Here is a 223,584-nt window from a genome sequence, read left to right on the forward strand (position 1 = left end):
ATGTAAAATAAATAGGTCAGATACGGATCATGAACTGGGTCGGCTCAAATTCGGATAGAATCAAAAGGTTGGATCAGACTTTGCCGCTCCAACATGACTATGACTGTAAGGCTATAAAGGCGGCATGATTTGATGTTTTGATTCTCCTTAGAGATTCGTTTCTCTTAAAACATGCTCCGTGCGAAGGGAGACATTAGGCAGATCGGAGAAATCAGCGCGAGGTTAGAGATGAATAGGGTGACCCTGATACTTGATAGAAACATAAATGAGAAGAGAGGGATCGTCGGACCTGTGAGTCTGAAACTGTCATACAGAAACGGAAGCTAACCCACTCCGTCCCGACAAATTTCTTCCATCATTCTTCACCCTTCACGTACTTTCTATTTCTCTCTTTTTTCTCTTTCTCTTCTATTCAAATGACTACTCATCCTTGCTTCGGAACAACGAAAATTAAGAAACAATCAAACATTTATAATATTCCCTGGCCTACCACCATATTGTCGCTTCTCTTTGACGATTGACAAGAATTCTCACGGCGTTAGCTTGATCTTCCTAGTCGTTGGCTAACTGTTGCATCATAAGAATGTAAAACTACTCTGAATCAGAACAAATAAAAAGAGAGAGAAGAAGGAAGATGAATCAAGGCATAGGAACTGCACAAGCAGGACATCAAGAACAAGAGAATTTGAGGAAGATATAGGGAAAAGTAGATTTCATTTTTTACTGATGTAGGTCGAAAGTAAGAAATCTCAGCCCATTTAGGTTTTTATTATAAATAAAGGTTATTTCATTTTATAGCCGACTTTTAATAAAGAAATGGGTCATTTATACTTTTCCATTTATTCCTAGAACAAATATTTTTTTATTATTTAAAATTTATTCGATTTGAATAAAGTTTAAATAAAGCTATCTTAATTTTTTCATAGTAATTATGTATTTAATATTTTATTTAACTGGAAAATTATTGGATGGTAATGTATGAGATTGATTATTAATTATTATTTATTTCCATAGAAAATGTATTAACATGTCCATTTAATTTTCTTTTTCTTTTTTAACTCAAGTTTAACTCATTTTGGCTGCTGAGCTTGACGCAGGACTCAGAGTTGGTAAGTAGCGAACCAAGCTGGGTCAAAATCGAGCCAAAACCAGACCTAGTCATCCACCACCCTTTACAACCTTTGGCAGGAGTACGAGCCAGAAGGCTTTTTGCATGAGCCCGTATCACGAGGGAACTCCCAATAAATGAGCCCTCGTGTGAAAAATTTGCATTGATATTTGCAGTCCAAAATTTGGAATGTCCAGTTGACCGATTAATCTGGAAACCTCGGGCCGCCTATCACATACTTGGAAACATCTTCTACACTTTTGCTTTTCGTATGAGGCGCCGACGTGGCATCCTCTAGGAGCAATGGCCAATCAATTCTCGACGCGATGCAGACGAAAATGCGAGCTGCCCCTTCATGAAAACGAAACACAGCTCGAAAACGAAAGCCACCGTAAGCAGTAGTCCAACTTATTCACCACCCGACGCGCCGTAGTGTATCTCAAGAAATCTCATCCGCCCGTCTAACTCTATTACGCGATAGAGTTGACGGTAGAGCTCGACGCGGCTGCCCGACAAGGAGTGGCGACAGGTGAGAGAGGAGCAGAAGTTAAGGTGCTCCGGCGGGCAGAAAATCTGGTCCGCTAGGGGAAACAAGGTAATAAAGGCCAAAGGAGTCGGAGTCTTCGGCTGGTTTCTCTCTCATTAGTCTTTATTAGTGTTTTCATTTTTCTCTCTCTAAGCTCCTCTCCCTCTAGCGTTCGCCTGCCCTCGGTGGTTGATCAAGAACGGAGCTCGAAGCTCAGAATAAGAAAGCTCGAGGAGGAGACGAATGGCATCGTCCGTGGCCGTCTTTGACGAGAAGCTTCGGAATCTAGGGAGTGAGTCTATCACGTACAAGGCCCGCGGCCGCTCGACTGCTCAAATGCGACTACAGAGGATCATACAGGTAATCTCGTCCGGTTTGAAGGAGGCCCCTGGGGAATTACGACCGCCCGTGTCGAATCGGGAGTATCGAAACGGAGAATCGGGGGCGGAAGGCTCGAGAGCGCCGTCGAGAGATTTTCTCTCAGGTTTTGGGATCGATTTGAATCTGAGGTTGGGTTCCTCGGGGGAGGTTTTGTCGTGGGAAGACCAGGTGGCGACGACGGTTGAGGAGGCGGAGGGAGTTTCCAGCGTGTGTAGCGGCGTCGGCGGAAACGGTCCGAAGGCTTCGGGCGTCGGCCTCAGCTCATCGGTGGAATCTGGCGACGTGTCGACGATCGAGAAAAGCCCCTACGAGGAATGTGACCCGAAGCAAGCGGTGAAAATCTCGGAGAATCTGGCGGCGAAGGACGATAACAGAGCGGGAGATGAAAACGAGGTGGAAGTGAGAGAAGTGTCTGGAATCACAAATGTTGAGGGTAAGGCGAGAAGAGACGGGTCGAACAAGGAGCGAGATCGTGACGAAGAAGCTGAAAGCAGCCATGAGAGAGATTCGCCCACCGGAATATCACACAAAGACGAAGAAGCAGTACCACTCGAAGCTGGGGAGCTGGACGGAAAAGAGAAACGAAAGGAAGAACACGGCGGCGGTGAAGGCGATTACCTACACCTCCTACTCGACGCTGTCCGTCACATATCTGGGGACTTCGACGACGAGCCTCCGCCTCCGCTCCCCTCGCCACGGGAGGAAGAGCCGGAGAAAACGACCACTATTGTAACGGAAAGGTCGGAACCAGAAGGTGAACCGGAACCGAGTCGGAGCAGCCGACCCGTCCGAAAACGCGAGTGGTGGCAAGATTTCTACGGCGCCTTCGAGGAAGAGACGGCGCCGATCGTCCGATCGAAGCGCGGGCGGAACCAGATTCTCCCGTCCCGTTACAGAGACTCCGTTCTCGATCCATGGAAGCCTCTCTCGAGACAGAGACGGTGAATGGAAAGCAAGAGCACGGGTCGTGGCCTCTGTTCGGACCTCTTCTTCCCCCTCCGATGATAACGGAGGAACAGAAGCAGCTGCCGGCGACAGTACGTAAACTGGCCATTCCGTCCTCCACGGGCAAATGCGGTGTCGGAATTTTCTGCCGGAATTTACCGCGCTTTTAACAGAAGAAGAGAGAGAAGCCGATTTGAAGGTTCTCAAATCGGGAAAAGAGAAGATGATTTTGTCCTTTCATGGCAGACGCGAAAAAAAAAAAGGGGGGGGGGGGGGGGGGGGGTGGAGCTCCGAGTACATGAGAGCGGTATTTCTCGGTTATCAACTGTAGAAGGTAGACACTCTCTCTTCTTCTCCCAGAGTCCATTCAGGATGATTATCTTTTCAAAGTTCACTTTTTAATTTTTCTGAAGCTTTCCAGTCTTCCATTTCTGCTATTTTCTCGGACCTCCATGTCTGGGCACAGTGGAGGGGAGAATTTCTTGCTATTAGACAGATAGATTTCCAGTCTCTGCTGCTAGGAGACTATTTACAATTTTATAAACTCTTCTGGTTATTTTCATGAGCCTGTTTGTTTTTAGAATAGCTTTAACGGATTACGAAGAATAGCCTGTTCGGGGTCCCACAGCCACATTCTCTCTGGTGTCACGTACAAGATGAAATAGTGTGATTGGTAGATGATTAATCAATGGAGGCCTGAAGATAAAAAAAAAAAAAAAAAAAAAGCGAATAAGTTTGGTTGGAGGTCGGGAGTCAAGTACGTGGGGTCACAGTTCCACACAAGCAAAGGACCTTTTTGTAACATTCACTTACATGGGATCATTCTCATTTATACTAGTAACAGCCCTTCAGAGAGTCGTACAATTAAAATCCTATTCCGTATAAACTCTGACATTTTACCCAAGTAAAATGGACACGGTTAATCGAGTTCGTGGTCAAAATTACAGCGTTCATATTTCGACCAGGATTTTGGAGTCTTTGAGTGAATAAAATACAATAAAATAAATAATAAACTAAAATTAGATACAACCAAAGTTGTCTACTTGGGGTATTAGAAAAGTGGATCAAGTCACAAAATCTGTCTGAGATGGAGAAGACTGTCTAATAAAAGAGGGGGACTCCTCCCCCCTCCACATTAGACCCACCTTATCCTGAATTGGAAATCGCAACATGAAAATTAGTCATAGAAAAATGTGTGTGATTAAAGAAAAATTATGCATTGCAGGAGAAAAGGTGTCATGCACAGCTACAAAAATGTACGATGGAGGGAGGCAGCAGAAATCTAGGTTGCATTCCAGGTAAGGTGGTCACTTTTTTTCTGTAAACTGAAACATTTGCATAAAGTGTCAGAAGTAGCTGTCGTGAAACCTTGTGCTACGTTAGCCGGAGAAACGGCGTCACAAAGCTTCATGATTTAGAAGACGAGAAGAGGCCCCCACCCCATTGAATCAGATAGAACGAATGGAGAGTAATTCGTCCTATCAAATTAATGCTAAGTTGTTACAGTCACTGGCCCACCCCCATTGAATTTGTAGATTGTTGACCAGACCAGATAGAGTTTCCTGACCTTTGTCTAATGCCATTCGTGCATAAAGTACCAAGCTTTAGGTCCGGTCACACCAATATGCCCCTTGCGGGTTTACCTCACACCGACGAAGATGAACACAATCACCTACTTTAATCGTCACTCTTTTTTACCTTATGACACTTGTAACAAAGAAATCCTATGAATTTATAACATTTGTTGGGATGGACCCAAAAACAACGTTTTAATGCTCTTTATAATCCTGCTGGAATTCTGTTGCACTACAGGGAATTCATTCAGTCTGTGGTAGGAATTAACCACGATTCGATGAGTAATAAGTAGATGAAACGTAAGAGAATTAAGCGGATTGTTTGCCTTCTACCAAGAGGAAGAGGGTTGAAGATGACCGGATCAAATTTGAATATTTAAAAAAAGACTTCGTGTCTTGTTTTCCTTTCCATGTTCTTCACCATATTAACCTTTTGTTATACCTTTTCTCCATCTTGTAACCGAACCTACCACTTTATGTTAAGACTTTCTTTCACTTTACCTTGTTTCTCTCGGACATCCCACATGAGAGAGGAGGGTCCTCTGTTTCTAGAACCCCACTATCCAGCGCCTCGCATGTTGACGTTCAGATATCATCGCACAACTAGTACATAATTTCTGCTTAACCATGCATGGTCTATCAGCTACCTGGGCTCCACTAGGTCTCATGGCATGCGTATAAAATTTCCCAGAGCAAGGCAATCCACAATGAATCGATTGATGCCATCAAACCTGCATATATATTTATACCTAACTCAAGCTCCTTAAGCCTAAAATTAGAATCAAACTCAAACCCAAAAATTTTATCCAAGTTTGAACTAGAACCAGGTTCAAACTCCAAGCTACATTTAAAACCATAAAAAAAATAAAATATTGAGATGAACTTAATTCCATTGAATTGCAAGTTATCACAAAGGAGCCTTAAGACATTGTAATAGAATATACTGATGTATAATAATCAGTTTAATAGGCCTAAATAAAAGAATAAACACCTCCATTAATAGTACATATTCTATTAACAAACAATAATATTAAATATTAAAGAACCAAAAACCCTAAACAGTAAATAAGAACAACTATCAATCAACTAAAGAAAGAATTGACAAAAACAATTAAGAGTAAAAAATATTTTCGTTAAAATAATTATGCTAACGAGTCAACTCACGACTTCACAAACTGAGTTTGGCTTGTTATACTTGACGGGCTTTATTTCAAATTTGAACTCTTAGGCCAAACTCTGAATTGAGCTGAACTTTTTTCGAGCGAACTCCGTTCGCAAGATGGTTTTGCTTGGTGCCACCCCTAACGCCAGACATCTAATGTTACCCAATCAACATGAGTACAATGCAAAACTTGAAACATATAAACTGATCTTCACTATAGCCATTAATGTCGAAACAGACAAATAACACGTTTCAATACAAACCATAGATAATGAAAGATGACAACAATGTTTTCAAAGGAAAATGTCTATGGATTGCTCCGGTCTCCAACCCATTCCTGTTCAACGACATACCCTGAGGCCTATATTGAACACATAATTCACAAGAAAGCTCACCTGCAGCGCCTAATAACTGTCCTAGCACTTTGTCACAGCTCTTCTACTCGCTCCCAATAAACCTGTACATAAATTTCACATAAGCTGCATAAAAAACTAGGCCTAGTCCAGAGAAGCAGGGATACCTGCACCTGCAAAACTCAAAAATAAGTAAGCTCAAAATTTTATGAAAGAAGATGACCGAGACTAGTCTAAACAGGCAAACAGCATGATATGGGATTGTGCAGGCTCGTTGTGCAGTTAACATATGACTAATATAAAAAAAATCAGGTGCCTGTAGCAAATATTGTAGCTTCACATAAAATCCATCAAAGTGCTCTCATCCAAAATTTCAAAAACAGCAAAGACATGGCAGATCTGGAAACTTTACAATTTTTAAGGAAAAAAATCTTTTGTCAGGAAAAAAAAGGTGATTACACAAGAAAATGAATGCAAGAGAAAGTTTCTGATTTTTGGAACATAAAGATCACTTATTTTTATGGGCATTTTCAGCCGAGATATCCCTGTGAAAAATAAGCAGGTAAAATTTTGGGAGATAAAAGTGAAATATTAGACAAAATAAACGGTACAAGTTCAAAAACCTCCCACCACTTAAAATCTCAGGTTTTTTTTTTTCAAGGCAAATGGTGTTGAAATTCATTTGATCACACCATGCAATGTGCATACAAACAATCCTGTAAACAAAAAAAAAAAAAAATGAAAACAAAACATAAAAGGTTTTGTATTCCATAGCACAGAACGGTGGGACCTGCAAACCACCTGCACAGTCGAAAATGGGCTGTAAGCTTTATTTGATGAAAAAGTGGTGTTTATGGGGACTCCTATCCGGATGGTCATCTTTGTTAGCCACCGCTGCCAACTATTCTCTCTACTTTCTTTTTTTTGGTGAATGTGGCTCAAGAGAAGCACATGCACCATATGAATAAGCTTCCGTTGGTTTCCTTAATATGTAGCTAACAAACATAGCCATGCTGATATTGGTTCCCTTTTTATGTATAGCCACAGTACTTCCTCTTACACAGAAGAATGGAATTACATGCAAAGAGTGTTGAGGAACAAACCACAGATCAAGGTATCAATAGCCATAGTCTCTTTGCTGCTGCTGTTGATGATTATAGTCCTGTGGTTCATTCTGCAAGTCACCATCTTCAGACTCATCATTATCATAATTGTTATTGCTGTTCCTATTAACCTGTTCACGCTGCTCCCTTTCCCTATTCCACTGCTCAATTTTGGCCCTTCTTTCAGCACTGCCTTCCCTAACAGGACTCCTATTCCTTCTTCCACCAGGGCTTCGGCTTCGTCCCCTTCTACCACGTCCGGGGCTTCGACTTCTACCCTTCTTGATTCTATGGTCGTCACGCTGATCTCTTTCATCATATCTTCTACTGTTACGGTGTGAACGATCATCATAACTGCGGTGCTTAGAGGGGCTGTGACTTCTGCTGCGGCTGTGCCTCCTCCGATATCGTCCAAAGAGTTGGCGCCTCAGCTCCCTGTCAAACAATTCCATGTGCAAAAAAGGGACATTCAAAAGTTTAAATAATGATTTTTTTTATTGAAATAAGGAGAAATGTACAAGACGATGAAAGGAAATAGATTCAAAGAATCACCTGCTGATCTTCTTCAGATGCATAAAATTACAGTAACCACCACGGTTGCAGGTATTCTCTTCATATTGCCTACACGTTGCTTCACGGAAATCAGTAACAGGCGAGAAATCAACAATAATGGGCCGTCCTGCATAATACATGTGTCATTTTCAATCAGTAATGCACTAAACTTTTTGTCATATCCAAAAAAGTCATACGTAGAAACGTGGCAGCAGTTAACTATATATACAGTATGATGTAAACGAATTCCTAATGCCCTGAAATCATCTTGCTAGTCCATTTTATCTAGAAAATGAGAGGACTTGTAGTACAAGTTTTTGCCCATAAACCATAAACATAACATTTGCAAGGCAATAACTGAGAACAGTGCAGTTAAATGCAGTGAAGATTTTGCATGAAATTAACCTTTAAGCCATAGTTTATCCAGAAGTTCCCTATTCGTTAGGGTAAAACAGGACATGTTAAAATTGAAAACACAAGGCACTCACCTGCATAAAATCTTCCAGTAAGATTCCGAAGTGCATTTGCAGCATGTTCTTCCTCTCTAAATTGAACATACACGTTTCCAACCTGCAGGAAACATTTCCTAGCATCAGAAGACTTAAACAAACTAAGATAACAAAATATTTAAAAAATAAAGACATCAGCTGTAGGAGAAATTACCATGTGATCAGCCAAGTTATCACAAATATTAAGGCTTTCAATTTCCCCATACTTGCTCAATTCCTCAAACAAGTCTTCATAAAAATCCTGCAGCTCCAAAGTAAAACAAGGTCATACAGGCCAAATAAAAACCATACAGACGCAACCACAAAAGGCAAAAGAAAGGATCACATCGTATAATACTTTTGTTAAAAAAGAATTCAAATTAGGCATAACTTACGACAGAATTAATCATTCTTCTAAACATTACGAAACGTGTAAGTTTAAAAGCCTAATCTACATTCCATTCGAATTCCCTGCTCTTAAAGTACCCGAGTCATACTATTCTGGACATACCACTGCTTACGATTTCAGGCTCACCTACACCCCATTAATTGCCGTTTTTCAAAGTACTTAACTATGCGTTTGAAAGGGATTTTTTTTTTCTATTAAAAGGAAATTCATCAATAGACGTTGTCTCCTCTAAGAATGAAGCAGAAGTTAGAACAGACTGGAAATCATTCATCCTAAACTGTTTTTTTTTTAATGGTCGTTAGCCTAATCTTAACCAACGAAGAAATAGCCAAAAAAGTAATAATATACAATATGAGACAACGCCACAAGAGAAAAAAGAAAAAGCCAAGGTGGTTCACCTCGAAATGCTCCTGGATCTTGCGGGGATCCATAGCCTGACCTTGAGGATCCGCACCCGGGGTAATCATATCAGGTCTCTGATACATGTTGGACAACAAAAGCGTGGGGCTTATGCTTGGCCGAGTATGTAGCCTCGAGCAACGGTCCCCGTGTCTGCAAGCTCCAATCTTGAAATAAAACGGGCAGTTAACCCGATCCTTCTCTGTACCAAATATCGAAGCCAAATGCTCCGCCATCGATTTCTCTCAGATATACAACAACTCAGCTGGTTCTTTTCCGATGATTGACAAAAAAAAAAAAAAAAAAAAAAAGCGCCCGGCTGACAGACCTAACCAAACAAGGAAACCGTAAGGCGCTCCAGACAAGCAGATCAGAACTCGAAACGATGTGAAACGAAGAAGAATCGAATAAAACAGTGAGGAACGACAGGGCGACTAGGGCAGAGGAACGAGGGATCGATCTTGCCTCTAATCTTAACTCTCCACAAGTTCCAAAGGTTAGGTTTCAGTCTTTCAGACATCTAGTAAAAAGGAAATTTCCAGAAATAGATAGCAGCCGTCTGATGCTAAGGGAGAGTCGATGTTCGATCCGTTTTTATACGCCGTCCAGTATACGCTATCAGGTTTGCCCAGTAAAAAATGTCGGCATAAATGGACCGGCAATCGACCCAGATATGGAGATAACAATCAGGAAGATTAATATTCTTTTTAATATAATAATTTAGCCCTGATCCGAACCCCGACTCTGGTGTGAAAAATTCAACCATGGTTATGCCCCAGTTAAATCCAAATTAGCTCAAGAGGCCAAACTTGCAAAAACGAACCCAGAATAGGTGGTTTATGACATGGGTTCTTCAAATCTTGGGTCGAGTTGGTTGAGTCAGGTGGGCTCACCGGAGTCCAAAGCTAGACTCACTTACAAGTCAATATATAATAAGTAAAAATTTCTAAAATTGGAGAAAGTTGGAACGGGAAATTACGAACAACTAAAAAATCTATCACGTGCTTAGTCACGAGAGGGTCGTCCTCCTCCAGATGGCAACGGCTAACCCGATCTCGTTCCCTCCGTCCACAAATTACCTCCAACCAAAACTCAACATCGTCTCCGAGGATAATAAACCAGCTCCAGAATCGACTCCCCAGTCTTCGCATAGCTTCCCTCTCTCTGCGGAAACCCTAGGAAAGAAAGAGAAAAGCAACCGTAAATCCAAAAATGGCGCTCTCCTTCTCTTCCTTGGTCCCTAGCTCCGTCTCCTTCTCTTCCATTGTTAGATTCTCCCCTTCCAGGTCCTCTCTCCGCCTGGCGCTCCGCTCTAGTACTGCCAGGTTCTCCATCTCCGCCACCATTGCCGTTGGAGACAAGCTTCCGGAATCCACATTCTCCTACTTCGACTCCGACGGTGAACTCCAAACTGTCACTGTCTCTGACCTCACCAAGTCCAAGAAGGCCATTCTCTTCGCCGTCCCAGGCGCGTTCACCCCGACCTGCTCCCAGAAACATCTGCCTGGATTCGTCGAGAAGTCCGCTGAACTCAAGGCCAAAGGCGCGGACACCATAGCTTGCATTTCCGTCAACGACGCCTTTGTGATGAAGGCTTGGAAGGAGGATCTCAAGATCGGGGACGAGGTGCTGCTGCTCTCTGATGGGAATGGGGATTTTACGAAGGCGATTGGAGCTGAGCTGGATTTGAGCGATAAGCCGGTCGGGCTCGGAGTGAGGTCCAGGAGGTACGCCATGCTGACAGAGGATGGGGTCGTTAAGGTTTTGAATTTGGAGGAAGGTGGGGCGTTTACCTTTAGCAGTGCAGATGATATGCTCAATGCTCTTTGAGAAATTTTTTTGCAGATAGATCGTTATCCGGGTCTGGTTTATCTATTCAATTCCTGTTTCGTGTTGATATCACGGTTTTTGTTTTGGTTCAATGTCATCGATCTGTAGCTTGAATCTGCTGAAGCCTTTACGGGTGAGCTTTGTTCTGTTTTTCTTGATAGAATAGAGTGCGTCTTGCATCCCACAGATGGTACGGGAGACTTCGTGTTAGCTTTGAGATATACCGTAAATGTTAGAATCAAATTTAGGACGTTGTGTGAAGGAGATGCTGTAGCTACTGGCTACCAAGGTTGATGGATTTGTAAACTATACCTGCCCACACATCTAGGATGGCAGGATTCTATCTTAAATTGGAGGTGTGAGTTTTCAAAATGAACTCTTTAGAGCATCATCTGAAGTGATCTACTTTCACCCTTTCTACATTTAAATGACTTGTCGAAATTTTGTTCTGGTAAGAGCAAAATTCCTTTCTCCTTCGTTATCAAGAAAAAAAATGGGAGAAGAACCTTCTTCACCTTAGGGTTTAATATCGAGTTGGGACTTGGGAGTATTTCCCAGGGGTTCGAATTTACCTGCTAAGACCATTCATGGTTCATGGGAATAAGCTGTTCTCTGTCAAGTGTCAACTAAAATTTGGGTATCTACTAGCTGTAATTTAATTTCTGTGTGTACTCCGCAGAGAGAAAGCAAAAAGCATCCGGTTAGCAGCTTTATTATCAGTGTCTGTGTAAGGTAGATCTTTGAGAGTGACTGAGACAGTCTGATCGAGGCAACAAAGGAACCTTATGATTTGGTGAGTAGATATGTCATTGATATCCAGATTCCCCTATATCCCAATCCTTGAACATTATCATTCCTTGGATGTATCTGAATGTTCTTGCTTGTATCACTGGCTCAAATATCTAATCATATAGGTATTTTTATCACATAAGTCTATGTAGGCTTCAAGTATTACAATTAGTTCATGCTAATCTGTTCAGAGTTTGTGTACTTTAGCAATTGGTGGCACATGACAACTAACATGCTAATCCATTTTAAAGAATGTCTTGAACAATGTGATTTAGACTGATTCAGATTTGCTTACTTGACTCACTTTCCACCATTTCTTGGTTCATTTCAAACCTCTGTATCTTGAAATTCAACTCTAGTTTGCATGCACTCTGGTTTGACAATGTTTTTAGCCAGTAACAATAAGTTGTTCTTCTCTGTGAATAAGTTTGACTCATTCTGATCAAGCTAGATGATTCAGATGAGCTCCTAAGGGATTGGTAATATTGGAGAAAATCAAAATTGTTTTGAACATCCTAATCATCAAGGGTAAAACAAATGACAGGTGACTCAGAGAAGAAAATCCTTGTTTGTTTGGATGGGATTGTTGTGTATCAGTTTAAAAAGTAAACCAACAATTCTATTTTCCTCATAGTTTTTCATGGTGACTGGAGAATCTCTTTGAAGAACTTTGCTACAGTGAAAACATTTGATAGTTAAGATTTTAGGTTCAAAATATAACAGGCCTGCTTGGGAGGAAGGTTGAGTTTGGGGATATGCTCGACAGCCTTGTCCAGCACATCATGGAGGACTAGGTTAAATTGAAACATTGAAGATTCATTTTAGGCCTTCAGAAATATCCATCTTGGATCTCAGTGGCACTACCAACAAGTCATAGGCAGTGCTATAGCCTCTGTTAAGGAAGAATTTACAACTATGATATTATAATAGTCTTTGTTAGTTTAGGATTTTTAACACCTTACTCAAGTCAAATATCATCCAAAAGGGGTAAGTTAGAAATATATCATCCCAAGGGACTTGTAATTTTTGTCACTGCATTTCACTAAATCTCCTTAAATGCATTTGAATTCGAGCAATCCAAGATTGAAAAAACAAAAAAAATACACCTAGGTTGCTTAGGGTTTAGTTGTTTTGGCTTGCACTGAGTGGTCCTGGTCTTAACACAACCATCATACCGCCTCTCCATGTATATTTGGGAATGTTTAAGGTGATAAAATCATTTGAGAAGTGGTTTGTGTCGGGTGTAGTTTAGGGAATACAGGATGCAAGTGTTTTGAACTGAATAATTTTGTGGTCCAGTGGTTGGCCCAATGACTTATGGTAGATGATAAACCTGTTTATTCAGAAGACTCGGGGCTCCTCGCATAATGTTGAGCTAAAGGCATGATTTGGAATAGTTTTATATTGAAAATCAGGATTTTTCCACGCTATAAGTCGACCCTTTGGGCTAAATTTCGGACCCATTATTGCAAAAGTCCACCAGTCACTCAAAAGAGTTTCCTTCTAAGCCTGTAAGCCAAGGAATTTGTGCTGTCTTTGTCTTTTTCAGGAAATACTGGAAAGGCGTTATGTTTCATTTTCTGAAAATTTTTACTAGAAAAATTATATAATTTTTATGGTAATGTTTTCGTGCCAATATGGGAAGAAAAATCATATAGAAAAATTTTGAATAAATATTTGATAATTGATGTTGTAATACTTTTAACACGTGATATTTTTTTTTTTGTATTTTTGTATTTTATAATGTATGATATTGGTTATTAATTTTTATTTATTTCTTTGGAAGGCTTTAATAAGTCCATTAAATTTTCCTTGAAAATTTCTAAAATTTTCCATGTAATTTCTTAGTAAGTCACATTATAGAATTTTATCCAAAGGTTTATTGGAAACATTATAAATTATTTTCAAATTTTTTGGGATATAAATTTCCAACCAAGACAATTTAGTATGTTTTAACATTCAAACGGCTGAGGAAGTGTGAAGCTAGGAATGAAACTGTCTTAGTGTTAGAGTTAAGTGGTTTCGTCCACCACTGATAGGTTAAGTACTTGGTTTTTCGTACTTAATACCTAATTTATCTAGTAAAAAATCATCTTAAAACATCAAATTTAGAGATAGGAGGTTTCGTCCACCACTGATGGGTTAAGTACTTGATTTTTTGCGTTTAAAACATCCAACAGGTTGTATAGTGTTGAGTTCATTCTTAGGAGACATTAGCCAAAAAGAAATAATATACTCGTTGTCGGTACAAGAATCAATTTATTTATTTTTACTAAAATATTAAAATGCCTATTTTATAAAATTAATCTTGTATTACAGAAATAGCTCGCACAATCCAGTTTCTTCCTCTCTCTAGCTTTCAAAGTTAGAAGAATTGGCATAGGTCTTGTAGACTCCAAGGTGAAAGGACAACAATAACATCTCAGTTCATCGTGTAGAGCCCAGGAAGTTTCTCAACTCTTGGTTTCCGTGTGGTCCATCTTTACGATTAGACAACGTCCGTTTAGAGCAATTAAAGTCCGTTGATCTTTTGGGTCAGGGTCCCGGAGCAATAACCATTTTCATCTCCATATGGTCAAGCGGTCCACACAACATTGTACATAAATGCATTATGTAACAGAAAATTAAAAACTACTAGGCCACAAGTAATGCCGAGGTGATGCCACTTGGCATCCCCCCTCCCTTTTTTTTGTCACTATCAGTCCTGTTTTTTGAGAATTAACTAAAGAAAAGCAAGTAGATTACAGAGATCTTCTCCCCGATCTGAAAGACCAAGGAACCAATGATGAATTAATTTACTTGAAAAAGAGGGTGAGTCACTGACCCAAAGAAGACAAAAGGCCCAGGAAATCTTGATCTTAATAGAGTTAAAAGAGGTAATAAGTAAGAACTGTCCCACCTTCAGCTTTGTTTAGGAATGATAACAACAATGATTTAACTCGGTCAAATGGACATGGACGTACTACCTTTTAAAAGAGAGAAGAGAGGGAGAGATTTCAGTTTGGTCTTGATAATTGCTCTGTAAGGCTTGAGGTTGGCCGTGTTTGATGCACAAGTACGATGGGGACAAATGAGACGAATGGAGCAGAGTGTCACGGTCATGAGCTGCCAATTGCTCTCAATCGTTTGGCTGCTCTGTGTCCCAATCTGCATTTCTTGGTTGGACAAGCTACAGCCCACCTAACCAAAATAGAAATGCAGGGAGAGGGGAGAGAGGAAATCAGAGAGATGCCATATTTGATGCGCCTAAGCCCCAATTCGTCGAACATCTGGCCTGCAACTCTATCTCTTGCTGATAAAAGCTCAAAGGATGAGAAATCTGTTACCCAGAAACAAGAGTCATGTGACAGTATCTGTAAATAACAAAATGAGTCCTCGAGTTCCATCAATGGCCACACTAATTTTGGTGTTTTTGAACGATCGAAGATCCATTATTAGTTGGCTCCTCACATGATGCAACTGAATAACAGAAGTAAGCTCCTTGGTGTGGCAACCCAGCACCCAACTCAGTACAAACTGTTGAAGCTGACTTCGATTCTACCAATGAATTTTTTATAATCATCCTCCACAAACCAAAGGCATTCCATATTTTTAAGAATAAAACACTTGGAGCAGTTCAATCTGCCCATCTTGGACTAAAGAGAGATTTGACATTGTTTATAACAGCGGGTGGGGGGTGAAGCTGAGCCTTTCTCCTAGTAACAGCCAAGGAATTGAGTTCCTTTAAGAAATCCAAAGGGAGTTAAAGGAAGAACCTAGACTCTCTTTTCCATTAGTATAAAAAAGCAAAAGAGGTTTATTCCCTTTTGGAAGGCAAAACTGGTTTAGATTACTTGCAAAGATTAGGACCAACCAAACACGACATGAGATCTAAGTAAGCCAATTCCAAACTCCCCCCACCCCCCCGTTAAAGCAGGCCATTTTCAGCTTCTGAAACTGCAAAAAAATAAAATCCAGGAGGTTGGTGAAGGGCAACTGTTGCATAATCTTGTAGATAGAAACAATAATTAAGCATCTCTTCCTTCTTAAACTGGTCGAAAAGCAACGAATGCTGTTGATCAAAGGCTACTGTCCACTGCATTAAATTAATGAAAAATGGTGACGAGAATTAAGGGACAACCTTGGGCATTAAGTATAAAAAATGGGGTTAGATGGAGGTGAGGTGCAGGGTCTGGATCAAAACGATGTCCACATTAGAAGGCTTCACGAGTTTCTCATTGAAACGAGATGCTGAGAGTAGATGGACCATCATTTCTCTGTGCTCATTCTTCCCCTCTGTACCCCCACCAAACCCGCTTCTGTTCTGGTCCCTTTTAAAGACAAAAATGGTCGCCTTGTGCGTTTTTTCTCTTTTTTGAGAAAAATAACAAGGTGGGGGTTTTTTACTTTTTTAAATATTTCATATTTTTTTAGTCACAACTGTGACAGATTTAATTTTATCAAATATGTAATAAATAAATGCACCTTGTATTAACTCATTATTTTAAGAGTAACCAATAATTAAAGAATTCCGTCACCATAAAGTGAATAAAATCCGGAAGTTCGGACGTCAGTTGATGGTGAAGTTGGTATGTTTCAGTATTTATGCTACCATAACAATATTATTTAAGTAATAAGTATTAATTATTATTAATTTGAGTAACTGTTAGTCAGTACAGAAATATGCCACCGGGGCACAAATCCGACGGTCACGAAGCATTCCACTTGTCAGACAGAACGACTAAGTACGACCATGTGAATCACATGGGCGGGCCCGGAAAAGGCTTCCTGTTTACAGGCAGATCCTGGGAATGAATCGTATAGGGCCCAGATCCGTCGTGTTCAAAAACTGAAACGAGATCATAAATTACCGTGGTACTCTCCATTTTTCTCAGCCGTGCACTAAAAACAATGGCACAACCTGTTATTTGTTGTATACCGAGGGTGTTTTTTGAGGGATGACTGCCGACGCTGGCGCAGTAAGATTAATAAAATATTAATAATCCACCTATCCAAGTGCCTACAGGATTTCTTTAAATTTTAATTAAAAGAAAAAGCTGAACAGATTAAACGCCTCAATGGTAAGGGCAGCGGCTCGGAGCTGCCTTAGAGCGGTAGGCAGTCCATCTGTCAGACCCCTCTTGCTGCCAAGTGTTAACAGTGCTACGACCATTCGCTCTATTCTCCTTTAAGCTTTTGACTGTAAGAATCGTTTTGCGAAACGGAAAAGTGGGTGAGTTGACTCGGCGAATATTTGGAACTAATCAGATTAATTGAAATTCAACATATTTATAAGATTAATAAAGATAGCTGCTTTAGAAAAATTTACCAATTTCTTATTTAAAAATTATTTTTTGGAATTTTCTATTAATTTTTTCTAAAATAGTTTTGGGACAAAAAGTGTGTTAGAATGTGACTTTATTTTTCTTATTTTTTATTCGAGAAATCATTTCATATTCCATTTCTCTGTCCTAAGAATGATTTAGGTAACCAGCACATATTTGATAAATGGCCACAATGAGTCATGACTCGCCTAGAATCTGACTCGGTGTAGATCTCTCGTAGCTCGCTGGAGTTTGTGAGAAAGACCAACAAGTCCCTGCTGTCTTTCAAGGCCTCCGTCTCCCGTTCAGTTCTCCATTACTCCCGTTCAGTTCTCCATTACGCCAACGATTTACAGTCTCAGCGCAACTAATCACTTCAATTCCAGTTTGTTCATACACCATTTCTCAGTGTAAATCGTCGTTTTGCACTCTTCGTCCTACACAATGACAACGAGTGAATCAAAGCCTGACAAGTCCAGGGACATTTTCCTCCAAAAGTCTAATGTTTATTCTTGTGTAATTTTTATTTTCAGTTTTACGTGTAACCAATATCATTTTGCGTCATTTTCTTAATAAAATACAATTCTGAATACATGTTTAATAATACGATCCTACGTGTCAAAATGGTCCAATAGAAGGGGGAAAAAAGCTTGGGGTAAACGACGCCGTGGTCGTCGCCGGAATCTGACTTTAGTTAGCCGGTTTTCGTATATAAATGGTTGTTGCTTGTTCGAACAATTGGCGAGTGTCGGCTGTCTTTTTTTCTTCTGAGGTAGAAAAGAAAGAGAAAAGAGATTGAAAGAGGGGCGAGCCGCGAGAGATATAAAAAGCAGTGGAAAATAGGGGTGGGCAGAAGAATGAGACAGAGATAAAAAGATCCCCTCACGCACTCTCTCTCTCTCTCTCTCTCTCTCTCTCTCCGTCTATCTATCTATCTCCTTTTCTTCATCTGCCTCTGCTTCTGCTTCCCTTCTCCGTCTGAGCCACTCTAGAGGGAAGAGCAAGTTACTGGGTGGAACAGCAGGGGATTCGGAGTAGGAGAAGACCAGCAGAAGAATGTCTGTTTCTTTCCTTTGGTTTAGTTTTGGTGGTGCTGTAGGGGTATTCTGTTTTGAACATATTTAACTGGGTGGTGGTGAGGTTTGAGAGAGTGAGATCGGAACTGGGTCTGGATTTCTTTGTTGGGGGGAAAGGGGAGAGCAAGAACAGGGGAGTTTTTGCTCGGTTACTTCTCTTTTTCAATCGCATTGCTTTTTGAGACAAGATCTGAACTGGGTTTCCTTCTCCTCTCTCTCTCTCTCTCTCTCTCTCTCTGTAATAGAGAGTGGGGAAGTTACTGACAGTCCAGCTCTGCCGCATTGTCTTGCGTAATTTGACAGCAAAAATAACTGTGGCGTAGGAGAAAAGAGCTGTAAAAAGATTCGTGCTTTCGTCGTCTTTAAAACCATGCAGATCTAGCCAGGCTCTTTGGCTCTCTTCCATCCATTTCAATTCCTCTATTCTGCTGCTGCTTCTTATTTGAGTTAAAAAAATGGACCGGCTTTCGTCAGCAACGCTTCTCCCGGGCACATTTCAGGGAACGAGAGACGACGTTACGGAGCAAGTTGGTCTGATTTGGCAGCAGATCAAAGCGCCACTTATAGTCCCATTGCTGAGGATTGCCCTCTTCTTCTGTTTAACAATGTCTGCGATGCTCTTCGTGGAGAGAGTCTATATGGGTTTCGTCATCGTTCTCGTGAAGCTTTTTGGCCGCAAACCCGAAAAGCGTTACAAATGGGAGTCGATACGGGACGATGTGGAGTTGGGCAATTCTGCTTACCCAATGGTTCTGGTTCAAATCCCTATGTACAACGAAAAGGAGGTATTTTCTGTTTTTACCACTCGAGTCTTTCTAAGCTTCTTCCGCATCTGCATTGCAGGGTTTTCCCCTTATTTAGTTTTGTATTCTGGTCGAAAAATTGGGTTACGGACATTTTCGTATTTCGTCATTGCTTTTTTCGTGTCGGCTGCAGGTTTATCAGCTCTCAATCGGAGCTGCATGTGGGCTTTCATGGCCGGCGGACAGAATCATAATCCAAGTGCTGGATGACTCGACGGACAGGACTGTCAAGGTAGTAGGCTCAACGCAAAAACTTATTATGAGGGACAATTTCGATTTATTTTTCGCTCGGTTTACTGCACAACCCATTTTCACGGATTTCTGATGTAGGTTCTAGTAGTCGGGAAAAAAAGCGGAAAAACGGAAAAAAATCGAAATGCCTCTTTCGTTTTCCAGAAATTTTTTAACATCAAGTTCCATCGCTGATCTGGGTTTTTGTCTTTTTCTCGAAGCTATTCTCATTTGTCACTACCAAAAATATCAAAAGAAACACCACAGATACCTCAACAGCAAGCTTACTAACAGTCTTTCTTTTTTTCTTTTAATTCTTTTCTTATTTTAAGATCGAATGACCAAGGTATGGATGATTCCAGTGGCACTTCTTTCACTGAATATTGCTAATTAAAACCGATTTCAGTCTCTCGGTGATTCCCTTCATCTCTTTCTGAACATTTCTCAATTTCTTATTAACTTTCTACTCTGTTCGTCGAATTTCGCACGCATATATCCCTCAAAATTTTCAACACCTCCACAGTTCTCTGATACACTTCCCAATGTCCCCTCCCCACACCTAAATTCATTAATGACAGCCCATTTTTCCTCCAAAAACCTCCATTTCCGATTGAAATTCTCATAACTGGTAATCGAAACCTGTCGCAGGACTTGGTGGAGCTGGAATGCCAGCGATGGGCGAGCAAGGGTATCAACATCAAATACGAGATCAGAGACAACCGTAACGGATACAAAGCCGGGGCGCTCAAGGAAGGCATGAAGCACAGCTATGTGAAGCAATGCGACTACGTCGTCATCTTCGACGCTGATTTCCAGCCCGAGCCGGATTTTCTCTGGCGGTCCATCCCGTTCCTCGTCCATAACCCGGAAATCGCCCTCGTCCAGGCTCGCTGGAAGTTTGGTAATTCACTAATTTCTCCTCTATTAATACCTTAATTAATCTTCGCCGACGCTGGATTTTACTAGAAGCCTGAGAGTGTCGGTGGTTCCGGTTCGCCTTTTTGTTGTGAAAATACAGTTGTCTCACGGACCGTGGTTCAGGTTCCACCACGTGTCCACGAGGAGTGGGATGTATTTGTTTTATCTTTTAGAGTTGGTTCATTTAAAGTTTATACGTTGGCAAGTGGGCCCAGATTTGTTGGACAAAAAAGCCGTTTATTTTCTGCCCCGGTTCGCACCGGTTTTTGTATTTTTGCCCCGACGAATAATGGCCCAGCAACCTACTGACCTCTTTTTATAACAAAAACGTTTCTAATATGTAATTTTTATTTTTTATTTAAAATTCGAATTGACTTATTCAAAATATGATAAATAAATCCGCCTTTTTTCTTTTTTAATTGGCGGAGGGGATTTTGGGGTTAGTATTGTCATTTTCGAAGCACTTTGGTTTTGTCGGGAAAATGTTTCTCTTGTCGCTACCCACCCAGACTCTTAACTTAGTCTGGTTCTGACATGTAAGCGGCTGTAACGGAGACTTAAATTGACTTCAATGTCTTCGTAATGTGTCTATTGCGGCTCTTGGACCGTGGCTCCACCGACACTCGACCGGAATGTCCTCTATGGTGAGCCATCGAGCGAGAATGTACCACCAAGTTGTGTGCCCCTCGTTTTTGTGCAATTATTAATTCATAAAACTGCAGTCTCTCTATTTAGACAATCAATTTACACTCAAGGGACTGCTGACTTGGCTTTACCCAATGGCAGTGAACGCGAACGAATGTTTGATGACGAGGATGCAGGAGATGTCTCTGGACTACCATTTCTCTGTGGAGCAGGAAGTTGGCTCCTCTACTTACGCTTTCTTTGGCTTCAACGGTAAAAGAGAAAAGAAGAAACTCCAAAACCGCAGTAGCTTTGAATTTGATTTATTTATGTATATAAATATATTTATTATTTATTCTTTGGTGCAGGAACTGCCGGTGTCTGGCGGATTTCTGCTCTCAATGAGGCCGGAGGTTGGAAGGATCGGACAACGGTGGAAGACATGGACTTGGCCGTGCGAGCAAGTCTCAAAGGGTGGAAGTTTGTTTATCTTGGTGACCTCAAGGTAGATGAAATAAGAAGTTTGGATTCATGATACCAATCCGAGTGCTCTGTTTTAGAGGAACTCACCTTTCTCTGTTTCTCCCATCACTGAAGATGTTTCTTTGAACAGGTTAAGAATGAGCTACCCAGTACTTTTAAAGCCTACCGCTACCAACAACATCGTTGGTCCTGTGGCCCTGCTAACCTTTTCAGAAAAATGGTGATGGAGATCTTAAGAAATAAGGTAAGTTGGTAATACAACACTTAAGCCTATCCATAAAGGCGTTATATTTCCTCATTTATCACTGTATATGAACTTGTTAATAGGTTCAGAAATAAGTTCTGAAGGCATTCTCAACTTAAAAAAAGGTTTTGGTACCAATAGGAAAATGCAAAATGTTGCACATGTTATTGAGTTTATCTTTTTCTTGATTCCTGTATTTGGTGTTTTTCATTTCCCTGCAATTGCAGAAAGTGTCTCTGTTGAAGAAGGTATATGTGCTCTACAGCTTCTTCTTTGTCCGCAAGGTCATAGCGCATATTGTGACCTTTGTTTTCTACTGTATTGTTATGCCTTCATCTGTGCTGGTACCTGAAGTAGAGATCCCAAAGTGGGGTGCTGTGTATATCCCATCCATCATTACCATTCTCAATGCAGTTGGAACACCAAGGTTTGAACTTTCTTGCACTTGTGCTGTTTAGAGTACATTGAAACTAGTATAGAAGATTCACATATTTGTTTTCTCGTAACAGATCCATTCATCTACTAGTGTTTTGGATTCTTTTTGAAAATGTCATGTCTATGCACCGTACAAAGGCAACCATGATCGGTTTGCTAGAAGCCGGAAGAGTTAATGAGTGGGTTGTGACTGAGAAATTAGGTGATGCACTCAAAACAAAGCCTGTGATGAAAGCAACAAAGAAACTGCGGATCATGATTAGTGACAGGTAATTACCATTTCCTTGTGATTCATGCTAGTCAGTCTATATGTATAAAAACTGGTGTTCTGCTTCTTGATCTTGGTGAGAAATTGATTTGTGGCTCCTTGTCAGACTTCACCTCTTGGAGCTTGGTGTTGGTGCCTGGCTCTTCTTCTGTGGATGCTATGACCTTGCTTTCGGGAAGAACCATTACTTCATATACCTGTATCTGCAGGCTATTGCATTCTTCGTCATGGGTTTTGGCTATGTGGGCACATTCGTTCCCCATTCTTGAAGAACCAATAGTGGACATGGAAGATCACAGCATCTGTCTTCCACCAGCGTGTCTGTAATTTTTGCTTCCCCATGATAGAGGTACATGGCTTTTAGAAAGCCTTTTAGAATTTGTTATGTTAGAGCTCTTGATATGACCTGCCATTCTTTTTTCTCATGCTGGAGAGGAGCTGTTCTCAATCTCATGCCAGTAAGAATTCTAGTGTGAATATCAAAAGCAGTATATATAATTTTTTACATATATCGGTTATATACAGAGGAGAGAGAAGAAGAAGAATGTGAAGAAAAAGGAAGAGAATCAGAAGCAGCAAGAAGAAATCACATTGGGTCCTTAGTCACTGATGTAAACATCTGTGGAGGATTGTTATTGTGGGATTTTTGTAGTTTTTTTTTTTTCTGAGCATTTGTTTGAAAGAAAATAAGCTGATGGGCACCCCAGTGGTTCAATTTGGATCATTCTCTTTCCCTTGGGACTCCTTCCTGCTTTTTCTCTTTTCCTTGAGCAAAATCCTTTTAGGGAAGTCATGAGAATCAAGGCGAGACCTTCATTAAAGAACGGAATTCAGATATGCCGTTTAAAGTTTCGGCCTAATACTTTGATGCTTGTAGAGGTAAAACTACTCGACTGCCCAAAATTTTTGTCTTCTGTATCAGAAACAATCTATATCTGAATGATGCTGCAGACAACTCTTGCATGAACGAATTCCATATTTTTATTCTTTCGCCACCTTTGCACATTTAGGTAGAGTAGTTTTCTAGGCATGGAATCTCTTTTAAAATGGTTCAGGATAATGCTCTCCGCAGACAACTCTAGCGTGAACGAGTTCCACACCATTTTTTCTTTCGCCACCTTTGCACATTGAGGTAGAGTAGTTTTCAAGGCATGGAATCTCTTTTAAAATGGTTCAGAATAATGCTCTCTGCTGCCTTACAAGAGGCCACCGAAGGGAGAAGAGGAGGGCCACTGTCTTTTTTAAATATTTGAGGCCCTCATGATTCTGCCTTTTGGGCATCACGTAATTCTGCTTAGCTGTACGTGAGCAAGGTTTGGCTGAGCCTAAAATTCTAATGGATTTTGAGTTCAATAATTTTAACCGAGTTTGAGGTCGAGTTCAAATCTATATTTAAAATTTTACATAAAATATATATCAAATAAATTGTATATAAAATTGTGCACAAAATTTATATAAAATTGGGTATTATCTCAACCTAAAATTAGGCATGACCTTTACCTAAAATTGAGCATAACTTTTATACATTAACCTTGCATAAAATTGTCTATGCACTTTACCTAAAATTGGGCATAACCTTTATACATTAACCCTACATAAAATTATCTATGCACCTCAATGAAAAGAGAATTTCCTCCTTCTAATCAGTATAATTGTCTCAATTCAGAAGAATAATATTAGAGGAACCAAATTTTTTAACAAATAAAGTTTGAATAATTACAAAATAAATACAAAACTTACTAAAACATGCAATGCAGCCAAATATTGAATATTTTTCCATGTAAATAAATTCAAACAAATAAATCAATATATCATTATAATCTTTCATGTGGGCTTAGATTATAACACATCAACAATTTATATCACTTTATAATGGGATCAAAATTTGTTTGTCAAGAAATTTTCTAGGCCTATGGGTAACAAGAAGTTTTTTTTAGTATTTCTATCTCATCCTTATTAATCACTTAAATATTTACACTGTGGGGTTAAATAATTATATCTACAACTAATCACAATTTTTTATATCATTAACTTTTTGTGACTAATTTTAATGTCACTAGACATGTTCATAATTAAGAATGTTGTGTCTAATACTCAATTATTCAAATGTAAACAAAAATATGACATCAAGATAATTGACTAAAATTGATGCCAATTATTAATTCTTTATATTTAAGTCAACCAAAAATAAACATATAAAATTAAGTATGCATAAAAGTCTAAATAGTTTTTTTTCATAAATATGCATTTATAAATTCATATTTGCATATAAAATTATTTAATTCATATGAAGTAAAAGAGAAATGACATAAAAACAAATATAATGATTTTCTAGTTATTCAAATATCTATTAAATGTATCCAAAAATATCACTCAAGGTTAGATGGATTAGAGGTCATTTTCTTAAATTTTAAGTTGAAGTCGTGGATTCATATCCCACACTCAACAATAAAAATTTTGTTTTTTTTTCTTAGGATTTCTGAGACGATCGGGCGAGCCCGAATCAACTCAATTCGAACCCTAGAGGTCGTCATCAACCTCTAGCCATGCGTAGGGCGTCGTCGTAATCGATGCTAACACACCCAACCAACAGAAATTTCCTCTAAAAATTTTAAACCCGTTGAACCAAGAACGCACGAGCAGAGCTCCCTCAATATGACCACTGGTCATCATCAGCTATGAAGACCTGGACCGAGGATGGTATCTCCACTGCCCTCGTGTCTCAAACGAACTGATGTGCTTCCAAAATCTCAACAAATTCTTTACCTTCACCAACCCAACCCTTTGCAAATCTCTCCTTCTCCCACCAATTCACCATCCATCGCATAACCTAGTTTCTGCTACATCTCCTCCACCAAGGAATACAAATACGCCAAAGAATGAAGATGCTAACAAGGGAAAACACCGAATAATGGATATGACGAAGAGGGAAGACAAATCCCTAATTCTCTACTCCCCAAAATTGAAGCCCAAAGACAGAACAAAGTCAAAGAGAGGAAAAGAAGACAAAAAGCTGAAAATATTAGGGCTCAGCCCGAAATTGTTCATTAAGTAACGAGCCGGCCGCGAGCCGCCGAACCGAACCGTAGTTTGCTCGAGCTCGGATTGTTTACTTAAACAAGCTCAAACCTCATCTTGAACTCAGTTTGAGGTCAGGATTTTTTTAGCCGAACAAAGCTTGAGCTGCTGGCAACCCGGCTCAATTCAATGCCAGAGGCCTCTTGTGTGGTTGTGACGAGCTTTCCAACGGCTATACGGATGATCGACGATTAGACTACCCAAGATGGTTGTGGGGATGATGTATGAGAAGTCAAATATAGTCATCAAATGAAGGAAAATCAACAAATACAACAACTTCAAAATCTGTTATGTTGAAAGTTTGTGTTCATCCAGATTGCTACTCTTCTGCCACCGCAAATTAGGGGTAAATAACCATGCATAAGACAATCATTAGTTGAAATTAATAAATACAGGTTAATAAACATAAAAGCAATCAACTCATATGACTACTTCAATCAATCGTTTGCGTTCTATCTGTGTTCATGGGACCTCGCGGAGGATACCAACGATGTACAAGAATATAGAGACAGCATTGTGCGTACTTAAAAATGATGAAATTCCAAGAGAAAAGAAAAGAAATAGAAAAGGGGTAGAGAAAATTTTATGGGGCTTATAAATAAAGGAGTGGGTTAAATAAAATAAAGGAGCAATTGCATACGAGACATGAAAAGCCGTTAGAATTCAAACTGAGGTAAATCTACCTTTTTTTCTAGAATCATTTGTTATCGCCAGAACTAAAACGTGGTCATGATTCGTCCAGAGTTTATGAATATTTGGTTTTCGAAACCATGTTGAGAGTATGCGCAAGTGCATGGATAAAAAGAGTTTTGTTGAAAGATAGGCCCCAGCCCATACGATCAAGGAATGCCCACAAGATAAGCCCAAACACAGAAGAAATTGGACCCACCATGATTAGTACAAACCTGCATCCTCATCACATAAGTTGGAAGATCAAAAAGGACTCACAAAGGCATCTTTATCTTATGGTCACGTCCTAGAAGAGTTCTAATTTGAGTTATGTTTGTCTTTTATCTATATTAAGTTATTTAATTATGGTAGGACTTATCTTTAAGTGTTAGAGTTTGGTTTTATTTTTCAATCATTGCTAAAATTCCATCTAGGGAAATTTTTAAAAAATAAAAAATAAAGCTTTCCCGAACAAATAAAGGAGCAACTGCAGACGAAACAAGAAAATAAAGAACAAATATCTGAACCATCATCGGCCTCTACAAGTTGGATGGACAGTGATTATTTCAGATAACATGCCTACTTCACCAAATCCCTTCCCCCAAACCAATGAATATCTCTAGGCCACGCAGTCTATGCCGTCACAAAATGTGCTTCCTTCCTATTATCCGTTTGGGTGAATCATAGCTATGGCACAGTACTAGCATCCCTTTCCATTGTTATTTTTCGAGGAAAACTCAACCCTTCTACCTAACACCAAACCAACATAGTGGTACATTAAATATTATTTTAATCTTTCGTGTGTAGCCATGAATGGATGGATCAATCCAAAAAAACAGGCACATATGTGAATGTTCCCTGCTTTCCTTATTTGAGCATAGGGCTCCATTGTAGGTTTTTGTACAAATCAAAATGGAGATAGTGAGCAAAGATGTCGACAAAGATGCATGCTTCTTCTTCATATGTGTATTACGAGGAAATTACAATAGATAAATGTTAAATTTAGGCTACACAATATCCATAACTAGGATGGATCGAAAAGTAAAAAATGATTAAAATTCAAATAACAGACAATCCCTAGACAAACCGATCAATCCATTTGGGTGGAAAGAAATAAGTTACATATAATCAAATAATTATCTATCTTGAGTTTTATCAAATACTTTTCCATTTCGTATAATTTTGGAACTATTCTTACCTGTAAAGCATTATCATCAGACCTAAACTGGATCTGGTAATCAGGTTGCCAATTCCTCCACGTAAAGTGCTTAGGTGTCTCATTCCTACTTCTTAAACAAAATTAACTCAAATCCCAGATATTTTCTAGTATACTACTCTATTTAATCCGAGCCCTCGATCATCATCTCGCCACTCGCCAAAGAATTTATCGAGCGGCTGAATTCTAACGTTACGTAATTGCTTGTGAATCTCGTTGCCGTCCACTTACGTGTTGGACCCACGCCTTTTCCATTTATTGTACGCAATTGAAACGTGAAAAAGACTGCCGGTGATAGATTCATTCCAATCACTCCTCTCTTTTGGTTCTTTTAGCTTTAGAAAATTACGCTACGACTACTGCGCCAATTATTGCTATTACGGTAAAAACAGGGAGAAAAGCGACAGATTTTAGTGGCAAAAGCTCGCATTTTGGCGGACGTGGTATTTAAAGACGATGAGAAGAGACAAGCAGAGCACGAGGAATTCTATCTTCTTTTCTCCCTCACCAATCGTCTCCACCTTCTTTGGCCTTCTAAAAAATCCACACAAGGCATCTCTCTTTCACCGCATCATCATTTTGTTATTTGTTTTTTTCTTTGTTTACACTAGAAATGGGAACCCTGTCTCCAGTCGCAGACGATCTCAAGCTCGAAGAAGCTGGGCTCGAACCGTCTCCTTTCGTGGCTCAGACGAAGCTTGACGCCGGAGCTCTCTTTGTTCTCAAGTCTAAGGGTACGTCTCGACTGATCTTCCATTCTCTGCCCTTTATCTGCATCCTGGCATTCTATTCTAATTCCTACTTCAGTCATGACAATTTCCTTTTGCGTAATCTGTTACTGTTCCTGTCAAAATGTTCTTTCTCATGTTTGGATACGCTGTTGGTATTGTTCGATTCCGTGTTTTGTGCCCTTTCCTCTGGTTTTCTGGTTCTCTAAGCGACAGCAGCGTCTGGAATTGAGTAAAGATCATACCGATTAGAAGTCTTTGTTTTCGATGGTGAGGAATCTCTTCCGAATGAAAAACAAAGAAACGATGCTAAAATGCCACCAAACCAGTGATAGTATCGTGATTCCTCAACTAAATACAAAAATACACATTCGCTTTGGACAAAATCCAATTTCCAAGAATTCAATAGAGTTATATGCAGTAAATGATTGATTCACCAAATCCTGTGCTGTGATCGAACAGGCTCATGGGTTCACTGTGGATACCATTTGACGACATCCATCGTCGCTCCCGCACTTCTGAGCCTTCCGTTTGCGTTTGCGTCGCTGGGGTGGGCACTCGGGTTGGCATGCCTGAGCATAGGAGCCATCATCAGCTTCTACTCCTACAACCTCCTCTCAGCGGTCATCGAACACCATGCGAAGCTCGGCCGTCGCCACCTTCGTTTCAGAGACATGGCCCGTGATATTTTAGGTAATACTCTCTCGTTATGGAATTAGGAAACGTCCATACGGATTCTAGAGGTGCTTATAGCCTTAGATTCCCTTTCGATAACCAGATTCTTCCCAAGAAATGGGTATTTGATTATTTGAATTCACGGAATCTAAAGTAACCATATAGTGATCCTTCTTCATTTATTAGGAAATTCCAAAATTGGTGGAATCCGATTCATTACGAAAAGAGGTTTCCAATACTTCCGGAACTGAAAATTTACATTAGCTTTGTATTTTGAGAGCCATTGAGCCGTATCTCGGCGTAGAATTCAATTAGGTGAAGTAATCCAGACCCCGGTGATCGGATTGACAGGGCCTAACTGGGGGCGGTTTTATGTGGGACCCATTCAGTTCGCTGTTTGTTTCGGTGCAGTCGTGGGCAATGCTTTACTTGGCGGTCAAAGCATGAAGGTCAGTATTGTCTTCTATTTCCTGAGAAAATCATCATAAATCGTTTTCATCTTTTCCAAAATCAAACTGTGTTTGATCTTGATCTCAGTTCATTTACTTGCTAGCGAGACCAAATGGAGGCATGAAACTTTACGAGTTTGTAGCCATCTTCGGAATTTTGTACCTGGTTCTTGCTCAACTACCGTCTTTCCACTCCCTCAGACATGTCAATCTCATCTCTTTGGTTCTCTCACTTGCATACAGTGCCTGCGCCGCTGCCGGATCCATCTACGTAGGCAAGAGACCTAGACCTCATATTTGTTTCAGGCTAACACATTTCATCTCTTTTCTCTCTCTCTCATCAAATCTTCTTTGCTTACAGGCAATTCGTCAAAGGCACCTCCACGGGACTATTCCGTCAACGGAGACTTGACTGATCGTCTTTTTGGAGTTTTTAACGCGATTTCTATCATTGCCACCACTTATGGGAATGGAATCATTCCTGAAATACAGGTTAGTGGATTCATCTGGACATGGAAACTCTTAACTGAGAATTCTCAGACAGTTTTCAGTTACCATCTGCAGTTTTTTTTTTTCTTTCACTGACCCAGACTCCATTGCAGGCAACATTGGCACCTCCAGTAACAGGCAAGATGTTCAAGGGGCTATGCATCTGCTACGCTGTGGTAGTTGCCACATTCTTCAGTGTCTCTGTCTCTGGGTATTGGGCATTCGGCAACCAGGCGGCCGGCACCCTCACAAGCAACTTCATGGTCGACGGAAAGCCTCTGGTTCCAAAATGGTTCCTTCTCATGACCAATGTCTTCACTCTCCTGCAAGCCTCCACTGTGGGCGTGGTAATTGAAGAAAGAATTAGTACTGAATCTTCTTTTCACTCCTTCCCGATCATCTTCCATGAAAGAATGTCAAACCTTGCTGGCTCTTACTGATCTCAGGTTTACTTACAACCAACAAACGAGGTGCTCGAAGGGAAATTTGCCAACCCAAAGAAAGATCAATTCTCCGCCCGCAATGTCATCCCAAGATTGGCCTTCCGCTCGCTGTCAGTCATCATCGCGACCACGATCGCTGCAATGCTACCGTTCTTTGGAGACATAAACGCCATTATCGGAGCATTCGGGTTCTTACCTCTAGACTTTGTGTTACCAGTGATCTTCTACAATGTGACCTTTCAGCCATCGAAACGGCGCCCTCTCTTCTGGGCCAATACTGCCATTTCCCTAGTTTCTGTCGCGCTTGCAGTGATAGGAGCCGTTGCAGCGGTTAGACAGATAGCCCTTGATGCAAAAACTTATCGCCTCTTTGCTAATGTATGAATAACACTAATTTTAATTAGAGAATTTTACCAAAATACCAGTTTGAAAAAACTTATTTATAAAAACAACGACGATCTCAACTTAATTTGTAAAACTACCGAACTTTGACCAATCCATTGTACATGTGGATAGTCAAAAGCGACACATAAGCTTTCATCGCTTACGTGTCGATACCTCATTAGTGCGGTATGGTAGTTGAACACATGGGTTGCTACGTCATTATTGTTACACTTCATCTGACATGTCATTATCAATTTTCCTCTTTGCCCCGTCATCTCTCGCCACGTCAACTCACTCCGTGTAAGCCCTCCTTGATATGTTTTTTTGTTCTAATGTTTCTTCCTCGATCTTTCTCCTCTCCTCTCCTCTTGCCCTCGCTCCTGCTGCAACTTCTCACTTGCTGCCGCCCGCTCGGCCACGACCGCTCCCCTGTTGCCACCGCTCAGCCTCGCCCTCGACGCTCCCCTCTCAACCGCTCTCTCTTCGTCTTAGCCTCATCTCTCGTTCTTCTTCTCAATTTCCCTCTATTCATCCTCTCGCCGCCCCTTCTCTTAATACCCTATCATTTCACTCTCTCGCCGCCCCTTTTCTCAAAACCGAAACCCTACTCACCCTCCAAACCCGAACTTGAATTTCAGAAGCCGATTTAGGAGGGTGATTTTTTAGGGGTTTTGTTAATAGAATCTAATTATTATATTTAATTATAATATTGATTTGAATTTAGGTGTTTAATTACTGTATTGATTTTTTTGTGATTTACTGTTTAATTTATGATTTTATGTTAATGAAATTTTTGCCAAATAAAAATTATTGTAAAGTTTTGTAAGATTTTTAATTAAATAATATATATTTTATAAATAAGGTGATAAAAAGTATACAAATAAATTATATTTTTAAACACTAAAACAACTTTTTTGTATATTTTTTAAATTTATAAATATTTTAAATGGATAATATATGGGTAAGACTTAAGAGTAAATTTTTTTTATTTATAAATATTATAAATATATAATATATGGGGTAAGACTTAAAAGTAAAATTTTTTCTATTTATAAATATTTTAAATCCATAGTAAATGGGTAAGAGTTAGATTATTTCTATTTATAAATATTTTAAATTTCTAAATATTATTATTTTTAAAATAAGGCGATAAAAATTATACAAATAAATTGTATTTTTAAACTCTAAAATAATTTTTTTGTATATTTTTTAAAATTTTCAAATATTTTAAATCGATAATATATGGGTAAGACTTAAGAGTAAGATTTTTTAAATTTATAAATATTTTAAATCCATAATAAATGGGTAAGAGTTAGATTTTTTCTATTTATAAATATTTAAAATTTGTAAATATTATTATTTTGTAAATAAGGTGATAAAAAGTATACAAATAAATTGAATTTTTACACTCTAAAATAACTTTTTTGTATTTTTTTAATTTATAAATATTTTAAATCTAATTAATTTACTTATTTTATTTTATTTTTTAAAATATGAAGAAATAAAAAGTGTAACGATAAATTTTTTAATTAATAAACATTTTAATTGATATTAAATGGTGTTAAATAAGTAAGAGTTAATTTTTTAATTTTTTATTAATTTTGTAAATAATTTATTATTTTAGATATAAGGTAATAAAAGGTGTATTTGATTTTTTTAAAATTCATTTAAATTTTATCATGTAATGACATGGCAGAATACGTGTCAACTATACTTACATGATGACGTAACAACGCGTAAACAGTCAAAGCTTACATGTCGCCTTTGACTGTTCACATATATAGTGAACAGGTCAAAGTTCGATAGTTTTGTAAATAAATTGAGGTTGTCTTTGTTTTTATAAATAAGTTTTTTCAAACTTCCGTTCTAATTATTCCTTCATTCTTGGATGAAAAGTATGCTTTCAAAAAAGGGAATTTCACTTAAATACCCATTTAAAATAAAATATTTTTAAAAATACCGACATCATCAAAATATTTTTAAAACTACCCAACTTTGACCGGTCAAATGCCTATGTGTGTAGTCAAAAGCGACACATAAGCTTTGACTGCTTATGTGTCGCTACATCATCGGTGCAGTAAACATAGATCGACATGTCGTCTGCCACGTCATTATTTTACCATGTCATCTGCCACGTAAGCTGACACATCATTATTTTACCACGTCATCTACCACGTAAGCTGACACGTTATTAAATAAAAATTAAATAATCCTTACCGTATTCCACCGCATTGTTTTTCAAAATAAGTTATTTTAAATGCCTTATGTGTCCCCTCTCATCTTTCTCATCTCCTCTCCTCTTGCCCTCTCGCCCCCGCCGCCGCTCGGCCTCCTCTCCTCTCCTCTCGCCCCCTCTCCTCTTGCCTTCTCGCTGTCGCTCGGCCTCCTCTCCTCTCCTCTCGCCCTCTCGCCGCCGCTTGGCCTCGGCCTCTTCTCCTCTCCTCTCGCCCCCTCTCCTCTTGCCTTCTCGCTGTCGCTCGGCCTCCTCTTCTCTCCTCTAGCCCTCTCGCTGCCGCTTGGCCTCGGCCTCCTCTGGCCTTGCCCTCTCTCCTCTCGCTGTCGTCGCTTGGCCTCGACCTCCTCTCCTCTCCTATTTCCCCCTCTCCTCTCGCCCTCTCACCGCCGCTCGGCCTCGGCCTCCTCTGGCCTCGCCCTTTCTCCTCTCGCTGCCGTCGCTCAGTCTCGACCTCCTCTCCTCTCCTCTCGCCCTCTCACCGCCGCTCGCCCTCGGCCTCCTCTGGCCTCGCCCTTTCTCCTCTCGCTGCCGTCGCTCAGTCTCGGCCTCCTCTCCTCTCCTCTCCTCTCCCCTCTTGCAGTGCCTGCTACCGCTACTCCCCACCGCTCGGCCTCAGACTTCACCCTTGACGCCCCCCTCTTAATTAAAAAATTAAAAAATTAAAAAATATTTTAAATCGATAATAAAATATGTTAAATTAGTAAGAGTAATTTTTAAAATTAATTATATATTTATTTTATTTTTAATTATTTTAAATATAAGATAATAATAAATTTGAAAAAAACATATTGATAAATTTAATTTTTAAACTAAAAACTAAAATTTTCAAATTTTTTATTAAAATAATTTTATATCGATAATAAAAAGGTGTTAAAATGGTAAGAGTAAGATTTTTATAATTTATTATTTTAAATATAAGGTAATAAAAAGTATATCGGTACATTTATTTTTTAAACTCAAGTAAAATTTTATATTTTTTCAGTTAATAAATATTTTTAATTGATAAGTGTTGTAAGATTTTTAATTAACTAATATATATTTTTAATAATTTATTATTTTTTAAATAATATGATAAAAATTATACAAATAAATTATATTTTTAAACTCTAAAATAATTTTTAAGCTTCGAGATATAATATTTATTACTTTTTCCAAGGATAAATGTCCAATATTGAAGATATTAGGTAATAAAAAATGTATCTGATTTTTGATTTTTTTAAAAAATTTAATTCTTATTTAATAAGATGTCAACTTATGTGGTAGAAGACATGTAAAATAATGACGTGGCAGTGTACAAATAACATAGCAACATATACACAGTCAAAACTTGTGTGTCAAAACTTGTGTATCAATTTTGACCGCAGACATTGACCGGTCAAAGTTTCGATCGTTTTAGAAATATTTTGATGACGATGGTATTTTTAAAAATATTTTATTTTAAATAGGTATTTAAGTAAAATTCCCTTCAAATAATTCAATTTTGTAGCAGCTGGTTCTCACCGCTGCAGAGCCATGAAGTCAGATCACCTCCTGGCTTTGAGAACTGAGATTACGTTCTTATCAGAAGATCGACGACGAGGTCCCACGACATAACCTCGTAACCCAGTTGCCTGCGAGGCAACTTGATTCAGAATGCCACTTCTACAGTGCAAGGATGTTTGACTCTTGACGGTCCTTCTTCCGTGAGTATCCAGATCACGGCGGAGCAGAGGATTGTTCGGACACTCCAGAAAATTCTCGAATCCACATCTAGATAACATCGCAATTATTCGTAGCCACCCTCGTTAAATTGAACGTTTATTAGTACTCCTGAATATCAAATTCTATTGCTTTCTCAGACTTAATTGGGTTCTCTTCAAAGAAGACAACCATATTACCACTTTCTACAGATAAAGTAGACTTCAGGAGGAATTCGTTGAGAAATCAGACGAGTAGTATCTGGTTATATATAAATATTTGTCTTTCTACTGATTACTGAAGTTACATGATAAGAAAAGCCTATTTGAGAGGGCACAAACGCGTTCATTCAGTCAACATGAACCCTAAGTACTATTAGACCTGAAAGGCAGACGAACCTCAACCCTTGACACACCCTCCTTCGCCTCCGCCGCCTTCGGCACCTCTACCTCTCCCACCACCAAGTCATTCACCTCTTCGCCCACGTCCACCTCTCCCTTATCAACATAGTTAGGATCGCCTTCGTCGATTGCGGGCGGGGTATCGGAGAGCTCGTATTTTACAATGTCATCTGGTCCTTCCCAGGTGTACTTGCCGCCGTGGCCAGACTTGGGGTTGTGAATGAGGCTGAGGCCGTCAGCAGGGCGACGTTCCATGCGCTGGATACCCTTGTCTCGCATCTTCTTCTCGATGTAACGGAGGGTATCGGGGTTATGGGTGTCGATCTCCGCTTTCTCCACTCGCTTCCGACCTTCTTCGTCCCTGCTGACAACCCGCAGCATCACAGTCTCCTTGGTCGAGTCCGTCGCGTGGGACATTTTTCGATCTACTTCTCTGTAATCAGAAATAGACAGAAGAAAATATAATGAGAGATTTGTAGAAAAAATCTATCACTTCTGCTAGTTGATATCCCCCGTAGAACTGAGAGAGTAGCGGTGACTTTATGAGGAAGGGGAGGAAGGAGCTGGAAGGGGTAGGGTGGTGCTAGAAGATTCTGCCACTTAGGTCTTCTCTCAACTCGCCAAGTGTCAGTGGTGAGGAGATGTTTGTTCTCGGTTGTTCCTCGTTCTGTGTGACCAAGTTTCCCGATTCGAAAACAAAATATCGACGAAAAGAAAAAAAAATGATTAAACAAAACGAACCTATCTTGTCATCATTCACATGTTCCACTGTTTAGGTTCAGGAAAAGTTGCAGTATTCGGCTGTGATGAGCAAAAGCACTACAGTGAAAAGATCTCATGTTTTTTACGAAGAAGAGTTTGCTAACGCTTAACGGGGATTACTGGATTGAGTAGAGCTCTGCAAGGAGCCAGTAATGGATTTGAAGCTGTGTAACGTCCCTTCCGCCATTGAAGACTCTCGTTGTTCCACAGCTTCTTCAGCTCCTTCAGAAAAACTGGTTCGTCATGGTTTCTAAGAGAGGTGAATTCCGTCTCTGTGCATTCCACCTGGTGCTGTAAGTGCGGCCGTCACGAAATTCATTAAATACCATTAGAAGCGGTTTAGCATTGCGTGTTGCAGAAAAGCTCAAACTCTACGTAAGCATTCTACTACTTACCCAGATAAACAACAATTTACGTATAAGGTTACCAAAGACGTGGGTGACAGCTCGATCGGCGTCTCTTCTGTGAAAGACAAAATCAGAGTAAAGATGTTTAAAAACTGCGAAAACGTACATAGTTATCAGAACTATTGTTCATAAAATACTGACTTTTTGGCGGAAGTCCATATGCTCACATCAAATCGATAAAAGCAAAATTAAATAAAATCATCACTGAAAAGCTTCTTGAATACTGAAAATCACACCAACTGAGCGAGATGAGTATGCTATAAAAATAGATAAAAAAAAGTTCAAGACATCGCTTTATAAGAATGGAAGAGTTTGGCCTCGCCTAGTTTCCCAGCAGGTCGACGACGATTCCGAATCTTCTTGTAGTCTTCAGAAGGGAAGAAGAAGTGGGTAACTAAGCCGTTCAAGTGACAACCTGCTTTTTCTCTTTGCCCAAGCTTAGTTTCCCCAAAGAAATTCCATCTCCTTCTTTGCCACTGCTATAGTAGTCGCTACCATAAATAGCGACGAGAAAGTACAATCGAACAACTTTTCCAGCCATTGTTGACAACTCGAAGACGATAAAATATCTTGGACCGGTACATTTACCATTTTTATAGCCGAAGTACAGCTCGTTTCACCTTCAAACGGCGTTCTCTTACCTCGAATAATGAAGTCGCCATTAAGTATTAAGTATTAACAGCCTGAATTATTTAATGAAGACGCCTCGTTTTCTTCTATTATAGCCACTGGATACACAGTTTTGGCGATTTTAAACAAGCAACGGTCAGTTACAAAGTGGTTGAGAAATAAATGGAGAGTCTAAATAATCCTCAGTTTGATCACTACAACACTTACAGATTCACATTCTAGAGATTGGATCAAGTTCAGTCAGAGTTCTTATTGCACGAACGACCTCTTCGAAACCTTAATTGAATAATCAAGGCTTCGATTGGCGCGGCAAGATGTTGCTAAAGTACATCGGAACTCCACCTGAATTCAAACTTTCTGGCTTCAGATTAGTCAGTGATCATAAACACTTGAGGCCTAAGCACACTAGAAACCCCCGCGTGGATGAAACTATTTTCAGATATTATGTAAGGTCGCTTAAGACGTCTGAAAATTTTGAAACCCTAACCTAGTTCCAATCAAGGGAGTGGACATAGATTGTCTGGATCAGTAAAGGACAACCCAAAATCTAAAATCAGGCGTTCAGTAATGTCCATTACATGTACGTCTCACTCAAAATCTGAGATATATGGGACCGATTGGGATTAACTGATGAGCCCCCATCTGCAGCAGACAAATCGTCAACTCTTCGTAAGGCTTTGTTAACATACAGGTTCAGATGCAGTAGGAGCTTCTCTGAATATTGAAGAAACAGGTTCTGCAAACTGCAAACAATGGTCTGATTTACAGAAGCGAGAACAAAAGCCTAAATGACTAGCTGCCTCTATTGGACCCACTCATTAATAACAGAGAGATCAGGACCTGATGAAACAGAAAAAATATATACCTATGGAACAAGCACTTTTATCAGAATGAGAGTACAGGGGTTTATCAATAACTAAGAGATCAGACCTGCTGAAACAGAAAAGGCATATATCTCTAGCATGCTGCGCTTATTAACGAGGTAAACATAAGTCCAGGATGTCTCTAGGAATTTTAAAGGCAAGACATCTCACCCCTTGTATATGTTGAACAACAAATGTGGAAGAATCTTACATGACTCTCACAATAAAGTCTTAGAGAGTTAAAATTATTATAGAATGAGGTCTTACAATAAAATTTCTATTAAAAGGTATTTTATTTATGTTCAGTTGTTGTTTAATTATGCTAGAACTTTTCTTTAAGTGTTAGTCTTTTAGTGTAATTGGGACAAGGGTAGTTTAATTGTAATTGGACTTTACTACTTTCCTCTATTATAAATAGGGGCTTGTATACTCAGATTACAACAGGTTCGTGAAGTATTTCTTCTTTTCATAAATTCAACATGGAATCAGAGTAGGTTATGTGAGTTAACTTAGTCAACCCACAGAGATAATGTGATACTTTTCTGATCTATCGTCTCTAGTAGTTTAGGTTCATATTCTATCTTTTTTCTCTCTCTCCACTCCCAATACAAGTTGTTTTCTTAGCATTCAAACCTCCATATTGACCTTTTCATATTACAAATTATATATTGACAAAAATATCTTCGAGCCAACTTTCCAAAAAAAAAGGAATTTTGGAAGTTGAAGTTTTCTACAAATAAAATTTGATATTTGAAACATCAAAGGTCAAACTACAAAAGAGGTTTGAGCAATAGTAGAAAACTTCAACTTTTGAGGTACTTTATGCCATCAAGAACAAGACATTATATAGAGAATTATATATAAAAAAATATTTATAAGTCCATTTTCTTACCTATTCAACCAATTCTCAATCTAATTTTTATAGAGGGTGATATCGATCATGGAAGAATCAATGGTCATGCTGGCAAAAGAAGCATGCTGGCAAAAGAAGAAAGAGTACTCAGTTTGGCCAAATTTCAGAGTCCAAAATCTATCAAATTCTCTATCTAAAAATAAATATATTTTATGAAGAGAAGTTATACTTGGATGAAATTTACTGAAGTCTAGTTTCACAAGGAGAAAATTTCATGTTAATCTGATCTATATCTAATGAGATATTTGCATTGGAGTTGACAAGGATTAAACTACAAAATAAAAAGAATCAAGAGGTCATAACAAATTCAAGAATGAATATTTTTGTGTCAAATCTGGAATCAAATTAAAGCTCTTCAAACCTAGTTTCTTTAGAAATAAACCGTTTATAATTTTGAGCTATATTTTGGGAGATATTGATATCAGAAACACTAACTGTTAGCTTTCCCAAAAATCTCATTTTTTCCTATTTTCTCTCCTATTGTCTCTCCAAGTATTGATGTGAATTGAGTTTCCTTTTATCCTAAAATTCGAGTTTTTTAACCAAAATTTTCTTCTAATAAGAGATTTTTGGTTTGACTTCAACATTATCTTTTTTTATGAAGCCTCTTTGATCCCATAAATCTTTTATCTTTAGAATCTCTAATTTAGGAAAGTCTATCGTTGAAAAGTTTTTGTTTTGGTATTCCGAATAGGAATTTGTTCAGTATTTGATTAGAAACTTTCTTCGTATGGACTAATTAATTTGGAAAAATAAACTTGTAAGGTTTAGACAATTATCATAGTTTCTATAGTCATTGTTGTTTTGAAGTTTTATTTTTTTGTTACTTGGTTGTATATCTTCTACATTGTCAACTCCGAAAGATTTTGCTCACCCTCATGAAATTATCTTGAGGTCATACTTAGTCAAATTTGTTATTTTATTTTTTTATCATTATAGTCTCTTTCTTATTATCGAGGTGGTTATTTTTCCTTCATTACATTCCCTATATACTCCTTTTTATTAGTTACCTTTCTCGTACTATCCTTTTATCACTCTCGTATACCCCTTTGGGCTAACCTCTTGTGTGTTGCTTCGGTCGGTTTCTCTTTTTTTATATATATATATATGAGTTTTTTAAATCCATTGAGACTTTTTTATGTGTACCCTTAAATGGGTTTTTATCGTCGTCCTTTGAGTGACATATGTTATCCTTTTTAGTGATTCAGTTTCTCTTTTTTATATACATATGGGTGTTTAAGTCAAATGAGATTTTTTTATGAGTACCCTTAAGTGTGTTTTTTATCATCGTCCTTTGAGTGACAGACATTATCCTTTTTAGTGACTATTATTACTTTTGTTTAAAATCCTATGAGGTTGGTATCGACCTCTTCTATACATACATCACCCATCTTATTTTTTCAGTGTCCAATTGAGTTATTATCTTCGAGACACCTTAATAGAAGAAATAATAAATATAGTTTCATTTTTATTTCAAACTGGTATTACACCGATACCTTCTAGTTTAAGGGGGAGAAAATAGAAGTAATACAAAAAAGAGGTATTTTATCCACTTGTTATTGTAAATTTTTACGTGACCAAAATATTCAAGAAATGGGGAGCACAAAAGATGAATTTTACATCTATGAAACATTTTCTTTCAACAAAAAAAAAATTGAAAACCAAGAATTTTTTTTCTTGCAAGCTAAAGTTATAATAGTTTGAGGGGGAGTGTTGAAGAAAAGATGTGGAAGAGTTTTACATGACTCTCACAATAAGAAATCTTACAGAACCAGAATTATTAAGGAATGAAATCTCACAAAAGAGTTTCAGTTAAAAGTCTCACAATAAGAAGTCTTACAGAACCATAAGGTTTCATAAAAGAGTTTCAGTTAAAAGTTGTTTTAGTTCTGTTAGTGTTATATGTATGTTCAGTTGTTTACTTATACTAGAACTTATCTTTTAAGTGTTAAACTTTAGGTATAATTAGGACAAGAATAATTTAATTGTAATTGAACTCTACTACTTTCCTCTATTATAAATAAGGGTTCATGTACTCGTATTATAACAAGCTAGTAAAGTTTTTCTCTTTTCTAAAAACTCAACAACATAAATAACTCCATATAATGTTTACTCCCAAGATGTGTTCCACCAATGCTTCCAAGTAGGTCTCAAATTTTATCTTGGGCGAGATATCTCGGAAAACCAAAGCACCACCCCAGTGGACACCCATCTCCCACCACATCATTTACTTGGCAAATCACTGCTTACCATTTCAGAGGCACACCATATCTTCTCAACCAAATAACCCCAGTTTGGTTTTCCTCGAATACACATTGCCTGAATAAAGAGAGTCAGCAAAACATAAACACGCCAAAATAGTCTACCAGACTATTAGAAGAACCGCACAATGAACACAAAAAATTGGAACATGCAAGATGCAACCATATAAATCAGGCTGATAATAACTAATCTTGCAAATAAATGAAAATTACAGCCATATCTAGTGAAGGATAACACTTTGAAAAAATCTTCCCTTCTCAATCCCGAAATAACTCTAATTCTGTAACAATAGTACACATACGAGAACCTTCTATGAAAACATTGGAATCAATTCTAACAATCTGTTCACAAAAGACTTCTACCATTAAACAACCAATGGACAGACCCCAAGCCCTAAACACAACTCAAAGGAGAATGAAACTTGAAAGCTTCTAGTCAGGTCTCCCAAAGCACCTCAAAAGAGCTCTGATCCACAATACAACTTCCCAAAGGAACAAAAGGAATCTGAAAGTCATTACAAATTAAAAGTACATCAAATGTTACAATAACTTAATTTGCACCGCCTGCAACCTTGCCAAGCCTTCTCTATAACCTAAAACTAGATGTCAGAAACCCTTTTAGTAGGAGAGCTTGTCTTCAAATAAATAGTTAGTTACCTTTAGCCCTCTACTCCCCTGGCAAGCATACATTAATATCAGGAGAAGGCTTATGCTCAGAAGTTGCGCGTGAACCAGGCCAACCAGCTGTTTGGTATGACGCAGAGTTTGTGTTTTGGTTGCTGCTCCCACTGTTTTCTCCCTCACCATGGCTTTGTTCGGGTAAGGTGGAGCTCGGAGTCTCACACATGTCCTCATCAGGTGTAGCCTGTGAAATGGGTCTTGCTTCTGTCACTACTCCTGTGGTAGTTGGAATCCCAGAAAGGACTGAAGGCTCACGATTGATTCTCCTTCTGTGCTCCTTAGGATTGTTTGGCATGAAACTACCAACAACAACCTGGACAAGAAGAAACCAAAATTAATCTGAAACCTGAAGTGTTTTTTTTTTTTTTTCATTTTTTGGAGCAACACATAATCACAGTGACATTAATATCCATATCAGTAGAATTGCCCACAAGCATCTGCTCCACTGAGGGGAGTAGTTAGCAAAAGAAGCAAAAACATCTCCAGCTAACTTTCCACATAAATTGGCTGCCACACTTATGTCAAGCAGAAACAACACAACAACTAATAAAGTGAATGAGTTTCAAAGCCACAAAACTATTAAAACGGTCAGAAGGACTCTGCTAACAACAAAGTCAGCTCTTGTATTATTGTGACCCTGTCAGGATTTGGCCATTAGCAGCCCACTGGAAGGTGAGAGGTTTCCAGCAGTAAAGAAAAACAAGAAGATTAACCAAAGCTACATGGCAAAGGTACATAGTCAACAAAAAAAACCTCCCAGTTTACAAACTTTTACCACAGTAAGACTTTAGAACAACAGTATTAGATTGTCAAATTTAGACTTTCAGACAGAAAAATCAGTTATAAAACAAGAACAAGCTGCCAGAAGTTCAACTATTACCAAATATGAGTAATGAGAGGTCGATTAATAAGATTTTGTTCAGAATGAATTTTTGTAATAAAGGGAAACTATAAACATGTATCTTGATTAGGCTTGCCACCCAATCAACCTCTACAAGGAGTGGAATTGGTAGGGTTACAAGAAAATAGTACCTAAACACAGACATCAGAAAATTGCCAATAAACAATTATAGGAACCATGGAGTCTACTGCCACTATTTCTCATCACTTTGTATTTTCAAAGTTATCTTTTTGTTACTGAGTGAAAAGTCTTACTTGGATGGGACTGGCTGCAAGTAATAGGCCAGCAACTCCACCACCAACAACACGACCATCTGGTCCAGCCAATGAAACACTTATTCCACCAGTTCTGGTGCGTACCCCACCATTTTCAGTGAGTGTGAAGGACCCAGATAGAGATAGTATCTCAAAGCGGCCCTGCATGAATTAGACAGATGAGATATCACATATCAAAGATATTCACACTGGAAGAAAACCAAAACCTAGATGAGGAAAAAGCAAGAAAAACATAGCAAAAGAATGAGCACTGCAACCAGTCTAATCATCTTAGCAGAATACAATCAGTTCTGTAGACAATTGCAAACATCAATTTTGTCTGCTAAATCCATTGTTCTTTCCATCATCTTTGACATGTAAGGGATCCAAACCAAGAAACAGATCAAGGGACACTGCTTTATTTTTTTTCTTTTTTGAATTGCTCATTGCTTTATTATCTAAGAAATTGAAAGTGCATCTTCTATGTTGACATACGACTACAGATAGAATGCATTTCAAATTCCATTAGTATAACGAAAATCAACTGAAATCAATTATAAGAAATTTTAAACGAAGTCACAGGGAGGGAATATTTATGCATATCAATATTGAAATGAACTAAAAGATTCCACAAACCATAAGTAAGAATTTTACAGAAAGTCTTGCAATAAATGTCCAAAAAGATTAAAATACAGTTTGAAATTTGAAGAGCAAGACCAAAAAAGAAACTTTGCTTAGTCACAAGTCACAAGGCAAGTATATCCACTGGAAAGTAACTACCGAATGATGGAAGCCTCTATCCTCCACTTCAGTTCAGTAACAGAAGATCTTCTCACTGATAAGTCACGAGGCGGTTAATTAACACTAGGAAGAATATCAAGAAAGAAGAACAGAATGCCCTAATGTCATCACCATTAGACAGAAAGAATTCATGCTACAGAAAAAGGGAGCAGTTTTTATTCATTTTGGACATCAAAGACGATGACACGCAAAGTAAAAAAGCTAAAAATTTACATTCTTTTGAACTTGAAGCTAGAATTCTATATAAAAAAAGGAAAATAGAAAAAGACAGTGCTACACGAGTAGTTATTAGACTATTGATATAATTCCATCACACCCTAAAAGAGAACAAGAAGCACAAGGACATGCCTCATATGTCAGTGTTCCGCCAGAAGAACCGGGCTGACGAAGAGTGACATTGGATATTGCTCCATTGGCAGACAGAATGCAGATGGCACGGGGGCCTTTTTGGGAGAAAGAAAGTATCTTCGTTGCCACATCCTAACAAGCAACATGAAAGGTATCTGAGATTCCTTGCGCTCTTGTACAATAAACCGATGAGATTAACAAAAAAGTATGACAGCTCAAACATTTCCGAGAAATAGCCGCTTAGACATACCTCCCCGGCAGCTATAGTGACAACATGCGGCGTAAAGTTTCCTCCTGCTGTACTTGCAACCCATTCTCCTGCACAGATTAAAAAAACCAGTATGTAATTTAGTTAATTAAAACTATAAAAATCAGATGAACAAGTTTGACTCAAACTTCGAACACTTTCTGAAAAAAAGGTTTGCGAGTGAAGCGTAAGCTTATCTCTGAAAGAAGCAACCATTTTTTTAACAAACCACCGGAATATAATTGCGTTCAAGATCTGAACTTGCATGTCGACTTAGTGAAAAACTAATAAATAAAAGCATAAAATAAATTCCGGGGACAAGCTATCAAAAAAACGAAGAAAAAAAATGCATCTTGGGACGGTTATGAATCTAATCGGTTGCTGCCGGACATAAAGCTCTCTACTTTCCCAGTGAAAAAGAAAAAAGAGAAATGAAATTTCATAAAACAATTGCCTGCTGTCTATAATTGATTGACGAAAGTCCTTCTCGTGAAGAAGGAGAGAAGGGACATTCGCTCTATAGTGAAGAACAAAGTGATATCTCTCACAGCAATTTGTTTTGTTAAACTAGCCTTTTTTTCTGAACCAAACAAACTCGCAGAAACACAGCAATAACTGTCCTGCAAATTAGAAACTCATCTTCCAGAGAAAAATTATCATTAATGAAAAATAATGAAAAATAATGAAAAAAAGATAAAACAGTTTCCGTTGTTCTTCACATGACTAAGCAGAAAACTAACCAAAAGAAGCAAGCAATTGTCGTTTGCCGGAGCCCGGCGGCCGGCCTCTACCCCGTTTCGGCGAGAATTCCGAGGGAGAAGCCGACGAGTAGGATGGCGAGAGTGCCAACGCCATGGTCCCGTCGGGACCATACTTTCTCGGCCTGCCTCTTTTCTTCCGAGCAATATCCCCACTTCCAAAACTCTCCAAGCTCATGCTCATCCCCATCCCCATCCCCACCTCCGTCACAGGCGGCGCCACCCCGGTCGTAGTCGCCGGTGCCTGTGGAGGAGGCTCCACCGGCGCCCCCACTTCCGGCTTCGGGGACACCAGACCCTCCCGCACCTCCATGCCGATAATACACCCAGTTCCCTGTGTATGCAACCTAGAGAGAAAAAACAAAAAGAGAAAAAGAAAATGCTACGAGAGAAGGAAGAGAAGTTAGCTCCAGGCGCGGGAGAATTTCTTGATTGGTGCCTGAAAGCAGTTGGAGAAGCAGAAGAAAAAGGGAAGATTAAAGAAGAAGAAATGAATAATTTTTTTGTTTTTTTTTTCTTCAATTTATTTTCTCGTTTTTGAAATGGGAGAGTTGGTGAGAAAGGCGCCAGAGAAGAAAGTATTTTTAATCGCCTTTTTATATTTCTTTTCCATTACAATCTTAGCCTGGATTCGAGAGAAAGGCCGAGATTTCCGAAGGATACTCTAATTTTCCAATGTAATGACTAATGTACCCCCTAAAATTTGAAATTTGGCTGCCTGATCATTAATACGAGTAAAGGACAGTGCAGGAATCATGGAAAGAAACAGGGGGTATTTATGGAAGTTGAGAAAGACGATTTTGGCCCGGGCGGAGGGAGAGTCGCGGGCAAGTAAACAGGGTCAACCCATTATGTGCTGTAAAAGCGAAAACCAGCATAAAAAAACCGATTATTATATTAAGCCGGGTTCAAATCCCGAAACCTCCAAAACTGAAACAAATCCGGTTTTGGCGACAAATGTTTTAGATTTCAAATACGTTTCTGTTTTTTTCCCCTAAAAAAAAAAAAAAAGAGGAAAGGAAAAAGAGGGTTAGTGAAGGAAAAAGAAAAGTCTAGGGAAAAAAATAAACTATAAGAGGCCTCTGCGAAAGCAAACAGGGGTTTTAAAAGCTGTCGGGAAGACCGTTGACGGCCCGGAACGGACTTAACCACACTCCCTGTCCTTTTGCGGTGGCCTTGGTGGGCTCCACATGAATTCCCCTCTCTCTGACGTGGCACATGTCGACAACTAGTAAGCTCCGGAAGCGGATTATACATGTCGTGGGGCCCGTTCTTTCCACGCGCGATTGGCTAATTAATCGCTTGGAGGCTTTCAGAATTCGAGGAACCGCGCAGATGACGGCTCGGGTCTGCTTCATACGAAACTAATCGCCACGCATTCACCTGTCAGCTTAGCTCTCTCGAAATGTTTTGATTGCCACATCATTGTTCGGCGTGTAAAACCGTCCTGTGCCAAGCCAGCCCTAACAGGTGTCACATCATGACCAAATCTTCCAATTACGTACAGAGAAGGGTCAAACGGTCAATTCACGAAAGTTAGGGTTGGCGAACTTCGGATTTGGCACTCTCTGACTGGTCCCAAATATGCAGTGAACCATGAAAACCAAGGTATGTGGCACCCTACAAATTAAGAGGTAGGGGGGGGGGGACCCCCTTTTTCCCAAGGCTTTATTCACGAGTCCCACGTGATTGATGTAGTATCGTTTTGGGTAGGTACCAGGTGTACCCTTAACTCTCGTCTTGTAGGAGGTGCACCAATTATAGGCGGCCAATATATAAAAATAGAATGGCCGTATTTGCTAAATTTTAATTCCTATTTTTTTTATAAAAAATAATAAATCTCCATAATCTGAATTAATTAATTTTTTTTATTTTTAGAATGATTGAAGAGTCCACTTTGTCATATAAATATAAATTTCTTCGTGATATGTCATGTAGATGTGGGGCCAAGTCCAAGATGAAAACATCAGCTAGTTGGATGGGTATAGTTGTTTGTGGGTGATGGAGATGGGCAAGTTTACCAAAAGGAACCATGTAGATGAATGCGCCCTTACCACTCAAAAGATTTGTTTGTTGATCCACTCTTTTGACTAATTGAGTCTCCTATTAGAACAAATTGTCGCCTTAGTTTTTGCCAGCTTTGTTTAGAGAAAAGGAGAATTTGATCATTATCTTATTTTTAATATATATATTTTTTAAAATCATAATAATTAATTTTTTTTCTAGGGTTAGAAACATACCCTTAAAGATTTTGGGTTTCCTAAACCCTAACCAAGAAGAGACTTGACTTTGTTTCATGGCTAATTGGACAAATGGCAGTTTAATATAAGGCGTTACTTGTAGACGTTAATAATAAATAATTACTTAGTGATAAGATAGAGATAAGGAAGAGTTTAAAAATAAAGAGAGAGAGAAAGAAAGGGAGGCAGATTCCCTGAAGACGATCATGTGCGTTTTTAGGGTCTCTGATGAACACCCATTCGATTTAATCAGAGTTCAAGGGAAGCAGATTTATATATGATTGCCTAATTAAAGACGCTTTAAAAATAACTGAGCGTGCCTGGACATCTTTTCACTGCAATAGTTTTTTATTTTCGTTTTTGCCCCGGTTTCCGCTCATTTGTTTTATGCACTCCAGCTTAAAGTGCAAGGAACGAGAAAGGAGAAACAAGAAATAAAGCTGCTAAAGTGACGAAGACTGCATCAGAGGGCTTTCGGGTTTCTGGGTCTCATCCATGGGAGATGAATCTTGCCGAACTTCCGTGCATATTCCTCCACCGATTGAGTGTTGTTCGTTCAGAAATTTCAGTGGTCTTTTAACAAAGGGCCATGTAGGCACCGAAAGAAGAGTTCGTCTTCTTATGAGACAGTTACCGGCCAAAAATTAAGGTTTCCAAGACGATTAGGACCAGTTCACTGAATCAGCCCGGTTCTGGGGATGACATTTACTCCTCGTTACCTAACAATTATCCTGAAAACTCCTACTTCAAGTCGTTGAAGCTTTGAATTTATTGAAAAATCTAAACCATCACGCGGCGATGCTAACCACTAAGTCACTGAAGACCAAAAGAGGCGTCTTTCCGGTTTCAAACTCATTGACTTTGGTATGCAAGAACACACCCACTTTCCACCAAAACAAGTGGAAATAAACGTAACGCCCAAATCAATTATTAAATTTTGAGGTAGAAGACACGATATTTATGTATTAATCTTTATCAACTATTAACACATGTCCGATATAACACCGATACATAAAAAAGCCCAAATCGGATGTTACCGTACCGATAAATCACTCATATGAGGACATAAACCATCATTCATCTGCAATGACACAGCAAAAAACTCTGAACTGGATGAATCAAAACCCAGTTTTTCCTATATTCGGAAACCATAGTCGTATTTTCCGTCGCTTCTCTTCACAGTTGCTCCATTTGGGGATTAATTATCGAAGTATTGACTTTTACAAGCTTCGAGAGATGGAAGGATGGAGAAATTTCTGATGGAAAGAAAAGATTAAAGAGATTATTCGTCGTTGACGTGACCGAAGAGTTCCTCCCAGTGAGCAGAAGCTTCTTCCACGGTTCTGAAAGACCAAATATGACTCTTGCTTTTCTCGCGAGCGTCTAGGATTTCCTGCATCACAAGCAGTAAGATGGGAGAAGAAGAATAAACAAACGTCTACAGGAAGGCGTGGCATTCAACAGGAGCAGAATGACTGAAAATGAAGCATAGGATTTAGTGTCGTAACAACTGGCTTTAATCTAAAAACGAGTTGGGTATCTCCAAATATCAACTTGAAAACAGCATAAAAGCTGTATCAGGATAATCAAATCTTAAATGAGCTGATAAGTCCCTCTTTTTTCTCATAAAGCAAAAGATTGTACTTTCAAACAAAACTAACGCCGCTAACTTGTCGTTGAAAGGGAACTAGCTTTGAAACCCGAGGAATCCCTCTCAAGTAGGCCTACCTTTTTTTCCCTTTTCCTTTTCTTTTTTTAAGTTTTTTGGTAGATAACAACTAGTATACACCTACCTAACAAAAAGTGAAAATATTCATTCATCTTTCTATGAGCTGTTTTCCTTTTTCCCTTTTCTTCTTTTGGTTTCATGGCATCATCGTCTTGATTTTTGGCACATAATTATAAACAACACAAATGTTGACTTTCAACTTCAATATAACTTGGATGAAAATTCAAAAAAGATAGTGAAAATGAAAGGTGTCCACTTATTGAATGTCTACAACTATAGAGGGAGGAAAGCAATCAGTTGACATTAACTTAAAAATTACCATTAACATGGTTTTAAATGTGGTTTATGTGCCCCAATCAGGGTCCCAAAAACTGAACAGTGCTGCTAACTTCAGCAGATAATTTAGCTTGATTCCCCCATGATTTTGAGACATTCAATCTGCTAAATCATACTTAAAACTGGGGTTCTGTGACCCAGGCTTGGGATCCAAATCAGGACCTATTGAAATCCGAGCCAGGTCACCCCAAAACCGGTGAAAATCCAGGTTGGGGGGTTCACAGAAAAATAAGACGAAACATTCCCTAATCCAACAAGTTCGTGGACCCTGTGAATTGGTGAACCATGGTTAAAACCCCTAGATGGACATAGCAACTTAGATCTTCATACCAATTCAATTACAAATAATAGATCCTAAAACATGCAAGGGAACAGCTACTAGTAATGCTTTAACAAATGAATATACTCGTTTTAAAAAGCAGTGATATTAATGAAGCCTGAAAGTTGTAGTTTTCCTCAGCACAAAATAAAAATATCTAAAACACTTGTCTTTTGTTTACTGAAACCAATTTAGGGACAGAAATCATTAGTCACTCCAAGCTTCGAGGTAAAGATCTTCACAACATCTCTAACTAGGATTAATGATGACCCGCACTTTCTGAAGTGATTTTTCTTTCCTGCCTCTGAATTTGGCAGATTACCATCCAAATCCAGTTCAGCCATCACTACTCAGATTGCCCAGTTCATCATCTATCTCCTTCCAGACTTAATTATATCTATTAGTACTTGCTAATACAAGCCTCCTTCCCCCACCACCCCAAACCTTCCAAAAAAGGTTGACAATTTTACCTGAATATATATTCTACCATCCTACCCAGCCGCTTAGAAATGTTTATGAAATAAAAATCCTAACAAACATAAGAATGCAGTCAAGCTTACCTACTTACCCTAATACTACTTATGAAATGAAATGGATAAGGGTAAAGGTCGTTTTGTACCCAGATACAAACAGTGCCAGTTTTCTAATTTTCAACCTTCTCCCTGCAAGTGTAAGAAAAAGCTTTTTCTAATAATGCATGACTTGATGACAAATAACTTACAATTGACACTCGCTTTTCATAATTTTAAAAAATATAAAATAATGTGTAGTGGAAGATAACTTAATAATGCACCTCATTGACATTTTTCACATTTCTTATGACTTCTAATGCCATTTCTTAAGTTTTGTTGAAATATCTTTTAGTTTTATAAATTATATTTTAAACCTTTAACTTATCCATTTTATATATTATATGTAATCAGGTAAATAAACAAAAAAATACCCCTTACCTTTTCCATTTCTGACCCGTTTGCAGCCCTAAGTTCCCCCTCCCCTGCGGAATACCCTGGGTCCCAGACACCTATAACACTTTTATCCAGGACCTCCTACTTGAACACTTCAATCTAACCATTGAGCCATCATATATTTAACAAACAAATTAGCATATTGACTCGTTAGTGCCCAAGAATGTAAATGTCCCTGAAAAGTGGATAGTTCATTCAATGTGATTTACTTCCCTCATGCACGTTAATTTTAATTTAAGGACATGAAGATATAAAATGTGAGACTATAGAAACTTCTAAGCAAACCATGCTTACTGAGGTAGTCATGTCACAATATATCACTTACAAATGAGGGTGAAATACCAATAGTTATAAAGAGTATTCAACTTCCTATCTAAAAAGGAATGTGAGGAGCTACTCGTGCAGACTAAAGCAGGATATTAAACTATCTAGGAAAATGGCATTCTTTTCCCACCTCCATGAGAACCCAGGTAGCTTGTGCCACTTGACAGAAGATATAACAGATCAAGTGAAAATTTAAAGCTATAACTTCCCCAGTAAAAACCTAAAATAATAGCTATCTATTCGTATCTCACTTTCCTGAAAGATCTTCTAAGTGAAGTGATGGCCATTGGATGCTAATAATGCTCTCAGAGGCAGGCACGAAAGAATGTCTTCAGCAAGAGCCAACATTAAAGGTGGATATGCCTGTTATTTCTTCCACAGAATGCTCCAGATTTGGATTATCTTCTGCTGTGCTTGTATCACAACTACCTATTTAAGATCTCATTCCAGAAAATACCTATCTAAAGCCTCAGCTGCATCAGAATCTCCTTTCATGACAATAGTATACCATCCACTCTTTGAAATGTTAAATAAACAGAGAGTTTGCTTACTTTTTCTCTCCTCTATGGTTAGAAAGACATTAAAACATCGTTTTGCCCAATGCCAGCATTTTCTCATTGTGACAAATCATTGAGAAATAGTACAAGACAGGTACAGCACAAATAAGCCAACAAAGTATTGCACAAATATCTCAATGTTGTTATCTGCGAATGCATTATTCAGAACTTAAAACCAAAATCTCGTTCTTCCGTTACAGGGTTTCTGAAAATCTATTATCTTACCAATTGGCTAACCAAGGTCGATCTAGTAAGCAAGTAGGAAAGGCTCGAAGCAGCTATTGTACTTTAAATAACCTTAAGACATTGCAGAAACAACAAAATAATTGCCCAAAAATTTAGACATACTTATCAAGATAAAATTTGTTAAAAATAATACTCAATTACTTAACATGCTAAAGATAAATACAAAAGCAAAGAAACCTTACCTGCAACTCAGATGATCTTTTGGTCTTCAAATTCAAACAGTCAAAAAGAGCGCTCCACTTAGCATTACAGTTGTCAAGTAATCCCTGTCTATAATATTGCTGCATCTGGTGTACAGGAGCTGCAACATGAGCATCATGCGTCAATTTGAAGCCGTAGTGGCTCAAGAAGTTTGACAAGCATATGAGGAATGAGAAGTTAGGCGGGCTATTATGCAATCTCCCTATATGAATGAAATAATATCAATAGATATTGGAATTTAGCAGACTTTATTTTCAAAATTTCTTCCAGGGATGCTTCCAAGTATTTGCATCATATGCCCGAAAGTTCCAAATTCCATCATAATTCCAAATAGCATCATCTGCACTGGTTGATGGAAGCTTTTGTGTTGGTTTGTATCTACCATCACACCAAATATGTAATTGTCATGGGGAAGCCAAATTCCCACACCAATACTGCCAACGATCTACGTTCCGGGGTGGGCTATTTCATCAGAAAGATGCCTAATGTGGCAGAAGTACATAATACGCCAACTAAGCTCCAAAAGCTCCATTCTTTCAAAGAAGGAAGAGTGATTTTTTCTTATAACTCATCAGGAACTTCGAATTCCAGATAACGTGGAAGTTAAACCTTTTGAATTAATAGTGGAGAACTAAATATGCAAAATAAAATAGCCGAAGGCAGATAAATATTAGGACAGGAAAAAAGGCAATGGACAAGTTAGGGTCCTGATATACAATGCCAGACTCACATATGCAACCAACATTTTTTCTTTCCCGAAATAAATTAAGGAAAGCAAGAATCACGTTTTCGCTTAAGCTGCTATAGTGAATAAAGGACAGCTAGAGAGAAGGGAGGAGAGATGCCTACAATAACAAAACCACAGAGCATCGAAACATTTGGTGCAGGACAATGAATGCCGGGGGTTGAAGGAACCAGCAACCTCTTCCTCTGGATTATTACTCATCGACTCCTCTCCCTGAAATTTTTTTTCAGGGGCAGGACCTCCGCTTCCGGTTGAAAGCCCCACAAATGAGAGACGGTATCGCAAACGCGAAATGGGAAACTGGCTCCTGCAATTTGTTTCGCGACAGCCCTTGGAAGTTGGATCCGAGAGTCTGTTAACCAACAAGTAGCGAGTTGAGGTTTCACAGTTCGATCTGTTTATAATTTGAAATCGAGAGACTAGAGCCGCAACCCAACTTACTTTTTCTTCCTTACATGAACGTTGTTTTAAAATTTATTATATTTACAATAATACTATAATCTTAATTTAATATTCAAAATTAATAAAAATAACAAAAACCCATTTTTAAATCCTATGATGACAAAAATATAAATGAGGTGAGCTAAATATATATAGATTAAAGTTCAAATCCTTTTTTGCCAATTTAAAATACACCGACTTTAAATTACTCAATATCCATCTGTATATAAATAGGTAAATCAAAATGAGTATTCCATTACACGTAATAAAATCAAAATTTTTATATAAGTAAGAATTTTTGTTCACGTAAAATCAAGGAGGTAAATTAGTAAAATGGAGAAGGGGTTAAATTTCTGCCCCTACTTCTATACATTATCGTCTAATGTTACATTAAGAAAAACAGACGAATATGTGATACCACCGGACAAACATGATCTTCTTCGATACCCATACGATTGAGGATTTCTCATGCACCTGCAACTCACCAGAGCAAGACAACTTGAATATTCAGGTAACTCAAGGAAATACAGTATATAGCACTCGAAGATTTTCTGTTGGTCAAGTGAAGAGCATTTTCAGTTGCTCTACACGTGCACTACGAATTTCTTGGTCAGTGAGAGCCCCAGAAATCATCCTCTGTTTTCTGGCTTGTACAGCCACCATTCTCTCTTCCACGGTTCCCTGCGATTACATTAGATAATCACAAGGTGAGAAACCCGTCAACCTACCGGACATTAAGCACATCAACTTAGTAACGCAGAGCACAACCTTGTCTCCAAATCCACACTACAGTGAACATTTTGATCAAAGTTAAAATTGGTTGTTTAAGTAGAGCATCTAGCTCGAGTATCCACCTGGTTGATATGTCAATCCTTAAATAACGAATAACTAAACATATTGATAGAGAATCTATAGCTTCTGCTATAGAGAATATTATTATGTTCTTCGTTAATTGAGGATGAGTGAGCACTTTCATGTGCTCTCTATTTTATATGCAGTTTTTTTCAAAAAATTCAACCAAATAACTGACACAATAGTTTCTACTATGTTCTTCGTTATTTGAGGATGAGTAAGCTCCTTCATGTGCTCTCTATTTTATATGCAGTTTTTTTTTTTTCAAAAAGATCAACCAAATAACTAACATAAAAAAGCTCAATATAAGTTCTCTGAGAAAACTAACCTTGACAATGAAGCGTTTGATTGATACATTTTTAGTTTGACCTATTCGATGTATCCGCATTACAGCTTGCTCCTCGACAGCCGGATTCCACCATGGATCCTATCATAAAGAAAAGTTGTGAGTAGTTCGTTTGAACATGTACATAGTTGTGAGTAGTCGCTGCCATAATTAAGTTAAAAACTGACAAACTCGAAGGATAACAGAATTACATTCAATTTTTCTTTTCTTCATGGTCCTCCAACTTAGCCTTTTTCTTTATCTGATATCTTGTAATGAAAGTTCCTTTTTTTTTTTCCAACGCAAAAAATACAATAGAATGTCCTGTCTTCACTGAACTGATTAAATTATGCCAGTCTTCTCTTCCATTCATTGTCATGAAAAATTCAATCTGTTTTTCTGTCTAAAGGATTTGGACCACTATAATTTAGAAACAAACAAAACCAAATATCTGCAGCTAAATACAACTGCTTTTTGGATCAGTTTGTCGCAGAAAATACGGAAGATGAAACATACATGCCTAATTGTAGAGAGTAGGTTATAAAACTGATTGCCCCACCTGAATCGCAATCCAGAGGAATCATAACCATAGAGCAACAAATAAAATTTATGCAGGAGATAATCAATGCTAGAACCCAACTAAAATTACTTCCAGACCCTTTTCTGGTTACAATAAATACATGCAGCACACACCCAATTATGTAAAACTGTTTGATTCCTGAGGCAGTGTTCCATTCACCAAAAGCACATCATATTGCAATCTATGTGCACATACAAAGTTGACTTTTGGCAATTGGATCACTTATTTGTATGAAAGAAACATGATCTAAGAGGCACAAGCAAATTTAACAAGAAATCCTGTGACAGAGGTACAACCAAATAAAGTTAAGATTAAATTTGCATGACATACCATGACAAATGCATTTGACGCAGCGGTAAGGTTTATTCCGACACCACCAGCCTTCAGTGACATCAACAGCACCTGTTGTAAGAAGGTACAACTCAAAATAGTTTAATAAAATTTCAAATAGAAAAAATTCAGAAAGAAATTATGCTCTCAAAAAGATATTATTTTCACAGCTGCAATGCCTCACCAGAATATTAGGTTCTTCTGTAAATTCATTAAGTATTTTTTCTCTTTGTTGTTGATTCAGAGTCCCATCCAGACGAACAAATGGAATATTTTTCCTGCATGAAGATAAGTGAACTAATATGTAAGCATGATCACAAGAAAGCTAGCACACAAAAATATGAGGAATCAGAAGGGGGTAAACCAGTAATAAAATAGTGTAATGCTTAACAGAAACTGAAGTTCATGTAAAACAAACTAGAAGACTGACAGAATCAATCAGAAAATCTTTCATTTATCTTTCTGGGAAAAGAACCTAGTGACTCCAAAAAGAATGGGGACAACTGCAAGATCCAAGACAAATTAAGGGAATAATATGCAGAAAACCCACACCACCAAGCTTAAAAGTCAAGAATATGCTCCTCATGGGGATTAATGACAAATAAACTTCTGAGAGTCGATGAAAATCCAAGGTTTCTTCAAGAGAAAGTAGTGCCACGTTCTCAAGGGCATAACTGGCGGCTTCTACCCCAAAGCATTGCTTCTTCTACCCATAACAATTCAATTATGCAAGGAGCACAATAGAGTCTCAAGAATAAAGAGAAGATGAACAGCTCCAACATTCAAAGAATCTGAAATTGCTCCAGTTGTGTGAGTTGGCCAGGGATAATTAAAGGCTGCTTGCAGCTTCATCAGAACTGCAGAGATTTAAAACTTCAGACATGATGGTTCATGCTCAACTCACAGGAAGACAAGAGGTACTTGTGGTTCCTCTATAGGTGGAGGTATCACCCTGATGGTGATGGGAAAGTCCCATCTTGTGTTTTCTGCCTCATTCACGTTTGCTGATTCCATGGATGCTAAGTTAATATGTAAGCATGATCACAACAAATGGAAACCTACTTCATGGCTTGAGATTCTTTCAGTGTCTACTTCTCCCTTCAGCTGCAAGGAGACTCGTTATTGTCGTCAAATGGGTGAAAAGGCATACTCTTCACCATGGCAGCTTCTTCATTTCTTAAGATCAAAGACATCTGGGCCCTTCTGTCAAATACAATATATGCAAAGCCCGAGAATTGCACATTCTTATTGACGCTTCTTGTTGTACGTTGCTAGCAAAATACATATCCAGCAAGTGGCTCACTCTAGAAACTTTCAGGTTTCGATTCAGAAAGTTTCGGTATTAAAATAACTATAGCCAAGCAAATTTTGGGCCACTTAAGCAGTTCCCACATAACAAGATCAAACTTCCAAGCCCATGCCATTTCTTACACTGCTTGCAGTAAACCCTAGCCTATAGTGCTTTTTATTTATTAAAAAAAAAACTTCATTACTTCTTCCTTGTTGTTTTTGTCTTTTCAACTTCAGAAGAAAAGTACCTTCCTCCAAAATTTCTTCACTATTAAAAGCAAATGTCATCATGTACACATAAAATAGGTGAAAGTTCTTAATTTTTGCATTTAAAATTTCAATGTAACCAAGCATTTTCATATATTAGTTTCATTTAACTGTAGATGCAAGGGTAAGATCCTACAGCATCATCACCTAAACAACACCAAGGCTAAATGAAGCATTTAAATGAAGCATGAATCCAGAACAAAAAAACGTAAAATAATAATAAAAGGAATCTACCTTGAAAGAGGAATCTCCAAAAGATCTAAAAAGGCAGTCCACTGGCTAAATACAATACTTTTGGAGCCAGATGAGCGAAGTCCTTCCAGTTCGCCCAGTAGAGCAGAAATTTTTGAGGATTCCACCCAGTTCTTCTCAATATCAACCTGAAACCTACTTTGAGCTGGAGCTGTAATGAGCTCTTGCCGGTTAATAAGCTTCCTGTAATCATTAAACGGTACAGGTAAAGAAATGCAACATTGTAAAACTATTACCAAAAAAAGCAGACAACAACAATGATGACAGCAATAACAGAAGATTTAATGGGACCATTTAGATGCAAGACATGCTTCCTAAAAAGAGACCTCCATTATCATGGAATGCAGAAGCACACAAAACATAGCCAGAAATGCTCCATGGAAAAGCATAATTTAAACCCACTCCAAACTGCTCTATATGCATCAAACAGTTTTACTATGTCAAACAAAACTCAAAGGGATGAAAATACCGACACACAGGACAGAGACCAGATGCAGCACTTCGCCAGCTCCCCAGAAGACATTCTCGACACAAACGGTGAGCACAAGGTGTTAACACAGCATCTTCAAAAACCTCAAGGCAAATTGGACACTCGCCGTTTTCTCCTTTACGGATCTCTTCTACCACCTGTTGAACGTAGGCCCTTGAAGGTGCATCAGTTGATACCTCTGGGGCAGCAACCTGGCCACCCTTCAGAAAACGTTTTGCAAGTTTGTCCAAATCTGAGAATTCTTGTGTGCCACCGCGACTGTAAAAATGTGGCACTCCATTAGTAATTATTGACTTGGAATGATACTAGATCTGAAGTAGATACCAAATAAATTAGAATAAAAAACTATCAAATGCTGTCAATGCAACAGGTTGGAGCATCTCCCAACAAAGGCCTAAAGTAGACGTCAAGCACTTGGATGTGTTGGCCTTCAGGCCCCACAAATAACTGATGCCTAAATCTGTGCAAATTACAAGTGCCAAGTCAACTAAAGTGTCCGGAAACAGCCAAAAAAGTATTTCTTTTTTTCTTGAAAAGTCTGATTTCTTTTTTAACTAATTTTACTAAGAGTAAAGCTCAGATTTCTAACAACAGCCAAGACTCACAAAACAAGGTTTAGTAAGCCTGAGTAGGAACCCACACTTCTATCCTGAATCCAGCCCAATCTTATCTATATAGCTTGCAGGCATTATTTTCATTTTTTTTACGTTGAAGGGAAAGAGAAGATAAAAAAGAATAAGAGAAGACTAAACCCTATACAAAAAGAAAAACAACGGTGGCCAACAACCATCCCTTACCAAAAATAAATAAGAAAACAACATAAATTTTTTGAACAACGAAAGATCACAAATAAACTCAAGAGGCCTTCAACATATTCAATTTCCCCACAAGATGTTGCAAGGAAACACCATAGCCCTCTAATAAATCTGCCAAGATGTTGCAATGAATCTCTTGCATTCATTATCAAAATAATGAACTACATCCTGTCGGACCCCGAGTTAATAATTTTATCCTATTGGACATACATAGGTTCAGGTTAGAGAGATTGGCATTCCAAGATCCTAACATGTAACTATGCTCATTCCTAGTCAATATGCTAAAGTCAGAAAGGATTCATAAAATACCAGTACATATTAAAATTTGCGAAAAGTTAACCTGACGGATCTGCTTTAGAACAAAAGAAGTACAGAATAACAATGATATTGATCATAGTAATAATAGTGATATAAGAAAAGTAACTAGAGAGTGAGTGAATTCAAGTTGCACCTCATCACAAGAAATGGATGATCACAGCATTGCCGAAGACGCAAAAGCAACTCCAAAATGGAAGCATAATTATGAAGAACCCGCCCTTGCTCAACAAATTGGTCAAACTTGACCTGAAACAGGTGCCAACAAAAAAAAAAAAAAAATAACAAAAATAATAAGTCGATGATAGTAATAACATAGAGTTACAAAAAATAAGAATAATAACAGTACTGGCAAAGTTGGGTCTTCTTCCTCCCTAAATAACATGCTGAAGTTAGAAAACCAACTAATAAGGATAGGAGTTTTTCAAGCTTAAATCAGTCTGACACTATTCTCCCACACAGAAAAACTTCACTCCAAGACAATGTAGCACATGCGCGACTATAGAATAGACTTTTTTTTACCACCTATAAATACTAGGGAAAAATTACAAAAATGTTATTGCTAGGCTTCAAAGAATGGTGCATATCTAAGGTATGTCTTCTGAACTTTCCTAAAAAATTAGTGTTGCAAACGAATGACTCAGAAAATGTTATCTTGATCTGGACTATCGATTGGTAAAAACCACACCCACTTGCTACAATCTGAGCCATCCATTGATGGGCTATGCTGTCCTCTGAGTAACTAGAACACAAACTTGATTGACACGACTCATGTATCATCGTGTATGTGCTCTAGTTGTGAATAACAGATATCACACTTCCAAAAAGTATAAAATACCAGTAATTATACTAATCTGGTAATGATTACAGTAGGTAGCAATCATACTGATAACTGAAAAAGAATAGAGAAAAAAGGCAAGCCTATTAAGCATTACACATGAAAGTTCACCTTCGATCTTTTAAAGAGAGCCTCATAGAAGTCCCTCTCAGCTTCAGTTAGCTCACAGTAAATAACCTTAAGATCCGCAGGAGGAAGAATAAGAATTGGTCTACAAGATTGTAAAAGATAAAAAACATAAAACATCAAATTGAAGTAAATATGAACAAGAAAAAAGAAATGCAGATGTAGGATCCTCACCTGCCCTGTTTATCTGTACTAAATTTAGTTCTCCTTAGCATTATGGGTTTCAGAATGGATTGGACTAATTTTAGGCCACGTTCATCACCCTCTTCGAAAGGTTTTTGTACGAGCTTTTGCCACCTTAGAGAGACAGAGAATAATCAATCAGAAAAGAATCACCCAAACAGCCAACTTGGGGAAAAAAATAGACAAGCAAGTTTATCTCAAACTGTTATTCAGAACAATATAAGACAGCCCAATATTGATAATAGTGATCCACGTGAGGATGACATATTAAACTAATCTCATGAATGAATGCCGCAAGATCCAAGAGAAGAGAAGACCAAAGAAAATCTGAAGAAACATAGCACCTCCAGTGACATTACTTAAACATCCTGGTGATGGAAGAAAAAGGGAAGCCTATGTATCTCTTCACAATCTTTCCAAGGGGTGTAACAGTAGTTTCTTTCAGTGTGGTAGAGCAAGGATGGTGGCAGGTGGTAGTTAAAAGAATTTCAATTTCATAAATTAAAATTGTTTATTTTAGCAAAATTGACATCCTTGGGTTGTGAAAAAATGCTTGTTGGTTTAGTCTAAGATTTCACAAAATTTACATCATAAACAATAATTATAAAGATATAAGAGCATCAGACTTACAAAGCCCAGTTGCCCCAAGGTTCAATCCTCAAGAACCGAAGAAGACTATAAATATCTTCCAGGTTGTTCTGCCAAACAAAATTAACCATTAGTACAGAATGATGACCACGTGGTTAAACAACATCCCATCTCAAGGAATTATCTATATGAGCTCCAGTGAGGTCTCGAAATGCACATAAGGTATAACAAACTGAAACTCTATTTGATTATTCTCAGATGAATGCATAATGGTAGCTCCAATAGATGTAGTTGTGCCACACAAGAAATAGTAACTCAATGTGAGTTTATTTTTTGTTTTTTAAATGTAAAAATGAATGTTTTGACCAGGCTAATTAGTCTGGTGTAGCTAAAAACAGCGAGCTACTGAGACCACAGGACCAAGATTTCTCAATGAAGAAGCTCCCACAAAATCTGACAGCAGAAGATGCAACTCAGCAAGTAGGGATCACCTGGATAGGAGTACCAGTAAGACACCAGCGGCGATCTGCATTTAGGGCAGCTGCAGCCATAGAAATTTGACTTTTAGAAGATTTTATGGTATGTGCTTCATCAAGCACCACCCTGGACCATCGAACAGAATAAAGTGCACCAATCTCTTCTGCATTCTGCAAGCACAACAAATCAACATGAAGAGACAGGAGGGAGAAGGAAGAGAAACAGGGAGTACAAATCGCAATGAGAGAGCATTTGCTAAACCCATCCCCATGCTTAGCATAAAATACTACCTGTCACTGCACTAGGTTTACCTCCTGAAAAGTTCTATCTGCCAGCATGAAATCCTCTGCCACAGCCCCACCCCTCTCAAGGTAGGATGTGCAGGGAGCATTCAGAGATGGGGTAAGGCAGGAAAATATGTTGTGACCCAACGAGTGTACTCACAGAAGTACACATACAACTAGTTCGTCATCATTTATCACATTTCTTGTGCACTTGTTTGTTAAAATATTGTAATTTTGAGGGTTCCGTATACTTTTTTTGAAAGAAGGGTTCCATATACTTGCAAAGAAATAAAATGAATGATGGAAGCCTCATGATCACATGGTTACACCTGAAAGAATACCTTCAAGCATCATGTTTCCATGTTACCTCAGCTGAAAATTCTGATGCTAAAACACCATATGTTGTTAGAACAACATCATTCTGTGCTAAAAGCTTTGCATCCTTTGGCCTGCTTTGCCCATAATGAACATAAACAGAAAGACTTCCTGGTTGGGCATGGGCTTCAATCTCTGCCTGTTGATCAAGAAAGCATTTGCATATGCCCTTCAGTATGTGAAATATAGTTCCTTCGCAAATAGCAAATTCTTTTTTGAACGCAGTGAAAAACAGAAACTAGAACATAATACTGAAATGCTGGGGGAAAAAATTGAACTTCAACCATAAATAAGAGTATTAAATATAGATAAAGATATGAACATGCCCTTAGTTATTGACATTCAAGGCATGCAACAATATCTCAAGCAAATAAATAGCTATTGGATGGTTCTGTTGATTTTAGCTAAAACAAGAGAAATGCCAATGCTTTCGTCAGCAATTTTACCTTCCACTGGCCCAACAAAGTCATTGGGCAAACAATCAAGTTGCCACCACTAATAAGAGAAGCCCTGGGTTTCATTAGCTTTTCAAAACCCATCATGCACCTTGACTTCTTTGACTCACTCTGTAAAGGGTCAGAAACGTCACCGCTTTCACCAGAAGACTGACTAATAGATCCTGAGAGACACTTTGCAGAACGTGCAAGGAGAAGAGAGATTGTCATGATGGTCTTCCCAAGCCCCATAGCATCTGCCAAGATCTTCAATACATGTCATATGAAAAAACTGTACATTATCAGTAAGATCGATCACAGCCACAGGATCAGAGATAGTCCGCGTTTGCCTCTATAACAAAGGGAAAATAAATGAATAAATAAATAAAAAGAATGTTCTAGTTTTAAGTGATTCAATAAACATAAACAAATCCCACTACTGTTCTGAAAGCATTGAATCTTAGACACAATAAAGGTACTTGTTATGGGATTAGTTTTCTGTCCTTACAAAATTTACCAAACAAACCGTGCAGATTGGGCTTAGAAATTAAGTTGACCTAAACATGATCCAATTAACTCTCACTTACCCCTCCTCTTGCCATTTCAAGAGTGCTAGGAAATTCAGTTGTGGCCTCCCCTGAAAATGCATTCAGATACACTACAAGTTCCTTCCTGGATTCAAGAACGGCCACATGAATATCCTCTCCCTCAAATAAATGAAATGTGTTTGTTCATAGAAACCGACAGCCAATGTCACATACTTGTCTGCGAGACGGTACGCACTCCAGCAAGGGTGAAGGGTGGTCGCCGCACCATCCAAACACTGCCCTCTTTCCAACTGGATCATCCAATGAAGGGCTTGTTTTTGGTAGGGTCGTAGTTCACACTGTAATGTACTAGGGGGTTCCATTTCCTACAACATTTAATATATTTGAAAGTTGCAGATCTGAAAAATAACCTCAAGAATTTCACAACAAACTCATGATTTTCAGACATGAATATACCTGAAGGTCAGAGCCATCTACAATGCCCATAATGTTATCAAGGTCAGACTCTGGGATAGTAGTATCCTCGCTCTGTAATTTGCTGCTTTCAATAGATGGTTTCTGATATTTCTCTAAGGATAAGATCGATGTGTGATTTCCAGACCTGTCCTGTTCAAATTCATTTATTGTCCATGATCCAGTGTACACAAGCAAGAGATGCTGGGGGAGAAAGAGAGAAAACGAGACAAGTTAGCTGATCATCATACCACAGACTCTAAGGGCCGTTTTCTTGTGTAAAGATCCTCAGGAGTAAATTCTGCCTATATAAAAACACAACAAGTATATGTGAGCATATAAAAATTTCTCAAAGTCCTTAACTGAAAAGTACAAGAATTAAACATTAAAGTAATTTTTTCTCTAGGACTCCTTTTAAAAAATATAAAGTCTTCACCAACAAAAAAAGGAAAAAATATAACGAGCTCCGTTCATGGCGAGTACCATTTTTCTCTTTTTTCAACACATCCAAGTGTTTGGACTCAATGACACCAGTGTTTAGAAGTAAAAGAGCACTGATAAGGTAATTATAGCTGAATAAAAGAACATGAACTAAACCCACCTTCATAAATGGTTCAACCCCTAACAATCTGAATAAAATTGGAAAGGGATGAACGGCAGACTCGTCAGAATAATTACGAGCCAACTTTACTGGTGTTCGTTGTTGCTTTCGGAACATGGAACTGTTGATATATACACTGTCTTATACCAAAAATGAATGTTAAAGAAGAGAACTAGCAAAACTGAACCAAACAAAGCAGCCCAGATGAAAAGAAGGGAAATGATACATTGAATCAAATTTGTTTAAGTAACTAATAAGATGAACATTCAGTACATGCTTAGCTGGTCGAACAATCACTTGTATCGAAATAGTATGATTTTATGTTAGAAACACATTGTGTGATCTTATATTAGAACCACAATGGCACTCTATGGAATTCAGTCGCTGGACAGTGAAGGCAGTAGGTGACTGAGTTTCATTTGGTGCATATGAAAGAGGATCAGGAGTTAGTCAAAAGCAATTATATTGGCCATTGCCATTACAATGCAATGCTTCAACTTACATCATCGACCACTGTACCTCACAGTCATTCACCTGGTAAATGATTTCCTGAGCATTCAAACAAAATAAACTATATACTACGTGTACCTCACGGACAAAATAATGGTGTCCATAATGCCAAGGACACCCGACGAGTTTTTACAATGCCCCTCAATTCTGATTTTATTTGCTTTAACGAGAGGCAAAAGACAGCGGGCCCACTCATTCGGAATGCGACCAATCTGCAGAAAGGCACGTTAGTAAAAACAACCATCAATTTTGCCCACTACTATTCAAAGGTGAAGTGCAGATACTAACCTCCCCGCATTCTTGGTTGGAGAACCTCACAATCTCTGAACAAGCAACCACTGACCGCCCTCGGCCAGGGTGTTTGGCTCCCGAGGGAGATTTTAAGGTTTTATCTACAGGGAATGAAAAGGTCACTCTATCACCAGATTTAAGTCTCCTGCCTTTGCAAGTGGACAACCCAGCTAGTTCGGAGCTTCCAATGAACCACCAATCACCTCTTCCGGAGCTTGAAGGACTTCTCAGAGCTTCAGAGATTTCAGCTGAACTATTGACCATTCCCCCGTTTCTCGCCTGATCTGTGTCCGAATCTGATGAACGATTCCGAATTTCATTTTCCTCCTGATCAATGTCGAGAAGTGGAGCCCTCTTGTTTGAGTTTGACTGGCGAGCCAACACAGAATCTGATGGATTGTGAGATTTTCTCCCGTTGCTCGTATTTTCAGTGGTGGTATCTCTTGCACTGACCCGCGGAGTGTCTAATATTATGTTAATAGCGGAAGTGATATCATTGTTAGCCATATGAAGGGCCCGAATTATGTCCATGTCCGAGAAATCCTGACCAAGGACAGCGCGAACGACTGAAATCTGTTCCTCTGCTATCTTGTTCCCCATTAAGGCCAGTCACCGCCAATGATAAACCCTAAAACAATGATCTGTGGAGAATGTTCACAAAAAACCATCCATTACAGACACTTAGGGCAACCAAACAATTGCTAGTTCTCGAAAACGCAGAAATGAATGTGCATGCAGTCTCTGGAAGGGTTCAAAACACAGAGAGAGACAAAAATTGGCCAACCCAGAACGAATAAGAAACCTTACATGCGCCAACGAAATTTTAAAATGGACGCAACCGATAAATAAAAATAAAAATAAAGAGAGAGAGAGAGAGAGAGAGAGAGAGAGAGAGAGAGAGAGAGAGAGAGAGAGAGAGAGAGAGAACGAACTATGTGATGCAGATTGACGCCCTTTAGAGCATTTGGGCTTTGAGCGGGAGCGAACGCGGTCGTCCTGCGTCTTGAAATCTGAGGCTTTAAAGGCGGAGACAGATTCCGATGTCTGTTTTCTTTTCGGCAAGAGGGAAGGGGAAACGGAATCTTAAGTGGTAAGCAAGCGGTGGCGCTTGCGCGGGCGCGCCAAAGAATTGGGTGCGTCAAGACCGTAGCCAAGAAAAAAGGCGCCAATCTCTGACCTCAAAACTTTAAAAAAATGCAAAAGATGGCCCTTATACTTTATTAAAATTTAAATACGCCCTCAAGTAACTCCTTATTTAGCGTAATTTTCGAACAATCCGGTCCTTCTTAACATATGCTGCATCCTCTATGTGATAAAAATACTTCCCAAAATTATTGTATTCAAAATATATATAATTATAATTTTATTATTATAATTTATCTTATTTTTCTATGTATTTCTGTGACAAATATAAAACAATAAATACATCAAACATATTTTTAAAGTAAACCATCGTTATTTCTAAAAATTATTTAATGATTCGGGTTTGAATTTCCCAAACAAGTGCAGCGTATTAATAAAGAATATTATATCCATTTATTTTATCATCTCTTATTATATAATATGTTAGGTATTTAAAAAATAAATATAATATTTTATATATACTGATATATGTTAGGTATTTAAAAATAAATATAATATTTATTTTAGTATCAGAGTATTTTTACAAAACTATATTGATCAACTACACGGTTACTGGTGGGTGGATCCACGACTGCGATGAGTGGGTCCAGTACCGTAGTAGCCCGATCTCCGTCGATTAAACTGACCCCCCTGAGTTAGACGTGAAATCGGTCCCACGAACGCTGTCCGGTCCGCTTCCAACATCAAGAGTTTTCCACGAGACGTTTTTCGTGGCAGTCACGCACGCATTCCAGAGGCTAGTAGATGTTCTGGTTCGATTACAACAAAAAGGAAAACTCCAAAAATTTTAATTTACTTTTCCTAATCGAGCTGAAAGAACTAGATTTTGATTGCGTGAACAGTCTATTTCAAGACGATTACTGTTCAGTCCCCCTTTCATGCATATCTCGGCTGCTCGGTCGATTTTCAGCGAAGCTTAGGGTACGGGTCGAGTGAGTTCTGATGAGAACAATCAAGCTCCCGGAACCGCCATTTGGTTCTGTGGGAACCCCTGAAATTTTCGAAGCCGGCGTTTACTGTGTTATACGACGAGCAATTATTATTGGCAATGGTTTCGCGGGGGCAGAGAATCAGTGTATCGGGTTGGTTCGCGCGCTTGGGCTTGCTAAGCAATCTTCGTTTTATGTGAGTATCTTTTTATACCGTTTTAAAGATTTTTTGACTGAGGAACTATCCGTGTTTTTCTTAATTTCGTCGAAGAACTTTAGGCTAATTGAATGTATTTAAACGATTTTTCCCGTTATCCGTTTTTGTGGGTAATCCACGTTGTTTACTCCAGCTATTACTTGATGCAAGTATCCGACTCTGAAACTTTGGAAAGGGAAAGTGCCCAAGTTTTGTGGATCATAGAAATTTGACAATTCATTATCGAACTGAGGGATGCTCGGTGTCGGGTTTTGTTCATTAATTTATGTTATTTGCCGGCTTCGGTGGACTACTAGGCCTTGAAAGTGCCTCCTACGTATCCCTACAAGATCTATTCAGATATCGATAACATATTTTTTTCTTGTTTTTGTTTATGAGCTGCCAAATTGATAAGAGCGCCATGCTATTTTTCAATTATTGTTGTTATTATTATTACTACTGATATTATTATTTTTATTTTGACGTGGATTGACTTCTCATTGAAGAGTCTCATCATTTATGTTCATTAGAACTCCAGAGCACTAGTTCTTTGAAAGTTGCTCATTACATGTAAAATTTAGAAACCTTACTTGTCTATATATGTTTTAATGTGAAACTGAAATCTTCAGTATATTGTGTTAAGACGTCATGTCAATTATGGTTTCCATGTTAGAGGGAGGCACTACTAAAATCATTTCCAGTAAACCATGTCCAAGTCCAAGCTGATCTGGTTTCTTTAATATTTAACATGCTGACATCTGTGGTTACAATGTATAACCGAAACACAGAAGGCTCAATTTTCTAGGCTGAAAGATATGTATTGTAAAGTGACAAAAGAGTAGTCAAATTAAATGAAAGTAGGTGTGGGCATTAAAAGGCTAATACATAATACACAGCGAGAGATTGAAGTGCATCAAAGCCTGTATGATAGCTTGTATTGGTGGGCTTTTCAAAAAAACACTCACTCACGTTTCAGCCCCACAAGCCACCCATTGTACAATAATTCTGTCACAAAGTTTCTTGTTCTCATTTATTGACTTCAAGAACCACCTCCTTCTTTTGCTTTGTGCCATATTTTGGAGCCGTTTGTCGTCTTCTTTTTTTTTTTTTTTTGAGAATGTGCCCACTCTTATTAAATCCATAGAGTTAAGCTGCTACTTGCTCGATAAGCTGTATACTGCCATTGCTTTGGTTCTGTTGTGCTGGGAACTATTCTTGTTTGTAAATTGGGTATGCTACTTTCCATGTACCCATATTTAATCGTATTTGGAAAATTGGTACTTGTTTTGTTAAATTCTGATAGACTATAAGAATTGGTGCTCCACCTTTTTTTTCTTTCTCTTCTTCATTTATTTGTTACATGTTTTCCTCAATTTAAATATGCAGCGTGTCATTAGACCAAGGGGAGGAATAAATGAATGGCTCCTATGGCTTCCAGTGTCGCTCCATAAAAGGGTAGATTACATCATTAAGTGGGTCTTTGGCCATCCTTTGCATCAAAGGACATTTGGGGGTCAGAAACTGGTCCCTCTTCCTGCTGAAAATGGTAGGAGTGTTGGCTTGTCATCAGTCCTGGAGCCTGACTCCAAACACATTGCAACATTGGCCCATGAGACATTCGATAAGTACTATAATGTTTTCATTTTCCATATACCCTATGTTAACTTCTTTCTTTGACATTCATTATGTGTAAACGGGGAATTTTTCTTTCCTTCAGGGAAGGCCCATTACTGGTGGTTGCATCTGGTCGGGACACCATATCTCTTGCAAGTTCGATAAAACGTTTCGCTCCCCAAAACGTCTTTGTTGTTCAGGTTTGTGTTTGATAGCTTTCTTCTAATTATGGTAAACTTCTGTCCTATTAAACTTGATCATGTTGAGCAGCTGGTGCTCTTATATCCGTTTGAACCTTGCCAAAGAGTTGCTTTACGCCATCACCCGTTCCCGTTATTTATCTTTGTATGATTCAGCTGTTAGTACCTTAATGTTTTATTTTATTTCAGATTTAATCTGGGAATTAAGTTGGATGGGTAGTTTAGTCTCTATTTAATTAAATGCTAGAATAAACATGTAAGTTAGAGAAAGGAGCATCCATTAGTGGGGAGCAGGATTATTATAGGTATGTTTTTCATTACCCGCTAGATTTAATTTGTCAAGGGGATGGCCACTGACTTGTGGGATCCACTAAATTGTAAAAACTCATGAGAAGTATAATACTATGCATATCCCAGGGGGAAGGCACTATTGAACGCCCAACCTTTTTTTTCTTCTCTTTCTTGTGTATTTTATGGCAAACCATAAATCCTAGCCTATACCCACACCAAACTCACCATTATTCATGCCAAGACTTGAGCTTGAGCTTGAGCTTGGATATTTTGCACTGAGCTTAGGTTCATAACACTATGTTACTTTTGGAAAATTTCATGTATGTGCATGAACAAATTGTTAACAGTTGTTAACATGTTCTAATCATCAAAAAATAGGATTTCTTTTTTAGATAAATTGAATATTCTTGTTCATTGGTTTAGTAGACTCGTGAAATTTTGATAGGACATGAAAGAGTGTATGCTCTGATACCATGTCAAGAAATTGGCCAATGCAACCTAAAAGACTAGTCGTTAAAGTACGGACAACCAACCTACTCAAGAGAGGTGGACCGAACCACTTCTGACACCCACCCCGCCCCTTACCGCTCCCCGCGGGATTCGAAGGCTGGACGTGCCGGACGTGGCTCTGATACCATGTCAAGAGGCTGGCCAATACAACTTAAAAGACTAGTCGGTTAAGTGCGGAAAGCCACCGCTCACAAGAGTGGACGGAACCACTCTGACATACATAAGATAGGTGGATGGATTCCCTTTATTGGCTATTCAAAGTGTTTTCTTTTATAACTTGTAATAGGATAAATTTTCTTTAAATAGGTCTTGGGTTCATGTCTCAAGGGGACTAGCTTTTTTTTTTTTTTTTTGTATGCGTATCCAATATTCAGAAAAAAGAGGTACTGTTATTTACCCGCAGGCTGTATAAAATTGATTAATGTAGTTGTTTCTCTAAAGATTTGTCTCATCATCAAAATTGAGATTTTTTTTCCCAAATAGAAGAAAGGGAGCTGTCGGTTTGTTCTTCTTGCTGTTTAATTATGACATATGCATTTCTCATCCAGTGTTAAGATTGGTATCATCTTTTGTTATTGTTTTTACAGATACAGCATCCAAGAACACATCTAAACAGGTTTGACTTGGTAGTCACTCCTAAGCATGACTACTACCCATTGACTCCTCAGGGACAGCAAGAGACCTCTCAGTTCTTGCGCCGCTGGATCACTCCAAGAGAACCACCTGAGAGGCATGTGGTATGTTTATATGTTGTTCTGAACATTTTCACCTGGAATTTGATGTAGGATTCATTGTCGGCTGATCAAATTGAAATTAGTGCATATGAAATTGAGACCATAGGAAGTGTGGATGTAGAGTTTCATCTATTAGAATCAAGGCAAAAGTTTGAACATGCCCTAGTACTATTTCACCCATTGAATTGGTTGTCATTTACTAATTTTTATTAGCATTCACACACTGCTGACAGATTTTAAAATTTGGAATGTTCAGGTCCTCACAACTGGAGCATTGCATCAAGCAGATGCGACTGCTCTTCGAGTTGCTGCAACCACTTGGCATGATGAGTTGGCCCCGCTCCCAAAGCCCTTGCTTGTGGTTAACATAGGGGGTCCTACAAGTAAGTCGCTACACTGACTTATTTGTTTATATTTTTTATTTTGTGTAGTAGAAAATATCTCTTTGCAATTCAGTACTCAATTCTTGTTCATCGATTTATTGTTATCAAAGTTGATGGTTTTATTCAATAAAAACTTCACGTGTTGCCAGCAGGTTCTGATCTGTCAGTGAAAATTCATTTGCTTCTTCCCAGCACTACTTCGAGCATGGTCAGCAATTTCTAAGTAACCTGAGCAATAGTTTTCTGGCTATTGCCTTTCGAAACAAAAAGAAGTTTTTTGGCTGTTTAAAGAGAAAAATAAAATGGTAAAAGTTGTTAGTAGAATATAATGATTTTCAAGGAAAATACCACTGAGTAAAGCAGTTTTATTGTAATTGTGCAACAGAATATATGGTGGTTATCGTGGAATCTTCTTTATTACCCCCCACATCTTAAAATGTTTTTAATTTGCATCAAGTGTCCTGGTGAATGGACAAAAATATTTAGTTCCTAAGTGTATAAAATGACTCTCGTATGGTACTTGAAACGTCTTCATAGTTATATTACTAGCTTTTCATATAAAATTCCACTCTCTTACATGAACTTGTGAAATTTGGACATGAATCCTAACTAAGCTTGGTCACACGTTATAGTTGATACATACTGTAGGAGATATTCTATGGTATAAGAAGGGCCACATGAAAGTGTTATAATGAATCTTCCATGCCTACTTAGTGTACGCAGACATCGCTACTAATATTTATGAAAAAGTGTAGTGAAAGTGACAGTGCAGTTTTTTTTTTTTTTTGTTGGACAAAGCGATAGGCATGGGAACTTGCCTCACTTATAACAAATAAAACTACTTTGGGTTATAAAATTAAAATGCTAAATTGTTTGGATGATGGGCACAGCATGTTGATTTTGTATTCTTACTGCCTTTTTTTTGCAATCTCACTGTAGGAAAGAAAGACTAATTTATCCTGGTCTGCCGGCTCTTTTTTTTAATTTGCTTGAAAAAAATGCTAATGAGATTCATTTAATAACAAGGAGCTTAGACAGTTTCAGCTGATTAAGAAATAAAATGTTACAGCTGATGAGATCTACACACAGGCCAAGTGCTTTCACTCAACCATGTTGCCAACCAAGTGGTTAGCTGATCTTGCAATGTGGGACCAGGAGATGTTCAAACTATCTTGAATTTACTTGGAAATACTATCAATTCGCTATGATTGGATAGTGGTGGCTTCAACTTGGGTATGACATCTGGGCAGAAAGTTAATTGGGGGAAAACCTCTCTCATAGGATTTAATGTGGACCAGGAAAATCTCGCAGAGATGGCAAGTTTATTTGGTTGCTCTACTACTACTCTTCCTGCAAAATATCTTGGTCTCCCTCTCTTTCATGGGCGTATTTTATAGAGTTTATGGAACCCGGTGGTTGAAAAAATTGAAGCTCGGTTAGCAACTTGGAAGGGGCGACTCCTCAACAAAGTGGGTAGATTGATCCTCCTCAAGTCATGTATTGTTGGCATCCCAAACTATGTGCTGTCCTTTATGCCTTGCCCGTCTTCGGTTTGCAAAACCATGGATAAATTGAAAAGAAGATTCCTTTGGAGAGGTTCGAGAAATTCCTTTAAATATCACCTGGTTAGATGGGACGAAGTTTGTTTGCATAAGAGATTAGGTGGACTAGGGATTCAGAAATCAAAAGAAATGAACAAAGTTTTGCTCCTTAAGTGGATATGGAAGTTTTTTTTATGAAGGGATATGGAAGTTCAACACAAATTCCTCAAACCTTTGGAAGGATATGGTTCGTACCAAGTTGGGCTGGAATTCTTCACGGTGGATGTCTGGGGGAAATCGGAGAGGGTTATCCTCAATATGGAGATCTCTTTATTTGCTTCTTCAGGATTTCTTCCCAGCTTGTAGATTCTTTGTGGGCAGCGGAAGGTCTCTTAAATTCTGGGACGATTGGTGGACAAGGCAGGAACCTTTGAGAAACTCTTTTAGAAGTCTCTTCCTTCTTTCCACTCAAAGGGAGATAACAGTGGCAAATGCTTTCGAGGGGGGTGGTTTGAGCCTCCACCCCCTAAGGGGTCTTTCTGATACGGAGGCTATGGAAGCAAGTTGTTTACTGGATTCTTTGAATCATGTGAGGATGAGGCCTTCAAATGCAGACAAGCTAATTTGGTGGCCTGACAAAAGCGGTAAATTTTGAGTTTCATCTGCATACCGACACATTAATGGTTGGGACTCAACGTAGAACGAGCATGATATCTACTTTGTTTGGCGTCTCTGTGCCCCTCCAAAGGTAAAGTTCTTCATGTGGAGTGCTTACCAAAATAAGATCCTTACGGCGGATGTGTTTCGAAGAAGGGGTCACCCTTCTATAGACCTACTATGTCCTTTTTGCAACATTGAAGCAGAATCCACCAGCCCTACCCTGTTATTGTGCCAGTTCTCTTGGAAAGTGTGGACCTTTGTCTTGTGCAAGTTGGGTTTACAAATATGTATATCTGCCGATCTGATATGTTTCAGCAAGTTAATCTCTGGCTATCCCCTTCCTGGGCTCGGTAAAATGATGCTCTCAGCATGTGCCAGTTTTGTGCCATAGGGGCTTTGGAACGAACGTAATAAGAGGCGGTTCGAGGCTAAATTTGAATCTAAGGCAAGAGTAGCGGAAAAAGTGACGTATCAAATTTCCACCTGGCTCCTGACGAAGAAGCATTTCTGCTCTTTCAAGGGCACCTCCATTCGTGAAAACTGGAGCAACCTGGCAAGGATGCATTTGGGGAACAAGGTTCAAGTTATGAAGGAGTGGGCGCCCCCGGAGGTTGGGTGCTTAAAATTGAATTTTGATGGCTCTTCTTTTGGCAATCCGGGGATAGCAGATTTCGGAGGTGTGATTTCGGATCCATCTGGCAATCAGTGTATTTCTTATGCGGGTCTATTAGGTATCTCTGATTCGACGTCTGCAGAGCTATATGGTCTTCTCAATGGGCTCCTGGTGTTCAAAGATAAATGTAGTGGCCCAATTCACATTGAAGGGGACTCCAAGGTAGTCATTGGTTGGTGTCGAGGCACTTCTTTTCCACCATGGAGGCATTGGGAAATCTTCCAGGAGATTTTAGAGATTACCTCATTATTTTCTTGTATTTAGTCCCACATTCCGAGATCTGCAAATTCGGCAGCAGATGTGCTTGCCAAGCAGGGAGCTTCCCTTCAACATCTTGTTGTTAGGGATTTGCTCCCTCTTCCTTTGTAAATTTTCGCCTTTTAATGCGATACATCTTTATCAAAAAAAAAAAAAATGACAATAGCAGAATTGTCTACAATCTATGGGCCTGATAGAAAAGTTTGAAAGTTCTTGGAATCCTTGAAGTACTGCTTTAGTCTCAGTGTTTGGTTGAATGTTTGATCTATTAGCCCAGAGTCCATATTCCCAAGACAGCCTAAACAGGAAAGTCATCCTTGCAAGGTCTCAGAATATTCTCCCCTTTCAGAAGATCCTTTTTCTCTTGATCCCACAACTCCCATTGATATTTAACTTGATCCATCCCTTTGGTCCAATGCCTAGTTTGAAGACACAAGGGCAAGGACACTCTTTGGGTAAAGTTGCAGCTGTATAGAGTGGAGTAAGAAGAGGCTGCTGAGTATTGGTTGTCTGAGAGCAACTCACATGTTCTATAAGTTGTTTAGAGAATGTTGCCGTGTGTTCTAGATTAACATGTCTCTTGTAGATACTTGACAGGATGTTTGTTGGCTGAAAAAGAATGGGAGATATCTCAGCAGAAAAAAATGTAATATGTGTCATCAGATTGGCATAGAAGCATTGCATAGTTTTTTTTTATATGGATAAAAAACAATTATGTATAAACTGTGATATTTGACAAGGGTACAACACTGTTGTGCTTCTTTTTGTAATCAACCTTGAGATTAGTATATTTGCTTCAAATCTTGGTCTCTGCTGCCGTTGGTTGAGTTCATGCTACCGTTGGCTTTTGCGCAAGTAATGTGCTTGCTCAGGCCCATCATAATTTGTCTGCTCCACTGCTGGTTGTAACTCGTTACATACTTTTCAAGAAAATCAGAGATTAATATTTATATGCATCAAATAGTAGGGTTTTTTTTTCACATTAATGCTACTATTTGTCTCTGAAGATGCTCCTAGTCAACTGTATAACCATATTTATCTGTTGTGACTCAAAAACAGAAAGTCTCAGAAGTTCCCCTTCTGTTACATCGTCACTAGGAATTACTAGAATGATGACACATTTCCATGAGTCTTCATTTCTTTTCCCATATTACCTGAGGGACCACATCATGGATGCTTGTTTAACTGAAGTTTGGGGTGATTGTTTGCACAGGACATTGTCGATATGGAGCAGACCTTGCAAAGCAGTTAGCATTTTCTCTGCAGTGTGTGCTTGCAAGCTGTGGGAGCCTGAGAATATCTTTTTCACGAAGAACTCCTCGGAAGGTACTTTGTCATAGAACATTAAATAGGTCACTGAGTACTTCAAGGTCTAATCTGGTCCTGTTCGGGTCTACATTTTAGTTTAAGAGGAACCTGAAATCTTGAGCTCCTAAAGTGCTCTTCAAGTGCATTTGTTCTAGTTGAGCCAAGATATCTGTCAACATGCTTTTAACTTTTCCTGGCACTAATCTTAATTATTCTGGCTGAGCAAGAAGTTTTGCCTTCTATAACTGTTTTGATGGAGCTTATTTGTTCTGAATTTATACTCTCACCAGGTTACAAATATAATATTGAAAGAATTTAGTCATCATCCGAAGGTGTATATATGGGATGGTGAAGGTAATCTTGGTTGCTTTTCATTTATTTTGAAAAAGATATAATTCTATAATTTGTAATACATGTTCTTGGATATAATTACTGCAGATCCAAATCCACACATGGGGCATCTAGCCTGGGCTGATGCGTTTGTTATAACAGCAGATTCTGTTAGCATGTTGAGTGAGGCTTGCAGTACCGGGTATGCTTGGTAGAAATTGTTATAATTTTTTTTTGTTTTAATTTATTTTGCAATTCTAACATTGCCAAGATGCGACCCTTTCTCTCTTTCAGGAAGCCTGTTTATGTGATTGGAGCTGAACGGTGTACATGGAAATTTAAAGCCTTCCATAAGGCTTTGCAGGACCGTGGTGTTGTTAGGCCATTTAAAGGCAAAGAGGATGTGAGTAACTGAACATGATATCCAGTTTTAATTTAAATGCATTTGTTCATCCTTTTCGTTTTATTACATCCTGAAGTGTGCATAAGAAAAACAAAAGATGTAATGATCTTCTGAGGCTCATTGTCCCCCATAAATATATCATCCAATCCATTCTTTTCTTTTATACTTTTTCACTTGGCAGCTTATTTTTATGTAGAGACTGAAAAACTGGAATATCTTTGACAGAAGAACCTGTTCATTTTTTTCTAACTTTATGAATGTTAGATAAGATGGTCTCTGTGACCATTCGAAAAAAACAGGCCATGTGCCTTTCTTTCCAGTCTGCTTTATCGTCATTGTATTTTTCTCTCTCAGCAAGGTTATTTTGTGTTAAATTGTTTATTTCTTTGATGTGAAGTCAAGTCTTCTTGGACCAGCTCGACCCAAAAGGCCGCAGTGTTACTCGGCAGACTACTTGGTGGTCCTAATTTCCAGTCCCTATGTGTACTGCCAAATCTTTTTGTTGTTCCGCTTGTAGCTAGCTTTGGTGTTTGCTCCATTTCTGTATTCTTTGGAGAAGTTGTCGCTGACTGGAGTCTGGACCCCTTTCGATATCCATATGCCGGTGATTTCAATGAATGTGATTGCATTCAAAAGCTACAATTTTGGCTGGCTACTCTCTTGGCAGGAGGGTTTTTGGCTATCCTCGTCATGCTTAAAGATTCATACTTTGGTTCTTTACCCAAGTTAAAATTGTTTTTATAACTGTAATCAAATCAACATTGTCTTACAAATTTTCTGTATGTTCAGTATTAGCTTTTGTTACATACTGCAGAGACTTGCTAGCCTCATTTTCTCTTCCCATTGAACTCGTTTAACATTTGTGGATTGAATATCCAGATGTCAGAGAGCTGGAGCTATCCTCCCCTCAATGATACTGCAGAAGCTGCAGCCCGGGTACGTTTAGCACTTGCCGAGCGTGGGTGGACCTTGAGGCCTTCATGAACACACAATCAACTCTTGTTATTGTTTTGTCGTTATCAATTTTTCATCTCTTGTTTATAACTTCGTAATTTAAATTTGCATTAGAATGGGAAGTGTTTACTTTTCTCAATATATTTTTTGAGCGTTAGAATCCTGAAATGACCAAAACCGCATCTCCAAATCGAATTGGAGGAAGCATGTAACGAGAAACATTCTTTATTTGAAATAAATAAATATCACTTGAGGAAAGTGTTACTTGCAGCTCTAGCTTTGGAGTATGAATGGAATTGAATTAAATTTTTATGGAATTTGAAGTAAGGTTTCAAGTTTCTGGAGGATATAAATATCACCAATTTTGAGAAATTCAAGTAATTATTCATGTTTGTTGGTTTTACTGCTAATGTTGCAACCGGGAAAGCTGTTTAAGAGGATACGAAATATAGAAATTTATTCTCTTGCGAAAAGGGGATAAGTACGAGTGATTGATTGTTAATGGAAACTCTGAAGGTCTTTTAAAAAAGAGATGTTGCATTAGGTGTTCTCGGCGCTTTCTCCTTCCGGCGCAGACGTCAAGCGTGATTTTTCACAAAGTGGAGCAAGTTATCAACAACTCTCTTCCTGCTCCGGCTGCACTGCACAACCACCTAATTCCTTCACATATTCAACTAATCCTTAACACTAATTGAAAACTCTCTTCCCTTGATCTCTATTTAAGCACTGTCAATGTTCCCAGATTCTCCATCCTCTTTTCAGTAATCTCTCTTGGTCTCTCCATCTCTTTATCGACTTTCGATCTCTTACTGAAAGCCAAAGATGACAAACGGAGAAGAGTCAGCCACCAAGGCCGACGTAGAGGCGCCACCGAGCACGGAAAGTAGAGGAAAAGCCGCCCTAGCGACGACCGCCGTCGCTGCTCCCGCGGCCGCCGTGGTGGCAGCAAAGAAAATGAGAGGAGGATGGAAGAGAGGCCTTGCCATCTTCGACTTCATTCTGAGGCTCGCCGCCATTGCCTCAACTCTGGCGGCTGCTACTGCCATGGGGACCTCCGGCGAGACCTTGCCCTTCTTCACTCAATTCTTCCAGTTTCAGGCTAGCTACAACGATCTTCCGGCCTTTACGTTAGTGAAATTTACTTCTTCTTTTTTCTCCTCTAACTATGCAACACAATGTTTAGTCCTCTTGACAAAGTGAAAACACATCGATCAAATCTGAGAAAGGACGTGCATGAAATGGGAGAACCGACGAATTGATGTCTTGAATCTGTTTGTTTCATTTCTGCAGGTTTTTCGTTGTCGGAAACGCCATTGCCAGTGGATATCTCGTCCTCTCTCTGCCTTTCTCCATCGTCGGCATTGTTCGACCAACTATCGTAGGAGCCAGGTTCCTTCTACTTATCTTCGATACGGTAATACATATCTCACATTTACTGACTATGCCCCTTTTCTTTTTCATTAAATCATCACCATATATAACCTCTTCTTCTTCCAAACCGCAGGTGATGGTTGCCCTTACTACTGCATCAGCGGCAGCAGCAGCTGCCATTGTCTACTTGGCTCACAACGGGAACTCCAGCGCAAACTGGATCGCAATCTGCCAGCAATTTAACGATTTCTGCCAGCGCATCAGCGGAGCCGTGGTGGCTTCTTTCATTGCGGCCGGCATCTTCATGCTACTGGTGATGATGTCCGCCATGATCCTTCGAAAGCCTTGATCACTCTTGTTGTCTGCCATTTCTGGTTTCTTTTCTTTTGTGTGGATGGTCTTAAATTGTCAGAATTGGAAACAATGGTGGAGAGATGTTGTGTTGCTGCAAGTGTAAATTAATTAGCCTCCTTAAACGTAAGTTAAATATATAAGAGTTTTTCTAAAACCCTAAACCTTAACAATTATTGATTGCTATGAATTATTATTTTTAAATCCATCACTTAATATTTTTTTCTTATTAACCAATCATTAATTATCTATATTATTGAAAACTTAAATATTATTAATCATTAAAATTATTTATTTTTGTTACTATTAAGTTGATGCTTAATACCTTATTAAGTTGAAAACTTTATTTTTCGTTTATATTATTTTCTTTCAATGATTTCTTGCACGTCAATTTAGGGTTATAATTTAAAATAATAAAAAAATTATACCCAATTTTGAATCGTTAAGATGAATTTGTAGAGAATAATTTATCTAATTTTTTCTATTTAAAAAAATAAAAAGGAACGGGTTTCTAGGTTCTAGAAGACTTTTAATTCAAGGATGAGGAGGATAAAAGCAGTGGCATGCTTAATCCGCGTACACGTGCGCTCGTTGGTTTGCAGTTCTACGACCTCCACGTGTCGGTCTGTGACCGGTGACGAGTCGTCGCTAGTCGCTGCCAATATCCTCGTCACGGGCGGTGCAATCCATTTTTGCCCTTTTGCTCTCTCTGTAAAAAAAAACAATAAATCGTAATACCCTCCTTCGCTTCTACGTATTCTTCTCCTCTCCCCTTGTTCACTTCCACGGATTACTGAATTCAGCGGTGTTATTCTTTTCTAAATCTGCCTTAAGCGGTCTCCGAACATGGAGGTGAGTTTCATGTATTCTTTTTCCGCGCTTTGAGGTTTCATATCAGGTTCTTTTCGTCCAATTTTTTGACTGTTAGGTCCTCCAATTTGACTACGAGGTTTCTCTATGTTTTGCTTATTTTAAATATATAGGTCTTTCGAGTTTTGTGAGGTTAAATTACGGTGATTGATGAGTATTTGTTATTGGGACGGAATTTGGTAAGGTTTTTATGGTTTTGGCGGTGGGGGTTGTGTAAAGAGGGGTATTTGGAGTAGTGATTCTGAAGTAGAAGAAGGGTTTAATTTATTGGGTTTTTCCTCTTAGGGTTTGAGCTCATGAGAATTATCAGGGGAATGCAGAGATTGATTTACGAGGGGCAGAAAGCATTTCTGGGCTGGAAGGAATCGTTCAGCCAAGGGGTTGGAATCATCGCACCTAAAGTTAGAACGCGTGATAAAGGGCTGCTTTGGGTTTTGGTTCTCTAATTTGAGAGATTGAAACGCTGGTTTCGTGTTTTTGCCGCTTAAGATGACAAGGATATTGGTTCAGCGAGGTTCCGGAGGCTCGTCCTCTAACCAAAATCGCTCCTCCCTGCCCGGTTCTTCCTCAAGCTCGAACGCGCTACCAGTCCCAACGCAGGTTGCTTCGACTTCAAAGGAAGAAGAACAAGACGAGGAAGTGTACGATGCTAATGCTTTGGATGGTCTTTTGGATATTTCTGGTAGCCGTGAGGATAACATGACATTGAAGAGTGATGAAGCTCCGAAAGGTAACTCTCAGTCTGTATCAAGTGAATGGGTGGATAAGGAGAAAATGGGTAACGATGACACTCTGAACTTAGGGGTGGTCACAAAAGAATCGAGTAGCTTGCATAATTCAGAGAAGTTTGATTTGGACGAGAGTGAAACTTTGGGCGCTGGTTCTTCTCATGTTGTTACTGGGACTTCATACCCCCCGCCTCCTCCAGTTCCTCCACCAAAACCCTCGGCAGCGACTTTGGGTTCAAGGAGAATTGTTTCAGGTAGTTCAAATGCTGTGCGCATTGGACCATCCAGAAGAGGAGTAGGATGGCCAGTTGTTTCAACACGGTCACCATCCAACTCGAGGCCTTCTTCCCCCAGGTCTTTTGGTGAAGCTGAAGGTTACAACAGTGCAGATGAGCAGTGTCCTGGTTTTGTGTCCTCTTATGATGATGCTGTAAGTCATTTTTTTTTCTTTTAATCTCATTCTTTTACTTTATAATTTCCATCAGACATATAAAAATCTTATTCTGAATATGTGGATGATTTAGATTGTGAGAACAAAAGCCACTGGACTGCATGGCTTGTTGACTCAGTTATAATGCTTTAGATATTAGCTATTCTGGGTTGTATTTGGTAATTTGCTGCCAAGTTTGTGTCTTTGGGCCATATAATGCGTGAGGCCTGTACCATCTTGGCCCAGGGAGTTTCTACTTTGATCTCTGGACCAAATTTATTCAAGAGGCTGCAAAGGTGCTTTGAACGTACCTAAAGTAAGACCTCAAGTTTTGCTTCATATGCTGAAGAAGTATTTCTCATTTTGTTGGTTTAAGCCACACTTAAATTTTCTATTTGCTTGCTGAGTAAACTTTAGATCTTTATGAGGGAGGGGTCTTGTTGAAAAATTGACAAAATTATTACTAGGCTATTTTTATGCACACAATAGCAGTCTTTTGAAAACACAGTGTGTGGTTTGCAAGCCAGGTGGAGATTCTCTTCTCATCTTAAAAATAGGATGCAAAAGATACAAGCTAGGAGAATGAAGAAACATGCATGATATGTTCCTGAATTATTTGGAAACCTTCACTGAAAGAATTTAAGATAGAAGATAAACAGATTAATATAGTATTATTTTTTCTCAATAGTTTCATTACTTACAGGTTACTTGTGTTGAATCTGATTCTTCCTACTATTGTTCTGCAACTCAAGAAGCTTCTTCTTGCTCTCATTCCATTCCTTAATGTAAATGGAAAGCTTAATATAAAAATATAGTGTTTAATAAAATACAAAATCATGTCATGCTAAAAAAAAATAAGAATGTATCATGTAATACAAAAAATGTGTCTTGGAGATCCATATTATTTAATGTACTACTTGTTATTTGGGTGGTTTAATGTATCAGTTTTTTGCTTCCATGATTAGTCATGGATCACACTTTGCATTTGTTTTTTATATATTCATTTTTCTGTGGCTTTCACGAAATACATACACTAATTCTTTCAGATTCATTTCTGCTTCAGACTATAAATTGGCATTCATATCTGTGGTTTAAAACAAATATTTTCGGAATTGTCCCTGATGGAATATGAGAACTGAATTTCGTAAGGTCCATGACTACCACAATTTTCCAAACACAAATTATTTTTTGCGGATCACAAAACAGAAAAGAAATGCTTAAGTTGTTTTCTAATAAATACTCAATTTTATGCTTGTTATGTTAGTGGTCATTTGTGTTGTGTAGTATGTAAGTTCTTCGGAGGCCTCAAGATTGAAGCTGATCTGATATCACTGGAATTTTTTCTCAGGAGAAGGAACGGCAATTTGAACTTGACATCAGACGAGCAAAGGGGCTAGAAGTCAAACGAATGGTAGAGGATGGAAACTGCCTATTTCGTGCTGTTGCTGATCAAGTTTATGGAGACACTGAAGCTTATGATTTGACCAGGCAGATGTGTATTGACTACATGGTATGTCTTCGTGCTTGTTCTTAAAAGAATGAAGAGATTACTTAAAATACTGTCATGTTCTTCAAAAAAAGGCTTTCTGTAGATTTGGAGGTTTTGTTTGTCATTGAACTTTTTGCCCCTTAATTTGGCTTGCTTTTCCACTTGTCCTATATATCCATCGAATTAACTTGTCTATCCTAAAATTTCTGTTTGTGAAGATGGTAATCAGTCATGGTGCATGCTTTGGTCTTATCAAATTTGGACTCCTTGATTTCTCTTGGAACTTGATCTAGTATTAAGTGTTTGGTTGAAAATTCAAGTTCAGAACTGGGCTGGGAGCTTCAGTTAATTATGTCTTTCTTAGTCATGCACTTCTATTGGGAGAATGACACAATTAGACTAGAGTCAAACAGAGGCAGAAAGTATGTCTCTCTCAGTCATGCACTTCTATTGCAATTTAACATGGTGTTACTAGATGCTCTGAATTCATGTATTATGTGTTTGAGATTCAAACCAAGAGCTTTCACTCTCTTGATTGCTTAAATTCTGCATTTGGTGTTTTGCTTAGGAGAGGGAGAGGGATCACTTTTCCCAGTTCATAACAGAAGGTTTCACGTCTTACTGTAAGAGGAAGAGACGGGACAAGGTATAAATAGTTATCTGATTTCCTTAATTTTAGTTCAGTCACTGCAAATTCATGTTCATAGGTTAACTAATGGTGGTTATGTTTAGGTTATTGACTTCTTTATCTGCATGAACCTCCCGTTTTCCTTTCATTTTCTTTTCTGCTTCATTTAGTCGGTGGATTTTCATGAGCAGGTCTATGGGAATAATGTAGAGATCCAGGCTTTTTCGGAGATGTATAATCGTCCAATCCATATTTATTCCTACAGCACAGGTACCATTCTCTTTGAACTTATTGCTAGATTTATTGTACAAAAATATTTTTAACTGACATCTACTATACAGAACCTATCAACATTTTTCATGGAAGCTACAATACAGATACTCCTCCTATACGGTTGAGTTATCATCACGGTAATCATTACAACGCTCTTGATGATCCTCGTCGATTAAACATTGGTGCTGGACTTGGTCTCAGCTGTCTCCAAGGGGTGAGTGCTGACTGTAACTTTCATTTTTTATTTTCTTTTCTTTGGGGTGGGGGGTGGTTGATATATTGAGGGCTGCCTTCTCTGTGTCTCTGAAACTGAATATAATAACTTAGTTCCCTTCTGTGTGCTATTCAGACAAACATTGATAAGGATCAAGTAAAGGCTGCAATTAAAGATCAACAAGATCAACAGATTGATAATGTGAGCGATCTTAATTACATTTATCTTGGTGCATTGCTTTCTACTTTTACATTTTTATTGGTGCCATGGCTTTCTACTTCTTACATTTTTCTTGGGGCATGGCCTTCTACTTTTTACATTGTTCCTGGTGCATGGCCTTCTAGTTTTTACATTGTTCTTTGTGCATGGCCTTCTACTTTGTACATTTTTCTTGCTGCATGGCCTTCTATTTGTTACATTATTCTTGGTGCATGGGCTTCTACTTTTAGTTATTCTTGGTACATGGGCTTCTACTTCTTGCATTACTCTTGGTACAGGGCTTCTACTTCTGGCATTATTTTGGTGCATGGGCTTATACTTTTTCATTATTCTTGGTGCGTGGGCTTTTTATTTTATTGTTGAGGTTGGAATATCATGAAAGGCTTTTGCATCTGCATGTAGCTCGTGCTGACTGGTAGAAAGTATGTGAATTATTTTGAACAATTTCTAGAGTGACTATGGGTTTGTTCTTTACACGAAATGTTTCTGGTTATGCTTTTGCTTATGTTTTCTATAGTTCTTCTTTGTTTTTCTAAAAATGTGTAATCTTCTTGTGGAATTTTTGTTCTTGGTTTTTATCGAATTTCCTTATTATTTAATGTGCCAATTGCAGGCGCTTCTTGCTGAGGGTCGCTTCTACTCAGATTTGGAGCTCACTGAGAAGGAAATTGAGCGTATGGTCATGGAGGCATCACGAGCTGAATATCTTGCTGATGACAAGTTCAAGCAGCAGGTTGAATTTAAAGAATCGTCTACTTCTGGAGCTGAACCTTCGTCTTCTGGAGCAAGTAACTACTCTCACTTTGAAGTTGATTCTTATATTGATAATGCTGTTCCATTTGGCCTAAGATCGTGCTATCTGATTCGCATACTGCTTTCGCTTAGTACTGGAATTGCCACAATCATACTATGCGGCTTCTGGCCCCAATTCAGATGTTATATGTATGCATTTTATATAGCTGTGATGTCTTTTTGATTTTCACCATTTTGATGTGCTACTATCCTGTTGTTATGTCTTCAATATTTGAAATGGTGGCTTATTACTGATAACCTTCTGGAACGTCAACAGGACCATCATGGAGCGAGGCAGGAGTGGAACGGGCTGTTCCAGACACTGTTCTTAGTTGCAGCATGCAAATGGTGCTGTCAATGGGGTTCAGCTACTTGCAGGTGATTGAAGCCTATAGCATTTTCGGGGACGACGTTGATTCCATGGTCTGCTACCTGTTAGAGATGGGTGGTGAGACAGCTAGCCGTGGTTATTTTAACAGTAGGAAAGGCAAGGCAACTGAGTAGTTGTTTCAGAGGGCATTTTAATGGTGTGTAAACCTGAAATAGAGACGACCATCCTCTGATTTATGGATGTAGGATCTAGTCCAGTAAATATGTCTTAGTTTCGGCTTAATAAATGGTTCAAAGTATCTCTAAATTATGAGGAGGCAATAGAAACGGAGAAACATTTGCGGCACGTTTCAAACAACATTCCCAAGATGGACGAGCATTATTTTTTATGAGAAAGAATACCTAATTAAGTCTAGTTAATTCAACCATTTGATAACCTGATTAAGTAAGCAAGTTTGGTACGTCCTCCTAGTTAAGGCCTCTCTTCTATTGGCGGGGAAGGGCCCTTCGTGTGGAAGTTCCTGAGCCGCCCCTCGTACGCAGATAACGGTCTCCTCATTGATAAATTGTTATTTTTATTATTAAATATCATAATGGTATCGTATCGTTTAGGCAATCCATCATCAGACTCGATTGTCTGCGACCCAACCCGGTTGCCCCCGGATCGGTTTTCTCTAGAGACGTCAGAGACCAACTCCACTTCCTGCGCCACCACTTCCATCCCGGACGAGCGCTTCGTTACCGCTCCCCTTTCCTCGTTCTTCACATCGTAATAGAAGTCCCGTACTCTTTTCATTTTCTGCTGCGGAATGCTGTAGGTTCATGCCTAATCTCCTCAAGTCTGCATTCCACCCCCCCCCTTGTGAGACAATTGGGTCGATACTGTCCGAGAGAACTCTCGACAGACTGTGGGCCTCCTTTTGGAGAAGTCTGATTTGTTCTCGGCCACCATTAGTGTGAACCATGGGCAGTTCGTGCAATCCTTTCGTAAGGTGTATGCTTCGACGTTTAATCCCTTTATTCTAGTTCACAGATGGTCAAGGTTTTTCGATTTGAGATGTCATGATGGTGCAAAATCTACCATGAGAATTTCCTTTGCCTCCTCGTTTCTGTTTCCATGGCTGGTTTGCTCCCTTTGCAAGTCCAAAATCCCCTGCCTACCTTCTGCATTTCACCTTTATACCATGCGCCGTTCCATGAGCATCGCGCAAAATTCAATCTTTCCATATAAACAGTCTTTAGAGACGAATTTTCCTGCTGCATCTACTTCACATAATAGATGTTTGGATGACTTATTAACAGAAACTGAATGTTCGGTGCAACCTATGTTGGAAACCGAGTTACAAGAGAATACCATCTCGCAAGTTGAACTTTTGGATGTGCGCACGCCAGGGATTGGACCCGCAGCCACTTCGGATTCAGTGGAATCCAGGTTTGCTTCAGTTATTGAGACGGAACCTTTTTCCTGCGATGTAAGTACAGTTCAACTAACTCCAGATGAGGTTGCCGAAGTTATTTTAAATAACCAAAATGATCCACTCTTGGCTCTCAAATATTATCTGTGGGCAAAGGAAAAGCTGGGATGCGGCCAAGTCATGAAAGCCTTATGTATCCTGCTTCACGTCTTCATGCAGTCTGGAAAACTGTCACCTGCTAAGCAACTTCTGAGGCAAACAATCTCAAGCAGTCATGGTCCTCAAGGGAGCGCTTTTATTAGCTGTTTGATAGAGAGCTCCAAGAAGTTCCAGTCTGAATTTAATTTATTCAATTTTGTGTTAGAGAGATATGTGTCTGCTGGACGCATCAGTGAGGCAGTGGACTGCTTCAATATAATGGTTGAAAATGGTATTTTTCCTGGACAGAGTTATAGAAATTTTCTTTTAGCTGCTTTGGTGAGGTCGAATGATATAGCAGAGGCCGAGAAGTTGTACAGTGAAATGCATGTGAGAGGCATGGAGCATGACTGCGATACACTTGGTGTGATGATAAAAGCTTGTTTGAAGAAGGGTGAGCCCGCTGAAGCTGAGAAGTATTTTGAAGAAATGAATGGTTGGGGCGTGAAACTTGATATTGTCAAGTATACTGCTGTTATTCAGGCCGTTTGTATGGTACCTGATTCAAGAAGGGCGTGTGAGTTGTTAAATGAAATGAAAAATTTGGGTTGGGTTCCAACTGGAAGGACATATACAAGTGTTATTGAAGCTTGCTTGAAACAGAGAAATATGTTAGAGGCTTTAAAATTGAGAGATGAAATGTTAAAAAATGGCCAACCACTCAATATCATAGTTGAGAAAAGTCTCATGAAGGCTTACTGCATCCAGGGCAAGCTAGATAGTGCTTTCGAATTGATCCCTAATATGATTAAATATTGTATTGAGCTGAATTATTTTGCATACTCAGTCCTGATTGAAGGTTGCTGTAGGAAGGAAAATGTTGAGAAGGCCTATGAACTTTATAACCTAATGAAGCAGAAAAGTATATCACCCAATGTATCTGACATTAATTTATTAATAAGGGGATTTTTGAGAAATAAAAATTGGACTCAGGTCTACAAGTTGTGTGTGGAAGCTGTGGACTCTGGTGTTGCCGATGTTGTTACATACAACAACTTCATATATGTGCTCTGCATAGATGGTAAGGTGAGAGAAGCTTCTGATTTATGGGACAAGATGGTGACGAAAGGTATGAGGCCAAACCTTATTTCCTACAATAACTTGATACTTGGACAGTGTAGATTAGGGAGCATGGAAAAAGCGAAAGACATATTGTCAGAAATGTTTCAGAAGAACATTAAACCTAACGTTGTCACGTACACCAACATGATAGATGGGTATTTTGGGAAAAATGAGATTGAGCAAGCTTTGGACATGTACTACCAAATGGTTCATTTGAAGATTTCTCCAAATGCTTTCACTGTCAACACACTCATCAATGGGCTATGCAAAGCCAGTCAAACTTCCAGGGCATCTGTTATGTTGAAGAAGTTCATTGATGAAGGCTTTATACCCATATGTATGAATTATAATTGTATTATTCATGGCTATTTAAAAGAGGGTGAAGCGAATTTGGCATTGACTACTTATCGGCAAATATGGAAGAGTGGCTTATCTCCCAATATTGTTACTTACACTATTTTGATGGATGGTTTTTTCAGAAGTAATAGAATCGATCTGGCCTTGATAATGCGTGAAGAGATGGAAAGCAAAGGCATTGCATTAGATATAACTGCATACAGTGTTCTAATTGATGGATTTTCTAGGAATGGAAATATGGAAGGTGCACTTAAGGTTTTCAATGAACTGCATGAAGTTGGTTTATATCCAACTACAGCCATCTACAACAGCCTGATTTGGGGATACCGGAACCAAAATAATATGGAGGAGGTACTTGGTTTGCATAAGCAAATGAAAAAGGATGGGATTCCTTGTGATTTAGCAGCTTACACGACTTTAATTGACGCTTCACTAAGAGTGGATGATTTAGTTTTTGCTTCAGATATGTACACAGAGATGCTAGGCAAGGGAATTGTGCCTGATATTGTTACCTATACTGTTCTGATAAATGGCCTTTGCAATAAAAGACAACTGGAAAATGCAAGGCGGATCTTTGATGAAATGTGTGAAAGGAACATTTGCCCTGATGTTCTAATCTACAACATTTTGATTGCTGGATACTTCAGGGAAGGAAATCTGGAAGAAGCTTCTAGATTGCATGATGAGATGCTTGATAAAGGACTTAAGCCTAATGATATAACATATGATAGTCTTGTGAATGCAAGGATCGAGGGAAAAGTCTCTGTAACTGCTTTTTAAGCTGGTGAGTAGATATCTGTCTATATGCTTGGTCGCATGCTCTCTATATGGAAGATATGCAATAATGACCACTTATTGGCGTTAATTTCTCATTAGAGTTAAAATATTAGTGAAACATGAACTTTTGGACTAATTTCTAGACCTCATTCTGTAATTTATAACTCATGCCCCATGCTGGTTGATGGACTTATTACTTGTCTCTCACCTGCTATCAAAGTATAAAATTATTCAGAAATAAAAAAAGAACAAAGGAACAAAAATAAATAAGACACTCTCAATAAGCAGAATTGTAACTATTTAAAAAAGAAGTAGAATTAAACTTCGGTTACTTTCTAACCACATTGGCAGTATAAGGTTGAGTGCACCTTGTATTTGATTTTCTTTATTTCATGGGGTTATAATAGTTTTGCCTTTTTTTCAATGGTAATGTCTTGGCACTTTTGCATTCCATGTTTGTTTATTCGATTATAGTTGCTTTTGATTAGGTTGAGGAGATACATTGTGCAAAATAATACGTGCAGAATGGAAAACTTTGTATAATCATGAATTGATCAAGTGGAACCATATGTATCCTTCATGTCATTGAGAGAGGAGAGAGGAAGGAGTCAGGTTGTCATTGTGTGAGTTATTTTTCAAAAAAAAAAATTGTGTGAGAGTAGCAAGTTTCTTCCATATGATGTGAATAATGAGCACTGAATGGTTTAAACTCAGATACTTCAGTAACTTAGTTTTTTAACTGACTCCTTTTACCATATACTACTAAGAGATTAGTTGGACTAAAACAACTTTAAATGTAGCAATGCTATGGTTTGTGTAGATTTATTCATTTTCACATGGTTATTATTGTATTAATTCTTATCAAAGTTAGAAAATTATATTTCATTGACCAAAACTGAATACCTTGGCTGATATTTACTTGGATTTCTATTGGTTCCCTTATGTGATATATTCTCCCATGACGAGGATTTCTTAAATCTTATTCTCAGATTAACTTTAAATGTTTTATCATTCGTGCATTTGAACTATGATGTCTTGTATATTTTTTAAGTTCAAAATTTATTTTAAATGGTTTTTATTAAAAAAGTAAATTTGAAATTCTAAAAAGGTGTTTTTTGCAAAAGTATAAAACCAAGATTAGAAGGGTATGTATGGCTGATGGTTTGGTGGGGTTTCTCAGTCGTTGTTAGTACTCCTCATTCAGTTCCCTTTGTTTCTCGCTTTAGCTTTTTGGCCTTCTTAATGAGATCTCACTTTCTCAAAAAGATAAGAAGTGTATTGCATGTAGCTCTAAGGATTATTTCCATCACTTTTTAGAATAAAAAGATCATATTACTATTCAAAAAAATCATATATATATTGAAAGAAAAATGCTTTAATAATTCATACGACTAAAACGAGATCTATAGGGCCGGGAGGGGCATCCCGAACAATGAGAGATTGGAGGGACACCTCTTCTCTGGCTGATCTCAAAACATGAAACCAAGAGAATATAAAGGACTTGAGGTCCATGATCTCAAAGAAAAGTTTGGCAAAGGAGCCAAGGGGGGAGGGCTTTCTTCTTGCACCAATTAATTGATGGTGAGTGAATCCCCTTCTACAATAAAGCTGCCATGGAAACACGAATTGAAGATCTTGAGCCCCTGAACCGGCATAGGCAGCTCGGCGAAGATAGCATCAACAACACCCAACAAACCTGAATAGGAAAGGATGAAATCTCCCGAGAAAGATATGAACACCCCCCAAGCCAGAAGTGCCAGGGTTGACGAAGGAGCTCCCAAAGTTGAGCTTAATGAGGCCCGCAGGAGGAGGGAGCCATTGCTGAATCCGATTTTGCACGGGCTTTGAAAGGGAAGCAATCTGCACCCACTTGTCTCTAGTTAGGCCAGTTTCAAGGTGACGACATTGCTTGAGGGTGGACAGCCAAGCAATAATGTTATTCAGAGCACGGTGAGAGACCACACTATGAAGGGAGAATTTGCCAGAGAACTGCCTTTGATTTCTTTCCAGCCAAATTGACCAATGAGGAAACATGACACAGACTTTGAGCATGAGCTTTCTTTTTTGGGGAGGGATGGCCAGGAGCTGAGAAAGAAAATCCTTCCATGAACCTGGGATGCAGAGGTTGACTCTGAACACGTTGAGGAAAAATGTCCATATCTTCTAGGCAAACAGGCAATGAACCAACACATGGTTGATGGATTCCTCAGCAGTCCCATAAAATCAGTAAGAAAGGCTAAGGGAGGTACCTCTTCTTCTTAGGTCAGTCCCCAGGCGGTCAACATAAAAAAGAGTGCGTTAGACTAAGGGGTGATCAATGATGGAATCCGTGTTACAGAAGGTCAGTCCAAGGTGAGAATTTTACCATGTAGAGAACTCCAGATGAAAATTTTGACCTTGTGAGTGGCTGAGAGGGACCATGCAAAGGGGCAGGGCCTGGGCTGGGGGAAGCGACTCCCTCGAGTAGTGATGAACAACTAGCCCACGAGAATTCTCCATTAGCTTCAGCAGCCCAAATGGGTGTGTTCTCAAGGTGTCTTGGAAGATACATAGTGTTGAGCAGGTTGACAAGCCACAAAGCCTCCTCAGTTTCAAGCTTAGTGAGTCCTTACCTAAGATCTAAATCCCAAGAGGAGTGAGTTCTGTTGCACTTAGCAATAGTGTCTGCCACAGTTTGGTCCAGGAGCTGAGCCAGCCGATAGGAGATGGGAAAGAGATCCTTGAGGGGCTTATATCTAGCCCAAGTATTGTGCCAGAAGTGGACCATGTCACCTTTACCCACTTGGATATGTCAGGATGATTGAATCAAAGAGAAGAGGCGGGCTATACGCTTTCAGATGGGTGAAAGTTGCATTCCCCAAACCACCAACTAGATTGAGAGATTCTGGCCTTGTGATGGATAGTGGGGTCCCAAGTATTTTCCTTACAGTAGTTGATTTTCCAGCATTATTTAGCTTGATGCACCTGACTAAGCATTTTGATAGGTCTGATACTGAGGCTACCCTTCCTCTTGCTCTTGATCACGTCCTCCAACTTAATTAAGTGATGCTTGAAGCCCGTTTCAGTGTCTCTCCATAAGAAATGCATCATCATTTTCTCCAGTTTTTGGGCTATGCTAGCTGGGCAATGAAGAAAGGAGAGGAAGTAGGAAGGGATACCACTGAGAGCTGATTTGATGATGGTCAGTTTGATTCTTTGGATAAAAGCCTTCCTTTCTAGGAAGAGAGCTTCCTTTCCATTTTATCAATAATTGGGTTCCACAACATCTATCAGGCTTTGAAGCAACGAGGGGGAGCCTAAGGTGGCTGGCTGGAAGGTATTCGGTTTGACAGGCCAAAGTGGCAGCCAAGTCGTTGAGGTTGAGGGTGTCAATGTTGAAGTTGAAAAGGGTGGATTTTTGCCAATTAACCTTCTGCTCAGAAACAACCTCGAAAATAGCCAGGGTCACCTTGAGGTTGAGCACCTGGTTGAGATATTCATTTATGAATGATTGTGTCATCTGCATACTGTGTAATGGCAATGTCCATAGTGGTAGAGGATGAAGCGCTTTGCGTCCAGTGCTCTAGTCATGCAAAGGAGACCAGCCAGCCTCTCTCCCTCCAAATTGAAAAGGAGAAGGGAAATAAGATCCCCTTGCCTTATACCTCTCAATCCCTTCAAGTACTCACCACGTGCTCCCATTGATGAGAATTGAGTCGGTGGTTGAAGAGATACAGCTCTGAACCCAACCACACCATTTGGTGCCAAAGTCCATGTCCTCCATCACATAATCCAGAAACTGCCAATTTACCTGGTCAAAAGCCTTCTGAAAGTCAATCTTGACTATCGGCTTGGGATCATTGCATCTTTTGAAGGCATCCATAATTTCATGAACGGTCATGACAGAATCCAATATGCTCTAGCCTTTAATGAAGGCATTCTAGCTTAGGTTGATGAAGTGCTGGAGGACTCCTTAGAGCTAGTGGCAAGAATTCTTGATATAATCTTGTAAGGACTGGAGATGAGGCTTATTGGCCTGAAGTGCTTTAGTCTTTCAACATTTGGATATTTGAATTAGAGCAATAAAGGAGGCTCCCATATTTCTGAATGTGAGGCCATTACCGTGAAAGTCATTCATCATATTAACAATGTCTGCCTTGAGGAAGTCCCAGCCCATTTTGTAAAACTCCCCATTGAAACCATCAAGCCAGGGGCCTTGTCAGTCGGAAATGAGGTGACAACAGCTTCAATCTCCTGCTCGTTGAACGGTCTTTCAATATATTCAGCAGGAAGAGGGATCTTCTAACAAGGTTTCCAAGTGAGCTGAGGCCTGGAGGGCAGATCTTAAGAATAAAGATTTGTAAAATATCTTAAGATGCTATCAGTAATGGCCGCCCTATCAGAGGTCAATTCCCCATTAACCATGAGGGAATTTATCTGATTTGATCTGCGCCTAGCAAAGGTGATAACATGGGATAATTTTATATTGCCATCATCCTTGTTGAGCCACTTGTGCTTCCAATAAATGCGGTCATGTAGGATGGGTTTTTAAAGTAAATTAGAGGAGCAGACTCTTAAGTGAAAGTTTTAAATTGTTCAAGTGTCTATCTTCTTCCACAATATCCAAATCAGGGATCTGAGTTCAGAGCAATTCTTTTTGATGAGTGAAGGTAGATTTTGATTCAGCGGTCTGAGTTTGGATTTCAGCAATTTTAGTTTGAGTGAAAGGGATCCCCCCCTCAGCCCTTGTTCAACTTACTCCAGCCACTAGGATCAACATCCACGTGTTTTCAAAATGGAATAGCCCATTTCCCCAGTGGGTGGGTGGGTGTGTTCAACATAATGGGCCAGTGGTCCGAAACTATCCATCCCAGTGTGACACCAGTGGTGTGAGGATATGCCTGAAGCCAAGATTCGTTAGCTAGAAGTCGGTCAAGCTTGGAGAGTGTGGGAGGATTTTGAGCTTTTGTCAAAGTAAACTTTTTTTCCCAGAGGTGTCAATCGTGTCCAATTAATGGGCATTGATAGAGTCACTGAAATGTCTCATTGTAGAGGATATTGGCTTGACCGTGTGGTGCTTCTCACTGTAGTATCTAATTGAATTTAGATCTCGAGCCAGCATCAAGGGGAGACTCCAAAGGTTGAGGAGGGTGGTAAGCTCCTCCCAAAATGAAACCCTCTGCCTGTATCTTGTTGGCCCATAGAAACCTACTACACACCAAGAATGTTCTGAGTCTTATCCAGAAGCTTGAGACAAATAGAGAACTACCCGATGCTTACATCAAGCAGCTCAAAATTGGCCTCGTCCCAAATAATCAGAATACCACCCATTGGGGTCTCTGCTTGTACCAAAGATCCCGAGCATGTGAATCAGTCCCATTTCATTTGGTTTCTTGGAAAATTGTCAGGGTAACCTTGCAGTCTTTCAAAGTCTTCCTGATTGCAGCTTTCTTCTGCATGCCTCTGACTGAAGTTTAGATCATGTAAAAAATACCGTGACAAGAATCTGCAAGACAAGCACAAAACTCTTCCAGCTGTGGACTATTTTACATTTAAATTTTTTATATATTATTTCATTTGAGGTTTTTTGGTTCTATGATCTTTATTATTTGGGTTTGTTTTCAATTCAACATTGGATGGTTTTACATATCGTCAGTGCTATAAAATTACTTGTGGAGAACAAGTCTTTCTAAAGTTCCAATATTTTTGCTATTTTCTCATTGGTGGATTTTTGTGATGATATTTATCTCAAACGGAATATCTGGGTGCACAGCCTCTCTTCTCGAATCTCTTTATAGTTATTAAGATGATGTTTAAATAAATGGTTATCTTTTCTTAAATTTTTAAACTTTGTAAAGATCTTTTGGTTTTCTCATAGTTATTAAAAAATATTTCAAAAAATTTTATGTATTTTAATACTTGAGAAAAAGAAAAAATAAGTTGTTTCCATTTCTACAAACTTACATAATATCCGCAAGTTGATTTTGAATTTTACATGATGGCTACTCATCTCTTTATAGGCTCTTTCTTATGAGTCCAATGATTAATCAACCTCAAAATGCTGATCGAAGAGTGCATACATAATATGGAGGCAGATTGCTTATATAAAATAACTTCGTCAGCTTGTCCACTTTAATCTGCATAAGTTTTTGACCACACGATTTCACACACTCTTTTAGCAGTTGAATTTGGCTGTTAGAGGTTTTCTTTTTCTTTTTTGCATTATTTCACATGACTTAGTAGCTGCCAGTGGATGCATTCTTCTATGGTACTTGGTTATCTAAGACTAAACTACTCTTGTCAAACTAAGTTGCCTTGGAATGAAAAGGACCATTAACTTGGAGCTTATGTCATTTAAAAGAGATGGATAATGTGCACTTTGGACCAATAACCCTTAAAGGAATTATCCAGAAAGCTTCACTATGACTATGAGGAATAGTGTGCATAAATGACGAGTTCTGCTCACAATAGAGGTGCTACTGAGCAATAAAGTCAGGTTGATCAGTTTCACCAATTTCCTATGTTTAATGAGGTTTTAATGAGGTTTGGAACAATTGATCACTGGAGGTTGACTCCATGGGTGAATTATCTGGTCAGCAAAGTAACGAATTCTTGTTAAACATGTTTGTATAATTCTTTCTTTAAGATAAAATAGTGCCTGCTGTGGACCTAGTTAGTCATTACCTGTTATATAATCTATTTGAACTTTTGAAAGATGTGCCTGCTGTGGACCTAGTTATTCATTACCAGCCATATTACCTATTTGAACCATTAAATGATCTATGTGGCTCAGCTACAAACCACAATCAGTTGGTAGTGCGTGAACTTCTTAGATCCTTGCCTTGGAAACTGCTTTAATCATTAAGTTTGTCTCCTTAACTTTTAGATTTGGTACTTGACTGTTTTGAGGCAACAAATCCTATTGGTTATTTTATATGGACCTCATGCAGTGCCACATGTATTTTTTACATCAAATGACTACATATTTTGGCAACTTGTAGTTCAAACATTTGTCGTAGATGGTTATATTGGTTGACATAAATCCACCTACAATCAACAGCATGGTTTCCATCTGACAAGTGCGGTTAGAACACTGCCATGGTGCCAGCAAAAGGAACAAAAAGGTTTATATTGGCTTGTGGATCTAATATCCACATCTCCTTTTTCTTATACCTATTTCATGTGGGTTTTTCTTTATTGATTATCTGAATTTTTCTCAAAGATATTTCATCACTCAAAAGCTGACTTTTTCAATATAGTGTAATTTATTGCCCATATAGAGCCATTTTGTTAGCGAAGAGGACTGTACCCAAAAAAATAAAATAGCATACCGGTCTAGTTGATACAAATTTAGTTTCTAGACTTATCTGAGCTCATTTGGTGGTTTCTGTTTCTGATGTGCTGAAATAGGTAACTTTCACCTGAAATTGGTTTTCTTTCTGAAGTACACATCTTGTGCCCATCTTTGCTATAAAGTATTTCTTTGACACAAAAACTTTTGTATGATAAACTATTCTTTTCTTGGACAGAACTGCTTCCATCGAGTTCCTTTGAGTTGGCTTTGAGTTGGAAGTGAACTGCAATGTTCTTCCTGAGTTGATATATGAATTTAACTGGAACATAGAAAGCCATGACTAAAGGAGTCAAGGCACTATGCGAGAAATGGAGAAGATGGGTGCGGATCTTAGAGAGTGCATCCAACAATTACCATCTCTCTTGACTCTTGCAGAGCATCTCGCTGCTTAGAAACAACAACTTACCATTCTCATTACATGTTGGCCTCAGTGGAGCAAGAGTTGAAGCAGCATGAAGTCAAGGACCTTGTAATTGCTCTTTCCACAATGGAAAAAATAGTTGAGTTGACCAAGAAGGCACTGTGCTTTGAAAGAACATCCTATTATAGAGTAAATGGTGGGGAAATAGCCATGGAGAAGCTCAAATACAGTCAAATGAAAGAGTTTTTTTTTTTTTTTTTTAAATAGTGATAAGTCATGCAAAGAGATTGATTTGGACACAAGTTGGGGCAAAGCGTCCAAGTGGCACATGGGTTGGGCACTCAAACCAAACTTGGCTGTTCGAGGGCAAAGCTTGATTTGTTCATGTTATTCATACATTTGACTCCTTGACTGCAAGCAGCTCTCAGGAGAAGGATGTTGAGTTCACATTGCTAAAAAAGGGTGCAACATAGGATATCCACATAAATTTGTAATAGAAAATTGTATATTTTGTAATGTAGTCCCACCGAATGGATTGAATAGTGTTTTGACTTTTGGAAACTATGATGCATAAAGAGGGAAAGGAGGCTCATACCAACCTTAGCTGCACCCAAGTTTTTCATTTTTTTTCAGAAGTTACATTTATAAGTAAGGGTGGCATCGAGTTGAGGAAACATCCAAAGAACCCAATCAGGAGACAAATTCGTATCCAAGTTCTATTACAGAACGAAGCCTCTTCCCAGTTTGGCAGAGACTAGACAAGGTGCAAACCAGTAGCCAGAGGATCTTCATTCTTTCCATTCTCTGAAATCTCTAGTAGAAAACAATAGACGGGTTGAATTTGTAGCCTGTTTGGGGTTCCAATTTTTTTTAGGAGTTACGTAGTTGTGACAAATATTTATGTCCAACTGTCCGACTCTTTTCTGCTTTGTAATCATGTGGATCTTTGTTTGGTTGTCCAGATGTTTGGGGCTCTCTATTAAAATCACAGGTTGAATTAATTTCACAGGGTTGATTCTTGCAGGAGTAGGTTTTTATCAAATTAAGAGTTGTCTATAGTTCCATTGGTCATGTTTCATCTTGTTGGGTGAGTAAATTCTTGCTTGTAGGTCGGCTTGATTTTGAAACCTGTAAGTTGTACTTTAGAACCGTGGACGAGTTAATATTTGAAACTTGACCCTAACTTAGCCCAATAGTTCCGAAACTATTGGATATTAAGGGAAATAAGTTCCGAAACTTAATCGGGTTTCCGATAAAGAATCCGTAACAGTTCTGGGACAAACCGAAATCCTGAGATCCGGATCCGGTAAATATCCGACACCAAAACCTCAACCGTTGGATTCGTCGATCTTTATAACCTAACGCTTCCTTCGAAGCTTCTTTCCTTCTTTCTTCCAGAAGCGTCTCTGCTTCGACGGCTTTCTCCCCCCTATCTTCGCCTTTCCGTTTGGCTTCGGACGGCTTCTCTTCAGGTAAGTTTCTGTCTCTACAACCTATCTCAGCTCCTTCCTGAGCTTCTTTGTCTCTCTGGATCCCCCTCTCACATTTTCTCTCTCGGCCTTCTCTCGCAAGCTCTTTCTCGTCTTTGAACCCCTTTCTCTCTCAGTCCGTTTCCCTCTCAGCCCCTCTCTCACATTGGCTGGCTTACCAGTGTATAGATACCCTGGCCCTTTCTCTTTCGACCTCTCCATCAAGCCCTCTCTTTAGTCGTTCTGTCTCTCGCCTCTCTTTAGCTTTTGTTCTCCCTCTTTTCCATAGCTTAATGTATTCATTCTCGTCTTTTTCAGCTTCAGCAAGCTAAGCTAACAATTCAAAGTGGCTCACGGGTGTCTGAATTCGTCTATTGTGGAGTATGGTTTCTACTCTTTTGTATATTTTGTCATCCTTCTTTGTTTTGAGCTTTACAGCATTGCTGAACCGGGTATTTTTATTGACCTTCTCTGTTTGAGATTTTGCTTTCGGATCCGGACGTTATCGGAATTCGGATAATAACCGACGGATCGAATTGGGTAGTCTAACCTCGGATAGGTCTTCGGATATTTTAATTTCGGATATCTGAATAGATGCAAACGGTTCAGATCCGGAACGTTCATATCCGGACCGAATCCGGTCCCATTTCCCTTCTTTTATTGATAGTACAAATTATGAAATTCGATTGTCGATACTTGTCATTTATCAACCTGCATCGACAATCGACACCTCTGTCTCTCTGCTTCGCTGCCTCGTGACCATCTGGCTTTATTGTTTTGGCTGAGTAGAAACCTCAAAACTCCATGCCCGTTGCATGAGGAGCTGCTGATTTCCCACATTCAAGGCAGGGCTGGGGCTTCTGCGCTGAAGTCAGAAAATGTCACAGAATGGGAAATTGATGCCGAATCTGGACCACCAAAGTACAAAGGTGCTTAACCTCACCGTTCTTCAGAGAATTGACCCTTTCGTCGAGGAAATTCTCATCACTGCTGCTCACGTCACGTTCTATGAATTCAACATTGAGCAGAACCAATGGGTGCGGTTTTAATGCCAGATCTCATGCCTCATTTCAGCTTGTTGGGCTTTTAAGCTGTCTGATTAGGGTTTCTTTTGCTGCAGAGTCGCAAGGATGTCGAAGGATCGCTCTTCGTGGTAAAAAGGTAATAGCTTCTGATTCTTCGATCTGATTGGATCTAAATGGGTGAACTTATAAGTATGGGTAGGCTTTATATCAGGGTCCTGATCTTCGACTTTGCCCAACTCTTCCTAAGTTCTATTTTTTGTTTGACTCCTGTGCTTGCCTTGTAGTGCCGTGGGTCTTTACTAGTCTGATGTGGTTGATTGCTTGATTCAACTTCTCAATATTTCAACAATGAATAATCGAAGTGTGGAGATTGCTTAAACTAAGGGCTGATTTTCTCAATAAAATAACAATTGCAATCCGATACTATTCGTTCCATGTCAATAGCAGGATTCTTAGGACCAGAATTAATATAGCAGTTGTGATATTGTATGTCATCTGTTAAATTTATGCTTGTAATATTCTGATCCTTTCAGGAATACTCAACCACGGTTTCAATTCATTGTCATGAACCGTCGAAACACGGGTAAGTGATGTGGTTATCTTTGATAATATTTTATTCCTTCTGGACTTCTATAGTAGTTCTTTATTTGGAAGTCTTATGAATCTTTGAGTAACTTGCTTCTATTTGCTTGTATTACATCGAGTAAGCTGTCTTTTTAGATGTCTTATAATACTTCAATAAATAACAGATAATCTGGTGGAAAATCTCTTGGGAGATTTTGAATATGAAATTCAAGTTCCATATTTATTGTACCGCAATGCTGCCCAAGAAGTTAATGGTATTTGGTTCTACAACCAACAAGAGTGTGAGGAGGTTGCAAGTCTTTTCGGAAGGTATAGACTTTTCAAGTAATATCATTCATTCCATGTTATTTTTCTTCTAACAAGTGCTTTCTTGTGTGTGACTCTGATGGAGAGAACACTCTTTGTTTTTACTTGCACCCACAAGGTTACTAGCACAAGATTTAACTTGCTCCCTTTTCTTGGTTTTAAGATTTTGATCAAAAGGCCTTTTCTCCCTTGGTTTGCTTATGCTTTTGTTCAAAAAATTGAGAATTATCTTCAGTAGTGCCTGTTCTTGCTTTGTTATGTGGTAACCCATTTGTGACCTACTGACTAGAGAATTAATATTTTCTTTTAAGCTGATTGTATATTCTATATGTGCAGGATACTTAATGCATATTCAAAAGTTCCTGCAAAGTCCAAAGTATCTTCTGCTAAAAGGTATTTCATTAACACTTCAACTTCGGAAACTTCATATTTACCTGTGTATGATCATTTTTTCACTGCAGTTGTATACTACTTTTTCTTTTTGGGATAAAGGATATCTGTTAATTGTTGCATTCCGTTGATGCTTTCAGCAGACATCGTATTTCAGAGAAACCAATCGGTATGAAAATAGTTAAATCTTGATGAACTTTTTGAAGCATGCATAAGAGAAATTGTGCCATCAGTCAAGAAACCATTTCTGATTTTGTAAAAATGTGTTCTGTTGCATTGGAACTACTCATTTATTTGTGCATTTGTACATGTTTAGTGTAGGCCCATTTAGAAAATTGTATGAGTTAATTGTTTTTCTATGTTTTGAGATTTTCTGCATAATTTATGTGATGGAATCCATCAATCTATGATGGATGAGGCAAATGGTCACTGTTGACATGGTATTTTGCTATCTTATTCATCAAATTAATGGCATATAGAAAAAATCACAACACCCATGATCGGAGGGCTCAGTTATGCCGAACTATTTGTGACATTATTTTTCTATGAATAATCTAAGACCGACTTGATATGGCCCTTGTTTGAATCTCTAATTCCATTTGAATTTATAATTCTGGATCCAGAGTTCAAATTACAGGAATCGATTTATAGTTTTTCATGAGGATTAGGGTAGAGTTGTTGTGGGCTTCTACATCTGTGTAGGCAATACCATTTGTATGATTTCAATGAGAATGATCATAAGTTAGAGATATTTTATTGTTGTCTGAACTGGATAATTTAGGTTTTACAGTTGTATATTTTAGTAATTTCATTTTTGGAATGTTGATTGTGCATGCATATGACACCCTTTTCCCACAGAGAGACTTCAACTCAAGTCCTCACTCTGGAAAACCCTATGAGGCCATTGAGCCAAAGATTCAATCCACAAATAGTTTTGATGTTGTCCTTGACTCTTGCAGTAGTTTCCTTAATCATTCATTCAGTCAGTAGGTAAACAAAGCCGCAAACTTGCCATAGAGAAGTTATTTGTGAGTAAATAGATTTTTATTTTTCTGCATCTAATTTGTGCTGTGGAAGATGACAGATAATCTGAATTATTAATGTTGATATATGGCCTCTTATAATTCATCTTGTAACTATATATACAAAGAATCAAAACACTCATTTTTGCCAAACCTTTTGTGGTGTGTCTATGAAGTCCAATGCTAACTTGATGTGCATGTCATTTGAACCTCTGGTTCTGGATGAATAATTCAAGTCCTCTATGTTTTTTTATGCGGCTTAGGGTGGAGTTGTTGAGGGTCTCTACATCTGTACATGCCATATCCTTTATATGACTTCAGTGAGATTGGTTCTGGGTGAGATCAATTTCTCTTTGCCTCTCTCCTTATTGTGTCCAGTATTCAACTATTGGATAACTATGCATTGATTAGGCATCCTTAGCTTTGAAACTGTGTTGTCTGTATGTATGTGATGTGAATTAGGGCATTCCCAAGCATAACACTTTGCTTGAGAGGCTTCTCTGACCATAGCTACAATATATGCCTAATTGTTAAATTTTCCTGCTTTTCAGCCCTCCGGCATATCTTCTCTTCAAAAATAAGTCTACCTCTTCCTTTTTCTTCTTCAATTCGTTTCCAATTGAAGAGCAGATGAGGGCATTAATTTTAAATAGCTTGAAGCTAAATTTGTGGGTGGAGGCTTCTCTGACCATAGCTACAATATATGCCTAATTGTTAAATTTTCCTGCTTTTCAGCCCTCCATCATATCTTCTCTTCAAAAATAAGTCTGGCTCTTCCTTTTTCTTCTTCAATTCATTTTCAATTGAAGAGCAGATGAGGGCATTAGTTTTAAATAGCTTCAAACTAAATTTGTGCCTTTATGGTTATCCTTTGTAATTTTTTTCTTTTGTTAATATAAATACATCTTTTTCAAAAAAAAAAAAAAGCTCCTTTATGGTTATTTTGCGGGAATCAAATTTTAAGTTTAAAAAAAAATAGTCAAAGATTTAAAGAATTTCATGTGTTTAGAATGTAAATTCAGCATTCTCAGCTGTCATTGGATTGTAGTATATCACTTCTCAAAAAACTTTAAACTTGTCCTGTGTGTTGTCAACTCTAGGCGTCTGAGGTCACTGCTACTTGATATGTTGGATTTGTGTGGATAAAACCAACAATAAGAAAAAGGACTTTATACGTTGAGGCCATGATGAATGAGATGGTCCATCTCATATATGAGAAATGTAGAGATATTTACTAGACTTAACTGATGTGCTGCAATTTTTGTGCTCCTGATGGTATTTTGGTAACTAGTTTGAAGTTTTGTGAGTGTACTTCAACCTGATCTACGAAGGCATACTGTGTCGTGTGACTCGGAAGTAACTTTTAGTTTCTTAAGAATATGCAATGTTAGGAATTTTACTTAATGGATATTTGTTTTGTGGCAGTGAGTTTGAAGAATTGGAAGCAGTTCCAACATCAGAAGTAATTGAAGGCCCACTGGAACCATCTTCTTCATCAACCCCAACTGTAACAGATGTTCCTGATGAGTCATTTGTCAACTTCTTCAGTGTATGTCCTCCTCTTAGTTTTTTATGAGTTTAACTCTTGGTATCAACTTGTTAAATTCATTAAATGTTTTGCTCTGGATTTGAAGCCTATGCCTTTCACTGTTAATGAGGTTCAAGTGACTAGTGCTATTTGGCTTGATTCTTATTTTAGCTGATCATCCACTTGATTTTTGGTCTCTGCATTTACTTTTCTGTTTTATGGAAGCTGTATATGGTGTAGCTAGAACTTCCAAAACTATGGTGAATGCACTTTGGACCTTTTAATAATGAACAGCAAGGAGATAGATTTTGTGTAGATACACAACAGAGTGAAGAAACCACACAAAACCTCCTTTAAATATTTGTAGTTTATGCTTTTCAGCCTCATGACCTAAATATTCTCGAATAAATCATGTGGCTGAGAAGATCGAGATGAATGTATTTATGTTTGGCTCTATGTTAGCATGTCCATTTATCAAAAGGATGGTTTAAATATCTAAATGCATAATCTTTATCTGCTAAGATTTAACCGTTGGCGAACTCTTTTTATATGCTATTTGCAGGCTGCAATGAGTATGGGGCCCGGTACTTCAAATATACCAATTACAGCTCAACAGCATCAGTCTCCATCACCCTTGTCCTTATCTTCATCCCATATGCCTAATCCCATTCCTTCTGCTACCCCGCCACTGCAAATTCCCTCACCTCTGCCAAATTCTTCATCAATTCCTCTGGTTCCCTTCCTTGATAATTCTGACGCAAGTGCCACCAGCCGCACCACTAATCTTGTGAAACCATCATTTTTCTCACCTCAATCTGCATCTTCTATGTTGATGATGCCACCACCGGTAACATCATCAATACCACCAACTGCCCCTCCTCTTCACCCCCCTGTGACTCTTCAACGTCCGTATGGGACTCCCTTGCTTCAACCCTTTCCACCACCTACCCCATCCCCATCTCTCACACCCACTCCAAACTATGGACCGGTAATCACCAGAGAGAAAGTTCGTGATGCATTGGTGAGGCTGGTTCAGGTATCCCCTTGTGCACTTATGTTTTCCTTGACTGCTATGGTTATTTTGCAAGCACTTGTAGATTGATGTGTTTTCTGAATTGCCTCTTTCTAATTGTCTAGATTCTTGATTTCTCTTAGTTAGAATTAAATTGATACTGAACATTTTGTGGCCGATCTTGTTGGATCTAATTCTCTTTCTCTGATATGGGTTAGTCTCTACCTATGAGACGATCAACTAATTTTACTGTCCGCGTTTTTTGTCAAAGTGAGACTATATAAGTTACATTCCCTCAAGTGGTTTTTTTTTTTAAACCATTTCAAAGTGGACCGAAGATGTCAGCTGCTCTTTATTTATTTTAGTGGCCGATCTTCTGGTTCTTTTCTTTCAAGAACTTTAGATTTATTTTTCTATAAAAAATTTAGACTTATCAAATGAGTAAGTGAAATAAGTATATTTTTGCCATGCACCTAAAATTTAAAATACATCTCTTTCCAAGATTATAGAGTTCCTGCATACCCTTCACTGTTCCCATAGGCACTGATCAGTCTTCGCTCCCTGTCTACTAGGAACATATGGCTTTCTCTGAGTGACACTCCTATTATTAGTATGCTTCTAGCCAAGGCAACTAGTTCATTCTGGATTTTTTGTTGACAGTGCAATTTTACCTCTTTTTAGTAAAACCTGTAGTGTTTTTACTTGTTACTGTGGAACATATTTGGGGGAAAAGTACTCGGTTACCAAATACCTGATGACCACTCATTTCGCCTTTCTTCTTTGTTTTGACGGACAGAACAACCAATTCATCGACATGGTGTACAGAGAGATAGTGAACTCACATTATTCATAACCAAACGGGTGCTGGAGATGGGAGTGGTCTGCTGTCATTTTCAATTTATCTGTAATTTGTGGGTTTTAGATCAAGTGTATTGCCCTACAGTTCCTGTATAGCTTGTCTTGAGTCGGTAGTGTTGGATCTATACAATAACTCGGGAATGTATAATAAGCCTCACATATGTATTCTCATTTGAGTAGGACTTTCCTGTACTCTTAGAAAGTTCCTTGTGACTATAAAAAAAAAAAAAAAAATCATTTTGGTTGTGGACGGAATGCTATCTTACAGAAAGAACTAAGATACATTAAGAAAATAAATTGTTAAAGATGGTATGATCGGTCAGAACATGCTTTTAATTAACAAATTCGCCTGCGAAATTGTCAAACAGCAACTGGGTAGTATAAACATTATCCGTTGATAATAGAATCATGCCAAGGATGGATTACTGGTTTGTCAGTGAACAAATTCAGACTTGTTCGTTGTTTCTCCTCTCTATCGATATCCACCATTAAGGTGAGTCTTACATTAACATATCGAACACTGACCAGCTGGGTTACAGATATTCAAATTAGACATCTCGGTCTGCCGTCAGCCACGCCCATATCTGACCTGGGTTGATAGTTCGTGTTCGGGCCCAAACATTCTGCCATCCACAGTGGCTTTCGGCTTCGCCCAAAGTACCTATGAACGAACTGAAAAATGGACAGACTTGCGACGAAATAGAATCGAGGCAAGGGAAGACCAGTTTCTCTTCTCCTGATGCCTGACCTTGTTACAATGCGAGGGTTGGCGGCTCTGAGATCCATCTCCCTGTCTCAACTTCTTAAGCCACAAACTACTCACGTCATCCGTCCTGCGCTGCTAATATCTTCCAGAGGAGTTGCTTCGAAGCTATTCGTTGGAGGTAAATATGGCTTCTGCTTTTACGTAAATAAATAATAAAAACATTGCCTCTCTACGAATTGCCCGATAGGTGATCTCTCGGCTTTATGAAAGTTTCAGTTCTCTAATGTAGTGATAGAAGAACGGTAGTTTACTTGTTAGGGCATGAGGAAGATTTCATAAGTCGTTTTAAATATAGAATTGTGCTTTTATAACAAAAAAATGATCAGATGAATTCGAGCTTGATTAAGAAATATGTTGAGTTATATGATACAGTAGAATTGTGGTTGCTGTATACATAACCTGCTCTCCATTCCAGAGTCAGTAACAACTTCAATATCAGGAGGCTTCTGCTCAAGGAAGTACTCATCAGTGCTGCCAATTCTAAATAAAGGCCATGAAGAGGTGAGCTTAATAAGATCAAATCCTAAACAGTAAGTTCTCGAATTTGTGGAAGTGTACTAGATAACTTTAAAAGGTATCTTCGAATTAAAAGATCAATGAGATTCTTGCTCCTGAACTCAAAATGTGTTAGGGGGAAACCACAAACGCATTTGTCTTTTCAAAAAAAGTGATGAAAAAAAAAAAGGAAAAGCAATAGTTTTTGGAGAAGGATAAGTTGTAACAAGAGACAATGAGAAGTGAATATGGTTACAGGTTTTGTGGTAAAAGCATGTGTAGGCATTGCAATTATGGATGTTTGCCATCACTATTGGGTTTCTGATGCCTGTAAGCAACCTGACATTTATATGATGACCGGAATTTGCTTATGCCCATGCAGGAGATGTTTATACTGCAGTGATTGCTTCTTCTTTTTTAACTGCTAACAGTTTGGTCTACGCTCATGATGTTTGCTCCTACATCAAGACAATTTAGGTGTAGAATCTTTTTTTTTTAAATTGGCTCAACCCCCACTGTTAGAGCAGGTGTGGACAGTTCTTTGGCCAGATACACGAAAGAGATTATGTTAAATGAAGTATAAGGGACAAATTGGTCGTTTTATATTATCTGTATATTTCAGTGAGAGTATTGTAATGTTCAGAATGTTTAGGTGTGTCTATGGTCCAGATTTTATGTTGTTTAGAGGTGTGGTTAGGAAGTTATAAGGAGTTATGTGTAAGAGGGGTGAATATGTAATTATCTCTCAAAATCACTTAAGTTTAGACCCTAATGAGAATTCTCTTTTATGCTCTCTTTCAGGAACTCTCTTTTTCTCTTCTCTCATTCTTCTATTTATCATTTCTTCCCATGGTATCAAAGCTGTAGGGTCCTGATTTCAAGCCCGTGAAGCACTTCTTCTTCCTCCTTTGAACACAACATCTTCTTAGAAAAAAGGATTTCAGGATTTTCTATTGATCGAGAGTCAAGGTTTGATTTTTTGTGTATCTTTTTCTGCTATAACCTTAGAGTTGATGGTTTCTACTGGCAATCAAACAGTTTTATGTCTAATTAGTGCCCCAAGACGGTCTTTGACTTGGGATTGTCCCATGTACAGTCTGTGGAACTCTAATATTGTGCATGGTGTCTGCATCACCTTCAAGAAGCTTGACATCAGCCTTTCTCTTACTAGTTTTTGTAATTTATGGCTGAATTTGCACTCATTTCAGGCTCTATGTATGTTGTTAGCGCATATTTGATTTTTTTATCAAACCCTAATTTTTTGAAGTAGAGTCCACATAGTCCAAGTGTGGTGAGTTATTTTTTTATTGTATTGATTGTTATTTGTTCTTATGGCTGATTCTGGTGAGATAATCATTCCGACAATGCAAAGTTGGAGGTTCTGAAAGGAAAGACACTATTCTGATTAATGGACAGAATTATCGTAGTAGGACTAAGCGTGCCGGTATAAACTAATTTTAAGGGATGACCTTTAAGGGATAACCATATCTGCATGCAAGCGAAGAGCCTTCATTATCAGTAGTGCCATTTGAGCTTCGTCAAATATTTCTTCTACTTTGGGCAATTGTCCTCAAGGGCAATCATCTCCTTCGAGACACTAGCCAATAAGAGTTTCCTTCCACAATAAGAGGGGATCTGAATCTCTCAATTCTAATCCTGATGTTGTTGCCAGTTAGTAAAAAGCCCATTAGTTGAGTAAGCTCTTGCATGTTGTGAGAAAATCCTCCAGCCTCCGGCAATGAGCTTGGCGCAAGCCTTGCAGGACATTTAGGGGGGGAAAAAAAATACCTACTTGGGAACAAGTGAGATTGCATGGTAGAGAACTGTCTTCTAAGAGGTGATTCTTTGTATGGAAGATTGCTGGCTCAGAAACCCATTTGTATTAGGGATGTAACGAGTTATGACAGATTATACCCAAGTTTTGCCTAACTAGTTTGGTCTACCAAATGGTTGTTCCTAACAATCCGATGCATATTGACCAATATGAGCATTCCAGTGTGCTGTACTAACTGATTCACTAGATAGGAAAGTGTAACGAACCAATAGGTATTACCTGATGCCCCGATAATATGTGGCTCTGAATTGATGAGGCTTGTAATTAACCATAATTTCATCAAGGTTATTTATATAGCTTTTCTTGTTGTTTGAGATTCATTACAATGTGCTTCTAAATTCCGCTGTTTGCTGCCATCATGTCTGTACTGATTCTCGTTTTTGCTGGATCCTGCTATTGTTTGGTTCCAGAAAAAATTTCTGCTTCAATAAAATACGAGTTACTCATTTTCCAGGTTTGTCATTTTATACAACAGAGAAGGTTCTATCTGAAGCTTTTTCACAGTTTGGTCAACTGATCGAAGGTTCATCCTCTACTGCTGATTTTTTTTCTCCCCGTAAATAATCATCTACTGTAAGGAACTTACATGTCATCATTTCAGCTAAAATAATAACAGATAAAGTATCTGTAAGATCAAAAGGCTTTGGATTTGTGACTTTTGCTTCAGAAGATGAAGCAGAGAAGGCCCTTACAGAAATGAATGGAAAGGTACACAGATTTGGCAAATTTATGTTTTGCTATTGATTTTAAAAAGGTTTTTATTTACTTTTCCTGCTTTATCAAGAAAACCAAAAGTAGAAAAAGAAAGTAGTTTTAACAAGTATAGAAGTTGGTTCTCGTAAGTCAATCGGGATGGTGCTTTCGTAACAGGTGCTAAATGGGCGTGTAATATTTGTGGAATATGCAAAGGCCAGAGCACGTTTTGACGATGTAGGGCCTCCCATAGCAAGAGGTTCCCCAGCTAAACCTCCCAGTCAAGATTGAATGAATGGCCTGTGTATATTGTACCATTGTCAGATCTTTGATAGCTAGGTGAGGATCTCAAACCCTTAACAATCAACTTGTGCCGTAAAAAAGTCTTTCAAGGGTGAGCTACTTTTCTTGCTATGTTGCCTCTTAAATTCAATTGCAGAGTGTTTATTTTTAAAGCGCAGCAAATAGTAATCACGTAGCTGCTCTTTCTATTTACCATTTTTCCTTGAAAATTTTATATTTTGCATCCGTATATAGTTTTGTGGAGTATGTCAAATTACTCACTGGTATCACGCGAAAATCTTTAAACAAGAGAGTTTATTGCGTCCCCATCCATGATCAAAAGGAGCAAAGAATTGGATAAGCTTATTTACATCTTCCAAAGAACTAGGTGATTCCAGGAAAGTCCTGCTGTCGGGTAATTTCCTGTTTTCCATTATGTAAATTAATTTCCGCATCAACAATATACAATGTTTTAATCCAAAATCGTAGCATTCTTACTTGAATACGCACACGAAAGATAATGATAATAGGCACTAATAAATTAACTTCTATCAAGACTGGCCCTATGTCTGTTACTATACTCGTAATAACATAAAAGATCATATCCCGGATGGGTAGTAAAAGATTTGTGATGGTTGCTCAAAGTGGAATAGACTCGTTCATTTACTACCTTACAAACCGCAAGAACCAAAATTTTCCTTGATACTGAAACTATCTGCTGTAAGACAAATAATTAATCTCATCTACCACAAGCTGATGCGTTACTAACCTACACCGGCAATCCGGGGATTAAGAAGATGCCACTTGATGTGCTATTATCGTGACACATTGGCCCCCTCAAGCTGTCTTCACCTTACGGGAGGGAGGCCGCCTAAATATACTAATGAGATCATCAAGACCCTGCAGAGATTGCAACATAATGAGACCTTGAGCTCAGCAGCAAAGGAAAAAGATTGAAGAAAAGAGGAGCTCATTAATGAAAGGTCATAGAAATACCCTTGTTGTAATAACGAGAAAACTGAAGAGGAGAATTAAATAAGAGCCCAGCACAAGTAGGAGAAGAAGATCAAATGTTACACTTGCAACCTGCACATTGTCAAAGGAAAATGCGTTTGTCAGTAGCCTGTAACTTACAAAAAATCAAGCGTTAAGCCACTGGTACAGTGATAAAATTATATTCCAAAATTTTGTGGTCTGAGAGTAAATTCATTAGAAAAATAAGATTTTTTCTGCAGTTTCTAAAATAGAACCTCGAATACAAATGATCTAAAGAGCCAGAGTATGAAAGACTAGGAAGACTAGGACAAAACCTGATATATGTTGAGTTTGGCTCTTGTCAAATCATAGAAGGAAAACATCCCATCAAGCACCTCGTGTTGGACATTCACGTCTATGGTGTGCTCTGCTAATTCCTGACAGAGTGGAGATGATATAATCAAAACACATATCAAAAGGGAAATGAAATCAGCTATTAAATACCGATTTTTTTATTCTATCAGAAGTTCCCCCCAGTATGTACCAGGCTAGCATGCTGGGTGTACTAGCCAGTACTTACCCTTGAACAGAGGAATGCCAGCCAACCAGTTTCCTGTCCTATACTAGGCACCTTACAGCCAGCATAAAATAAAATCACCCAAGAAAACAACGTCATATATGATGAATTAATCAATAAGAAATGAAAAGATCAAATGAAATTTTTGATTATCACAAGACTTCAACAAGATATCATCGTAGACAGATATAATGTCCTTTACAAGCAGAGAAAAAAGCATTAGTTTCCTTTTTTTCTGAAAAGCAAATGCAAATCCATGGTACATATCTCCCTTCATATGACAGACAAACTAAGTTCAGCAACAAGCCAGCAGTCACATAACACTTCCAAAGCGACAAAATCAACCAAAAGTGACTTCCACATAACTACTTAGATACACATCCCTTGCTACTAAAAATTTAGAAGATGGACATCATTCCACCACCAATGTGCCTAACAGATCACTATCCCTCTTAGTAACACGGCTATCAATTTTCTTATGAGATTGATTTTCAACAACAAAAAATCTTAAGGGGTTTGCTATGAAAATGATAAGAACATAAAAATGCCATAACAGTTCTTCTAACAAAAAAGACTAACGGTAAAAAATGCACAAAAAAATTGAAACAGAATTACTAGAACCTAAAAATAATTTCAATTATAATTATATTGGTCCTGTAAATAAAGGTCTCAAAAAAAAAAAAAAAATTAGTCAGACAAGAAAAGGTTTGAGACAGTTGACCTTTCTTAACGCAGAAACAAATGGATCATTCTTGGACAGAAAAGGGGCAACACGAGGAGTACGTGACAAAAGGTCTAACCACAAGCGTATATAAGACGGATTGACAGCCAAACTACTTCCATCTGCAAAAATCTGAATGTTTTTTCCTTGCTGCCCATAAATATGCCGCTGCAGGAAAAAAGAGAGTTTCACAAAACCCAAAATAAGCAAAAGGAACATCATTTTGAACCCATAGGAGATACTATTTTTAACAGTTAATGAGGCAAATACAATGAGTTCCAGTAAGCATCATGAAACAATATCTGGGCTTCCAGTATTTGTGGACTGTGGCAGCAATCTTTACATGATTTTACTTCCCATCAGTATATTCGGATTCTTTCGTGTCTTGTGCGTTTTATAAAATACCCCTCCAAATCGTTACAAGACCAGAGGCTCAAACAAGCACCCTTAATAATTTTCAGCAAACAATCCATGAGGAGAGATGGCAAACTATTAGTTCTAGGATCACAAAACATCCCTTTTAAGTAATAGCTTCACTGGGCACATAAACTACACGACTTAGTCAATGCTGCTGGTCCGACACCACTTATGTTTCACATTTGCAAAAGGGAGCTGAGAGCAATGGAAGGTTCTCAAAGTTAATAACACAATGTTCTATAATCATTTTTTTTTATTATTTTGAAACCTTATACCATGGTAAGACTAGAACTCAAGGCCTCACATCAGAACACTTCCATATGACCATTGAGCCAAAGGCCCAACCCAAATCACAGGGTTCCAAAATCTTATAACCAAGAAAGTCCTGGCCACTACTAAATAACAACAGCTGAAAGTGTCATGTGTGAAATATAGATATCTGATTATACATCAAACAGCTGAAAGTGTCATGTGTGAGATTAAACATTATAAGAAGGTCAGAGTGCTGATCCGAACATAACAACCTTTGCCAGACCAACCTACAGCAAGCATACATGTAACATCACTGTTCATTTCATTTTAAAATACCTTACGAGAATAACCACACTAACAAGGAAAACTATTTATTAGTCTTCAACAGGTAACAACATTAAGGTTTTATAACTACATTCAATAAAAAGATCATAAAAGTTAGTTGTCATTACCGCAAGACTCTCTGCCACCAATTTGGCACTTCTAACAACTGCAGTTTCATTGACAAAATGCCTGGAGCAAGACAGTTCAAGAAATGAATAGAACATACATTGACCTCAGACAAAGCTGTGTAAGAATTAATTCATACCTACTGTCAGCAAGGCCTCCAGCATTTTCTAGTAACTCGGGTGCAGAAGAAAGCTCCGAAAGGGTCGCAGCAGTTATTCTTAACCTTGAAAACTGCTCATGCTCCCAAGCTACCTATAGGGTAACCATATATTTAGCTTACTGCAAGCTAAGACTAAGAGATATAAGAAAGAGATTAAAGAAATACTTGCTATAGATATGCAAGCCAGTAAAAACCTCAGGCTACATCAGTTCCATGTTAATTCCACCAATCTTTTGGAGGCTTCCCTGATCTCTAGTTGAACTAATTCAAGTCGAGCGAACAAAGAGAAGGGTGTTTTGAAGTAAAATCCCATCCTCATTTAATAAATTTTATATTCCAAAAACAATTTGCAAACAATACATACAAAACAACATATATAGTCCATCCTGTTTAATGAATTTGCTAATTCGGAAACATTGGAAAAGTACAGCATAACCAGGATAAAGTTGATGATAGGCACTTATTTATTTTTGCTCCCTTCGGCTGATCCTCAGGACCCACCTTGCTTTCCTGGTCTGCCTTTTAGACTTATAAAACCTTTGCTTGCATTGATATGTTTATCTCTTTACAATTAAATACAATAGAATTTTTTTTTAGAAAAGTTCAAAACAATTAAAGAATAGATATTAATGTTAAACAGGTTTCACTTGACAGACATTTTACAGATGCCTGTCTACACCCATCTAGAAACCAAAAATAATTAAAAGACAACCCACCACAACACCAAATCTGTTTGGAGCAAAACCAACCACAAAAAATATCAGAGAGATCACTCTGAATATATTTACTGTGTGAAACCCCAGCAAACAAATCAACAACTTAAAGCAAATCACAACAAATGCTGCACATCAGCTATCACCCAGAAAAAAAAATGTAACACTGGAACTGGGAGTACCTCTTTGCATTGAGTGAATTTGCTTAGATTTTAGAAAGAGCAGAGTCAAAATCAGAGGAACCAAATGTGAACCGCTAAAAACAGATCATAAACTCAACTTGTTCAAACAAGTTCTCCAATCAACAGGCTTATGTTTTTATTGATCTGTCAAGGTTATTCAAAATTTGGTAACTCTTCAAGACAGCGGCTATTGATTGAACAAGCAGTACCAGGACACTGATCTACATGCAAGGACAGATACAAGTATTTGGTTTCTCATGAGCAGAGATGTCTACTTACTCTTGGATTTGAAATGTTAATCTTTTTGTGCTTGATATTAATCCTGACCCCCAACTCTTCTGCAACACTTGATAAGCTCTGCATGATCATCCTTCGATTAGTAACAAGGCCCATTGTGTCTAAATTAGTTCCAAAGTAAACCTCTTTTCGTCAATCAACAAAAGAAAAGCTAACCTCTTTTTATCATTCAAGAAAAGAAACGCTAACCTCTTTTTATCATTCAAGAAAAGAAAAGCTAATCACTTTTCTAGTTAAAGACACACCTCATACACTTGCTTAATATACGCATTTTCCGGAGGCTTAGATACATGAAGCCATAAATCATCACCCCAAGAACCAACACTATTTAAACAAAGGGCATAGTCAATGCTCTCCCGTAATCTTTGGTCAAAACTCCTGAGCCACTGTAAAATAAATTAATCGTTTAAGTTAAACACAAAAAAGAGGTAGGTGCATACACACAAAAACAGAGAGAGTGGCTAAGAGAAAGGCATAGCCATAAGCACACAGATGTGTGTACAAACACAAGCAGACTTAGATGTACATTTCTCTAGAAACATCCTGTTATATGCACACATAGAGACACAAAAATTGGCCAGATGTCTGCACACTGAGATGCACAAAATCACAATGAAAAGTCTACACAAATGCACACATGCACATATTCATGAGTATAATAAACTGCCATAGGGGGAATAAAGAGACCTTAAGCATTCCATCGTAGTTGTAGGGCCCACCAGATGTTAACGCAAAAAGCAAGTTGAATCTCCCTCTTGTGTTGGGATTTGAATAAAGACGAGTGAATAGCCTTGCTATTTCTAATAGAGTCGCAACTCCACTTCCATTACTATCACTTCCAACAGACAAAGCCTACAAATTTAAGGATGAAAACTGTGAACTCTCAAGTATCTTAAGCAATTCAACTAATTAAATGAACTCAAGCATGTTATGATTCCTCCATACTGGAGCAGCACCAAACGTGTCATAGGATGCAACTATTGCGATCGTTGGGAGTTGGTTAGTATCCCCTTCTCCCTTTAATCCAGGCAACCATCCCTGCAGGGGAAAATATGGAAATAAATTATAACGTAGAAACATTTATAAAATTGGGGGCCACTATATCAGTAATTAGAAGTGAATTGCAACAAAATTTCATCAATACCGAATACATAAATCATGTTTTTGTCCCAAGATGATCTGTACAAAAGAAAATTGATCGAACTTGTAGGAATACCATGAGAAGAAAAACTGCATAATGAAAAAAATAAACATAGAGAAAATATGATCCTGGAGCTCAGTCACTTCCATGATAACTGAAAACAACAACAAGAGAACATGGCATCTCAAGTAAGAGTAATAAAAATAGAAAGATAACATTTAAAAATGGATGAACTAGAAAGTCTCACATCAAACATAAAGAGCTAAAACATTTTTTTTTTAATAAAGATGAAAGTGCTTGAACAAATCTGCCAAAATAGACCAATCAACAACAACTACTACTATGCACTGGAAAGATAAACAAGTATAAAATACAAGTGCCCCACGCGAAGGACCATGAGTATACGAAACAATAACCTCTACTTCTCCAAAGATATCACTGTGCTTCCTTAATAAGTAAAAGACTACATTAATTATACTGCTAGCTATCCTTTTGCAAACCTCCAGTAAAGGAGAAGTCATGACAAATGACATGGATAATTCAATTCAAGCAAAAAATATAGAAGGTACACATGCTTCCATACAAGCAAGCAAAAACTGCAATTTACACCTGATTCAAGACACAAATTGGATGTGGATTTCCTTCCAACAATCCCCTATGCCCGCTTTAGCTCAAGGACACATCTATGGAAATTCAAGTTTACAAGAAAGAATAGGACCTGTATATTTGTGATCATTGGTGATGCAATTTTTTTCGGTTCTGGACTGGAAACTACAAGCTTGTACCTGAGGTGTTACAGAAAAATATGATAAATCACAGAAGAAAATACAAGATCATTTAGAGAAAACTCTAAACAACATTAATGTCTCATGAGAGGTAAATAACTGGAAAAAATATGAAGAGGAAAAAAAATATAAGATAATGGATAGCTAGAGTCAGAAAGCATATCAATGCCAAAATAACCAATTTCTAGCAAAGATTTGTGTATTGTTCACTGCCTCTAAACAATAAAAATGGAGTATGTCAAGGGTTCAACTTTGGAATGTTTTACATACAAGAATTTCTTCAATAACACAAACTGTTTATAATGATTAAAAAACTTAACATGGAGAAATTATAAGACAACATGATGGAAAGCAGACACAGTAACAGATCACTGCCTAAAATAACCATTTTTTGGAAAAGATTAACCCACTGTTCACTGAATCTAATGATACCAAGTATATCCATGTGAGATTCAGGCTCTGTTTGACACCAAGAACCTTTGTATCTGTAGGACCATTTTTGGGTTCAGAGGCCGCTCTCCCCTCTTTATGAACTAATTAATGGTAAAAATGATAAGAATACCCCTGCTCCCTGTAAACCTTAGAAATCTAGTATCTACAAGGAATTACTTTCCTAGCAAATAAAGAAAACTAAATAAACTCAAAATTACAACTCTTAACAAAAGTATAAGAAAAGAATAAGCCAACGGCTATAACAGGAACTTATATTTCAACCCAAACATTAACCATCTCATGAAGTCATTAACACAAAAAAAAAAAATCTCACTGACCCATCTAATTTTTTCCCTTTCTACTATGACGTGTTGACTTTACAGTTGAGGAGGGGCAAAGGAAAACTGGTAAAAAATGAACATATTTCTTTTTCTTATGGATAGCAAGAAAATAAATGTGCAGGCAAGTATGGCTAGTTAAAAAATTATGTGAACACATGGGTATACATGAGGAATGAAAATCTATCTAGGTACCTTTTTTCTTTTAAATAGGATGAAGTTTCTGAAATTTGAATATTCCATTATAAATTGTAAAGCACGTGAAGCTCCAACAATAACACTCATGAAAGATATATTTTTGGCAGATCAACTAACCCCCCAGTGGTTGCAGTGGCAGGTTGACCCAGAGCATCATTCTTCTTGACATCAGCCAATACAGCATGAAGACTGAGATCCTCAAACGCAAAGTATACAGGATACTGCATGCCAAGGCAAGAGAACCTCAATAAGGACAAAGATAAATCAAACAATAAATTTTTTGGCTGCAAATGAAACTTGCCCTATACATGTTCATATATTAATTTGCCCAAGAAAGCTGTATATTTCTAGAAATCAGAGATGTGCTCTGAAACAGCAAACAAATCACAGAAAGGATGCAGGTGGATAAAACATTAAACCATCATGAATAGGAAACTAACTGATTCCTTTTTTAGGCATAACTGATCATTTAATATCAATGAAGCGATAGACCGACAATCACGCAAAGTGACACTGGGCAGCAGGGACCAATCTCTTACTTGGAGAGTACGTTAATGCTATTAGCACAGCCAGATCAGAAGGAACTATCGCTTGGTATTTAGCCGGAATTCAGAGACATGCTAAAACTAAAGCCTAATTTTTTATTATATTTTTATTATTATTATTATTTTTATTTCTTTTTGAATGATGCTCACTTAATAACTGACGTCACTTTAAAGAATCGAGGCCTTGGGCCTCAGGCCGTATTTAACATCTTTTAAAACTAAAATAAATGAACAAATTTAACAATTTCTTCAAAGATGGATACTTGTGGAACCTGAAACAACTTCACACATTATTTGAGATCCGGTGGGAGAGAAAACTCTTCTAAAACAGTCAGGCACGTTAACAAGTACGATGAATTGCTACCACCAAGTCAGTTTAATTTCTTAGAAAATAAATAAAAAAAGCAAAAGCGTGAAATGTGTTGGCATCAGTTTTTGCGCGAGAAATTGCCCTAGAAAAAGCTTTCCCAGATGAAAGACTAACAACATTGCAGCTAAAATATGATTTGGTTCAAGTTTTTTTTTTTTTTTTAATCTTCTGATTTTAAGAAGAGTAAAAAGAAGGACTAGATAATTCAGTTAAAGTTAAACAATAAAGGTGGATAATTTAGTTCAAAAAATAAATAATAAGTTAAGTTTGAAGCAAAGGCTCAGTAACCACTCACGGGCACTGTGGCGTGTACAAGCAATTGCTCCAATTCCGCCAACACGTTTCTGAAAAGCCCGAATACAGGAACTCCGTCACCTTCCTTGGCGTCTTCCGTGCTCCCATCACTAGAATCTGGAGGGAGTAAAAGCAACAAGCCCCCCAACGGCTTTTTGTTCGTGATATACTCTGTAAATTTGTTAGCATAAAGGTGTGTTAATCTAAATAAGAGAGATGGGAATAAAAAGATCAATAGTAAAACGGAATGGATAACCCATTAACTAACTACCTTTAAGGAAAGTAATATTGACTTCTCTGATGGGCATAATAACAACGGTACGAGAAAGATCAGTTCCAGGGGCGAATGGCAAGGATCCAGCATGGTGATTGAGGCCGGCGAGCCGTGATCCAAAGGGAACTCCAGCAAGATCGTATTGAATAAGACGATAGACATCTACGACTGTGGCCGCGTCACCGAGTTCGACGCAAGCAACTAAGATGAAGAGTAGAGCTAGAATCGAATAGACGGTTTGCAGCATGTCCACTAGACCCACCTTTCTAGTCGCCATTGGAGATGTTGAGAGAGCTCCGGAGTCGAATGGTAGGGTTTTCAGGTTGCCGCAGGAGGTCCAATCTGAAATAGTAATTAGAAATCCGGATTTGTCAGTAGCGATAGGCTTTTCTACTTGTTTTTACGATTTTCAGTTTCAGCGCCAGAAGCCTAGAAGCAGGCGATGAAATTGAATTGAGCGGACATCAGGTAGTGCAGTAAGGGTTCGAGGCTGGGCAGTGTTCCCACAACGAGTACAGTGGCTCGCGCGAGATTATTTATATATGTTTAATGTGGCTGCCACATCATCAGAAGAGAGATTATCAGTCCTCTTTCCTATCGTCTCTTTCATCTCTTCCAGCGAAGAGATCGGACTTGCTAAAACTGGAAAAGTAAGAATTTCTGTAGAAAATGACTCTGGCTGCTTTGTGTATATCATTTCATTCATATATAGTATCAATTAGGACCTTTTCTTCAAAACTTTCAGTTTTTTTCCTATTTAAACAATCCTTTCAAAGGAAGGAAGTCCGCAATGATGAGTCTCGGTCCACGGCCAAGAGCCTCGCAGGATGGGTGAGCCCCTCACTCCTTAAAGTCTCTTTTGAGTAGAAGGGCACGTCCGGGGTTGGGTGTGTTTTTTATGACCCCGTTCTCACCCTCAACTCTACCTTGATGGGGTTAATTTTTAAAATCTCATCTCCTTAGCCCTTTTCTTTGAGCATTAAGCAAAGGCATATTCATTAAAAATATATATTTATGCGATTAAAATGTTATACATATAAGATTTTTTTTTTCCATTTACATTCCGTTTAATAAATGGCGGATTAAAAAATTGGGTAATCGGATAAAATTGCCACCCTCATGCTCGAGTTGATAACTTCTTATATGGTAGCTTTGAACTGCTTTTATAAGTCGAAGTAACAATTGACTTATGGCGTAGGAATGCATTTATGCAATTGAAATGTAAATTACTTGTGATCGGATTTAAAAAAATCTGACTCCGAAGTCCGACCCAACCCGATCTGACCCGACGCGTTGTCATCTCCGTGCATAATTGCCTACGGCGGGCATCTGTCAATACGCCAATCGCTCTCGCGAGGAGTCGCGCTCTCCGGGCATCTAATGTAAGTTACCGGAATCCATCGGTGCAGCTAGAATTCGGTCTTCGAAATCGAACTTCATGAGTCGCTTGAGCTCTGCGCAGATATTGCTTGAAAACCAGAAGAGTGATGCTGCTTCTGTACTTCTTTGCAGCTCACTCATCGAGCTCTGTCCGACGTAAGTCTTAGCACATAGTAGTTCATTTTTAGCCGCGTTTCAACTAATTCCATGGTGGCATATCTGCTGTCACCCGTTCTTGACTCTCTCATTTCTGTTGGCAGACTTCTGTGTTGGCGGACTTCACGAATTTGGAAAGACTCGATCTCAGCTGTAATAATCTGCTCTCACTCGAGGTATGATTTTCATTTCAGCTGGTCGTTATGCATGCGGTTTTTCTAAAGTTTAATTTATAACTAGGGGTGGCATCAAATCGAGTCGAGCCCAAACTTGCCTATGTTCGAGCTGGGTTTGATTTAAATATTTTGAATTCGAGCTCGAGCCGAGCCTAGCCTCGAGCCTAAAATTATAATCGAGCTTGAGCCCAATACTTTTAACCGAGTTCGAGTTCTAACCTATTTAAAAATTTGCATAAAATACATGTGAAATAAACTATATATAAAATTATGCATACATTTTACATAAATTTGGACATGACCTTTACCTAAAATTGAGCATAACATATGTACATTAACACTGCATAAAATTATTCATAAAAACTGCATAATTGTGCGTAAAACTTATTATTGTCTAGTAGCATTATCTCCACAATACATTGCCCGAGCTTCACAAGACATCAAACCAGCATTTCGCAACTCAAGATCAGAAACTGAAAAAAAATGAATTTCATAACAGATACCTCACTATGGTCAGAGGAAATTTTTTGTTCGGTAATGAAAATGTGTTTTGGTGAAGAGAACAATAATTCAGTCCTTCAAATAAACATAGCAGTACATCTATAGTAAAAAACAAACTTATAGCATAAGGAGTAAAAAAAATGAATACGTGAAAACGACTGAGAAAAAGAAAATTTAAGAGTGCAAGGAGAAACAAAAAGAATACAACCCCTCATAAGAAGATTCAAATGTCATCAACAAAAGACAAGCGAAAATAAAATTGAGTTTTATACCTTGTTTGAGAAAGAAAAATTCTCAGCTCCATTCACACCTATTTCCTTCTCTTGATTCTCTTTTACCTACTACTTGATGGAATCCACTTCCAGATTTGTCAATAGTACGGTGAGAACCATTACCTTCGAGAGAAGGAAGAAGCTCCTGAAACAGCACAAGGCGTGAGCAGATAAAAAGGGAAAAAAAAATCACTGTTATGTCGGCGACGAAAAAAAAAAGCAAAAGATAAAGAATAAAAGAACTTACCTATGTTCTATCACTTCCGTCGTCGAGGAAAAAGTTCGGGGGAAGAAATCGAAGAGGAAGAACGAAGAATAAATAGACGAAATCGAATAAAAAACCAAAACTTACCTAAAGGAGCAGATTGAACGAAGAATAAATAGACGAAATCGAATAAAAAACCAAAACTTACCTAAAGGAGTAGATTGCAGTCGATTTCCTTCCAATATCCCCCCCCCCCCCCCCCCCCCCCCCCCCAATTCCCCAATTTTCTCTCAATCGCCGCCTGCTGAATCCCGACTTATTCCCCCTTGGTTTTGAAGAATAAAGGATGAAGACCCCTCCGCGCTGGGGCCCTCGTTAAGTTAACGAGCCGGCTCGCGAGCTTTCAAACCGACCCATGGTTCGATCAAGCTCAACTCGTTAACTTAAACGAGCTTGATCTGGATCTCGAACGGTTCGAGATCCAGATAAACCGAATCGAGCCGAGCCGGAACTGAGCCGCTCACGAACCGGTTCGATTCGATGCCACCCCTATTTATAACACAAATTGTCAGTTGTCTTTCTTTCTTTCTTTTTTCTTTTTTGGGTGATTAATGCTCTGGTCTCGCTATAACTTGTTATAGTAGAATTCAGAGTCTGTAAATGACGGGTTTAGGTGGCTACATTTGAGTGACGGGTCACACATTATACCTACCATGGGATTGAACTCTTGTTGCTCAGCTGGTCACTAGTAGCGTTGCTGAAGTCATTGAGTGGAAATCCCCGAGAAAGGGAGTCTCTTAGAAGTGTTAGCACGTGAACATGACGAACGAGACAACTTAAGTTACATAGGGCTGGTTATCAAACTCTTCTGTTTGTTCAGGAAAATCTACACATTTCTGTGTGGCTTCTTGAAAAGAGTTTATGCTTGCTTTACATAATTTTGTATTCTTCCTTCCACTTTCTTAAATGTTGCACAAGAGAACCCTAAAAGATCATTAACTTTTGAACTGTAATTGCTGTCTAAGCTATTCTGCTACTTAGTCTTCTGCCTATTATCGTGCTATATTCCAATTGATTCCTACATATGGAAATCGTCTAAATTACTGGAAGGTCCTAGTTAAGTCCCAAGAGTTTCTCTGCCCTGCAGGAACTGCGTTGCCTCCTGCATACACAATATCATCTACATTACTTGAAATTCTTTGTTAAGTCCTAAGAGCTTGTCTGCCCTGAAAGAACTTCTTGGCCACTCTTGTTGCCATTGTTTTTCTGGTATTGTCACTATGAGTAACTTATTACTGTGTCTAGTATTTAACTTTCTTGTCTTCTTTATTTGCCAGGGATTATGTTTGTGCATCAACTTGAAGTGGTTATGTGTTGTTCAGAACAAGCTCAAAAGCCTCAAAGGCATCGAAGGCCTTTCCAAGCTTACGGTTGGTACTCTTGGGTAAAACTTATAACAGTTATTTGTTTTGGGTTTTTCTGTTTGGAAATTTCATAACTTATTTCTTAGGAGCCACGGGTATCTAATTTCAATGATGCTTGGATTTATCTTCTTTATTTTTCAGGTACTAAATGCTGGTCATAATCAATTGAGGTCAATGGATGAAGTTAGATCTCTTTATTCATTGCGAGCATTAATCTTGAACGGTAAGTTGCTTGGGTTCATACAGTAATCTTTGAGTAGTTAGCTAACATGCAAATTTTGTCATTTTTTTATGAAGATGTCATTTTAGTTATGCAGATAACAACATTGCATTCATTGGTAGACTTGGTGGACTACAAGAGCTGAATATTCTTGGTGTGGCTTTATAAGTTCTCAATTTCTGTTTTGTGGCTGAAAAAAAACATTGCTGCGTAACACAATTTTTTTTTCATGATAGATTTACTACGTTAAAGATGGTGAGGTTAGTTTAGGTGTCTTGTGAGGACTAATTGAGGTGACATTGTCTGCTTTGGTTTCTAATCATATGGTGTGTTTCTGGCCATTACTACCATTGACTTAGTTTAAGCCAAATTCTGTCTTTAGTCTCATTAATTAATTGGAATTGTTAAAATACTAAAATTTTCTTTTCAACAGAGTAAAGAAACTAGTAACATTAAGCGTCATTCGGATTTTATTTTATCTGTATCAATTTCAATTCTTTGTAGTATGATTTCTTGGAGGCCTGGAATTTCAGTTGTCAGATTGCCGTGTGGTCTCCTGCTGAGGTCACTAGTTTGTATTCATAGACCCATTGTTCAAAAGTGTGCAGGAAGCCATCAATATGTGAGTTCTATAAAGTAGTTAATTGGTGAATGGCCAGGGCCAGATGATGCAAATAGCTGATTTACTTGGCAAATTCATTGCTTGACTACAAACTTTAAGTGGCTCCTACTAAAATTTGCATTTTAGGCAATTGTACCAGACTTTGTTACATACAAGTTAGGTTATATTTGGTAATAGGTTAAGTATGAGAGTCTTTTATTATTTATAGTTGGTAGGTATTTTTTTATGATTGTTAGAGATGCAAAGATTTATATGTTATTTTAATGAACTTTAAACTATAACTAGAAAAGGGATGCCTTCCAAGAAGTAGCCAGAACCAAAAATTTACCCCGACTATGTGGGGATGTCAAAAGACTCTCATACATAACCTATTACCTCACACACCATTACTTGTACCCTATCATAACATCACCTATGCACCTACATCTATGTTTACAGGATCTCAATGAAAAGTATATTATGTTGTTGAAAAGAGTTGATTTAATAACTTTAATTGATTGCTTGTATTCAAGCTATTGAATGACTCCTTGTTTAAGATCTCTTTGGTTTCTTCTTTGAGGCTATTTTGGATAGTTTCTAGATACATGTGTTGAAAAACAAGAAAAGGGATAATTTGGTCATTTTACATTGTCGTTATTTATATTTCTTGATGTAATCTTATTCTACATGTCAAACTATGTCTATGGACCAAATTTCATGTAAAAGGGACACGTAGAATATGAGATATAGAGAATTAGGGTTTTTGCTTAAAGTTGGGGCAATGTTGTAAATTGTACTCAACCACTCAACCCTAAGCTATAAATAGAAGCTGAGGGACGTCCAGGTCCCCCCATCTCAGTTTCTTTTTTCAATTTGCTCTTCTCCACTTTCTCTTCCTCTCATTCTCTCTCTTCCACCTTCCTTACTTTTTTTATGTTATCGGAGTAGTAGATCGCATTTGGGAAGGATCTTTGTGAGTTTTTTCTCCTCTTTGAAACAGATATCTACATAAAGGAATGATCTTTTTCCTAGTTTTTGGCTACTAGTTAGTAAAAATCCATTTTTTCTCCTTTTCTCTCTGCGATAACCCTAGGGTTACCAGTTCTATTGTTCTAAGAAATATTTTGATGTTCTAAACTACCAAAAGGGGTTTTTTTATGCTGATATGGAGGTATGCGCCAAAATTCCAGAAATGTGATACTGACATCATATGTGCACTTGCTGACATCAGCCCTAGTGCACTTTATCGTCTAAATTTGATCCCCTTATTGGATTTTTTGGATTGTTTGATTTGCGTATCTGACCTAATTGTGTTTTTTTTTATGTTGTGGGGCCTACTTGAGTTGGTTGATTTTAAACTTTTTGGAAGGTTTATTTGATCTTATATATCTGATATGTCTGACTCTTGTGAAGTTTACACTCTAGCAAAGGAGTTAAATAATCCTGATGGTAAAGATATTATCACTATCACCTTCGATAGGTTGAATGGTGATAGTTACCTTACTTGGTTCAGATCTATTAGAATGTATTTGAAGAGCATGAAAAAATTGAAATTTATTAGAGATGACTCCTCTGTTCCTCAAGATGATGATTGAGAAGCTGAAGACAGTCAAGTGATGACTTGATTTGTCAACAACATGGAATCTAATATTAAGAGCCAAGTTATGAACTTTGAAACTGCCAAGGCTATGTGGCTGTCCTTGGAAGTTTGTTATGGGTAAGTGAGCAATCTTTCCAGGGTTCATGAATTATATACAAAATGTTTTGGTTTGAAAAGGGGTAACAAATTTGTGATAGACTAATATAGTTCTTTTCTGAGTATCTAGCAAGAAATTGATGTCTTTCATCCTTTTACTACGGATGAAAGGGAACTCCAAAAACAGTAGAGTCAATTCCTTGTTGCGAAATTTCTAGATGGATTGGTTGCTGAATTTGACAGCTTAAAGATACAAATTTTGGCCTTGGATGAAATACATAACCTCTCTACTACCTTTAATAGGGTATTGAGAGCTGAAAAAGACTGTTGTGCCTAGAGCTAGAAAAGATATTAAGGTGGGTGAAACTACTGCCTGTAATACATCAGCTACAACATGATTCTACTGATACGTCCCAAAGGACTGGTAGAGGCAGAGGTAGAGATAATTCTGGTAGAGGATGAGGCCGAGGAGATAGTAAATCTGAGCGCAAGTGTGTTTACTGTGGACGCACCAATCATTACTCTGATAGATGTTGGGTTAAAATTTGGGAAGCATGCATGGGCAAATGCTATTATACATGAAGGTACAACACCAGGGTCTGAAACTACAATCCCACCCGGTGCTCCAGATGAATTATGGAAATTGATCCAACAACAACAACTAAAAATTTTCCAACGTATGGCACAACTATCTATTCCCTCTGCGTCCTTGGCACATACGACTCTTTTGGCAGGGATGACTGCACTCTCAGTGTCTCATTTCTCAACTTGGGTCCTTGATTACGGTGCCACAAAACACATGTCAGGTATGTCCTCACTATTTTCTTATTTAAAAGAGTTTGTTCTTGTTAAGCATGTTAATCTTGTTGATGGGTTAGTTTCACCAATACAGGCAGTGGGAAATGTTACCCCTGCACCTTTTCTTTCCCCTCAATCTGCATTGTTAGTTCCAAAATTTCCTTTTAAGTTTGTTTTCCGTCAGTCAGGTGGCTAAGTCTATGAATTGTTCTCTAACTTTTTACCCTACTCATTGTGTCTTTCAGGATTTTGTGACAAGGAAGATGATTGGTTCCGTTTTTTAGAGAGGGGACTATACTATTTGGACTGCCACAACCTAGACAGTACTTTACATGCACTACACACAACTGATTCACCTCCTCAGTAGCATCTTAGACTTGGTCATCAATCTCCACCAAAACTGATTCATGTAGTTCCAAATCTTCCTTCTAGTATTACTTTTCAATGCGAGTCATATCAACTGGGCAAGCATCATCGAAGCTCCTTTCTTGTTGCATCTCATAAGACAAGTAAACTTTTTAATTTTGTCCACTCAGATGTCTGGAGTCCTTATCTTGTAACTAGTCAGTTTGGTCATAGGTATTTTATTTCCTTTATTGATGATTTCAGTAGATGTACTTGGATTTATCTCATGTGAGAAAAATTTGAAGCTTTTGATGTATTCAACTATTTTATAATGAAATAAAGAATTAGTTTGCAACTTTTGTCCATATCTTAGATACAGACAATGGTTTTGAGTTTATGAATCATAAATTTGGCTCTTTCTATCATTCACAAGGAATCATTCATCAGACTTCTTGTGTATTCATTCCACAACAAAATGGAGTTATTGAGGCAAGAATCGTCATTTGCTTGAGGTAGCTCGCACTATGCCGATTCACGTGAATGTAACTAAGACTTATCAGGGTGATGTGTTCTTACTACATGTTTTCTGATAAATAGAATGTCGTCTTCTGCTCTTGATGGCAAGATTCCTATTCAGGTTGTTTTACCTGCTTCACCTTTGTTTCTAGTGTCACATCGGGTCTTTAGGTGTGTATGTTTAGTACATGTATTTGATCAGTCAAAGGATAAGTTGTCTCCACGGTCCATCAAGTGTATCTTTTTGAGGTATTCTCGAACACAGAAAGGGTACAAATGTTACTATCAATCTATGAGAAAAACATTTGTTTCTACTAATGTTACCTTCTTTGAGGATGTTTCATTTTTTGAATCTTGTAAATCTGAATCATGTTCCACCTAAACCCTTTATACCTAGTCCGGTTATTCCTCTTCTAGTTGATGAATGTGTTCTAGCCTCACGAGATGCTCCTACTGAAAAACCATTGCAAGTATACTAGTGCTGACAACAGCCATCTCATTCTGATCTAGACCCCCTCCTCGACCATGATTCTTCATCGTCTCCTGATCCTGAGGTAAGTGATCTGTACCTTCCTATTGCCCTTCGGAAAGGTGTTTGTAAAGGTACCTACTACTATCCTTTATCTCATTTTGTCTCCTGTGATTCCTTTTCTGATAACTATCGTAAGTTTGCTTTGTCCATCTCCACTTGCACTATTTCTTCTTCAGTGTGGGAGGTCTTGTTACAACCTCATTGGAAGAATGCCATGGATATTGAGATGGAAGCATTAACTGATAGAGGGACTTGTGAGTTATGTGACTTACCTCTAGGTGTTGTTGTAGTTGGGTGTTATTAAATATAGCTCGGATGGTTCAGTTGAACGGAATAAGGCTTGTCTTGTTGCCAAAGGGTATATACATACAAACATTTGGGTTAGATGTTTTTGAGACTTTTTCTCCAGTTGCTCGCTTGCCCTTTGTTCGTATACTTATTTCTGTTGTAGTCCATCATAGCAAGTCTCTATTCCAGCTAAATATTAAAAATATCTTCTTATATGGTGACCTTGAGGAAGAAGTCTATATGGAGCAACTTCCAGGGTATGTTACTCAGGAGGAGACACATAAGGTATGGCGACTAAAGAAGGCTCTTTATGGCTTAAACCGGAGTCCGCGAACTTGGTTTGAAAATTTTAGTTGAGTAGGTATATCCATATGATTTCGTAGAAGTCATTGTGAGTACTCATTATTTATTCTGAAACAACCATCTGGAATTATTATCTTACTGGTATATGTAGAGGATATCATCTGATATGGGAGTGACATATCAAGTATTGAAACAGTTAAATCCCATTTGGCAAATCACTTTCATCTGAACTGTGCGCCACCGGTAGGCGACGGGAAAAAAAAATCGAGAAGAAAATATCACTGGCTCGCTGTAGCGGTGTGCGGCAACGGCGTACGGCGACGGTGACGGTGTGCGGCGACAAGTGGAAGCGGCGGCGGTAGCTCAGTACTGTCTACGGCAGCGAGACCAAAGGGGCTGCAGAGAGGGACAGAGAGTCGACGAGTGGCGACAAGTGATAGCAACGGCTGTTGCTCGGTACTGTCTACCGCAGCGGGACCAGAGGGGTTGTAGAGAGGGATAGAGAGACACTGAACCGTCGGAGGGTCGAACGTCGGCAAGCGGGGTCGACTGAGAGAGGTTATGCGGCGCTGGCATGAGAGTTACCGGTAGAGCGGATGATGACAACGGCAGCGGGGCAACGGTGACAAAGACATCGAGCGAAGCGGCGGAAGGCGACAGCGGCAGCAGAGCGAAGTAAGCGCCGGGGGGGAGGTGTTGGCGCGGCGCCAGGCAACGGGACTGGTTCTTTTTTTTTTCTCAAAATAACTCCTACAAAATTGCACGAAGAAAGGGAAGAGAAAATACGACGGTGGCAATGAGCACGAAGGCTGTTTCCGACTTAATATTCCACATTAACACAATTTATCGAGCTTATCACCGTGTTAGCATCCTATTTAAAAACCTAAATTTCGTATGGAGTGCCTGCCAAGGAAATATACTCATGGCAAACGTGCTCAGAAGAAGAGGACACCCAGCTATTGATCCTTTTTACAACTCTGAGGTTGAATCAATCAATCACATCCTGCTTCAATGCTCTTTCTCATGGAATGTATGGACTTCTATCCTCAGTAAGACGAGGTTGCAATTCTGTATACCAGCGAATCTAATTTATTTCAGTAAGATGCTCATTGGTACTCCCCTTCCTGGGCTTGGAAAGCTTATGATATCTGCTTGCACTAGCTTCATTCCGTGGGGGTTTTGGAATAAGCGTAACCGGAGGCGTTTTGATGCTAGAAGTAATTTTGTGGTCAGGGTGGTTGATTGTGTGTCGGGACAGATCTCTGGCTCTTTACAAAGAAGTCTTTCTTCTCCTTTGCTGGTTCATCTATCCACGATAATTGAAGCATCATTGCAAAGATGCGGTGTGGAACCAAGATCCTAGTCACGAAGGAATGGACCCCCCTCCCCTCCCCCCCCCCCCCCCCCCCCCCAAGTCTGGTTTCCTAAAGTTAAATTTTGATGGTTCTTCTTTAGGTAATCTTGGAATGGCTGGTTTTCGGGGTGTTATCTTAGATTCCTCAGGCAATCAATGTCTGTCGTATGTTGGTTCGTTAGGCATTGTTGACTCAACGATGGCTGAACTCCAAGGTCTTTTCAATGGGCTCCACGCTTTTCGAGACAATTATAGTGGTCCTCTTCACATTGAGGGGGACTCGAGGTGGTAATTGGATGGTGCGAAAATACGTCCTCCCCCCTGTGGCGGCATTGGGATTCTCTTCGGGAAATTCTTGAAATTGCTTATCAATTTTCTTGTATTTGGTCTCACATTCCGAGATTTACTAATTCGGTGGCAGATGTGCTTGCCAAGTCAGGAGCGACCTTTCAATCTCTTGTTGTTAGGGATTTGTTCCTTGTTTCCTTATAATTATTTTTGTTAATATACACATCCTTTAAAAAAAAGTGTCCTTTCCTATTTACCTTCATGCCTTTGGTTCTCATTCAAAACATTTCAATTGAAACACATTGTTTCTTTCCAGCTGTCCCTCTCTAACTGTCAAGTTCAAGCAATTGGTTCCTCACTCATGTTCTATGTGAATCTAAAGGAAGTTAGACTTACTCACAATGAGATCACAGTATGTTTTACTACTTCCAGGTTCACAAATGCAGTACTTCTGTCTTGCATTGCATGGTTTTCCATTTTCATCTAAATTTTTAGCTTTTTGATGCCTAGGTTTCCATTGTCATTGAAGTCATGATGTGCTAGGACATCATGACTCCTAAAAGTATCGCATTTTTTTATTTCTGAATTGCTCAGACTCTTCCAGTTGAGTTGGCACATAATGTTAAAATCCAAAATCTGGACTTGGGAAGTAACTTGATCAGAAAAATACATAGAGGTTAGTTTTTTGCATGCTCTCTCTCTCTCTCGTTGTATTACATTTTTTTCCAGCTGAATCCTAACTATAGAAATGCATTTATCTTAATGATGCAAGCTGATAATGTTTCATGATTTGATTGGTTCGTTCGTCTTTGAGGAACCTGAAAAACTTGAATCTGCAAGGAAATCCTATTTCATAAAAGGCTAAATTAGATAAAAAGGTGCATTGTTAAAATCTCGTTGTGTTATTCTTCCCTCACATTTAGTCAATTGTGTACTGAAATAGATCCGGTGTCTATCCCAAACGGTGACTCCAGATTAGGAAATTATTACCCAGCTTGCAGATATTCAACGGTAAGCCTGTAGAAAGAAGTGACCAAAATGACATACTGTGGGCACATGTTTCTGGAGGCAGCAAGGATGTAAATCATCTTATTGAAGATGTTGGTCTGGCAGAGGCAAAGGATTTAAAGAGAAGTCCATCCAAAAACTTCCTAGTTGATGTTGTAGAAAAGAAGTCCAAGAAGCAACGTAAGAAAAGAACCAAGATGGGTTATGAGAAAAGCAGTGGCAACCAGAATCAGAACAATGATCTTAATCTGGAAAATATAGGAACGAAAGTTAAATCTTTGACAGTTGATGCAACAAGTAAAACACTGGGGATTGATGATGCTGAAGTTTCATTTGCTGAACTTGTCCTTTCTGGAACCACTTGCAATCATCAGGATGACAGCAGGAAAAAGAGAAACCATCGATCTGATGCAAGATCCTTTAGCGGGTTGGTTTCTGTCCCTAAAAAGAAAAAGAAGACGAGTAGCACCGGTCTGGGCCTATCAACACAGGTTTCTCTCAACAACTTCAGAGGTGGGAGTGGGCGGGCCATCATCATGGGATGCTTGAGCACACACAAGACAATTGTCAGGATAGCAGCTATGGTGCTGAAATGTTTATGTAACTGCCTTTGAAGTTTGATGCTTCTAATCAGGTACGTTTTCTTCCTCTAAGACTGAGCGTTTGGTTGGGTCTTGAAAGTTCAGCTTACTGGAAAAAAAGAATAGCCTGAAAAGCACTTAATCTCGTTTACAAATTGATTTGAACTATTTGAAGTGTCAGTCTGATGCACTGCCATTAGGTGAATAGCATGAGAGGTGCTGGATGCACATAAAATGAAGCATCTGGCCCAGGAAAGTTCCGGTTCTCTTTATGCAGCTTTGTGGAGGCATACCATGTTAATAGAATACACATGTTCAGAAGTCGTATCCTCAGGACAATTAATGGTTTTCTCATTTTGATGTACAAAATATCTGGGAGTTTTACCAAAACAACAACGCATTCGGCTTGTTTTTTCTGTTGGTGTTGGCCAAATGTTAGGGTTTTTTAGCCAATGTTTTAATGTTAACGGATTTATTGTTGTTCATTTATAAGACTCCCAACAACTAAGTCAGACTGACAGGTAGTGTGCGTTCCCTCCTGCTGCAATGGCTACAGACGGGGTAACAGATTTTTTATCCATGCCACGCTGCTGGCTAAAAGATTGTTGGCTTATAGTAATTTGTAAATTTTTCAAGAAATAATTTTAATAATATATTTAAAACCTGTTAAACCAGGTTGACAATTGACAGCGGACTGCCGATCTTAAATACTAAAACTATTCTATATAATAATTATGTATTATTTTTTTAGAATTTTATTAATTTTTGTTATAGAATTGAGTTCACTTACTCTAAAAACATTCTATTTGAACCAATCATAAGTTATTTATATAATTGATTTATAATATTAATTAATTTTTGTTTAAAGTTCATCTTTAGAAAAATTATTTAGGTTTTTGCCTTACTGTATCAAAAACTATTTATCTATTATAAAATTTTATATTAAAATATATTTAAGTTTATTTATAATAAATATTTATATTTTATTTCTCTCTTTGTCTTACACGGTTCCTATATCTATTTTTAAGCTCTCCGTGATCATCTGCTCCATCGGACAAATAAACGAAGCGATGCTCCGGCCACATGTCCGGTGGGCATCAGTTAAGCCCATCCAACCAAATAAGAAATCCATTCAAAAGCTTCTAATTCTGCAAAAAACAAAAAAGAGTCGAGGGACAGATTCGAGGCCTATGTATTGCAATGGAACAAAAAAGATGAAAGAAAAAGATGAATAACAGACTGACAGAGAGAAATTAGCATAACATCACAATTACAAATGCCCAAAATGCCGCAAAGATCGGAACTCCGATGAGTACACAAGCCATGTCCAGTCTTCCCTCGTTCCTCATTTTCTTCTCTTTCTTCAGCCTTTTCCGTTCTAGAAACTCCAAATACCTTTGTCTCTCTCCTTCCTCTTCTTCCTTCGTCTCTCTCTTCTTCCCCCTGTGACCCTCCATTGCGCCTTGCAAAACTACCAAACTGTCCCTGCCGTTCAGACTCGTTCCCTCCAGGTCTTCCACCTGCAAGCTCACCTCTCTCACGTGCTCCTCTCCACCCTCGCACGTCACCAAAATTCCTACCTGGACGGGCTCCGCTTCCGACGACCCCGCCGGGAACCGGTTGAGAACAGTGGCAAACCGGACCTGGATCTCTCCAGACAGCCAGTGCCGCTGTACGGACACCGGCCGCCGGCTGGAGAAGTCGGCCGCACGGCCGCTGGCAGGGTTAATCACGACCCATGACAGCGTCAGTTCCCCTTCTACAGATTTGACCGCCGGCGACGACGACGCGGCCTTGGCAGCGTGTGGGGATTCGTTGCTGTCGAGCGCGTCGATGCGGAAGGGGGAGGAAAGAAACCATCCGGAGCGCGTCTCGGTCTCCACAAGCCGCGAGAAGATAAGGTTCCCGCCACGGTGGAGGTCGACGGCGGATAAGAGGCGGTCGGTGGGCGCACAGGGGGCGAAGAGAGGCGGCGGAATCGAGCATAGGCGGGGGAAAGCGTCGGAGAAAAGGGAGTGGAAGGCGTCCGGGAAAGAAGCGGAGAGGACGCACGAGACGCGTGGGTCGGTCGTGGAAGGCCACGTCACGTTGGAGAGTTCCCGCCACAGCGGCTGCGAGAGGGAGTGGAGGTAGGAGGAAGCAGAAGTGGCGGATGCCAACGTCGGCCCGTCCAAGAGGCTGAGGATGTGGACCAGCACGTCGGCTGGTAAGGCCCTGATGTCGGCCGACCGCCGGGAAGGTCTGAAGCCGTCTGTACTCGGCTGAAGAGGCATTCGTGGAATCGTGGGAGGCAACAGAAAGACAGCCAGACAAAGGGTAACCGGTGAGGAATGCCCCAGAAGATGAGATGCTTATATCTATTTATATAGCAGAAGCCAGCAGAAGCCTGATCAAGACTCTCACTAAAACTCAAATCAACTGGAACCAGATTCTAATAAAAAAACAATAACCACTCAGACCTTTGATTTCCTCCATTACTAGTGAATCTATGTTTACTCAGGAATCACATAACAGGATTGTAGTTCTAAATCTACGTTTACATATATTTCTTAGGAAAAAAGTGGGTGTTAATGTGTAAGCATTTTGATTCTCGAGTAATATAGAGAAGTGGTTCATGTACTGTTTACAGCAATTAATGTGTCATGTTGAACAGTTTCTGCGAAGACCTACCCAGGTACGATGTGTCCGATGAGTCATCAATCTTATTCAAAACTGGATTCACTCTCTTCTCTTACGAGATACGTTAATGCCCATGTGAATGATTTCATTCATGGGACTACCCGAAAAAGTTCTAATCCCTTAATACGAGATACGTGAAACTGAATTTGTAGTTCCGAAGAAATGGCCAAGTCGGTACCGGAGCAGGTACACCAATCACCCCGATACACTGGAATTGACTCGTTAAGGGCGGCCTTCAACATCCGTTACAGACTCGTTCTTTCCGCTAAGGAATCAACGTCTTCTTCTTCTCAACGGGCTGCTCTGTAAAATCGATTTATACTATTATAGTCTGAAGTATACGTGACTGCAATGGGACGTCGACGTCGTTTTACTTTTTAATGAATAAAAGAACGCGTGTTTCACCGCAGATGTGAAATATCTATCAATCCATACAATTGAAAAAGAATCCTCCGGTGCCGGAGCTTTCGGAATTCCTCGGGGTGGGATTTCTCTCTTGTCTCGTGCAATTGAATCATCTTTGTTCTTTCGTTTTTGTAATCTTGATTTGGATTAAGTCTAGAAGCTTTTCGGGTTAAATGTCGTTACCAAGTAGTAAACGCCGCGTAGCATTACCACGATTAGACAATCTTAAGGCTAAACTGTTTTGGATTGAGCTTCGGATTTTCTAAAAACTCTTTTTTGTGAACGAGCTTCTTTTATTTTACTCGTATAAACACAGCTTTTGCCTGTTCAAAATTTATACTCTTTAATGGAAACTGTAGTTCCTTTGAAGGTGTGTTAGATAGTCTTCTCAAGCGGTCTCTTTCAGATACTATTAATATACAAGCCTGCGTCACCCCTCTTCTTGACTAATAACCTAAACTCGAATTTTTTTTTTTATGGGTGAGGTTGTGATAACGAAGCAACCAAGTAAAGAAAATGGATCAAGTATTGTGTCACATACGTGTGATTGGCACTGCCAATCTAGCCAGCCAAATATAAGATCCTCATGATCTCAACAATTAGAAATATTTACATAGTGATGCAATTTGACTTTGATGATTTTTCCTTTTTTTTTTTTTGTTAATGGAGTTGGGAGATGAAACAAAAACAAAAGTGCTTATGAAACAAAGGGGGGCTTAGTCAACTTGAAGATGAAGATAAAGATCAGCCGCATTACTCAATTTAGGAGATGAACTCATTAGTGGAGCGCCAGACTTCATGTCATCTGGATTCTGGAGATGAAGCGGAACATCATCTCCACGTTATAAAAAATAGAATCTGGTTTCCGACCATTTTTGCCAATCATTCGGATGAAGGAAACGTCGGGGTTCGAACCCTCGACATTTTTTTCCCCTCTCTCTCCCCGCACCCCCCTCTCTCGCTCTCTTCTCATTTTCATTTTTTTCTCCCTCTCTCCCGCACCCCGTCTCTCGTCTCCCTGCGCCCCCGACGTCTTTGCTCCCTCTCTTCTCTCGGACTCGCTCTTCGGCCTCCGTCTCTCGGTCTTCTCCTCTTCATTTTGTTCGCCCTCTCTCCCGCACCCCCCTCTCTCGTCTCCGTGCCTCCCTCTCTTCTCTTGGACTCACTATCCGGTCTCCCTCTCTCGCTTCTCCCTCTCTCTTATCCCTCTCGACCTCCCTTATCTTCTCCCTCTCTTTTCCCTTTCGGCTTCCCGCTCCCTTCTCTCTCTCGCTATTCTCTTTTCCCCCAAAATATCTTCCGATTTTGTTCGATTTCCCCAATTTTGATTTCGATTTTGACATTTAGGCATCGAATGCTTAATTTCTACTTCGATTTCCCCATTCGGCTTCGATTTTCCCAAAATTTCAGAAGGTATGACTAAACCCTATTTTTTCCATTAAATTAGGGTTTTATTTGATTTAATTTTAGTTTCAGTGCCTAATTTGGGGTTATTTGTGCATAATTGTGGGATTTAGGGCTACGGTGTAGGGTCTAAATTCTTGATTGGGGTTAGGATTTATTTTAGGGTTTAGTGCTTGGTATTTAAGGGTCCTGGAATTAGGGTTTAGGGTTTATGGTTAAAGATTTATGGTATTTTTAGGGATTAGAGTTTTTAAGGTTTAGGAGGTTTAGGGTTTTTAAGGTTTTGTGTTTTTAAGGTCTAGGGTTTTTTGGGTTCAGGGTCTGGAATTAGGGTTTAGGGTTTTAAGTTCTGAAATTAGGGTTTAGGGTTTTAAGTTCTGAAATTAGGGTTTAGGGTTTTAAGTTCTGAAATTAGTGTTTAGGGTTTAGAGTTTAGGAGGTGATAGGGTTTAGGGTTAAGGGTTTATTAGGGTTTTTTTAGTCTAGTTCAAACAAGACTGAGTCGCCTATAAGGGCGTCCATTAGCCAACGAAACCTGACCCCCATCACTGACGAGGTACAGTTCGTAGTGATTGCGAAGTCATATGGGGCTCTACCAGGGGTGTTCGGTGAATTTGGACTTAATGTGTATGTTTTTGCATTGTTTAGTGCATCTGCAGTAGTGAAAATAGTTTGATTAATTTTAAAATGTTTGAAAATGTTGTTAATTTTTTTTGATAATGGTGAATCTAGTTGATTGAAATCGAGTTCTTTTTTACAAGGAATAAATATTACAAATCTTATTTGAAGAGTCTTCTTTGATAAGACAAAATATCTTCTAACTTATTCGAACTATCAGTTTCTAATTTTCTCAAGTTGAATGTCAATGCATTGTCCTCTAATAGATTCTTTAAGAGGTAGTTTTGATTTTTATTACATTTATGTTTAATCTATGGAAGAATATAGAAGAGTGAAAGTACTCAGTCTTAGATTTATGTCTTTTTTGCATTGATTCGTGAATGATCAAATGTTGGCATTTATATATTCGTTATTCTTTTTACAATGACTATGATTTAAAAAATATGTCTTGCACACAGAAGACTGATTGTTCTTTTTTGTTTGGCTACATGCATCCTCTTCTTCGGCTGTCGATGTGGTTATTTCTTTAAACATGAAATGGGTTCAGCCTACAGTAAAGCTATGCTCCCATGGTTTCTTTTATGGAGAACTGCAACGCTACAATCCTCCAACAAAACAATGTGGGTTAAGGGAAGAGGCCTCGCTCGCTTGTATGTTTAGAGATTTTCAATTCCAACTTGATGCTTTTCTTATCTGTTTCTTACTAATCCAACCAGAGTAGAAATTCCAGATGAAAATTTGCATTAGTTGATTTAATTTATGAAGACGAAACCAGCAGCAAAACTGATGTAATGGTACATCTACTGCAAATTTTGAAGTATTATTGACCCCTCAATCAACAGTTATTGTCAAAAGAAATACATAAATAAATAAAATAAACAACATGGGGATTTATCGTGGGAGAATAAACGAAAATCCCACAATAAATCCCTTGTGACCCTGATTCTGAGAAGGTATTCTATGGTAACCATACATCAAATCTGTAGATTCAATATAGTTAAAGTATGCACTTGATTAATTAATTATTTTTAATTTTGTGGAAATATATTATTAATTAATACCATGTAAAAAATCCATCTTGTGTTATTAATAAAATATTTATTATTTATTATTTATATTTAATTTTTAATTATGCTATTGTATTAGTGATTTAATAGTGGTAATTAAAATATTATTAACTCAAACATTTGATCAATTATTTTGGTATAATTAACTCATTTTTTATAATTAATCATGTGCACAGTTAATTGGCTCACGTAATTATTGTATTAATATATAATAAACAATAATTATTAATTAATATAATATATAATAAAGATAATAAGTATATTAACCCGTTCGAAGATGAAATTCATGTAGATGCATGAAACGAAGATGAACTTCAAATTTTCGTTTTGTTGACTAACCCCCCTAAAGCATGCGAGTTTGATATCTAGGTAGGGAATCACATTCAAGGGTCTTGAGAATCCTTATATTTGGATTCTCAATATTCTTTTTGAAAAATAAATTTTCCTAATTGTAAACAACTAATCTATGTCATAGATTATTGAATTTGACTTAACCAGTAATTTGTGATGTCAGGTTCTATATCATTTCCTAAACCGACTTCCCATATTTTTTCCATATTGATGAGCTCCTGACCTGTTCCTCCATGACCAAAGTCTAGTCAGACTTTGGTTTCCTGATTAATAATAATAATAATAATAATAATAATAATAAAGCAATAAAACGGAAAATCGAGTAAAATGTAATTGAGTCATTTGACTGCTCCTTTGGGTGCAGCGAGTGATCCTTTCCGGTTTTGACTAAATCCATGAAGTCCTTTGGGTGCCTTCAACGGCTTCGGTACTGCAAAAAGTCTTTCCCAAAAATCTTGAGAAGGAATAGCGAGGGCAATCTTGTGATGGGCTGGATCACCACGTCTACGGATAAACAAGAGGTCCAGTCAGTCCCCCGGTCGTCTCAGACTCCCAAATAAAAGGCATCCCGAGACTTACCGCACAATCTTTATTCTTTCCTCCAGTATCAAGTTCGAACTTCTGATCAATTCAATTCCCATTTTATTTTTATTTTTTTCCATCAAGCTGACACATTCCGCAAATCGAATTAACCTTCCAATCTCCATAGCCGATATTTTGTGAACCCGACGAGCTTTTTATCTTCTCTCTAATGGCAGTAAAGCTTCAACAGCAGAATTTCTTCTCTACAAGGTGCGAGTTTCTTGGTAGATACGGTCGTCTGTGAATTTGGTTAGGTAAAAGTGAATGAATTGTGTATTACGTAGAAGATATCAGAGCAGAAAAATGTTGTCCCGTTGCTTTGGGACTTGTCTGTTCGTTTTTTCGTCTAAAGTTGTGGTAATAGTTGTTGCTTCTTTGAAGTAAAAAAATATAGTGGACGCTGAATTATCTGTTCAGATGTTTAATTTCGTCTGTCGTTTGGGGTACTGATGCGAGTTCTTGAAAGTTACCTGTTTAGCTGTTGGATTAGAATGGAGAATGTAAACTTTATTTAGCAGTTTAATGTATCGTTCAATTAGCTATGTCATTTTGTTCTTTATTAAGGGAAAAGAGTGTCTTCCTTAATTGCTTCTCGGCTGATGTCATGAAGTTGTGAAGTTGATTCAGTGGCAAAATATTGAAAGATGAACAGATTGAAATCTTTCATTCCCTCACATTTGAACTAACATGTAACTACCATCACTTTCATATGTCCAGCATGATACTAAGGACATCACTTAGTAAGTCTGGGAGTGGCTCACCTGTTATTTTTTACTGCACCTGACCATTAAAGGGAAGGTTGACCTAATAAGATAGGTAAATCCCTCTACCCTCTAAAATCATGACAAGTTATTGACATTCATACTTGAATCATGTTCAGCACTAAAATATTATCATTTGAAAGTTGAATTATTGCATTTCCATTTAACTAATATGCTCTCACTAAGGAAGGGGCTTTCTCTCCAACATCTTGGTGTGAATGTCTTCCCTCCCTAGCTTCCTATTTGCCTTTCTCTCTTAATACTATGATATCCATTTCAAAAAAAAAAAACCGATACGTAATATTGACTCAATATTGGTGACGGTGTTTAAGAAGATTTTCTGATACCTTGAATTACTTAAGGTATTTGTTTAAATCTGGTCACTATTTTCATGTCCTAGTTCTGGCTGAGATGTAGGTAATGCAATAGCCTTAACTGACAAGAGCGTAAAGATAAAGAAGGGTCTCACATTGTTTAAGTTTGATAGATCTTTATACAGAAAAGTGTTATCCATGTGTTAAAAAAATTAAGCGTAATAGGCTTAATTCAAATCTTTATATAGAAAAAGTTTTTTCAATTTCTTAAAAAAGTAACTGTAATAGGCATAATTCAGGCCTATTCATATCAGTTTGCAGCAACTCTGAAGCTCCTGCACTCTTGACCACATACACAAAATCTTCTTCCATGAATGATTCATCGTCTTCACTGTCAGTGCCATATCTCAACTTTTTTTTTTCGGGTTGGCTGCATAAACTCTTTTCTATTCTGATCCCCACAACTTCAGGTTGATGGTCCAACTTTTTGGACAAACCTTCTTACCTGATTCAATCGATTTGTCTGGCTGCCTATGTTCCTAAGTTTGGAGGTATTGATTGGAACGAAAAGACTTTATGACCTTTGCATACCTTGGATTTCTGAGAGGAAAACTAAGGATGCCCACTTCCTTTATTTCAGCCATATCTAGTCACTTTTTGGTCGTGATTTGTTTCTACTGCTTAGTGGATTTGGGCCTGTAGCTCAATAGCCACATGGAGGGGTTTCTAATGTGAGATCTTGGGTTCAAGTCTCATTAGGGTGTGGAGTGTGATGAGTGTGCAGCCAATCTTCCAAAAAAGAAAAGAAAACGTTTCTTCTGCTTGTTTTCAGATTTATTCTGATGACTACCCTTGTTTTCTTAATAAAGCTCATGGAACATTTGATGCTTCTTGCATTGTTCCTTTTAATACAAAACTTTCTTCAGTAGTTTTAAGGTGTTTACATTGATTGAGCTTCTCAGACTGGCTTTTTGTGTCTTCTCATGTTCTACCTGTATCTCTCACTCTTGGATTATTTGCAGCCTCTCAAGCTCGCATTCATCACGCAAAGGTATTCCCTTCTTCTGGAGGGAAGTTGTCGATCTAAACCATATTCAATGTCAGTATCACAAAACAAAGCAGAAAGCTTCCTTGAGACAGTCTTGGTCAAGTAGTGTTAGTCTCAATCTCAGCTGCAGTTGGGTGGAATATAAAATGTGCTTTCCACCCCTACGTAAATCCAGAAGAATGACTCGATTCTCTCCATTAGCTTCCGCCGATGACAGCATAGCAGTCAATGGGACCCAAACTAGTTCTAACAATGACTTGGAGGAATTGAGGGTCAAACTGGATCAGTCTTTACAAGGAGAAGATACTAGCAATGGACTCATCCAGTCCTTACATGATGCAGCAAGAGTTTTTGAATTGGCTGTTAAAAAGCAGACCTCATTCTTAAAAATGTCTTGGTTCTCTAAGGCGTGGCTTGGTGTAGACAGAAATGCTTGGTTGAAAAAACTTTCATATCAGGTGGAACCTCTGCTTCTCCTGGCTAAGTATATCCGTATTGTTTTCTGATTGTATAATGGTTCTCTTTTCATGATAAAAGAGTTCTTGAAGTTTTTTTGCAGGCTGCAGTGTATGCTATCATGCAAGCAGCAATTGAGGTTTCCTCGCGAGGTGATGGAAGAGACAGAGAGGCTAATGTCTTTGTGCAACGGAGGTAGGAAATTTTCTGATACTGGTCCTGTTTATAATTTATTTTGATCTTTAAATAGCTGGATTTTTTAAAATAAAGTCATTATTTTACTTGCAAATGAAAAATTTCAAGTTTAACTAAATTAAAGACTTGAACTAAATTGATTGTCTTTTTCATTCTTTTCAACTTAGTTCCTAATTTGGAGGCAAATATTGTGTTGGCATGGTCCACTAATTCCTTCATTGCTCTATTGGGGTAACCTTGAATGGAGGCCTTATTCACCAAGAGGCTTGAATTCTTGAAACTATTACCCATTAATGTGAGTTATTGTCAACAGGATGGCAAATACAACATATGGGCTTGTATCATGGCTGCTCATTTGGTTCAATTCGTCAAGAATTCAGAGGATATAAGCTATTATTTGTGACTGAAATAATTTCTTTTATGTAGACAAATACCTATATGTTTAGTGTGTCACCTGTAACAGTTTGATCAAATTTGGTAAGTTCTTATTAATTACTTGGCTTGCCTTAACCCCCATCATGACGGTCTAAGATTGGCCTATATATTGTTTGGAATGTTTTTACCTATTTGGTACCTAAAATCGTAACTTGATCATCTAATGTAAGGTGCACTGTATCACATGGCACAATGAAGCACCAATATCAGACAACATATCACCTGTTGGGGTTGATAGACCTGGTACACATTGTACTGAATTCCCCAGATCTGATACTGTTTGGTTAATGAGTGAGTGTATCATCTATCTGGCAGACAATGCTTTTTAAATTTCCAATTTTTGGATTTATGCTTTAGAATGGACCCAAGTTGTTTGCTTGTGTGTTTAATATTTGTATATCGAATGTATGAAACTGTTCCTTCTTGTCTCTTGATCATTTCTCATGTGATACGTGTTTCTATGTTTTCTGCACAATGAATATAGTAACTCAGACAGTAACTTTTGGCCCATTTTTGTCTGCAGTTTATTGCGACAATCGGCTCCGTTGGAGAAGTTAATCAGGGAGGAATTATCTGCTAAACAACCAGAACTTTATGAGTGGTTCTGGTGTGAACAAATACCGATGGTTGTGACAACTTTTGTTAATTATTTTGAGAGTGACACACGCTTTACTGCTGCTACTGCTGTGTATGCACTGATTTTTTCTGCATCTCCTTTGAGAAGGTTTTATTTGATTTGAGATTTTCATGTGGGATGAAAAAGGTCCTTACTTTCATTTTCAGATGTCAGAAAGGAGCATTGACAGGCCCAGGCAATCCAAGTGATCTCTCACTACTTATGCTTGCATTAAGCTGTCTCGCTTCCATTACAAAGTTGGGGCCAGCAAAAGTTTCTTGCTCACAGTTCTTCTCCCTTATTCCGGATACAATTGGCAGATTGATGGACAAGCTTGTTGATTTTGTTCCGGTACCCAAAGCATATTATTCAATGAAGAGCATTGGCCTGTGCAGAGAATTCTTGGTCCATTTTGGTCCTCGAGCTGCTGCAGCAAGGGTGAAAAATGAGCGGGACAGTGAAGAAATAATCTTTTGGGTTGATTTTATACAGAGACAGCTGCGACAAGCTATCGACAGGGAAAAGATATGGTCAAGACTGACTACCTGTGAAAGTATTGAGGTTAATTACTTGCTCCTGCCATTGTATTTGTGTTGTTTGGTTTTTATTCGATTTGGGGAAATGGGAGCAGAAATGGTGTGCATACCTGAATTGATACTTTCAAATTCACCAGATGTCCTAGTCAATTTGATTGACAGTCCTGTGCTTTTTGGTTTGTTGTTGTTTTTGTTGTTGGATTGAACAATTGCATGTTAGTTGTTACTTGCCTGTGTTTTATAATTGGTAAGTAAAAGAATATGTCCTGTTGGCACCTCCAATAAACTTGTTAAATTAGGTCCAAGGCCTTATCCCAAAATGACTAGCCAACTTAGGAAAAACTTTTTTACCAACTAATAAACTCAAGATCTTTGTACTCACTAATCTATGTAGGACTATTCCTTAACACTTCCCCTCACGTGTAGACCATCTTTTGTGGCTCTACAAGTGGATAATTTAGGAGTAGACAGTTTAGGTGTAGACCCTCTTTTGTGGCTCTACAAATGGATAGTTTTAGGTGTAGGTCTTCTTTTGCTGCTCTACAAGTAGATAGTTTTTAGGTGTAGGCCCACATATGATTACCTGCTTTGATACCATGTTAAATTGGGTCCAAGGCCCTATCCCAAAATGACTAGTCAACTTAAGAAAAACCTCTTTACCAACTAATAAACTCAAGATCTTTGTATCACTAATCTATGTAGGACTATTCCTTAACAAAACTATGTCACTCCTTTTATTCTTTTTATAATTTAGTATGGATGATGAAAGAAAATATTCCTCTTTTTCCTGTTTATACATAATAAATTAAATTGTTAAATTGGGTCCAAGGCCCTATCCCAAAATAACTAGTCAACTTAGGAAACCTCTTTCGCAACTAATAAACTCATGATCTTTGTACTAGTATCCATGTGGGACTATTCCTTAACACTCTCCCTCACGTGTAGACCATTTTTTGTGGCTCTACAAGTGGATAATTTAGGAATAGACAGTTTAGGTGTAGGCCCTCTTTTGTGGCTCTACAAGTAGATAGCTTTTAGGTGAAGGCCCACATATGAGTACCTGCTCTGATACCATGTTAAATTGGGTCTAAGGCCCTATCCCAAAATGACTAGTCAACTTAGGAAACCTCTTTCCCAACTAATAAACTCAAGATCTTTGTATTTACTAATCCATGTGGGACTATTCCTTAACATAAATAATAGCTAAATGTTTCAGACTTTGTTCCTGTGTTGTCAATTGGTGGGAAGGTTTTGTCTGGGGCTGAATATAGTTGTAGAATTTGCTAAAGATTGCTATTTAGTGTGGGAAAACTAGGAAGTGGAGAATTAGAAATAGTAGTAGGGAACACTTACAAGTAGCAGTAATATCCAGATGATAAGAGAATCATTGAGAGGGTCTGGACCTGTTTGGAACAGATTTCATAGTGCAGATATGAGAGGATCTTGTAAACGTTGTGTGGTGGACTGGCAAATGGTAGGTGGCCGAAAGTGACCTGTATAAATTTGGAGAGAAAAGACTTGAAGAAGGTGAACCTAACAGTGGAGTACAATGCAGTAGTTTTATAACTTCATAAGTCATCTTTTGACACCTGATAAAAGCTAATTCATGCAACCAAATTCATCCCTATTTGTGACAAGATCTTATAAATGTCATTAATGCATTTAAATTGAAGGAAAAAGAAACTATTTCATGTCTTATTTTTGTTTTGGTGTTGGAAGTCTGGAAAGGAAAGGTATCTTGCTCTTTTTACAATGTTTTTTAGTATTGGTTGTTTTCCTTTCTTTCCCATATTATCCAATTGTTGACATGTCCATGTTGTCATTTAGTAACAGAACACCATCAGATGGGGTAAAGATGACCAAGAGATATCTGTTTGCTATGTGTGAAATGTTATCCATGTCTAATTAAATCTGTCTCTCTCTCTCCCCCTTGATAGAAACAAAGTCTGTATTGTCATTCCTTCATTTGATTTTGCATTTAGGTTGATGATGGATTGCCTAATTATTTTCCAAAAATGATTTCCCCCTAAACTTGAGTCTAGAAATTTTTACAGTGTAGGCCCTTCTGCAAGAATAGACTTATGTGTATCCAGTAGTTATAATGAGTTTTCCTATAGATAGTACTACAACACCGTTGTTTTCATTCTGTTGTCTGATTTGTGCTGAATGTATATCTCCCATTGCTGTACCTTGTTGATTAAGCCTTTTTAGAGTGTAGAAAACTCTCTACTTCTAATATTTCTGTATTAAGGCACTGCTTTCTAACTAGTCATCAAGTTGGAATAGATTCTATACTAAGGTGAGACTGAATCATAATTACTTTCATCAAACCTAATAAGAATTAGGTCTTGGACTGGGATAATAAACATTATCTTCTGTTTTGCCTCTCTTACAACACTCTCTACGTTAACCAATCTTTGCTTCTTCTTCTTCTTCTTCTTCTTTTATTTTTTATTTTTTAAAGTATCTCTGCTTCTGATTTTTCAGTAAGTCTTAACTACTGTTCATGACTGCACACCCCATCTTGGTATTAGCCTTTTTCTTTTCCCGAGTAAATGAATGACGTGTCTCACTCAATATTTTCATAGGCGCCATAGAAAGGAAAAGTTTGGTTACTATGCTTTGTTGGATCATTGTCACTTGGACTTGCTACAGATTAGAATGTGTTCTGTTTGACATCAAGATCATGGGAAAAGGGATAAAGATGGTTTGGATTACATTCAGGTACTGGAGAAGGATTTGGCCATTTTTGGGTTCTTTATTGCCCTAGGAAGAAGCACTCAGACCTATTTATCAGCAAATGGTTTTGGTGTCATGGATGAGCCTCTTGAAAGCTTCATCAGGTATGGATCATGGTGCTGTATGTGAGAGAAAAATGTGTTATCTTGGTTTTTTGTAGTGTTTTTATTGCGTTATGGTGCTATCTCTTCAAGTTAGAGCTCCAAGACAGCTTATGTACATTGCATGTTCTGGTCAACTCTCAAGTGGGTCTATGAATTGGCATCATTTAAAGATGATCTCAGTCAGTTTGCATTCAAGAATCCAAATTTTGTATTCATGGATTACCATATCTGTGTTTGTATCTTGAATTGGTTCATCAATGGACTCTTAGAATTTTATTCTGTTTGATAGTTATATTTGTTAGAAATGCAGTATTGGACAAACATGCATCCAATCAGGTTGTGTATGTAATTATCTAAGTATGGGTCAAATCTTGAATCAGAGTAAATGATACGATTTTAAGTATTTGGAGATCCATTTGACTTTTGATTCTAACCATCAGTTTAAGTGGTGATTTACTTAAATAATTGCACTGATGGAATATACTGATCTGAGTGATTTTCTAATCAGTTAAAAATCAACTATCCGATATATCAGCCAGAATTACCATCAACTCCTGCCTACTGGCTTCTTCTTTTGTGTGTGATACATTTGAACAATTCGTGATGTATACTAAGGATAGTTTTTTATGAACAATCCTATATTTTTTAATTCAAATGGTATAATCATATTAGTTTTTGATGAACAATCCTATCTTTTTTAATTCAAATGGTATAATCATATTGTTATTTTCCCACTTGCTTCAGGTACCTTATTGGGGGGAGTGTATTGTATTATCCTCAGCTCTCATCCATCAGTTCTTATCAGCTCTATGTGGAGGTTGGCATTTTCCACTTATTCACAGTTTTGAATGGCATATTACAGTTTCTATCATTAAGCATTATTTTCTTGTCATGTAGGTGGTCTGTGAAGAGTTGGAATGGCTCCCTTTCTATCAAAGCAATTTGGATACAATTAAACAATCTCATGATAGGAAGGGTAAACGAGAAGGCCATCCCAATAGGCAGTCTATTTCTCAAGTTTTAAATGTTTGTTCATATTGGATGCAAAACTTTATTATGTACAGCAAGTGGCTGGAGAACCCAACCAATATCAAAGCTGCCAGATTCCTTTCTCGTGGGTAAGTGAATTTCATATGGCATATGCCACTGGGCAAAATTTTGTTGGTCCCTTTGAAATGACATGAAAGTTATAGTAAGTTTGATGTAGTCCATCAGAATTGCCAACATGCACTGATGGTCATTGCATTCATTCTGGTTGCCTTGAATGACTTAGGCACAACAAGTTAAAGGAATGCACGCAAGAATTCGGGTTGCTTATGTAAGTATCTTACCTCTGTAGTTCAAGAAAAGAAAGAGAAGGATGTTTTTCTCTCTCTCTCCCTCTCTCCCCCCACTCCACGCCCTCTCTTCTATTCGAATGCTTCTGTATCTATTCGCTGATCTTGTCAATTCTGGATGTACAGGAATGAAGGAAATGAAAATTTATTGTCAGATCCAACTGGAGGGATTATTTCGCCTGAACCTTATTCACCAATTGTAGGAAACATGGACTCTTTTGACAAGGTAATAAAGGTTTACTTCATTTCATTTGAGTCATTGTTCAAACTTTAGATTTTTGTGGAAATTTCTAATGTTCTTCCTTGTAGAAGCATCATTTATTAGGAATTGAACAAACCCCTGGAAAAAGTGTCACGATACATATTTGCTGGTTACCCAAAATGTTTTACAACATATAATTCTTGGGTGGATTGGCCTTTGGCTCAATGACACATGGAGAACTTTCATATGTGAGCCTTGGGTTCCGGTCTCACTAGAGTATGGGGTTGACATTCAAAAAGAAAAAAACAATAGCATGTTTTAAATTCTTGCTCCAGTACTCAGTTTATCTTAATTAAGATGGTGGATGCTATCTGCCATTTGATGTGAATTTTTAAAACAGTTTCTACGTCTCTTACCGGGGTCCAAGAGTTACTAAGTTGAGAAGAAGTACTAGGTTATTCTTGTTACAAGTCCATTTCCTCTACCCTTTTGCTACTTCCTTGTCTCTTTGTTATCTTCCAAAGGGGCGAATTGATTATTAATTTTTCACTTCTTGAATGATCTGATTCTCTGTGGTTTACCAAGGGGCATTGCTTCTTTGGAACAGTTTGATTGTATTAAGGCAACTCAGATTTAAGTATAGTAGCCCATTAGGTCTTATATGGGCTTAACCTGGATCTGAAATCGTGGAATCATGTATCTTGATAACTGCAGGTTTTTGAAAAGTCTGCATTTTGGTATATATCCTAAGGGTCTCAAATTTTATCATGTGGCCTGATTTGCTGTTTCAGGACTTGAATATCCCATACTATGAACCCACACATGGCTGGATCTAACACATCTACTAATACAAACCTGACATTCTTTCCATGTTACATCCACTTGAATTCCAAAAGATGCCAAAGATGTGACTCTCAAATACTAGATTTTAGAGGCACATTGGAGTACTGTTAGGCCTGACTTCACTACCAGACAACATTGTGGTTTCCCTACTTACGGTCTTTTACAAACTACCATGTTAACACAATAGTACGCTCGCACTAATATTTTGATGTACTCCTGTGAAGTGTCTTCTGTTTTTTTTTTTACTTCAAGACATGCAGTTGACTGGCCTTCAGGCACCCTGTATTTAAACTCAGATACAATTATCATGTACATGGTATGTCAATCTGTGGCTCTGGGTTTATAGGCTAATCGGAGACTGATAAATGAATGACCGAGCTAAATATTTAAATACAGTGTCCATTTGCCATCCAATTTCAAGACTATTATTTCTTCTGCTTTTTCATAGATGAGACCTTTGATTCTCTCAGTGAAAGCAATATTCAAATCTTAATGCAGGCACTGGAAAATGTTGAAGAAGCTCTAAACAGATTAGAGGAGCTGCTTCAAGAGATCCATCTCTCGAGCTCCAACCCTGGAAAAGAACATCTAAAAGCTGCCTGCTCTGATCTTGAGAGGATAAGGAAGCTTAAAAAAGAAGCCGAATTTCTGGAGGCATCTTTCAGGGCAAAAGCAGCATCACTGCAACAGGTCATTTTTTTTATATTTCTTTTTAGTCTTATTCCCTTTGCTGGTCTATGCATTGTATATATTGAAATATCAATCTCTTTTTTTGCCTATCTCTCTAGGGTGATGATGAAGCTCATTCACAGACAAGTATCACTAAGAAGAACGTCTATTTCAATAGGAAAATTGGGAAATACTCTAACATTATTTCTGGTGGCAATGGTACTGCAGACAGGTTTGTCTACATGGTTGATGTCGCCAAGTTTATGTTTCTCTATGTCTGTTGGGTATATATAAATCTAGACGAGATCTGGTGCTCAAAGACCTGTATGCCAGGCTTTTCAGTGGAGACAACACCAATTTCATTTCATTTGAAGTGTTTTCATACAGCTAGGATGCAAAAAGGTCATCAACTTGACCTTTTTTTCTGTATTTATTAGTAGGCAACCACAAAATGTTGGTATGAGATTTGCAATTCATTGACGAGTTTGCTGCCTCTTTCTAAATCTGCTTATTGGGTAAGCATTATCAATTTGAGCTCTATCACTTTATTGGAGACCGAGGTCACAGAAGGCTTACCTGTTGTAATCGAGCTGCTGAAGGTGATCCAGTCCAGACTTCGAGGGTCTGGAAGCCTCCCTTCTTGCTACCAATTTTTTCTTACCCCAGTCCTGCCAGCTCCCTCTCCTTTATTCCCTTATTCCTGTAACTAACTATCCTTAAAGGACATTTCTGTTGCTGCTGTTACTAAGTGGACCTGCCACGGTGGGTGCTGAGGTGTCTTCCTCCTCTTCTACTTGATTGGCCCTTCTTTTTCTGCTGTATACCCGTAAGATTGGGGGTCTATCATCCCTCCCCCCCCCCCCCCCCCCGAATTGAGAGGCACCTTGTCCTCAAGGTGGAGGGAAGGGAACTGGGTCAGAATGGTGGTGTAAGGCTCCCACGTGGCCTCAAATTTCGGGAGGTCCTTCCATTTGACCAGTACCTCGTAGGTGCGATCTTGGAGTTGCCGGGTACTGAGGATGTGAGCGGGTTGGACAGAGAATACCATGCCATCAGTGAGGCATTGAGGCAAGGGTTGGCTGGAACTGGGAGGATGCGCCGGCTTTTTGAGTTGGCTGACATGGAAGACGGGGTGGATGCGGGCATATATTGGGAAGTCAAGTCGATAGGCTACGTCACCAATTTTGGCCAGAATTCTTCGTTAAGTTGTGGAGACGTTGCTTAGGTTGACAGCGTAAGGCGTTGATTAGGCTCCACAACTTAACATCTACCTGATTGGCCCTTCTTTTTCTGCTGTATACCCGTAAGATTGGGGTCTTTCACTGTCCATCATCAGTAGATAGCTTCTATCATGCAACTAAATGTCACCACTAAACAATGTGTTGTTTGACAACATATTTCATCCAGGAAATCAAAAGTACAACATTAAGTAATTTGTCTGTCTTAAATTTTTTTCCCCCATAAGATGCATGTTAAAAGAGAGTCTCCTTTTGGATTATAACAGAAGTTATTTTATGTTTATTTTAAAAAGTTTAGTAGATAATCCTAGATCAATGTTGGATTATTCAAAACACCTCTGCCCCACCACCTCCTTCACCTTTTTTCTTTTGTGGCCGTATTTTTAAGTGGAGGTCCATGTGTAGATTCTGGCTCCAATACCATGTTAGACTTGGGTTCAGGTCTATCTCAAAATGATTACCCAAAGTCAACCCAAGTAGTGACACCTAAACAATGCAAAATGGATAAAGGTGAAAAACGCTCTTGTAGCTTTTGTCTCCCTAACAAAATCTCGTGAAGTTACCAAATCCCTGATTGTAATGCACAAAAGCAAAATGAGACAGTTTTTTTTTTTATTTGCATGGCATATTTACAGCTTCTCTTTTTCAGGTTTATGAGTAATCCAAAAGGCTTGTGGAGTCTCTTGGTGCGTCAGTCAACCAAGAAAATGGACTTTGGACCAACTAGCTCAGATAAAAATGTATGACTTTTGTTGTCTAATTCTCTTCTTGCTTGAGTCAGTTATCTTTTTACTATTTTTGTGTCTGATTTTAATGTTTGGTTTCTAAAAGTTGCTGTCCTTGCTAATTTTTTAATAGAGTAAATAATGTCCTTCAGCTAGCTATTGTTTATCATGTTTTCCTTGGTTATGACTGTAAGCCATGTTTTGTCCTTTTTTTTTTTTTTTTTCAATTGTGTGGTTTTCGTTTATGTCCACCACAGTATGAGGTTCAACATTCAGAAAAAAATAAAGAAATAAATAAATACAGAAACAACAAAAAAAGGCCAGTAACATCAGCCAGCTATAAAATAAAGAAAATTACAACAGCAAAAGGAATTTCCACAACAAAGTGTTGGAGACACCACTACAAGCTAAATAACACTGTCGCTGCATAAGATACAGTGCAAGAAAACCAATTTCCCTTTTGTTTCATGAGTAGTGGAAACTAAGTTTTTTGTGTCTCTTGAAGTGCACATTTTACATTAGAAACCTGAACTTAACGTGCTTCCCTTGCTTGGCTTGTTTGTGACTTTATTATGCACATCTTAAATGTCAAATGAACTCTTAAATAAATAATTTGGGTTTTTTGAGAATTTTCCACTCTATTAGAAACATATCTAACTTTGGAGACAAACTATGTAGTCCAAAATCTGATGATGCAATTCTCCTAGAACAGCTTAGCCAAATCTTTTGCTTTAGTCAGATGTGAGGTCTCTTTTCTTTTTTCATAAATCATTCTATTACATCAGGTTTCTACCTGGTTACCCTTCATGCCTAGTGACGCTCGAAGTCTGGACCCTGATCTAGAAAACCCCATGAGACCACTTCCCAGCAGCCCAAGTCTCAGTCGAATTGGAGTCTGTTTCTGATCTATATGAACATTTTGGATGTTGGTTATTACAGGCTACCTGTGCCAGCACAGAAGATGTAAATTCAGAACCAAATGAGATTCACCGGTTTGAACTTCTGAAGAATGAGTTAATTGAGCTTGAAAGGCGTGTCCAAAGAAGTACAGATGGAAGCCAGAATAAGGAGGTATATCCTGAATTAGATCATTTTCTATGCAAAATTGCCGAAACTGCTAATTTTATTAGATATTAAGTTGATTGGATTATGTTTTTGTCAGTTTATTTGATTGAGGGTATAGTCTGTCATTTTCTTTCTCATTATTTTTTAATCGTCTGCTTTTATTATCAGATGAATTGATGATATCAAAATAGAGACTGAGACTGTTTTCTGTTTATGGGTTGTAGTTTCCTTGTCTTCTAGTTGTTAATAAGTGAAAGTTGTCATAAAGTTTTTTTGGTCCTAAGATCTTTTCATATTGTGTTGAGTCCATTTTCAGAAAAAATTTGTGCTCAGTCCCTTCTTGATGAATACGAGCTGTAATTATTAGCTTGATTCATGATCAAAACTTGTACTTACTTTAGTGTGGAACCCTAAACCAACAATTAAGGAGATCTAGGGATAGAGAAAGACGAGTGTAAAGGAGCCTTACCCGCACAAACCTCGTGCCAGAAATTTGTGACTTCTCACTTTTGACATAAGATCTGTTGCCATCACTGTATTTAATTTCAAGCTTGCAAATGATTTTTCTGATACCAAGCTTTTAGGTGATGGTGTTACTGTGTTATGGAGGGGTCTAGATGTCCTCCATGATATCTGTACTGGGTTCCATTAGTTCTAGCTTGATATTTTATGACAAGGCCACCATTGTGCTTCTATATTCAAACTTGCTTCCTGTTAATAAGGTGGAATTTGAAATTGTCAGAGGCCTCTCTCCATTGGAATCTTTCTCAAAGGACTTATGCAGGCTTCCTTGCATAGTAGGGTAGGATAGGAAGGGAAAAAAAAAGGTTGGGATTCCTTCTAGTACAGATGTTGATGAGAGTCATCTCACCAGCAAGAAAGAATTTATGATGCCAAGTGGTGAGCTGCCTCCAAAAAAGCTCAAGAACAGGTGTCCTTAAAGCTTTTGAGATGCACTGAGGATCAAAGGAAGGCTGAGATATGATAGAGTTAAGTTGCCATTTACTCCACACTTGCAAGGGAAAGTTAATGCCAAAAATGGAGGACTTTGCCCAGCATACCCATCGACCAGGGCTAGTCTCATTGCCAATGGAAGAGTTTTGACATTTTTAATTGGGTAAATACCCTTATATTATGATGCAAGTAGCTTCAACCATTTTGCTCTAAGGGAGATTACCCCTTCATGTATTTTCTTTTCAGTTAATTAAAACACCTTTCAGAAAAGGTGGCGGGGGAGGGAGGGAGTATTGAAAAAATACTCACTTACATGAGTAGCCAATAAGAGGATGCCACATTACCCTTAAAGTGCTTTTTGAAAGTTAACCACTTGAAAACAACGCTTTAATCTATGATTGGACACGGTTAACATTCAAAAATTGCTTGGGTTTAGGCATCCTCTTATTGGTTAAAATCCAGGTTCAGTGGTGGTGTGTGTGTGTGTGGGGGGGGGGGGGGGGGGGGGTTGCGTTGGAAATGTTATCCTTGGTTGTTGTTGGAATAACTAGCCATTTGAGAGACCTATTGCTCAACCTAATAATGCTATTCCTTTTCTTTAATACTTATTCTCACCCAGTAACCACGCGCCCCCCCCCCCCCCCCCCCCCCCCCCCCCACACACACACCACAAATTTACACAAAACGGGCCTGAGACGTAAGCACAAATTCCCAACGCATACAACACAAAAATTCTGTATGGTGCACAGACCGGACCTCAGTCACGCATACATCCTGCTCTGATACCACTGTTTGATTGAGCCCTATTCCATCCTAAAATGACTAGCCACTTAGGAGGCCTATTGTTTAACATTATAACCTAATACCATTTCTTTTAATATTTATCAATGTAGGAATTTTCACATTCAATAGTTGTTAAAAGTGGAATTCGTAAAATAGAATAAATGGCAAAAAGGTAATGAGTGAATAAGATAAGCTGATATCCTTATAAAATGACACTTAGTTATTTCCAGTTATACACTTTTCTTGCGGTCCATGATTCAAATATAAGTATTAGTCAACGAGAAGCTCTCATTCATAGGGTTAATTTCAACTCCTAACTGAATAATGTTTTGTCTTAGTTTGAATTGTTATCTACCTTGCACTATGCATAGATATCTCTCCTTTTTAACTGTTTGTCTCTTTTGCACGATGAAATAGATCTCTCCTAGTGTGTCTTTATTCCTATCTGATTTTTTTACCTGTGTTAAGCTGTTGCTCCTTTCCCATAATGAGATGCCTTTACATGCTCAGAAAGACAACCTCATGGATGTTGAGAATCAAGCTGCAGCAAATAGACTGACACTAGTTCAGGTGCAAAAGGAAGACAGTATAGTCGGCAAATCAATTGACAAGCTGAAGGAGACTGGCACCGTATGTGTCCTTTTACTCTTTTAGTTGTTACTTTTTTATTTTTATTTTTATTTTTGGTTGAGGATTCTTTGGAGGCTTTCATGAATCATGACTATCTTAGACATGAAATTTCTTAAGAGAACTGTCTGGTCTAATCATTATTGATGCATTGCTTAAAAACAAAAATAAAATTAAAAATGAGAAAAAGGTAAAAACACCCATTGCACTTGAAAATAGTGAAAATTTTGGATTTGTAGCTAGGAATAAATGGTCTTGAAGTATTCATAAAAAAATAAATAAATGATATTGAAAGTTATTTGAGTCAGATAATTTAAAATTTTTCATAACGTTTGTTCAATGAAATGGAATGGTTGCTTGCCTGCCTACCCCCAAAGTATATCAATTAATATGTCTTCTGATTTCAAATTAATGTCTACATGCTCCTATAATATCATCAAAATTACCTGTTTACCACTGCCACTAAATCTATCAGTTCATTCAGATGTAGGTATTCATATAAAATGATATTTAGCACCGATATTAGGACTCTTTCAACATATTAATGTGGACAGATAAGATTAATGTGGGACCAACTTAATATGGGTTGAGTACAGGTGAAATGGGGTTACAACTATAGCATTGTTAGTTGGGTCTTACATCAGTTATATGTGCTCAAATTAGATATCTCATGTGCATACATACAAAGGTATTGTGACCTCATTGTGGGAGGGTATTTATGCCTCTTCATATGTCAAATCAAAATTAATTTGCAAGATTTATTTTGGGGCCGTGTAGTTTTGCTAGACATTATAAGTGTTGAAATATCTGTAAAAAGGGTATTTTGGGCATGAATTGCATCAAATTCTAATCCCAAGCCATCGAGAAATTTGGCACATGGACCTACCCCTATTGTGCTCGAAGCTCAGATTTTTTAGTGGTGGAGGAATAATAAGTCTCAATCTCCTATAAAATATTACGCAACTCATTGAAATAAATAATAATTGATCAATTTCCCCTTTTTAATCCAAAGAACCTTGTATACAACTCATAGATTCAAGACAAATTACTCTCTTGATCATACAGAGCTTTTAATAACTTCCAAATTTCCATGGAGGTTTCACAATTCACCACCAGCTTCTTGAATTTTGACTCAATGCTGTTTAAAAGCCATGTCATGACTTGATTATCCTCTGCCTCCCGATCATCAGCTATTGAGTTAGGAGGATTATCCCTTAAGTATTTTGTTTTCCGCTTAGCCTTTAGATAAATTCGGATAGATTTGGACCAGCCCAGGTAATTTTGTCCATTCAACTTCTACGTGGTGATCACAATAGTATCATTACCATCTTAATTCCCAAGTTTTTTGGCTGGTGTAATCACTTCACCTGAATCAACCATCGTTTACTATCAACAGCCACCAGAATTTTCACAGACACATGCTGGAATACACTACCAAAAGAATCAGCACAAAAAATTACTAGAAAAGGATTGTAAATGCCTGCACATATGAGGTTGGACCCACACAAGTTAGTAAATTAGGGCACTGAAAGAGCAATTGATATGATCACACTATTACTATCCAATAATCTGAGATAAACAACTGTAGTGGAAGTCAATTTGGGCTGATGTCAGCTCTTAAGTATGATGATGCAGGCAGTTTGTGAGTATGGAAGACTTGCGCGGGCATAGTAATTGAGGGGCACCACTATTAGGGTTTTAATCATCTTATATCGAGGAGCATCTCAAGTTGCAGCCCGAGAGGTGAGAGAGAAACACTAAGTGTGCGATTTCTCTTGTAAAGTATTTCATCTTCATAGTGGATTACTACAGCGGCGGAAGATAGGACGTAGTCTCACCTTGAGGCGAACCTGTATAAATCTTGTTGTGCTTTTTGTGCTTATTTTTTTCCTTCTTCCACGTTTATTATTATTGTTCTCGTTAATTTGGAATTAGGGCTTCTAATTCCTAACAATCGACCTTAGGGTTATGGCACAAAGAAAGGGAAAAAAGTCTTGACCTTTAACTTCAGTCAGCAGCAATTCTGGAAAATCGCTCTTCCTGGAGGATTCATAAACTTGAGGAGAGGAAGAATCTTGTTAAAACCTAATAGGAATTAAATTGTTTGTTCTGAATTCTGATACATGTAAAATATCAGACATAAGGAGAAATAGAAGAGAAGAGAAGAACTTGAGAAGGCTGTGATGGATAGAGCAGCAGCTATTTTGTCTGTAGAACGACCCTAAACCTTCTTATAAACTCGCTTAAGATTAGGGTTATCAAATGACATATATGTCCCTCTACATATAAGCCGTTATATCTCCCTAATTACACCTCAGAATGAAGCAAAAAAATTAACCATATAATTCTAGCACAAAGATCAGCTAACAGCTATCTTATGAGGGACAAATGAACGTAGTAAATGACCAAAATATCATTTTTACAGATATTTCAACTATAGGGGTTTGTAGAAAGCCAAGGGGTATATAGGTATTTATGTATTTATGCAATAGTTTAGAGGCGTGTGAGCAATTTTATCCTAAATGAAAACATTTGCTTTGAGTATGTTTCTAATTTCCTCATTTTGCTTCTTATTTTCATGTTGACTTAAACAAGTATTCTCACTCTCAGGGCTGAGCGTCTTGGATTTCCAAGATGTCTCACTTGATACATGAGATGTAGATGTCTTGACAAGACGCCCACCCCTGCTCCATGATGTATAGGTGTAATTGTTTGAATTTGGGCTTGCACATATTGGTCATGGATTCAGAATGTGTTACATTTATTTTGGCCTATACTTGATTTTTTTTTTTTTCATACTAGACTAATTGTTTGGTATGACTTGTCTCTGTTTTCCACATGTAGAATGTTTTACAAGGAACTCAGTTGTTAGCGATTGATGTAGCAGCAGCAATGGTGCTGCTCAGGAGGGCACTCATAGGAGATGAATTGACTGTGAAAGAAAAGAAAGCTCTCCGGAGAACTTTAACAGACTTGGCATCTGTAGTTCCCATTGGCATTCTTATGCTTCTTCCCGTGAGTCTATTTCTGTTCTTATTTGTTCCCTGTAAACTGGATTAAACGATTATACCTTCTAGCTCATAGCCACAACAAGGTGCAAAACTTTTTGATACAAAATCAATTTCCTCCCTACAGTTTTCCGCGAGTGCCATGTCTTTGAATGTAGCACATTAACAGCTACTGTTTTGTCCATGTGAAACTTGAATACTTGTCCGTGTTTACATCTCATGCAATGTACAGGTCACTGCAGTCGGACATGCTGCCATGTTGGCTGCCATTCAAAGATATGTACCTTCCCTGGTAGGTCTTCTTATATGCCAGAATTTTCTTCCTTGATAACTGTTTCCAGATGAAATATTTTGGAATGCAGATGAAATTTGGTTGAGATATTTCTTCATCGTGGCAGATCCCTTCAACATACGGTCCAGAGAGGTTGGATCTCTTGAGACAACTTGAGAAAGTGAAGGAGATGGATACCGGGGATGTGAACTCAGATGAAAGCTCTGAACCAAAGACGGTTGTTTGAGTTGATAATAGTGAAATCTTTTTATCGCCTAATATTCATTGTATTAATATCTTGGTCATGCCCTGTTCCTCTTTACAGCCGAGGTGGCTTGTATCATAAACTGTGAAAATTGTAAATTATCTAAGCTATCTCCTTGAAGTAACTTATTCATTGTGTTCTCGTTGGTTGAGTAATGGTGTTTATCTATCTGACGGTAAGTAGGCCTAGAGAAGCTCATTCTACTTGTCAACCATGCCAAGAAGCACCCATTGCTGTGATCATGTAATAATTAGGTTTTATTTTTTTACTGTTCAAGTCCTTCGCCTATACATCGAAGGCACAAAAGAAGCATCAATTCTGGTCTGTCAAGCGTTTTCCACTTGGCAAACGCTTGTAATGGAGAACAGGTCGTTCGATCACGTAGAGAGGCGTGTGAAATGGGACAACCCAGAGCTGAAGAGTCTATATTAACTGTCCTCCACTATGTTTTACACATAGGAATTTTTTTCTGACCCTTTTTCTAAACCAAGCTTTCAGCTTTCTGTTCAACGTGGGATCTCAATTGGATCGACCAACCTAAAAACTTTGACTTGCATATTTGGATTGGTTATTCGGATAAGCTTCATTAATATTGTTTTTTTTTTATTATTCTAGTTATTTTTCTGCCCATGCGAATGATACGATCCATAAAAGTGGAGAACAGGAGGCAGGAGCAGGTCCCTCTTCTCTGTGGGACAGGAATGTGGCGCGCTGAAGCGACCCATTTTTTCGTCTTCTCTCTCTAATCGTTCGGACTAACTGTTAAAACAAATGAAAAAGTAAAGTCTCCGTTTCCTAAAGATATTTCACTTATCAACAGCAAGAGTGGTATATTTGATTCATAAATGGATCCGGATTAGATCAAAACCCACACCTTAGCCAATTATTCCCCGTTATGAAAATATAAAACCAATTCTCAACTAAAAATGGTCTGAGATCTGGCTGGTTGAACTTGATCAGATCGACCCATATAGTTGATCTATAATGAGACATGACATCATATTTATCCAATCGGTAGTTGAAGCCAACATATTGACAGGACATCGATACACTAGTGCTGGCAAGTCACAAACTTTTAATCCACAATCTACTAAAAAAAAAACAGATTGTTGATCTATCTCCCCATGTGAATTGATCTTATTTTCGCTTCCTACGTGATAAAGAGAGACTGACGACAATGGTAATATATGGATTAAGCCTATTTGAACCCCAAATAGAAATCACTACCTTAGGTCTCATTTATTTTCTTCGAAGATACTATCCCAAATGTTAAACCATTGGCTGTTATTCCCACTTAAGGTAGCTGTAGAATTGAAGACTGTTTTCCAATAGGAGTCAAAGCAACTGAGGTCACTGACAAGAAGGCCACTTAAGTATAAACAAAAGGAAATGGCCGTTCTAAAAGGTCCAGAGAAAGTAAAGTGCCCCAATATTGACCAGAATCAGGCCCTCCGGTTAGCTTCAATTTTTACTTTTTATCTGTTTCTAACTCAACGCCATAGTGCCTGCACCACTCTCAACCTGTCCGCCCCCACCCCCCGTCGTGGGCTAAGATAAGCTAGACAACTCGAAAATCAAGTTCAATTAGGTAGAAAGTCCCAATCAAGCCGGCCCACTTTGCTTCTCCATCGAGTCATAGCCCCACAAGACAATCAAAAGGTCCACTTACAAAGTAGTTTTTGGCGATGGAACGCAACCAGGAATTCCAATTCAACGATCCTGAACCTAGGGTCCTTGAAGTGAACTGAGAATGGGCCCACTCCGTAGGAAAGATAAATACCCGAACAGTGAGACGACCGACCTAAGAGTGATCACATATTCTCAAATCACACTATAATCGGAAACCTCATCCACGGTGGGCCCACCGGAAGAATCGTTGGAGAATGGAGATGAGACCGATAGTTGACTCGTCGAAGCGATAGGAATGGTGTGACGTTAGATGACTTTTTAGCAGTGTAATTCACGTACAAATGTAATTATGTAAGAATCATTCTCAATCGAGTCAATTCTCTTTTTGTTTCCAAAGAAATCTTTCTCTTAAATTGGATTCCAGGGAAAAACGACAAAAAGTTCGGAAATTGAAATTCGGGGTTTGAGTTTTGACTAACTACTGAAAAGCAAGGCATCCCCCCGTCCACGCATTAAAGCGCAACTTGCTCTCAATTGGCCTTTTCGCTGGAAAATTCTTACTTTAGGCACGTGTGGCCATGTGACACCTGATCTCGTTAAAAAACAACACAGGAGTTCCTTCCTCTCTCTCTCTCCCGCCGTTGCAAGTTGCGCTCTGACTCTTCACTCGATTTCGGTGGGGACAGGGGAGCTGCAGAGACGGTGGGCCCGTCTGACCTTTTGTCTCTGCGAAGGATTAAGCTACGTCAGTTTTAATTGGTTACAATTTGCACCGAAAACAGAAGAAAAAGCAATTGGTTCCAACGGAACGGGATTCTTAGAAAAGCCTTCTCCCAAGTCTCAGTATCTGACACCGACTCAGCCGCGAACCCCGAAACGTTAAAAGTGACATATCAAAACCCGATAAGGGTCAACTCGGGTCTCGCGCGACCTTTTCGGCTGCGCGCTCTTCCCAAGGTCTTTCTTGTCAGTTATCTCACCTTCACGATCACGAAGATCAGACTGGGCCCACGTAAGGTAGCTGATGGATGAGGAGCCTCACATCCATGTGGGACCCCGACATAGATTTGGTTTCGAGCAAAGCGTAGCGGCAGCTAGATCGAAGCGACTCCGAGCCACGCACTTGGATCTTAGGCCATTGTTTAATTCCTGGAACAGATCATTGGTGGTGGGGTGGCACTCGTAATTCGTATATATCGCAAAGTGGGCCCCCTCTGGCACTTTGGAAAGACATCTTAGACAGACACGCAGCCGAAAGGAATGCGGTGGGCCCAGAAACATTTTTACGTTTCATTGGAACTTGGAAGTGTTTAATAATTAGTGAGAAAGGAAATAATAAATAATAATACGAGTAGGGAGTTTAGTGGGGGATCTCGTGTGACAACACCTGCCTCCACTGCATGCTTGGTGTGGCTGAAATTGGTGTAGAATTTATAAGGCCCTTTTTAACATTTGACTAGGCCACATCCACACGTAAAGGTCAAACATATCATTTGATCAAGCCCTCTGGGCTTCATATTATCAAATCTAACAATAAGAGTTTTTTCTCTTATCAAATATTTTAGTTCATTAAAAGTAATAATAATAAAAGTTTTTCTTTTAAAAAGCCTTAACAAACTTAATTCTAAGTAATTAAGGGTCTGTTTGGAGCTCCTAGAAAAAAAAAAAAAAAAAAAACTTTTCTTCCATTTGACATGAAAAACCCTTTTTTTTTTCTCTCGATTTTGTTTAGGGTACTCTTGCCTTCCTTTCTTTTCCTTCACTTTGTTCTTGATGTATTTTTTGCCTTTCTGTCGAGAATTTTTATACTGTTGTAGCTTCGCGCTTTTCCGTTTCTTGTCTAGGTTCTTACTTCCTACCATTTGCTTCTCTTTTTCCTAGTCAGTTATACATTTGGGTTTTTTTTCCTACTTTTGTTTATTTTCTCTTCTCCTCATATTTTTTTCGTTTGGGGTGTTTAGATTGTCGGTCTTCCTCCATTTTCTAAGATCAAAGCCCATATTGCTTCTTTTTCCATCTAGGTTTTCCCTATTTTATGTTTGTTGTTTCTCATTCCTTGTGTGTACTCCTCCCGTTTCGCTGCTACTTCCAATTATGTGCTTCTCGATATTTGAATTTTGACATTTTCTCTTTATTTTCTAATAATCTTATTTACTAGAATTGGCAACATATTTCTTTGCTTTTTTTTTTCTCTCACATTTAGTACCTATTTTGTCTTGATGTGTTGTCAAACTATTTTTTCTTTTTTATTATAATCTTCGCAAGTTGTGAGTGATGAGCTGTGGGAATTGACAACGTGCCCAACTCTGATACCATGACAGTGGCTAGCCAATACACCTAAAAGATTGACATGTTAGGTATAAAAAACTACCGCCTACAAGAGTAGATGGAACTACTCTGATGGGAATTCTATGTCGAAAGAAAAACAAAGCAAGTGAAGAGCAAAGAGAAACCAGGAGAGAATGAGAGAAGAAGAGGGAGGTAACTTCAGATGGGTGAGCATATTGGCATAGGGAGGGAAGTAAGCATATCGACATGAGGTCTAATATTTCAAATAAGTCTGATAAAAGTTTTTTTTACCTATTTCTATGAAAAATATTATAAGAAAATTTCTATCTTATTTTTTTTTTTCTCTACGATTTTCTATTGCCAAAAACATAGAAAATTATTATTTTTTTATTTTTTTATTTTTAAAAGTAAGAAAATAGTTAACAAACCTCTTAAAACATCTCAAAACTTCAAGGGGCCTTGAGCCCAATGAGGGCAGGATAACATTGAAGAGACATAATTCGCTTTGATCATTTTAATGGACCTCTAATAGAAGTGAATTTTATAAAAAATTAAAGTATGTGATTAAAGATCGTAATTGAAATTTTAGATTATGGAGAGATTACACTTTTGTAGGCAGTCGGGTATTTTATTAGCAATTAATGCCACATTAAATTCATTATTATCCAGCTGCCACTCGTGCTTATCTTCAAAGCTCAAAGGGGGGCAGAGTTGGGCAGGCGAGATGTCAGAGAGAGCCTCTTTGATCTCTCACCTGGATGCGTCTGTTCATTTCTCTCTCCTTCTCTCTCTCTAAAACAGTAAAACCTCTTGGAAACCGCCAAAAGGCTGCCCCACCTCCCTGCCCCACCTTCCTGCCCTGGCCGTTATCTCTCTCTTTCTCTCTCCTCCCCCTCCGTTATTATAACCCTCCGATTCTGCTCCTCTCCCTCAACCACTCTCTTCTCTTCTCTTCTCTTCTCCTCGAGCGGAAGATGGAGGGCCATGGCTCCTTCTCCAGCTTCCGCACTTACTTCCGGGCCCTCGCCCAGACGCCCACCCGGTTCGCCTCTAGGGCCGCCTCCGTCTCCACCACCTTCGAGGAAATGAGCGGGGCCTGCGCCCAGTCTGGTCCCCATATGGCCAAGACGCTTCGCTGGTTTGACCTTGTTGGCTTCGGCCTCGGCGGGATGGTGGGCGCTGGTGTTTTCGTCACCACCGGTCGGGCTGCTCACGTATTTGCTGGCCCGGCGGTTGTGCTGTCATACGCCGTCGCGGGAGTCTGCGCTCTCCTTTCCGCTTTCTGCTACACGGAGTTTGCCGTCGACATGCCTGTAGCGGGCGGCGCTTTTAGTTACCTTCGTGTTACTTTTGGTGTGTATTCTCAATTTAACATATCGCTATTTACTCCTCAAAAGACCTTTTTTTTTTGTTTGTTTGCCTGCTCCTTCGATTTCATCGGTGAAATAACGCCTATTTTTTTTTCCAGGAGAATTTGCTGCATTTCTAACCGGAGCCAACCTGGTGATGGAGTACGTGTTCTCAAATGCTGCTGTGGCGAGAAGTTTTACGGCGTATCTGGGCACGGCAATTGGAGTATGGACTACAGAGAAGTGGAGATTCACGGTCTCTGGGTTACCGGAAGGCTTCAATCAGATTGATCTTGTAGCTGTTGCCCTCGTTCTATTAATCTCTTTATGTATCTGTTACAGGTATTCTGAGGAATGCCCACTTGCTAGTATTCATGTTATATTTGTTTTCACTTCTGCTTTGAATGATTTAAGTTCTTCTTTCCCTTTTCTCTGTTCAACTACCTTTTCAAGCTACCCGTTTTACATCGTCATTATCTTCTGCTCCTTTTCCTAAGAATCTCAAAGTGTTTGCTAACTGTGTATAGACTATAGAGTGATCTTTCTAAAACAAAAAAAATGTTTTCATTGTCTTCTTTCATTTTTTTTTGTGCTCTGTTTCTTAATCTATTTGTCAATCAAGCATACAAGATTTAAGTTTTTCACCTAAATCCTTCGGAATAAGATACAGTATCACAATGAGATCAAGATACATGAGCATTCTTCATTGTCCAACAGGAATCTTCCTTCTTTGCGCCATTTTTTACCCAAAATTAATGCATTTCCCATGTTTCTCTTCGACGACAAATTTCAGCACCAAGGAGAGCTCCATCTTGAACATAATCCTCACAACCATTCACATTGCCTTCCTCCTCTTCATCATCCTCATCGGATTCTGCCGAGGCGAATGGAAGAATCTGACAACGCCGTCTAAACCAAGCAGCCCCTCGGGGTTCTTCCCTCACGGCGCGTCGGGGATATTTAATGGCGCAGCCATGGTTTATCTGAGCTACATCGGGTACGACGCCGTGTCGACAATGGCCGAGGAAGTGAAGAACCCGAAAAAAGATATTCCGATCGGTGTTTCAGGCTCTGTGGTGCTGGTGACTGTTCTCTACTGCTTAATGGCTGCCTCCATGTCCATGCTCGTTCCGTACGATGTGGTAAGTTCAGTAAAAAAACAAAAAGTAATGAAAGTAAATACTCCTTTCCCTTCAGTTGCTCTACTGTTGCAAACGCGAAAAGTGACGGGCGTATATGTATATTATATAGAACTAACATTCTCATACTGCGCCTGAAATCGCGGAATTCTCATACCTGTGAATTCATTTAAATTTGCCCAGGGGGCTTGTTTTCTTTTTCTATTCCTTCCCCTCTTCCGAACGGAACGAGTTCTTCTTTAATTTTGCTGAAACTCTACTTCCGCTTCTGCTTCTGCTTCTGCTTCTGGTACTTTATTTGTTTTATGGGTTGGCGTGAATTCTGAACAGTAGCAATGGCGTCAGAATTGACTCGCAATCCTCACGCAATCACGATTTACGCAAACTGAGATTCTCGCATTAGACTTGCGATTCGTTTTCATTCTTTACTACTTAATATTCGCATAATTCCCTGTGTGTGGTTATTTTCTATTCCATTTCATCAGCTCTCCACCACATGTCCTTGATTTCCTCCTTCGTTAATGGTCGGTGGCGTTTTCCCGGTGTGGAAACCCATTAAAACTGTCAGCGAGGAAGAGAATGGCGATTTGAGGTGGTTTAATTGAGCTTCTAATCCTTTTAATAATCGTACTTTGTTTATAAAAAAATTGATATTTGTATGAATTCATTGCAAGGAATTCAAAGCTACCCGACTAATTTGGTGAGCTCATTGTTTGTAGATGGACGTGGAGGCGCCCTTTGCGGCGGCGTTCAGAGGGTCCAAAGGATGGGGATGGGTCTCTCATGTGGTGGGCGCTGGTGCGAGTTTTGGGATATTGACGTCGTTGTTGGTCTCTATGATGGGCCAGGCCCGTTACCTCTGTGTCATTGGTCGGTCAAATGTCATCCCCTCTTGGTTCGCCATTGTCCACCCTAAGACCTCTACTCCAGTCAACGCCTCTGCTTTTCTTGGTAAGTCAAAGGTTTGATTTTTCTCTTTTTTCTGAAGCCCAGTAAATGGGCTCCGTTGGGGCATCGTTTCGTGAACTAGACTTTTTTCGGTTTTTGTGACTTTCTTATTGGGTTGGGCTTCGACACAGGGCTGTTCACGGCGGCAATTGCTGTCTTCACTGACCTTGAAGTTCTTCTCAACCTGGTATCGATCGGAACTCTCTTCGTCTTCTACATGGTGGCGAATGCTGTTATTTACCGCCGCTATGTTTCCATCGGAACAACTAACCCATGGCCAACAATGGCCTACCTCATCTCTTTCACCGTCTCCTCTCTCACCTTCACTCTGCTGTGGCAGTTCGCTCCTCCGGGCTTGTCTAAAGGCCTCTTGCTAGGAGCTTGCACCATAGTTGCCGTGGTGCTTACCCAGGTCTTCCATTTCTTCGTGCCTCAGGCTCGAAAGCCGGAGTTCTGGGGGGTGCCGCTGATGCCGTGGGTCCCCGCTATCTCAATCTTTCTCAACGTTTTCCTGTTGGGTTCTCTTGACGGACCGTCCTACGTTCGGTTCGGCTTCTTCTCCGGAGTTGCAGTAGTTTTTTATGTTCTGTACAGCGTTCACGCGAGCTTCGACGCCGTGGAAGAAGGTCGTCTTCTCCAGAAGAATGGAGAGGTCAGACGGACGGATGACTTGGAAGGAGGCACTGTTAAGGTGTGAAGGAACTAAGCTATGCTAAAACTGAGTTTTCTTGCTCGATGGATGAAAATAAGGAGGGCAAAGCCGTGTAAGACAGAAATTAACTAAACAGGAAGATGACGAGGGGATTTTGTATACTTGTAAATGGTTAGCGCCCCTTGATTAGGGATTCGGAAGGCTCCAACTCCAAGTCCGTCGATGTCGGAAAAAAAGTAATGTTAATGTAAATTGAAGAAAATGAGAAAGAAAGAAAGGCCAACATCTTATTTGATAACCCCCATGAGATCCCCTCCCTTTGCCACCTCTACCCAAAATCATCCTCAATATGTTCGTACCACTTACTATAGAAACCCTGGGACAAAAGAGGTGGACCCACCCTAAAAAACGAACCGATAAGGAAGGGCTTCTAGATCCCAAAATCCCCCAAAGTCCCTCTCCTGACTCGTTTCGTGGGGATTTTCGTCTTCTCCCTACACCATTATGGCTAAAGGTATCCGATGTGAGATACCGCCAGGATCCTTAGATCACGACGTCGTAGGCCACAGCCCCACACGAGACGATAAGGGGCTCTTCTCGCCTCTATCTGGCAGCCAAAGAAAAATCGGGAGTCAAGGTGAGAGGGAGGGGGTGACTACCAAGGTTTGTGGAGGGATGAAGGGGAGGTTGGCATTCCTTTGTCTCCTTCTGCTTATCTTCTCTGTAGGACATCTGGTGGATCTCATGTACCAAAACCTTCGGGAATAATAGTAAAATAGAGTTATAAGTTGTTCTTTGATGATGGGAGGAGTCGTGCATGCTTTTTGCTGGGTCAGAGTGATTCGAAGAAAAGAAAATAAGAATTTAATTATTATTAATTTTAAAAATAGTTAGTTAAAAGGAGATTTTGATGGTTATTTCATTTTTATTAATTATTTTTATAAATAATAATTATAATTTTTTTAACTGACCCTAAGTGGGGGATACGGAAATCTGAGAAAATATCAATAAGAGGATATTAATCGGGTAGGTGTTAACAAGAATTGTCGAGTAGGATACTGCCGAAACCTTCGACGGTGGAGATATTTGTCAGTGTCCGAAAAAAGGGTCGGGGAGGTGGGCCCGCTATTTGGCCGCCGACAAAGACTCCGACCGGCTCTGAGCTGCGGCAGGAAGGACGAGCTTACCAACACGTGGAAAAGACGCGACGTCGCATTTATCGTTTCGCTGTCGCCTTACTTGCTTTCCTATGCTACACGACAAAACGGAGATTGCTTCAATATTTCCTTGTCGCTTATACGGACTACGGCTCACCTTAAATAAAAAAACCGGCCAATTTTTTTTTTTTTTTTCATCATTTTTCCTTAATTTGACGGGTTACGGTGTGGGCCCACAAGGACGATCTCCTTCCATCCATCTCCTCATCCTATTTCTCATCTTCTCCGGTTCATATCTTTCAGACATCGACATGCAGGCTGCAGAGCAGAAGCCGACGGTTTACGCAGACAGTCACAGAGTCTCACGGGAATCATCTCTTTTCCACGACGAAAAATTTGTCTCTATTTTAATCCCACCGAAAACTCGCGAATTCACCATCTTCTGAGGGAAATTAGACTGATCCATAAACAGGCGTACACGAAGCCAAATTTTATAAAAATATGGTATTTTCTGTCTCCTGGAATCCCGCATTTTGCAGCAATATATATAAACCAAGAACTGGGTAAACCGAATCTTTATTTCTTAAGGAGAGCAGCTCATGTCATGGACAAATCTCTCTTAGTTTTCTATAACTAAGCATGCTTTAATTTGCGATCCGAATTATTTTGTCGGCGTGAGAGGAAATGTCTGGTTTCTCTCTCTTGTTTATTAGAGTTCTAACACGCTGTATTTGATTCAGAAATGTGATTTTCTTGGTCCCATTCGGCGCTCGCTAAGCCGCAAACGGTAGTAAATGAACCAGGACGAGTTCTGGCCGATCGACCAGAAAATAATGTAAAAGGTCGTGCATCGTTTGTCATTCCTTTATCAAGTAGGAGCAGTTCAATGCTTGTCTACTTCCCGGCACCGAAGGGACAAACAAATAGAAAATTTTAAGCAGAGGAAGATTCAAGTATGTTGCGCCATGAAAGTCAGAAACAGAAATCTGTTCGGATTCGCCTGTTGTGAACACTATAACACATGGGAAACTAGAAGGGGAGGAACAAGGAAGATGGCTCTGAGAGCGTCGGGAAGGGCTAGATTCAATGGAACCGGATGACTGAAAAGGAGGGCCGGGACGTCTGTACCAGTTGATTCAGGGATTTTCTGAACCAAAGGAATAACCTCGTTCAAGGGGAAAGGAAGCCTGGAAGCGATTGACTTGGTCCAGTAAATGGTAATGGAGACCCGGACTCGCTGAAGTCGCACAAGTCAGGTACAGTTTTCATTTAAGTGAAGGACACTAGACAGCAGAAAAGACGTGACGTGTGTGCCTTCTTCACACAGAAGGAAGGAACCAACGGAAACCCTTCCGAGTTACATTCTTCAGAAAAATAATTTACACGGAAACGGAAGGGGCGTCAGTTACTTTCATGCATCACATGCAGGGATTGAACATTTTGTACCCTCCGAAGACAAAAGAAAAAAGAAGCTGGGCGTGGTAGCAAGTAACAGGTACCACCTTCGCAGACTCGCAGTTTCAGTTTATATCGGCGTGCAAATGGCGATGCAGGAGTAATTCTGGTCAGCAAAGCCGTACCCATGTACTATAAAGCCGTTTTATTACTATTTACAGAAGAGATCGGTAGCATTGTAGCATGATCATATGGTCGTGGGCACTCTCATCCGCCTGGCAGGACTTGTCTCCATCTTCCATTTAATTCTTTTTCTTAATTGAAAAGGAGAGGGAAGGGGGATGAATGAAGAAACGAAGGCTCAGCATTATTGCCGAGGAAAAAAGGAACTTATCAAAGATTAGACCTAAGAATCTCTCTCGCCTTTGAAAAACTGAACAAAAACCCTTCTTAGAGGGTGTTAATTGAATGTGACCAGCGTCAAATCTCTCATCTCCAAATAAACACCATTCCTGGTGCGCTGAAGGGACCCAAAACAACAATTATTGGAGTCTGAGAAGGATAAGATTAAAGAGTAACAGCCGAAGAAGTGGAGAAGGATAAGATTAGAGAGGAAAGACGCTTTTGATTAAAAAATAATGGCGCCAATTATGAAAAGCATAGGTTACAGTAGATAGAAGGGGGGTTTCTCGATTAAAACCGAGGAGTGAGTTCGGAGTTGTGACTTTTGGATCAAATGTCTAGAATCACTTTAAAACAGTTGTAACTGAAGTTTAAAAAAAAAAAAATCAATCAGAAACTACTGTTATGGTTCAGTGTTTTGTAGCCAATGAAGGAACGCGGAGAAGGCCAAGATGGTTGCGAGAGGATAAATTGGTTCCTTGCTTGGGAAGATGGCGATACTTTGCCAACTTCTACCGTATCTTGTGTCAGTGCCTGTGAATCTGAGAGGAGAGAGAAACAAAACAAGAAGACGGGGAAGGGAGTGGGGTCAGATGTGAGAGAAGCTCGAGATCCCACCTCTCATCTGTTGCCATTTTTCTGCGGTTTTTTAGTCTGCACGCCTCGAAACCGTAAACGAGATTTCAAAGGAAGTCTCTTCATTCCTTCCCTTTTCTCTTCTTCTTCTCTCTCTTTCTTGCGTCTCTTGCTGCCTATTTCTACCTGGCCTCTTCAAACTCTACAACTCCCCCTTTTCGTGTTGGTTTTAAATCTGTTTGTTTACCTCCCCCTGGCTTTTGCAGGCGCTTTGAGTTGAAATCTCTTCAACTTTTGGGAATTCCTTACTAGGTGAGACATTCTCAAAGTGTTTCTCTGTTCTCTCTGGTCACTTCTCCATGGCGAGAAAACACCTTCATGAGCTCTTGAACGAGGTGCAGGAGCCCTTCGTTCTCACTGATTACATCAACGAGAGACGCTCTCTGCTTCAGAAGCCCAACCTTCAGCTCAGAAAACGTAAACCAGTTTCCCCTGCTCCAACCTTTACCGATAATTTTCGCAAAAGCCCATGCTTTTTTGCGAAGAAATCTCCACTTTTTGAATTTCCTGAAAGAAGTCCGTGTCGGCAGAACATGCCTTCCAAAACCGCCACTCTGCTTCTGGAAGCTGCAATGAGGATCCAAAAGCAGTCCCAAGACCCAAAACCCAAGCAGAAAATCGGATTTTTTGGATCGATTTTGAAGAGGATGGTGAAGCGGAAGCGAAGCAGGATTCGAGAAATATGTGCGGAGGAGATTCGGGTTTCAGTCAAGGATGTTTTGAGGTGGGAATCCTTCAAGAAAGGGGTGGAAATGGATGCGCGTTACAGCGAGAAGAGACGCTCCGACATGGGTTTTTCCTGTTCTAGTAATACCAGTGATTGGACGGAGAGTAACGAAGAGAAGTCGATTGACTTGGAGAGTTCGAGCTGTCGGTCGGAGGAATTTGAAGAGATGGAGCTGGTCAACGTGAGAAGAGACGAAGATTTCTGCTTCGATCAAACGAAGTTCCGTGAGAGCCCGTTCCACTTTCGAGAGCTTCCAAGGAGCTCAGACTCCAGATGCCGGACACCGGAATGCTCGTCGCCGGCGAGGTCTTCGTGTTGCCGAAAAACAGAGGTCTGCCTTCTCTTCTTTTAAAAAAACTACAGAAAAGAGTACTCCGAAAATCAATTAAATGACATAAATACCCTTTTCTGGTCGTAACTAGAATTTTCCGTAATTTCTACTGGTTAAATTGGTAATCTGTGCTCTTGATTCTGGGTGCTTCTCGTGGAATCTGCACCGGCAGAGCCGGACTTCAGGTTGTTCTTCTTTGCTCTTGCCAGTCAAACTAATGATACAAACACAGAAAACAAGCTTGGTCGAAACCGGGAACTCTCGAGTTGAATACCCTTCTCTAGTCTCTACTACACGCAAGTATAATCATTTTCAATTGTTGTTCCGTCGTTTTTCATAGTCGCTCTACCGGCATTTGATTTTACTGTTCGGTGGTCGGTCGCCGGTGTCAATTTGCTTCTCTCAGTCCGAGCCTGATTAATTTGGAGAAAACTGAATTTATCTTTTCGTTAACTTCTAGCCGGTTTCCTTCGATGGTTCTCTCTCCGGTCCCATGGCCGGTGGGAAGGAAAAGAGAAAAATTACTTTCTTTATCATATTTACAGATGGGTTATGCACGCCTTGCTGGAAGGTTTTTTTTTGTCATTTCCGGTGACCGCATCGTGATACTTCAGAAGCCCTTCTATTAGTTTATTTTTCCAACAGGACAAAATGTTTCCATTCGTTTCCTGCATCTGAGTTATTTTATGAAACTTTATACTACCAGGACAACCATGGGACTGCAAACGAGAATTTTTAAATGCTCTTAGCTAACCTAATATTCTTTCTCTGGGGCTTATTAAGGTCTGTAGAAACCATCAAGGATCTAGTAAAAACTAAAGTGGTATAAATAATGCCCACTTGTATTTGACTGCTCATAGCCCTCCTTTCTTCTTTGTCCGACATCGCCATTATATGTTCTCTATCTTTCAAGTCTTGTTATCCTGCATTTTTTTTCTAAATAAGTAGAAGCAAAAGCTTTTCAGTTAGATACAGGATTAAAATGGGAACAGCTCCCAATTTATTAGATGGAGTAAGGCAGTGTCAAAGAGGGGTCTTTAGGAAAACATGAAAAAATTGCGTAGCAGTGATGTGGATTTAACAGGTGTCATGTGTTAATCCTTCTTGTTCTAAGTTCTGTAGGACTCAGTTAGTTGACAATATCTTGATTGTTGCAGGTCATGGAAAGTAGAAGAGATGATGATTGCTCCGGTCTGGCTGATAAAGATGAGGAAGAAGAAGAAAAGGAGAAAGAACAGTTCAGTCCTGTGTCCGTATTGGACGCTCCATTTAAAGATGACTATGATGAGCATGAAGAAGAAGAGGAAGAAGATTTTCACCAGAACTTTGAGACTCTACAGAGTATGCATCTCTTACTTGTGGAATCATATTTCCATATCTATATTTATGAATTATGCTTTCACATCTGCCTGCTTTTGCTTCATTTTCATCCACTTTTGTCTCCTAAAGTGCGAAGGCTGGAACTTTTTGCAAGTTTCATTGTTAAAGTTTAGGGTCAACTTTGAACTTTAAAGTCTCCACTCGGGAATGCTTTGGCTCCTTGCCTTATCCCAGCATGTATGACCTTTGGCATTCTCTTTCAGCTTTGGTTCTCGTGTTTCTGTTTTTGAAAAACACATAACATATTGTCTCATTAGAGAGAACTCTCTTTCACTTCCTAGACTGGTCTCCTTCAGCAAATGAGAACCAACTAGTTTAGATTAAAAATATTAAATGATTGTCATTTTCCTTTTCTTAATTATTAATCTGGCTTGGTGTTTTCTTGTTTTAACACAGGAGTCAGACATACACTGTTGAATAAAATCCGTAGATTCGAGAGGTTGGCCGAACTGGATCCCTTTGAATTGGAGAAAATACTCGATGAAGAAGAAGCCTTCGAAGTTGAACATGAAGACCACGATAAGGAACTTAAGTCATTCAATTCTGATCATGAATATATTGATGACTTTGTAGCAAGCATTCTGAGTATGTCAGGTGCTTGTCATCGTTGTCAACTAGTTCCAAGGGATCTGAAGATGCTAGTGTTGGACCTCATGGAGGAAGAAAGAGAAAATGCATCAGAAGAAATGGAAAATGTGGCAAAGAAGGTGCGCAAGAAAATCGAGTCGTGGAAGGATGTTGAATTGAACACAGTTGATATGATGGTCGAATTGGATTTTAGATTGGTGGGGAACAAGTGGCAGCGGGATACCGAGGAGGTGCAACAGGTTGGTTGTGATATTGAATCTGCCATTTTCAGCCTGTTGATTGAAGAACTATCAGTGGACCTCGTATGATATATTTTTTCTTCCCAGATAAATTTGTTGATTTGTATATTTTTGCTACTAGAGGAGGATCTAACAAGAGTAGAGAGTTGTATATGTAATGGGGCACTGTGTGCTTCGCTGTGCATCCTTATCTTTCTTCTTCTGTATCAATGACATAGATTTTAGCTTTTCTAATCCAATGTAAAAGGCCTGTATTTGCCATATGAGAAAGCTTCACAAACCTTGATAATGGAAAGCTCATGACAGAAGTGTGGCCACAAGCTTGTGGCCATGACAGGCTCTAGACATTCAATACAGCTTCACAGCTGGTCTCGACGTGTTTATGGAGATTCCAGAACTTGCTATCCATTGAGATTTCAATGTTGTAACTGATCATTAGCTGTTTTCTGAGGACTGGTAATTAGAGAACCTCCTCCCCTCGCAATGCTGCTACTCAGCTGGTCTAACACAATAGAATCAGGTTGATCTGGACCTGGAAGATTCTGGTATAAACCTGAAACAGAGACCAAGGATGAAAACTACGAGAGGGTAGCATTGTAGATTAAAGCCTCTCGTCTCCTTGTTACGTGATCACAAAATTTTTTAAAATGTAAAGGTTCTCTTGGAAGAAGAACATCTTCTCCTGTAGAGCGGCTCAGTTTAAATTAATTAATTTTAATTATTTGAAAAAATCTCCTTTGTATAGTGTAGAGTGATACTATGTTAAATTTGGGTCGAAGGCTATTTAGGAAACCTTTTTTCTAACTAATAAATTCTATATGTGGGACTATTTCTTAATAATATTTAAACAAAAAGATAAATGAAATATAAACAAAGTTTTAAAAGCAAAAGACACGTAATTATCAGTAATTGTTAATTTTATCAACTTACATTTTTCTACTTATTACGAACTTTTATAATTTTTTTCTTTGGTATTAACTATGAACGAATTTAATCTGAAATGTTTGATTCCGTCGGTTGGGGTCTCTTTGTCCTGATCACAACAGATTGGCATGGGCCAAAGCCATGAACGACCATGACTGGTGCCCTCAGCTTCGAGTCTACTGTCTCACTGGATCCAGCAAGTTGAGCCCAAAGAAGACTGAATTGCCGAGGTACAGTTTCTGCCCCGACGACGACGAGACGATCTATGCGGTTCCTCTTTACGCGTAATCAAGACGCCAGTGTAAGCAGGAAAAATACAAGACTCTTCTTTTTCCTCTACTCCTGCTTCGACGTTTTCGGATTGTTTACAAAAAGAAGACCAGGAGACGCCTCGTTTGCTCTCCTGTTAGGCGATCGCATACCTTTATTGTTGTTTGGGACAGTTTCTCTTTAGATCTCTGATACTGGCTCTGGGGTCTGAAAAGGGGAGAATTTGAGGTGATTTGGTCTCTGAAGTGTAGTTGCAGCTGACACTGGAGTCGAAGAGTTTGAGGTGATCCTGTGGTTGACGATTGCTTTGGTTCTCTGGCAATGTTGAGCTCGGTGGTTAAAGATCAGGAAATGAAAGATCAAAGGTAATAAGTTGAAACGTGGAGCATAATATTTGTCTTTTTGTGTTTTCTTCCTTATTTGGGTATTAGGGCTTCTATTTTTTTCTTATGTTCTAGGTTAAGAGTTGAAGCATCTGGAGGAATTAGTGGAGGAATTATTGATTTCTCTTACTTATTGTCATATGTTTAGCTTTAGGAGTTTTTAAATTAGCTTTGTGTTTACCTTCTCGGTTACTTTGTGCAAGAAATGCGGAAGGAGGTGGTATTATTTTTCATTAATTTATAGTTGTCTAGTATTTTTAGTCAATTATTCGAAATCTGCTTTGGAAGGTATCTGTTAATCTTATTTGATTTTTTTAATCCATGTCTCTCCATTTGTTGGTTGGCTTTCCTTTCATTTGAGAGTCCATGACTTTCAGATTCTGTGGCTTGGAGTTCTTCTTAAAGTTACTTTTGACTTGTATAATTCAATAGATACTGCTGAACTAGTTTTATTATTCTTGTTCTATATCATTTTGCTTTGCGGACTGAGTATCTCAGGATGTCTTATAGTGATTGTCAGTGGTATAATACAAGGCAAGGAGGAGAAAAGGTTCTTATTTTTCTCTTGATCCAATTGATTTAGATGAGCGCAGGTGGTTATTATTGTCTTTTGGAGTAAGTTTTTATAAGTTTAGGATATTGCCCCATGTTGTTTACTGTGAAAAAGTTGCTGGTTTTCTTTAGGGGCTGAATATTCATCAAGGTCAATATTTTGGGAATTATAGTTTTGAAGGAACATAACGAGGTTTTTGGTTGCCCAGAAACAACTCCTCTATGGAGGACTCTGCAGCAATGACTATTGAGTTTCTTCGTGCTCGGTTACTTTCTGAGAGATCTGTTTCAAGAACTGCAAAGCAGAGAGCTGATCATCTGGCTAAAAGGGTGAGTTTGTTAAATCTTTATTTATTCTTCTTTCTATTTTGTTGTTGTTTTAATCCGGTTCACCTGGTTCCTTTATGGAATGGCATTGATTTGCTGTTTCTGCTTTTGGCCTTGACCAAATATTCACTGAAACTACAATTTAGGAATGGTTGAGGTTCATTGATAATCATTTTGTTTCAATTAGATGCCATTGGTGATTTTAATTTTTGTTCGTTTCATCCATGGGCAGTTATTTTTCTTCTTAACTTTGAACATTTCTTTTGTGGTAAACTTTATTCCTTGTTGACTATAACACTGGAAATTGTTGTGTATCTGCTTTTGTTTCAAATCTTTTGAGTGATTGAAAGCTTTTGGTAACATAGGTGGTGGAACTTGAGGAACAACTGCGGATTGTGACTTCCCAGAGAAAGAAAGCCGAAAAGGCAGCAGCTGAAGTTCTTGCTATATTGGAGAACCATGGGATTAGTGACTTCTCAGAGGCATTTGACTCAAACTCTGACCAAGATGGATTTGAGGGTGAATCAAAAGGAAGTTATAATTCTATTAAGGAAGAAAAAAACCCCATGACCTCCAAATTAAGAAAAGATGAAGTGGAGGATGGATTATCAAGTTCAGAACTTGAAGCATCTCCTACTCCAGGTACAAGCTTATCTTGGAAAAGTGGGAGTAATAATCAAAGTTACTATGAAAAGAAAACTTTCTTTCAACCAAAGCGAAGGCAGAGTGATTTATTATCTACTAGTGGATCCTCCTCAAAACGGCAACTGGGGAAATCCTGCCGTCAGATAAAACGAAGGGAAACAAGGTAAACTACTTTGAAACTTCTCTATTTTATTGTCAGTTCATACTTTTGTACTAGTCCAGATTTTCTAGCTTTGGTATGTCATTATCCATCTCTTCTTGACTTCAGAGAAGCACAGGAGGATGTGAGTGATGCATCCCAAAATGGACTTGCAGAGGGGACAGGGGAAATTTCCAATCATTTTGAAGGTAGACCTGAGATCTCAAATGGGGTTTCTCCCAATGAGGACGAGAAAGCTTTCCTTGATGATATAGATGCATATTCCCCAGCCCATCTAAGAGTGCAATCTGGATCTAGCCTTCATGAAAAGGATGAGAAAGACGCAGAAATGGAAAAGGCACTAGAACAACAGGCCCAGCTGATTGTTCGTTATCAAGCACAGGAAAATGCTCAGAGGGAATGGGAAGAGAAATACAGAGAAGATAATGGATGCTTAGTGGTGAGTACCTCCATCTGATGATAATCAATGTTTGATTCGTATCTAACTGTTTACCCATGTGGATATTGTGAACGTTGCCTTCCTCTAACTGGCATACCTTCTCGAGTGGTGATCTGTGTTTTAATACGTACAAACAAGTCCATTTACAGTTGACTACTATCAATAACTGACATGCTCACATGTAGGACCTGTGTGAACCTGGCAATCAGTCTGATGTAACAGAAGAACGGAACACCCCTAAAACAGAATCTGCAGAACCAGTGGACGCAGTGGGCGTAGTTCCTCCTCTTCAAGAAGAACTAAAGCCAAACAAAAATGAAGGTCAAGGCAGTGCAGCAGGGATGGCTTCTAGAAATCTTAGTATCACCCCATCAAGCCCCGTTGCACACAATCAAGATAGTATTCATACATCAAATTTTAGTGAATTCGAAACTCAAGACCTTGTACCCCATGGCAGCCAGGACTACTTGGGAGTCCAAATGCAGAAGCAAGATGGGTCAGTTGGAAACAGCTCGAATGGGGTCAATGACTTTGCTTCAAAGTTCCAGCCTTTTTCTCCTGGAACCCCTGAGAATTCTGCACTTGCCTTGAATAGTTCCAAGAGGAGTTTCTCCAAGGAGGAATCTTCTGGTGACCAAAGAAATCAGCTTGGTATTGTCAATCAAACATCCAACCGCTTGGATGGTGTGTTAGAGGCACTCCAATTTGCCAAGTTGTCACTGTGTCAAGAGCTTTACAGATTACCTTCATCTAGTAATGCCATTACCACATTGTCAACTACGCCAGATAATCAGGTTTTGGCAATGGATAAAACTCATGCTCCCATGGAAATTCCTGTTGGCTGTGCCCAGCTGTTTAGATTACCTACTGAATTACCACCTGGTGCTTCTTCACACACTGATTTCCAGAGGAGGCACTCTGATCTTGGATTAAGTCTGACTGGAGGTTTTCCTGAACTTGGAATTGGTGATGGTGAGAGAAATCTCAACTCTCCTCACACCGATTTTGCTGGACCTGCAAGACTACATTTGTCGAAACCATACTACGATTCTTACCTGGAACCATCAATAATGGGGCATAGATATCCACATTCATTTTCAATGCCTGAGTTACCTGCAAGGCTTCCACCTGCCTCACCTTATAATAATCCGGTTGGAGCTGGGGTGCTGCCTCAATTGCCATATTACTATCCAGATTCAAGTTCAGGGATGGCATCTTTTCATCTGGACTCAAGAACAGGAATGAGCCATGGGGATCGATATTACGATGGAGTTCAACCGAATATGCACAGGTAGGCTGTTGTAGGTTGCATGCTGGAAGCCGGTGGATTGTTTGTTGTACCCTATATGTTGTCAATTATGTGTCATTTTCCCCGTCTATGTATTTTGTTGCTTGTGTTATGATGCAGTCATATGTTTGCTGTTGGAAAGAGAACTTTTGGCTCGTGATAATCCATCCTTCTTGCACTGTATGTGATCTAACATTGTTGCAGAAAGGTCCGGTTGACTCTACCAGTACCATGAAGGAAAGGTGACCAGTAATATAATTACGTGGCTCCATAAATTAACAGGTGTTGGTGGGAGGGTGAATTGGACTACGTACATGGGTTTCATTCAACCATCTCATGTGATTGGAAGGTCTAATTCAAATTTCTCGTGGGACGGGAAGGTAATAATATTTCTGTTCTTGGTAGTATTACAGTGTACAAATATGATTTCCATTTTGTTGTGTATTTTAAAATGACACAAAAATGCTATCTTTTCTCAAAAGAAAACTGGGATTTCAAATTTAATGTTGCCTGAAATGAATTAATGAAAAAATGTTAGAAGATATGAGATGATGATATTATCTTGTAAAACAAAAGCGCCATTTTTAAGTAAAAAAATTAGTTATCTATGTTTTAGAAAAAAAAATGGGAAACTAGGCAATTGGGGTTAGATTTTGCCCAACGCAGAACGTTTGAGAGTTTGTGGATGAAGCTTGATAACTAAGGAACCTGTTTTAAATTTTGACGTGATGGTTATACGTGTATGTAAAATTATATTAGGACTGTATGAACATATCGTTGAATTTTTTAATTTGAATTTGGATATAAAAATATGAGCATCATTAAGTATAAATTGTAAATACTGTGAAATATAAAGTTTAATTTTCAATGAGTCTCCTGTTTTGGTTATTTTATTGTAAGGACTTCATGCCCACACTTGGGGTGGCACCAAGTCAAACTAACTTGCAAATTGTTCGAATTCGGCTCAAAAAAATCTCGTTTAGTGAAGTTTTTACCTGAGTTCGGTGAGTTCAAACTCGAAATAAGGATCGTAAATATAATAAGCGAAGCTTGAGATTTTTCAAACTCGGCTTGTTAGTGACTTGTTAGCATAATTTTTTTTTATGAAAATACCCTTTACTATATTTGCTTTCGTCAATTCCCTTTTTAGTTGGTTGATAGTTGTACCTGTTTACCTTAAATTTCAAAGATGATCGATTCTTCTAACCCTTTTGGGTTACTCAACATTTAATGTTGTTGTTTTCCAATGGAATAAATACTATTGTTGGAGGTGTTTGTTCTTTCTTTTAGGTCTATTAAACTAGTTACTATACATTAGTATATTTCATTACAAAGTTTTGGACTCCTCTATGATAGTTTGCAGTTCAATACTACCAAGTTCATCACAATTTTTTTTATTTTTTATAGATTTTAATGTAGGTTAGAGCACAAACATAGTTCAAGTTCAAGTTCAAACTTGATTAAAATTTTTGGGTTCAAGCTCTATTCCAATTTTATGTTCGAGGCTGAGTTTGAGTTAAAGTATTCAAATTAAGCCAAACTGGTTCAAGCTTTGATTGGCTCGTTGCCACCCCTACCCGGAGTACCGCACCCACAGTTTGTTGGCCCTACCCTAGTCACTCGTCTTCCATCTTACCTGCACTTTCCTATGCAGTTACTTTCTTACTCTTCGTACTTCCCGCTTTCCTAACTTCTTTCTTCCTTTTTCAACTCTCACGACAGGTTTAGGAATGGTTGGATGTTCTCACGAATGAAGTTCTCTCCGAGGATCGTAGAGGTGCCCACACTCCTCCCTTTATTTGTGCAGTTGATCAAAATTAAATATTTGTCTCGCTTCTTGGCACTTGAATTGGTTTTATTATCACTGAAATTAGATCATAATAAACTCTTTTGCTGTTTTTGAAGCTATATAGGGATGCCGCATCACATACTAGTTTTTTTTTTTTTGGTTATGATCTCAGAAATTGTTTACAGTACTGGTTGGTCATTCAATCTTGTGACTATCACCTAGCTTTATTTATTTTCAGGCCCCCTCAAGATAGGCTACTTGTTATAGAGGTCAATTTTGTCTCGTAGTAATTGAAATTGTGAGTTTGGCATTGGCTATGTAAAAAGATTTATTTCGAGGATTCTTGAAAGCAAAAGGACGGGGGAGAATAACGGCACTGGCAACGGATGAGAATAGCAACAACACTGGTAATGACTAAGAAGAGTAACAACATTGGGAACGGCTAGGAAGAACAATAACACTGTTAGCGGCTAAGAAGAGCAACAACATTGGGAGTGGAGGAGAAGAATAGCAACACTAGTAGCGGTTAGGGTGGACGGAATCATCCAAGTGGTTCAGTTTGGAAGGGTGTAGATAAATATAGAGGGATCGAACTAAATCACAATTTTACAATTGAGTAAGAGTGATATTTATATATGATAAATTATAACAATTATAATTAAGCATATTGGGGTTTTGTATTTCCGATAAAAGTGTTACTCGGATAGGATCAATGAAAGGGGCAAGAAATAAAAATATTCGTTTGGCGGTAAGACTACGCGGAAAGACATCACGCTGAGAGCAGCCGCACAGATATATGTATGAAGAGCCTTTCCATGTCGGGCAGAGGAGATCCTCACACGTGATATTCGAATCGCCGATTTCTTTTCACATTACTGTTGAGTCTCTAAAACATTGAATCATTAGTCACTTTTTTAACCGGTAACACATCTCATCCCGACCCTCCCCCTCCCCCTCCCCCTCCCCGCTTCCCGGCCTCTTGAAGTCACCGTACACGTCACCCTCATGCCGTCCTTCTCATTATTGGATTCCACTTGATTAATAGTTAGCCATTTCTTTTGCTATTGATTCCCACAATTGCCACTTCGTTTTCCTGACGCGGACTATCCATTCTCTTCGCTGTTTTCGGGCGAAGAAAGCTGGAAGCTTGGTTTTTTCGCACTTCTTCTAAGGAAGTGTCAGGACCGTAATAGTTGCAAAACATGAGTGTCAAACTTGTCCAGCAGTATCACGTCCCTTCTAACCGCTTTCCGGGGTAGTCTGGTCGACAACCGCCCGAAAGCTGGTTCTCCTCTACGTCTGCCGACGACGCCCGATCGACAAGCCCTTTTACCCACGTGTTCCCATCCAAACGGGGTCCGATTCGCGGTTCATGTCCTGGACATATCGTGGGCGCCCCCACCCCCACTCCCCTTCCCTACCCCCTTTATAACTCGCGGCCACTCCACCAGCTGAGAGGACTCGTTTCGGACTCCCGTTCGACCTTCCTTGACCATGGACATTGAAGATGACTCCTCTAAGTCTTCCTCTTCCAATGACCTTTCTCCTTCGCGTGTACCAACTTCACCGCCCTCGCAAATGCCGCCACCGCCGCCCGGGTCGTTCAAGCGCCGGGCCGGCCGGAAAAAGTTTCGGGAGACCCGGCACCCGTTCTACCGAGGGGTCCGCGAGCGCAATGGCGGGAAATGGGTTTGCGAGGTTCGGGAGCCGAGCAGGCAGTCGCGCATATGGCTGGGGACTTTCACCAACCCAGAGATGGCAGCTCGGGCCCACGACGTTGCTGCCTTGGCACTCCGAGGCGACTCCGCGCGGCTCAACTTTGCTGACTCGGCATGGCTTCTACCACGTTCCAAGTCCACCTCACCCGCCGATATTCAGGAGGCTGCCCTTGCGGCGGCGGAGATGTTCAGATCGTCGGGATCAATAGCGGGAGCGAAAAGTGGAGATTTCAGAGCGACGAGAGAGGGTTCCACCAGCAGTTACGTGGATGAGGAAGAGGTGTTCAATATGCCAGCGTTGCTGGATGACATGGCAGAAGGGTTGCTTTTGCCTCCACCCTGTATGGATAAAGGATCCAATCAAGACGACATGGACGAACAGGTGGATTGGTCTTTATGGAACAACTAGTTTTAATCCAACCCGGGGGGGATTTATAAAATTTCGTGTGCCCGTAGAAAACCCAAAAAATATATTTTGAGAAATGGCAAGGCTCGTGCTTTTTTTTTTTTTTCCACAAATTTTAAATGTGGAATTTGTAGAAATGAGGAAATTAATAGTCCACGTAATCCTCTCTAGTGTGTATATTACAAACTCGTGTACATAATTGTGTATACTGTGCTTTCTTTGGATTGGGAAACCCAGTTTGTGACTACTTCCCATGAGTTTGAAGACCAGGAAACCTTCTTAATTTTTTTTTATTCTCTAGTCTGACTTACTTAGGGTCAAAATTCATAGTTCAATTTAATGGTCAATATTATAATCCGTTGGCTGACAATTATTCTTTTGGAGGCTATATCAGTATTGTTTCTAATTGGTTGCACTTTATCAATTTGTCTTTGTATTCTTATGCAGTTATGTTCATTCATTATTTGTTAAAATTTCATATGCCAAGCGACAAATTTGGTTATTTCCGTCTCTTAAGTAATAAGTTATGTTTTTACAAGTGTAAGTATACCTAACATATAGCTTAAATCAAGTTTTTTTTTATGGTTACACAAGTGATCATTTGTTTTAACTATCCTTAAAATAATGAGGAGTCTCTTTTCAATATCATGATTTTGAGCTTATTCGCCTTTGATGCACAAAGTTTATTTTTCAAACTTAGACCGTTTTGACTAGTTTATAGATTCTTGTCATGTCTTATATTTGTTTTATGCAAGTTGGACCATTTTGTAAAGAAAAAAAAAAAATCTTCAAAGTAGGAGTACAAAATAAGAGTTATTGAGGAGCCTACAATGAAAAATTATACAGGTCGTTGCAAATATTTTTTAATGTAACTAGCAATGAAGAATTTATATTTTTGAAGGAAGAGTTGAAGACTAAGGGCCTATTTGGAGTCCATAGAAAATAAAAGAAAAGAAAAAAGATAAGGTGAGAGAATTTATTAATGTTGTTTGGCAGTAAATAATCATTGAAAGAAGAGAAAATAAGAGGGAAAGTTACTTTCTTTCTTAGTTAATATATTTTCTCTGGAGAGAAAATAAATAGAAACTTGAGAGAAATTTTAATTATCAACATTTTAAAATATAACTAATTTTTTTTCTTTTCTATTTGTTGTGTGTATCCAAACATGAGAAACTATATTTTTTTTCCATTTTTTCTTTTATTTTCCATGGGTATCCTGTTAGGAATTAGACGCCCTAATTCAAAACTAATGAGAGCAATAATAATAATCACGGAAGAAGGAAAAAACAAACGTGAAGAAAAACACAAGATTTATACAAGTTCACCTCAAGGTGAGACTACGTCCTATCTTCTACTGCTGCAGTAATTCAATATAAAGATTAAATAGTTTATAAGAGAAATTACTTCTCTAACCTCTCAAAGTTGTAACTAATGATCCTTATCGGTGATGAAGTAATAAATCCTAATATTGGCGCCCCCAAATAGAAAGATAAAACTAGGGCAAATACAATACAAAAGTGAAATCCCCTAACTGCCTATAATGAAACAACAATTAATATATCGTGGACCTGGCAGGGGCTCCCTGCCTCCCTTCCAACTCCCACGTGACCTTACCGCGAAGGTCGATATGTGTACCGATACATACGTAAGGCATTGATTAAACTCCACAACTTAAAAAATCTAAAATAGAGAAAAGAAAACTCTTTCTTTTCTTTTCTTTTGTTTTTATTTTATCCTCCTTTCTTTTCTCTCCACTTTATTTGTTCTAAATAGAGCCTAAAGGTCAAAAGAAGTTATTAACAAAGTTTCAAGCAAATTAAAATTAGAAAATAAATGCCATTTTTTAGCTTCCTTGTGTCACCTTGTTTGTCCTATCCTAAAGTTGTCACGTGTCAATCATGTATCACCTCTCCTTCCTAGGTAATGAAACTTACGTCTACAAGGTGGTTTATATATTCGACTAATGATAAGAATTATGATTGTGCCATGGGGGCACATGTGTTACACACATGGGGTTGGTTACTCCCAAAGCTCAACCAACTTCTTCTCCTGGATAACGATTACTTCAAGAAAACCAAATCACTCGTCCGAATTTGCGTTGCACAGCCAATTAATTAATTCAAGATAGGTCTTCTCGCAAGTCAATTGCATCAATTTCAACACGTGAAATGTAGCTCTAGTAATGACATCAAATATAAGATTTGTGGACCCTAAAATGGACCTCCGATGGGACTTAAGAATGTTAAAAAATCAATAGAACAGATCAAATTTTTCCGCGTTGTTGGATGACTCTCCCATACTGACCTGCTTTGATACCAAGTTGTTGTGGTCTCTGACCATGGACCGAGTAATTCGACGAAGGGAGAGGTCTTCTTGCAACTGGGGACAAAACTAGGACGTCTTGATCTTCCTGGTCGACCTTTGATGGCGATTTGTGGTTGAAAAACGGAATGGAATGAAGATAGAGAGGGATGAACTGAGAATCGAGTGGAGAAGGGAACCAAGCTCGTCAAAGGGAGACCTGAACCTTGGGTTCCTCAAGGGGAACGTCGACCCTAGGTTCCTTGGAGGAGAACGCTGATCCTTTGAGGTAAATTCTTGCTTAAATCCATTCTTACCCCATGATGCCTCTTTAAGCCTAATCACGCCAAGGTAATCCCAAGTGACGAGTTTTTACAATACTGCCCTTCCGGCCTTCATCATACCATAAACTTAAATAAATGAAAACATAATTCCTAAGGAGTTATGAACTCAGTCGAGTCACCTATGGATTACTCGGTCCACTATCTAGTCCACAACATCACAACCACTTTCACGAGCCGACGTCCACGACGACCCACTCTAGTTTATGCTAGGTCGCCTCCTCCACACAAAACTCTTCAAGCGCCACTCAGGGCTTTTCGAGCGCCGGGATTCGAACTCGCGATGTAGCGCCTACTCTGATACCAAATGTTAAACACCTAGCCAATACTACCCAATAGACCGGCCTGTTAGGAGCAAAAGACATAGGTACTTAACCCAGGACCACAACAAATGACCTATTTGGAGCCCATATAAAATAAAATAAAAGATAAAAAAGAAGGTGAGAGAATTAATTCATGTTGTTTGGCTGTAAATAATCATTGAAAGAAGAGAAAATAAGAGGGAAAGTTTCTTTCTTTCTTGGGGGGGTTAGTCAACTTGAAGGACGAGATGATTTTCAACCGCATAACGCCCTTCAACACTTGAAGTCGTTAGTGGAGCGCAGATGAAGCTTCATCTCGATGCAGGGAATGAAGGGGTCCTTCATCTCCACAGTTTAATTTCAATCATGTGGAAGAAGAACTTGTTTGATCTTCTTTGAATTGAAGGACGGGCGACGCTTGATTTTTCTCCTCTCTCTCCTTGCACCCCCCCATCGCGCGTCGTCATTTCTCATTTTTTCTTCCTCTCTCCCGCACTCCCTCTCTCGCCTCCCTGCACCCCCGTCGTCGCTGCTGCCAAAATCGATCTTGTCCTTCGTCTCCGGCCTCTCTCTCAGTTCCCTCTCGTCTCCGGCTTCATCTCTCGGTCTTCTCTGGGCCTCGCCCTCTCTCTCGCACCCCCTCTCTCGTCTCCGTGACTCCCTCTCTTCTCTCGGACTCGCTCTCTCTCGCATCTCTCTCTCTATTCCCTCCCGACCTCGCTTTCTTCTCTATCTTCTCCCTGTCTTCTCCCTTTCGGCCTCCCACTCCCTTCTCTCTCTGGCTAGTCTCCTTTCCCCCCGAAAATACCTTCCGATTTCGTTCGATTTCCCCATTTCCATTTCGATTTTCTTCGATTTTGGACATTTGGGCATCGATTGCTTAATATCTACTTCGATTAGGCATCGATTTCACCCTTCGGCTTCGGATTTCCCCAAATTTCAAAAGGTATGCCTAAACCCTAATTTTTTTCATTAAAGTAGTGTTTTATTTGATTTAGATTTATTTTCAGTGCGTAATTGGGGGTTATTTGTGCATTATTTTGGGATTTAGGGTTACGGTTTATAGTCTAAATTCTTGATTCGTGTATGGATTATTTTTAGGGTTTGCTGCTCGGTATTTAAGGGTCTAGTAATTAGGGTTTAGGGTTAAGGATTTAGGGTATTTTAGGGATTAGGGCTTTTAAGGTTTAGGGGGCTTAGGGTTTTCAAGGTTTTGGGAGTTTTGTGTTTTTAAGCTATAAGGTTTTTTGGGTTTAGGGTTTGGAATTAGGGTGTAGGGTTTAGGGTTTAGGGCTTTTAATGTATTAAGTTATGGAATTAGTGTTTAGGGTTTAGAGTTTAGTAGGTGATAGAGTTTTTAAGGTTTTGGGGAGTTTTGTGTTTTTAAGCTCTAGGGTTTTTTGGGTTTAGGGTTTGGAATTATGGTGTAGGGTTTAGGGTTTAGGGCTTCTAAGGTTTAGGGTACTTTGTTATGGAATTAGTGTTTAGGGTTTGGAGTTTAGTAGGTGATAGGGTTTGACTTTAGGGTTTGATAGTTTATAGTTTAGGTTTTATTAGGGTTTTTTTAGTCCAATTCAAACAAGGCTGAGTCGCCTACACGGGCGTCCATTAGCCAACGAAACTTGACCCTCATCACTGACAATGTATAGTTCGTAGTGATTGCGAAGTTATATGGGGCTCTACCAGGGGTGTTCGGTGAATTTGGACTTGATGTGTGTATTTTCTCATTGTTTAGTGTATATGCAGTAGTGAAAATAGTTTAATTAATTTTGAAATGTTTTAGAATGTTGTTGAGGATTTTTGAAGTGCAATAGAATGTTTTTGCCATGTGGTGAGGCGATTCAGGTGTTATATATATATCCACCACATGGTATTTTTTTTTTTTTCGGGGTTTCGATTTAACCCTTCGGCTTTGATTTTTCTCAAATTTCATAAGGTAAGTCTAAACTCTATTTTTTTATTAATTTAGTGTTTTATTTGATTTGCCTTATAGACAGCTACTTGTGATTGATATATCCTACTTTTGATATTGTTGAGAACTTGTTGACCAATGTCATTTCATCCGTTGTTCTAAGATTTTGTTTTCCAATCTTATTTTTTTGAAGTAGGAGACTTTTGAGTCCGAAGACCTGCTTGAGAATGTCTCATCAGGGCAATATTTATATCCCTATTCAAAATTTTTAGATTGTTAAAAGTAAACTAGTAAAGAATTGGCCCTTTTTTTTTACTATAATCACAAATTTATTCTGGATGTTCTTACTTGCATGTCAAGGCAATGCGGATGATGTAACAATTGCAGTATTGAAGGAGTTGCCTCCTCTACAAAAGAAAGATCAATCAAGGGGACGATTTTTAGATCAGTTCATAGGGGGAAATGGGCGAGGTACAACTAGCATGAAGAGAAACAATTATAGTTTGTAAATTTATAATGGATTTATAGTTTTTATTTGCGCGATTGTAAATTGATAGTGATATTTCAATTAATTTTGTTGTGTTTGATTATTGTATGGAGTTTATTTATAATGTTATGTAGTGTATGGGGTGTTTAGACTATTTTATGGAGTGTATATAAATAATTCCATGGAGTGTTTATGGAATGTATAGAAAATTTTATGGAGTGTTTATGGAGTGTTTATGCAAGTATTATGTATATTGATTATGCCCAATTTTAAGTAGAGGTCATGCCGAATTTTATATATGTATTATATACATAGATTATGCTCAATTTTAAGAAGAGGTTATGCCCAATCTTATACATGTATTATATATATAGGTTATGCCTAATTTTATGTAGAGGTCATATCCAATTTTATGTAAAATGTATACAGACAACAACGATTGCGATGGTCTTGAGGATGTGGGTAGCCAAGTAACATGCTTTTGGAGGCAGAGTGCATTAGAATCCACAAGAGCCGCACAATTTCGAGATGCCATATCAACTTCCATGTGGAACGATAAATGATGGTTGTATCTTATTACTTTTGAACATGCGTCGTTTATATGTACTAAACTTGTAACTTGGTGATTTTAATATTAAAGGCATGAACTCGTTATTAGAATAATCTTTTTTTTAGGTTATTAATAAAGTTGTATATGTATTTATTTATTATTTTTGTTCAATTTTATTACTATATTAAACTTCATATTTAAGTCTCTGGTAAATAAAATATAATTAAAGTATGCATTTGATTAATTAATTACTTTTAATTTGTCAAAATATATTATTAATTAATACCATGTAAAAAATCTATCTTTTGTTATTAATATAATACTTTTTTATTCATTAATCATATTTATTTTTTATTTACTCTATTGTATTAGTGATTTAATAGTGATAATTAAAATATTGTTAACTCAAACACTTCGTTTAATTAACTTCTTTTTATAATTAATAAAATCAATGGTTTTAAATTTCGAAGATGAAGCTGAAGATGAACTTGTCCACACTAACACCCTATTTCGAAGATTTCGAAGATAAACTTGTCCACACTAACACTTATTTCGAAGATGAAGATCATGTAGAAGCATAGGGGTGTTAGTGCACATGACTCAGGACATGATCTTCATGCGCATTACACAGTTCATGTCCTAGTGTCGTTAGGGGGCGCCGAAATTCATGTCATGTACATGAATATACATGAATCAGGAGTTCATGTCCCAAGAGTAAATGGTGGAAAGCGATTTCCGCCCGATTTTGAGAATCATCTACATGACTCTCGCGCGGGGCTGTCTTTCGGGGCTCTCTCTGCCGCACACCTCTCTGCCATTGCATTCCCGCAGCCCTTCTCATTCTCTGCTCCCTCTCTCGTCTCCATTCCCGCAACCCTCTCTTGTCTCCATTCCCGCAGCCCTCGCTCATCTCCGTTCCCACAACCCTCTCTCATTCCTGCAACCCTCTCATTCTCTGCTCCCTCTCTCGTCTCCATTCCCGCAGCCCTCTCTCGTCTCCATTCCCACAACCCTCTCTCGTCTCCATTCCCGCAGCCCTCTCTCATTCCCGCAGAGCACGGGAGGTCGAGCTCTGTTGCAGAGCTTCTCGGCCTCCCTCTTTTTTCTCTCTTGGCATATCGTCGGAGCGCCGCCTCTATCGGCATTGCCCGCCACCGTCGCCTTTGCCTAGCCTGTCCTCGTCGCCATCGCCGTTGCCCGCTGGCTCACTGCGAAGGAAGACGAAGATGTTTAATTTTTCCTAAGTTAGGAAAAATTAAACTATCTTCATAAAAATCATTAATTTATAATTTTTATTTATAAAATAATTAATTTGATTTTACAATTACTATATTAAAATAGTGATTTAATATTAATAATTAAAATATTGTTAAAATAAATATTTGATAAATTATTTTGGCATAATTATCCGATTGCTATAGTTAATTAAACCAATGGTTTTAAATTTTGTGATAATATAATATTAATTAATAATACATAAAATATATTATGTACAAATATATTGTGTGTTAAAGTTATGATTAGATCAATTTTTTCTCTTAAAATATTCATTTTTAGGTTAAAGTATATCATATGTTATTAATAAATTAATAACTTAACGTATTACTTTCGTTTTTTTATTTATAACGTTTTTTTATTTATTATTTGTAATTAATCATATACGTATTTCATTGGCTCACGTAATTACCATATTAATGCACAATAAAATATCTAATTCAATTAATAAATATATTAATATATTTAATTATACATTAAATAACTTATTCGTGTAGTAATAATGGTTGTTTTACCTAATTTGGGGTGTAAGGATTATGTTGTAATTAAGTGCACTGTAAAGGTTTAGAGATTCTCTTGTTTTTTATGTTTTTCTCATGTTGGGGCACTAACACTGGAAATTGTTTTCCAGTGAACATAAAGTCGTCAACACTAACACCAAGTGCGAAGATGATCTTCATGTACATGACTGACATGATCTTCATGTTGGACATGAACTTGATCTTCAAGAATCCATTTGGGGTACTAACCCCCCCAAGATGAAGATGAAGATCAAGATCAAGATCAAATTTCCAATTTGTTGACTAACCCCCCCTTAGTTAATATATTTTCTGTTATAAAATAATAAAATTTGGGGAGAGAAAATAAATAGAAACTTGAGGGAAATTTTAGTTATCAACATTTTAAAATATAAATAATTTTTTTTCTTTTCTATTTGTTGTGTGTATCCAAACATGAGAAACTATATTTTTCTTCCATTTTCTCTTTTATTTTCCATGGGTATCTTATCAGGAATTAGACGTCCTAATTCAAAACTTACGAGAGTAATAATAATAATCACGGAAGAAGGAAAAAACAAATATAAAGAAAAACACAAGATTTATACAAGTTCACCTCAAGGTGAGACTACGTCATGTCTTCCGTTGTTGTTGTAATTCAATATGAAGATTAAATAGTTTACAAGAGAAATCACTTCTCTAACCTCGCTCAACTGTAACTAATGATCCTTATCGGTGATGAATTAATAAACCCTAATATTGGCGCCTCCAAATAGAAAGATAAAACTAGGGCAAACACAATACAAGAGTGAAATCCCCAAACTGTCCATAATGAAACAACAATCAATATATCGTGGACCTGGTGGGGGCTCCCTGACCCCCTTCCAACCCCCACGTGACCTTACCGCAAAAGTCGATATGTGTACCGATTCAAGCTTAAGGCTTTGTTTAAACTCCACAACTTAAAAAATCTAAAAAAGAGAAAAGAAAACTCTTTCTTTTGTTTTTATCCTCCTTTCTTTTCTCTCCACTTTATTTGTTCTAAATACAGCCTAAAGGTCAAAAGAAGTTATTAACAAATTTCCAAGCAAACTAAAATTAGATAATAAATGCCATTTTTTAGCTTCCTTGTCACCTTGTTTGTCTTATCCTAAAGGTGTCACGTGTCAATCATGTATCACCTCTCCTTCGTAGGTAATGAAACTTACGTCTACAAGGTGGTTTATATATTCGACTAATGATAAGAATTACGATTGTGCCATGGGGGCACATGTGTTACACACATGGGGTTGATTACTCCCAAAGTTCAACCAACTTCTTCTCCCGGATGACAATTACTTCAAGAAAACCAAATCACTCGTCCAAATTCGTGGTGCATAGCCAATTAATTAAATCAAGATAAGCTTTCTGGCAAGTCAATTGTATCATTTTCAACACATAAAATGTAGCTCTAGTAATGACATCAAATATAATATTTGTGGACCCTAAAATGGACCTGTGATGGGACTTAAGAATGTTAAAAAAATCAATAGAACAAATCAAAAATTTTCATTGACGTGTCTTTTGACAGGATAAATAATGTATTTCCTATGCATGGCTTTGTAATGGAATAGTGTCTATATGACCCTTGTACTCGTATTTTGTCAGTTGTCTGTATACTTGTATGAATCGAAATCATCAACATGTTTGACCAAAATCTATTTTATTATTTTTTTTATTCAGAATAGGTAAAACGTGTTCTTATACCTATTTTATTTACATAATTATTTACTAATGAATAAATAAATATTTAAATATTATACATATATATAATAATAATAAGTATAAAAAATATAGCATATTAATAAGTTTATGATTAATTATATTTAACTAAATGTTTTTAATTATATTATATTTAAAATTATTCTTAAAAAAGAGTAGGTTATATTTACTTTTATTTAACATATTTTTGTTTTGTTAATCCTTTCAGTATACCTATTTATAAAAGGTGTAAATAATTAATAATTTAATATATTATTTTGAAATCACACGAATATGATTATAGAAAAAAATTAAAATTAGAATACAATATTAAATAATATTTTTACGAAAGTTTTAAAATATTCATAATATTTAAAACAGTCAATTATCAACGGATAAATGAGGGCAGAAAATGATTATTCATATCTATATTATTTATAGTAAGGTGACAAGTATTTATAAAGAAGTAAATTTATAATTAAACAATTAAACATACATTTTGATAATTAATTAAAACTACCACCTTCCCATTTAATTGTGATTCTTCGAATAAGTAACCGCCCACGGACTTTAATCATCCTGTTAATTAATGTTTTTTACAATCATAGCTTTTCATCTAAGCAATCCAGACCGTTGATTGATTAAAAAAGACTTACAAAAGTCCCAAGCCCCTTCTTTCCAAACTAACATCATTAGCACGTGTCAAACCCAAAAATGGCGCGTTGCTCCCGTATCCAGCTAAAGTGAAAGCACGATATTCGTTTCGGCCCACTTCCGTTTGCTTATGACACGTGTTATAACGAGATCAGCGCATGCCTTCGATACCTCGACGTCATGGACCGGAAATTTTCAACCATTCAACGTCAACAGGACTTACAGTTATGCATTTTGAAAGAAACACCAAAGTGTGCAAAATAAAAAATATTTAAGCATTTTGAAAGAACTCGGGACCAGTCATCGAACCAATAGATCGTCTGGTCCGGGATTAGTGGTTCGCTGTCTGACCATTCGACCAGTGGACCTTAAGAGATCGGACAATGATCCGAGGGGATGGGGTCCATCACCGTCCAAAGAGCTACCCTCGTCTCACGCATGTGCCCGTAGTTTCCAATTCAAACTTTCCACGTGACGATAACGCTTACGGAACACGTTCCGCACGAGATCAAATTTCAAATGGGCTTTGATATAAAAAGATTATACAGCCTTTTTAAGGACATTCTTATCTTCTCCCGAGAGTCTCATAACTCATCCTCTCGTCAAACCCAGTCCTCCTCACCAACCCATTGGTTTTCGTCTTTCCCTACATTCATGGAGGTGGAAGAAGCAGAAGAGTACTCTTCACAATCTTCCTCGTCCAGTGAGCATCTCTCTACGTCCATTACCTCCCACAAGAGGCGAGCCGGCCGGAAAAAATTCAGGGAGACGCGGCACCCCTTTTACCGAGGTGTTCGCCAGCGCAACGGCGGCAAATGGGTCTGCGAGGTGCGGGAGCCTCAGAAGAAGTCTAGGATATGGCTAGGGACATTCCCTTGCCCAGAGATGGCCGCGAGGGCCCACGATGTGGCTGCCATCGCCCTCCGCGGTTCTGGAGCAGCGCTCAATTTCGAGGACTCCTGGCAGGTTCTCCCCCGTCCAGCCTCTTCGTCCCCAAGAAATATCCAGGAGGCTGCCTGTGCGGCCGCCGAGGCCTTCCGACCCAAAAAGCTGTCTGATGATCCGTTTGTGAGAGATGTTACTACGCAGTTCCACGACGAAGAGGCGGAGTACAACATGCCGAGCCTCCTCATCAGCATGGCGGAGGGAATGCTGATCACTCCACCTGGTATCCAGAAGGGTTTTGACTGGGACGATCTTGAGGGTCGGCAAATGGACTTGACTCTCTGGAATGATTAAATAAGTGCGCTCCACCGTGTTGCTGATACTGTGTTGGTTTCCTCACGTAAGTACATAGTTCCAGGTTTCCCTATTCACTAGAAGTCGAACTTCAACATATGGTGAAGCCCAATCATCCGGCTTTCCGAGTAGTGAATCTTCCATATTTAAAATTTTATGCTAATTATGTGCTGTTGGCTGCTGCTGGATATGGTGCTTATGACTATCGGATACGTGCTCATCTATTTTCAGAGTGATTCAGGTGCCGAGGTTCGACTTGGTTTCCATGCTTTGTCAGTGTTGTTCACTAAATCTGCTTTATCAGAGACTGGAAGTAGGGCATGGCAGGTAACTGAGATTGGCTGAAACTGAGAAAGTGACGCCTTTTTTCAGAAAAGTCTGTGCCATATGCTTTGACAGAATAAAACTCAAGAATATTAATCTTTCTTCTCAAGACATCCGTGTCAGCCCTACTTAAAAAACGATCTGATTTAAAAGTATGGAAAAGTGAATTAATTGTGTCCCAGGAGAGGATCGAGAAGATCCACGACAAGTGAACGGGTTCAGTTCGGTGGAGAGTATAACTCTATTTATTTTGGTTCATCAAGAGTAAAATATGTTCATATTCGTTATTTGATTTCTATCTATAACCTAATGATTCCTTTGGCAGGGGAGTTGCTGGTCAAGAGGAGTGGCAAACCCTAGAATCACGAGACCAGTTAATTTAATTTACTGCTCCATATGTAATCCCAACTCTACTTGCGGGTAGTTGGGTATATAAGGCAGTATAGCATTTGTCTATACATCTGTCCAATCATTTGGTCAATGATGAATGAAATTTAAACCAATTGTTCACATTAAGTGTTGCTACCTGTCGTCAATATTTGCAGCATTTCAAACATATAGGACCCGAGTAGTGGTGAATCGAGCCAAACTCGAACCTTCATATGTTTGAGTTTAGTTTAATCTTAATACTTCAAACTCGACCTCGAGCTGAGTTTAAACCTAAAATTGAAATAGAGTTCGAGCCTACAAATTTTAACTGACTTTAAGCCTGAGCTCAAGTTGGGTTTGAGCTCCAACTTATATTTAAAACTTAAAAAAAAATAAAAAAATAATAAAAAACTGAAGAGAATATTATGATGATTTTAGTACCATTGAATTGTAAGGTATCATAGAAGAGTCCAAGACTTTGCAATGAAACATACTAATGTATAACAACCAGTTTAATAGACCTAAAAGAAACAGCAAACACTTTCATTAATAGTGTTTATTCCCTTAACAAACAACAATATTAGATGTTGAGGGACACGAAATGGCTGAATGATTGATTGTCTTTGAGGTCTGAGGTAAATAAAAGTAACTATCAACCAAATAAAGAAGGAATTGATGAGAGCAATTAGAGTAAATGGTATTTTCATAAAAAAAAATCTATTCTAATGAGTTGGCTCACAAGTTAACAAGCCAAACTTGGAAAATTTCGAGTTTGACTTGTTATATTTATAAGCTTTATTTCAAATTTGAACTTGAGCCGAGATCAAGAAAAAATTAAACTAAGCTGAGCTTTTTTCAAACCGAGCTCGAACGGTTTGCAAACCGATTTGACTTGGTGCTATCCTTAGCCTCGAGTGACTTTCACACCTCCATCCTCTTCTTTGCAAATGCTAAAATTGTTTACAGCATATCTTGACTTGTATTTAAGAGGCCTACTGGCACTAAATACAATTTCATTTTAAGTTAGGGTATAAAACTAAATGTCTTTTTGGGTCATGCTATGTTCTTATAGTCTAAGAGTTTTAATTTCCAAAAGATACCAAGAAACTGCTGAGTAGATAGAAAGGATCGGTCAAGGGTCGTTCAAGAACTCAAAGGCCACTTCGTTTGGCCTTCAGCCATTTCATTTTGTACTTGACTGATTACGAAACTGAGGCATATATCTATTGTTCAAAGAGAAAAGAAAGAGATAAAAGTGAACTTTGCTCCTCTCCGGAAACTTTTCCTGCTACATGCCAAAATTGATATAAGTTCAAAAGTTTTGGCTTGCCACTCTTGTTTGAGGTTAGACTCATTAAAGTGTTAATCTACTGTTTAGGAGAGAGCTAATCAAAAGTAGCAAGTGCTAAAACAGGGGAAGGTATCTTCTACATCGGATAGATGCTTTTCACTTTTTCCTATCAACAAGCTTGACTGACTAGAGGATCATATGATGTAAACGAAATCTTGGACGGCCTCATTCGAAGAATTCCTTTCGGCGACCATTCTTTCAAGCTCAAATGTTCTCTATAAAATGTCAGAAATCTGAATTTCTTGGTCTAAGTTGCGGCTAACATGATTGAAGATCAAACTAATTCTTATCAGGATCGAGATTTTGTAGAGATTAGATGAGCCTAATCATTAAATAATCTTGACCTGCAACCTATTATTTGGTTAACGTTCATACCCAGTCAAAAAGAATAACCCAGTACAAAGATCGCTTGGAAAGAGGACGAGTTGCCAAAGATGAAAATCCACATTACTCGTTTCAATATCTGAGAAAATTTGATTCTCATATATCCATACAAAGACTATGCTGCTAAGATGTAAATAAAGTAATGCTCAAGATACAAGAGTGAAAGTGGGAATTAGATTGTTTTGGTCTTGACTTCTTTCCTTCCCAAGACAGAAAACCAGTTTAAACAACTTACGGATTTCCATTTCTACAGCGAAAGGGAAGAACCCTAGACAGACATTAATCTGTGGGCTTGTCTTGTTGTCATCATCACACACTGCTAGTTTTCTCTGTAACAGCTTCTATATTCCTCCAGCAGAATTAGATTAAAACTGCATTAAGTACGCATTCTACTCTACAAGTCGGGGGCCCCGGATAGCTGAAAGCTCAGCTTTAATGAACAGCAAGAATATAAAATGAACCTAATGCAACCCATTTATCCTCTTTTCACTCAATGAGGATCAAGTAGAAAGAGAACATCAATGGCCACCCAGCAGCTTCTTTGAGGACGACATTTGAGGCGAAGATGGGCCGACTATAAAGTAGCTATAATTTTAGCTAATACAAGCCCTAACAATGTGGATATAAATGGTTAGGAGAGTAATATACATCCATCAGCATCAATGATGTTAATTGACTAACCACCCGACTAGTGCTTGTTTTCTACCACCAAACTTTTAGAAAACATACATGCTTCATCTTTTAATTGATCCTGGGTTGCAGAGGAGCTGGTGTCTGTGGAGAATGATGCAAGGTCGACCCATCTGTGAATTTCTACCTTTACAGCTCCAGTTCGTGTATTTCATTAGATTCCGTTTTCGTCTTGCTCCGTGCGGTGGTGGTTCTGATAAGGCGATTGGATTTGTGTTAAACGAAAATATGGATTGTAGGTCATTTGTGAATTCCGTCAGGAAGGAAGACCCGGTTTCCTGTCCCTTCAACAATTAATAGATTTCCCTTTTTAATTTCTTGGCTTCTTTTGTGATTTAACATTGGAGTTACTTCGCTGGTATATTCCCGTAAACATTTCAGTCAGTTGTTTTCTTGATTTTTTTCCTTGGCTTCTTTTGTGATTGAACACTGGAGTTACTTCGCTGGTATATGCCGGTAAACATTTCAGTCAACTGTTTTCTTGATCTTTTATTAGTTCAACCACAGATGACAGGAAAAGGAAACTCAGTTTCCAGTTGTTCCTTTTCCGTCCTTCATGTATGAACACCATTACTGAATCTTCATTGATTTAGTGTTTTACATGGACTCAGTACAAAGTGATTGAGTTATTGAAGGGATTCAAATTAATGTTAGGTATCAGAATTGAGAGGGTGCAAGTACAAGCTGAGAAGGAAACAGAGGGCGGCATACAAACTAATATAGTAGAAAACTGAAAGACTCCTTTCAGCCTCAGCAACACAGAGAACGGGGCGGAGGAGGAGGGAATATAAAAGAAAAAGACTCCAATATAAGACACGACTCCGCCGCACTAAGGTTTTCTGCTTCAAAGTTTAATTGTTTTTATATGTTGCTGCTTATATATTTATCCATCACCGAAGTACGAGGTTCTGATTAAGGGGGCTCGACTAAGGATAATTCCACAGAGTGTGGTTGTCTGAGTTTACAGGGACTGCATCATCGTGATCATCGTCCACACGAGGAGGACTGAGCAACATTCCCTCAGCCATATTTTTGAGATGGTTGGGCATGTCAAAGATGGCTTCCTCGTCAATAAACTCATGGAAAACGGGCTGTTCAGCGGAGGTGACCGTACTGCTTTTGCTGCATTTAAGCAGATACAACGGAGTACCAGCGGCTGCGGCTGCGGCGGTGGATTGGATGTCACTGGGATTCACGGTTGCAGGTATGGGAAGTTCGGAGGCACAACCCGGGAAATTAAGCTTGGCCTCACCCCCTTTGAGGGCCAAGGCGGCCACGTCATAAGCAATAGCAGCCATCTCAGGCTGGGGATAGGTGCCCAGCCATATGCGATTCGGCGTTCTGGGCTCCCGAATTTCCGCCACCCATTTCCTGCTTCGCTGCCTTACTCCCCTGTAAACGGGACGCGACCTGGACGAGCCACCGGCCCGACTGCTGCTGCCACTGCCGCCGCCGCTGCTCATGGAAGTACTGGAGTGCTCTGCAATAGAGTGACTAGAGGAGGTGATCAGAGTGATTCGTTGGCGGCAGTTACTGGGTTTGAAGTTGAAAGTCGGGCGGTTTTTATACGTTTAGACTAAGGAGTTATTACAGTTAAAAGGAGTAATGGCAACCAGTTGGTTCTTAACTGCCACTCGTACGTTTTTTGAGTTCGCCAGCTTTTGTATGGATATTGGAATGCGGTGAGTTGGATCCCTTTTTAAGGAAATGTTGTTTCGTGTTGTTTTTTCTGGATTTTGATTTCTCCAGTCCCTAGTCAGCCAGCTGGTTCTCCATCCCAGTAATCTTTAACTCTCTTTGGCGGCGGAGCTTTGCGGAGCTCTTCAATTATATCAAAACGTGTATATGTACTCAATATTTGGTATAAATACTCAAAAGATAGTATATATACTCAAAAGTAAACCTAATGATCCAATACGAAAAACCAAACGGCTATCTTAGTCTTCCGATCAATTCATTTGCTTTCACTTCAAGCCAACTCCGGCAGGGTTTTGGAGTTAGAAAACGTGCGGTTTACTAACTTCTACTAGGGTTCGGTTTGATGCTAGGCAGTTGAGGGAAGATATAAGCTGTCATAACTCGTTTATATAGAGATCAAAGGGTCTGATCATGACCATAGAAGTTGGACTGTGTCAAGCATGTTGATCAGGGAAGGGTCCACCCGGTTGAATCATGTTTTATTGATTACTACACGCGTAGCAATTGGGTGGAGATGGGATTTCCAAGCATCGCTGAAGCTCGAGAATAAGATCAGTCTCATCATTCCATTACTGGGGGATATTTTTGAATCATCTTGATTCGTTCTTGGATATATTATGGATCCGGCCCGTCAATGCATGCACGGTGGCACGCCGCCTCTGGATTCTATCTTATCCAAAAACATAAAAATAGAGGAATGCAAGTCGGTTGACTTGAAGCCTCCAACTAATTGGCCATCCCAACTCTGAAGTCTTTGGATTAATTTGTTATTTGGCTTAATCTAATTCATTTTAAGCGCTACCTCTGTGAAATTTATAAGAGAAAAGTCATAGTTTAGTGAGGATATTGAGTTCAAACTTTAATGTAACAAGTAATTAAATACTAATTACTATAACAAGGAAAAAGCTATGCAATTTCTTATACACAAATTCAAAATTCCAAGCTTCAGTGAGATTAAAGGCTGGTAGATTGCTTGCCACGTTCCCATTTTGGTATTATCGTGCTTGCACTTTAGATTTTATATTAGTATCGTAAAGAAGTAACTAATCAAAAGCGTTATACAGGCATAATGACCTTCTTAATTAATTCAAAAGCTTAAGAAAAGCTAACCACGTCTTTTTAACTATTAATTGCAGTAAATTAAAGAGAAGGGCTCGAGTAATCGTCAATAATAATGGCTAATTCCAGGTGAGGAAGAAGAATTATTTGTTACGGAGGCAGCGGGGCAATGTTGGAGTACAGTTTGAGGAGAACATGTAGGGGAAGAACCCGAGAGTGACGTCCGTCAGTTGGGGGAATCAACCATGGAGAAAGAGAAGAGAAAGGTATCGACTGAAGTAGGATCTCCGTCGCTACTGGACAAGGACACTCCAATTTCCTCTTTTTGTTTATTCCATTTGTCCTCCCTATCTGTGGTTTTTCTTCCACAAAATCAAGTCCCTGTTTTTTCCAATCACATCTGGCTAAAACTCAACGTATTTAATTATTGCATTATTAATGTCCTCTCCTAGGTCCTGGAGCTGCCATAGATTTTCACAAGTGGAAAAAGAACGGTGGGATCCCCTTTCAATTTATCGGCTTCTTTTAGGGTTTCTGTTGATGATGGCGATATGTCAAGTTTCTCCAATTGAAGAACGCAATCACAAATCCGCGGATTGAGTTCCTTTTCTAGCCTTACTGGACTTGCTATAGTAGCGGGAAAAACAATAGAACTAGTGGGGAAAAAAAATGTTATGGCGTATAGATGCGAGAGGTTTGGATCACGGAGATATGAAACATAGGGCGGAAGAAAGTTCGTGACAGAACTCGGACGTTTGTAATTTAGTTAATCATAAAGTTTCTAGAATTGGAGGCGGATAAAAAGATGAGGGTGATGATACGTTTAGAATCCTCGCGCACAGGAAGGAAGGGGGGTGGAGTGACTGTGAGATTATAGAGGAATTGTTAGTGACAACTTCGGAGGGTTTTTTATAAGAAGCTATGATTGCGTCGGGGATTAATTTGGTGATGACTGTTATTGGGTTTACGGTGAGTACCATGTTTATCGTCTTTGTGTGTACGAGGCTCATTTGCGCGAGGATTCAGCTAAATGCTTCGAGGAGATCTTTTCCGACAGCTACCAGATCCGAACTGAGCTTAGTAAGTTAGTTTTTCTGTTATCTATTTTTGGCTTTTTTTTAGCTGGATTTTCTCTACTGCTTTATCTTGGAAATGCTCGAATTAGTACTAATTTGGCGGAAGACGGGTCTGTATAAAATATTCTGTCATTTTGCTTCTCTGCAGTAGATACTACTGTTTGTCCTTATCCCCATATTTTGTTTTTCCGTATGACTGATCTGTGTTTATTTCTGGAAGAAATAGAGTCAAGGGAAGTTTCTGGTTTATGGAACTTGTATTTTTGTAGGTGTCTGCAAAGGGGTTGGTGTTTTGATTTTGTTACGTTTAGCTCTTGGGCATGTTTTAGGCGTCGAGTATGTGTTTCTTCGTTTCTGCCCCCCCACCCAAAAAAAATAAATAAATAAAAAATAGTATTCTTCTACAATCCATGGCTTCGTGCTCCTAGAATATGATCGTTTCTTGTGCTGTGTGTGGTTTTAATGTCTTGGGTTTCTTACGAGAAGTTATCTATAGGTTGTTCAGGGATGCAATATGGAATTACAGTATGTTAGTAAAAATACATGGTGCAGCCAGAAAGTTGATTCGTTCTTTCTTGGTATGCTCCAAGAAAAAAATGAATTGATTCAAATGGTTCTATCACTTCTTCACATTCAATCAAAAACTTTTCTTTTTGTTATTTTCCTTATAACATAATATATTTATCTCATAACAGTTTGGAACAGAATTCATAAGTATGTTCTGATTCTTTTCTTTCCCGATGGTGTTTCTGATTCAGCAGTTTCATGTTCATCTTTCAATGTATTGGTTGATATTCTCTGCGGTCTCATTATGATCATGCTTTTCCTTTAGCATGTCTATGTACCTTTGGTTTTTGTGGAGTCTTCTCTGATGCTGAATTGTTATTACTTTTGTCACTGAAACAGTTACAACGTGGGCTCCATGGCCTTGAACCTTTTGTGGTGGCAACTTTTTCTACAAAAAAGTTTAGTGATGAGTACTTTTCATCAGCAGAAGATACACAGTAAGTTCCTTATTTCTCTTATACTATCCATTTATGTTTTGGAGTACTATCATTTGAAACTTCTTGGTGAAATTAGTGGCTTACGAAGCAAATTTAGCTGCATTTGGAGTCAACAATTTGCTGGCTTTTTAATCTTCCACTGAATTAACTGTTCTTTTTCTTGCAAAGTGCTAACTTTGACTAATTTATTAAAATATATCATTAGAAATATCACAGAATCCTACGAACAGAAGGTGCATAGAAAGTTAAGGGATCTTTTGAGTTAGGTTTGTCCCCTTTTTTTTTTTTTTTATTCATGTTTGTATCATTTGATGCTAAGCTTGACTAAGAAATGTGCAGTAAAGTCGAGGTTGCATCAAAATTGAAATAGCATTTCAAAATTGGTAACAAGTCTCAAATTCATAGAGACTTACGGTAAGGATGCAACTCATTATTATATCTCAAGGGTATTGCTGTTTCAAGACGTGGGAACAAACTAAGTGTACCTAATCTTGAGCTAGTTCACTAGGGCTTCTGATGTTGTTTAATGGCATCTGCTTCAAATAAGACGGTCGACCATAACTATTGATAGGGTTGTCTGCCCATAGCTAGATATCATCTTTTGATTTCTTTTTTAGTGAGTGAATAAATAGATGAATTAACTCTGCCCGCCCCCCCCCCCCCCCCCCCCCCCCCCCCCCAATCCTACATGATTAAAGTAAATTTCGCAAATCCAAACAGTAATGTGCTGCTTGGAAAGCAGCTAAGACGTATCTGATGGTTGTGGTTTGTCATTACTAATGTTCTCTACTGTTTCCGGTCTGCCTGCTCTATCTATACACCATAACCTTCCAAAAAACTGGTTTGCAAATCCTTGAGATGAACATATTGTCTACTTTATTCTTAGAGTTCAAGCTTGAGGAAGAACAAAAAAAGCACCACTTCAGGAAATTTTGAGATTCCTTGATTGCACTGTCACTGTTGTGGACGATTCGGATATCTAATGAATGTTTTATTTGTTCTTCTTCCCTTTTCTCTTGCATTATGATAAATTACAATGGAGTGGGAGAGGCAGGATTCGAATCTACGTAGAGAATCATCAACAGGAAAGTCAGTACCATCCTGTTAAGGACAGGTTTTGTTGGTCCATTAGGTGGTTCTCACAATCCTGCTTGCAGAACAATTTCATGTTCTAACCGTAGAGTATGAAAGGAAGGTAATACAGTGATGAGGCTGAGAAAAAGGAAAGTTTCTCAGCAGACATTGTTTATAAAAATTCTGACCCCCTGGCAAAATATTCATTTATATGTGGCTCAATTTCCAAAAACTGTTGCATATAATCCCTTGCTATCCTCCTATCTGGTAGCTGATTTCTGATGCTGGAAAGAAGAAGAGAAAAAAGAGCCCTTTTGGTTAGCTTGTCCTCTTCTGTTGAGAACTAGAACAAGCCTCAAATGATACCTTGCTTTCTATTCTATGATTGTTTTTTCTGTAGCTGGTGAAAACTAACTCTTTTATTGGAGTTGTGCCATTAGAAAGGTAATTTTTGGTTTGTGTGTTAGGGTAAACTGCTGATAAATAACATCTTTTCGTCTTCTTACCAGTAGTAAGGATTGTTTTGTGGATATTCCCTAGAAATTTAAGAAAGATTCTTTCTTCTGTCAATGTAAGTTTATCTGAAGAGCGAAGTATGAATGTTAGAAAGTTTTGGTGTGTTGCATGTAATTAGTTACTACGTGGGGATTTTATCTAAATATTCTATTCCATGAGGAATGTGTGTAAAAAGTTTTAACTGTAAACTCCAGAAAAATATTTTCAGGAAGTATATCGATCAGGCATGAATGTCGCATTAGAGAGAACATGTAAAACACCTTGACCCCATGGAGCATGCAGCTTGCAAATTTCTCTTCTATTTTTTCTTTCTCAAAGGGATGCTATTCTTCATTAAATTGCAATGATCAGAATTTGATGATTTGCCTAACCTTGGGAATTGGGACATATTGCATCTGGTTGGGAAACTCTCTCCAATAGAAGTTTTACATCAATTTATGGCCCAAACCATTCATAAAATATAAGGAAAAAAACAAAATGACCAGAACTGCATATTATGGATCAGCTGCAATTGGAATATAGAAAGAAACATCGGGATTCAATTGTGGCATCAAATGGAGAATGTTGGTGCTCAATCTGTGTTCAATTCAGTGATAGTAGTCAAATTTAGAGTATGGGAGAGATTTTAGTTTCTCACTAGCATTTTGAGAAATGCAAATAGCTCTACAAAGTTCTTACTTGCCTACTCTATGAAATCCATTGACCTGAAGATGTTAACCTGTGATCTTGTCCTGCTATTGTTGTTCATCATGGATGTATATTTGAGCAAGTTTGTTTCATTCCTAGCAGGTGCACAGTCTGCTTAGCTGAATACCAAGACAAGGACATATTACGTATTCTACCTTATTGTGGGCATGCCTTCCATGTGACTTGCATAGATATATGGCTACATCATAACTCAACATGTCCTGTTTGTCGCATCTCTCTACGAGACTCACCAGAGAGAGCGAATATGCCCCCCCTGTTCAGTTCAGCTGTCCGAACCCCTTACAATGGGACAGAGACTTTTGACTTGCATGCCTATCACTGTGTATATAACAGCCCTGGCTACTCATCCAGGACCCAGTACAACCAAAGGATGGAGTCCATTCAGGAGGATAATAATTGCACACCTGATCTTGAGGGCATGGAAGCAGGAGATGTATCAGCCGCCACAGACTGCAATCGAGTCCTCAAAGATGGTTCATATGAACACAGTCGCCTTTCACAGTGCAAGCACAGAGAGAGCCCATCCACCCCATAGCAATTCAGTCTCCTTCGGTGCTAGATTTGGTCAAGGGCAATGGCTGGATTGACTTGCCGGTATTGTTGGCAAAAGAGTTGGATTGAGTTTTTTCCTTTAACCTGACTTATTGTACATATTTTTGCCACTTCTGTGGATCATGGAGGGTTTCTGGGCAAAATTTTGAGGCTTCGTGCAAAAAGAAGAACCCTTCAAATAAGGTTGAAACGTGTGTGTGTATGCCCCAGGTCGTGGGATGTATAGATGGCTGTTGAGATGGTATCAATTATAAATGTATTGGCCAACAGGAGGTACTTACTGTGTTTGACCCACAAGATCAAGAGCCGACACGAAGAGTCATGGGCTGGTTTCCCTTATTCTTGATCGACAGCCAATGCACTACATAAATAACAATCCATTTTCATTAACAGGGATTACAAGAGCATAATAATTTAATTTCATTCCCTTGTATCTATTAGATATATAAGAAGTAATATTCATCATGCCTTATATATCTAGACTAGAAATAAAAGCCTGGGCCCTGGAGTCAAAGGATCCAAAAAGTCTGAATCTATTGAACCAAATGTCTCTGCCCTCTGTGGATTTGGATAGGTGTGTCCGGTTTGAAGAGTCAATTAGTCCACTTGAAGCGCCGGAAAGCCAACCGTGTGCCCAGCATGAGAAAGTGCGGAGAACGGATATAAAGCTGAAAGGCTTGAAAAAAGATGGATCACAGAAATGTTACGGGGACCAGCACAGGGCCAGGCCAGTTGGAGCTGCAAGTGGGTAAGGTCCCAATCGGCTGATCTTATGCTCGAACATCTCTGAGAGCTTCAGTCTCTCGAAGGTAAGGTTAAAAGAAAAAAAAAGAGAAAAAAAACTTTGAGAGCTCTTTACCTTTTTAGCCCATGTACTTGCTGCTGGGTGTTTGTTTTGCAAATTTCCATGGAAAATGGTTGCGATAATGATGGGGTTTGGGGGATCATGATCTTTAATGGATGTACTTACCTTACCCATCATCTCCTCTCTGTCGACAAGAACAGAGAATCAAAAAGATAAGATTTAGAGTGACCTCTTCTCTTCCTTTTTCGAAGTTCACAGCTCATCTATTGGTAAAGATCCACTGATTTATACGGCCTAGAGGGATGATCAATTGAGGATAAGCGTCAATTTAGGGGAGCCATCTTCATCGTTTTTCATGTAGATTATGTCAGCTAATGTTTATTGTTTGCTTCCGAACCGTGGAATAGGTTTTTGAGTACCAACTGTAAGCTTTGAGATGAGAGAGCCCGAGCGTCCGTCGCCACTTTCTGAGGAATATTCAATGGCTAATAGTAGTTGAAAAGACACCACGCAAGAAATCATGAGAAGTTGAATCATTCCGGGAAGATATATGGTGGATCGAGGTGCTCCCTTCATAGTGTTGTGCACATCCACACACCACATGTTTGTGGAAATGCGCAGGTAAACAAACAGAGAGTTCCAAGCCAATTTTCCCCTAACGTTTACGACCAAGGAAGTCAAGACCGCAAGGATTGTAATCGTCCATTCATCGGCAAGATTCCTGGGAGCACGTGGGAGGGTTACCGGTGCTACCGAACGCGTTTGTTTCTGCGCCGGAGAAGAAATGGACTGGCTAAACTCCCCATAGCACCAAACACTACGGACGAGCTCTGCAATGATGATGTTCGTTGAATGTATAAGAGAAAAAAGAAGAACAACATAAATTTGGCCAAGAAAGAAGCAACCTGCCAGATAAATGCTGGATCTCGCATCTTTTTTCTCTTCCATCTTTCTTCGTCACGGGGCCTTGTAGGGATCACTAGACGTGTGGGTTTATTGGCAGGATAGGTTCCCCCAGCTCGCGTTTTTGGTCTTTCAAACGGAGATGCTGTCGAGGAAAAGTGAACGATTTCTTTGACGGTGAATAGCTGACAACAGAAGCGGTGGGCCACCTCAAACAGTCGGGAGGATTGCTAAAGGTGATGGCTTAGAGTTCCTCATAGCGCAGTGATATTTGGTCGTCTGCAGCCGTGCAGCCATGGGAGACCTCAAGCATCTGGTTCTGGCTAAGTTTAAGGAAGGAGTGGCGGTGGAAGATATCATTAAAGAGATGGAGAAGCTGGCTACTGATATGGAAACTGTGAAGGATTTTGAATGGTATTTCATTTTCCTTCTGATCTTATTACTTTTTTTCGTGCACGATTACCTTGATTATGCCTAACATTTGGAGACGTGATCTCAACTTCATTGCTGGAAGTTACTGGTAGCATGAAGTCGGGCAAGTTTGGAGCTTTAAAATAATTGATTTTCTTGTAGCACATACTGTATCTTAAATGGTTAGTTCATGTAACTGCAGTGAAGAGCAATGAAGAGAGTAAGGACTACAATTAACGAAACATTGTTTGTTGGGCTTGACTATTTCCACAGGGGACAGGATTCTGGAAGCGAGGCTGCACTAAGGCAAGACTACACCCATGTCTTCGTACTGACATTCAAAAGTGCTGAAGATTTTGCCGCCTTCTCAGCCCATCCCACACATCTTGAATTTGCAGCAAATTTTGTAGCAGGGATCGAGTATATCGTAGTGCTTGATTTTCCATCAGTTTTGATCAAACCTACTGCTCCTACTACTGCTGCTTCTCCCCCTGCCTGATGAAGCTCATTCAATATATTTGTTACTGATCGGGGCCCACGTTCGAATCTTGTCTGCAGCAGTCATCACATCCTGTGGCATATGGTTCCCTGGTTCTCATCTGAACCAGTAGTCGTGACATCATGTGGAGAAATTGGATGATCTGTAGCAGCACCTGGCCATGGCATATGGTTACCTGGTTCTTTCTGAACCAGTAGTCGTCACATCCTGTGGAATAAAATTGGATGATCTGCAGCAGCGCCTGGCCATGGCATATGGTTCCCATCTGAACTAGTAGTTGTCACATCCTGTGACACAATTACTACAAGTGGAAGGAAAGACGAAGCTATCTGAGTGCCCATCAATTGGTATTGGCCATGAATCTAGTATGAGTAATTTGCAGTATCTGCTGGTGAGTCTTTAAAGAAATATGACGTAGTTGTGGTGCTACTCATGATGTTATAATGGGAGGAAGTTTGTGCAGGCGGCTGACCATTGAGAGAAGAAACAAGTTGTTGTGATGGTCCCATACTGCGAGCTATGTCCGAATCAATTGGACTTTGTTTCTCTTTCTCACTGTAGTGGATTCTGCATAAGACCCACGAATCGAACTGTGCCTGTTGCCAATTAATAAAACGATGTTGTATTTTAAATGGTTATTAATTGGCAACATGCTTAGTTCGTTTTGTGGGTCTTATGCAGAATCCACTACCATGGGAAAGAGAAACAAAATGCAATTGATTCGGACATAGCACGCAGCATGGGACCATCACAACAACTTGTTTCTTCTCTCGAAGGTCAGCCGCCTGCACAGACTTCCTCCCATTATAACATCATGAGTAGCACCACAACTACGTCATATTTCTCTACAGACTCACCAGCAGATACTGCAAATTACTCGTACTAGATGCAAGAATCATGGCCAATACCAACTGATGGGCACTCAGACACAGCAGATACTCTAGATTGCTCATACTAGATGTAAGAATTATAGACAATACCAATTGATGACCCTCAGACAACTTTGTCTTTCCTTTCACTTGCAGTAATTGTATCACAGGATGTGACAACTACTAGTTCAGATGGGAACCATATGCCATGGCCAGGCGCTGCTGCAAATCATCCAATTTTATTCCACAGGATGTGACGACTAGTGGTTCGAACATAGACTTGATCAGTAACAAATTTCTCTCTCCAAATCTCAGCCAGTTCCTCTCTTTAGCCGCAGTCTTCTATGCAAGTCCCGAACTCTTTACTTCAGAACCTCTCTTGGCCTTTTCCCAGTTTCTACGATTGACTACAGAGCTATAACACTCACCCTCTCTCACAAATCATGCGCTTCTTCTCTTCATTTTTGTCTCCCCCATTCTCCTCTCAGCTGGGTTTCCATCTCCTCCGCAACGAAACTCTCTGTTTCTCTTCAATTGTTCAACATCTGGTATACCCATATCCTCTTTTCAGCAAAATTGCTCCTCTCCCGTTGGCTGCAGTACTACTTCATCTCGGATTAATGAAAGGGCGTCGGCGTGTTTGTTTATCAACGACTTTAAGCAATTAGGCATTGGTTTTCATCCAAGAGATCTGAACTGCACTCACTATAGCAGAGTCTACAGGAGCGCTTCTTCCTTTTCTGCTGAAGGTTTTCAGTTAGGGACTAGAATTTCGTTTGAAATCCCTGACCATGCTCCTAATCTCTGCGACAAATTCTCGAAGCCTAATGGGAACTGTGGGGTTGGACTGAGATGCATTTGCCACCCGAAAGAGTGCAGTAAGTTCTTGACATTAAGCAGCTTTGGAGTATCGCAACTTTCATGTAAATCTATTTCATCGTCTTCTGTTTTCTCTAACGTTAAATTTAACATGTTATTTTTTGGCTGGGATTCATGGTGGGTTTGCAGAGGACAAGGTTTTATCCGCGGGAGTAGATCTGAAGACAAGCAGCATTCTGTTATACTGGTTGATGCTCTTCATTGTTCTCATAGGATTTTAATGCCCCTGATGAGAGCCAGTTAGTTATTCTGAGGGCTCTGAACTCTCAAGTGGGTGAGAATTTACTAATCCTCTTCCTATCATTTCCTTCTTGTGACAGACAGTAGTACACAGTCGACACTAAAGTGCATTTAAAGCTGCCTTCTAGATGCAGATTGTAGTACGACTAAATAAACGTACTACAAAATTATGTTGAATAGGTTTTACTCGAGGGGCGAATCAAATTCGAAAACTTCTGATTCCACAAAATTTGTCTCTTCTCTCTCTTTTTGTACAATTGCCCGAGGAATTCTTGTGCTCCTCGCCGGCCGCGGCAGGGGTGGAGACTCCTCCCTTGCTTAAAGTTGAATGAGCCTCTATTAGGAGAATTCTCTTATGCCATCATTGACTTAGTTATCCTGGCTAAATCAATTGCGTTACTGATTAAAGCAATGAATCATGCTTGATCAACTCAGATTTCAACCCATTTTTAGGTCTTTATTTCATACTGACCCGAACAAGTACTGGTTCCATTATATGCGATTCGATTCAACTGGTTGGTTGCCGTCAGATTCGAGTAAGCTAATGATCATTTAACAACAATATGTATGAGTAACGACCAATGATATTGCAAACGAGTCTCCCCTCAATGACCAAATGGCTACTCCTTCGAAAGCTACCACTCCTGCACAATTCAATGCTTCCGCTATTAGGAATTGGCTTTAGGCTTATTTCCCATATTTTTATCGACGATTGCCATCTGGCAAAGATAATCCAACTGTGTCACCTTAATAGAACTGCATAAGAAATAATAAAAAGATTTATAGATATGGTTAAACTCAATGCGGCACGCATCGTCATTGGGTATCGTATCGGAATACCTGAAGTGGTATCAGTAGGTCATGTTCATTGAGGGTTTAGGTAAACTGTATATGTCGATGAAGAGTGTAGAGAAGGCAAACCATTTAAAGCATCTGTGGCAGCTGGTAGGGGTGGCACTAAGCCACACCAGCTTGTTTGAGCTCAAACCATTTGAGCCATCTCACGAAACTCGGCTTCAATACTTGATAACGCTACCAGTCAGCATGTAACTAATTTATCCAAGTAACTAGGTTTCTTCTAACAAACGTAAAATAGTTAAAGGTGGATCTTCTCTCTGAAATATTCTCTGCCTAGTCAGCATCTGTATAGCCGTCAACCTTTAGGTGATGATTTCTTGAGAACAGTAGTCCTTTTCCAGATGAGGACTTTAGGTATCTAAGAATTTGATTCACAATATACATATGATCTTCAATCGGACAAAGCATGAATTGGCTTACTACACTTACTGGATCAATGATGTCAAGTCGTGTATGAGAGAGATAAATAAGTTTTCCAACCAACCTCTAGTATCTTCCTTTGTTTGTTGGCACTTGGTCTGGGTATTCTCCAAGTTTGTGATTTGGGATTATTGGAATATCTGAAGGCTTACACTCCAATAGTCCAACTTCTGACAATAAATCTAGGATATATTTTCGTTGGGAAAGGAATATGCCTTGCTTAGACATAACAACTTTGATTTCCAGAAAATATTTGAGTCCCCCCAGATTTTTTATCTCAAATTTTGTTGCCTATTGCTCTTGAATTTTGGTTATTTTTTCTGGATGATCTCCTGTAATGGTCATATTGTTTACATATTTATTACTTTACCCGTTGATGTTTTAAGAATAACATATGATATGAGTTACTTTGTTTAAAATCATATTTTCATATTGCCAAACTCAATCGCCCAAACTACGCTCTAGAAGATTGCTTCAAGTCATATAGAGTTCATTGGAGTTTGCACACCGCCCTAGTTTCAGAATTTTTCATATATCCTGGAAGAACATCCATGTAAATTTCTTCTTAGAGATCTCCATGAAAAAAAAAACATTATTAATGTTAAACTAGGGCAATAACCAATCAAGGTTAGCTACAAGAGGTAGCAAAATTCTTATAGTTTCAATTTGGCCACCAATGAGAATGTCTCTTGATAATAAACGTTATATGTTTATGTATATCCTTTTGCTACTAGCCTTACCTTATACTGTTCAACTGCTCCATTGGATTTATACTTGATGGAGAATACCCATTTACACCCCATTATTTTTTTTACCTTCATGTAAAGGAACAAAACTCCAACTCTCATTTTTCATTAACGCCTCCATGTCTTTCTTCATGGCTTGAGCCCACCTAGGGTCTTTTAGAGTTTCATCAACACTTGTGGGAATATGGTGTGAGGAGAGTTCATTTACAAATTTCTTGAGGACTTCAAATAGTTCTTTTGTAGACACATAATTGGGAATCAAATATTTAGATCTTTATTTATTCACTTCAAGGGAATATCTGTTTAGTGGTTTGCCCATATTGCGCCCGACAGGTAATTCATAGCCAACAGGAGTAGCCACATCATTAGAATTTTGAGGTGTGATAGGAGTACTAACCTTAATAATATTCTCAAGAGATGGATTACCAACAAGAGTATCCACATTGTTGGAAGATAGGGCTCAAACCCACATGACCAAGGAAGGCCCACATATCCAAGTGTGTTAAAAGATGGGCTCAAACCCATAAGACCAAGGAAAGACCATACATCCAAAAAATATAAAAGACGGGCTAAAGGCCTACAGATCAAGGAGAAGGCCAATAGGCCCACATATAATGATGGCATGATGGTAAATAAAGGATTGTCTCATAGAGGTGGCATTGATGTAATTAGGTTAAAGTTCTAGGGTTAAAACGCTTAACCCTAAACCCTAAGTTCAGGGGTATTACTGTAATACAGTAGTTTCATTAATCTATAAATACAACTTTAGGGGGAGGGTTAAGAGATCAAGTCCATAATATCTTCTTCCTCTTGTTTTCTCCTAATGAGTGTCTTTCTCTTTTTCTCCATGAGTTAAATTTATGGAGTCCTAAAAATCAATAAAGAATCAGAGATTTAATTTTCAGGACTCTGACTATGGTAATTTCAGGATTCATTTTCCTTCATTTTTCCCATAGGCTTTTTTTTTTATTTTGTTGTTCGTGTTTATTTTTTTTAGTCCTTACACCCCTTAGTTGTTCTATGTTTTCACCTCCATACTTCATCAAACCCCAATCCAATCTCTCCTACAAAATTTAGTGATATGCAGGGCTGCATGTGAAGCTTATTGATCGTCTTTAATAGCTTTTTACAAGAATTGAAACAAACCAAACAACATTGAAACATACCATTCTGTTTGTTGTTTTGCGGGGTTAATGGAGCCAACTCGGCCATCTCAACCCGGTGACATCGCTATAGAAATATCCAATGTATCTGCTGGTGCTGAAGCTCAAGGATGTATTTTGCCTTGTTGTCGCCAACCAATTTCGTGACATGTGTTGCTTCACCCGCCTCTGTTCCAGAAAACTCTGCCTTCCTCGACGTCGAACATCGATGCGACTGCTACTGTCGTTTTTCGCTGCTCTATTAACAGAGGAAGTTTCCGTTGAACACTAGAGGTTGGCATCTCTATCTTCGGCATTATTTCTGGATGGAAGATTGTATTTCATCACCATATTAATCCATATTACCTGGCTGGCATCTTCATTCCGGAGCTTCTTCCCTGACCTCTAATATTTCCTTCTGCAAATAACTTCGAGACTGTTCGTTGCTATTTTTTCTCAGATTGATAGCATCAATCTCATTCTTCGCTGGCATATATTCTTGTTGGGCTTTGAAAGTATTATGCTGGTTTGATTGTCACCTTGATGAAATTATTTTGGCTATAGCCGCTAGATATCTTTGATCTTCTGTTTCCGCTTCGTTCAACGTCGTAGGGAAGAAGAAGAATTGTTGCTGCTGCACTATTGATATTCTTGGAATGTTGTTGGTCGTCGTCATTTGTTGCCATCATTAACTTTGCAACACCGAGAGAGGAGGAGACACTACGACTACTTCTACAAAACTGTTCTACTACTAGCATCATGATTTTCGGCTATTTCAAAGCACGTTTGCCGATTTTGGAAATTTCCTGTTTGGAAAGTTTCTGCTTTCATATTCAAAATCTCTCTGCATTGTTGTCCATCTATCCCATTGTTGTTCTACTATGTTCGGAAGTCAGGATCGTCACGGGGAGGAAGATGATGAAAAATCATGTTGCCTAATATAGGAAATTTATTAAATCTAAGTTGGGTTGTTCTACCACAACCCGAATGGGGTGAGTTCACCCAGCGACCCCACCGAACCGAGGATCCTTATGTTATGTTGAGTTTACTCGGACCAAGTCAAATCGGTCTGGGTCAACTCAGACATGGCCCACTTATTTTGGCCTCGATATACGTATCCAAGTTAATACATATTTCGATGTGACTAGGTTTTTTTTCTATGGCTAGATTATTATTTTGAAATATTGACAAATTATTCATTGGTCAACATATTATTTGGTACAAATATTTGTATTAAATTATTTCATGGGTCAATTTGACAAAGATTATTTTGGTTCGTGTTATATGGACCAAAGCCCATTACAGTTGTTGCTATTATATATCATTGGATGAGACATTATTATTGAAGAAGAGATAACATCAGTATCTATGGACCCACTACCCCCATAAATTGAAATTTATTACTCTTACCACTTGAGAATCGTTGTCATGTAGAGAGATACGGTGATGGAGGTCCGAACATCGTATAGACCCACTACCTACATTAATAGGAGTGACACTACCTATAGAAGATAGGAGTGTGGCGAACATCCGACATAAGTTATTTGACTAGATTAAAGAGCAATGTCATTCAACTTGAAGTGATTTTACTTTCACTTTTCTTATGCCAGCTGGACCTCATGAACGAGAGAACCAGTGTGAGGGAGAGTGTTGGAAGACATGCCACATTATACAAAAAATATTTTATACATCATTTGCAGCAAGCTAGGAGTTCATGTTGTTCTCTCACCCCCAGTTTGAGGGGGAGGGTTGGAAGATAGGGCCCAAGTCCACACGACCAAGGAAGACCTATAGGCCCACATACAATGATGACATGTTGGTAAATAAAGGGTTATCTCATAGAGATGACATTCATGTAAATAGGTTAAAGTTCCAGGGTTAAAACCCTGAACCCTAAGTTCGGGGGTATGATTGTAATACAGTAGTTTCATTAATCTATAAATAGAGCTTCCAAGGGTGGGTTAGGAGATCAAGTCCATAACCTTTTTTTCCTCTTGTTTTTTTTCCAATGAGTGTCTTTTTCTTTTTCTCCATGACCTAAATCAATGGAGTCCTGAAAATCAACACACATCATTTGAATTTTGAGAGTGACAGAAGTACTTACCTCAATGAAATTATCAGGAGATGGGTTGTTGGATACTGAGGGGAGGAGGGGTATTGCTTCATCAACTTCTGAAAATGTCTTCTCTGGATTCGGTTCCACAATGTTCGTTATATCAGTGTTCTCGAACCAGTCAAATGTCAGTCAATTTAGCTATTCTTCTCGTGTCTCCCCTTGAAGAAAAGAAATGGATACAACACATGGGTAGAAAATATCGGAGTTAAGGAACGTGACATCCATAGTTACATACGTGCACCGAGTAGTTAGATCGTAGTAGCGATACCTTTTTTTATGTAGCGTGTTGGATTTATGGAAAAGAAAAAAACTTCATTGACTTTATATAATGAGAGTACATAAACCCCTATTTGTAATAGAGGAAAGTAGAAAAGTCCAATTACAATTATACTACTCTTGTCCCAATTACACTCAAACTCTAACACTTGATAAGTCCTAGAATAATTAAATAATTCAACATAAATAGAAGACTATCATAACTAAAACACCTTTAAATTGAAACTCATCTATGAGACCTGGTTCCATAATAATTTTGGCTCTATAAGACTTCTTATTGTGTATCATGTCATCATTGTATGGACATGGGGCTTTCTCCTTGGTCTATGAGCCTTGAGCCCATCTTCCACATCTCTTGGATGTGTGGGCCTTTCTTAGTCTTATGGATTTTGGCCCATCTTCCAACACACTTGGATATGTAGGCTTTCCTTGGTCATGCGGGCTTTGGGCCCATCTTCCAACAGACCGCATATCCCAAAAACAGACACCGAATGACACATAGATCAAGTTTCGAGTTTTGGTTTTGTTGGAGGTAAACGAACACAACACAATCAAATATTTGAGGGGGGAGCATTAGCACCGTGAGTAATGAAACATAGTTTGGTAGGGCGTGACTTAAAGTCAAGAATTTTAGAAGACATGCAGTTAATAAGGTGTATGGTCGTATCAATAGGAACGGTCCAATGATGGCTAGCACTTGAGCCCCAAGTAAAAGAACTCGAGCTGTTTAAAAAATGTGGCAATTTTTTCGCTCCGCAATACCATTTTGCTGAGGAGTCTGGGGGCATAAAGTTTCACGAATCAGTCCATGGTGTTAGAAATAATCATGGAACTGATGATTCACATATTCTCCACCAATATCAAATCGAAGAATTCAAATATTAGTGGAGAACTAACTTTGGATTATCTTATGAAAGGATTGAGAGGTATAAAGACCTTAGCCTTGTGTTTCAACAAGTACAACCAAGTCATTCGTGTGTAATCATCAACAAATATAACAATCTAACGGACACCAGACCTAACATCTTTAGTGGAAGGACTCCACACATCAAAATGAATCACAGCAAAAGAATCATCGCTCTTATTCATACTTAACGATAATTTACCTAATGAATTTTAGCTAGAATGCAAGTCTCATAGTTAAAATCCAAAAGTGACAAATTCAAAAATAAATTGGGAAACAGATGTCTCAAATACCCAAATGAAGTATGGCCTAACCGATTGTGCCACAACCAAATTTGTTCCATTATGAGGTCACTCGAGTGCGGCATGTGATATGCACGGCCTACGTTGAAATCTTCCATGAAATAGAGCCCCCTTCTCTTACTACCATGCCTAATGATCTCATTGGTGAGAGTATCTTGAATTAGATAAAATGTAAGGTAAATATCAAGAACACAATTCTTGTCATTGGTAACTTGACTCAATGATAATAACTTGTGAGAAAGAGCAGACACGAGTAATATAAGATAATGGTAGGGCTGGTGATAACATCACTGTTTTAACCTATGTTACCGAATAGATAACCCCATTAGCATTGGAAATGCTAGTCTGGCGAGCATCAGAGAGTTGAGAAAAATCATTTGCATCAAATGTCATATGGTCTGTTGCTCCTGGATCAAGTATCTACACGCTGCAATCAACTGATTTTGAACTATCGACTGGAATGAGGGAAAGATGAGGCTCTCCTATAGCCACCGCAGCCTTGCCTATGCCTTCATTATTCTCAACTACATCACAATACTTTTTAGCTTGGAGTTCATGCCACCACTTGGAGTACTTGTGTAGCTTGATGCAAGTCTCACAGGTATGCTTTGCATTCCCATAGTGAGAGCATCTCGTTCAATTAGAAGTGGCTCGTGATTTAGAGTTGGAACCGGATTTTCCACCATACAGAGAGATAGACCCAAAATGTGACGGATAATGCGAGCTATGTTTGAAGCTCTTGGATGCCAGAATTGCCCCTGGTGTATCATCGAAGCTACCAATCATTATCATTGTTTGACAATCAACATCTTGGGCGGATGTGAGCATAGACTTGTTCTACAATCGAGAAAGGTTGTATTTGAAGAACATTATTTCGGATATGATCTAGCCGATCATCGAGACTATCCAAGAACACATACACCCGCTCTTCTTAAACTAAGATATTATACCGTTGAATATCGGCTAAGCACTCCATCGGGTTTGGTTGGCGGAAATCTTGCCAGAGGCCCTAAAGATTATTGTAAATTTTTTCAAGAGAGGTACTAAGGTATTATACCATCGAATATCGACTGAGCACTTCTGGGAGGTATCACTGCCATCAATATACGTAGTAGCAATGGCATCCTAGACCATCTTGGCTGTGGGAATCAAATGAAATTGTTGATGAGGAAAGTGTTCATGGAATTAATTAACCATCATTTGACAATAGCATTGTCTGTGTGCCATCGTCGAAAGGTAGGATCCATCTGAGGTTGAGGGAGATCATCGTTCAAATACCATAGTTTTTCTTTGCGTGAGATTTACATCTCGATAACCTGGGACCAAAGTGCATAGTTGGTGTCATCCGACTTGATTCCAATCGGTGGTCTGGTTCGGTGCTGAAGTTTTGCTCAAAGATTCAACCATTCTCGTGGTCAACTTGATCAGGAGAAAGGTGAGTGAAGATTCACTAGACTAGAAGTCTGTATCGGCCAAGGATGAAAACACGAGTACAAGGGGGTTGCGATTAGCAGAGAACCCGCAATGAGCGCAAGAGATATTCGTGCTCGTTCGCTAGGTTGACTCAACTGAGTCCTTATCAGAGTCGAGTCTTGGTCCGAGTCCGGACCGAGTTGCTGGGTTGACTCGATTTTGAGCCCGATCCGAAATTAAAATCCCGTTACCTAACTTTGGGCGGATTTTAATTTCGAACAGGAATTTTTTCCTTGCATCGTCTCTGAATCATGTTTGAACCCGCTATGATACCATGTAAGGTTTTTTCGATAAATTTTTATTTCTTGTGATTTCATACGTTTACACACACACACATATATACACAGATTTACAAAAAAAATAAAATCTCTTGTCTCTCGGATTGCATCCTCCTCTGATTTTACAAAGGATTTCTTCCTCTATTTTTACTGAAGACCTCATAAGGAAGACAACTCAACAGAGGAAGAAGTCCTCTGGAAAATAGTTAACGCCAACAATTTGGAGATGTGATCTCAACTTCATTGCTAGAAGTGACTGATATAAGTCAGGCAAGTTTGGAGCTATAAACTAGTTGATTTTCTTGTAACAGATGTTGTATCTTAAATGGGTAGTTTATGTAACTGCAGTGACGAGCAATGAAGAGAGTAAAGGCTACAATAATCGAAACATTGTTTGCTGGGCTTGACTATTTCGACAAGGGCCAGGATTCGGGAAGCGAGGCTGTGATAAGGCAAGGTTACACCCTTGTCTTTGTACTGACATTAAAAAATGCTGAAGATTTTGCCACCTTCTCAGCCCCATCCCACACATATTTGAATTTGCAGCAGGGATTGAGTAGGAATAAGACCACACGAGGGCTAGGCTAACCCAGGTTTGTGAAGTGGACTACTTGTTTTGACACAACCGGTCGTGTTTCTGTCTATAAGAAATGAGAATAAAATATAAATAAAATATAATCCTAAACAGTTTTATTTTTCCCCATTAAATATTATTTGTTTTATTATGGCCTCCTCTCCCTCAACTACAACGTGGCAAAAAATCAAGGCCTACACGGTTAACAGTCCATCAAAATAGGCCCATAACCTATAAATGTGGCCCATTTTGCTTTGAACTTCCAACGACCCTGTATCAACTCCCATTTTCAGAAAAATATACCGTTTTACAATTGTTTAGTGGATATAAATTAAAATCAAACTCAAAAATAATCGCAAGCTCTTACTAATATTTTTTTCTCTCCGTAGATATTTCAGTGTGACATGTGATGCTATCATGGACGAAAAGCAAAGATGTCACGATGCTTCTTGAGAACCGTGAGCCTCAAAAAAGTCAAAAAAGAAAGGTTAATCTGAAAATAAACAAATAGCAAAAGTAGATTCTTTGTCACCTCCTACCTTGCTGCTCTATAATACACTCTTGGATCATCATCGGTCTCTAAGCCTCCATGAAATTTGAAACGGAGAAAAAAGAAGTAGAAATGGGAGCATTCACCCAAAACGTAGTTAGTCTTCTTATCTTCAACCTCGTCGTCCTGATATCTCCATCTCTGGGGAGCAATTTCACGCAGGGTAGTTTCTGTGGGAAAATCAGAATTCAACCTCCCTTCTCTCTCCAAATCTCAGCCAATTCATCTCCCTTTAGCCGCAGTCTGCTATGCAAGTCCCAAACTCTCTACTTCAGAACCTCTCTTGGCCTTTTCCCAGTTTCTTCGATTGACTACAGAGCTAAAACACTCGCCCTCTCTCACAAATCATGCGCTTCTTCTCTTCATTTTGTCTCTCCCACTCTCCTCTCGGCTGGGTTTCCTTCTCCTCCGCAGCGAAACTCTCTGTTTCTCTTCAATTGTTCAACATCTGGGATACCCATATCCTCTTTTCAGCAAAATTGCTCTTCTCCCTTTGGCTGCAGTACTACTTCATCTCGGATTCATGAAAGGGCATCGACGTGTTTGTTTATGAATGACTCTAAGCAATTAGGCATTGGTTTTCATCCAAGAGATCTGAACTGCACTCACTATAGCAGAGTCTACAGGAGCGCTTCTTCCTTTGCTGCTGAAGGTTTTCAGTTAGGGACTAGAATCTCGTTTGAAATCCCTGACCATGCTCCTAATCTCTGCGACGAATGCTCAAAGCCAAACGGGAACTGTGGGGTTGGACTGAGATGCATTTGCCACCCGAAAGAGTGCAGTAAGTTCTTGACATTAAGCAGCTTAGGAGTATTCGCAACCTTCATGTAATAATCTATTTCATCTCTTTCTGTTTTCTCTACCGTTAAATTTAACATGTTATTTTTTGGCTGGGATTCATGGTGGGTTTGCAGAGGACAAGGTTATATCTGCGGGAGTAGATCTGAAGCCAAGCAGCATTCTGTTATACTGGTTGATGCTCTGCATTGTTCTCATAGGATTTTAATTAATGCCCCTGATGTGAGAGCCAGTTAGTTCTTCTGAGGACTTTGAACTCTCAAATGGGTGAGAATTACTAATCGTCTTCCTACCATTTCCTTCTTGTTACAGTACACAGTCGACACTAAAGTGCATTTAAAGCTTGCCTTTGACGGAAGACTTGATGCAGATAATAGATTTCTTTTTGTGAATAGCTTGGATAGGTTTTACTTGAGGGACGAATCAAATTCGAAAGCTTCTGATTCCACAAAATTCGTCTCTTTATTTATATATATAAGTTGAAGCTGGAACACGATCTTAAACTTAAAATTTTTTTGGGTTTGAGCCTGATTCGATGCCACCCTAGTCATCTGCCTTCTAAAGAAATAGAAAGGGAGGGATTACGACCATTCACCAACCTCAACTCCACCAATCCCTGTCTCTCAAATTTCTTAACCCATACATAGAAAAGCTAATGCCAACTTAATGAACTCATTAGAAAAGTTTTATTGGGTTTCAAAGCTACGTACAGATAAAGTCGTGTAATAAATGAAGGTCACTAGGAGCAGGTTACCCCCCCGACTCTGCAATTACATTCCTACGGCTACGGACACACGAGAAAGCTTTCAGAAAAAGGAAAATGGGGTAATGATCATTTCTCGGCCTTTATTGCATCATCTGCCAACCCCTTTCTGGGCCTGATGACTGCCCGAAGAGTATTCTTCATCACCACTGTGAACTCCAGCTTCTCATCGAAAGACACGGGATCCTGAGACGGGTGTGCCAACCACTCGAATTCCTGAACCATCCGGCCTAGCATAAGATTTATGTGCAGCATGCCCATCGCAAGCCCTGGGCAGATCCGCCTACCCGCCCCGAACGGTATCATCTTCACCTCCGTCGCGCCCGTTATGTCTGCTTCCTCGCCGCACAGGAATCGCTCCGGCCGGAACCGGGCTGGGTCCGTCCAGCATTTCGGATTCTCCGCCATGGGCTTCAAGTAGAGGTCCACGTTGGCGTCCGTTGGGATATCGTAGCCCCCCAGTTTGGTGGGCTCCACCACTGCATGGGTCAGGCTGAAGTATGTCGGAGGGTGTTTACGGAGCAATTCCTTGGTGAACGCATTCAGGTAAGGCAATTGCTCCACGTCCTTCCCAGTCACGGTCCGGTCGCCGACGACGGACACGATTTCAGAGTAGAGCTTGGATTGGATCTCCGGGTTCTCGATCAGCCGGGCGATGCCCCACTCGACGGCGGTGGCTGTCGTATCAGTCCCGCCGTTTAGAAACTCGGAGCAGAGTGTGACCAACTCGGCGTGACTCGGTGCGGACTTCCGGCCCTCGATCTTGATATCGAAGAGGGTGTCCAGATAGGCGAAAGAGCGGGACTTCTTGTCGGGGGACGGATCTCGGAGCTCTGACCTCCTCTGCTCGATAAGCGGGACCAGGGTTTGGATCTGCACGTCCCGGACCTCCATGGCTTCTTTTCGTTGTTTGGCAAATAAGGGACTCAAGAGAGGGAGATAATCGTCTAATCTTGGGTTCAGAACGATGAGTACCCGCTTCATGAGCCCGTCCACGTTCTCGATCGTCCCCTCGTCCATGTCGACGCCGAAGCACATTTCTAGAAGGATGCAGAAGACGGCGAACCGGACGTTCCTCAAGACCCATACCGAGCCCTCAGTCGATTCGAACTCCGTACGTAGGCGGTCTATCAACTTGTCCATGGCCCCCGCTCTGACGTCCTGGAACTCCCTCAGCCTCGTGTTGCTCAGCATGTTGTAGACCATGTTCCGGCGGAGAGATCGCCAGACGGGTCCGTGGAGGGCTGCGTTGACGGTGAACTTGTTACAACTGAAGACTGCTCGAGTGGGGTTCTCGCGAGGCCGGGTTGCGAAGATCTGGCCTCGATCGATAAGGGCTTCGTGGGCTAGCTCATTGCTGCTGATAATGATCAAGGTTCGGCTGCCCATCCGTAATGTGAAGATAGGGCCGTAGATTGGCTGGAGATCGCGAACATAGTGAATAAATTGCTTCCCTGACCGGGCGAACTGGAGAAGGTTTCCGACGATCGGCCAGCCGGGGGGTCCCGGCGGGAGGTTCAGCGACTTGGATTTGCTTCTGCGGCCCAGGTGCAGAATTAGAGCCGAGATAAGAAATGCTGCAAGAGTGAAGACGACAGGAGGGAAAGATGAAGAGGAAGCGGAACTCCCACTCAGAGGAGAAGGAAATGCCATGGATTCAAGAGTGAGGAAGAAGAGAGAGAAGTTGGTTCATTATAATGCAGCGCGGCTCATTGGTTTGGTCATAACTACGTCCACCGATCTCTCACCAGACAAAAATGGAAGCATTAAATGCTAATCTAGAAAACAACCACCAGAACTGGCCGAAATAAAACCGAGTCTACTGCAAACGGAGTTTAAACTGATTGAGCACTCAAGTTACCTGTAAAAAACTGCAGGAAACTCTGAGACATCCAATGACAGAGTTCTTCCGCTTTGTACTGTAAATCTACTGGTCTTTGCAGGTCCCATGGTAGAAATTCTTTGTGAGAAGCATTAATGGTCACTCTCTGCACCCAGCCTCATTACAGAAGGAGATTGGTTGAGACTGGTATGCCGATCCACTTCGAGAAGGTTGAACAAGGACCTTCCAGTAGTCCTGCGTTCAACTGAACTACCAAGTGTTCAAAGAAAGTTGAACATCTATTAGGGATCAAGCTGAAAGTGGTCGAAGAAGAGCATTAAGTTGCTTAAGAATCAATCGTTCCTATACCCCAGCTTGCCTGTTTGTGTCAGGACTAAGAAAATCTTTTTCATTTTGACTGATTTTCTTGCAATTTGTGTCAAGACCTCCAAAATTGGCATATACAAAGTGGAAGAATGGAAAAGAGAGAGTTTATCTTTTAATATTTTTCTATTTTACTAAAAAAAATATTAGATAAATAAATTGGGAAATGGGAAAGATAACTTCCTTTCCCCCCTTGTATCCATTCTTTCCCCTTCTTCAATATAAGTAGAATGGCTGAGAAAAATGAATGAGAACAAAAAGAAGCCAAAGTCGGAGAAATTAAGAGCTTGCTCTTCCCCCTTGTCTCCATTGGATGTTTGACAAGTAAATTTAGTCACGTTTTGCAAGCAAGTTTCAGGCTAACTTGAAATTTAAAAAGTTAGGAGGGATGGCAAAATCGTGACAAAATATTTACTTGTGTAAGCTCTATGATAACTTCAAGAGAATTTGATAGAATTCTAATAGGATTTCTATTTGTTGCAAGTTATTTGGGAATATTATTAGAGTTCAATTTGTGGAGATCCCATAGGTTTATCCAAGCTCTCCTCTCCTCCAAAAGTCCTCTCTCAAAAAAGTTTCTCTACCTCTACGGAGGGTTCCTATTTATACCATGGTGGGGCCGGTTCAACCACCCAACCTTTTTTTCCTATATTCTCTCCTCTCCCTTTGACTACTTATACATGTAAGAGGAAAGAAAATACTTGCGCGGACAAGTGATTCATCCTTTCTCTATCACGAATCGGTCACTGCGGCATTAATGCGACGAGTTTAAGTGGTAAGTAAAATTTGTGAAGATCGGAAAGTGGTTTGACAGCGAGATGGTGCAGGGCGATTTATTTGCACGAGCCATTTGACAATGGACGATGTTGGCTCGGTGGAAGGTTCCAAGTAGCTTCGACTTTGACGGTTGTTTTCTATTAAAAACAAGAGCCACTCCTGGGGTAGTGGTCAACTAGAAATTAGAGCAGTATATCCGAATATGGTAGCCATGGATTCTTAAGTTTTAAGACAACCCATATGGGAGCCATGGATTCTGTCTTCCTTTTCTGGAACTCCAGATCTGCTTAGTTCGTTTAGTCCAGTAAATATGATGCAGTGTCTCTCATGTACCGGGCTTCTGACTCCTGTAACCACACAGGGGAAGGGGAAGAGATGACCACCGTAAACCTCAAGGACCATCGTCACAGGAAACTTCCAGGGGCGAGGACCGTCCTAAATGCTGCTCTGGGCTCGAAGGAAGAGAAGTCTTCAGTTGGCATGTTATGTGGCTCGCAGCGGCTGTGCCATCTCCATCGTGAATCGGCCTCTGCAGCATTAAAGGCAACAGCATGAGTGGGAATCAATCTGCGGAAATTTGAAAGGTTTGGAGGCGTTGTTCGATTTGTTTGCAGCTGCATGACCCATTTGGGTTTCGGAAGCTCCGGAACTTCAAAATTCTTTCGCACTTTCCACGCCCAATAATCCACCAAAACTTTGTGAATTTCGACATTCTACTCTTGGCGATGGGCTGCATTAGATTTTCTAAACCAGAATTCAAATACTCTGAAGAGCCCAGTCGGTTTCATAAGTTAAAGGCTATATTAGTTGAGAAATCATTCAGTTGAAACTAGGGGTGGTAATGAGTCTAGTCAAGCTCGAACCTACCTACTTATGTTCGAACTTAACTTGATCTAAATAGTTCGAACCTAAAATTGGAATTGAGTTTTGAATCCAAAAATTTTAACCGAGTTTGAGTTCATGTTCGAACTTCAACCTGCATTTAAAACAATAAAAAATAAAAAATTATAAAAATAAATAAAGAGAATATTATGATAAACTTAGTACTATTGAACTAAAAGCTATCACATAGGAGTCTGAGACTTTACAATAGGGTATACTAATGTACAATAACCAGACCTAAAAGAAAGAACAAATATCTAATCCAATAGTATTTATTCCATTGGTAAAGTACAACATTAGATATTGAGGGACCCAAAATGGACGAACCATTGATCATTTTTTACGTTTTAGGTAAAAAAAACAACTATTAACCAACTAAAGAGGGAATTGATAATAATAATTAGAGTAAAGGGTATTTTTGTAAAAAAAATTATACTAACGAATTGGCTCACGAACTAACAAACCGAACTTCAAAAATCTCAAATTTGGCTTATTATATTAATCAACCTTATTTTAAGTTTGATTTTGAGCCGAACTCGAATGATTTGCGAACCGATTTGACTTGGTGCCACCCCTAATTGAAACACAAACAATAGTGAAAAAAAAATAGGAGATAGAAATCATCAATAGAAATCGCTACTTGGATTATAGTTTCAGATAGCAGAAAATTGCATTTTAAAGAGAGTCACTAGGGGCATATATTATTGAGAGAGAGAGAGTATGAATTATGGTTTATGTTCCCATCATCGGTAATCAAAAGCTAAAACTTTCGTGAATACAATGATTAGGATTTTCTTGGCTGACAACTCATACCCAGAGAGCCAAAGCAACGACAAAGCCCCTTCCATTGTCAACACCTTCCAAAAAGCCAATCCCCTAGCTGGCGGGGCCCCCCCTCCCTTTCTCCTTTCTTCCCCTCCATAATCGATTGCAGCTCCTTTCTCTTCTATATATTTATTCCCTTCCTTCTTTTGTTTTTAGAATCGATATCCCGCCTCTGTCTGTCTCTTAACATCAATCAGAATCCCTCAGTTTCCTTGTTGGACCCACGCCATTGCCAGCATCCTTTGGGCCCACTTTGGATTCCTTCACATGTCACGAGAACTGACCCATCTAGCTTGACGAGATCCGCTTCGTCACTATGGGCCCCACAGGCGGGCCACGTTCTGCTGCGAAGAGGACAGCGACTCTCACGTCCCTTTCTATACACGTGTGCCAATCGATGAGGGAGGCACCACGTCAGTGTCGGCAGCAGCCCATTTGGAAGCGTGGGTGAGCAGGGTGGTCTCCGCGATGGGCTTTCAAATCCACCGTTCGTATCGAATCGAATTCTCCGAGTGGGAGGAGTTGGGGGGAGACAAAAAAGCTCGATTGGCTTTTCCGCTTTTTATACTTTTCTTCTCATTCCTGCTTTTGATTGATACAATAATAATTGTAATTATTAGAAAATATCCTTCTCGCCTCTCGGTGAGTGGCCCGAGTGTCCAATTCGTCGCGAGTGCCAGCTGTGACGGTGGACCCGTTTACCGGTTACAACGCGACCGTACCCGAGCCCGCCCCTCCCTGGAGCCCGCCACCCTCCGGTGAGACGGTAATCCTAATCATGTCGTTCAACGCCCACCAGCCACCATGTGATGAAGCGGCGCGTCCACTGCTCATCGGCTTTGGTTGGCTCAGACTCAGCTTTTGCATCTGAGAGCGTGAGTCAGAGCGGGTTTACTGGGATGCACGGTACTGAACTGGTAGTCCAGTGCAAGTTTTGCAGGAGCCCTCCTCCTCCGCTACGTCATTAGGTGACAGATACTCTCTCTCATCCACAAAATAAAGATAGCTGTAATTTTGAGGTTTGAGTCGGGGTCTCATGGACAATTTTTTGGAAAAGCAGCCCAGCCCCGCCCCGCCCGATTGGTGTGTAAACTTTTAATAAGGTGATATGGGGGGCGGAGCATCTGGGTATGGGATATTTTTTTATGAGAAGTCATGGGATGATGGGACTGAACTGACCGACTTTTCATCGTTAGTACTTGGATAGAGAAAGTATTTGTAAGGGTCCCTGGATCCTATTTCATTTCTGTACTTGCTGTAAATAGCCTTACAGAGTGAGCCCAACACCTTTTTGGAAGCAGCCGCAACTTCTGTTCAATCTCCATTCCTCTGCAAAAGTGCTTAAACTTACTAGCCTTGTAAAACACTCACGAAGATGACGACTAAAGGTTTGCACCATCAATGGCACAATTGAAGGACGTTAAAAGTGGTTCAAAGCTGCTTGTTAGAGCTGTGAGTGGAATCCTCAAGTGCTTTGGTACCACTTGAGTGAGTGAAACAGAAATAATATTGGACAAACCAAAGTTCACAATTTGCAAGTCCAGTATTTAATGTCTGATTTTGGAAATACTGTAACAGATATCAAAAACATCTATGATTGCCAATTGGGTTGGTTCAGAACCGATCCTTTTCTTGGTTTCTTTCCTCTCCTCCCCCTTTCAAGAATGGCCAGGTATAAAGCTGTAAAGGCTCAAATGTTATGTAAAATTCTGATTATCCTCGTCGGCTGCCCGTAGACACTTGAAAGCAGCAGAAAACTACAAAAGATGGCTCGTCTGACTGAAAGCCACCGTTCTGGTGGGCCCCAAATGAGGCAAGTTTCGAAGAATCCGGTTTTCTTGGAAGGATGGATAGGGCCATATCCGTCATTCGGGTTTTCTTGGAAGGATGGATAGGGCCATATCCGTCATTCCGCTTCTCTCTTGACACCTGTTCAACGGTTGAGATCATCAGACGACCGTTTTAGAGT

General features: G+C 39.0%; 27 protein-coding genes and 1 long non-coding RNA gene across 35 annotated transcripts; 19 read left to right on the plus strand and 9 right to left on the minus strand.

Annotated features, from left to right (window-relative positions):
- The first annotated feature begins 1,624 nt into the window (after nt 1-1,624).
- On the plus strand, nt 1,625-3,211 carry LOC137960501 (uncharacterized). The gene is made up of 2 exons (XM_068808137.1): nt 1,625-1,703; nt 1,804-3,211. Exon 2 carries the CDS (start codon nt 1,878-1,880, stop codon nt 2,958-2,960), a length of 1,083 nt encoding a protein of 360 aa, XP_068664238.1. The 5' UTR covers nt 1,625-1,703; nt 1,804-1,877; the 3' UTR covers nt 2,961-3,211.
- Nucleotides 3,212-5,886: 2,675 nt separating this feature from the next.
- LOC137960089 (splicing factor U2af small subunit B-like) lies at nt 5,887-9,547 on the minus strand. The gene is made up of 6 exons (XM_068807564.1): nt 9,000-9,547; nt 8,368-8,454; nt 8,193-8,274; nt 7,705-7,831; nt 7,153-7,587; nt 5,887-6,153 (listed from the first exon to the last, which is right to left on the minus strand). Exons 1-5 carry the CDS (start codon nt 9,234-9,236, stop codon nt 7,167-7,169), a joined length of 954 nt encoding a protein of 317 aa, XP_068663665.1. The 5' UTR covers nt 9,237-9,547; the 3' UTR covers nt 5,887-6,153; nt 7,153-7,166.
- Nucleotides 9,548-10,076: 529 nt separating this feature from the next.
- On the plus strand, nt 10,077-11,012 carry LOC137959742 (peroxiredoxin-2E-1, chloroplastic-like). The gene has a single exon (XM_068807078.1). It carries the CDS (start codon nt 10,213-10,215, stop codon nt 10,828-10,830), a length of 618 nt encoding a protein of 205 aa, XP_068663179.1. The 5' UTR covers nt 10,077-10,212; the 3' UTR covers nt 10,831-11,012.
- Nucleotides 11,013-17,677: 6,665 nt separating this feature from the next.
- LOC137958463 (glucomannan 4-beta-mannosyltransferase 9-like) lies at nt 17,678-22,738 on the plus strand. Its single transcript, XM_068805499.1, has 9 exons — nt 17,678-18,783; nt 18,935-19,033; nt 19,681-19,933; nt 20,737-20,847; nt 20,943-21,079; nt 21,188-21,301; nt 21,529-21,728; nt 21,811-22,005; nt 22,111-22,738. Exons 1-9 carry the CDS (start codon nt 18,454-18,456, stop codon nt 22,271-22,273), a joined length of 1,602 nt encoding a protein of 533 aa, XP_068661600.1. The 5' UTR covers nt 17,678-18,453; the 3' UTR covers nt 22,274-22,738.
- Nucleotides 22,739-27,491: 4,753 nt separating this feature from the next.
- On the plus strand, nt 27,492-30,167 carry LOC137960161 (GABA transporter 1-like). Of its 2 annotated transcripts, none has more exons than XM_068807671.1 (7): nt 27,492-27,701; nt 28,158-28,388; nt 28,722-28,819; nt 28,908-29,094; nt 29,181-29,311; nt 29,422-29,674; nt 29,755-30,167. In XM_068807671.1, exons 1-7 carry the CDS (start codon nt 27,581-27,583, stop codon nt 30,084-30,086), a joined length of 1,353 nt encoding a protein of 450 aa, XP_068663772.1. In that variant the 5' UTR covers nt 27,492-27,580; the 3' UTR covers nt 30,087-30,167. The 2 variants fall into 2 exon arrangements, with proteins under 2 accessions (XP_068663772.1, XP_068663771.1); XM_068807670.1 differs by having other exon boundaries at nt 29,422-29,655.
- Nucleotides 30,168-34,308: 4,141 nt separating this feature from the next.
- LOC137958349 (uncharacterized) lies at nt 34,309-35,247 on the minus strand. Its single transcript, XM_068805316.1, has 2 exons — nt 35,191-35,247; nt 34,309-34,882 (listed from the first exon to the last, which is right to left on the minus strand). Exon 2 carries the CDS (start codon nt 34,864-34,866, stop codon nt 34,414-34,416), a length of 453 nt encoding a protein of 150 aa, XP_068661417.1. The 5' UTR covers nt 34,867-34,882; nt 35,191-35,247; the 3' UTR covers nt 34,309-34,413.
- A 5,258-nt stretch (nt 35,248-40,505) lies between these two features.
- Nucleotides 40,506-44,709, minus strand: LOC137959027 (AT-hook motif nuclear-localized protein 1-like). Its single transcript, XM_068806287.1, has 5 exons — nt 44,258-44,709; nt 43,521-43,588; nt 43,271-43,402; nt 42,122-42,283; nt 40,506-41,279 (listed from the first exon to the last, which is right to left on the minus strand). Exons 1-5 carry the CDS (start codon nt 44,586-44,588, stop codon nt 40,953-40,955), a joined length of 1,020 nt encoding a protein of 339 aa, XP_068662388.1. The 5' UTR covers nt 44,589-44,709; the 3' UTR covers nt 40,506-40,952.
- Nucleotides 44,710-47,469: 2,760 nt separating this feature from the next.
- Nucleotides 47,470-52,323, minus strand: LOC137960319 (uncharacterized). The gene is made up of 3 exons (XM_068807908.1): nt 52,042-52,323; nt 51,174-51,292; nt 47,470-47,908 (listed from the first exon to the last, which is right to left on the minus strand). Exons 1-3 carry the CDS (start codon nt 52,136-52,138, stop codon nt 47,798-47,800), a joined length of 327 nt encoding a protein of 108 aa, XP_068664009.1. The 5' UTR covers nt 52,139-52,323; the 3' UTR covers nt 47,470-47,797.
- A 318-nt stretch (nt 52,324-52,641) lies between these two features.
- On the minus strand, nt 52,642-64,638 carry LOC137958803 (DNA repair protein RAD5A). Of its 3 annotated transcripts, none has more exons than XM_068805943.1 (21): nt 64,535-64,638; nt 63,600-64,243; nt 63,390-63,523; nt 62,802-62,922; nt 62,452-62,505; nt 62,204-62,353; nt 61,961-62,112; nt 61,787-61,871; nt 61,212-61,466; nt 60,758-60,904; nt 60,121-60,276; nt 59,672-59,739; nt 59,033-59,155; nt 58,844-58,943; nt 58,031-58,143; nt 56,744-57,022; nt 56,257-56,457; nt 54,650-54,743; nt 54,466-54,537; nt 53,559-53,657; nt 52,642-53,059 (listed from the first exon to the last, which is right to left on the minus strand). In XM_068805943.1, the coding sequence occupies exons 2-21, from the start codon at nt 64,200-64,202 to the stop codon at nt 52,937-52,939; spliced, it is 3,129 nt and encodes a 1,042-aa protein (XP_068662044.1). In that variant the 5' UTR covers nt 64,203-64,243; nt 64,535-64,638; the 3' UTR covers nt 52,642-52,936. The 3 variants fall into 3 exon arrangements, with proteins under 3 accessions (XP_068662044.1, XP_068662043.1, XP_068662045.1); XM_068805942.1 differs by having other exon boundaries at nt 62,802-62,937; XM_068805944.1 differs by lacking the exons at nt 52,642-53,059; nt 53,559-53,657; nt 54,466-54,537 and having other exon boundaries at nt 54,656-54,743; nt 56,763-57,022; nt 62,802-62,937.
- An 849-nt stretch (nt 64,639-65,487) lies between these two features.
- On the plus strand, nt 65,488-75,954 carry LOC137959865 (mitochondrial fission protein ELM1-like). Its single transcript, XM_068807269.1, has 10 exons — nt 65,488-65,870; nt 67,257-67,495; nt 67,588-67,684; nt 69,073-69,222; nt 69,476-69,602; nt 73,948-74,060; nt 74,333-74,396; nt 74,481-74,574; nt 74,667-74,775; nt 75,655-75,954. The coding sequence occupies exons 1-10, from the start codon at nt 65,688-65,690 to the stop codon at nt 75,757-75,759; spliced, it is 1,281 nt and encodes a 426-aa protein (XP_068663370.1). The 5' UTR covers nt 65,488-65,687; the 3' UTR covers nt 75,760-75,954.
- A 570-nt stretch (nt 75,955-76,524) lies between these two features.
- On the plus strand, nt 76,525-77,488 carry LOC137960497 (casparian strip membrane protein 2-like). Its single transcript, XM_068808133.1, has 3 exons — nt 76,525-76,856; nt 77,020-77,143; nt 77,234-77,488. The coding sequence occupies exons 1-3, from the start codon at nt 76,552-76,554 to the stop codon at nt 77,447-77,449; spliced, it is 645 nt and encodes a 214-aa protein (XP_068664234.1). The 5' UTR covers nt 76,525-76,551; the 3' UTR covers nt 77,450-77,488.
- Nucleotides 77,489-78,164: 676 nt separating this feature from the next.
- Nucleotides 78,165-83,794, plus strand: LOC137959043 (OVARIAN TUMOR DOMAIN-containing deubiquitinating enzyme 6-like). Of its 2 annotated transcripts, none has more exons than XM_068806315.1 (9): nt 78,165-78,303; nt 78,435-79,479; nt 80,828-80,989; nt 81,537-81,614; nt 81,788-81,866; nt 81,938-82,083; nt 82,219-82,284; nt 82,916-83,090; nt 83,372-83,794. In XM_068806315.1, exons 2-9 carry the CDS (start codon nt 78,811-78,813, stop codon nt 83,596-83,598), a joined length of 1,602 nt encoding a protein of 533 aa, XP_068662416.1. In that variant the 5' UTR covers nt 78,165-78,303; nt 78,435-78,810; the 3' UTR covers nt 83,599-83,794. The 2 variants fall into 2 exon arrangements, with proteins under 2 accessions (XP_068662416.1, XP_068662417.1); XM_068806316.1 differs by having other exon boundaries at nt 78,607-79,479.
- Nucleotides 83,795-84,159: 365 nt separating this feature from the next.
- Nucleotides 84,160-95,509, plus strand: LOC137958653 (pentatricopeptide repeat-containing protein At3g54980, mitochondrial-like). Its single transcript, XM_068805732.1, has 2 exons — nt 84,160-87,240; nt 94,742-95,509. Exon 1 carries the CDS (start codon nt 84,507-84,509, stop codon nt 87,234-87,236), a length of 2,730 nt encoding a protein of 909 aa, XP_068661833.1. The 5' UTR covers nt 84,160-84,506; the 3' UTR covers nt 87,237-87,240; nt 94,742-95,509.
- An 809-nt stretch (nt 95,510-96,318) lies between these two features.
- Nucleotides 96,319-103,293, plus strand: LOC137958654 (mRNA-decapping enzyme-like protein). 2 transcript variants are annotated; one of them, XM_068805734.1, is made up of 10 exons: nt 96,319-96,399; nt 96,715-96,777; nt 97,186-97,433; nt 97,517-97,557; nt 97,955-98,004; nt 98,171-98,315; nt 98,649-98,705; nt 101,150-101,273; nt 101,815-102,288; nt 103,061-103,293. In XM_068805734.1, the coding sequence occupies exons 3-10, from the start codon at nt 97,275-97,277 to the stop codon at nt 103,115-103,117; spliced, it is 1,107 nt and encodes a 368-aa protein (XP_068661835.1). In that variant the 5' UTR covers nt 96,319-96,399; nt 96,715-96,777; nt 97,186-97,274; the 3' UTR covers nt 103,118-103,293. The 2 variants fall into 2 exon arrangements, with proteins under 2 accessions (XP_068661835.1, XP_068661836.1); XM_068805735.1 differs by lacking the exon at nt 96,715-96,777 and having other exon boundaries at nt 96,326-96,399.
- A 441-nt stretch (nt 103,294-103,734) lies between these two features.
- Nucleotides 103,735-107,442, plus strand: LOC137960515 (small RNA-binding protein 11, chloroplastic-like). Of its 2 annotated transcripts, none has more exons than XM_068808162.1 (4): nt 103,735-104,006; nt 106,693-106,740; nt 106,819-106,925; nt 107,088-107,442. In XM_068808162.1, the coding sequence occupies exons 1-4, from the start codon at nt 103,862-103,864 to the stop codon at nt 107,199-107,201; spliced, it is 414 nt and encodes a 137-aa protein (XP_068664263.1). In that variant the 5' UTR covers nt 103,735-103,861; the 3' UTR covers nt 107,202-107,442. The 2 variants fall into 2 exon arrangements, with proteins under 2 accessions (XP_068664263.1, XP_068664262.1); XM_068808161.1 differs by having other exon boundaries at nt 103,739-104,006; nt 106,672-106,740.
- Nucleotides 107,443-107,868: 426 nt separating this feature from the next.
- LOC137960212 (uncharacterized) lies at nt 107,869-116,905 on the minus strand. Its single transcript, XM_068807758.1, has 14 exons — nt 116,311-116,905; nt 116,041-116,210; nt 114,948-115,051; nt 113,796-113,862; nt 112,882-112,974; nt 112,624-112,788; nt 112,182-112,322; nt 111,919-111,996; nt 110,724-110,836; nt 110,587-110,647; nt 109,466-109,633; nt 108,503-108,604; nt 108,189-108,278; nt 107,869-108,092 (listed from the first exon to the last, which is right to left on the minus strand). The coding sequence occupies exons 1-14, from the start codon at nt 116,588-116,590 to the stop codon at nt 108,030-108,032; spliced, it is 1,695 nt and encodes a 564-aa protein (XP_068663859.1). The 5' UTR covers nt 116,591-116,905; the 3' UTR covers nt 107,869-108,029.
- A 793-nt stretch (nt 116,906-117,698) lies between these two features.
- On the plus strand, nt 117,699-129,511 carry LOC137960567 (uncharacterized). Its single transcript, XR_011114184.1, has 5 exons — nt 117,699-117,849; nt 117,954-118,025; nt 120,341-120,433; nt 120,569-120,650; nt 128,312-129,511. It is a non-coding gene; the product is annotated as an uncharacterized lncRNA (long non-coding RNA).
- A 614-nt stretch (nt 129,512-130,125) lies between these two features.
- Nucleotides 130,126-131,337, minus strand: LOC137959520 (probable F-box protein At2g36090). Its single transcript, XM_068806882.1, has one exon. It carries the CDS (start codon nt 131,228-131,230, stop codon nt 130,211-130,213), a length of 1,020 nt encoding a protein of 339 aa, XP_068662983.1. The 5' UTR covers nt 131,231-131,337; the 3' UTR covers nt 130,126-130,210.
- Nucleotides 131,338-135,993: 4,656 nt separating this feature from the next.
- Nucleotides 135,994-155,405, plus strand: LOC137959519 (uncharacterized). Its single transcript, XM_068806881.1, has 18 exons — nt 135,994-136,273; nt 138,161-138,644; nt 138,746-138,837; nt 139,796-139,960; nt 140,056-140,449; nt 143,149-143,267; nt 144,012-144,084; nt 144,165-144,385; nt 144,541-144,585; nt 144,731-144,830; nt 146,148-146,339; nt 146,438-146,550; nt 148,206-148,296; nt 149,221-149,352; nt 151,594-151,713; nt 154,555-154,725; nt 154,951-155,010; nt 155,117-155,405. Exons 1-18 carry the CDS (start codon nt 136,233-136,235, stop codon nt 155,234-155,236), a joined length of 2,733 nt encoding a protein of 910 aa, XP_068662982.1. The 5' UTR covers nt 135,994-136,232; the 3' UTR covers nt 155,237-155,405.
- A 4,717-nt stretch (nt 155,406-160,122) lies between these two features.
- On the plus strand, nt 160,123-163,512 carry LOC137959195 (cationic amino acid transporter 7, chloroplastic-like). The gene is made up of 5 exons (XM_068806554.1): nt 160,123-160,525; nt 160,641-160,863; nt 161,315-161,663; nt 162,380-162,611; nt 162,740-163,512. The coding sequence occupies exons 1-5, from the start codon at nt 160,147-160,149 to the stop codon at nt 163,303-163,305; spliced, it is 1,749 nt and encodes a 582-aa protein (XP_068662655.1). The 5' UTR covers nt 160,123-160,146; the 3' UTR covers nt 163,306-163,512.
- Nucleotides 163,513-166,985: 3,473 nt separating this feature from the next.
- LOC137960337 (uncharacterized) lies at nt 166,986-170,446 on the plus strand. The gene is made up of 3 exons (XM_068807932.1): nt 166,986-167,908; nt 169,066-169,249; nt 169,685-170,446. Exons 1-3 carry the CDS (start codon nt 167,150-167,152, stop codon nt 170,182-170,184), a joined length of 1,443 nt encoding a protein of 480 aa, XP_068664033.1. The 5' UTR covers nt 166,986-167,149; the 3' UTR covers nt 170,185-170,446.
- An 873-nt stretch (nt 170,447-171,319) lies between these two features.
- On the plus strand, nt 171,320-177,155 carry LOC137960489 (uncharacterized). 2 transcript variants are annotated; one of them, XR_011114176.1, is made up of 6 exons: nt 171,320-171,674; nt 172,454-172,574; nt 172,937-173,379; nt 173,485-173,815; nt 174,001-175,483; nt 176,826-177,155. XR_011114176.1 is itself a non-coding variant. In XM_068808126.1 (5 exons), the coding sequence occupies exons 1-5, from the start codon at nt 171,631-171,633 to the stop codon at nt 175,108-175,110; spliced, it is 2,049 nt and encodes a 682-aa protein (XP_068664227.1). In that variant the 5' UTR covers nt 171,320-171,630; the 3' UTR covers nt 175,111-175,523. The 2 variants fall into 2 exon arrangements, 1 of the variants encoding a protein (XP_068664227.1); XM_068808126.1 differs by lacking the exon at nt 176,826-177,155 and having other exon boundaries at nt 174,001-175,523.
- A 1,231-nt stretch (nt 177,156-178,386) lies between these two features.
- On the plus strand, nt 178,387-179,099 carry LOC137959276 (dehydration-responsive element-binding protein 1D-like). The gene has a single exon (XM_068806666.1). It carries the CDS (start codon nt 178,387-178,389, stop codon nt 179,017-179,019), a length of 633 nt encoding a protein of 210 aa, XP_068662767.1. The 3' UTR covers nt 179,020-179,099.
- A 10,630-nt stretch (nt 179,100-189,729) lies between these two features.
- Nucleotides 189,730-190,314, plus strand: LOC137959050 (dehydration-responsive element-binding protein 1F-like). The gene has a single exon (XM_068806324.1). It carries the CDS (start codon nt 189,730-189,732, stop codon nt 190,312-190,314), a length of 585 nt encoding a protein of 194 aa, XP_068662425.1.
- Nucleotides 190,315-194,358: 4,044 nt separating this feature from the next.
- On the minus strand, nt 194,359-195,508 carry LOC137958555 (ethylene-responsive transcription factor ERF024-like). The gene is made up of 2 exons (XM_068805616.1): nt 195,454-195,508; nt 194,359-194,912 (listed from the first exon to the last, which is right to left on the minus strand). Exons 1-2 carry the CDS (start codon nt 195,506-195,508, stop codon nt 194,359-194,361), a joined length of 609 nt encoding a protein of 202 aa, XP_068661717.1.
- Nucleotides 195,509-196,450: 942 nt separating this feature from the next.
- Nucleotides 196,451-201,402, plus strand: LOC137959049 (RING-H2 finger protein ATL40-like). Its single transcript, XM_068806323.1, has 3 exons — nt 196,451-197,269; nt 198,172-198,269; nt 200,649-201,402. The coding sequence occupies exons 1-3, from the start codon at nt 197,111-197,113 to the stop codon at nt 201,100-201,102; spliced, it is 711 nt and encodes a 236-aa protein (XP_068662424.1). The 5' UTR covers nt 196,451-197,110; the 3' UTR covers nt 201,103-201,402.
- Nucleotides 201,403-201,775: 373 nt separating this feature from the next.
- Nucleotides 201,776-203,957, plus strand: LOC137960247 (stress-response A/B barrel domain-containing protein At5g22580-like). Its single transcript, XM_068807807.1, has 3 exons — nt 201,776-201,928; nt 202,332-203,241; nt 203,512-203,957. Exons 2-3 carry the CDS (start codon nt 203,123-203,125, stop codon nt 203,735-203,737), a joined length of 345 nt encoding a protein of 114 aa, XP_068663908.1. The 5' UTR covers nt 201,776-201,928; nt 202,332-203,122; the 3' UTR covers nt 203,738-203,957.
- Nucleotides 203,958-216,818: 12,861 nt separating this feature from the next.
- Nucleotides 216,819-218,648, minus strand: LOC137958793 (cytochrome P450 77A2-like). The gene has a single exon (XM_068805923.1). The coding sequence runs from the start codon at nt 218,576-218,578 to the stop codon at nt 216,995-216,997; it is 1,584 nt and encodes a 527-aa protein (XP_068662024.1). The 5' UTR covers nt 218,579-218,648; the 3' UTR covers nt 216,819-216,994.
- Between the last annotated feature and the right edge of the window lie 4,936 nt (nt 218,649-223,584).

The sequence above is a fragment of the Aristolochia californica genome, unplaced genomic scaffold (genome assembly GCF_029961685.1).
Source record: "Aristolochia californica isolate CCGP_79_NKW_82.1479 unplaced genomic scaffold, dmAriCali1.0.hap1 SCAF_3, whole genome shotgun sequence".
NCBI lineage: Eukaryota > Viridiplantae > Streptophyta > Magnoliopsida > Piperales > Aristolochiaceae > Aristolochia > Aristolochia californica.

Bases quoted from the DNA above. Each gene is read 5' to 3' on its own strand.
- LOC137960337 (XM_068807932.1), top strand. From the start codon at position 167,150: ATGGCGAGAAAACACCTTCATGAGCTCTTGAACGAGGTGCAGGAGCCC. The intron at 167,909-169,065 runs GTCTGCCTTCTC...TGATTGTTGCAG, and splicing joins CGTGTTGCCGAAAAACAGAG to GTCATGGAAAGTAGAAGAGA. The intron at 169,250-169,684 runs GTATGCATCTCT...GTTTTAACACAG, and splicing joins GAACTTTGAGACTCTACAGA to GAGTCAGACATACACTGTTG.
- LOC137959195 (XM_068806554.1), top strand. From the start codon at position 160,147: ATGGAGGGCCATGGCTCCTTCTCCAGCTTCCGCACTTACTTCCGGGCC. The intron at 161,664-162,379 runs GTAAGTTCAGTA...CATTGTTTGTAG, and splicing joins TGCTCGTTCCGTACGATGTG to ATGGACGTGGAGGCGCCCTT. The intron at 162,612-162,739 runs GTAAGTCAAAGG...GCTTCGACACAG, and splicing joins CAACGCCTCTGCTTTTCTTG to GGCTGTTCACGGCGGCAATT.
- LOC137959027 (XM_068806287.1), bottom strand. From the start codon at position 44,588: ATGGAGGTGCGGGAGGGTCTGGTGTCCCCGAAGCCGGAAGTGGGGGCG. The intron at 43,589-44,257 runs GTTAGTTTTCTG...TAATCTGTGCAG, and splicing joins ACAATTGCTTGCTTCTTTTG to GAGAATGGGTTGCAAGTACA. The intron at 42,284-43,270 runs GCATGTCCTTGT...TAATTCATGCAG, and splicing joins GCGGAACACTGACATATGAG to GGCCGCTTTGAGATACTATC.
- LOC137959742 (XM_068807078.1), top strand. From the start codon at position 10,213: ATGGCGCTCTCCTTCTCTTCCTTGGTCCCTAGCTCCGTCTCCTTCTCT.
- LOC137960515 (XM_068808161.1), top strand. From the start codon at position 103,862: ATGCCTGACCTTGTTACAATGCGAGGGTTGGCGGCTCTGAGATCCATC. The intron at 104,007-106,671 runs GTAAATATGGCT...CTCATTTTCCAG, and splicing joins TTCGAAGCTATTCGTTGGAG to GTTTGTCATTTTATACAACA. The intron at 106,741-106,818 runs GTTCATCCTCTA...TCATCATTTCAG, and splicing joins GTTTGGTCAACTGATCGAAG to CTAAAATAATAACAGATAAA.
- LOC137958803 (XM_068805942.1), bottom strand. From the start codon at position 64,202: ATGGGGAACAAGATAGCAGAGGAACAGATTTCAGTCGTTCGCGCTGTC. The intron at 63,524-63,599 runs GTTAGTATCTGC...GCCTTTCTGCAG, and splicing joins CCAACCAAGAATGCGGGGAG to ATTGGTCGCATTCCGAATGA. The intron at 54,538-54,649 runs GTGAGGCATTGC...TTCTTACAACAG, and splicing joins CAGAAGAACCTAATATTCTG to GTGCTGTTGATGTCACTGAA.
- LOC137959049 (XM_068806323.1), top strand. From the start codon at position 197,111: ATGATTGCGTCGGGGATTAATTTGGTGATGACTGTTATTGGGTTTACG. The intron at 197,270-198,171 runs GTAAGTTAGTTT...TCACTGAAACAG, and splicing joins CCAGATCCGAACTGAGCTTA to TTACAACGTGGGCTCCATGG. The intron at 198,270-200,648 runs GTAAGTTCCTTA...CATTCCTAGCAG, and splicing joins TCATCAGCAGAAGATACACA to GTGCACAGTCTGCTTAGCTG.
- LOC137960497 (XM_068808133.1), top strand. From the start codon at position 76,552: ATGACAAACGGAGAAGAGTCAGCCACCAAGGCCGACGTAGAGGCGCCA. The intron at 76,857-77,019 runs GTTAGTGAAATT...TCATTTCTGCAG, and splicing joins AACGATCTTCCGGCCTTTAC to GTTTTTCGTTGTCGGAAACG. The intron at 77,144-77,233 runs GTAATACATATC...TCCAAACCGCAG, and splicing joins TTCTACTTATCTTCGATACG to GTGATGGTTGCCCTTACTAC.
- LOC137960089 (XM_068807564.1), bottom strand. From the start codon at position 9,236: ATGGCGGAGCATTTGGCTTCGATATTTGGTACAGAGAAGGATCGGGTT. The intron at 8,455-8,999 runs GTGAACCACCTT...TTGGAGCTGCAG, and splicing joins AGATCCAGGAGCATTTCGAG to GATTTTTATGAAGACTTGTT. The intron at 7,588-7,704 runs GTGATTCTTTGA...ATTGTTTGACAG, and splicing joins CATCTGAAGAAGATCAGCAG to GGAGCTGAGGCGCCAACTCT.
- LOC137960247 (XM_068807807.1), top strand. From the start codon at position 203,123: ATGGGAGACCTCAAGCATCTGGTTCTGGCTAAGTTTAAGGAAGGAGTG. The intron at 203,242-203,511 runs GTATTTCATTTT...CTATTTCCACAG, and splicing joins ACTGTGAAGGATTTTGAATG to GGGACAGGATTCTGGAAGCG.
- LOC137960501 (XM_068808137.1), top strand. From the start codon at position 1,878: ATGGCATCGTCCGTGGCCGTCTTTGACGAGAAGCTTCGGAATCTAGGG.
- LOC137958793 (XM_068805923.1), bottom strand. From the start codon at position 218,578: ATGGCATTTCCTTCTCCTCTGAGTGGGAGTTCCGCTTCCTCTTCATCT.
- LOC137958555 (XM_068805616.1), bottom strand. From the start codon at position 195,508: ATGACAGCTTATATCTTCCCTCAACTGCCTAGCATCAAACCGAACCCT. The intron at 194,913-195,453 runs GTTAGTAAACCG...ACTCTATTGCAG, and splicing joins CAAACCGAACCCTAGTAGAA to AGCACTCCAGTACTTCCATG.
- LOC137960161 (XM_068807670.1), top strand. From the start codon at position 27,581: ATGGGAACCCTGTCTCCAGTCGCAGACGATCTCAAGCTCGAAGAAGCT. The intron at 28,820-28,907 runs GTCAGTATTGTC...TCTTGATCTCAG, and splicing joins TTGGCGGTCAAAGCATGAAG to TTCATTTACTTGCTAGCGAG. The intron at 29,095-29,180 runs GCAAGAGACCTA...CTTTGCTTACAG, and splicing joins TGCCGGATCCATCTACGTAG to GCAATTCGTCAAAGGCACCT.
- LOC137960489 (XM_068808126.1), top strand. From the start codon at position 171,631: ATGTTGAGCTCGGTGGTTAAAGATCAGGAAATGAAAGATCAAAG. The intron at 172,575-172,936 runs GTGAGTTTGTTA...TTGGTAACATAG, and splicing joins CTGATCATCTGGCTAAAAGG to GTGGTGGAACTTGAGGAACA. The intron at 173,816-174,000 runs GTGAGTACCTCC...GCTCACATGTAG, and splicing joins AAGATAATGGATGCTTAGTG to GACCTGTGTGAACCTGGCAA.
- LOC137958463 (XM_068805499.1), top strand. From the start codon at position 18,454: ATGGACCGGCTTTCGTCAGCAACGCTTCTCCCGGGCACATTTCAGGGA. The intron at 19,934-20,736 runs GTAATTCACTAA...ACCCAATGGCAG, and splicing joins CCAGGCTCGCTGGAAGTTTG to TGAACGCGAACGAATGTTTG. The intron at 20,848-20,942 runs GTAAAAGAGAAA...TCTTTGGTGCAG, and splicing joins CGCTTTCTTTGGCTTCAACG to GAACTGCCGGTGTCTGGCGG.
- LOC137958654 (XM_068805734.1), top strand. From the start codon at position 97,275: ATGTCACAGAATGGGAAATTGATGCCGAATCTGGACCACCAAAGTACA. The intron at 98,005-98,170 runs GTAAGTGATGTG...AATAAATAACAG, and splicing joins CATGAACCGTCGAAACACGG to ATAATCTGGTGGAAAATCTC. The intron at 98,316-98,648 runs GTATAGACTTTT...CTATATGTGCAG, and splicing joins GTTGCAAGTCTTTTCGGAAG to GATACTTAATGCATATTCAA.
- LOC137959865 (XM_068807269.1), top strand. From the start codon at position 65,688: ATGAGAACAATCAAGCTCCCGGAACCGCCATTTGGTTCTGTGGGAACC. The intron at 69,223-69,475 runs GTATGTTTATAT...TGGAATGTTCAG, and splicing joins AACCACCTGAGAGGCATGTG to GTCCTCACAACTGGAGCATT. The intron at 74,776-75,654 runs GTGAGTAACTGA...TTGAATATCCAG, and splicing joins CATTTAAAGGCAAAGAGGAT to ATGTCAGAGAGCTGGAGCTA.
- LOC137959276 (XM_068806666.1), top strand. From the start codon at position 178,387: ATGGACATTGAAGATGACTCCTCTAAGTCTTCCTCTTCCAATGACCTT.
- LOC137960319 (XM_068807908.1), bottom strand. From the start codon at position 52,138: ATGAGTAATAATCCAGAGGAAGAGGTTGCTGGTTCCTTCAACCCCCGG. The intron at 51,293-52,041 runs GTAGGCATCTCT...CTCATGTTGCAG, and splicing joins TGCTCTGTGGTTTTGTTATT to CTCCTGTACACCAGATGCAG. The intron at 47,909-51,173 runs GTAAGGTTTCTT...CTTGTGATGCAG, and splicing joins AAAGATCATCTGAGTTGCAG to GAAATCCTAGACGCTCGCGA.
- LOC137959519 (XM_068806881.1), top strand. From the start codon at position 136,233: ATGGCAGTAAAGCTTCAACAGCAGAATTTCTTCTCTACAAG. The intron at 140,450-143,148 runs GTTAATTACTTG...GATTACATTCAG, and splicing joins CTACCTGTGAAAGTATTGAG to GTACTGGAGAAGGATTTGGC. The intron at 151,714-154,554 runs GTATGTGTCCTT...TTCCACATGTAG, and splicing joins AGCTGAAGGAGACTGGCACC to AATGTTTTACAAGGAACTCA.
- LOC137959043 (XM_068806315.1), top strand. From the start codon at position 78,811: ATGACAAGGATATTGGTTCAGCGAGGTTCCGGAGGCTCGTCCTCTAAC. The intron at 79,480-80,827 runs GTAAGTCATTTT...ATTTTTTCTCAG, and splicing joins TGTCCTCTTATGATGATGCT to GAGAAGGAACGGCAATTTGA. The intron at 80,990-81,536 runs GTATGTCTTCGT...TGTTTTGCTTAG, and splicing joins AGATGTGTATTGACTACATG to GAGAGGGAGAGGGATCACTT.
- LOC137959520 (XM_068806882.1), bottom strand. From the start codon at position 131,230: ATGCCTCTTCAGCCGAGTACAGACGGCTTCAGACCTTCCCGGCGGTCG.
- LOC137958653 (XM_068805732.1), top strand. From the start codon at position 84,507: ATGAGAATTTCCTTTGCCTCCTCGTTTCTGTTTCCATGGCTGGTTTGC.
- LOC137958349 (XM_068805316.1), bottom strand. From the start codon at position 34,866: ATGTCCCACGCGACGGACTCGACCAAGGAGACTGTGATGCTGCGGGTT.
- LOC137959050 (XM_068806324.1), top strand. From the start codon at position 189,730: ATGGAGGTGGAAGAAGCAGAAGAGTACTCTTCACAATCTTCCTCGTCC.
- LOC137960212 (XM_068807758.1), bottom strand. From the start codon at position 116,590: ATGGCGACTAGAAAGGTGGGTCTAGTGGACATGCTGCAAACCGTCTAT. The intron at 116,211-116,310 runs GTAGTTAGTTAA...ACAAATTTACAG, and splicing joins CAATATTACTTTCCTTAAAG to AGTATATCACGAACAAAAAG. The intron at 113,863-114,947 runs GTTAGTTGATCT...GTAACACCTCAG, and splicing joins GCCACTGCAACCACTGGGGG to GTACAAGCTTGTAGTTTCCA.